This window comes from Xyrauchen texanus, chromosome 24 (genome assembly GCF_025860055.1).
Source record: "Xyrauchen texanus isolate HMW12.3.18 chromosome 24, RBS_HiC_50CHRs, whole genome shotgun sequence".
Classification (NCBI taxonomy): Eukaryota; Metazoa; Chordata; class Actinopteri; order Cypriniformes; family Catostomidae; genus Xyrauchen; species Xyrauchen texanus.
The window spans coordinates 7,444,006-7,704,117 of NC_068299.1; the positions used below are offsets into that span (position 1 = coordinate 7,444,006).

Below are 260,112 nucleotides of genomic sequence, written 5' to 3' on the forward strand. Positions count from 1 at the left end.
CAAAGATTTTTAGAAGAAAATCTCAGCTCTGTGATTGATCACTTCAGAAGACATTGATTAAACCACTGGAGTCATATGGATTGCTTTTATACTGCCTTTATATGATATTTGGACCATCAGATTTCTGGCCACCATTCACTTGCGTTGTATGTACCTACAAAGCTGAAATATTCTTCAAAAATCTTCATTTGTGTTCTACAAAAGAAAAAAGTCATACACATCTGGGATGGCATGAGAGTGAGTAAATGATAAGAGAATTTAAATTTTTCGATGAACTATCCCTTTAAGAAAAATTTGCTTAAAGGGGTAAAGACATGAGGAATATTTTTTCCTTTATTTTAGCATATAATATAAGAGGTCATTATACCATAAAAACATACTGTATGTTTCAGAACTCAGAGCATCCTCCTCACTGCAAAAAGAGCATTTATTAAAACCAATCTGCCAAATTGACTTGTCACACTGTGGTAGATATTTTCATCTGATCGCCACCACAACAACGCATCGAAGCCTATTTTACCTTATCACTTCTGTAGCCCCGCCCAGTAGTGGTGAGCAGTGAGATGGCAAGGAGAGAGCTAGTCAGTAAAGAGCAGAAAGCTAATCATAATAGTGGTTGCTGTCATAACAAATTACTGTCAAATCTTAAAGGAGAACAGCACTGAAACCGAGCGTTTCTGAAAGAGGGTCAGAATGAGGGTGGAAAAAGATCAAGTTTTCAAATATATTACTTTACTAATATTATAAGTGAACTTCAAGGAACATATTAAATTAATAATAAAAAAAAAAACAGGCATAGCATGACCGCTTTAATAAAACAGCGTTTAATGAAAATGTGTGTCCGTAATAGGCGTTTATTTTTTGTGAATATTGTCACAATTAAATGGTATGTAGTTTGCTGCATGTTTTGTATAGCAACACTCTTCTGTCATGATTATATTCAAAATGCAGCACCTCATTGCATTAATTGCAAAATTGGGATCAAAACTGATTTTATTGTTGTGACTTAAATGACACTGCAATGAGACTTTACCAATGAAACTCACTCTATTACTTGAGTTATATCTGCAATGATGATTCATTTTTGTTTGTTTTATGTTAGTTTACAATGTGTCTGTTAGTGTGCAGTGTGCCTTTTATTTTATTTCAAAGGTTAGCCTATTTCTAAATAAGTTATTTGACTTTAGTGTGATTACAGAGATGTGATATGATCTCATTCTCTCGCTCTCCAGCAGTGTGAATGATGACACAGTGATTAGCACAGAACTGCTGTGCACCTGAGGGACCGATTGGATTACTGGCTTAGGTGGGGTAGGGGCTGGTGGGAAGTGCTGAGGGTACGAACAGTGGCAGACATTACTCACCCCTTTCCTGTTACAGTCTCCCTCTCCCCCTCTATCTCACTGAAACTCAATAGGATGGCTCTGAGCTTTAGGACCAGAAGACATTTTGTCAGTCATTGATCAGTTCTGTCTCTGAGCTCTAAAATCAGTGATACAGGAAGTCAGTAAGTAGATATGGCCAATATGGCAGACCTGGTCAAACTAAAGTAAAAATGAAGGAGGCCACCCAGCCTTATGGACTAGAATATCATATAGAAACCAGAACATCATAGCAACCCCTTAAACCATACAGAACACCTTGGTAATGGTTTATCAAATAATGTGTAGTTGTAGTCAGGACAATTCCGAAAGCAAGTTTTGCACAGGCAAGCACCACTCACATTTCTTTTTTTTTTTTTTTTCAGAAAATTTAAGAATCTAGTCTCGTTATATTGTTGTATAATAGGTTTATCCCTGTGCCTATTAATATATATATATATATATATATATATATATATATATATATATATATATAAACATACTTGTTTCTCAAGTGAAGAGTCAGTCTGATGTTAGAGGTGGGGATGCCATCCTCAGCATCTTCCATATGTGTCATTACAAAACAAGAGCTGAGAAATGTGAAGAATTAGCAGTCGCTATGCTCTCTTCAAGATAGAGTAGAGCTCAGCCTAATTACTGTCTCTCTGTCTGCTTATATTTTATCAACTGTCAGTTCACACAGCCTGAGCCCACATTCTGCAAATAAGGAGATTCAGGTTGATATAAACTGAACTGACTCCTGCTTCCATCTCTCTCAATCTCTCTCCCCTTCTCTTTCTCTCTCTCCCCCCTCTTTCTCTCTCTCCCCTTCTCTCTCTCTCTCTCTCTCTCTCTCTCTCTCTCTCGGCTTCTCACTTATTCTGTATTTCTCACGCTGTTGACTCCCTTCAGGTTACACATGCTATATTTTTAGAGGAGCGTTTTTACAAACAGTTCTCAAAGGGTGATTATTTTCACTTACTCGTGTGACTTGTATAGGCATCTTTTAAGACTTCACTCTTCTAAGGAAAATACTTGGTGATCGGACATGATTCATTAAACCAATGGAATATTCAAAGTGGATTTTCCCTATCTGAGTACATTGTAATGTTCTTCAGGGTTATCTTGATTTAATGGGCTTCCATTTAAAGTAACAGGCTGCTAAGTTAGTTTTAGAAAGAAACTATTCATCTGGTTTTTCTTTTCATTTCTTAACTTTTTTCTTTTTTGGCCTTTACATTTTGAACCCAGTATTTACAGTGAATAACCACATTTTTTACTCATTTACTCTCTATCTGATTCATTCATTCACACTCAGTACTATTGTGGCCATCAGCATGCAGGGGCATGGCCAAAAAAAATATTTAATGGTAGATCCTCAGCTTTCCTCTCCCAGTCTGTCCACATCTGGTGGAATTTATGGGTCTTAGCTTTGGAGTGTTTTCCCCATGTCCAATATGGCCTTTTATTCTTGCCCTGTCTCTCAAGAGTCCTACAAATACCTGCCTACACTGGTGTTCCTTCCTTATCGCAGGTCAGGTCAAAATTCTTGTCATTCAGGGATGGGGTAAGTGGCTCAATAAACGAATGCACAATCACATATGTGTGTGTGTGTGTGTGTGTGTGTTTACGAGGACATTTTTTTGTATAGCTACAAACTAGTAATTACAAGGGCATTATGCTATAAATGTGGTTTATGAGGACATTTATAGTGTCCCCATAATTCAAATTGCATTTTTTTGCTGTAAAAATGCAGAATGTTTTTTGTGAGGGTTAGGTTTAGGGGTAGGGTAAAGGGTTTGAATATAGTATATACTGTATATAGTTCATACAGTTTAAAAATCATAATGTCTGTGGAGTCTCCTCATACGGATAGCTGCACCGGAGGGACCCTCTTCCTACCACGGGTCTAAAGACAGCAAACATATCTCACTACCTCAGTGACAGAGCGGCACATCAAGTCCACAGTCAGTCACAACCCTTCCTCAGATAACCTGATCTAATTGTAGCTGCTGTGGAAAAACAGCAATATTTGTCTTAATCGCTGCCCCTTCCTGTGTGTGGTTGCTCCAGTGTTTAGTGTGAATGTTGTTGAATGTTGTGTGCGTGTATCAATCAACTGGGAAAGGAATCATTGAAGGAAGGTCAACAGGCATATGTCTCAGCTGGCAGACAGAAGCCGAGAAGCTGTCAGAGAGCATAAGTTGCTGTATTTTTTTAGGGATGGAAAAACTTGGAAGTTAATTAGGGCACAGTCCTTTCTGAAGACATACTGAACAGGAACTGGAATGGATAAGGCCTTTTTTTGTCACAAACAGGCAAACCCTTAACACAAAAGGAAGCACTCTCAGGATAATACATAATGTTACTGTACCCATGCATGGGCCTCAGTTCTTAGTTTTTCAGAACATTTGCTTGCTTGAACTAAAATATTTGTGATTATTATGCTAATGGTCTAGAAAACAGGCGTATACTGTTTGAATGTTTCTTTTGTATTTTTCATGAAGCATAACTCATTCAACATCCAATAAGTTGTACAAGTTGCAGGTATCAGCTGTAAAAATTGCTCAGATTAATATGATGTGACACATTTTCAGATTCTAGGTATGGTCCAGGTTCAATACAAGTTAATCTTAGCATCTGTGACATGTTGTGTAAAAAAAGTAATTTTGACAACACCCTCAGTTTGTGAAAAAGAAAACAATTACATTACATTAATGCACCTACAATGGATGTCTATAAGATAGCAGATGTTTTGAAAGCAGTATTGTGCTGCTCATACTGTGTTAAAGCACTAAATCTCTATATATTTTCACAAAGTGACTTATATGTGAAAAGGTTATCCATTTAACTGTTCTGGGCAGATAAAGTTATGGTTATGCATTCGATAGCAGTTTTAACCACCACGCAAACCACACAATCGTGTGGGGCCCCAGACGTTGGGGGGCCTCCTCCCCGGTTTGAAAGTGGTTCACGTTAGAAGCCGCTGGGGTCGGGACAGCTGAGTTTTTTTAAGTAAACTCAGCATGTATTTTTAAAACCTGGCCAGTAATTTAGATTTTTGGCTGGCACCGGCTGCATTTAGTCATCATCACACAGTGACATGTAGCAGTGGAGTCCAACACGAAGCAGGAATGGAGTTGGATCCAGCCGGTTCTGGTGACCTCAGGATAGGAGTCTCGAGGTTGAGACAGGGAAACAAATACAATAATATTAGCATAGATGCCATTAAATTTATTGCAGAGTTATAGATCATAATCAACCAGAAACATTGATCATGCTGTTGCTCAAGTGGTAGAGCGGTTCGGCTGCTAATCGCAGGCGTTGGCGGTTCGATTCCCTGCCCACAGGACTCCACATGCCGAAGTGTCCTTGGGCAAAACACTGAAACCCCAAGTTGCTCCCAATGGCAGTATGAGTGTGTGTGTGTGAATGGGTGATTGGGACACAGTGTAAAGTGCTTGTAAATTAACGCTGGAAATATAGTTTTAGGATTTTGTGTGTTAGATAGTTGATTGGCTTGCACGAGCAGCACGAGTCCCGTCACACATATAGCTGATGAAAACACACTGCGTGATCATGAGGAAAGATTACATCAAGATGTAGATTGGAATGCAGGTCAGGTGACAAAAATTCATATAAATAAAATAGCCTGCCCCTCTCTCGCTGTTGCTTGCGTGGTAGTGATTACCACTCTGTGTGAAAAATGTATGACATAAAATAAGAAATATTTAAGATTCCACACAATTTCATGAACAGCAATCACATAAGTAAATTTGTGACATTAACTGTGTTAACTCATTTTGTGCAAAAGGAAAGGTTTTCTTTCATTAATGCACTTTAATAAGATGCTCTGTGAAAATTGAAAAGGTTTTTCACAGGCGGTTTTTGCACAAATGTTTCACTCTTATTCTGTTATTCTGATAAAATCATTTATAATGAAAAATTGTCATCGGCACAGCCATTGACCTGAAAAATTAAAAATGGCACTCCATGTCAAAAAGGTTACCATCACCTTCTGTAGATAGACCTTAACTCTTACTGAACCTGGAACATTAATCTTACATATAAACATATGCAACAGTTTCCTCTGGAATTATCCAGAAGTGAAGATCATTTTTAAAGCAACTGAACTTTGCGCATGTTAATTAGTCCCTAAACAAAAAAGGATTTAAAATTAGTTAAGTCTGTCCGCTACTACAAAGATGCTATACTGTTTACAAGTTTTACTTTTGAACTTGTTATTGAAAAAAGAATGAAAGAAAGGAACAAAGACTAATGTAAGCTCTTTCAAAAGTTCTGTTTAAAAATAAACACAAACTGGTCCAAATTGTATATTCCTAGAGGAGGCAAGTTCAAGTTTGGGAATCAGATGTTGTTTTCTTAACCATATATGTGCCCCTCCACAGTGTGAGTCCTTAGTCTGATTGGGCTCTTGGGTGCATTTCAGCTGGACTCAACCTGTACCAGCATGTGTGTTTATGTGGAGATGCTTGCGTTAGTTAGCTAAATGTGACAAACCTCCCTTTGGCATGCCTGTGGATGCCCTCAAATGGAATGAATAAATAAATAAATAAAATTTATAATAAATGTTTCCTTTAGGGGTAGGGTTAGCCTATAATAAATATAATTAGCTTCCTTTAAATCAATTGAAGTCTACGGTATATCACTTTTGGGAAATCCATGTATGTCCTCAATTGGAAAAATGTATTTATAATTTAAGCAAATACATGTTTTATTTCAAAAAATCCCAAAGGTTTTCTTATAGGGGTAGGATTATGATTTGGGTTAGAGTTAGACTGTAGTAATTATAGTTCGCTTTCTATAAACAAGTCTATGGAATGTCCTAATTTAGATAAGCGCTTGTGTGCCTCAGGCAGGTATGATTCTGTGGTGTTTTGGAGAATCAGTATGTAAGCAGCAGGTCAGCTATGGTCAAATGTCCAAACAAAATAAAGTTTCCCTCAAACATCCTCATAAAAGTCAGGCTTGATAAACATGTAGATTCTTACAGGGGCTTTCATAAATCATTGCATGAAGAGCGCTGTTAAAACAAGAGTCCCAAACAACATCACCTCTGCAACCCAAGACCATATGGTCTAGACTATCTTCTTGTTTAACATAATCACAACAAAACTGTCCTATTTCCAACAGGTTAGGGATTAGTTAACCCAACATATACATACGTACAATAGCTTTGAGCGAGGAACCAAAGTCATTATTCACTGATGCAATTGCACTGGCATTGCACAAATTACATTGGTTCTCACATGCGTAGTAAATGAATAGCCTTATCATGCTGTTCATTTGTTTTACTTGCTATAGTTTACTTCCACGTTGTTTCAGTGTTGTTTCAAATAGCAATGTCAAATGTAAATCAAGCCAATCACTGAAAAAATAGTGCCACCTTGAGTAATGACTAGCATGTATAATGTGTATGTGTTCACTCATATCGGACACTGTTCCCATATGGATAATATTCACCACTGTTGCACAAAAAAATCGACATGATATAGAAATCTATTTCTTGTGATAGCAAGCTTATTTGTTTGCGTTACACTATTTATAAGATAAAGGTTGAAGACTACTAAAGAGATGTGGGCACAACTCCAAAAAGTTGACGAGGTGCAGAGGTTGGAATGAGGTACCAGGTCACTAAAGATCAGAGGTATGCGTTTAAGGGTTAAACATAGACCAGATGCAAACTTTGGAGAAGGGCAAGATTATCAGTGATTAATGACTACAATTCGTATAAAATTTATGAACTTACTGAATCATATGGAATACTTTCATGATGCTTTTATGGCACATTTTTGTCCTTTTTGGAGTTTGACAGCCACTGGTTTTGCAGCTGAATTGAGTAAACATGCTCTGTTCCATGTCTGTGACAGAAGAGCTGTGCCTCAGGTGTTTTAATGCTCACAAGGGCCCTCTGACCTCTGACTTTTGTTGAACCTGGTCAGTTGGTTGATCTGTACAGTAATTGAGCTAATCCAGATAGTCTCAGGATTGTGTTTACTAACAAATCTGTTAAGCAATGAATAGAAGTAAAAGATTAGAAATGACTAAATGATTAAAAAAGATATCTAGAAAAACTGTACATACAGATGTTAAAACTCTATGCTGTATGCTGGTGAAGACTTCTGATGTTCTCTAAGATTTTAATAATGTATTATACTAAATATATACTCCAATCAGAGTCATCCACCCAAGCTCAAATAATGCACACACTTTGAGAACAGAGCTCTGTAATCCCTTAACAAAACTGTGCTATATATTGGTGCAATAAAGTTAAATACTATTATAGATTCTAATGCAAAACAAAGTTTTCCCCTTTGTTCCCTTAAAATGTTATAATAAAACCAAATTAGGTTTCATCCCAAATTTAGACTGAAAGCCATCTTGCTAAAGTACAAGAACAATTTCCCATGGTGAATCTCATGAAAACATGTCCAGGTCCCATTTCACCGAAAATCAAAAGAATGAAATTGTCCTAAAAAACCCATGCGACAAGTTTTAAACTACTTTTTTTACTACTAATTTGTTTTATCTTCTGCGGCAGCTACTGCGAGACGCACACAGACACATCAGGGATTTAGGTACACGAGCAGCATGCAAAACTGCACTTCCAAATGGAAGTGGTAGTCCAAGTCTCATGAACTTAACCCAACCAAAGTTTAACCCCTTACTTAGACCTAACCATAGGAAAGTCAATTTTGTGTGCCTCGCAAGCCGCTGGGTAATTTGGGCCAGCCCGTTGCAAGGCAAGTACCTCCTGATCTACAGGCGAAATAGACAGCAGCCCTGGGCTCCAACATGCCCACATGGACCTCATTACAGAATGAATATTCTATGAACTTTGTGAGATAAATCCCATCGAATTGCTTTTACTTTGAAAATTAAATGACTTTTATTTTGAATCTACTTTCAAATTGTAACAAATTTCTGTTATGCAAATTATCTCAGTACCTCCCATGGACCTTATTTTTTTTACATACAAATCACAATAAAGGTGACAACAAAAGACAACATGTTAAGTATATGATGAACTCTGAATAATCACAAAATGACAAATAACAATAATGACAAACTCTCATAGAGTGAAATTAGGCAAAATAATCAGCAAAATATCTGCGAAGATCTGCACTTTAAGAGGTATGTTTATTTTGTTTTACATATATTTATATTAGTTTATGTTTATATGTATATATGTTCATATGGCTAACTTTTTTTCATAATTGACTTTAGTGACCTGCTGTGTGACACTTTCTTCGTTTAACTATTTTAAACATAATTTCATGATCTTTTATAACTATATATACATAAATAATATGGTATTATTATACTTATTGCTTCCACAATCTCACATTAAGACAATTGTTTATTTGCACTTCTAGAAAAATTTGCAAGGTGATTAAGATCTTTAAAAACACACACATATAATACACATTCCCATGAAATTTTATGTACATTTTAACCTAAAATCTGTATGTAGGGAAAACATTTTTGGACATGTTATTTGTCTGAGCTATAAAGTAATAGTTTTTTGTGCTTTTACAGTGGTGGACAAAATATATTGGCACTTGGTAAATATGTGTGGAGTGGTGTAGTGGCTAAAGCACAGGGCTGTTAATCAGAAGGTTGTTGGTTTGAACCCCATGGCCACCACCATTGTGCCTGTGAGCAAGGCACTTAACTCCAGGTTGTTCTGGGGGGATTGTCCTTGTAATAATTGCACTGTAAGTCGCTTTGGATAAAAGTGTCTGCCAAATGCATAAATGTTAATGTGTAAAGAAGACTATGAAAAAAATCTACATTGTCCATCCATTTGATCTTTTGTTCAAAAATTCACACAAATCTAACAATTCATCTTTAAAACAATTGAAAGAGGGGAAATATCTAATTATTAAATAAATATTTTTCTCCAAAACACTTATGGAAATTCTTATGAGTAAAATATATCTGAAGTATATTCCCATTAATATTTAAAAGAAATGTTATTGCACCTGGGTGACTAAGTACATGAAATTGTTCAGCCATGACTTACTGTTTCACAGGGGTATAAATATGAGGTAACACACAGACCAAATTTCCTTAATCATCAATCACAGTGGGTCAGACTAAAGGATATAGTTCTGACGTGTGGCAAAGCGTTGTTGAGCTTCACAAAATGGAAAGTGTCTTTCTCATTTTTAATAATGAGATTTTTCCCCTGTTTCATTTGTTTGACAATTAGTAAGGCTTAATAAAGATGCTCCACCAAGACTGCCCTGCTGTCTGTCACTGAGTCGCTGAGACAGGCGAAAGCTGAATCCAGATCATCCATCCTGATTCTGCTGGACCTTTCTTAGCCTTTGACACAGTCAACGATCAGATATCCTCTACTCTCTCCTCGCTGGGTATTACAGGAACTGTGCTTGATTGGTTTAATTCCTACCTCTCAGGTAGGTCCTTCAAGGTAGCCTGGAGAGGTGAGGTGTCCAAGCCACATCATCTACTTACTTGGGTACCTCAGGGATCAGTGCTTGGGCCACTTCTCTTCTCTATATACACAACATCACTGGGACATCATCCAGTCACATGATTTCTCTTACCACTGCTACGCTGATGACATGCAACTCTACTTGTCTTTTCAGCCCAACAACACCACAGTGACTGCTCGAATCTCTGCCTGTTTGGCAGACATTTTGGCCTGAATGAAGGAACACCACCTGCAACTCAACCCAGCCAAGACTGAACTCCTTGTTTTTCCAGCCAACCCTGCTGTTGAACACTACATCACCATGCAGCTGGTTTCAACTACAGTATCGCCTTCCAAAACGGAAATCTAGGGGTAACCATCGATAACAATCTAAATTTTGCAGACCACTTCTCAAAGGCCTCAAGATCATGTAGATTTACCCTCTACAATATCAGGAAGATAAGAACCTTCCTCTCTGAACATGCCACACAACTGCTTGTTCAGTCACTTGTCATAACTAGCCTGGACTACTGTATCACTCTCATTGCAGGCCTTCCTGCATGTGCAATTAGATCCCTGCAAATGATCCAGGAAGCAGCAGCACTTCTGGTCTTTAATTAACCAAAGAGAGTGCATGTTACACCACTCCTTGTCACTCTCCACTGGCTACCGGTTGATGCACGTATCAAATTCAAGGCTCTGATGCTGGTATACAGAACAGTCACTGGGTCTGCTCCAGCATACCTAAAATAATTTCTGCAGAGCTACACACCCACTAGAAGCCTGCGGTCGGCTAAGGAACGTTGTCTTGTTGTACCAACACAAAGAGGTACCAAAACACTTTCCCAGACTTTCAGCTTCATCATACCAAGTTGGTGAAATGACCTTCCCAACTCCATTTGTGAAACTGACTCGCACTCTGTCTTCAAAAAATTACTTAAAACACATCTTTTCCATGAGAACCAGTCACTAAAAAAATAAAAATAAAATTGCACTTTAATCTGTTTTGAATATTATTCTGATGCTAGTGAAACTTTGTAATGTGGCAATTTCTAACCACTGTCTCCTTAAGATGATTCACTTATGTTTTCCTCTTTTGTAAGTTTCTTTGGATGAAAGCGTCTTCCAAATGAATAAATGTAAATGTAATCAAGTGGTCTGATTCACGATTTTCAATCAGGGTACATTTAGAGGAGAACCAGCACACAACAGCGAGATCAGCATCAATCAGAACACAAGAGCATGGTGAAGCATAATTTATGACAAAGATATCTAATGCACGATCAGATAATCTCAAACAAAGTTAATTAACGGAAGACATTTTCTCAGATACAAAGACAAGAGGCCTCATCAATTGCTACGTTTATATGTACACAAATACTCTGATTATTGCAATAATCAGAGGATAATGAATAATTAAGTGAAGGACCAAAGAGAAAGACTGAAGAGTTAACAGATAATCATAAAGTTAGTTTGTTAGAGAGGAGCAAAACATAGAAAAGGAAGACAGAAGGTTAAACAGAGAAAGAACAGAAGTACAGCATGACAGAGAGAGAGACTTTAATATTTTGTGTTTAATGGCCCTGTTACTGCTCCCCATTAAGGCACACTTCACTAGCATAATCTCCTACAATGAGAGCTCACACAAACAGGAACACAAGATGTGAAATTCAGACATGAGAGTAAACATTGCCCTGGGACAGAAGACCATATATAAAAGCAAGATTTTATGTATCACAATCTCTTCAGACAAAACAAAAAAAGAGCTGATCTCCTAGGGTCTCGCACATCTCTGCCTGCAAACGTTTCTGTAGAACCTCTATTTAGAGTCACCCTCTCTTAAAGCCGTACAGGGGAGTGTTTAAAGATTGCCACAAATGGAATGTACTACATGCACATTTTAGTAGAAATAGCTATTTGAGGGCTTTGCTTCAGATTTTTGTGCGTGGCTGCACTGCACTGGCCCACATTAGACCACACGTATCCCAGCATTCCATGAAAATATGGCAGTGGAACAGTGTGACAGGAGAGGCCCTTGGCATGCACAGCTTATGAGCTATTCCTTGACCGAAAGACATCATTTTTTCCAATTAGTCCCAAATTAGAGCAGATAATTAGAGCAGAAAATGAGTTAATTTTACAATCCTTGTTGAGAACTATTGGTTCAGTAGGCAAAAGCTGACGCATACACGTACACACACCCCTGCTTAAGTATTTACTATTCACGCAGAAGTTAATGTTTATCATGAAGTGAATGGATAATTCAACCTCTACAACAATGACTGTAACTCCTGTTTAACTGTGGCTTTGCATAAAGGGATTAGTTCAATATTTCACCTCTCGTATTCTTTTATGAAAACTTTAAGAACTCAATGAAATAATGCCACTTAATTCATCTTAAAAACCCATGTACTTATAAAGATGTGATTTTAGTCCATGTCTGTTGGTTTTAAAGCCACATATATGCTAGTGTACTCCTAAGAATTACCATTACATGCATTTAAAATGTCTCTTTCTGAAAAACAGACCAAAAATATGTATGACTCTAATAACTTACAATTGGATAAGAGAATGTCTGCTCAAACTCTCAGCTCAGCACAGAAAACACTTTTTTTCCATAATGAAATATTCAAAGACTGTGTCAGGTACAGACTACATTAAAAGTATATGTATGTATCCTGATATAAACACACTTCTTGAATGTATGTTTAATTTGAGTGTATCTGAGACCATAATTCCATTATGTATCAGTCTATTTCTGCAAGCACAAATTATCTGCTGAATTTCCCCTCTGGGGTCAATAACTAAACAATACATTTATCTTTTTCTCAATCAACACATCAATTATTGGTTTCATTTCATGATAAATTTGTATCTTTTTTATTATTGTCAGATCTTCTATTATCTAAAACAGTATAGAAAATGTAATTTAAATTCTGTGACCAAACAAATAAATTTAATTCAGCACTTCAGTAATAAAAAAGGTCCATTACATTCCAAGTCAGTCTGATGACAGATGAGCAAATACTGCCCTTTAGTGGGAACATTGTGTTATAGCTCTGTTTCTGTAAATTACTACAGTTGCCTGCCTTGCCACTAAGATCAATATTCCCAGGCCCTCTTGATCTCAGACACATTAAAACAATTCTTCATGCTGCTCCATTGATCTTGTCAGCCCGTCTTACAATAGGCAGTTCCCAAAAGCTAAAAGTGTTTAAATATACCCCAAAAAACTAGACTGTCTGTGGTGTTAGTCTAAAAACAGAATGGAATACAAGCATAGACCTACTGCGTCGGTAGACCTAATTTGTAGTGTAGAAACATCGTGAGTCTCTTCGAGTAAGGATAAACGCATACATTATTTTAATCATAAATCAAAGGCTGCTATTCAAAAAGCACAGAAGATTTTGGGGAGGAAACCCATTGTTTGAAAATGCTAATTCTCATTTAGGAGAAGCATACAACCAGAAAAGCTACATTATTACTGATGCAACAACATGTACTTTGCCTGGCCTGTTTTAAACATTTGTAATGTTTAATGTTGTTGGTGGTATAATGGTTGCTATTGCTATTCCAATTTGATATGTTTTTCAGTTCCAACACAGAGTGAATGGCCCACAAATTCTGCCCAGGGTTGTGTCTCAAATGGTTGGTATCATATACTTGCTGCACATTGTACCTGCATGGTGGGACTGGAGGAACTTATAAGCTGTTAACTAACTAATGAGAGACTGACTAGTGAGGTAAAGCACATAGATTTTCAGTCCAGCACAACTACACCAATCAGCCACAACATTAAAACCACCTGCCTAATATTGTGCAGGTCCCCCTCGTGCCGCCAAAACAAACCAACCCGCATCTCAGAATAGATGTTCTTCTCACCTCAATTGTACAGAGTGGTCATCTGAACAACCCTAGACTTTGTCAGTTTAAAACAGTCTGGCCAATCTCTGTTGACCTCTCTCGTCAACAAGGCATTTCTATCCACAAAACTGCCACTCACTATATATATATATATATATATATATATATATATATATATACACAGTGCATCCAGAAAGTATTCACAGCGCTTCACGTTTTCCACATTTTGTAATGTTACAGCCTTATTCCAAAATGGATTAAATCCATTATTTTCCTCAAATCTACAAACAATACCTCATAGTGACAATGTGAAAGAAGTTTGTTTGAAATATTTGCTAATTTATAATAAAAAAAATAAAAAAACATGTACATAAGTATTCACAGTCTTTGCCATGACACTCAAAATTGAGCATAGGTGGATCCTGTTTCCATTGATCATCCTTGAGATGTTTCTACAACTTATTTGGAGTCCACCTGTGGTAAATTCAGTTGATTGGACATGATTTGGGAAGGCACACACCTGTCTAATATATATATATATATATATATATATATATATATATATATATATATATAGTGAATGGTGCCAAAAACAAAACAATATATATGTATTGTTTTGTTTTTGGCACCATTCTAAGTAAATTCTAGAGACTGTTGTGTGTGAAAATCCCAGCAGATCAGCAGTTACAGAAATACTCAAACCAGACCATCTGGCACCAACAACCAAGCCATGCTCCAAATCACTGAGATCAAATTTTTCCCCCATTCTGTCGGTTGATGTGAACATTAACTGAAGCTCCTGACCCATATATGATTTATTTTCTTCACTGCAATGCTGGCACACGATTGGCTGATTAGATAATCGCATGGATGATTGTTGGTGACAGATGGGTTGGTTTGAGTGATTCTGTAACTGCTGATCTCCTGGGATTTTCACGCACAACAGTCTCTAGAATTTACTCAGAATGGTGCCAAAAACCAAAATCATCCAACTTAAGTTTTCATAAATTTCAGGATTCAAAAAGTACTTTTGATAAATAAGTCTGCCCATCTCCTCCTCCCCGTCCTCATCTATTCCTTTTGAAATGACGCCATCTAGTGTTTATGATTAGAATATGTGATAAGACAATAAAAGCTCAATTTGATCAACATCACACAACTCTGCTTTGTCTAAAACTTTATGATTTCAGTAGGAGGGAACTTTTGTCACACCTTGAGAACACATCGTGATCATCTAAGCAGTGGCGGAACATTCAAAATCATCTCGTCAGCCTCTCTTCCCAATTTGACATTTTTAAAGATTTTTTTGAGAATAAGTGATAAGATTTTTTTTTTTTTTTTTTTATATATGTGATATCATTTGAAAGAAAGCATATAAACTAGATTTATTTTATTTTATTGTTGGTGATATGCCTGCATACTCCATTTGAAACGAAAGCACTATAACTTCAAACATTGCTAAGGAACATCAACATTTTTCTAGGACCAGACACTTTAATAATTATAACTAAAATGCAGCGAATGAAAATGTTTATATTAAACAAAAGAATGGTCATATAATTTAATTAATGCTGTAAAACATTTCAAACATTGGACCAGTCAGCCAGAACCAAAAATCTAAGCATTAAAACACATTCCTTAATGTCAGTGTTAAATATGATATTACTTGAACAATTTCAAAAGCTTGTGTCATCTAAGAGTCTACACTATTGTCTTAAATTCAATATAATGGCCAAACAAAAAACATGGAAAATCAAATAACAATTTTATTGTTTAGATGTATACTATGATATAAGATTATTGTTGTCACACACACACAGGGGCGGGTCTACGTGGTGGCCAGGGGGGGCACCGGCCCCCCCTGAAATTCGATTGGCCACCCCAGGTGCCCCCCCATAAGATGTCTTGTGATTGGTTCATTTTACGGCCAATCAGTTTATAGACTCTACTGAAGTTCGTGATTCAAAGAATTATTTTATTTATTATTCTTTTTTTTTTTAAAGCTTAATAAAGTCATCTTTATTGCCAAAAAAAGAATACAAATCACAAGCGACTTATCAAAATATACATAAAAATTTACTGTCTACAATTGCCGTAAATTGTTTCGACATACTTTTTTTTAATTTTTATTATCCTTCAACAACACAAACAAACAAGGTACATCAACAAATCTCTGAATATAACCTCAATTGTTCAGCCATAGGTTGAGCATAGCTAGTACAAAGAACAGAAAACACTATGAACAAACCAATAATTAAATAGAAAAAAACCAAAAATAAATAAAAAGGGACTTTTTTAATTAATTTAAACGTATCCAAAAGAGAAATCAGTTTAAGGGCTTTCTGATATTTTACAAATTTTAAAGATTTGCACAAGAGTTTAACCTCATTCATCCAGTGATTAAAGTTGGGTTTAGATTTAAACCATCTGCATTTATGAATGAAAAACGTTCCAAAACATAACAAGAAATTAATACTATTAATTTTTAGACCTTAACCAATTCTGCACCTCACTCCAAAAGGGTTGCACCAGATCACAATCAAAGAAGACATGCTCTAGATTTTCAATATTTGTTTCACAAAAAACACAATTATTCACATCAAAATAAAATTTCAATCTTAAAAATTCTTTAGTAGGATAAATCTCATTTCAAATTTTGAAGTTCACCTCCTTAGCTTTAGGAGGGAGAGGAAAAGACAAATAATTTTTCCTAATTTTTTTTATTTCAACCGTATCAAAATCTTTAAGCACGTATTCCCGTCTAATTGGGTTTGGGTAATAAGCCTGTAAAAAAAAAATTCTAATGACTCTATTTGTACATTTTTTATCACAAAAATCCTAACCTTCTAAGGAGAGCGGTCTCAGTACTGGGGAGATTTTGGAGTACAACATGTCTTCTTTAACCATTAATCTTAACGCAATTGGTATAGCTCTAATCATTCTATTACAAATATTAACGGTACTCTGTACTTGGAATATCTCACAAAACTCTCTATACAGTAACAAATTTCCATTATCATCCAAGAAATGGGCAATAGCCCAAATCCCTTTAGATATCCATTCTTCAAGATATACAGATTTTCTGCCAAATTTTATATATCTACTATTCCAAACTGGAGTGTTGTGAGGAGTGAAGTTATGTTTGAACAATAGTTTCCAATAGAGCAGCACTTGCTGATGGAAGGCTGAAAGTTTAACTGGTAACGAGGTGCTCTCAAAGTCACAACATAACAGAAAGTGTATTCCCCCCAGTTTGTTAAAGATAGCATTGGGGACATTAAACCAAAAGGAGTGGCTATTTTGAATGAAGGATTTTAACCATTTCAATTTCAAAACACCATTCATAATGTCAAAATCGATAGCATTCACCCCACCGTCTTCATTTAATCATGTCCTCCTTTTTAATGTACTGACACTTATTTCTCCAAATAAATTTAAAATTCACCTTAGTTATTAATTGAATCATTTGTGTCGATATGGGCAAGGAGAAGGCTGGATAGATGAGTCTGGACAAACTATCCATTTTAGATAAAAGAACCCTTCCAAATATTGTAAGATCCCTCTGCAGCCATCTATTCAATATGAACTTACATTTATCTATGTTATTCAACACATTTTTATTCTCCATAACATCTTTATCTTTAGAAATAATAATCCCCAAATATTTAACTTCCCTTTTAATTTGTATATTAGATAATGACTGCAAAGGAAACTCATGCAGTGTTAACATTACACATTTGTTTAGGTTTAAATGTAGCCCCGAAGCTTTAGAAAACTGGTTAATCGAATGTAAAGCTCATGGAATATGATATTCATTCTTTAGAAACAATGTTGTATCGTCAGCAAACTGACTTATAAGTACATGTCTATCCAACACTGAAATACCTTCAATACCATTATTTTTAATCAATATAGATAATAACTCTGCAACCATTATAAATAATAATGGTGAACTTGCCAGTCACCACCGAAACAGAAGAATCCAGCTGTTTTAGTTGAGGTCTGCCTTCTTTCTTTTTCGACTGTTTTCCTCTCTTTCTGCTACTGTTTTTATTGTTTCTAAACTAAAGACTGTTCTTTAATATATTAGCAGAGCACAATGTAATGGTTCCATATTTTATTTTTAAACTGTGGTGTTTTCATTTGAACTGTTACAGTGCTAAAACTTTAACTCTGTGCAGCTTTTTTGTAAATGAATCTGAAAGAAATGTTGAATGAAACACTATGATGTTTTGGCCAAACCATTTGAATTATTACAGTGGGGGGAATTTTTATTTTTAAATATTATTATTTGAAAGAGATTGTGAATAAAACTACTGTATATTGTAATGGCCAAACTAATTAAAAGAAAATAGTTGACATCGTTTCTGCTTCTGGGTTTTTAAAATTGCTCATTATTGAAATTGCTTTTATTTTATAAACTTGTTAGTTTTATGAAAACACTAAAAATAATAAACACTGGCTCTTAAATTTAACTTAATGGATATATACAGGGATGACAAAAAACTAAATTAATCAAAAATGTGCTTTATTACTACATTTGTTTACAAGTAACTTCATTCAAGTTAAAAAAAATAATAAAATCAATAGGATTTACGTAATATACTGTAGAATTTCGCTTTTTTTTTTGGTCACTGGCGGCCACCCCGTTTGGAGGCAGTGCCCCAGCATGGCCCCCCCACTGAAAATGCTCTAGACACTCCCCTGCACACACATAACCCTGTGAAAGTAATCCTGAATGTCTGTCCCCTTCCATTTTTGGCTGGTGGTTCTACATGAGACAATCTTAGTCATTCTGTGTTTCAAAGAAATATGAGTGCAAAATTAAAGGAATAGTTCACCCAAAAATCAAAATTCTCTCTTAATTTACTCATACTCATGCCATTCCAGATGTGAATAACTTTCTTTCTTCAGCAGAACACAAATGAAGGTTTTTAGAGGAATTTCTTAGCTCTTTTGGTCCATACAATGCAAGTGAATGGGTGCCAACATTTTGGAGCTCCAAAAATCATATAAATCAGCATAAACGTAATCCATAAGACTCCAGTGGTAAAATCAATGTCTTCAGAAGTGATATGATAGATGTGGGTGAGAAACAGGTCACTTTCACATTCTTCCTTTTGGTGATTCACATTCTTCGTGCTCTATTGGGCAGGGAGAAGAATTTCAAGCACTTAAATATTGATCTGTTTCACACCTATCATATCACTTTTGAAAATATGGATAAAAAAAATTCATATGGATTACTTTTATGATGCCTATGATGTGCTTTTTGGAGCTTCAGAATTTTGGCACCTATTCACTTCCATTGTATGGTTCTAAAAATCATCATTTGTATTCAGCTGCACAAAGAATTCATACACATCTGGTATGCATGAGGGTGAGTAAATTATGAGAGAATTTTCATGTTTGGGTGAACTGTCCCTTTAATCAAGTTGACTGCTTTCACCCAAACTGATTTACTGAATCAAAACTATGTATTAGGCAAATGGCAGAATTTAGAAATTTCTAAAATTGCTATGCCCATGCATCTAAGAATGAAGAGTAAAGCATGCATAAACTTACTTATTTTATTTAAGTATCAGCCTTTGTCAAGGGTGTTGGCACATATTTCTTTTGTGATGGATTTTAGGTTTAGGCGGGAATGGTGGGAAGCACAAGCACAATTTAGACAAAAAGATGAGGGTGCATGTTAAAGGTTTAACTTTTTTGATGTCAAAAAAGTTTAAACTATCCCAGTTTATTGTTCATTAACAACTATAAGGATGGCATTCATGGGTTTGCCGCCAACTAGAAATGTGTATACACTGAGCCTCCCAGGCACTATTAAAACATTGGTGTTTATATTTTGAGCGGCCTGCTCAGCTCCACCCATCCCTTTCTATCTAAACCTGTTTCATGAGTTTGGGGCATGGTTGGTTTTAGGGAACTGTTCAGCCGGAAGAATATGAACATCCACGGCACACATGTTACAGAGGAAACTAATCTTAGCTTTGCCAAAATTCGAAGACTTGCTAAAACACAAAGAGAAAGGGAATGGAGTAAATTTTGGGGTTCTATACTTGCTGTGTTGCTTTTCGACAGCCAGGTAAGCTACACTCTGGTATTGCCACACAAGTTAGCTCATTACTGTCAAGCTTCAGATAAAATCGTAAGATACTCTGAATATATATCGTTATGCTTAATAGCTTCCAAAAACTATCATACATCTTGTGCTAGATCACCTGGCCACACACCAGCTGCCATTCAATCCGGAGATGTTATCAGACGAGCCAATTCCTTGGCAGCTTATGGCCTGTTTGTTCATGGGGAATCTGAGAGTGCAAAAGGGCTTGATGAGTCTGAAGGGTGTTGACAAATGCTGTTTGAAAACATACTTTATTTTTTTATTTCCGTTTGGTGCCACTATTAATGCAGAAAATACACTCTTCAGTTTTAAGTAGGTTTGAACTCACATGATACATAAATTATATAGACCTCAAACTGTATTCAGTATGCTGGTTGAGCCTGTTTTTGAGAGCACATGCCAATCCGTGGTTCAAAACCCAACACTGTTAGTCATAAATTTTGCATTTTTTTATGCAAATATGGAATGTAGCCTCATATTGTGGTTTCTATGGTCACTGTTAAATTTTGGTTTGTCAGCCCTTACTTTTTACAGTGGTAAAAGTCAACTGGCTTATCTTTAAACGTCAGATGTTTGGTTTGTTAATGGTGCTCTCAGTTATTTTTGGATTTTGTCCCCTTGGACAAATAGGGGCATGGATGCAGCATCATTCAAACACAACTGTTTTCAGTTGCCAGTGCCACTGTAGACATTTAATCTTCACAGTCAGCCTTAATAAATTGAATCAATCTGAATGTGTTTTCAATTAATTCCTATTAAGCTCTATTAAAACGCTAACAGTGAAAGTCGCCACCCACTGGTGGAAAGGTGTATGGTACAACCACTCCTTTGATTATATTTCTCCCAAAACACTAAATAGAATCAAAATCTACCACAGCACTTTCCTAAACACATGTTTGACACTATGAACTAGAAAATTGTCATGTTCCATGATAACTTTGCATGTAATGTCTAATGGATGATTTTGAGGCAGTTTAATGAAAATAAAAATATTTTTTAAATGTTGCAAATTTATGTAGATAATGAAAATCCCTGAAATTAACACATTTCTTTTGAGACAAAATACTAATTTGTCATTTTCATTTTTTCATATTTTTCAATAATTGTCAAATTTTTTTAAAGGATAGCATGTGTTATGATAATGTTGTATAATTTCGGTTGAGCTAAAATAAATACTAATGGAGATTCAAACTGATAAATCCCTTTGAATGAAATACAATCAAGAAATGGCCTTCAGTCTGTTTTTATTGTTATGATGACATCAAAATGCTTTACACACTGTAATAAACATCAATGACTTTATTTTAAAGTTCAGTCTGAATTTGATGTCATTCATCCACAGTAGTGAATGTATAAAATTGCTGACATTTAACTTAATTTATGTTAAAAAGGAGCCAGATGCTTGTACACCCAAAAGAGCTGTATCCAGTCCATGTATGCTCATGCGAGCAGATCATTCAGATATATCATTCATTTGGTTGAAATGTATCTTTGCTCAGTTCACTTGACCATAGAGTCTCTGAAAATAAATTAATAGAAAAAAAAACTGCAATCTTAAAATGTACACACAGTGACGGAGTGGCTGAATCTTCAAATTGATCAGATCTGATCCAGACAAATCTGGTCCTGAGGATCATAAACACTTACAGTATAGTTCAATGTGTATAAATTCACATTTACAGGTCGTTTATGATCATTACTCCTTCAAGACTTCATAAATGTGGAGTGAAGAATGCTGGCTGCAGAAAGCCATCAGTCAAAAATGGATGCAAGAGTCCACCGGAGGATGCCAGGTGCACCGGGCCAGCAGAATGAAAGATCACGTTCCCGGTGCTGAACGGATGGTGGAAGGCAGGTGTGGATCCACAAGTCGGGCTTGTGCTGGGCAGAGCGTTCGTGCTGGGTTGCAGGGAACTGTCAGCCCCAGGATTCTGCTTTTTCCACTTGGTTCTTCGGTTTTGGAACCAAATCTTGACTTGGGTTTCGGTCAGGCTCAGGGACAACGCGAGATTTAGTCGCTCGCACACGGATAAATAACGGGTTGCGTGGAACTTGTTCTCCAAAGCCAACAGCTGTTCGTACGTAAACGCGGTTCTGGCACGGCGCGGCTTCGGGCAGCAGTGATCGGACCGACGCCGCCGCTGGCGAGACAAATCCTCCGCTGCTGGTCCGGTTACTGAGTCCGAGTCAACATCTGGATCAGGCGGATGCAGCCTAACACAACTTTGATGTTCTTCAGCTGAACCTGTCAAAATAAATAAATAAATAGGCTACAATGTTACTTTCAGTCTTATATCAGTGTATTGTATTTATGGCCAATAGGGGCCTAATTGATGAAATAACCTACAAACTGGTCATTACAAGGGTATTATGCTATAAATGTGGTTTATGGGGACATTTAGTGTCCCCTTAATTCCAATCGCTTAAAAAATATATATGTTTTATTGAAAATGTAAAAATGCAGAAAGTTTTTTGTGAGGGTTAACTTTGGGGTAGGGTTAGGGTTGGGGGATAGAATATATAGTTTGTACAGTATACAAATCATAATGGTGTGTGTGTGTGTGTGTGTGTGTGTGTGTGTGTGTGAGAGAGAGAGAGAGAGAGAGAGAGAGAGAGAGAGAGAGAGAGAGAGAGAGAGAGAGAGAGAGAGAGAGGGAGGTGGAATTGGTCATAATCCCTAAACAATTTCTAAATCACAAATCGCCTCAAATGTCATGTTGCGGAAAGACACCAGTTAAATCCAGCTCTGCCAATCAGCCATGACGCGCTAATGGAGTTTCATATTTGTCGGCAAATCGATAAATGTCATCTATTTAAACGGAAGTTTTAATCGAACGAAATTTGGGATCAGACATGGCAGGGGTTTGAAGTTTGAGGCGCAAGCTGCTGGAGGGAGATATGCAGCATCCAGTAATGGGATATCGATCAAACTGAGCGCAGGCATCCTCAATGGGACGATTTAAACAATTATCTGCCCTGACTGTCCCAATGGCAATCACTTACTCAGCTGTGGCTGCTTATAGAAAACGACGCCTTGGAAATGAGGGGAAGGTCAAATTCTATCATAATGACACAATATGACTCAAAAGATCTGTTTGGAAGATAACTTTCTCTTTGCATTTCCACCAGAATTAGCTGTAGTGGGAAAGTACTATTTAATACACAACTACAAACATAAAATTAAAAACATAAATACTCAAAATAAGAACAATATATGGGTGTCTGATTATTGTTGAGTGTATTTCCTTACTGGTATTTTTGCAGAGACGCGATTCCCCATGCCCAGGACTTTCCTTGCTGGTGCGCTGTTCCTCTAAACTTCCAAAGTCTGTGTTTTCTAAAGGTGGTGTCCATTTTTTCTCCGATGTTACGTCTGTCTTTTTACTTGTGAACTTTTTGGGATCCAAAATATCAAGGATTGAAAAGGAAATCCGATGACCTGGTGTCGTTTTCACTCCTGACTCATGATATTCAAGCATTTTCCAAGATGTCCCAATTCCAGGAGTAGCCTATTTATGAAATGGTATCTTAATTGTGTATTCTCGTATCAAGCAGACACATGAAGTGCAAGCAGCTTCTCGGTCAGATGTCAGTGGATGAAGGTGTGCTTGTGCTCTTTAACAGGTCCATTAGAGGAGACGCGCGAACACGGGTGTTTAACGGGATCCCTTTCGATTGGCTGAGAGCATTCGGTACTAAAACCTGAGCTCATTTCAATCGATACATTCTGGACGAGTTTCCTGGCTGACAAGTGGCATAAGATAACTGTTGCATCTAATCCTTTGCCTACATGTTTAAAAATAAACGTTCTTCAAATGATCTTTGCAGCACCTTGGGTTCACCAAAGCACTACAAGTAATTCTTGAGTTTATTATAGCTCTTTGGAGATTAAAATTCCCCTTTCCCTATTTCTGACCACATATTTAACACTTTTTGATATAAAAGGCAATTTTTTTATTTTATTCAAATGTTTAATACACAAACAATGTTTAAATGTTTATTTTATTCATATATGTATTACTCAATAGCTTGTCTTCACATAATGTTGCGTCAATTGGACAAAGCTTGATATGGATCAACAAACGTGTGTCAAGCACTGATACATGAGGAAGACCCCTTTGGAAGCTACATTAACTACCAATTTAGTGCTGTTTGTTTGTTCCCCATATATAGCAATACATAGAGAAAAAAATTGAAGAATAACTCCAATAATTATCTAAATATTATGTAACTCACTTAAAGCTCTTTGATTGAGTCCACATAAAATGACAAGTCTGTGTTTTACCATTGACTGTAATTGTTCTATCACAACCATGGCTCATCAGCATAAACATGATCTAGTTTATCAGAGAGAGCCAAAGCTATTGACTCCTATGCCAAGAGATATTTCAAGTGGCCCCGGGAAAGTAATTGGACCCTTAAGCCACACATAAATGTTAAAACAATAGATATGTTTTTCAAAATTAAGGAAAAATGAATTTGGACACCTCTGGCTGTCAAACTTAGTGAAACATGTTAATGTGTTAATGTGATGAACTACATCTGTTATTCTGCTAGAATAGCAGTGTGAACTTGAGAGGAACTGACTATATCCATACACACACAAACATAAATAAAAATCAATTTGAGACCAGCAAGTTAAAAATAACTTAGTAAAGTTAGTTCTGAGAAAAAAACAATTTCTCTGCAGATGTCACTTGGTGTGAAATTGAAACTTTTTAAAGTATGGCTTAAGAGCTCAAACAATTTCTAGGGCCACAGTAGATCAAAAAGATAAGTGCATTGTCAGAGCACCACACAGATGCACAAACACTGCCAAACCACTCCTCAGATCATAGATGTTATTTGCTCTCCTCTCTTTTGTGGAAAAGGGCGACATAACCTCCCCTGCTTTGCGATTCAATTGCATTTGCAGGGTATATTTTGTGGATGTAACATGGTCAAACTTCAGACAGTTACAGTCCGAACAGGAGCTGTTTGCTTGCATTAGCATGTGTAAGCCCGGTGGCTTGCACCGAGTGTGCTCCATAAGAATGGGTACTGAATCCTTTCCTGAAAGTTTACAACTTCCTCTCTGCAGGCCGGACAGTATGCACATCTGTTTACACAGGACTAGAGCACAAAAGTGTGGCCCAGGGGGCAAAACACAAGTTCAGGTACTGGAGATAAAGAACCCACAAAAGGTACGGTGGAGAATCTGAGGACAGCAGCTGCTGGGGGCAAAAGCATGACTTAAGCTCAGAGGTACACAGCCTGGGGAGGAAACACACTTATGAACAAACCTCCCCACTGTTCCAGCATCCCCACCTCCTGACCCATAAAGTCATCAGAGCACCAGGGAGGCCAGTTGGGTGTGCTAAATGTTGGATCATTCATATAATCCCATCTTAAAGTGAAGCTCTGTTTACGGATGGGCGTATACTCTTTGTTTGGATTTGTCTCTTTATTCCTGTTCAGATTGCAGATGGACAATGGAATGGGAAACAGCTAAAATGTCACTCTTTTGAAGATTACAGCTTCAGAGCACTAAACATCTTGTGGATTCTCCTATTTAAATGGAGAAAAAGAAAAGTAAAAAATCTTATGAGGGGTGTAAAAAGTTCACACGTATGTAATACATTGATTAAAAGGAGTTTGATTATCTGTCTAAAAAACAAAAAAGAAAAACAATGTGTGTCAAGTAATTTCTCAACATACTTTAATCTGCATTACAGGCAATTCAGAGAGAACAATGCATACAAATCAGTGCATACAAATTGCAGCATGTCTGTCTGTCTGTCTGTCTGTCTGTCTATCTATTATTCTTTTTCTAATATATTCTGTGTTTCTAGATGTTTATAATTTGTTCTGTTGCTTTAAAGAAAATTTGGTTGAACGAAAGAAACTTTTAGACAATCTTTGAATTATATGGTTACTTCTAGAGCATAAAACCATCATACAATGGATGTAAATTTGTGTATAGGTCAATACGATGGGATGATGACATGGCAAAGAAAACATGTATAATGTTCTAAAATTGTTTTTTATAGTTTTACAATGTTACCAAGGCAATCTAGCATGTTTTTATTAGGAGCTCCCTAGATTGTCTGAGACCGTGTCCATACTAATACATTTTTGCAAGAAAACACAGATTTTGCTACATTTGCACCTCTCATTCATACTTCAATGATATTTTGGAGACTTTCAAAACTGTTCTCCAAAACGGCAAATTTTGGAACTGAAAACAGTTTTCAAACTTAAATGGATTAGTGTGAATATGGCTTGAGAGTCTGAAAAGGGGGTCCTTGGGTAAAAGGCTGATAACCCCTGGTTTAGATGCATCTGAAAATAATTTGTACAATACAGGTCAGATGGGTCACAACCACCTTTAAAAAAAGCCTTGAACAGCATGAATAAAAAAGCATGAACAAATAGGAGCCACAAACAGTTTACTCAGTAAGCACATTCATAAAAAACTTCAGATGTAAGGCATTACCAAAACTTTTGGCCATAATATGTCAGTGATGTGTTAGAATGTCCAGGCGGGCACAAGGTCAACAACATTGTTTGGTAATTGCCAAACAGTTCTACCTGTTCAGCAGCAGGCGTAATGAAGGCTCTCTGGCAGCGTCCCGGATGGGTGAGTGCGTCTGGCAGATGCTGACATGCAGCAGATGTGGAAAGTGGCTTGGTGATTTGTTAAGGGGCTGGATCATAGCAAAAGAGGGCAATTACACCAGGGGACACTGCCACACAGTCATGGACATCAGGCTCTTTGTACAAACACACACACTTTCACTGAGGTAAAGGTCAGTTCACTCTACGGATTTTCTACATGCTTACATTACAGGTACCACACAGTCAAAACATGTAGTAATGACTGGGAAAGTGAAACAACTTAAGAGAATACTGGCATTGCCAACCCGGTCTTACGACAATATGAAATAATACTATAAGCCAAGTGTCAAAATAGTAAGAAATTATAAAAAATTATACAAGTTGGCTCGTACAAAAATGTACTAATTTTACTCCCATGAAGAAAAATAAATGAACCAACAAACAATATTATGAAGATTTCTTCCTATAGGTTAACTTCTAACTCAAACCCTAAATCTAAGCATAAAGTCTTACCCAAACCCTAAACCACATTATTATCATATGAGAATAACCAGGGAAAATGAGAACTAGTGTACCAGGGAAGAGGAAAATATTGGGGTTTGGAATAAGATGAGGGAAGTGTATTACAGGTTATTGACAGTCATTTGTATTGCATTACTAAATATGGAACGAGCAACCAAATATGTTCACAGACGATTTGAAATTCTGTTTGGTGACTGTCTGGTCTTAATAGGAATAAAAGTTGCACCTTTTCATACAAGCCAAGTTGTAAGATATCTTACAATTTCACCATCTTTTTTATGAAACTATGTTGCCATTGCAGTCCAGCCACAATCTACTCACTGCAACAAAGCTGGATGTTGGACCTCAGTAGAATAGAATAGAAGGGCTATTGAAAAATGACACAATGACATGATGTTTGAAAAAAAAAAAATGGCCATACCAAATAAAATGATCTTTCAGATAAACTTCAAGGAGGCAGAACTGAATCCAGTTGTTTTTGTGGAAGAGAAAGATTGTTTTGTCCCTTCAACACACAAAAAACATCCATTGGTTTCCACTCCCTGAGTTGTTTACAAAAGGTAGCATAAAATGAGTCTTTTGTTGGCAATGCTTCTTTTGCTCACACTGTAGATGGTTTCAGAAAAATGAAAAAGGTTGACATTGGTCCAGAATAGAATAAAATAGATGTCACACAACTGTGGCTTAAAGAAAATAACATAAAATGACATGCTGTATCAAATAAAATAAGTTTCCTTAAAATGTAATGTCATGGCAATTGGAGGGAAATCTTATCAGAAGACAAGGGTTTACCTCTCCCTTTCACCATATCTACTGTGGTCTTACGATGTCAGTAGAAATGACAAGGCTCTGTAAGCAGTATAAAAAACTACTTGCAACTGTCACATGGTAAATGCACATGTCTGTGTGTTGTGTCAAGAGTTTAGAGATCCACACAGTCTTCTAAATGTATGTGTAGGGCCAGATATCATTGGCTGAGATCAAGTAGAACGACAAAGGTTATATAGAGAGAAAGGATACATATAGGACTGCAGGGTGCAGCATAATCACAAAATCTCCTGTGAATGGACACTCGAGTTAGTGCACTGCTAATGTACAGTGGAAAAGAAAGAATTACACACAGTCTGAGGTTATAGGCTGCAGTCGATGTGATGTTCTGTCACTCAGCACTTGCATTGATTGCTCATTGTTCGCAGAAGGTCGCATCATAATTCATTAAATCTTAACGAGTCCCCCTGGAACCACCTGCACGCCTTTCCTTGATTGCCCCCTTCAATTATGAGCAACTCTCATGCTCACCGCACTAAAAAATGAAGATATATTGTCCATGTAAAGAAGAGAGCTATTAGTTACATTATTTACTGTAAACAGCCCTCTTTAAAGCCAGGTGGAAACTGACTTTATGAAGGGCAATTAGGTACTCACTATAATTGATAATTTATACTCATCACAATTAGGCAGTATAAATAGCATGCCTGGGATTAATGGTTATAACTGTTTGGTGAGAGAGGCACTGGGCAGAACTAGCCAGGCATGCTGATGGAGTGGAAGAAGGCAGAATAGAACAGATTGTGTTTGTCCCTTCAACACACACCCAAATAATACTACAGTTCCCTCACCTTGAGCTGTTTAGGTAGCAATAATCTTTTTGTAGCTGAAGCTTTGAAAAAGCTAATGTGTGTATCTTAAAGCAAATTGAATTGTTCCGTTGTTCAATTCAAGTTGAGCTCAATCGACAGCATTTGTGGCATAGGTTGATTACCACAAAACACATATTCAGCTTGTGCCTCTCTGTGTGCTGTATGCACTTTATGACCATTGCATAGACCTTTAGCTAAAGTCTTCTGTTGATTTTCTATATTAATCTTATGTTTATGGAAGCCGGGAGGTGTGTGCCATTTCTTTTTGTCCTCTCCTGTTTCTGCCTAACAGTAGGGTAGCCAAGGGTGGGTCGGTGTGGGACTGGGCCCACTCAAATTAGACACAGGCCCACCTAGAATATTAGAGATAATTGTTTTTTGACATCAAAAATATTTTTATAAAATTATTTTATTTATAAAAATTGCATATATTCACATTTCTGTAAGTGAAAAAGAACTGTTTGAATGTGGTACCTTCCTATTGTTAAGGAAATTTTGGTTTAAAAAAAAACATTTGGGCAAAAATGTTGCCCATCCATTTTTATTGAGGCCCACCCAAAAGGAATTTCCTGGCTACGCATTTGTTTTCTAAGAATGGAGACAGGGTGGATATTTGTTGTTTATTTGTACTTTTAATTCATTAGGTAATTTAGTTTGAACCCTACTTATTTAGATGGTATTTTTGTATTTTCCCCCTCCTGAAGCCTGGTGATACTTCCTTATTGTCATTTAAATAAAAGTAATTTTGTTACCTTTGAAAAGCGGTGGTTGTGTTCATTTCTGGAACAGGAGAACTCTCCACCCGGAACTCTCCAACCCTAGACTGGGAGGTCGTAACAATAGCCACAAGACGTAAATACAGTATAAAATCACTTACTAACCTTATGAGAGTAAAGTTATATACAATATAACAAATTCATTGACGTGATGACGCAACGCTGATAACGCTTTATCCTGTAGGCATTTTTATCATTTAGATCAGAGATTTGATTCCATTAAAATCATGGTAACACAAATAATGTTTACATTTTGTGGTTATACTTTAGAAAGACTGTGTATTTTAATGTCTTTATACTGACTTCATTTACTACGCCTTCCTGTAATGAAGATTTTGTTTGAATTTGCCCCCAAGGGGCATTTAAATGATGCCAGGGGGCACTGAGAGCAATTAGGAGAGACTGGGTGTTAGGTGACAAATGGGCAGGGTTGGGAGGGTTACTTTTGAACTGTATTCCACAACAGATAACAGAACACATGCTGTAAAATGTAATTTGTAATGTATTCCGTTAGATTACTCAAGGTCAGTAACATATTCTAAATTCTTTGGATTACTTCTTCAGCACTGGTAGATTTTTCACTTGTTTTGACTATAAAATCTCTGCCAGTACAGTAAGACAAAATACACATGTTAAAAATACATTATCTGAAAAACCTAAATATCTTATAAAGTGTTGTTTCTATAAAAAGATAAATCAAATTGAACTTTAATGATTTTTAGATATTTTTACAGAAAAACAATACAAAAATGATTATCAAGAATATGATTTTTGCCCTAATATCAAAGGTAAAATCTAGAAACTAGTTTAGAAAAGTGAAAAGTCAAACTAGAATAAAGAAATAAAATTTATAATAAAATAGGATCATGATGCGATCATGAATGAAACTGTATTCTAATTACCAATTATTTAAATTGTAACTGTAGTGGAATACAGTTACTTGTATTTTAAATAAGTAATCCCGTTACATGTATTCCGTTACTCCCCAACCCTGCAAATGGGGGGTGTTCATCAGTCTTATTAATCAAATCGATCGTCAAGTTTCTGTTTGCATTAAAATGTTTATCTAGACTCCATTATACCAGTTGGTTTGCAATTGCGACATGGTTCACCTGATTCTGAAGTCTACTTGTACACCAGACACATCAAACCACACAGCCTCAAACTCTTAAATGGGCACTCTTTACGATTACAGCACTGAAAGAACCAGTGATAACCCCAGCTCGAGATTTTGAAACCTTTTGAATTCGGCACAGAATTCCACATCACCACCCTTGAATTTACTATAGTAACACTAACTGTACTTTATGCAGAAATAGCTTCATAATAGCCTAAATATTATCACTGCTCCAGCTCCATTAAATTTATAATAGCTTTCATTAGGGGAGTGACAGAATATAAATAATTATATAATAAAATTTTGTTACAACATATAAATGTTTATATTTTGTATTTATTGTTTTTAAATATACTTTTTGTTTTAGATGGAATGGAAATGCATAATTCCTAAATGTGTCAATCCTTTAGTTTAAAATAACAGGCTCAAATATATATTTTTGAGTGTACGCAAATATAACTGCGCACACTGAGACTCGAGTCCCCGCGACTTGATCAACACAACAATTTTTATTATCCGATATAACTCTTAATGTTTCAATATATTTCGACCTAATCAGCCTTAAATAACTGTAGTGTAAAACACCAAGCTACCTCCGCCCACACACACACCCACACAAACACACTCGTGAGAGAAAAACAGAGTTGTCATGTCAGCGCACTCCGGCATCTCAGTGAGGATGAAAAAAAAATGGTTACATTTTATAAAGGGAATATGGTGGCACGCATCTTGGCAATTTTGAAACTTCTGACCAGAGCTGCAACAAAAAAGGTAATCCCAGAAGCGATCTCTCTCATTTTCTGAGTTTTATCTCTTCGATCCCTCAAATACGAACTGTCACACACATGCACAAACGCACTAACTTGTTACTCCAGTAAATCATCGAGAGCGCAAGCGTCCGTTGCTAGTTCTAACGTGACGTTTTTGAATTGGCAACGAAAGCTCTTACTGTATTAAAACAAGACTCTGAATATGTGGGGGAAGAACTCACAAGAGCGTTTTAGGTATTAAAATCTGAAAATGTCTTCAGATAAAACCTTGAACGATGTCTTAAGTTGTGGTAACCTTAAGTATAAGAGGAATAATTAATTGAAGAATTCCTTATCTATAGAAATGCTTATAACAACAAGGTAGGGATTAATTTACTATTTGAATCTCCTAGCATGCCAATGGTCACTGACACAATTGCTGACTGTTTTGTCAAACTTCCGGTGATTTTTACAACCAGTGGCTTCCTATAAAACACAACGTCTAGTGCATTTCTAGATGCCACATTATTGAGCCCTCTACATTTGCTTGCTGAAAGTGTAAAACTGGCAAATGTAGTGGTGGTGGCGTAGTGGGCTAAAGCACATATCTGGTAAGCAGAAGGGTGCTGTTTCGATCCTCACAGCCACCACCATTGTGTCCTTGAGCAAGGCACTTAACTCCAGGTTACTCTGGGGGGATTGTCCCTGTAATAAGGGCTCTGTAAGTTGCTTTGGATAAAAGCGTCTGCCAAATGCATAAATATAAAAATGTAAATGACTAATTTTTTAATCGGTTTGAATCAATGACTCTCTCATAAATACCTAGCTGGTTTTGTTACTGGATAAATCAGTGTTTTTGAACAAATCCCTTGAATTAATAATTCAATGACAAATACATTTTTTAAAAGTCACTTGTTTAACAGTTACTGATGTAAAAATGTAATTGATACAATTGTTATTTGAATCATCAAGTCACTTCCAAAAGGAAATTTACTCTATTTTGATCACTATTGTAGACATCAGTGTTTATATCCGAACTATAAACTTTTATTCCTGTACTTCTGTGATAATTTGAATTATTGTAACACAGAAATAATGATACCGTGTGCTTGAAAAGACTATTTGTGACACTGTTTCACATGACAACTGCTCTCTCTGGATCAGCGGCAGCAAATGCAAATTTGAATGTTGATCATACTTATAGATGGATGGATGGATAGATAAATAGTTGTTTTTTTTTTTGGTAAGATTTGATTTATTTATTTATTGGTGCTACATTGGTTGCTATTTCATGGAAAATACAAAATGCAGTGACAAACAATAAACTACCAACTATTACTACAACTAACTTCTAAGTGTTTTTTTTTTTGGAAAATTGTTTCGTAAGCATAGGTTTGGTAACAATAATTTCATTTGCCAGTTTTACACTATCTGCAGTGCCAGCAAGCAAATGTAGAAGGCTCAATAATGTGGCATCTAGAAATGCACTAGATGTTGGCACAAGGCAAGATACGGCTTTAATCAAGTCAACAACATTTGTGGAAAATCTATTTTCCATTTCAACAATGGCCCTGTGGAGAACTGAAGGCAAGGATCTCTGCAGAGACTGACTGGGGAGTATTTTAGAACCCATCTCTGTGAATGCCTTTAGGGACTCCAAAGATGCACTGACAACCTCACCAGCTTTACACATTTCCACTGTCGGAGACTGGAGAATAGCATTAGCTGGTTTCAGGACACCAAGTACCCAGACTAGAAATGTCCCTGTTTCAAAAAATGTTTTGCCTTTTTGATTTGGATTAAAAGGCCTGCTGCCTCGGTGCTCAGATCATTGGTGGCCAAATCATCCTCTGCAATGTTTGAGAGGCTGCTGAGAAGAATGTCTTCATTCTCAATAATGCACCTTGTCACATCATAATGGCTTGTTCATCAAATTTCCAATAATCTTTTAAGACAAGGGCCACCATACTTCTCAGCCACATAGTGGTGATGGAAAAAGTTGTATAGGGAACTGGCAAAGTCAAAAAACTTTTTCAGCAGGGCTTGTACAATGCCTCATACCCCACTCATCACTGAGGCACCATCATAGCACTGACTAACTATTTTGTCAGCACAGTAGCCAGCAGCTGAGAGGTGGCTCAATATTTGAGTAGAAATGTATTCAGCGTCTAGTTGATGCAAGTCAAGCAACCCAATCAAATGCTCCTCTGGCAAGGAATTGCACACAAACCTAATCATTACAGACAAGTTTTCCACATCTTGTCTCATGTCCCATCACTTTTAAGGCAAAACCCTGCTGAGTCAGCATCTGTGTATCTGCACTTAATCTCAGAAAGCACCATATCAGCCAGTGTTTCAATTATATCATTCTGATTGTTTTGGTATGCCTTTTACTATATCGGCCAAAAATGGATCCTTTTCTAAGGTGTATTCAAACAAGTTAAGGAAGAGGCCTTCATATGTATCATTGTTTGATGTTTTTATGGTTCCACACGGTCCTTGCTCGTTTACACATAGAAATGTAACCACACCTCCAATGCTTTTCACACAATAGCTGTTTTTTCCAACTGCGTTTTACCCACTAGCATGCAGTCTATAGTTTCGCCAGACGCCTCCCCGCCATTTTAATTTGGACCAGGATGCCATAGACTGTACGTGACAGTGGCTGGATGCATGTTTCTGCATACCCGTCACATTCCAGTGCTGCTTTCCAATTGGTATATCCACGCAAGATCTCTCTCGTTAGCGACACCGAACCACTAATAGACTTCCTTAAAGGCACCAAAAATCTACGGTATGCACTGTATGCAAATACTTCTGCTTGTTAATGTTATCGCTCATGTCGTGTCTGTCAGAATCTGCTTCTCCGCTACTGAAGGCCATTCGTGAGTGTGGAGTGCAGATGCTTTCAGCCAATAAAAACATTTTTATTTTTGATTGGTTGGGGCAGTCTACAGCCCTCCCTCAAACTTCTCATCACACAACCCACCTCAGATTGCTTATAACCAATGCACAAATCATAAAAAATAAAAGATTAATGCATTCTTTGCCTAAATTCTGATTGGGTGGGCAAGACAAACGTTTGGGTGGGCTCCGCCCACCCCTGCCCATGCCTAGCTCCGGCCCTGCTTTCATGGGGAAATAAGTACAGTATCTTAGGGTTAAAATGGTCATTTCAATTATCATCATTAAATGCTCATAGATGGTTTAAGAGAGGCTGGATGTTCTCTACATGTGTGATCATATGCTGTGTTTAGGTATCAGTTGGCTGAGGTGAAGGTCTTTTTTTGCTTTGCTTTCTGTTGACACCAACATAATTGCTATACTGCGTGCTGGATCAGGCAGTCCTCACTAATCAATAAAGTCTTCACCAGCCATTTCCCCCAGTGATTCTGCCCTCATTTCTCCTCTAATAGTTCTTTTCCAGGTAGGAAGGTCTTTGCCATGAGCAAGAGGTGTGTGTACGTGTGCATACTGGAATCCGCAATCTTAAAGCAACACTCTGCAGAAGGGAACTAAATATCACTTTCCATTCATCTTTATCTTGTGCTATCTTGCATATGCTGTATAATTAAAAAATGTTTGTTACATTTTACTTATTTTTTTTACCAAGTGTCTTTACAAAGCAGAACCAAAATAAAACTAATCCCTTTTCTATAATAAATGTATTGTGCTAAATGTAAATTTGACAAAAATATTTCTTGCAGAAACATTATTGAAAAGGAATCTCAAATAAAGACACACCGCTCGGATACAAAACAGAGTAATTAGTGTGCAATTACACTAATATATTAATCTTATAAATCTAAAATATAATATAATTAATAAATAAGACGTCCAATATAATAAAATGTCTAATTTATCCTTTAGACCATCTAAATTTGTATCCACTCTTATGTGTTTGAAGCTTCTATTAACTACTAGAGTAGGAACATCCATTGAAGTGAAATATTACCAAAACAAATTTATAAAGTCAGAATAAAGATATATTAATACATTTTGAGAAATAAGGCTATAAATAATGTAGGAAATCTACTCATTTAAGTATTATGTGTTTTGGCACTGACAGATGAAAGTAAATTTTGATTTGCAGCGAATACGACGTCCTTTAACAATCCTATATCTTTTTAATCACAAAAAGGGACATATGCATGGACAACAATATAGATTATGAAATTAAAAAAAACTTTTCCACTCAAGGACAGGAGATTTAAAATCAGAGTGTGACAGCATGACTTCTTTAACCTTGACGTTGGATGCTCTGATCACGTTCAACCAACTTTTCTCATACATTATGGCTTGGAGAGAATTATAGGTCAATTTAGGCTTGGCAACGAGACGACCCATGTCAACAACCTCTGTTCCGCCATCCTACCCATTTTAGAAGTTGACCTTTGTGATTGTTCTTGCAAGGAGAGCAGACTCTCTATTGCAGCGATACGTGTGTGTGTTGGTAGTGGTAAAGCGTGGTCAGTCCTCATGAGCAGTCATGTGTAGTGATGCTTGCAGGGCCCATCCGGACTCTGGGGCATATGGACTCTACTGCCCATTTCTCTGGGGCATTATTGCAATGCTGATTTACTACCAGTGAAGGACAATCATCAGGGACCAAATTATACCCCAATCACACTGAGTGAGTGTTTGTTCATGGTTTTAGGTTAAAGCAACGAAGGGTGAAAACTACTATAGACAATCAATTATCTCACAATTAGTAAGGTATTAGCTTCTGTTCCATATTTAAGTAGTTATAAGAACATCTTGCTTAAAAAAATCTATAGGTAAACACAAAAGATTAATAATTTGGAATAATGAAAAAAGTTGAGTGAGTCTAATGGTCATATTATTTACCCATATTGCACTGACAGTGTTTGACATACTGCACCATATTTAGAAAATGAGTTTCTCATTGTTTGGAAGTGAGAAGCACTCATCTTTATTATTAAAGGCCATAGATCTCTAGGGTGAATTTTTATCGACATTTTCCATTACCAACCAATTGGTGTTTATAGCGATGACTATAAATGGCCCTCCCTGTGGTGCTGTGTTTTATGAAGAGATCAGCTGTCAAGGGATATGTGTTTGAACTTCTGCTGGATGCACTGTGACATCACAATATATCACAATTTATCACAATAAAACCAGACTGGCATATATTCAGCAATATTATAAACGCATATTTTAACAGACAGACTGGGTTTCTCTGGAAAAAATTCAGGTTGGAGCAATGTTATGTATTTTAATTTTATACAATTTATATATACAAATTTTAAATACAGATACTGTATATGGTAGAATACTTTTATTTAGATATTAGTGTTTCATATTTTATAAATGTATTCCTATCAAATCAGTGTAAATAAACAGCAAGTCCCACTGTGAAAACACATACAGTGTGACAACATGCCCCACTATAGGGTACAGTGCTATACTAAATTAAATTATATATATATATATTTTTTTCTATGCCAAAAAGTAAATAAAGAAATAAAACTAAAATAAATAAATAAATAAAAAATCTCTTCAAGGTATGAATATTGACAAAATCTGACTTTCAAAACTAACCACCCTGAGAAATTATCACTGGTGTCAATAGTGTGACAATTAGCCTTTTTATGTCTAATTTTGAGAGCTGAATTTCTATAAATAAATCAATAAATAGAGTCCTCGGAAATATAGTAAAACATATAAAAAAAACAAACAAAAAACGACAACTTGTGAAGCACTCCTCACTTGTAAACAAAGTGTATAGGGTTAGGCTGCTGTTGTTGTAATTAATTTAAAAACAACAGAAATCAGTTGAAGATCCACATACAGTAAAGTGCTGTATATCTGTTTCCCTGTGTTAGAAGTGTCTCTTGTTAATAAATGAGGCTTTTGAGACCATTTCTCATTCAAATGACTCTGTAGTCTAATAATTTAATGCAGAGGCGGTACTAGGGAGGGGATAGCATGTGCTTCAGCCGAAAGTCCACAGAAACGTCTCGGTTACCTACGTAACCTCGGTTCTCTCTAGATGAGGGAACGAGTATTGCGTAAGCTAGCTTACGCTACGGGAAAGATTCATCTTTTCTGAGATATTGAAGCCAAAAAATTATCCTTAATTTTGTATCATTTGTCAACGCAGTGCAGCAACTGCAGACCTTGAGCGGGCTAGCTAGCGAGCTCATTGGTTGCTCTGCGGCAACTGCTGCAGCCTATAGACGAACTTGCTTGAACTCGCTCCAATGAGAGCGCCAGCGCTCACTGTCCCAAAGCCCGCCAGAATGGCCGTGGCTAGGGTGCATATAAGCGCAGTTCGTAGGCTGGAACCCTGGTTTTCATTGAATGAAGCGAAAATCGCTCGTGGCACGAGCACGGCCAGCTACGCAATACTCGTTCACTCATCTAAAGAGAACCGAGGTTACGTAGGTAACCGAGACGTTCTCTTACGAGAGGTTCTGTCGTATTGTGTAAGCTATTTTACGCTACGGGAACCCATTGTCAACGCCGTGCGCGCCAAGCATCCACTGCATGAGCCCCAGGGGGGTGGGGGGACCCGGGGGAGCCCTTGTGAGTGGGGAAATAATATTTGGCCGGCAAGAGTGCGGGTCAGTGTGTGTGTGATACATAAGCACATAGTGGGAAGGGAAAAACAGAGCGGCGGTGCCGGTCTGTGTGAAATGTGTCCCATTAGTGCAGCTCACCAAGGGAGCTGTAGCGTATTAAACCGCTAGTAGTTTTGCCTGCAGAGCGGGCACTTCCAGATTGTAAAATCTGACAAAGGTGGAGGGGGAAGCCCAGCCCGCTGCCACACATATGTCCTGAATGGAAATCCCGCTGGACCATGCCCACGAGGAGGCCATGCCTCTGGTGGAGTGAGCCCTAATGCCTAACGGCATGGCAGGTCTTTCGACGCATACGCGGCAGCAATAGCGTCCACTAACCATCTAGACAGTGTCTGTTTCGAGGTGGCGAGACCCTTGGTGCGCCCTCCGAACGAAACGAAAAGCTGCTCAGCGCGTCTGAAAGAGGCGGAGCGCGCAGTATACAATCTCAGTGCTCTGACTGGGCAAAGGAGATTTGTGTCGCGTTCGCTATCGGATGCTGGCAGAGCCGATAGGGAAATAATCTGTGCTCTGAAAGGAGTACCGATCACCTTGGGGACATAGCCGTGTCTAGGCTTTAAAATGACCTTGGAGTCACTTGGTCCAAACTCCATACACGCAGCGCTGACAGACAGCGCGTGAAGGTCTTCCACACGTTTAACTGATGACAGGGCAGTCAGAAAAACGGTTTTGAGTGAAAGGTATTTCAAATCCACGGATTCAAGCGGTTCGAAAGGGGGGGCTTTCATAGCTTCGAGAACTACAGAAAGATCCCAGATAGGAACCGATGGGGGGCGCGGGGGGTTCATCCTTCTAGCTCCCGTGAGGAAGTGGATGACCAGCTCATTTTTTACCCGTGACTGGCCGTGCAGGGGTTCGGCGAACGCCGCGACGGCCGCCACGTACACTTTGAGCGTGGATGGGGATCTGCCCTTATCCAACAGCTCTTGTAAAAACACGAGCAGTGACGACACCCCACATGTCCGTGGGTCCAGGTCTCTGTCGGTGCACCATTTTGAAAACACCGACCATTTGGACGCATAGAGTCTTCTCGTGGAAGGGGCTCTAGCATGTATGATAGTGTTCATTACTCCTTCTGGCAAAGCGACGGGTAGTCGTTGATCACCCACGCGTGCAGTGCCCAGCGCTCTGTGTGGGGATGCCAGATCGTGCCGCGAGCTTGAGAGAGGAGATCTGCTCTCACTGGGATGGGCCACGGGGCTGTCAGTGACAGCTGCGTAAGCTCCGGGAACCATGTCTGATTCTCCCAGCGCGGGGCTATGAGGAGCACCGAGTGACACGTTTCCCTGATCCTCTGCATTACCTGTGGCAATAGCGAGACGGGAGGGAAGGCGTAAAGCGGGCGGTTGGGCCAGTCCTGGGCCAGCGCGTCCTCGCTCGAGAAAAATACTGGGCAGTGAGAGTTCTCTTCTGACGCGAAGAGGTCTATCTCTGCTCTGCCGAATATTTGCCATAATTTCTGGACTGTTTGAGCGTGCAGGGACCATTCCCCTGGGGGAACATTGTCTCTGGACAGTCTGTCTGGGCCGTCGTTCAGGTGGCCTGGAGCACGTGCGTCGCCCTCAGCGAGCGCAGGTGGCCCTGGGACCAACTTAGTATGCGTTTTGTCAGATGGAAGAGGTTCCTGGATCTGACACCGCCCTGACGGTTTAGATAGGATACCACAGATCTGTTGTCCGAACGGACCAGGACGTGGTGACCCTGAATGACCGGGAGGAAGCGCACGAGCGCGTACTCGACCGCTATCATTTCCAGACAATTTATGTGAAGGAGCTTTTCCTGAACTGACCATAGGCCGAAAACAGGCAAGCCCTCGCAGACCGCGCCACAATAAATCCAAAATAAATGTTGGATGCGTCTGTCGAGATGACTTTTCGGCGAGATACAGCTCCCATCGTCACTCCCCGCTGATACCATTCGGCCACCGTCCAAGGCTGCAGAGCTGATATACAGGCCTGAGTCACTCTGATCGGCTGGCGGCCTGTGGCCCACGCCCGGCGAGACGCGCGGGTGTTTAGCCAATGCTGAAGCGGGCGCATGCACAGTAAACCCAGCTGAAGTACTGCTGCGGCTGAGGCCATGTAACCTAACACTCTCTGAAATTTTTTCAGAGGCGTGAGGCTGTTCATCTGAAAAGACGCGGCTAGTCTTTTCACGGCGTGCGCTGTGTAGATAAGCGAGCCATCATTGCCACAGAGTCTAGTTCTATTCCAAGGAAGGAAATTGCCTGACTGGGCTGTAGTGAGCTCTTGGTCCAATTGACTGCAAGACCCAGACTGTTCAGATGACTGAGGAGAACTGTCCTGTGAGACAGAAGCTCCGTATGTGACTGTGCCAAAATCAGCCAATCGTCCAAATAGTTCAGAATTCGCAAGCCCTGACTCTGCAGGGGTGCGAGCGCCGCATCCATGCACTTCGTGAAAGTACGGGGTGCTAAGGACAGGCCGAACGGAAGGACGGTGTGTTGATAAACCTGACCGTCGAAAGCAAATCTCAAGAATGGCCTGTGACGGGGATTTATCTGAATCTGAAAATAGGCATCTTTCAGATCGAGAGATATAAACCAGTCCCCCTGGCGCACATGCGCGAGGAGTTTGCTGATTGTAAGCATTTTGAACGGTCTTTTTGCAAGCACCTTGTTCAAAACCCTGAGATCTAATATTGGTCTGAGGCCGCCGTCTTTCTTGGGGACAAGAAAATAACGGCTGTAAAACCCTGACTCGCTCAGTGAAGGCGGCACTCTCTCTATGGCCCTTTTGCACAGAAGGTTTGCTATTTCTGAACGAAGCATGCAGGCTGCTTCCGTGTTCACAGTAGTTTCGAGCCGCGCCCTGAAGCGGGGAGGGCGGCGATCGAACTGTAGCAAATAGCCCTGTTTTATTGTGCTTAACACCCATTTGCATATCCCTGGGATTGCTTCCCACACTTTTAAGCGTAACGCTAGAGGGTGAATGGCCGAGTCGCCCTGATTGCCGTGCACAGCGGGCTGAACAGAATGTGTGAGCGCGCTTATTGTGCTTATGCATGACTGCTCGCAGACAGCATGGACATGCTGTTCTGCGAGTGACTTCCCGATTGAGATGAATGGGGAAAGAGTCACATCTGTTAAGTGATGCGCGAGCATAGTCACGGGCACGGGACTTACACATAGAGAGGTGTTTGCTGGCCGTGTGACAGAGCGGGCAGAGAGGGGACGCGCGCACGGGCTCGTTTGCTCTCTGATAGGGACACGGGAAGTGTAATGCTTGTGTGTAGGGGTGAACACTGGATTGTGGGCACATTTTCTACACATAAGACATGTTTGCTCTTTACAAGATCTTTTTGTGTCGCCGTGAAAACAGCGTTTGAGTGCAGGCAAGCGGGTAGTAACACCGGCTTGTTGGCTGCTGAATTCACCACTGTAGTAGCCTGAGAGAAGGGGACTGACAGGGGGCGAAGCTTTGACGGTGGTCCGGCCGCGGCGGGACTGAGCCGTCGTTCTTTCAACAAAGCTAGGAGGACTTCGGTTGCTCAGGTTCCCCTTCGACTCCGGCGAGGGTCCTGCTGGATTCCTGGGCTGATGAGGAGGCTTGTGACCACTCCTCGCTGTCCGAAGCCATGATGGAACAGCAGCCCTTGTCCTCCGCCTCGCTCTCCGAGGTGGCAGCAGTGCGGCCGCTCGGCGGCAACTGCGGCGTCCCGGGGCGGGGAGGGTGAACGCGATGCTCGAGGGAGAGGCTCCGGCGAGACAGTCGCTTCTAAACCCGGTTCCGGCAGCCTTTGGGAGCGGCGCTTCTTCGGCGCTGGCGAAACAGAAGGCGGCGCGGCGGCTTGGTCCTGAGCGCTCGAGTCGAGCCCGCAGGGTCGACATCGAAGCTCCTCGCAGAGGTCGCATCCGCCGTCAGCGGGCGAGCTCTGCATGCCCCAGTCCCAGGCAGAGAGCGCAGATGATGTGGCGGTCTCCGGCGCTGAGAGGGGTGCGGCATGAACCGCAGGTGCGAGGCATCTTTAAAAAGACGCTCGTGCTCTTTTCTGAAGTTCACTGAGGAACTAGTTTGCTTTAAAAGGGATACGTCGCCGGATGGCGTAGCTCGCAGTATGGCTGAAGGTGGCGGCGGCCGGCTTCTTCGAGCGCTGTCCAAGCTTGCTTGATGCCCCTCGAACGGCGACGCGGCTTCTTGCAGTTTCAGAGATGCGAAGAGCTTCGCTGAAGAGATGAAAATCAGGGTTCCAGCCTACGAACTTACGCTTATATGCACCTAGCCACGCCCATTCTGGCGGGCTTTGGGACAGTGAGCGCGCGGGCGCCTCTCATTGGGTGCGAGTTCACGCAAGTTCGTCTATAGGCTGCAGCAGTTGCCGGAGAGCAACCAATGAGCTCGCTAGCTAGCCCGCTCAAGGTCTGCAGTTGCTGCACTGCGTTGACAAATGATACAAAATTAAGGATAATTTTTTGGCTTCAATATCTCAGAAAAGATGAATCTTTCCCATAGCGTAAGCTAGCTTACGCAATACGAGAGAACCTCTCGTAAGAGAACCCGTAGCACCCTCAGCAAATGTTTGTAACAGGCAACAGATTGCCACGTATGGATTTTTTTCTTGGTGATGGAAGCTTCCAGCGCACAAACAATACAACAAGACCGACATAGTAAAAATCAAAATCAAAATCAAAAGTGAATACAAATATAAGTATATATAGAAATACACAACAAGACAAAAATGTACAGTATATGTACAAATACAAACCAGTTCAAGGGAATTTAATGAATATGAAGTAGGATATGTTAAATAATATAACTGACTATGCATGTAATTATAGTATAGTTTTAACTGTTCATGAGATGGATAGCCTGCAGGAAAAAAAAACTGTTCCTGTGCCTGATGGTTCTTGTGCTCTGTGCTCTGTAACGTCGGCCAGAATGCAGCAGTGCAAAAGGTAATGGGCTGGGTGAATGGGGTTGAGAGCGATTTTACAAGCTCTTTTCCAAGTTGTTATGATTGCACCAGTGAGCCAGCCATTCAACCTCCCTTCTGTGTGCAGACTCATCATCATCTTGGGTGAGTCGGATGACAGTAGTGTTGTCTGCAAACTTAAGGAGCTTGACAGAGGGTTATTTGGCAGTGCAGTCATTGGTATATAGAGAGAAGAGAAATGGGGAGAGCACACATCCCTGGGGAGCACCAATGCTGATCAAACATGTACTGGAAATTAATTTCCCCAGTCTCACTAGCTGCTGCCTGTCTGTCAGAAAGCTGGTGATCCACTGACAGATAGACGTGGAAACAGAGGGCTGGGTTAATTTATTCCATAGGAGAGCTGGGATGATGGTGTTGAAAGCCACAAAAAGGATCCTTGCATATGTCCCTGGTCTGTCCAGATGTTGCAGAATTTGATGCAATCCCATGTTGACGGCATCATCTACAGACCTGTTTTCTCTATAAGCAAATTGAAGGGGATCTAGACGGGTCCAGAGACATCTTTCATGTAGGCCAACCCAAGTCTCTCAAATGACTTCATGAACACAGATGTCAGAGTGACGGATCTGTAGTCATTAAGTCCTTTGATCTAGGGTTTCTTTGGGATAGGGATGATAGTGGAGCATTTGAAGCAGCAGGGAACTTCACACTGCTCCAATGTTCTGTTGAAGATCTGTATGAAAATGGGAGCCAGCTGATCAGCACAGGATTTTAGAAAAGTGGGTGAAACACCCTCTGGGCCCTGTGCTTTCCATGTATTTTGTTTCCGGAAGATCTGGAACACCTCTTCTTTACAGATCTTAAGTGCAGGTTGAGTAGCAGGCATGGGGGAGGAGGGTGGTTGCAGGAGGTGTTGGTGTTTGTTTGAATTGAAGGACAGGGCAGGTGTGGGGTTTGAGAATGGACTTTTAAAATCTACAATAAACACATTCAAGTCGTCAGCCAGTTGTTGGTACCCTACAGTGTTGACGGATGGTATCTTGAATTAAGTCATGTCTTTCAGGCCTCTCCACACTGATGCAGGGTCATTAGCTAAAATTGTTTTTCAGCTTCTCAGAGTAGCTTCGTTTATCTTTCTAAAAGATTGTATGAAGAAACATTTTCCCTGACAATATTTTAGCAATCATGTTGTGTGTCCTGTATTTCTGTCGCCTGTTTAGAATCAAAACTAGTTATGAACGATTTACGAATTAATTGGTCAATTGAGTCGATTCCTTGAAAGAATAAGTCAAATGGTTTATCAAAATGGTCAGAATCGTTTAGACAGCTCATGCACTGTATCGTTTGGGCATTTCTCACTCTGTAAAAACAGATATAAAATATATAGAACAGAAAACATTCCAGTGGATTATTTACTTTCATGATACACAGAGCAGACGAGGAGGTAAACTTAACTGTTGAAACTTTATTAAGAGCAGTCACTCCAACTGTGTATGTCTCACAACTCTCTCTCAGTTATGTTGGAGCAGCCCCCGTAACCAAGCAGCCCCGAACCATGCTTTGTAACAACCATAACCCTTCTACCAAGGTGAGCCTTGAAGATTAAGTTCAACACCTGCATATGCAGCTTTTGAACAACTCAAGGTAAAGCCATTTTTCTAACCAAACTGGTATTGAAATGTATAATTGCATGTTTTTTACATGTACATTGGAATACTATGTAAATACCAATGTGTACATCAATGCACTGCAGTATTACCACCTGATACCATCACAACACCATGGTTCTACCATAGAAGCACAGTTACAATAATTGTAACACAAAACATAAACTTCTGAAAAACAAAAAATGCTGCTCCTAAAGTCACCAGAATTAAATGCTTTAGTGCTGCTTTTGCAAAAAGTTTCTCTTGGGGGAGCATGTCCCCAGACCCCCAATAAGGTTTCATTATTTTTTCTGTACCTGTGCTTCAGACAGTATTGTAAAAAGCTGAAAACACCCCTGAAATTTTGTTGGCTGTTTTATTGAGTGTGCAGCATAGAGATTTCATTTCTTTTGTCACCACGTGCAAAATTATATTAATAAAATTGCTTGGCCATAAAATTGTTTTCCACATATTTAGTGACCAAAGCTCAGCTCCTCCTGTAAATGATTTAGCACCTCTTCTGCACCAGCAATCAAAATTCACTGGCGCCACCCCTGAATTAATGTCTTGACAAGGCATTCATTTAGACAGTTCATGGAATGCTAAACAAACTGAGTTTGTGCATAACTCTTTATTTGGATCTAAATTACTTTTAACTGTTACTATATCAATATAGAATGGTATTTACACTATATTTATAGAATTGTATTTGTCATTACTGTTCTCAAAATTCTTTGTTCAGGCAAAGAACACACACACACACACACACACACACACACACACACACACACACACACACACACACACACACACACACACACACACACACACACAAACGGATCTAGGCAACTGCACTCGCCGATTAGCCAATCAGCGCTCAGTATGATTCCAGCCAGTGAAACAACGCGAGATCATCAAGAGAAGAGAGATTCAGCGAGAAGAACCGAGACCTGGCGAGTGAGAGACCGATTCTGCCTGCGGATCCGTTAAGGACAAAGCGAAAGGTTTTCATGATATTGAAGCTCCATTCAGACATCTCAGGTAACGACTTCTTCCTCTACTGTTGCGTAAATAGCGTTTAAACGGTCTGCGAATTCGAGGTGGAATGACGTCACCGCTGCCGCCGTTCTTTTTTCAGTCCGTAAATGTATGAGTGCATTCAGTGTAAAAGACCCGTTACTCTGACTATAGGCCTATGCGCTTTACTCTTTATAGGCTTTTTCAATTTGTGTCGGTTATGACATAATTGGTTTGGTCTCTCTCTCTCTCTGTATAATCATTGGATTTCATGATGTTAATGTTACCTTCTTAATAATCATTTGTATTGTGTGCAGCTTGGTGGAGGTATGACATTAACCAGGGGCTCCTTCACTTATTCCAGTGGAGAAGAATACACAGGAGAATGGAAGGAAGGCAAGATATTTCTGCGTGGATTGCATGCATAATTGCTGTTTTATTATGTCCTTTATCTTCTGATTAACACATTTATATTATATATTAATATTTCAGATGTATGTAGTTGTTATACAAATATCTGTTATGCAATTTAACTTTGATAATCATAATAGAAGCAAATTGGAGACAAAACAAGTCCCATTTAAAAGCACTAAATTGGGTTGGTTACGTACTTGGATCCGTAAGGCTCCTCTATTTGTGATTAATATGGGAATTGCAGGCTGAATGGATTGAGGTGGTTGTAGTTAATTGCTTAATTATCCAAAAAGCAAATTCAATACATGCTGTTAACACATAGAGAGATGTCCATGTGATTAGTGTATTGGTGAAAATGTGTGAGCTAAATGTTAAATTGTGTTTGCTGTGCAGGTCGGAGGCACGGTAAAGGAGAGCTGAAGTTTGCTGATGGCACCTGTTATAAAGGTCACTTCGAGAATGGCCTGTTCCACGGATCAGGGGTGCTAGTATTTCCTGATGGATCCAGGTGAGTGAAGTTGTGATCAAATTCATGGCTTATAGATTTTTTTATTATTATTATTTCCCTTAAGTGAGGCGAATATTTTAGAAGGGATTTTGTGAATGTAGTGACAGAACTGGGTTGTTCATTGGACGATACAGATAACTAGAGAGTAATATAATGGCACTATGTGATATAGGCTAATACAGTTTAATTAAGGCAATTGAGATGTACACCCGTATGTTGAAATTGAAGTGTTTTTATTTTCTTACATTAGATTTACTCAATTCACTAAAATAGATGAAGACAAATATTGTGCATTATTCATTGACAAGGCTGTAGGTAAATTTGAAATAGACATTAATAAATGTAATTGATTTCCCAAAAATGAAAGTTCAAACATTATTTACTCACTCTCATGTTGTTCCAAACCTGGATGACTCTATCTCTTCCATGGAACACAAAAGCAGATGTGAGGTAGAATGACACTCTCAGTCACCATTCACTTTCATTGTATGGGAAAAAAATGTAATGAATGTGAGTGGTGACTAAGGCTGACAGTGTTATCGGTAGGGGTGTAAATCACCGGTTTCATTACGATATGATCTTGTATTGATTGTCTTAGCCAGTGATCCGATGTTAGCCAGTGATCCTATGTTTGCCGATTCCTCAAAGTCTGCCACAATACGATTTCGATTAGATTCAGGGGCCTGTGATCAGTGCATGTCAGAACACAAACCAAGCCATGAAGTCCAAGGAATTGTATTGAGGCACAGATCTGGAGAAGGGTACAGAAAAATGTGTGCAGCATTGAAGGTCCCAATGAGCACAGTGGCCTCCATCATCTGTAAATGGAAGAAGTTTGGAACCACCAGGACTTTTCCTAGAGCTGGCTGCCCAGCCAAACTGAGAGATTGGAGGAGAAGGGCCTTAGTCAGGGAGGTGACCAAGAACACTATGGTCACTCTGACAGAGCTCCAGCTTTTCTCTGTGGAGAGAGGAGAACCTTCCAGAAGAACAACCATCTCTGCAGCACTCCACCAATCAGGCCTGTATGGTAGAGTGGCCAGACGGAAGCCACTCCTCAGTAAAAGGCACATGACAGCCCGCATGGAGTTTGCCAAAAGGCACCCAAAAATAGGTGTGCCAAGCTTGTAGCATCATACACAAAAAAACTTGAGGCTGTAATTGGTGCCAAAGGTGCTTCAACAAAGTATTGAGCAAAGGCTGTGAATACTTATGTACATGCGTTTTCTTTTTAATTAAATTTGCAAAGATTTCAAACAAACTTCTTTAACGTTGTCATTATGGGGTATTGTTTGTATAATTTTGAGGAAAATAATACATTTGATCAGTTTTGGAATAAGGCTGTAACATAACAAAATGTGGAAAAAGTTAAGCGCTGTGAATACTTTCCGTGATGCACTGTATGTATGTATGTGTATATATATACATATATATATATATATATATACAAATTGCCGATATCCAAGCAGGATGGCCAAAAGGCAGATATAATGCTGATATATCACACAATTTGATATTATCTTAAAAAACATGCATGAATTGGCTAAAAAATGACACTTATTTATCATTATATTTACTTAAAATTTCACACAAAACTTTAACTTTTGTAAAAAAATAAATAAATAGTGTGTTTTTGCTTTACATTTTCGTAATTGTTTCCACAAATTGTAATACATTAGGAAGAAGGAAATAAGAACCATGGACAGTATGGACGCACGCATAAGCAGTCGCATTTTCTCACAAAATGTCTGAGTCAAACTAATTGTACATACAGAGCACAGTGAATATGGCATTTACTTATGTGAAGCACATTTACTTTGAAGTTTAAATGACACTGTGTTGCACACCGGTATTATTGTGATAACACAATGGCACATTATAACAAAACAAACAAATTGCTCATTTACTTGTCTCAAACAGCTTCTTCGTGCACAAGCAGGTGATTCTCGGCACCGTCACGGCTTAAGAAACTAATCGGCCAAAAGTTTTGCATTTTAAAATACCAAATATCGGCAATATATTGGTTGACCACTAGTGAAACTGTAAAAGCAATAATGTGGATAAAATGTCTGTTCATTGTGGACCCCATGTCTGTTCAACAGGTATGAGGGTGAATTTGCCCAAGGAAAATTCCAAGGGGTTGGAATCTTCAGCAGATTTGACGGGATGAAGTTTGAAGGGGAATTCAAAAGTGGCCGTGTTGAAGGATTTGGTAAATATTCACCCTGAATTTGACACTCACCATTTCATAGAACCAACTGAATGATCAAATTTGTTCATATATATATTTATTTATTTTTTTTAATTGATGTTATTCTTTGTGGCATTTGCTGAAGGGTTCACCATGATATAATCTAAATTTAGGATGATTGAAGATTGATAGCATGAATAAATGAAAACCTGGAAAAATCTGTGAATTTTATAAAGGTAATTTCCAGGCCTGGAAAAGTAATGCAAATTATTGAAAAAAAAATTAAAGACATGGAAAATCCTTATTCACTAATCATTAACGACTGCAAAATTCATGAAAAATTTATGAAAATAGTCATGGAAATCCATTGGTTAAAAGGTGTGTGAACCCTAAAATATGGTCTTTCTTGCCCTTCTAGGGCTGCTGACATTTCCAGATGGTTCCCATGGTGTTCCACGGAATGAGGGAGTTTTTGAGAATAACAAGCTTCTGAAACGTGAAAAGTGTCAGGCTGTGGTGCAGAGAGCCAAGAACTCTGCATCCACTGCCCGTGGCCACTCTGTATGAAAAAAACTGACCTCAGTGAGAACACCCCCAACTGCGGCTTCCAGATCAGGCCCCCAAATACAATACGAATTGCACAGGCACAAGTGAAAAGAGCAACATGGATCAGTGTTCAGAGGTGATCACTGCCTTCAAAAAACGGAGCTTGAAAATACGTGAGAACCATCATACCCTCAGGGATGGATGAAAGATTTACCATTCGACATGTCTCTATCTCTCTCACATTGTTGCTCTGCCTTGGTTTCCTCTGTGGCTTAAGAACATCACAAAATTATTTAAGCTTGAGATGGGGGCATGGAGAAACATAGGCTGGTATAAGGATGGTCAGAATGTGGGCAGATTGTTTTTCTTTCCAAAAAAGAACTGAATTTGCCTTTGTGAGCCTGTGATTGTATAACTTATGTTTGACTATATCGGTTTTGTCGTTACTGTACAGGGATCCCACGGTCAAGGACAACCTGGAAATATCAGGGAATTTAAAAACTGGCATTTCTAATGCTGGGAAAGGTATGGAAATAAGAAAAAATATAAAAAGTTGTGGTCATTTCTATAATGAAATACTGGAACTTAGCATAAGTAATCATCTGCAATCTCTATGAAGTGAATAAAAAAATTGAAAATATCCAGTAATCCAGTAATGAATGATGAGAGGAAATGAGAAATTAATTGGAGAAAAAGTGTGGGAAACCTATTGTTTTTACTTATTTGCATAAAAAATGTACTTTCTTTTTTGCACATTTGCCTTAGTTCTTGCATAAAAAGTCACGTTACTTTTCATCAAATTGTCTTAATGATTTATTTATTTTTTAATTTAAAGAGCTCTTAATGAGTACATATTATTTACTAAAAGATTATAGGCTATTGTTAAATAATGTTTTTAATGATATTTTTCCTATATAATGCAGGGAACTAAAATTGTTTCAAATGTATTAGGTGATTTGCAGATATACAGTACATCAACTGCAACTGTACTTTTATTATTATTTTCTGAATTGAATGCTTATAGCTCACTCTTCCCATCATGCGCAGTGTCAGAGCGAAGCCTTAGTCACTATTATCAGAAATATACAGGCACCAAATATAATTTTTCACTGTTATTTAAATGAGCATAGAATCAAAACACTGACATGGAACATAAAATAAAAGTCAGAAAACACTTATCTTGTTAAATTTATTTTTCTCATGTTCATTCTATCATGCATAATTTTCGCTGTGTTATTTTGCTATTTAATGCAATGACATTTAAAATGACAATGGCGGCTGTGGTGGTAGAGTGGGTTGGCTGCCAATCGCAGAGTTGGCGGTTCGATTCCTGGCCCACACGATTCCACATGCCGAAGTGTATTTGGGCAAAACACTGGTTAGGGTTAGGGCTAAGTTGCTCCCAATGGCAGGCTAGTGCCTTGCATGGCAGCTCTGCCACCATTGGTGTGTGAGTGTGAATGTGTGTGTTAATGGGTGATTGGGACACTGTGTAAAGCTATTTGGTAACCTCTTAAGGTTAAAAAAAAGCACTATATAAGTAAAGACCATTTACCATTTATACATTTTTAAGTGTGGCTTAAGTGTTCAAACCTTTGGTGCCACTGAGTCGTTCAGAGATATTTTTTGTTTTGTTTATTATTGTTACTCCAGCAAACAAATACATTTTCAGGTATAAAAGGGCTCAGAATGGTAAAATGTTCTTAATTCCAACCATTAATTGTAACCACTGCATTCATCGAAAGGTTTGTAATTGCAGAGCAACTGAGCACTTAAAAAAGACGATTAACAGACACTATGTGATGTTTATATCAGCTGCCAGCAGCACAAAGGGAAACCCTTCATGATACCAGGCCAAGAGATTGGTTTTTAAACAGGATGATCTCAAATACAGCAGCACAATACATAGTGCATGAGTGATAAAAAAAGAAGAAACTTGCTTGCTTGTTGATTTTTGAAGAATGTCTGCTTTTAGAATTGGGTTCTGTCTGTGGGATTGTCATCACATTATAAGCACAAGATGATGGATATGACACATAAGCATATCAGTTTCTCCCATGCTAGCATTATGTAGACATTAAACTTGAGGAAATTATTAGATATTCCTTCAGGAAATACCAGTGTTTGCAAGGAAGCAAAATAATAGTGTATAAGCTTATGTTTTAGACTTGGTTCTGCATAAATGAAGTGCTGCATCAGAGCCACTTTGTTGTTATGACTACATGTAAGAGAATACTATGCACTACAATATGCAAATATATTTAGGAACAAATTATGATCCATCTTAAATTCCTTAAAAAGTAAAGTTTACAAAAAACTAAATTACTTCGCACACTAAGGCATTAGTTAAGGCATAAGGCGCTTAGACACTTAACCTGCATTTTAATATTTGAATGTTCCATCTTAGGCTAGCTATCTGAAATGATATGTTCCCCTGAGCAGTGCATACATATAAACAGCAAGCAATATAATGTCTGATTATGCAATAGGAAAATTATCCTCTGTTCATCTCACACACAGATGAACAGAGGATAGATAGGTACATTTCCTGAAGAAAATGTGAGTGGTGCTTGCCGTGGCAAAACTCGTCAAATAGCATTTTATAACTTGCTGCCAAGCACTAAAAATGTCTCACTCTGCCCTTTAAGAAAACAATTCAAACATTTCTCCACTGATTAAAGGCATAGTTCACCCAAATATTTTTATTCCCTCATGATATACTTACCCTCCTGTCATCCCAGATGTGTATGACTTTCTTTCTCCTGCAGAACACAAAGATTTTTAGAAGAATATTTCAGCTTTTATGTCCTCATAATGCAAGTGAATGTGTGCCACATTTTTGAAGCTCTAAAATCCACATAAAGGGAGCATAAAAGTAATGCATATGACTCCAGTGGTTAAATCCATGTATGATAGGTATGGGTGAGAAATAGATCAATATTTTAAGTCATTTTCTATCATAAATTTTCCTCCCTGCCCAGTAGGGGACGATATGCATGAAGAATGGGAATTATCCTCGAAAAAACAGTTGCCTCTCAACTCCATTTTCATCTATCCCACAATAACCTGTATGAACAGTTCCAGTCTGGTTTCCGTCCACTTCATAGCACTGAAACAGCACTTATCAAAATCACCAATGACCTTCTCATGGCAGCTGATTCTGGACTTCTTACCATCCTCATCCTCCTCGACTTAAGTGCAGCCTTTGATACCATCTCGCACACCGTCCTTCTCAACAGATTATCTTCCATTGGCATCACCCACACTCCATTAGAGTGGTTCACATCTTATCTCTCTGGCCGCACTCAGTTTGATCAACTTAAGTCTTTCAAATCCAGTCCCTCTACTGTCACGTTTCATCATTTATCTCCTTCCCCTGGGCAATATATTCCGCAAATTTAACATTCAATTCCACTGTTATGCTGATGACACCCAGCTCTACCTCTCGATCAAACCTTCGTTCACTTCCCCGCCCACCTCCCTCACTGACTGTATTACAGAAATAAAAACCTGGTTTTCCCAAAATTTTCTCAAATTAAACAGTGATAAAACTGAGGTTCTCCTCATTGGCACTAAATTTAATTTATCCATAACCGACAGTTTTTCACTCACTATTGATAACTCCTCCGTTTCACCCTCCCCCCAGGTTAGGAGTTTGGGTGTCATCCTTGACACCACATTATCTTTTCAGTCCCACATCAATAACATTACCCGGTCTGCCTACTTCCATCTACGAAACATTAATCGCCTCCGCCCCCTCCCTTACACCACACACTGCCGCCGTTCTTGTCCATAGTCTTGTCACTTCCCGTTTGGACTACTGCAACTCTCTCCTTTTCTGCCTCCCTCACAAATTCCTTCATAAGCTTCAACTGGTCCAGAATTCAGCTGCCCGCATCATAACTTCGAACCCCTCTATTCACCACATCACTCCTGTTCTTCAACAGCTTCACTGGCTCCCGGTCCAGTTCCGTATTCAATTCAAAATCCTTCTGTTAACATTCAAGGCCATCCACAAACTTGCCCCCCCATATCTGTCTGATCTTCTCCATGGTCCAACATCCATCCGCTCCCTTAGATCCTCTTCCTTCATACACCTGTCTGTCCCCCCCCCCCCCCCCACCCCCACCCGCCCGTCTCACCACTATGGGGAGCAGAGCATTTAGCCACTCTGCTCCCCGTCTCTGGAACTAATTACCACCCGAACTTAGAAACATTGATTCATTTTTCCACTTCAAATCGCAACTCAAAACACATCTGTTCAAATCATCTCACATGATATCAATTGCTCTAACTCTTTTTTTTTTTTATGTTGTTGTTTATTTAATTTTGGCGCTTTTAAATGTCTTATGTATCCCTGTACGGTGTCCTTGAGTGCCGAGAAAGGCGCCTTTTAAATAAAATGTAGTATTATTATTATTATTATTATTACCAAAAACAGAGAGAGAAGGAGAATGTGAAACTATAGAGATTGACTGAGCAGGGAGGAGATTTATAGTTAAAAAGGACTTAAAGTGGCCCGGTAGCTCCGCGAGTATTGATGCTGACTACCACCCCTGGAGTTGCGAGTTTGAATCCAGGGTGTGCTGAGTGAATCCAACCTAAGAAACCAAATTGGCCCGGTTGGGTAACCTCCTTGTGGTCACGATTAGTGGTTCTTGCTCTCGATGGTGCACGTGGATCACTGAGAGTTGCATGAGCCTCCACATGCTGGATGTCTCTGTGGTGTCATGCACGGCAAGCCACGAGATAAGATGGATTGACTGTCTCAGAAGCGGGAATAACTGGGCCATCACGAGGACCTACTAAGTAGTGGGAATTGGGCATTCCAAGTTGGGGAGAAAAGGGGATTAAATGTTTTTTAAATAAAGACATAAATATTGATTTGTTTCTCACCCACACCTATCATATCGCTTCAGAAGACATGGATTTAACAACCAGAGTCATCTGGAGTACTTTTATGTTGCCCTTTTGTGGATTTTGGAGCTTCAACATTTGGCACCAATTCACTTGCACTGTATGGACCTTCTGAGAGCTGAGATATTCTTCTAAAAAACTTCGTTTGTGTTCAGCAGATGATAGAAACTCATACATATCTTGGATGTCACGAGGATGAGTAAATGATAGAATTTTATTTTTTTGGGTGAACTAACACAGAAAGGGAATTGTTAGCACCTGTTTACAGGTGCTCTAATGAATCCAGTGCATCTCCATGCATCTGTCAGACTAGACAGACATCCCTTATCTGTTCTAGCTTCTCCAATGTCTCTTTTGTGTCAAACTGCCATTGCTTCACCTGTTCAGTGGCTGTAATGCCCTCCTGAAACACATGAGAAATGGGGGTGTTTAGGCTACAACCAGCTCTTGGACTGAATTGGAAAACTGTAAGTAGCATAAAAAGTTGCTTTTTTTATTCATTTTCATGAAGCATGATGTAGTGTACCATTTAAAATAATTTGAATGTGCAGTACTTACAGCATTCTTGATCTGCATATCCGCTCCTGCTAGTATGAGGAGTTTAACAATTTTATGTCGATTTAATCTGACAGCATCATGTAGAGCTGTGTCCCCCTCCTTTAAAACAGAAAAGAAAGGTTAAATTAAAAAATTGTAGGTAGTGTTATTTCTGTGCAGATAGAAGCACCAGACAAGTTTCAAACATTCCCAAACAATGGGACAACAAGAAGCCTCGCCCCAAACTCATGCAACTGAATGAATCTATGTTGTTATGTCATATGTTGTTATTAGTCAGGCCTCTTGAACAAACAGTTTGCAATTTAATTCGGTGTATTGGTGCAGAAATGACACATTTAGTCACATTTTCTTTATTATTTGTTTTATGAATTATTAATCTGTTACCCAGTCTTTGGCATTAATGTTGATTCCGCTGACTTAAAGGTGTTGAACAATGTCGCTGTGACCTGTCCGTGTGGCCACTTGTAAAGGTGAGCTTCGAAGCTGTAGGACGGTACAAAAAAATTATTACTTTTTTTCATGCCAAGCACAATTTTGGAAAGCTTGTTTTTACACACAGTATTAACTGTATATATGTGTACATGCATTATATAGTTAAATAAAAGTATTGTCACTAGTGGTGTCAGACCACTATTGGAACCCACTATACATATGTTTTTCATGATATCAGACAAAAGCTATCACTTTGTCTTTGACGTTGATGTCAGCTCCCCTATCCTGAAGAACTTTCAGTGCTGCAAGACTTCCACCTCTGCAAGCCCAGTGTACAGCCCTGCAGTCCAGCTGAACCAACAATACAAAAAATAATGTTTATGTTGAACTAATTATAACAATGAATCTATCTTTGATTACATTAGAACAATTTCAAAGTTCTCACCATGTCTTTAAAGTTGATATCAGCTCCTTTCTTCAGTAATGTTTTGACAATTTCAGCATGATTTTCCAGAGCTGCTCTTTGCAGAGCAGTTTTCCTGAACTAAGTCAACAGTTATGTCAGCAACTGCAAAGAGAAACATCATAAAGCAAGAGAATGTGTCATTTTTGACATACTACACCTCATCACAAGTGTTTGGATCTCCTCCGTCTTCCAGAAACTTCTCAATTACTTCCAGCTTTCCCTGAGCTGCTGCTTTCAAAAACTCCTCAGGTTCTACTGGTCCCTGACAACATCAGATACACAAAGCAACACGACTACTTGAAAATGTTTACAGTAACATTTAGCTTGTTAACAAGCCTGGCGGGTACATCAGCACACCAGCATCCAAACACAACGTAAGTTGGTCTTTTCAGCAAGGTGATGAAGCATTGCTAGAATTAAAAAATTTTGTTGAATGGAAAATATATTATTAGTTTTGACAGATGATAGCTTTTAACCACATTAATAAAATTACTTTTGATGATAACGTTCAAAATCATATAGCAATTGTAAAGGCCAAAAAAGACAGACAGACAGATGGGTTTCTCTCACCACAAAATCATCAATTATGTCTTTACAAGCTGCTATCTTGTTCTTGATTTTCTTCTTTGTATTCAGCTCCATAATGTTCTCAGCACCTCCCAGATCAACAATCTCAAGTCTTAGATTTTCCTCTCCCGTTCTTGAGCCTGCATGAAAAAATGTATTCTGGAGTACAACAGTACAGTTCAGTTCCATGGGGACTGAAATATGTGTGTGTTCATGTCTAACTTTAGGTTAAACATTTAAGAGGAAAATTGTATTGCTCAGATGTTGCAGCTCAGGAGACTTAAATTCTTTTTTTAGGCTATAGGAGCCTGTACGCTATCTATCAGTGGTTATGTGTTAGGATAATTGTTGGCATACAGTTAGAATTTACAAGATAAATAATGTATGTATATTTGGTTTTGTTAGTATTTGATGAAAAATATTTGCACTTAATGAAATCTCTGACTTTGAATGGCAGTCTTTGGTATCTTGGCAAATCTGAGAACAATATGATTTTTGAGATCTCTTCTGAGACTCCAGAGAGAGAGAGAGACATCTGAAATTACTGAGGATTTTTTCTGAGGTGTCCACATTTGCTCTTTATTTAATCCCATTGCTGTTGAGAAACCATTTTCTTAAACAGAAGACATATAATTGACAAAAATATCAGTTATCTTAAACGTAAAAATAATCATCAAAATATAATTAAAAGCAATATCCATCTGTCTCTATGGTGACCATTCTAAAATCGAATGTAGAACTCTTTCAAATAGACAATGTGTAATGGGTGCCAGCTGGAACCTGATAGCTGTGCAGTATGTGTAAACCTCACTCCCCTGGCCTCAAGAGGCACACTAGCGACTGACGCTAGGGGCTGTAGCCTTTAGCCTCCTTGTAGTGCGCCTGCCTCCCATGCCAGCTGACACCGGTTCGAATCCCGCTCGGAGCTGCTCGAGTAGGACCGGTTACAGTGGTGCCGTGACCCAGATGAGAGTGAGGTTTAGGGAGGTGAGTGTAACGGGAGCCAGCTGGTACGTGATATCTGTGCGGTATGTGTAGAGCTCACTCTCCTGCCCTCAAGAGGTGCATTAGTGACTGACTCTAGGGGCTGTAGCCTTTAGCCTCATCGTTGGCGTGCCAGCCTCCCATGCTGGCAGATGCGGTTCCCGCTCAGAGCGAGTCGAGCAGGACCGTTACAAATGCACACATAATACATAGATATTTAAAAGAAATCAAGAGACTAAATGTATTATATGAAAATTGTACCTTCTCCCGTTTATCAAGCTCTGCTCTTCTGTCAACCACAGCTGTTGCCCACAGGATGTCCTCATCCATTATGAGAAAAAGTAAAAGCTTATTCTTTACAAACCAGGCAGCTAAAACAGATTATTGTCAAACTGTCCTTCTCTTTCAAGGAACAGTTTTCTTTTACAAGCAGCAACTGATGGCAGACCAGCCTTCACAAATAATAACGTGACTCATAAGCTGTGTGGATCCTGCCGTTAATACCAGACCTGCAGGACTGAGATTTGATGGTCTTATAGCTCACAGCAGGAATGTAAAGCCACGTCAGGCCCTGTGTGACAGCTGTTGACAGAAACTGGACCGCACACAAGCACACGAGCCTCACTGTTCAGGCCAGTAGCCTTCTGACCACCTCTGTTAGGCACTGGAAGTCCACTTTTACAAGAACCACAACTCAATAAACAGTCTTTTTGGAGATTAGTGTTTCATTAGTGTCAAGAGATACCTCATAAATGCCTTCGAGTCTCTAAGAGGGCTTGTTACAACACAAAGTCCAATCACAGAACAGCATTCGGGAACATTCATTGGGCAAGAATGTACACTAAGGTGAACGTCTGATTTGTTACGATGCATGTTTACCATATGTAGCATTCTCCAGTAGCATCTTTGATATAAGAACAGAGACAGATGGTAGCATTGAGTAACATTCTAATTAATGAAATGAAATGTGCAATAGTCATTTGAATGCAAAAGGAAATGAATACTCCCAATGCTTTCATAACAATGCATGGATATTGTGTATAAAAGTGCACTCAGTAACTTTTTGCTTTTGTCATCTTGGACTTACAATTACACCTAGTGGTGTGGATGCAGCATTATTCAAAATGAACAGTTTTCCATTATGCCATTGTAGAAATGCACTATTCACACAAGTCAGCCATGATTAATCAGGATCCCTGAGGATACACTCTGTCACTCGCCCTCTCTGTCTCTCTAAAACCTGTCTATTACTAGAAATTCAAGTATTTTTCTAGTATCTAGCATGAGCCTCCACATGCGCTAGGTCTTCAAGATAACATGCTCATCAAGCCATGTGAAAAGCTGTGCGGATTGACTGTCTCAGACGCGGAGGCAACTAGATCAACTAGAGTCACCCAGATTGAGTCACTACGTGTGCCTAGAAGACATAGAGCGCATTGGGAATTGGACATGCCAAATTGGGGAGAAAATTATATTTTAGAAATATGTGCAACCCAAGTAATGTACTTAAAATTAAGTACCTAAACTGAAAGTAACTGTAATCAGATTACAGAATTTAAAATGTAATGTGTAACACACTACTTTTGACAAAATAACTTGATTACAATAACTAAATCTTTTTCAATCAGATTACCAAACACTGCTGATAAATACCTTAAATAAAGGCAGATAGACTTAGAATGTTAGAATAAAATAAACATCTAGTTCACAAGAAATTAAAGGAAAATTGGCATGTTCATGCTATTAATTTGCAAATGTTGTCTTACAGGACCATTTCAAAGTAACTGTGAAAAAGCAAAAACTTGGTGAACAGTAACAAGACCCAAGATTTACACTTATATATTCATACGATTTGTAACATAAAATCTTGCTGTTTTTTATTAAGTCCATGCATATTGTGTCTTTTACTCTAAAAACATTTATTTGAATAGCATGAAAATACAATTTATTAAGTTAACTATTGTTTCTTCTTTGAGCAATAGTTCTACCTAGAACTTTAACATGCTGTTTACAGGAACTTTGAAACCCCTTGACTGATATAAAGTATGATATCAAGAATTTAAATGAATAAAACTGCAGGGTAACGTGAGGTTGTTTAAACAGTCGCTTAGATAAAGGACTGTGGAATACAACGTGAAGCCTTTGAGGCAGGCAAATTCTTAACTGTGAGGAGGAGGTCAGAATGACTGTACACTGTCACAACAGAGCAGCGGAAGGCCAGGACAAAACCACAGCTCATTTTTAATACAACACAAACATGTTTCTATCTTTTCACCTAGGAATAGAAGATACGCACCTGAAATAAGAGGTAAGCAACAAATATACTGTAAAGTAGATGAAGCATAAAAATGAATGTGAAATGTTTGTGGAGGTCCAGACATTGACTAAAAGAACAAACAAGCCCTGTAAAAAAGCAATAATGTTATCTATCTTATAGGGAATGTGAATTTCTTTGAATCTACATAAAACATGTTAGACCAACAATATTGCTGAACTAAAAGTTGCCTGAACAAACATTTTCATTATTCCGATCGCATCGCAGCACAGAGACAGCGCTCATAAAGATAATAAATGATATTCGCTTAAATACTGATACAGGCAAATTATCAGTACTGGTACTACTCGACCTCAGTGCTGCATTTGACACTGTTGATCACAACATACTTCTTGACAGGCTGGAAAACTGGGTGGGGCTTTCTGGGATGGTCCTAAAATGGTTCAGGTCATACTTAGAAGAGAGAGGTTATTATGTGAGTATAGGAGACCATAAGTCTGAGTGGACGTCCATGGCATGCGGAGTCCCTCAAGGCTCAATTCTTGCGCCACTCCTGTTCAACCTGTATATGCTCCCAATGAGCCAAATAATGAGAGAGAACCAAATTGCTTACCACAGCTATGCAGACGACACACAGATCTACTTAGCCCTATCACCTAACTATTACAGCCCCATTGACTCCCTGTGCCAATGCATTGATGAAGTTAACAGTTGGATGTGCCAAAACTTTCTTCAGTTAAACAAAGACAAAACTGAATTCATTGTCTTTGGAAACAAAGATGACGTTCTCAAGGTGAATGCATACCTTGACGCTAGGGGTCAAACAACAAAAAATCAAGTCAGGAATCGTGGTGTGTCTCTAGAGTCAGACCTTAGTTTCAGTAGTCATGTCAAAGCAATAACTCAATCAGCATATTATCATCTGAAAAATATTGCAAGAATTAGATGCTTTGTTTCCAGTCAAGACCTAGAGAAACTTGTGCATGCTTTCATCACCAGCAGGGTGGATTATTGTAATGGACTCCTCACTGGCCTTCCCAAAAAGACCATAAGACAGTTGCAGCTCATACAGAACGCTGCTGCCAGGATTCTGAGCAGAACCAGAAAATATGAACATATCACACCAGTCCTCAGGTCTTTACACTGGCTCCCAGTTACATTTAGGATTGATTTTAAAGTATTATTACTGGTATATAAATCACTCAATGGGCTAGGACCTCAATATATTGCAGATATGCTCACTGAATATAAACCCAACAGATCACTCAGATCATTAGGATCACATCAGCTAGAAATACCAAGGGTTCACTCTAAGCAAGGAGAGTCTGCTTTTAGCTATTATACCAGCCGCAGCTGGAACCAGCTTCCAGAAGAGATCAGATGTGCTCCTACAGTAGTCACATTCAAATCCAGACTCAAAACACATCTGTTTAGCTGTGCATTTACTGAATGAGCACTGTGCCACTGTGTGTCCAACTGTTTGTACTGTATTTTATTGTATTTTATTCTAAACTGTTTCAATTATTTTTATTTTTTTATTCTTATTTTAATCTCTTCTATGTAAAGCACTTTGAATTACCATTGTGTATGAAATGTGCTATATAAATAAACTTGCCTTGCCTTGCCTTATTGTACATTATGGGATGTATGATCGTTATAGGATTATTGTTTTGCTGTTTGCTGACTTTGATCATTATATTGCTGTTGTTTTTGTAATTACTGATTATTGGTTGTGTTATGTCAAAAGCTCAGTTTGTTGATTGTCACTGATATTTGTTTGAGTTTTTTGTGTTAAGTGTTGAGACCTAAACTATTACATGTAGTCCTCTTTTGTTCACTTCAAATTAAGTCATATAAAATCTTAGTAAGTATGAAATAACAAAAATGTACACTTTACAATAAGGTTATATACTGTACGTTATATGGGATACTGTATGCAGAATTGCTTAATGTATTAGGTATTATGCATTAACAATTACAAAATATTTAACTTTTAATGATAGTTCATAATAACTTATAAAACTTTAAATGATAAATATGCATACGTAGAAAGTAACATTAACAACAATTTAAAATGTGCTGTAAAATTGTTTATTGTTTGTTCATTTTAACTATTGTTTTAACTAATGTTGTGTTAACGTATACAAACTTGTAAAGTGCTACAGTAAAGTTATTGAGGACTTCAAGACAGTTCCAGCATTCCCTCAGTGTTGAAAATTCTATGTTTTTCTTTTTTGTTTGTTTCTTTTGTTTTACAGTGAGCAAATATGTCTCCTGGTTTAATGAATGCCTCATAACTGACACATTAGTTTGGTACTGGGTAGAATAATGGTGACTCTGAAACACTTGAGTGTTAAGGATAATGAGGAAGACAGCTCCTCTGTTTTCCGGAGGCCAACAATTCAGAGAACATAACCAACCAACACTCAAGGGCAGAGTCCAGGGAATTCTTCCTCAGCCGGTGAGTTTGCCCAAGCTAAGCACTGTGACGAATGGAAAAATGCATACTGGAGATATCACAACCTGTTTACAAATTCCATTAAAACCAATGAAGTACACTTAATATGGTCTTTTAAACACCACACGACTGCAAGCTTTATGAGACTGGTGTTTTATGATTTCAGGAGGAAGAATCCAATTTTAAGTGTATTTCTGTTGTTGAGCGGTTACTCTGCACTTCTGGTTCCTGCATATCTGCCAACCTCAGGGCTTACCTGGACTAATGAGAGTTCTAATGAAACACTGGTACTGTAATTCACTTCTTTACCACATAAATGTAAAGACTTGCGAGTCACAATCTGGAGGATTTTTGGCATGACTTGTTGTGTTATTATTTAAAATACTTGACATGATAATTTGACTTTATATCTGACTTGATAATGACTAGATGAAACCCTTCATAACCAGAAACAAGAAAACTTGTTTAAATTTTCAGCATAATTGTCAGCTAACTTGTCAGCACTTGTAGCATAATGATGATTTTCACAATAAAATAATTTCGACTTATCCCTTCTTTATGTATATATCTATATAGGGACTTACTGTACCATGGAAGTGAATAGGCCAATCCATAAAAGTGTCATTTGAAAAGTATCACCACAATTTGAGTAAAGTTATACCTAATATTTCAACATCATTGTCATGACAGCAAAACTCTGCATTCCCATCCTTATTGGATATAACCTAACACAGATTAGGTTAGCAAGCTATTTTATCCCACAAAAATCATGCTAACATGTATAATGTTTATGTTTTGTGGCATTACATTTTGGCTTCACTTTAGGCAATGCTTAATTAGTATAATTTTTTTAAACCAACAGTTCAGGAGACTTTAGGCTCTCATTAAAGGGTAAACTTTCAGCACACCGAATCATGTGACAAAACAACATGGCGCCAATCTCAGTCGAGTTTGTTTTTTGGAGAAACTGCAATTAAACTACATCAGGTAAGAAACAAGTTCAAGTTTTCACATTAAAACCTGGTTGAGTCAAAAGAGTAGAGTCTCTAGTTTCATCCAATATGCCATTTTAATAATTGCATTCATTTATCGTGAAACGGCATGCTGTTAAACACAAACACATGACTAACTTTCCATAATAATCCTACATTCACTGTGCATTTTCACATTGAGAATCAATGGACGTATCTAAAAACAGGAAAATGTTGCTTTCAGAGGCTGTATATGGAGTTAGGTTGAAAATGAGATGCATTTCAAACTGTTCTGAGACCAGTGAAGTCAGACAGCACACTGGAGGTTGAGCCATTCACTAATTAGAGAGCAAGGATGCAATGAAGCATAGCTTTCTTATACAGCCAAGCACATTCACTTCTATCTAGTCAAAAGTTCAGTTTCATGCTGCAGATGATATTTGAACCACTTAACATCTTTGGCAGACATGGAACAATGATAATAAGTACATATATTCAAAATTTGTATTTTAACATGGTTGGCAGTGATTTGATGACATTGTTCTTTAGATTAACTTTTTCTTTCTATAGCTTGAAATTACTTGCAATTTCACAACATATGTGGACATCAATTTTTAGGAAAATTATTTGCTCTAAATTATTTTTTTAACAAGTCAAAAAGGGAAATAGAAAGTGCACACAGCAGTCACGCGGGGGTCTCAGGCAGTTATACCACAAATGCATTTGTTTGAGGTTATACAACTTATATTGAACCCGGAAAATTCCTTTAAACTAGACACGAAAAAACTGACTGACTCTTTTCACAGGAAGAATTACCATTAGTCCGTCAGCTATTAGTACAAGTCCTTCAGAGCCAACTAAATAACATATGAGGCAGCACAATAGTCATTATTAGAGAGTTAACTCTGTTGTTTGTATTGACCGTCAACCCTGTTACATACCAAATCTTTCCAGGTTGCATGTTATGGTGTTGAAGGTCAGTGCAAAAAAAGTATTTTTTTGAATCGTTCCGTCACAAAACAAAACAAATAAATATTTCGAAACTTTAAATACATAAAAACATTTAAAACATATATATTATTGTCAGATGTCTAAGCTTTCATTTGCACACACCACAGGCTCTTCTGAATCACTCTGCGGCACTGCTGTCTCAGTCATGTCGCAGTGGATGGAATGTGGAGAGGTTGAAGACACTGTCAACACCTGCCGGGCTCTTATAGATTCCTGTGTTCCTAGAGAATGGCACGGGCGACTGGGCACTTCCTCCTCCTCTGGGTATGCAGGGCACTGAGGATGTGGTGGCTCAGGCCCTGAGAGCTTTACCTCATACTGGTTTCCTCTCTGGCAACAGAACATTTGGTGTGTTTACCTCATAGCTGGGACATTCTTGAGTTAGCACAAGTGGCTCTAGTGAGGAGATAATTATGGCAGACTGTGCGCTGCTCACTCAGGTTTTAATGAGGGCGGATCTAAGCTACTCGGGAAGATCTCTTTGCCAGCTGTGGGCCTAAACTTTCCCCTTTTGATGTCATAAGGGGCTGTAACCCATAACGGATTGTTGGGAGACACTGTATTTTTATTGCTGGAGAAAGGAAAGAAACGATGGGATGGTCTTTTACCATATTTTGTGGTTGTCTACACACATGGGAACACATAATTATGTTAAAAAACAAAATGTAATAAGTGGATTTTGCATAATATGCCAACATTTTAAGCTGACAGATGTGGACTAAAAAGCAAAAAACTTTTCATGGGGTCTTTAAATTATTCACAAAACACAGTGCAGAACAAAAACCCTTAAGTTAGGGGGAAAATACAGGCCACTCAAAATTGTTTTCTGTCACTATATCTGTAGAGTTGTTGGTCTAAATTGTGGTTTTGGAGGGATGTGATAGACTTTATTCCTCATCAACCAGAAAACTTTCACATACTGAACCCTTAAATCATGTAGAGGACTGGATAGATGCTGTAGAAGTCTCAGGGCAAAAGAAAGGTCTGTCCTGCAATTACATGCAAAGCTCTCAATATATATATATATATTTAATTATTAGTGGTTCTTGCTTTTGGCATGTAACTCATCATACACTGTTTGTGGAACTGATATCTCAAATCATATGACTTGTGGACAAAACAACTATTACTTTTCCTATTGATCAGATTAACAATTTACTACATGTAGTAGACAACGTCGACAGCAAAAATTATTATTTCTTTCAGAAAGTCTATGCATTCCAAAAGTAGGCCTCAGTCTTATGTCCTTAACAACGTGTTGTTTTTGTTTGATGGTGCCAACCCTGGGCATAAGGGCGGTAGTTCTGGCCCTGCAGGTGTGTGATGAGGTGAGTCTGGCTGGATTTGGATATGACCTGCAGCACCCTGGAGCCCTGCTGCAATACTACGAGTCTCTCCGCATGGACGCTATGATGACACAGGTTGTCCATGATGTCAGTGCTGAGACAGTCTTACTGAGGGAACTGGTTAAAGCCGGAGCAGTGCAAGACATCACAGATGCATTATGATGTGGTCAGAGACACTAATACATTTGGGAGGAGTTATCTTCTATTACAAGTGGAAATTAGATGACAGTCAATGAAAATGAAGATTATTTTTAGAACCATCAATATTGTCAATTTCATTTTGGGGTGAAATATGACCAGGGCATTCCTTTGTGAGACTCACCCAAAAAATTGATATACAGAAAGTTGCAGTTAAAAAATTTAATTAGCTTTCAAAAAAGTAATTTAATTAAATTGAAAACCAAAAGTGACTATAATCCACATAAATTATATATATATCATTTTTTTATGAAAGATGACAAAATATTCCATTGTATTTTATTTAGCTCGGAAAATGATAATATTGTATGTTACATAAAATGTTTTTTTTTTTTTTTTTACAAAACACTATATATCTCAGCAATATTATGTCAATTATTCTGCACTGTTCTCAATAAATATGTCCTGTGAAATCTCACATGATCTGTTTAGAGACATTAAAATAAGCCGCGAAGGGTCAAAAACGGACACTTTCTGTCTTCATTATCAATTTGCTATCATTACATTTTTTATTACTTAATTTTTAACTTAATGCAGTGGAAAAAATATTGGGAATGTTTTGTAGCTTTAAAAAACTATGGATGTATTTCTGTTAAATACACAACATCTGCTGTACCTCCAAAACATTGAGGATAACAATATATTTTCTGCACAGTTACAAAAACTGTCCCAATAAAACTGTTGTAAAAACAGAGAGATTAATAATGATAAAAGAATGCGTTTTCATCAACTGTCTTTTACATAATTTTATGAAATAAAGTATACTAAATTCTGTTTCTTTCCAGATATGGCAGTCAATATACAGGAGCTCTAAATGCATCGAACATACTCATTTTCATTGAGCCAGAAATCTGATGAAATCTAAATAATAAAAAACAATAAAATTACAATAATTGGTCCGGATTTTTTAATTGGTCCGACGAGCACCATAACATTTAAATAATAAGAATCGTAATTTCTCAACAATATTGACTCTATTCACTTGCATATCACACTCAGTTCACTGTAAGCAAAAGAAACACAATGTTTGGTTTCTTAGCACAATGTTATTTTTTTACAAATAACTTAAATGAGAAGTGCTAAAAGTGCAGGAAACTCTTTCTCTAGATAACAGATCACCTATTGAATAAGTGAACATGGCAGAAATCCTCTGAGGACCCCTGAGTGTGGTTCACAGGAGGGGAATACGGGAGGGCTCCCAGAGCTTGCGGGCCAGCTGACTGCAATGCTGAAGGATGTATTCATTGGGGATCACACCTAGATGCAGAGTCAGCAGTTCATAACACTTCACCACCTCATTCTGATGACTTTTGCTGTAATATCGCAGAAGTTTCCTATGACACCATCAGACACAACAGACAGAGAGACATGAAAGCAAACAAAATTTAGCCGGCTTCCAGAGTTATACTCAGGGGTTATATTGTGATTTTTGTGGACCAGGTTGTGACAAAACTAGACAGAAGCATTACGCATATGTGATAAACTTTATCTTTAAATGTGTTTTCGAGCAAGTACACTTGTGAAATGGAGACAGAATGCATTACTTGCAATACAGGTGAAACTCGAAAAATTAGAATATCGTGCAAAAGTTCATTAATTTCAGTAATTCAACTTAAAAGGTGAAACTAATATATTATATAGACTCATTACAAGCAAAGTAAGATATTTCAAGCCTTTATTTGACATCATTTTGATGATTATGGCTTACAGCTTATGAAAACCCCAAATTCAGAATCTCAGAAAATTAGAATATTACATGAAATCAATAAAAAAAGGATTTTAAATACAGAAATGTCGGCCCTCTGAAAAGTATAATCATGCATATGTACTCAGTACTTGGTTTGGGACCCTTTTGCATTAATTACTGCCTCAATGCGGCGTGGCATGGATGCTATCAGCCTGTGGCACTGCTGAGGTGTTATGGAAGACCAAGATGCTTCAATAGCGGCCTTCAGCTCTTCTGCATTGTTTGGTCTCATGTCTCTCATCTTTCTCTTGCCAATGCCCCATAGATTCTCTATGGGGTTCAGGTCAGGCGAGTTTGCTGGCCAATCAAGCACAGTAATACCATGGTCATTGAACCAGGTTTTGGTACTTTTGGCAGTGTGGGCAGGTGCCAAGTCCTGCTGGAAAATGAAGTCAGCATCTCCATAAAGCTTGTCTGCTGAAGGAAGCATGAAGTGCTCTAAAATGTCCCGGTAGACGGCTGCGTTGACTCTGGACTTAATAAAGCACAGTGGACCAACACCAGCCGATGACATGGCTCCCCAAACCAACACAGACTGTGGAAACTTCACACTGGACTTCAAGCATCTTGGATTGTGTGCCTCTCCATTCTTCCTCCAGACTCTGGGAACTTGGTTTCCAAATGAGATGTAAAATTTGCTCTCATCAGAAAAGAGGACTTTGGACCACTGAGCAACAGACCAGTTCTTTTTTCTTTAGCCCAGGTAAGACGTTTGACATTTGAAGCCCATGTCCAGGACCCGTCTGTGTGTGGTGGCTCTTGATGCAGTAACTCCAGCCTCAGTCCACTCCTTGTGAAGCTCCCCACACATTTGAATGGCCTTTTCCTGACAATCCTCTCCAGGCTACGGTCATCCCTGCTGCTTGTGCACCTTTTTCTTCCACACTTTTCCCTTCCACTTAACTTTCTATTAATGTGCTTTGATACAGCACTTTGAGAACATCCAACTTCTTTTGCAATTACCTTTTGAGGCTTTCCCTCCTTGTGGAGGGTGTCAATGATGGTTTTCTGCACAACTGTCAGGTCAGCAGTCTTCCCCATGATTGTGAATTCAACTGAACCAGACTGAGAGACCATTTAAAGGCTCAGGAACCCTTTGCAGGTGTTTAGCTGATTAGAGTGTGACACTTTGAGCCTACAATACTGAACCTTTTCACAATATTCTAATTTTCTGAGATTCTGAATTTGGGGTTTTCATAAGCTGTAAGCCATAATCATCAAAATTATATCAAATAAAGGCTTGAAATATCTTACTTTGCTTATAATGAGTCTATATAATATATTAGTTTCACCTTTTAAGTTGAATTACTGAAATTAATGAACTTTTGCACGATATTCAAATTTTTCGAGTTTCACCTGTATATTGTTTTTCTTTTTGAATATGTTCTTTTTTTGCCCCAATTTAACACCTGGCAATGCTTAAAATAAGTTTATATTACGATTTAATAAGGCCCTAAATACAATTGGCACTAGACAATCAGTCTAATGCTGTATTTTAATTGTATTGGCATGTACATGCAATTTTGATAATTAAAACAGAATTCATAATTAATGTCATACTTATAATAATCCAAGGCGAGCATTCCTATTGGAGCATAGTCCTCTGGGAGGCTGGGTATGTCTATCACTTCCAGTTTGTAACCCTGTCAAAAAGAAATCACACCGGATTGTTTCTAAACAAGTAGTTTTGTCCTCAACATCAACAATGTAATTGGTAAAACAAAGAAAAACACATGCGGCACTTACCGTTTCATTCTCAAACCACAGGAAGTAACAGTAGAAATAATCTCCATCTCTGTGAGTGACAGTGGTGTAACCCTTTTGCAGGTATCGCCGGGCTGTTGCCACAAGGCCCCATATCTGTTAAGAGATACAGTACATGATGAGACTCGTATAACGGTAATATCAGTAATTTATCACAAAAATAATTTAAGAGATTACATTTCAATTCAAAGTGCAAGTAACCAGTTTTTTGAAGATGCTTACATTTGAAGGTAGAATATTAAAGAAAATATATTATTGTATAGGGCTTTCAATCAAACTTTTAAAATATCACTCACTATGAAAATATCGCTCTCAATGGCCATATCTAATTTTATTCTCCATTAAAATCATCATGCATACAATAAACTGTAACATCAACATTTGCTACATTAACTAGTCCTAATTCTGTATGTTGTCTATTGCCGCCAAATAATACAGAAACTCAAGCTCAAGTACAACTATATGTGTGTCCAAAAGAAAAATATTGACTTCCTTTTTTAGCAAAGAACATATAGCACCTTGTTCTTTATGAAGCGTGCTAGAGGCCCCTTTCCGAGCTCGGAGACGGTGCGATCAGTCACATTTAGAGAGGGTGCGATCATATGTCCAGATGAACGATCCACATAAATAAAGTGGATGAGACCAGGAAACTCCTCCAGGTATGTGAGAACATAGTTAAAGTGAATGATGCATCAATTTATAATAAACATCTTCTTCTACTTTCAGCTGCTCCCATTATGGGTCGCCATAGCATACCATCCGTGATCCGCATATTTGATTTGGCGCAGGTTTTATGCCAGATCATCATTCTATAATAATGTCACCAGTTTAATAAAATATAAATGAGGATTAAAGAGCATCAATGGAACATATCTAATCAAAAATCATATTTAAGAACATTTAGGTTTTATTGTTTTTTGTTAATGTCTGTTAGCTTGGAGCATACTCCTAAAAGCTGACAAATGTAACTTTTTCAGTTAATTAATTACATTTTTGGCATTTAAAATACACTCTTTTGTCTTCTGGGAAAGCTGACCAAAATATGAATGACTCATTTGCAAAAGTGTTTGAATATGTCCCATCCCAACTTCCCTTTGACATTAGGAAATACTAGAGTATACTCTATATCAATGAAGGATATGACACCATTGTGATGTTTCTTTTGCTTTTCACCAGCAGAAAATCCTTCCAGTCCAACAACTTCTCTCTGAAATAAATGTGAGAAGAGGATAAAAGTTATTCCAATGCTTACACAGCCAGTGAATAATATATCCATCCGTATAGAAGAGGTAATCAGTTTTAATGATAAATCGGTGCCGATAGTTGCTTTTTGGAACACTCGTTATAGGCATTTCAAAATTAGAGTTCCTGGTGTGTTTTGGGCTTGTTCATACTTAAAAGTCCAAATCAGGATTTTTTTCTGGTTATTTTGGGGGTTTTGGTTGAACAATACACTGCATCTGGGATTTTATTCATTTAGGACTCTTTGTTTGTGACCGTCTTTGTAAGGAAAGAACAAGACATTCTATAAATCAATTTTAATGAACTTAATCGGATATCAGCCTTTCCCACAACCTTAGATATCATATTGGTAAAATCCACTATCGGTGGACCTCTAGAAGAGGTGTCCATTCATACATACTGGACCATGTGTAGAGCTCGTTCTTGAAGATGAGGAGACAATCGCTGACTGCTGCTCATGCATTTAGCAGCAAAACACTGTCTGTACACCCCACACAACTGAGTCTTCATGTTACGACAGGAGGGCAGCAACCTACACCACAAGATGTAACGTGTGAGTTCAGACCAAGGTTGGCCTTGAGCACAGATGAATCAGAAGCCAAGTTCAAATCCTGATTTATGGGGAGTGAAGGGTCAGAAACCCCCACAGTTCATTAACAGCAACGATAGTTTGGTATAAAATAAAAAGCACTCACTCTCTTGTGACTCCAGATGCAGATCTGGTGAAGACTTTGTTCTTAAAGTCTGTCCACACATTTTGAAGTTGGGAGGTCTGAACACAAACAAATTATTAATACTTTCAAAATGTGATGTTATAACAGCTAGGTAAGGCAATCAAGAATAATGAACTGCTTCTTTTCCAGAACTGGTTCCATTTCATTAAATAAAATATTACCAGCTAAACCAAATTATTTGCATGATGTTTAGCTCTGTTAAAGACCCAAAGGTTAATGCATACAATCTTCAGCCAATGTGGCTGGGACACCATTTTAAAATACTAAACAACTGAATTTAAGTAGATTGTACAATGAAGAATGAGTAGGTGTGTGTGTGTCTGTGTGCAGTGATAAGGTTTACTTGGTGCCCACACACCTGAATGTCCATGCTGACCAAGTTTTTGATGAACTTGTCCAGTTTGACCCGGATGTCCTGGACAGAAGGCTGACCCCGCATGGCTGCGGCTCCCTCCTGCCCCTCACATAACCTCTTCTCCAGATTCACAAATGTATCCAGATAGTAGTAAACAGACATTGCCACCTGACTGTTGGGGATCTGTTGAAACACATGTAAAAATACAGTGGAAAAAAGGTTGAATGCTATTTTTGCTAAATGAATAATAAAGGAATTTATTAAGAAATAAATTAATACATTGTTACATTAGACCCTTGCTCTTTTAAATGTAAACTTTTACATAAATTTAAAAATTTGTCATATTTTTTTTAATTCCCTTTTCTCCCCAATTTTGAATGACCGATTCCCACTACTTAGCAGGTTCTCGTGGTGGCACGGTTACTCACCTCAATCCGGGTGGCAGATGACAAGTATCAGTTTCCTCCGCTCCTGAGACAGTCAATCCGTGCATCTTATCACGTGGCTTGGTGTGCATGACACCGTGGAGACTCCGCATGTGGAGGCTCATGCTAGTCTCCGCGATCCACGCACAACTTACGCGCCCCATTGAGAGTGAGAACCACTAATCGCCACCACAAGGAGATTACCCCATGTGACTCTACCTTCCCTAGCAACCGAGCCAATTTGTTTGCTTAGGAGACCTGGCTGGATTCAGTCAGCACATGCTGGATTCAAACTCGTGACTCCAGGGGTGGTAGTCAGCGTCAATACTCGATGAGCTAACCAAGCCCCTCAATTTCAGAATTTCTTAGCTTTTGCTACATCACCCTTTTGTTCTAATGAATGTACACACTTGAGCTGGCATGGCCTCCACAAGTTTTTGTGCAAAGCCCGAGATACATGTTATTCAGCATGATTTGAGAATGTTCCAAAGAGCATCTTAAGTGCTTCCATGGAAGCAAGGAAATCTGACCTTGTGTACCTTGAGTTAACATGGTCAATGTGCTTCCATTTGATTGATGACCTAGAAATAATGCAGAAACTTACATATTCCTTGTTTATTTTGTCATAACTTTTCTTTGTTTTAAAACTCTCAAAATCATATAACACAGAACTAAAAACAAGTACAACGGGTTTTCAGACTTTTGAGCCCAACCGAATAAACAAGATGGACACAATCTAATTGTAATTATTTTATTCCAAGTAATTACCTTTGATAATGTTTCAGGGTATTTTCCCCAATGATATCCATGTTCAATGAGTCAGAATCAACAACAAAGTGTCAAGTATTTAGTATCCAAAAATGTACAAAGACTGTCACCTTGGTGAGTAGCACTAGTGTGATTCCAGGCCAGAGAGGCAAGCAGTACATGGAGTGAGGCATCATTGGAAAGAGGCCCTCTTTCAGTGTGGCTTCCAGGAATACTCTTGACGGGGCCAAAGTGTCAGGGGTTGGAACTTCAAGAGTTTGCAGACTGTCCTCCGCCATCTAAAATGATAATGTTAATTATCATAATCTAAAAATGTTACTTTCAGGGCAACAGGATTGCTTTGACATGCTTAGGTGACTCACCTGAATATCAGGATCAACAAACTGGAAGACAGGAGGGCTGTCACCTCTTGTTTGGACTATGCATAAATGCACAAGAGGTTATTTAGAAAAATTCTTCCTTATTGAACCACTTTCAAGGGGTAGTTCTCACAATTTAGTTATGTTGCACATTAGTCAATAAAGTCCTGCATGTATTCAAAGATATGTTGATTATGGTGTATGATTTTAACCATTGGTCACTTAAAATCTGTCGATCCTTACAGTAAGTTACTTGGCTCATACACAGCTTTTTGACAATTTTGTAGGTATATATTGTCTTTTGGACAAGAAAAGTAATATTCTATGATATGTTCACATCAACTCATTGCTTGCCGAATAGTTTGATCAGGTGTTAATGGTAATTCTTTCAATATTCCCTTACATCATTTACTCAACCTAACGTTGTTCCTAAACCATATGCCTTTCTTTCTTCTGTGAAACAAAAAAGATGTAAGGATGAATCTTAGTGACTAACAACCTCAGTCACCATTCACTTTCACTGCATCTTTTTCCATACAATGACAGTGAATTGTGACTGAAGCTGTCAGTCTCTAACATACTTTACAACATCTACTTTTGTGTTCCACAGAAGACAGAAAATCATGCGGTTTTGGAACAATAGGAGTAAATGTATACCTTTTCAAAGCACCACTACTAAAAACACATTACTCACTAGTCGACCTCACAAATTGACAAGTAAATTATCCTTGCACATCCCTAGTATAGATCATGATTAGCATTATTGTGTATAATTGGCAGCGGATTCACCTGATTCCTGGTCAGGAGGAGAGGGCTCTGGCGTGTAGTATACATCAGGAACTGAAATCCTCTCAAACTCCTAAACACAATAAAAATACACAAACAGAATATTGTCAGAGTACAATAACAAATCAAAAAGGAATTGTGACGGCAAACTGTGATTCAGTGATATCAAACCTCAGAAGTTGTGTCATCCAGGTCGATTTTGCTGGGATAGAGATCCTGCACCAGGATGATCAGAGCCAGAAGATCAGAGATGGTTAGACTGCTTGCATTACGACTGCAAAAAAAGTATGAATGCTAAAATTATGTAAAGGTCCTCTGTAGCAGCTACATCATAATTCCTCATGTACAGACAAAGCTTGTGCACAAGCAGTGATGTCATTCATAAAAGTTTATAGTAGGGGAATCTATCCTTCCTCTAGATTTCCAACAAAAGTCTCATGACAACTTGTCATAATTTGTATGAGATATGGCAAATTGTAAGACACTGTACAACTTGGCCAGAATGAAAAGGCAGTTCAGACTTTTAGTCCCAGACCAGCCGACCAAAAAACACAATTTCACATTAGCCCCATTCACACATGCAACCAGGTAAATTGCAGGAAGACCATTAGGATGCATTTACTGGTAAATGTACCACATGTGCGGTTCACACATACCATGAATATGGAACATTATGGTAATAATACAGCTTCTCACTAAGGGAAATTTCCAGAGCAAATTTGACCAGTATTTTCAAAAAGGTTGTATTCACACATGACCTCTAACCTGAAATTTGAAGGTAATTTTCTGGAAAATGCTGTATGTATGAAAGGAGGTTTTGATACAATACAGGCATCACATTTTAGCTAGCCTTCAGTCCAACACCTTATTTTAAGGACATGTCTGTGAACAAATTTGTTCTTATTCCATATTTATTTATGCAATACAAATGACCGATTGACTGAATGTCAATACACTTTAAGATGCTTCCCTTGTCTCGTTCCAAACCTGGATGTTTTCGTTTTTCTGTGGTACACCAAAGTTATTCTCATATTAAATCATGGTTAGGTTTAGGGTTTAGGTAAAGGGGCTAGACCTCATGGTTAGAGGTTAAACTTCTTTAAAAAAAAAGAACAATCACAAAAACATAATTCATTAACTCATTTATTTTTCTCTATGGGAGCTCAAGTTTCGCCATCTCGTACTATTATTACGACTTGTCATGAGACCATGTTGGGATTTCTGCTGTTTAAAAAGTTTAAATATGGTGGTGTACCAACTGTTCCATTTCACATTTAGTGCTTGTTTTATTCTTTGCTATGCATGAGAAACAATATTCAACTTTTGAGCCTGTGATATATTGTATCCAGTGTGAATACTGTACATTTATGCCTCTTTACAAAAACGCTACTTTTTGTGGTATATATGCTGTTTCAGGTTAGGCAAATCCAAAAAGAATTGGCTCAAAATCCCAAATGAGGGCCCCTAAAAACCACAGGAGCTTCAGATGTGTTCCATACACCAGTGTGTTTCTAATACCTGGAGTAGAAGGCGAGTAGTTTGGTGTGCACCAGTATGAAAGCATGCAGCACTTCCTCTCCTGCTCTCTCCACACTGCTGTTAATCTGCTGCACCAGTCGACGCTCCAGAAACTCAATACACTGCTCACACAGGGTGGGGTGGATCAACCTCTCCACCGCCTGGACAGAAGACAATTCTCTTAGTGATAACAAAAACTGAATCTAGTGTAAAGTTACTCCTCCAAGTCAAAAACATGTACTTACCTCAACTAAAAAGCTCTGGTCCTGCTCTCGTAGGTGGCTGTATGTTTCCAGGAGGCTGCGCAGTTTCTTCCACAACTGGTTCCTTTGCTCTGTGTTTTGAGGGCGCAATCTGCCAAACGAATAAATGTAAGATGTATGAAGTAAAAATACCATGATTGAATGGTTTTGTTTGCTAAGGGAAAAATTCAAAGGCATGGGCAGATTTACCAGTTCACTGTGATCACAGGAGTAAAATTATCCTTGTTATAGGTTATATAAATTTAAATTTAATGTTACTAAGTGGTTACACTTCTGTACAACAGGGTATAAAGAACTAAAGTGCACTTCTCACTCTTTCCTCAAGAGAGCACTGCTGAGCGTCACCATCCCAAACATAATACTTATGAGTTTCTTCATCACATGGATCTTTCTCTTTAAGTCCTCTTCTGACTCATCTCCATCTCCATTCACAGCAATGTACAAACACTCCTCAAACTGCATAACAGATAGCAACAGCGTTTGGTTTGCAGGGATATAGGAATGATTTGAACAATTTGAGTGGCAGATTATACACAAGCATGTGTTTGTGAAATGTACTGACAATCTATTCTATAATGGTAAAATGTATAATGTATAATATTTTTATTAAAAAAGAAATTTCCTAAAAACGTTTAGACATTTTTAAAACTATCTTATATTTTAGTTTCTTTAGCTTTCTATCTATCTAACACACATATATACAGTATATATATACTGTATATACTGTATACATATACATACATATACATACATATATATATATATATATATATATATATATATATATATATATATATATATATATATATATATATATATACATATTAGGGCTGTCGATTTAACGTGTTAATTCAGTGCGATTAATTTTATAAAAAATAACATGTTAAAAAAATGTACGCAATTAATCGAAATGCCCACGGACCATAATAAGGAAGATTCCTAAGAATTGCAAGTTTGTAGTACCACCGGTTTACTCCAGAGGGCAGTAAGTTAAATTTCATCTGTATGTGCAACGTGCAGTTTATACAGTGAAGAAAACACTTCAGTAGACAGAACAACACAAACATGCGTTATGTTCTTGCATTCAAAACACTTGATGGAGCGCAAATCCGAACTAAGGGATCTCAAGATGTGTTTAAAGATTGAGTATTAAACTATATTTATCTTGACACTGTGACCTACAGTGACCTACAGTGACGCTACACAAGCATGTCTGATGCAGGTGTAAATTGGCGGGTCCTTAAACAAGCCCTTATAATAAATCTCGAACTGATTGACAAATTCACTTGTGAAATGGATTGCTGTGAACTGTATGCCAATGATTGGATTATGATCAATAATATGGTAATAAACAATACATTGTATTCTAAAGCCGCTTTTTGTATTGTCTTATCAATGATTAACTCTTCTGCTACAGGAATGTAATGCATTTTAATTATCTGAATATTTTTCAATTTATATATATATATATATATATATATATATATATATATATATATATATATATATATAATTTTTAAATATTTAAAGATAACTGTGTATAATTATATATTGATATGAATATGTATAAACATTATATATTGAATTATTGTTATATGATGGGCTTTCTCAGCAAATATTTGTATATGTGATTAATCACGATTAATTAATCAGGACACCATGTAATTAATTTGATTAAAAATTTTAATCATTTGACAGCCCTAATACATATACATATATATATATATATATATATATATATATATATATATATATATATATATATAGTGTTTTTGTAAAGAGTAGTCTAAATAAATTATAATTATAAAACATATGAAAACTTAAATATTTCATAGGCATACAAAAAAAAACATGTTTCTGAAAAAAAACACCTATTCTGAATATTTCATATCTAATCTATAAAGAAAAAAATACATCTCTTTAATGAGACTGACTAGGTAATTCGTTCATAAAAAGAGTTAACACACTTTAACAGATGCTATTGTAGTGTTTGTTCAAAGGTTCTCCGGCGTATTACAGGTTTATTACAAACTACCCTGTTCTGAGGGAATAGTAAATACTGAGAGTAGGAGTATTTGTGTGTGTGTTATTAGTATTTGATCAGATGACTATTTCATTCTGCAATGGACTACCTGATGCAAAACATAGACTTGATTGTCTTCTGTGCAGAAAGACGTGTAATTGTCCCCAAGTCTGTCCACCATAGTGCTGCAGGAGATGATGATGGGCGCAAAGAGAGTGTTGATGCTATCTTCAAATGCAGGCGGCTGACAACAATACCATCACATGTTACTGAGACTATACATGCAACATATATAATAAAAATTATGATAATTCCACAATAATGAACAAAACATATTTATGACTCATTCATGCACTTTAACATTTCATTAATTAAATATGTATATAAATCGCTTTTATGCTTCTTTTTTTAAGCCAAAGAGAATTAAATAGAGCATCTTTCTCACACTTTGTCCTTCCTCTTGGGAAACTCCATACTGCTCTTGAATGCGCTGCTCGAACTCTGCATCAGTCCAGTAGAACAGCACCTCTGCACTCTCGTTGGCCACCAAGAGACACTTCATTTCATCTGAACACAAATTCAGTTTATATTCACAGAATATCTTAACTGTTTGAATAAATACCTTTACCCGGGATTTGTGTTTAATCTCTTATTAACCTTTAAAAGCCCAAGTCCAAATAAATAAATAATAAAGGATTCATATTGTAATTTCTGTCATCATTTAGGAACCTGTCCTAAAGTATCCAAATGGGAATTTTCTTAAAGGATTCCAACATAAATAATAATAAAAAATAATAAAAAGAAAAGAAAAAAAAAACAAGTTCCCAAAAGGACTATTCTGATTCCTAATAGAATAGGTTAAATACTTCTACAGGACATCGGTAGCAAGACAAAATTTCAGTACAAACAAACAAAAAACAACAACAACTGCAGAATATTAAGTATGACTCTAGATTCAAATAAAAAAAATCCTTGTTTATCCAATAGGTTAAACGACTAGATTCTTAAAGGATTCTTATAATATTTATTATTTGTTCCCATTATAATGCTTTAGGATTGTTAAATTAGATTAGAAATTCCAACAGCAGCCCTGTACGTAACCTATTCATTATAGATTTTTGGTATAAAAGATAAAAAGTGCAGACATGGATCTTTGCAAGCAGCTCCACGTAAAGTGAGACTTTCATTCTGTCATGAGTAAATATACACAGACAGACAGAACGATCTTCGAGTGCAAAGGCTAATAATCACAGTCTGCTTGCATCTATCTACACTAGCTTACACACTGTAGCAGAAGCCAAAACCTCTCGGTTCCTCCAGGATTAAACTAAAGCTTTAAATAACATTTAATGACACAGCACGAGGAAGACCTATAAAGTTAAAGTGGAAAACGTGTCAAATTATGCACGAAGCCTACTGACCTACTAACCTGTTATAACAAATGAAACTTATTTTAGCTGTTCGCTTCTAGAACAGAAATGTATCATTGTGTCCGAATCTTTCAACAACAATCAGTTTGTCATCAGCTGGAAACTGTAACGGCGCGCTTCCGTGTGCTACACTGTATCACTGAGGGTGTCACGTGACCCGATGATCACCAGCAAAACGCGCGTCACGTCTGGAATTCAGATCATGTGAAGAGGATCAGCAGCGCATGACACCATTTACTGCTCATTCATATAATAAACTCTATTACAACATGAGGTGAACAGGGGGTCAGTTATTAAGAATTAATTTCTTTCTTTCTTTCTTTCTTAATTATTACATTTTATAATTATTTACAGTAATTATTATTATAATTATGGTATAATAAATGCATGATATCTTCATTTGAAACATAATTCAAGTTTTTGTTTATTGGTGTACTTAACAGTTTTGTTTATTAATTCATACATTGTGGCATTGACGCTGTTAAACAAAATCTTTCTTTCTTTCTTTCTTTCTTTCTTTCTTTCTTTCTTTCTTTCTTTCTTTCTTTCTTTCTTTCTTTCTTTCTTTAATTTTCTCCTCAATTTGGAATGCCCAATTCCCAATACTCTCTAAGTCCTTGTGCCGGTGTAGTGACTCGCCTCAATCCGGGTGGCAGAGGACGAATCTCAGTTGCCTCTGCATCTGAGACCGTCAATCCGTGCATCTTATCACGTGGCTTGCTGAGCGCGTTACCCCGGAGACCTAGCGCGTGTGGAGGCTTCTCACTATTCTTTGCGGCATCCACGCATAACTCACCACACACCCCACAGAGAGAGAGAGAACCACGTTATGGTGACCATAAGGAGGTTAACCTAAGGTGACTCTACCCACCCTAGCAACTGAGCCAGTTGCAGGCCATGGTTTTGAAATTGTGACTCCAGATGTGGTAGTCAGTGTCTTTACTTGTTGAGCTACCCAGGCCCCTTCCTTTTTTCTTTCTTTCTTTCTTTCTTTCTTTCTTTCTTTCTTTCTTTCTTTCTTTCTTTCTTTCTTATTTATATACAGTAATTATTATGATAAGTTTGGTACAATGAATGCATGGTATCTTCAGTTGAAACATAATTCATGTTTTTGTTTATTGATATACTTTACTGTTTTGTTTATTAATATGTATACATTGTGGCATTGACAATGTTAAACAAAATCTTTCTTTATTTTTTTTTTGCATAAAATTCTATTTCATGACTTTTCTTTGTCCATTGTATGACATATGCCTTCAAGAATTTAACATTGCTAATACTTTAAGCCTCTATATAATTGGCTTATACATTGTATAAACATCATGAAATCCACCATCTTGGCTTAGGGGGATGGGTTTTGCATACTCCAAATTGGGTCAAAAGTGTAAACATTTTCACTCTGGGTTTGGCTACAGTATGCACGGCAAAGCCGGGAAGTCACGCAATAGTTTGACTCTTCACAGAACTCCTAAGCTTGTACATATTCAACAGAGAAAGACACATCAAACTTTATTATGTCTGTGTACAAATCCATTCTGTTGATTTTAAGCTTTCAAATGACAAAGACCTACGCGATTGTTCCACAGGGTCATAAATATTCATAATCTTGCAGATTAAACCAAGGTTGCAATTCAGTCTGGTCATTTTGCATTAGCAAACAGCTTTTTATCACAATTCCAGTCATTATTAAGTAAGTAATTCTGAATCTATTTGTTTTCTTTAAATCATAAATTTGGACAGTATGTATAAGATACTTACAGTGGGGTTCCAAAGTCTGACATCACATGGAACATCTGGGATTAAAAGTTTTAAGATTTATTTTTACAACAAAGAAACTTTAGGAATAAGGAATACTTTGATTCTGCACTGTTTCTACAGCAAGTCACTAACCAAACACACACATTTGTGCCAATGATCATTTTAACTTGTACAAAAGGACAGATTTTCTTGCTTATATTAAAGCACACAAGATGCTCTTTGGCACATTCTGAAATTATACTGGTATAGCATGGATCATCAGGTATCCACAAACTTGTGGAGTCCATACTAGCTCAAGTGCATGTGTTGTCATTAACCATTAGAGAAAAAATAAAGGAAACTCAAACCCAAAATGAACAAACAAACTAACAAAAAAGTAAAACTTTAAATGAAACTCTTTACTCAAAATGTTATGCTGATACATAATATGATTTCTGATGAAAAACAACAATAATAAAAAGTACTATATAAAAAAATAATACAAAAAAACATGAAATATTTTAGACCCCACTGTATTTTGTTGAAATGTTTACAGTGGATCTGTTTTAATGCATTCATTGTCTACTTGTATCTCTTTTTCATGGTCCACATTAACCCTTCTCCCAGAACTCTGAAAAAAATGCTAATCCTCCATATAGGACATAGCAAACTAAACCGAGGTTTTCATGTTTTCTACTAAAGTCAGTATTTGTTCAATTTTGTCCAGTTCTATAAATAGAATGATAAAGTGGACCCACAAAGGCCTGCTGGGATATGTCATGTTTTTTTTGTTTCTTGATCAAGCGAACTCATATGTGAATGAGTCTGGATTGTGTTCATGAATGGACCATGTTGGCTATTTTAAGATGAACCACATGTGAACCGAAGACATGCTGCCCAAAGCCCTTTTTATAACATACAAATTTTAATACACACTAGTTAAATGCAGTTAAAAGATAGTATTTATCTTAGTTGAATGAGAGCATCTGGTCATTGCCAATATACAGTTATACAGTTTTATGTTTTGACATAAAATGTATATGATTACGAATAGAAAAAAAAAACACAACAAAATAATTTATGCATTACATTTTAGTAAATCATTATAATTTATTCTTTAGAATTACATTTAAAAACCTAGCCTATTCTTTACTGTCACCATTTTGTGTGTGTTTGCTCCAAATCATAATACAGCTACATGGCTATATAATATAACAGCCAAAGAGGGAAACAACATTAAACCAGCTTTTTCATAAAAAACAGATCAGTCTCCTGTATATTTTCTACCTTGATTTTACTGTTGTCCACAGTCTCATTCAGGTGCAAATGGTTCCAATCACTTGGTTGTACACAGGATTGCTCTGACACCAGTTCTCTCCCATTCCTCAACAAAGTCTGCTCCCAGCTGCTTGGAAGGGAAACATCTGCTCATGTGTTCTGCAACCTCTGGCTGACCAAATTGGCTCCTTCCCTTTGCAAACCCTCAAGCAGTGGGCTGAAGACCCTGCCGGGCCTTTGAAGACTAGTCAGTTCATCACCTCATGGGACACAAAGCTCTAGCTCTTGGGTTACCAGTTGCATTGTACTGTCACAATTTATTTCTGCTGTTCTTTGTGTTTGGGCCTGTGTATAAATCACTGAGCTCTTAGCCTGCTTTTATCCTCATATCTCGCACTAGCTAACATGTGCTTGAATACCACTACAATTCAGCCTGTATATGTCATCGGACAGACTCTTAAAAGGTCAGATAATGTTCATACCAGGACAGCTTTCCTTTCACATTCAAAATAACTTTTTTATTTTTAATGGGAATTGGGTTGGTCTATTGGGCAATTTATATCATCCTTTTGTAAAAATGAATCAGTCGGAAAGAGGAAGCCAGTATTTATTCTATAATCTAGCAGTTCACTCCTACCAATTGTCTATTTGTTATATGATATTTTTCTACAATGTGATTTGGGTCACATTAACCCTAAACAGGTGCAATGTACCCAACTATATTGAGTAGGACTAACATTTCTGAAAATAAAATGTATTTAATAATTTAACGGAGGTTTACAGTAAATCGTCCAAAATAGCTGCAAAATGGGCTTTGGTTAATTCTAAAGAAATTAAAATATGTTTCTAACATGATGACAGAATTGTAATTATGGGGTAAACCATTACTTTAAAAGGGAACATAATAGGCTATAAATTACAAAAAAAAAAATATAAATATATATATATATATATATATATTTATTTTTCAACTCTGAAACCCCAAACCTAAAGTCAGTCAATCTCATAAGGGATATCAAATATGTAATATCTAAAGTGACAGTGAAAATGCAAGAACTTTAATAAACATATTCATTTATTTTTATATTTGGACCAAAAAAAAAAACAAATAAATTCAGACATTTCCATAATAAAATAATCCTCTTTAACAGAAAAATATTAACAACTCCAAATATGCAATAAACACATTCAAAGAAGAACATTTCACAAAATGAAGGACCTAACAAATCTCTAGTGTAAAAGAATCTCCCAAACCTAAGAAAATGCACTGATGAATAACTGACCCTGTCATTAACAACCATAAAAAGAGGACTACAAAAGTGGAATGTCATGGTAAGTTCTAACTATGTTCCCAACTTAACTTTGATTTCCCCTCTTGATGTGTTTGGGAGCTAAACCACCATGAATAAGTGTCCAAATGACATACAATGTACAACCCAAGTGCACATATGAGCAACTCATTACATTTGAAATAAAACAGGATTTTCATTGCTAAACATGAACATGAGCCTGTCCTTTATCTTGACTAAATATCTGTTGTATGTTTTACACAAAGCACAAGAATTATCTGCAAATGTGGACTGACTTAAATAAAAGATTGTTTTCTCAACACTATATGCTTGTATATATACTGTACACTCATAACCACACATATACAGTTATATAAATAATATTTATAGAGTAAGGAATCACACAACTTAAATCAAATATAAAAAATTGGTGTATGTACATTTATAAAACAAAACAAAATGGTTTGTATCTGTACAAAATAATTTGTCACTTATCATGCTTATTAGCAATTGATCAGCTAGCAGCACAAAGGAATCGCCGTACACAGGATTTACAGCGGTCCCGAAAGTATTGAGACACTTATAAATGCAGATTTCATTGCATTAAATAACAACATATCAAACCAAGTAGCATCCGATGCAAAAAGATTTCCTAAGAATAAAACTACTTTTCTAAGCCATTTTTTTGCAATCATATTTAGCAATTAACTAATTTTTAGTAGTTGACAATAAGTTCCACTTAGAGTCCAAATATATAATATAACAGTATATCTATCGTTTTATGTTTAAAATTGAACAAAATTTCTTTTGTGAAATGTTTTGCTTGAAAACTGTACTTATGCTATTATTCTTTACAATAAACACTTGATTTGATATTTTGTTATCTAATGCAACGACATTGATATATTTTAAGGGTGGTTTAAGTTTTCAAATATTTTTAGGGCCACCGTAGTTTTGAATATAGCAATGGAAGACATCTGGTTTAGAGATGTGAGCTCAGGAGTGGTGTACATGTGTGGTATGATGATGAAGTGGAGAACAGATATTATGGACATGAAGGAACACACCAATGGACAGCAATAGAAAATTTCCTGAGCTCCTCCACAAACTCCATATAATCCACAATTCTTCATAAACTGAAAATTGTACCTTCAGAAACTCATTGATCTTTCCTTTCAGCCTTCAATATCATCCAAGCTAAAATGGGAAGTCAAACATGTAAACACGATAAACTAGAGCAGTACTTCTATGCGCACCAATGAGTATATTGTATGTTTCCTTTCAAATTAAGCAATGACATATCAGGACGTTTTATTAAATAGTTGTGCCTTCCCGTAGTCTCTTCATTATCGTACAGTTACATTTTATCAAGCAGCAACTGTAAAAAAGACACACACACACACACACACACACACACACACACACACACACACACACACACACACACACACACACACACACACACACACACAGCATAGAGAACCAAAGATTATTCCACTGAAAGCTTCTTCCAGGGATTATTTTCAGTTTATAAAAAGTATGCAAGTTAGATGATACAGACTTTGGATCTTGAATACAGGATCTTAAGATTTATTGTGCTGTGATGAAGGATAGAGATAAGGGATCTAGATTTGACCCTGTAGCCTGTGAGTGGCTTTAGCCCTCAGTATCTTCCTGTGTGAAGAAAAGTGCACTGCAATTTGTGAAAGATCGGCACAATGCCATTCAGCTGAATGCCATCCTTCAACTCCAACCCTAACTGTTACCTAACTACAAATCCAAGGGAAATGATACTACACTCAGCCCAGTGTTAAAATGTGATTGGTTGATAGGAATGTTACTTTAGGGCCAACATGGATCTTGATCCAGGAACATTGGCACTAGGTTTGTAGCTTACAATGACAAAACTAAATCAAAAGCAAAAAAAAAAAAAACCCTGCAAATGAACACAGCGGCAATAAAAACACAAACAACTGACAGAAAATACATTCACTTTCCACAAGTCAAGCTTTGCTTGCAGAAAATAACAAATAAAATAGGAGAAATGTTGTTGAAAGGCGTTCAGTGCAACCCTTGCTTGAAAGAAGGGTGGGTCTTTTCCACATTTCCTTGGAATAATAAACAGAGAAGAATGCCACAAGGGGCTGATGCATTGAACAGAAGATCATCTGAGGTCGGTTAGTGTGTGTTATCTGCGGCAGGCGTAAGCATTAATGTTCTTGATGACATAGAACCCAATTGACATGGGTGGCATAGCTATTGTTTGTCCTGCCCTGAGTGTCCGTGGTTTGAGCTCGGGGAACGTCTCATTGTCCACCATAAGCAAAGGTTCGCCATTCAGCTGCACAGACCTGCAGAGCAAAGGTATATGTGTTATAATCCTGCAGCAGAAGGGATGGACATCATAACAACATACTCTACCATCTGTCACACTGTCCACTTCGAAACGCAATTCTCTATTCCTCTATAAGTATTTGTATTATTATTATTATTATTATTATTATTATTATTATTAGTAGTAGTAGTAGTAGTAGTAGTAGTAGTAGTAGTAGTAGTAGTAGTAGTAGTAGTATTTTTAACAATGTCCACACCAAAAAAAGGACATTTGTTGCATTGCTTACAGACCATGAAAGAAAACCACACAAAACAACAACAACAAAAAACAATGTTTCAAGTATGCATGAAATTATTATTATTATTATTATTTTAGGCTTGTAGCTAAAAAAACACTAAAGTTTAATTCAAATATCAGTCCAAGTCACATTCGGGGCAGACACTGGTTTCAGGGCCCAGTTACATAAAGCACAATCTGGGGTGCTGTCATGTGTTTGCAGACAGGATAACTCCCTGATCATGCACTAGATGGCGCTACTGCAGAGATACCAAAGACTCATGGATTGAGACGGGGGCTATTATTTGTCAGGATTGAATATTAGCATACTAAGCAGTATACACTGTATGCTGTTTATGCAAAAATGTCAAGAAGTAGTATGCTACATCGTTGTCACATAATAGTCACCTTTACTGTCGCATGACTTATTATTTTGGATACAATAATCTTGGATATAATGAGTTATTTTGCATGTTGTATTAAAATCTTGTCTTAACTATTAAGTCCACAAATAATGAGAAAATAAAAATCTATTTTAAAAACATTAGCCTACTTCACTCTGAAAATGGAAGGTCAGGCAAATGGCAATACACATTTTGACAAAGGTAGGTCATCTGGGTATTCTATGCACACAGAAAACGTGCATAGGCCTACTATGGACAATATACTGTATATTATATAGCTACTGCAGAAATAGTAAGCGAAACATATACTGTATACAGCCATTGATTTTAATCATCATCATCTTCCTCACCATCACTCTAAACACCAAAGAATAAACAACATTCCAATGCCACTGGTGCCAATCAATGGCTCACAGAAATAAACATATCTCACATGAAAGAAGTGCAAATAAACTACATGATTATCAATACAGTAAACATGAACCTAAGCAAATGTTTAATATGCATATTGTTGTAACATATGAAGCCCTGTTTGACACTGATTGTAGAATCAAATTAGTTTAGTCAAGCATTACTTTAGTGGATTGATACGCTGAGCTAATGGCATAAACTATACGTAGGGGGTTAATACTTTGTTGAATATAGCCTCAGTAGCGGTTTTAACCTCCACGTAAACCACGCAACTGCGTGATGCCATGGACGTCGGGACTCTGCAAAACATGTTTGAGGGGTGACATGTTCTGGGTACACGCGCGTATATGCTGTTGTCAGCCAGCAGTTCACGTTAGAAGCCGCTGGGGTCGGGACAGAGAAGTTTTTTTTAAGTAGGGTTCGGGTTTGTAATTTCTGAAAAAGTATATAGGTCGTCCGAAATTGTTTCGCGCACGCGCACTCACTCACTCACAGATCCGCGAGAACAGATGAGTTAGGGGCTGTTCACACCGAAGGTTTTTTTTTGTTTTGCTTGCTTCTGCTCTGTTTTGCCATTGTTTTCCTGTGTAAACACGCGCTGGACGAACGTCCGTACATGCTGCACCACGTCTCGCTGTTCTTCAGTGTCTCACAGAGGACTGGCACATGTTTAGACTCTGTGTCACGTTAATAAGAGCTTCAGGTTTCAAAAATGCATGCAGAGACACCTGCGTTCAGTATCAGTCGTTGAACTGCGTCTAGAGTTTTCTTTCGTTTGTTTGTTTGTTTTAGCACAGGTGTCACAAAGATTCTGAACAAGTTCAGGTTGCAAGGAGGGGACTGTTACAGTTATTACAGATTGTTCTGCAACAAGCAAATTTCAGCGTTTGATAAACGGCAATGTTTTTTTTTTTTCCTGAGGGGCCGCCTTGCTTTGTATGTTTATTGTTAGTTATGAATGTTGCATACTATGCTTACTTAAAATACAGCCTCAGCGTCAGAATATGAACTCCAGGTGAAAGTAGATTAAATAAAACAGGAATAAGCTATATTACTATTGTCGCCTATACAGCAAATCCTCAAAGTAATTTAATACTGTAGCCTATCATATCATAATGGCAAACTGGACAACAATAAATAATTGTTGGGTTATAAAATTAATAAATAACAACTGAATTCCAAAATGTTACTGGGTGAAGTAGTAGGTTTTGCACACCCTATTAAAACATGTTTGTTTGTTTTTTATATAAATGTATGGGTAAATATAGCTTTTTTTTATTACTGTATTGTGGAAAACATGCATTAATTATATTTAACTACGTTTTTATTTCATTAAACATTTTGAATGTACTTGGCTACAATGGTTGATAGGATGAATTTAAAATTATGATTTAAAATAAATGTTGTAATTTTTAAGCCAAAATTCTCAAAATGGGGCCCCAGCTTGGTCGATTGCTTGGGGCCTCAGAAATCGTAAACCCGCCCCTGCCTATAACTATCCAAGTATAATCTAATCAGTGTTGTGTTTATCTGGCACAAAAACAAAGGGTTTTTGAATGAATGAACACTCTTAATTAGGGTGAGACTAAACTTGAACAGATACATTTTAAATAGACTTTATAAAACTGATGTTAATTTAAATATAAAAAACACAGTGATGAACAACAGAATTTGGCTATTAAAATAATATCTATAATGCTGTGAAGAGTCAAATCGATGAACAATGTTTTAATCGGTTCCTTTACATGAACTGTCCAAACGAACGGATTCACCAATAATCAGGCTTTCCATTGCCACACATGAGAGAGGGTGCTTTAGGAGAGCGCTTTTGACATTATTGTTTCTGCTCGCTCGACAGAAAAACACAGTTGAACTATACTGTCACGTTCCTGCAAAATGTATTTAAGTTGGTTGCATCGTATTACTCCCCAACATTGGATGAAACAGATTGAACTGATCAGGAAGCTGAGTTTGCTCTGGGGCTGAAAGCCTTCTGAACTACAGAGTGACAGCAAGCAATATACGCAACAGTGTTGATCCTCACATCTCTTCCCCAAGGGAGGATATATGCTCAGGAGTTTAAAGAGAGAGGTATGTAACAACACAGTCAGTGGTGTTTTGCTCTGGGTCTATGCAGATAAAGATCTGTATGTCCTTTAGATATCATGTAAATTGAATTAAAGTGTTCTGATAGTTCCATATGCTGCAGCTCCTGGTGTGTTAGAGATATGATGACCTGAATAGGCAAAACTTCCAAGGTACTTCGAGATAACCGAACATCAGTGATGATCAAACAGTAGTTCTGGGTTTAAAGGGTTTTCAGCCTTAGGTTCGAAACTCAATTTCTTCTCAGACTCAAATACTACATTGAGATCAACTTTAACACTAAACAAATTGGCAAGTGAATAGGCAAATAAATTGTGCCTATGCATAATTATTATTATTTTTTTTACAATATAGTAATAGTAATGATAAACAATGAGTAGAAGTGTCCAACCTTTGACTGGTAGTGTATGTCCCTTTACTCTGAGCACACTTTCACTGAGCACATCTAAAATACACTGACCTTTGAGAAGACTTTGTGTAGAGGATTCTGTTGCTGGGGTTTCTCAAGGGTTTAAAGGTGCTGTAAGCAATTTTAGCGTTCTGAAGCTTTTACGTGACTGAGCCGTTAAATTAGCCACGGCCCCCTTGTTCCAAAACTCCCCCTCCAAAGATACATTTGAGACCAAAACCGAGAAAAAGAGCAGTATTGTTTGTTCCTGTGGATGTCAAATTCAACAGTGGCACAATAGCGCTATCAACTAAAAAACATTGTGAATCATAACTTCAATAATCTGCTTCAAATACAACACTTTGAGAATTAGCAAAATGATTGACAGGTGAAAAGTGTCAATGTCCACGGGCACATTTTTGTATGATGTTTACAAAGTCTATGTCACAGAGACCGGTGAGATATCTCATGACACTTGTTTCATTAATATCTTATAGGGAGTAAGACTTTTCCATGAAAAAAAAATCACTTACAGCACCTTTAAGTCAGTTTGCTATACTGTATGTTTTGTTGCACAAAAATGGGTTTAAAGATAACGTAAAAGAAGCCTATGACATTACCTCAGACATCAACAACATAGATTCAAATAGCAATATTCACACGATCTGACTGATCTGAATGTCTGTGGAGGCTGGTGGATCTTGTTGGGTCAGAAGTATAACAAATAAGAATTTTTCCTAGAACTATATACAATATTTTAATGACTTCTAAGATAATGCAAATGTTATTTCTCTCATACAGCAAGAGTGTTAGAATTCAATGTATCTCATGCACAACCCTCTTTTTTGCATTTCTCTTTATACAAAACACCTTGAGATGCTACCTTTAAAGGAACTATATAAATCAATATAACTAAAATATAATGAGATCCTTGCACACCATCTGGAAAGTCACGTCAAAATTGATATTCTACTGTTCTGTTAAAACATCTGCTGGAACTTTTATTGCAGCACTTTTAATGTTACCATCTCCTTAGTAGCATTCCTCATTTAGATGAAAGCGCCTGTTAAATTAATAATGTCAGGTACGTGTATTCTACCTAACCTTCTGAATACATATAGCTCTCTCTCTGTCTCTCTTTTTTAAATTATAGAATTGTGATGCAAAACTGAGACTAGGAGACAGATTTGCTAAAAATGGTGGGGAATATTATAACCTTGAAAACAGCAATTCTGTACAGTGTTTGAGTGTTTAAGTGTGACCCCACAAAATGAGCATTTAATTTCCCGGCATATGTGTAACAGAGGATTTAAGCAATTAGAATGTGTCATGAGTAACTTTATAGTCTGCCTGTATATGTTACTTACTGAATTTGGTCTGGAACACACTGATTCGGCCCATATGGATCTTTGGGCATTTCTAAAGAGAAAAATACTCTGCATTTTTCACCATTTTGGACTGCTGAGAAAAAAATATATAGTGGTATTCACTTGACTAATTAACCTAATGACTGAAGGGACCATCTTGCTGAAATGAGAGCAAAGTAGTTGTCAGAGTTTACGGAAAAATTACCAATGAGAAATGTGTGTATTCAGTGGGTTTTATGAGCGCTTTTCTTTCAAACATTTCTTTGTAGTCAGAAAAAGATGGAAGCGCCAAACACTTTTCAAAAATTTGTTTTCATAAATCTCAAGCATGGCAAGTGGATGGTTTAAGATTATTAACCATGGGAATGGGTCTGTCAAAACATGCATGATTATGGGTTTGATTTACATTTACATTTACATTTATGCATTTGGCAGAGGCTTTTATCCAAAGCGACTTGCAGTGAACTTATTACAGGAAAAATCCCCCCTGAGCAATCTGGAGTTAAGTGTCTTGCTCAAGGACACCATGGTGGTGGCTGTGGGGATTGAACCAGTTTTCATACTGGCCTATGATAGATTTCTCTCTGTGATATAACTCTCTGCTTCTTCAGAATATTCCTTTCTATGTTTTTCTCTCTTTCGAAAAACAGAGACTTTTCAATGTCAAATCATCAATCTGATGACCATATCTACCATAACAACCATATCTATTTTGATTTATCAGCAATTGCTTTAGCAGAATCCTTCATCAATTTTCCTCCTGTTGTGGAACGGAAGGATTTTAGTGCAGACTTTTTCAAAGAGTTTCTATTTCACTGATCAACACCATGATCACAGTGTTTCCAAAGTGTTATGCTTAAATCCCAATAATTGACTTAAGCTCATATAGAAGTGGCCCTCTGGATCCCAGAATTTCTCAAAAGAAAACCAAGAGGAGAGAAAAAGTGGTTGAAATTCAAGCTGAAAGCTGCTGACAAAACTCTTGCCAACATCTGCCTCGAAGGAAGTTGCATTTCACTGTACGCTCCGTTCAAATTGGGTTTCAATAAACCAAGACAGAGTTATTACGCTAATTCAATTGGATTGTCCATATTTAATGGACGTTTTGATGTTTTCCTCTTGGCGTACAATTATCTCGAGTGGAAAACTCAAAACAGAACACTCGCCGGGTGTTTTTTGTCTGCTGCTATTGAAAAAGATGTGTTTCTTAACAGCCGAAACAGTAAAAATACAATCTGTGAAACATATAACAGTGAAATAGTGTACTTCTGACCAGCAATCAATGTTTAAAACTGGAGTCACACGTACTGAACAAGGAAACAACACATTTTATACATTATTCAATATGCAACCTGTAGTTTATATATATATATATATATATATATATATATATATATATATAAAACACTATAATCAAATTTGGACTTTGACTTAACTTGGCCACTGTGTCAAAGATTTGTGAACATTGTCATGTTATTAAGGAAATTATTATAATTGTGTTGAAGTTGTTTTTTATTATTATTTATTTATTAATATTTATTTATTTCACGTCTTGTGGTTTGAAGTTGTTTCACATGACAGCATGAAACATTACGAAATATTATGAAATATTATGTTAACCTGTCAAGAGCTATAAAATTTCGGATTTCTGTGATAAAGAGCTCCGCAAATGGATACATCTGCTGTGCTAATCTGATTTAGACTGTGTCAAAAGCGCTTTTGTGATAGAAGACATTAAACAGGAACACATTAACAGCTGAAAACCTGGTTTATTTGACCAAAGGTGTAATGATAGGTTCTCAGGATGTGGACATTTTTGTTTCAGCTGTACTTAGGCTTTTTCGGGCAAGCAAATGCCAATTAGATCTCCTTACAATGGTGAGAGAAAATCCTCATAGCCCATTTCAAAGTTTGAGGGGATAAACGGACAATGTGCTGTGTTTTTATGACCCAGGTCTCTCTTTTGCCACTTTCCACGGCCATTAGTTGGTTAGGCTAGTGCCAGTGAAATGGGATCCTCCATTGGTGAAAGAGTTAAATATTTTGTTAGAAAAGAGTTAGCTAAGCTCCTTGTGTAGACAGTCAAAGAGCAGCAGAATTATTATGTTTAGTAAAGTAACAACATTCCCGTGTTTATTATTACAGTAAACCTAGAACAGAAGCATCAACTGTATACTTAGCAAAGGTCAGAGACCTGTAATTAAGCTAGTATTAGGTTTATAAAATATCTATCTATCTATCTATCTATCTATCTATCTATCTATCTATCTATCTATCTATCTATCTATCTATCTATCTATCTATCTATCTATCTATCTATCTATAATAATAATAATACAGCATAAGTATAATATTGAATTAGTTGTCTTAATAATAGTAGAAGTAGTGGAGGTGGTAGGAGTATTTCTGCAATATAACCATTATCATAATAATGTTATATAAAATATACAAATAATATAAATCAGTGTATCTTGATTTTAATAAATTTTCTTTTACTTTTGTAAACAATTTTGTTCCGTATTGTGTTGCCACGTGATGTCCAATGTAAAATCTGGGTCCTGAACCCAACTCTATTGAAATAACATAATAATATATTATATCTAATATTACTATTAATGAATTACTAAAATTTGTTTTAATTAGTTATAAAAATATTTTACTATTTAAATAAATGATTATATATTTAATTATATTATAAAACAATAAAAGTACAATTTTGTAAATGCATGAGCAACAACAGATCTGTGGTTTACAAGACTATACTTGCATTGATATTGCATTAGTATAAGCCATAAAATGAAGGGACAGATTAATTTAAGCTAAAATACTTTAGAGTTTAATTGGATGATCAGCCTTTGATGTAAAAAAAAAACAAAACAAAAAATTGATATTCCTATTTATTTTAATAACCTAACTACGAACAATTATATGTTTAGTTGCATTTTATTGTTTACATTTAGCAGTGTTTTTGCCCTGCTGTCAATAACCCTATCAAAACATACAATGACCCATTTTTGGGTCGCAAACCAATAATGCAACATGGAAACTTTCAGAAGAAGAGGTTGCATCCAAAATAACTGAACTAATATAATAAGCTCTAATTCATCAGTTTCCCTTAAAAAAGGTATTTGGATTAGATTGGAAATAGATTGTTTACTGTTGTATTATAGTGTATTACAAATTTTTTGTTCTCTCTGTTTTTGAATGTTTGTCAAATATAATTATGAACTTACATGGAGTGAAGTCCATCTGTGCCGAAGGGCTGTAACAGGTACTGGTGAACGGTTTTATTTCGTAATGTACCGGCCAGCTTGATTTTCTTTCTTGAACGATGCAGGTTGATGATGTAAATTGTTACGGATCCTCTGATATATTTGTGACTGCAAAGAAAAGTGAAAAATTGAATAGAATAATCCATTAAAAATGTCCAACTCTCCAAATTACTTAACTTGAAGTACTCATATTATTTCAAATATTTTCTTTAAAAAAAATTCAAAAATCATAGAATAAACAATGTGTGCTATGCTTACATTTGTAAAAGGATTTAAAAACTTTATATGCTCCTGTAGCTCATCTGGTGAAGCTGGGCACAAGCAATGCCAATGCCTGGGGTTCGATTCCCAGGTAATCTACATGCTGATAAAAGTATAGCCTGAATGTACAATAAGTCGCTTTTGGTAAAAGAAACTGCCAAATAAATAACTGTCAAATGATTATATGCTTTTGCATTAATACTGTTGTGTAAATCTCAAGAGTTTTAACTACATGCTGCTGATGCAATAGACTAAAATTACATTAGATCACAATCAAGACATTTGAAAGACATACTGGCACACAGTGAAGCTGAAACTTGTCTAAATTTAACAATTAACAATCTGAAATTCGATATCTTTCTGTTTTCAAACAGAATCTGGATGATGTTGACAGAAACATCAAGTCTGTTCCAAGAATACCATTTAAAAGAAACAGTGCGTTATGTTTTTTTGAGTCCAAAACCTCAGGTGATTTAATTTCAGTATACAACCTAATTATGAAGTATATATACTGGCGACAAAAAGTTTCACTGTTTCAGAAGGAAACTGGTACTGTAATTCAACTGATCACAAAGTATAGTCAGGACATAACTAATGTAAAAAAAAAAGTCATTTTTGATCAATTCTAGACAGGCCCAGTTTCAACCGCCATCTCTCCAACACCTTATCCTTGAATAATCATGCTATATTGCTAATTTGGTACTAGAAAATCACTTGCCATTATATCAAACACAGTTGAAAGCAATTTGGTTCGTTAAATGAAGCTTAACATGGTCTTTGTGTTTGTTTTTGAGTTGCTACAGTATGCAATAGACTGGCATGTCTTAAGGTAAATATTAGGTCAAAATGGGAAAAAAGAAACAGCTTTCTCTAGAAATGCATCAGTCAAGGAATGAAGGCTTTTCAATGCTTAAAATTGCAAAAAAAAGAAAAAAGATTTCAAACAAAGGTGTACACTACAGTCTTCTAAGACAAAGAACAACAGGCTCTAACTAGGACAGAAAGAGATGTGGAAGGCCAGATGAACAACTAAACAAGAGGATATGTTCTCTAGTTTGAGAAAAAGACACATCACATGTCCTCAGCTGACAGCTTCATTGAATTCTACCCGCTCAACAGCAGCAAATGTACTACAGTAAAGAGAAGGCTCAGGGGTGCAGGTCTTATGGGAAGAATTGCAAAGAAAAAGGCACTTTTGAAATTAAAAAATGAAAGGTTACAGTGGGCAAAGAAACAGACATTCAGCAACAGATAATTGGAAAAGAGTGTTATGGATCTTAACCTCATTAAAAATGTGTGGGATCAGTAAGGTGCATGAAAATTGCCCAACAAGACAGCCACATCTATGACAAGTGCTACAGGAAGTGTGGGGTGAAATGTCACCTGAGTACCTGAACAAACAGATGGCTAGAATGCCAAGGACCTGCAAAGCTGTCATTGCTGGACATGGACAATCTGAACATTTCTTTCAAATTGTAATATTAATTTTTCACATTATAAATGTCCTGACTATAAACTGTGATCAGTTGAATGCCACTGCGGTGAATAAAAGTACCAATTACTTTCCATAAGAGCAAATCTGTCCATTATTCCAAACTTTTGTCTGACAGTGTAAGCAAGGGAGGCCACAGGACTATGTCATTTAAAAGAGATGAGTGTAACTGTAAAATAATTACCTGTCACCCAAATTCACAAGGGTAACAAAACTTTATACATGTTTGATGATTGTGCTTATGTTAAAGTGACTCCAACATACTGGTCCTTCTTTTCATGGTAAAGCTGCTGAAGAGCTTTAGAGAATATTAACTGAAGATAAGTGTCTGGCAACATGATTAGGCAAACATGATAACGCAATGATCTAACTCAAAGGCAAGGAAAACACAGCTGTAGTGAATACCACATGTTGTAAAGGGGCAACTGGGCAGGTCAGAGCTTGGCTTTTGTCAGAAAGGCCTGTTAGTAATCTCACCAATCACAAGCAACCCAGGCCATATGCATCTTTACACCTTGTAATGCGGTGAATAGAGTTCAAGGAACTGTAACAATCGTACAAACGGCAAAAACATGGGGTACAACTCGGGAAAAGACAAGCCGGGTCTCTATAATGAAAACATCTCTCATGTCATGTGATACATATGTGGCGTCTCAGTTTTAATGGACTTTGGTAACTTGGGGAGATATTTTCCAGAAGGGCGCATTAGATCAGACGAAAAGATCGAAAAACGATAAACAATTTCCAAGGCTTTGAAACAATGCCTCTCCAGCATTCGCAAGGGGAACGTAAACATGTAATCCTTTGTTTGATGTCAACGAATGGTCCTGGGGTAATGTGGAATGATGAAACCAATCAAAGCACCAAAAAAGGAGGCCTGTTTTGTATAAGGGTGTTTTGATGGATTAGCAAAGATACAGAGAGCATGTTCATGACTTGCTTGACCAACCATCACTAATAGAGCAAGAAACTTGTAAGAATCTGGAAGGATGAGACCGGGATATTTGCACACTTTTGCAAAAATTAAGACTTGGGAACTTAATTTCCTTTCTACACAGAACAAGTTTGGGGAATCAAGTTAAATGATTGTTGACATTACATTACAAGAGTGTAATGTTAATAAAAAAGGATCCTATTTAATGAAATCGCCTGTATATCAATAATGAAAATGTCAAAGCATGTTACCTTGCAACTAGACAGGCAAAGAAAATCCAATGAACTGAAGTAAATAGGTTTTAGTTGCAGACCAGCTGTTTTGGGTTTCATGCCATTTACAGAGTTTACTTGTTCGGTTTGTGGTGCTTTCAGTTGGATAAATAAGATGCAATGTGATGAGTTTTTGAATGAGTTTGATGAGTTCTAATCATGCAATAACACATTTTTAGTGGCGTTTTAAGAACAGTGAGTTATAGGACTACCTTTTCCATGTAAAATTTTTCCCCCCATTTAAATAGCAGTGTAGCGCGACAAAACACAACATTGCTGTCTTTTATGTTGCGTTTTTTTGCATGCAGCTTGATATCTTAAAGAACTGAGAAAATGAACAGACACTCTCTACTAGCGCTGAGAAGTCTGGTTAATTTTTTGTAATTTATTGATTTTATTTAGTGGTTTTAGTGTTTCTCTGAACAGATGTCTTTATGCAGTATTTTTATGCTATCTTTTGCTAAATAAATAATTAAATGTTGCTGATCGTCACTATGGTTTTTACTCAGATATATAAAGAATCAAAAGGAGATCCCACACACTGCTCTAGCATGCAAAGAATACTTAATATGTAATAACGTTTCAATCTTACAACTTTTATTAGGCATTTATGACCATGTTTTACAGCAGCGGTGTGCAGGACTTCTTGGTTATGCGTTTAAAAAGATATTGCCCTTTTAAATTGATTTCAATATAAATAGCTCGCCCTTTTTTAAAAGCTACTTTTTCCAACTTTTTAATAGGGTATCTTGACTGTAGTTTAGTAGCTTAGTATATAAGCTACTTAGCTTGTGGTTTGGGCAGTTACAGGACCAAAGTAGTTATTTTAATTTCTGTTGTTGTTGCTGGAAAATGTCTATCCTAATGGAGGAATCCTGAAACCAGGCCTGTAGCACTGACACAGACCTGTAACTGAGCTGGGAGACATGACGATCTGTGGACCGTAAACCTACACTGCTGGTGAAAAGCTGGCAGGTCTTGCTCACATCATTCTGGGGTAATAGATAATCATCAAAGAGAATGATGGCACTTTTTATCTGGCCTGGGTACAGACCTTTCTATTGTCCCTTAGTTCTCCTCCCCCTGCCTAAAACAGCCTTCTCACCTGCAGGAGCCTCTGGTGCCTTTCAACGCCTCTCGCACTGTAGAAAGAGACTCTGCACACTTGACAATTGATACTTGTTAAATTTTATGGGCTCTCACTCTGAAAGAGTGGCTGTCTGGACTCTATAATTTATGTTTTTGAGAATGAGGAGGTATGCCTAAAATCCTCCACTACTGGTGTGTTCTCAGATGACAAGGGTCTATGTGAAGATAATGCTCCAGTTCATTGTGTCATACAGTATAAGACACAATTTACATACATTTGAACCTGTTATGGCATGGCACACATAAATAAATTCAACATTTGCTCTGTCCTTGTGTGCATTATAGCTCTGTTCCAAAACCAAGTAAGCTTCATAGGTGCACTCCTAACACAAACGCTGCCCTCGAAAACAGTTTTGTTGTTATTTTTTACTATGGGGCCACAAGGTGGTTCTAGGGGATCCGCAGAGAATTTCAGATATGAAAACTTTATTAAATGTAAAAAAATTTAATAATAATATAAAAATAATTAGATTTTCTATTTTGTAAAGGCTGCACATTAATATCAATTGAATTTGAAAATCATTTTATGTTTATATGTAAAATTATTCTAATTGTGGCAAGAAAAAGTTCCACTATCAGCTTAATGTAAAGTAAATATTTTCCGATAATATTGTCATTATTAATAATATATAATAAATATAAAATATATATTTATAAATATAAATATAGAAGTCATTATTCAAATTTGTAACCAACCTGTTTTCTTTAAAATATCATGCTTACTGTTTTTCTTACACAGTATAAATTAATTATACATTAAATATGTATATTATCATGGGCCTTTATGCATTTAAAGGGATGTTCCGGGTTTAATACAAGTTAAGCTCAATCGACAGCATATGTTGATAACCACAAATAATAATTTCGACTCATCCCTCCTATTCTTTTCTAAAAAAGCTAAAATGTATGTTACAGTGAGGTACTTACAATGGAAGTGAATGGGGCCAATTTGTGGTGGGTTTAAAGGAAGAAATGTGAAGCTTATAATTTTGTAAAAGCTCTTTCTGCTAAATTATGTATTATTTGAGCTGTGAAGTAGTTTTTCAAAATTTCCAACAGCCCAGCTTTTCTAAAAGTTGTGGTCATAAATACAATTAGTATTTACTTATTTATTTTTATACACAATTTTCACTCATATTTTAATCAAAATACACAATGATGACTATAAGCGTTTATAGGTATTACAGTTTAATTTTCTGTTAAAGCATGATTTTCTATAAAGCTGCTTTGAAACGATGTGTGTTGTGAAAAGTGATAAAATGAAATGGCTTGACTTGTTTAAATTCTCATTTTTACAGTCGTTTCAGGGTTTAGGGTTTGTTGACATTACATCGTCATGGCAATGAAGTTGGTAAATTGGCTGTAAATTTACAAAGAAAAAGTTAGCAAGTGATATTATCACAATACAATCATGCTTACGTGCATATTGTTTATGTGTTGTGCCTATCTTTTGAAAAAGTGAGTATTTTTACGTACAAAAATTGGAATTGAAAGTGCCTCACTGTAATGTAGATTATTGATTTTTTTTTTAAGAAAAGGAGAGGCAAGTCAAAATAAATTTTTGTGGTAACCAATATTATGCCACAAATGCTGTAGTAATTAAGCATAACTTGTATTGAACCCAGAACATTCCTTTAAATAATGTATATAGCTTCTTTTATATATTAGGAAGGGGGTCCCTCACAAGAGGACCATCATATTTGGGGATCCCTGGCATAAAAAGTTTGACAACCATAGTTCTGGAGATACCTTCTTTTGGCTGAATTCTAAGTCAGCATTACATGCATCCTTAACAAATACAGTAATCACAAATTGCATTGCAACAAGCTCCTTAAAATAATGATCCAAGATGATTCGACTGAAAATATATTTTATTCAGTACTAAAAAGTAGTGATTAAACATGCTTGATCTAAAGAACAATGCACTATTTTACCCAATATTTTTTTAATGTTTTTTTTATTATTTTGTGTGTGTGTTTGTATCTTGTAGTTAACTGAGCAACACACTAATGTCAAACTCTATTGGAATAATGTATGAGTCAAGTTTGCCAATGGATGGATGGATGGAAGGGAGCATGAATGGATGGATGAAAGGAATGAAGCATAAATAGATGGATGGATGGATGGATGGATGGATGGATGGAACCTACTTGTGAAAGCTGGTGCAGTGTGCATAGATGCGGAGTTTGTCTCGGATCACTCGTCCAGGTTGTGGTTTTCTCTGTAGGCCTGCAACATGCACTGCAAGCACCCGGGGGCCCACCAGACGTTTAAAGAGCAGAGATAACCAGTAATCCTACAATACCAACACACAGAACATTACAAAATGTAACAAGATGTTACTAAAGTAAAGGAATTACACAGCCATGTTTACTGGAACTGGGCTATGTCAACACGCATGCTATTCTGCCATGGAGTCCTGTTAGTGTAATGCACCTTTGCACAAGAAACATGATTCAAGCAAGATGGTTCTGTTTACATAAACAGGGCAGATGTGTCATTTCTTTGCCAGCAGAAATCAAATTGATTCCAGCATCCCTCATCTTTCAAAGGAGTTTTAATTTTAGACTTGTTCAATTCTGCTTTGAAATTGAAGTTGGAAGTGTAAAAACAAATACGGGTTTGTAGACATTACGTGCGTTTCTTGTACCTGCCTTCACTTATGTAAGGACGACTATTTTTTTTTTCTTCAGAGGTAGAAACAATCCACATGGGCCTCTGTCTTTTATTGGGAGAGACATTTTCTTGGATGCTGGAATGGAGAAATATTAGCATAGTCTTTCTTTGAAAGCCTTTCCTGTTAAAACTGAAAAACAAAAAAGCAAACACTCTTTCTCCTCTTGACCAAGAAAAAAAGAAGAAACTAAATGGCTCATACAGTAGATTTGGGAGAAATACAATATCGTTTTCGCTATTCTCTACACTGGGGAACACAGTGGATTTTCAGCCATTCTTCAATGTACATTTACAAAACAACAACAACAACAACAAAAATCGATGCTTTGCTACATGCAATTAAGAGACTGCTTAAATATGAGAAAACTTAAAAAATGTCAAAATAATATTATAATTAAAGCTTCCTTTCAAATATTCTCAGAGCACTCCAATATTCCAGGATCAATATAAGTTAAGCTCAGTCGACAGCATTTGTGGCATAATATTGATTACAACAAAAAATTATTTTGACTCGTCTCTCCTTTTGTTTAAAAAAAGCAAAAATGGAGGTAAGAGTGAGGCACTCACAATGGAAGTGAATTTGGCCAATTTTTGGAGGTTTAAAGGCAGAAATTTGAAGCTTATAATTTGATAAAAAGCACTTATATGAAATCTTCTGTTAAAACTCATGTATTATTTGAGCAGTGAAGTTGTTTAAATCATAATTTATACAGTCATTAGGGTTTTAGGGACTATTGACATTACATATTAAGGCAACAAAGTTGTAAAATTGACTATAACTTTACACAGAAAAGGTTAATAGTGTTTTTATCGCACTGATGTTTACATGCATATTGTTTATGTCTTGTGGCTATACTTTTGAAACAGTGAGTATTTTAACATTCAAAAATTGGCCCCCATTCACTTCCGTTGTCAGTGCCTCTCTTTAACACAGATGTTTGCTTTTTTTTTTTTTTAAGACAAGGGCAAGTCGAAATACATGTTTGTGGTAATCAATATTATGCCACAAATGCTTTTGATTGAGCTTAACTTGTATTGAACCTGAACTATTCCTTTACATCTTTTTGCTTTCAAATCAGTTTTGTACTCTTTGTAATCCAACATAATCTTAAAAGGGAAAGAATACCCAAAAATGAAAACTCTGTCATCATTTCCTTATCCTAATGTTGTTTCAACCCATAAGCCTTGCATTCTTCCTTGGAACACATTAGGAGATGTTAGACAAAGTGCCAGTGCCATTCACCATTGACTTTCATTGTATGGTAAAACAATAAAAATGCCATAAAAGCAAATGGAGACAGAAACTAACATACTGTAATACAGGTTTGGAACAACATGAGGGAGACTAAATGATAACAGAATCTTTGAACTAACCCTTTAAATCACTAAATATGTTACTGACAATAAATGTTATCATGTGTAGCGTTGTGTAATCTGCATTGTGTTGAAATAACATTCTGAATATTCTTGCCAGCAAGTCCCCATTTATTGAATCTGGTCAACAAAGAAACATGACTCTTGCATCATATGCACAGCCATTGAAGCAATGCACAACACGCTGAGAAAACTCAGGCTTACTGGGAAGAAGCGCATACCCCCCAAATCCGGACAAATATGGTCATGGCAAGTGGAACCACAAAAGATTCATATAAATGTACACCTGCTACATATGCAACATCTTCTGGTCCAAAAGTATTAACATATCAAATCTATTATGATCCAGCAAAACCATAATCACTGCACAAAGGAATGTGTAAACTACAATGAAAAAAGTATGTACAGTACAATATGCACAATGAAACCACCAAACTGTTGCTTGTGTGATTACTGGTACAGTAAGATTTTTTTTTTGGGTGCAGAATAACGTACAATGACGCTACCAGAATATCGCTAGAAGGACTACTATAGATCACACCTAATACATTTCTAAAGTTAAATAATCCCTAAGTTCCTAAATTCAACACCTAATTGAACTGGTTCAAAACAGCATGTGTGCATCAGGAAGTTCCCATGCAATCCTGCATATGGCAGCATTTAAAGGCTTCTTTGCCAGGGAAACTTTAACTTAATTTGCTCCGGCAGTGTAAATTGCGCAGCATCTGCTATAGGCAGTGGGAAAAAGAGACTCTGTGATGGGCGGGTTTCTTTAAAGACCGCAATTTTACAAAAACAAAACAAAAAAACAAAAAACTTTAAAACATACATCTGAAGCATTGTTAAAGTGAATGTGAAACCCCATTCGCAAACCACTTGAAACAGGACACTGAATAAGATAAAAATGTAGTTCAGGGCATGATTTTATTTATCACGAATTGATTGGATTACAAAAAGTGGATGAGAATGGAGACAAACCTAATGAGAGTTTGCTAAAGTGATGCCTAAATCACTTTTTGGCTATTGATTAAACATTATCCACTAGCCTGTGTGGCCTTGGTAATATTAGCTGAAAAGTCATTTTACATGCAAATGAATAGTTGCATATTTTATTAACTCTACCACCTAACCCAAACCCCAACCCTAAATCAGTGGAGCAAAAAAATTATAATTCTGTCGATTTCACATGATTTCTTGTGCAATTATGTAGACTGGGAGCGTACAGTCAGCGTGGTGATAAACCTCAAGAGTGCATCGCCAAGCTTCAGGCTACTTCCTTTCTCACAGAAAAGCCCACACCAGATACCAGTAGAAAGTGTTTCACGGCCTGCCCAGTCAAATTGAAATCTGCAGTGACTGCAATGACTGAATACCTAAGAAACCACTTAATAATGAATAAACTGAATAAGTCAAACCACTAAAGACTTGAGTAATCAAAGGATATGAGCAATAACTGGTCTGTAATACCAACAGGATATAAGCAAACTCAACCTCCCTGTAATGCCATACAGACACAGACATTAAGGTAATATGTGAGTATGCTATTAAACCACATAATATACTGGGAGCAATGAGAAGCCACCAATTCCAATAACGTTTAAAGGTGAAGTGTGCAATTTCTGCACCACTTACCATAATTAAAAACAAAACAATAAAATATAATTTTTCTAAACAGATTTTCCAAACACTCCAATCACTAGAGTTGGGGTATTCGAGTTCAGACTTGGACTCGAGTCCAAGTCACAAGTCCAATTTTAATGGACTTAGCCTTGTCACAGACTCGGATGCATTTTTACTCTTACTTGACTCGGACTCGAGCCTTTAGTCCAGCCGAGTCCATGGCATTTGTGTTGCAATGACAAACAAATAACGTAACATAGGGTGACCATACATCCACTTTTTCCCAAACATGTCCTCTTTTTCAGACCTGAAAAAATACTGGATTTGGCTTTGTCTTCATAATGATGTGCTCTCTACAGTTAATACTATCATTCATTCTGTGTATTTGATACTGCACATCAGTTTTCATGCATTTATGTCCTTAAGTGTGATTATTCTGGCTGAGATTGGCAGCAAACACGCTTTCAAAGTAGTTTCTCTCTCTCACCTAAAATATGGCAAAAAAGTCAGAAAATACATTGAAGAACACAAATGAGGGCAGAAGTCTCTATTAACCAATTATCCATACTAAAAATAATGTGAAAAGAACAACACGTTAGCTCAAGGAGAGTTTGTCATAAAATGTTTTATCTTAACACCTGGACACAGCTCAAGGAGAGTTTGTCAAAAATGTTTTATCTTAACACCTGGACACAGCAGGAGGACTGAAGAGTAGTAGAATAAAAATACATTTCTAATGGTATCTGACCTTTTCTGCTTTTATTTTCTGTTTAACTTTATGGGCATTATTAAATGTATTAAACACAAAGGTGCAATATGTTGTATTGTTTTTGCCAATGTGTGAACGGCGTGTAACGCAGCTTAAAAAAACGAGCCCTTCCCAGACATCCTAGTTTGCCTATTAAAGCCTGTAGACTGATTTTCATGGAGGGAGCGGGTCGCTTTAGCCTGGAAAAACCAAAGGATGTGACGTTTATTTGCGCTCCTGAGAGCCTTGCCTCAGACAGAAGATTCTCTTCCGCTATCCAACAGCGACAACAAACTGCACCACTATGTATCCTAGAGATGGAATAAAGCAAACAGCCGGCTCCCAGCTCAACACCGACTCCTACACAATCTCAAAGTAAGCCAAAAAAAATGTATCCTGTCTGGCTAAGTGGGAACGTGATCATGGTTGAGCGAAAACTAGAGTGAACATCAGCAGGACATTTGATTCCTGGAGGGACCTTCTTCTGTTTTGGGGATCAAAACTGACCCTGAATTGGCATTCTTCTTATTGGATAGGTAAGCTTACATAACTGCAAAGCATGTGAAATATAGTGCCATAACGATTGATCTGTGTAACTTTTGCTAACTTGATCTTGCCTGCCATCGCTGACGAATTGCAAGCTACCTTGCTTCATATCTTTCAAATAATTTAAACAATCTTCTCTTTATTCTAAAAGTCAGGTTAATTTCAATAATCTGTAATTATTCAGCAAGGTAAACTAGAATAACACATGAAATGAATGCTGGACAATGTTCAAGATGATGCAAAAAGACCCATTCATTAGTGTAATGTAACTTGGTTATACAGAAAATATATACATTCTATTACTATAAAACAATAAGAGCATCGATATATCAAAATGACATTTGTGATAGATTCACATAAATACTGAACTGTGTCAACATATTTATAATGTACAGTCTATTTTATAAACAGCTATTGTCATCATCCACTAATTTATCACTAACAGCTATTGATAAAGCTGGCCAGCTAGCTAACACCGACATAGGCTATCGTATAAAAACAGTCTCGCATAGTCAGACCTACAGTATATCCACACTTTGTTTTAGCCCTGTTCCAGGACAAGAGAGTCAAATATAATATGCAGACTCAAAGTTTGTAGTAAAAAATCATAACTGTGTAAATTTAATTATGCTACATCATCTGTCAGCATGATGTCGGTAAATCACATTCAGCCTCTTTGTATGTGACATCAATATTTTGGTCGATGCTCGCTCGCATCCCTATGGAGTGTGTGTGCGAGCACAAGCAACAGGTAGCTGGCTGCAGGGCACTTAACGGCCACAAGTGTTATTAATAACAAAGGTTTCTGAATAAATAATTAGAGAATTTTCATTTTTGGATGATCTATCCATTTAACTGGAGCATGCAGACCTGAAAGTATGCGCCCTGGATCCTGCCATTATTGCATCATTGATCTTTTTTTCTTTAGCCAATCCCTGTAAAGTCATAAACGCCATGTCAAGTAACTAATGTTAAGAGCCTTCCAAATAAATATGTGAGACATCTACTATAATATAATATAAAATCATATTATATAATATAATATATGTTTTGCAATGTTTACGTTGATAAAAACTATTATTTTAAATTATTCCTTATATTAATATTATTCTTATTATTTGAATATATGGATCCATTTGAATGGTGTCAATGAAGAAACACGCTTTTCACAAAACAAAAATAAAAATACAAAAATAACTACAGACTTCACAGAGTTCCGAAAGGAGAACATTTTTCAACAGATCGAATTATTATTTGCTAAAAAACACAGACAACAATAAAAACAAAGAGACAGAAGGAAAGATGAAATGAGAAAAAAAAGAAGAGATTTTGTGCTGAGGTGTCAAGGGATAGAAACTGGGATATGATTCAGTAAGGGATTAAAGAGAAAAGGTTGGACCATAAATTTGCCTCGCAGGCTGACAGGTTGCGGCTGTTGCGAATTCTCACAGTGGGATGTCTGGCAGTTCCCACAGACATCCAGCTATGTTTAAAGCATTGTGATCTCAGCAGGAGGCAATTGGTCCTTGGAATAACGAGAGATATTGAACGAAAAGTAGGGAAAAAAAGATGACCATTTCAAAATTTGTGAGGAGCTTTTGACGAAACTGTAGCCCAAAGTGCATTTTATGGAAAGAAGGTCATTCTGGCTTTTGCTGGTAAGACTTCCTGGTGAGATTTTGGCAGTGTTTTATAATCATTATATCTTTCTTCTTTTTAATGTTTTTGCATTGCATTCCCATTGCAACAGGCCTGTTTAATAGCTTTACACAAAATAAGATGTTCTCACATCTCTTAGCCTTCAATAAAACGTTTTTATATCTTGGCTGATGTCTTCTACTGACCATACGATATCTACAGAGATATTGAACATTCTGTGCTGTGCATATGTTATTATAGGCAGGTCAGTCTGGCTCTCCACTGCTAGTGGGCTGTAAAGGAAATGAGGGCCAGGAACATATAATGTATCCATCAGCATCTAGAGTAAGGTTTGCATGCATGGATCTGAAGGTAAGGCTGTATGCTAATAAACCCAAATGAATGGGACTGGCTTTCTGTCAAGGTTGAAAGTAGATTGAAGCTACTCAGAATTTGTGGAGTAAAACATTATTTTTATCGACATAAAAACATAAAGGAACTATCCTGGTAAAAATGAATCTGTTAACAGTGTGGTTCAAAAGTCCCCATAGAAAATCTGCAAATCAAAGTTATTTTTTTACTTTTAATAAAAAGGACATTCAAATATTTATATAATGATTTAAAATAAAGTAGAAATACATACAATTCTGTACTATTTCTAGGTTACTAATCAAATAATAAAATGTTCTACATTATACATGTTAACCCCTTGGTACGAAACTAGAAGCATTTTTTTTTTCTAGTGATCTCAGACTTTTGGACAACATTAGATTTGTTAGATTGTCAAGCTCTCAATTTGTTGTCACAGAGGTGAAATACCTTGAGTGTTTCAAAGTCATAATCGTGGCCTTGTCTGCGGGTTCTCAAATAAAATTTTACTGAAGTCTTCTGTCTGTCATGTCTCCAGGTGTCTGACCTGTGGACACTGTGAAAGGTCTCTACTGAGGTCTACATAATTCAGGATAAAGTTGTCAGCGGTCGAGAGGGTGTGGCTACCTGTGGAGTGCCCTTGTCTCAGGTAAGAGTGATGTCAGCATCTGGCTGTTCCACACAGTGGGGCACACATGCAGAGGGGGTGGAAGACAGGTGACACTGTCCCGGGCTAGAATTTCAGTGCAGTTCGCCTCAAATGCCCATTATTCAACACCACAAAACACCTTTCATCTTTGCTAATAGGTCCCACGGGAAAAGCTGTAAGGTGCATGGACTGCTTGCTAAAGAGATTTACTCATTACTTTGCTTCCTTATGATATGATCCTTTTAATGATCATTTGCATTAATTTAATGATAAATTATGTTGTGCGTAACTAACCCCAGGTTTCTCAAGGTGAACTATCAATGTCAGTAATATACTGTAAATTGCTTTAGATAAAAGCCTCGGCAAAATATACATATTGCTATTTACCGCAGGACCGAGCGACAGACGGATAGAAAGATATAGATGAATGGACAGATAGACTAATGGAATAGATAGACGGATGGACAGACAGAAAGGCAGACAGACAGACAGACAGACAGACAGATGGACAGACAGACAGACAGATATAATATAATATATAAGAAATGTAGAGTTTTATTACAAATTATTCAACTAAAAAAACTAAATCAAAGCATGTTCAAAAACAAGTTCAGGAATTCCTAGAATATCAGATTAAAGGCCACTTCACATGAAAAATAAAGTAAAATAAATTGAACCGCAAATATTTTTTTACTGAGGCATTTCCTGGGTTGGGAGGGTTACTTTTGAACTGTATTCCACTACTGATTACAGAATACATGCTGTAAAATGTAATTTGTATCGAATTCCGTTAGATTACTCAATGTCAGTAACATATTCTAAATACTTTGGATTACTTCTTCAGCACTGGTAGATTTTTTTTCATTCTGCCAGTACAGTCAAACTACATGTGTATTCTACACATGTTAAAAAAATATGATTGTACCTGGTAACATGTGCATGTAAAATGACTAGAAATAATATTTTAGCTTAGCATAAACCTGACAAATTACACAAGGTTTATTTCTATTTCTTCTGCTCCAAACTTACTTCTCTGTTTGCTCGTATGAATGTAACACTTCATATGAAAGTGTTTCACCGCTGTTCAAATACACTTTGGATCGCATCATTTACATGTATAAATGTTTTCCAAATGAATGGACTAAATAATAAATAAAACAAATGAAAATAAAATGCAAAGTAATCTATTCAGTAATCAAAATAATTATTGAATGTAACTATATTCTACTTACCAATTATTTAAATTGTAACTATAGTGGAATACAGCTACTTATATTTTGTATTTTAAATACGTATTCGTGTTATATGTATTCTATTACTCCCCAAACCTGGGCATTTCAGGGTTAAGAACTAGGTGGTTTTCACAACAAGGTAACAAGCGAATGGTGTTATTTTGCATAACCATTAGTGCATGTATAATGCATTGTATAATTTTAATCCGTCTCCTAGTTATGTCTGACTGTGAAATAGCTTTGACTGGTTTTGATTTAGTGACTGCTTGCATGTTTACATGTTTAAACTTACAGGTAAAGGATTGAAATGCTGGTCGACAAGGTGACTGTATCCATAATCAAAAAAAGAATGTCGGAGTACAACATCAATCCCCTGAGCTGCAGCAATACCAAGAGTGTTGAGCCACCTAAAGCAAATCCAGAGATCAATTACTATTGAACATTACCACAATGGCACTGTTGTTGACCAGATTAAGATGCTCTACTTACAGAAAACCAGCAGCAAATGTGTCTGACAAATTATTGGTGCCCCCTGCCCAAGAAGGACCAACTCCACCTAGCCACACACGCTTCTCAGGAGTGTGAGTTTGAACAATCTGAGAATGAAGAAAGACAATGATTTAAAAACATCAGTAATTTAATGATGGACAGTTGTTCAGTTATTAGTCTCATGTAATCAGACGTTTGACTATTGGCATAAAGTCTGGGGCTAGATTCACAAAAACATTCTGAAAGGGATAGTTCAACCAAAAATGAAAATGCTCTCATCATTTACTCACCCTCATGACATCCCAGATGTGCTTGACTTTCTTCTACAGAACAAAAATTATGATTTGTAGAAGAATAATTCAGCTCTGTAGGTCCATACAATGCAAGTGAATAGATGCCATAATGTTGACACTCCAAAAAGCACTTCCAGTGGTTTAATCCATATTTTCAGAAGTGATATTATAGGTGTTGTTGAGAAACAGATAAATATTTAAGTCATTTTTTTGCTAGAAATTCTTCTCCCTACACAGTAGGGGGCAATATGCATGAAGAATATTAATCACCAAAAACACAAGAAGAAGAATGTGAAAGTGAAAGTTGAAGTGAAGATTAACAAAGCAGGGAGGAAAATTTATAGAAAAAAAGGACTTAAATATTCATCTGTTTCTCAACCACACCTATCATATTGCTTCTGAAGACATTGATTTAACCACTGGACTCTTGTGGATTACTTTTATGCTGACTTATGGGAGTTTTGGAGCTTCAAACTTTTGGCACCCATTCACTTTCATTGTATGGACCAAAAGAGCTGAGAAATCCTTCTAAAAACCTTCATTTGATTTCAACAGATGATATAAAGTCATACACATCTGGGATGCATAAGGGTGAGTAAAATCATTTTTGGGTGAACTATCCCTTTAAGAAACAAATAAGAAAGTTCTTAGGATAAATTATAAAAAGTAAATCTGCAATCAGTTATAATTTTGAGGACAAAGTGAAATGTGTAGTTGAAAATATACATTGTTTACCTACAAATGTCTCAAATCAAATTTTGGTTATCTTTTAAAAATTAAATGCCATGTTCATCGTAGCAGTCAGGAACCTTATAAACATGACTTTGTTTAACCAGAATAAACATAAAATACGCTAAAACTCCTAACTCATACAAGTTGACTAAATCAGCCATTTTTTGTGCAATATGCATCAGACTGAAGAAGATTTTGTAGGTATGGACTGTATTGGACACTAGTCAAGATTCAAATTTAGCAGCACAATACACATGTGATTCATGACCAGCTGCAGGGTCAGAGCCTGGTTGTAATAGAATATGTGTTGAGTATATTAGGCGTATTTCATTATAAGCCAGAAAAGAGCTCTCCTCTCACATGTTGACGCTGGTTCTGATTCTGACACATTCTGAACCTCAGGACCTGATTTTTGCAAATGACTGCCAGAGAAACCAATGCTGACTCATGAATCAGCTTTCAGAATACATTTGTAAACTGTCACAACCAGTGGGAGTGTATGTAAAGTATGCCGCCAAACCAACTGCAGACACTTGCATGTCCAAACAAGAAAAGAGAAAGATGTTCATTTGATCCCATCACACTACTTGCCAAAGAATGGTGTGAATCCCATCTTTTACTGCTTATTTTTTTTATTGTAGCCAGTGGGTTGTGAAGAAACAACACAGGATACAAAATACTTTTTGGGGTTTTATTCTGACGCTTTTGATGGGGCCGAATAATAAAAAATACAAAAATACAAAAAATGAAATAGAGTAATGAAATATGGCAGAGAATAAAATCCAAATGAAAATATAAACAGGACATTTGCCTACCCATGTGCTTCAGCATACATCACCTTAATACATTGTAGAGTGAAGGAGGGCGGGGCTGGGCTGGATCAACGCAATCAGCCTGATGGGGGCATGCGAGGGATAGAGGAAGCAGGGATGACGATTCAAGAGAGAATTACTGGCAGCTGCTCTGTTTGTCTTGTTAGTGTTTTTTATTCAGTTTTATTAAAACTATTATTTATATTGTCAAGCCGGTTCTTGCCTCCTCCTTTCCCTTAACCCACCTTACATTGGTGCCGAAACCCAGGAAGGAGGAGGGATGCCCATCGCGGGGTCCTCAACACTGCCGTCCACCCAGAGGAGTGCCGCTGCCATCCGCCGGGGGACGGAGTAGCCCGACCGCGGGGAACGGCCGCCGTCTGAGGGAGGGGCATTCTGTCCACCGGGGGTCGTAGGTCTGACTCCGGACCGCCCGGTGAGGAGCGGCTGCCATCCCCCTGAGAGGGTGGAGGAGTGATCGAGGACCACGCGACGGTGCATCAGAGAACCGGTGAATGAGGTACTTTTTCTCTCTCTCCCTCTCGCTGTCCCTCTGTGTTGGCCTTTCCCTCGCCCATTTTTTTTTTATGTTGTTTTTGCCCTCCTGTCTCCTCCCAAGTCGAGCAAGGCGGGAATGACCCCCGGCAGACGGGGCACAAGGCAGGCCCTCCCCCCAGAGATGCAATGCCGGGAGGAGTGTAGAGGGTGGGGCCGTGTTAGAACAATGCACTCCCGGTCCCCAATCAGCCTGATGGACAGCACAAGGGATAAAGGGAGCCGGTACGGTGGTTCGAGAAACAGAGAATTACAGGCAGCTGCTCTGTGTGTTTATTTTTGCTTTTTCGTTCAGTTTATTATTAAAACTGTTATTTATATTGTCAAGCCGGTTCTCGCCTCCTCCTTTCCCTTAACCCCCCTTACATACATGCTTATATCATTCACAGCATTTTACGCATTTAACACATGCTTAAATCACTCAAGGGATGTTATGCATTTTTAACGAGGCTTTAAGGACATGTATAACAGCTTAAAACAATAGAATTCACACAACACATGTTTTTACATATAACAACTATTAGACTTTTTCATTAAACCAGAAATCACTGCACTATAAATCAGTAAATAATAAATCAGTAATTCTAAATTAATTCCTTGCATATGCACCAAAATGTGGTCAAACTCCACACATGCTATCCATATTTAGCCTTCAAAAATGATCATAACAAACACTCAATTTTAACACATGATTCTTCTGAACACATATTTAATGGAATTTATAAGATCAATAATTAAGTAATTTTTTTGCTTGAAATTCTTCTCCCTGCCAGGTAGGGGGCAATATGCATGAAGAATGTGAATCACCAAAAACACAAGAAGAAGAATGTAAAAGTGATCTGTTTCTCACCCACACCTATCATATTGCTTCTGAAGACATGGACTAATCTACTGGAGTCTTATGGATTATTTTTATGCTGATTTATGCGATTTTTGGAGCTTCAAAATTTTGGCACCCATTCACTTGCATTGTATGGCACAAAACTGCTTAGAAATTCTTCTAAAAATCTTAATTTGAGTTCATTGAGCAGATGAAAGAAACTCATACACATCTGGGATGGCAAAAGGGTGAGTAAATCATGAGAGAATTTACATTTTTTGGGTGAACTATTCCTTTAAGTGATAACCCTGCCTCGTTTCACTAGTTACACCTGCCATACTTACACCTGTATATCATGATTAAAATATGATTACTGTAGTAAAACCATAGTACATTTTGTGGTTATGATTTTACAACAAATACCGTAGTTGATCTATATGTAGTAAAACTATTGCAAATGTTATTTCACTATACATACCATAGTACAACTATGGTTACTGTAGTAAAATCATGATAAATTTGTGTAAGGGATGGATAGAGCTACTGTGAAGGAACTAAAAAAAAATTGTGAGGCAACGAAAAACTACTTATAAATTAAGTTGTCATATACAGTAAGTAGAAAATAAAAGTAGATAAGTAGAGAATAAATTCACTCTCTGTCCTCTAAGGGGCGCTTATTTTCCCATTGCGAGAGCAGAATAAAAAGAAAAAGCCATGAACCTGCAACACAGCGCTTGGTAAGATTAAAAGAGCTCTTGGTTCAGAAGTTCTTGTGATATCAATGTCAATATCGATATAAATGTCAATATTGAAAATACCTAGCATTACAATATTGTTCTGAATAATTTTTAATTGCAATGATTTAAACTTTTAACATTTTAAAAATCAATAGTTTTTTGTTTACCAAATTAATAAATAAAATCAGGTTGCCTTAACTAAAACAAATTCAGTCGCCCCTGATTTATTTCTTTAAATCACGATGGAAACTTTTTAACCCAGTCTGTTAAAATGATGAATAAAGATCGATTTCCCAACCTCTGCTTTAACTTTATCAAACAGGAATGCTGAAATGTCTCTTCCCGATTATATCTATTTTAACCAAAAAATCTTACCTTTAACACCTTGGTAATCTGCTCAGACAGGGTGTCCAGAAGTCTTGTCTTCATAAAGTCTTCCACTTTTGTTACACGCCTGTCAATGTAGTAACTACACAGATAAGAGAACAGCTTTGTAAGTGTTTCATTTAGCTTCAGGAACAAAAATAAATAAAACATTGGCGGTATCGCAGCATCAGGACCCACGCCAGCCGACTGCATGACAGCTTCTTCCCCCAAGCAATCAGACTTTTGAACACTTGATCTCTCACGATCAATATACATCAGCACTGCACTTTATTAATCTTACACTGGACAATACAACCTACTGTATATTGTTTTATACACTTTATATATACTTTTTTTTTAATTGTATGTGTATTCTATATGATGTATATTCTATATTGTGTGTATTGTTGACTGTACATTGTATATTATTACTGTGTTGTGTAAATATGTGTACATTTGATATGTAAATTGTGTTGTGTAAATATGTTGTTTATTGTAATTGGTATATGTCTCGTCACTGTCATGACTGCTATGTTGCTCGGAACCGCACACAAGACTTTCACCCACTGCTGCACAAGTGCATATGGTCGTGTGACAATAAAGTGCTTTGATTTGACATTGCTGTCCACACACTGAATTGGTATACTCAAATTTAGCGGTGCGCTGAAAGGTCTACTCCTGTTGGTCTGGTTTTTAATTCACTTGCACTCTGCACTTTTTCACCATGCAATTAAAAAAATTAGAAATACTGTATTTTTGCTGGACTTTTTGTAGACTGTTTTACTGTACTGTAATAACATTACAACATTATATATTTATAGTTTAGTAAACAAATGAACAACAGCTGAAGTGTGACTAACCAATCTAAAGCTTCAAACAAAAACTGAGTCAAATATTGTATTTGGATTGGCTATATAGTGAATTTGTGCAACAACAAAAAAAGGAGTTTGATAAGATGACAGACTTTGATGTCAAGAACAAAGTTTTGAGAAGAACATATTCTCCTCTCTGTTAAAAGTTGATAAATCCATTTATTTTGCTATGCTGACTATGCAGGATTAAGTGGTTAGTGGTTACACGATTAAGGTTCACGTGTCGATACACGTGCTATGCTGAACTCTTACCCCAGTCTTCCGCGTTCAGATTCCAACACTTTAGTTGATCTACCGCGCAAGTTAGTGATGTTGGAATAAGCCTGTAAATGTATGATACATTAGCTGTAAATTATAGTTCACTAAGAAATGATCAATGATGCAATAATGGCAGGATCCAGGGTGCATACTTTCGGGTCTGCATGTGCCAGTTAATGGGAAAGTTCACCCAAAAATGAAAATTCTATCATCAATAACTCGCTTTCATGACATCCCAGATGTGTATGACTTTCTTTCTTCTGCATAACACAAACAAAGATTTTTAGAGGAATTTCTCAGCTCTGTAGGTCCATACAATGCAAGTGAATGGTGGCCAGAAAATCACATATTCAGCATAAAACTAATCCATAACACTACAGTAGTTAAATATGTATATTCTGAAGCGATATGGTAGGTGTGAGTGAGAAACTGATCAATATTAAAGTCCTATTTTACTACAAATTACCACTTTCAATTTCACTTCAAAATTCTTCTTTTGTTTTTTGGTATTTCACACTCTTTATGCATATCACCCCCTATTGGTCGGGGCTGGTCAAAGGTGGAGATTTTGTAGTAAAAATAGACATCAATATTGATCTTTTTGTCACCCACACCTATCATATCGCTTAAGACGACATGGATTTAACCACTAACCACTTGTATGGATTATTTTATGCTGACTTTTGTGTGATTTTTGGAGATTCGAAATTCTGGCCACCATTTACTGGCATTGTATGGACACACAGAGCCGAGATATTCCTCTAAAAATATTAATTTGAGTTCTGCAGAAGAAAGAATGTCAAGAAAAATAAGAATGAAAAATAACTGTTTATGAACTGTTAATCTGCCATTTTTACTTGTGATTTGTGTGAAAGTGAAAAGTCATGTTGTTTCACTTCTAGCGTTTATTTCACCAGAAAACTGCTGTGATATGTAGAACAAGGCACATACAACAGATTTTGCAAAAATGTTTCATAATTTTTTGGGACCAGGCTGACCCTAACAGAACAGACTAGGGACCCATTGGGTAACAACCCATCAGTTGTTGTGAGGCCAGCAACGCTACGGTCTTTTTGATTCCCAGGAAATGCAAGTGTTGTTTAAATGTACACATTAAAAGCACTTTATGTTGTTTTGGATTAAAACATCTACCAAATCAATTGTTGTAAATGTATTGAGAAGTTGAGACTTCGTATTTGAGCTATACTGATTCAATACTGCAATTCAACAACTGATTCTTAAAATTCCATACCAAAATAATTTCAGTGTCAGTGACAAAATAGTTTCCCTTGAAACAAGGCCTGAGACTACAAAAACATCAAACAAAAGCAAACACCAAATAGCCAAAATCCATCAATCTTGACGTTACCAGTACAATATGAAATAACAATATCCATATTTTCACTACCCACTACAGTGAACAAAATTCAAAAATATAAATTAAATGTATAAAAGGTCAGACTTTAGGTTTACACACAAAATAACTACCAGATTTAGTCTGTGAAATATATTGAGATGTCAAAGAAGACAGCGTTGACAAGATGCAGAGCTCTTTTCAGCCAAAGAGTCGGCACAGTGAGTGAGAAAGAGAGGAGCTAGAGATGAAGTAGCTGAGGGCCGGCCATCTGGAGGAGGGCCGGCCATCTGGAGGAGGGTGTGGGAAGAGGGAAGTGGAGGGCCCCAGTGAACTGCAGCTATTTCATGCAATACGTCTGCAGATCTTGACATATCTGAAGAAATGGTGGTTCTCTGTGGACACTGACCCTCAAAATTTATAGTCTCTCAGGGATTAAAGCTGCTCAACTGTGGAGGCAACAAATCTTCATTATCCTTGGATCTTGATCAGCAGTCAACAACTCTCAAACTCCCTACCATTATATTGAGCTAATGTGTCTCCATTTGTAGTGTTTTAGCATCAATTTGTGAGCGACATTAGCAGTCTCAACGACTTCTGAATTTAGCATTCCATAAACAAAGGATATGTTTGGAGAACAGGAGAAGAGGGAGAAAGAGGAAAAGAGGGAAAGAAAAATAGATGTTCAGCATGCAGCTGTATAAAGGTTTCCTGCAGAATTGAGAAGACAGAGCCTTCTAATATCAGAGATGAAGAATCAATCAGAGAAAAAAATATATTGTTCAGAGGTTGCTCATACAGTATATAGCTTAAGAGACTCAATAGAATTCTCTGTGGTGTTTCATTTCAATAGTAATTTTGTTTTTTCTAAAAGTCCTTAAATAAAAATAGAAGCAAAAGAGCTAAATTCTTGACATACAAGATTTGGGAGCACATTTTAAAATTAAAGTGGATAGCATATAGCTTAGGTAATTTATGTTTATATTGATGTTTATATCTGGGCACATGGGGGCAGTGGTGGCTCAGTGGTTGAGGCTCAGGGTTACTGACCAGAAGGTTGGGGGTTCAAGCCCCAGCTTGAACCCCCAGCATCACCAAGATTCCACTGTTGGGCAACCTGGAGTTAAGGCACTCCAGTTGTTAAGGCACTTAACTCCAGGTTGCTCCAGGGGGATTGTCCCTGTAATAAGTACACTGTAAGTCGCTTTGGATAAAAGCGTCTGCCAAATGCATAAATGTAAATGTAAATAAATGTACATAGTATAGGGGAATCTCCTCAACCACCACCAGTGTACAGCATCCACCCGAATGATGCAACGACAGCCAGAGTGCGCCAGTACACTCACCACACACCAGCTATTGGTGGAGAGGAGAGAGTAGAGTTTTAGAGCCAATTAATGGATGGAGATTATTAGGAGGCCATGTTTGAGAAGGGCCAAAAGGGGGAATTTGGCCAGGACACCAAGGTTACATCCCTACACTTTACGAAAAGTGCCCTGGGATTTTTAATGACCACAGAGAGTCAGGACCTCGGGTTAACATCGCATCTGAAAAATTGTGCCTTTTTACAGTATAGTGTCCCCATCCTTATACTGGGCCATTAGGACCCACACAGACCACAGAGTGAGCACCCCCTGCTGGCCTCCCTAAAACCTCTTCCAGCAGCAACCTTAGTTTTCCACGCAGGTACTGGCCAGGATCAACCCTGCTTAGCTGTAGTAGGCAACCAGGCAAGAGCTGCAGTGTGATATGGCTGCTGGCCATAAAGAGGTTATAGGAGGTTACTAGCATCTCACACCAAAGCGAGGACTATGTTCTCCCTTTTGAGTGACAACACGTGATGACGTCATTGGAAATGAGCAGTTTGTGTGCGGATTCAACCGCATTGTTAAACATGTCCGTTGGTGCTTCTTCAAGGCTTTGTCAAACCATGCAGTCTCTGAAAGGAGCCATATGAGCCTTAAGGCTCTGGCTCTTGTCATAAGAAGAAGGATTAAGGACGGGCACCAGACCTTTCCTTGTGTTTCTCTCTCCCTCTGGATGGATGCACTGAGTTGCCTAATCACTGAGTTGCCTAATCAGCAAGAGGGAGATAACGGAAGTGCCGGGGATGCCAGAGAGAGAGAGAGACACATGCAGCCGCTCTGTGTGTGTGTTTATGTTGCTGTGTTTTCAGTTTGATGTTCTGTTTGATTAAAGTTTTTTGGTTGTTTCTCCGCTTCCCACATCCGTCCGGCAGGAAACGGAGGAGCCGCTGCGTCTGCCAGGAGAAGGAGGAGCCGTTGCCATCCACCAGGGGACAGAGGAGTCACTGCAATCCGCCAGGAGCCAGAGGAACCGCTGCCTTCTGACAGGAAGTGGAGAAGTCGTTGCCATCCGCCAGGGGACAGAGGACTCACTGCAATCCCCCGAGAGGTGGAGGAACTGCAGCTGTCCACCATGGGATGGAGGAGCGGCTGTCGTCCGCCAGGGGGCGGAAGAATGGCTGAGAACAGGGAGGGAGGTGTGCCCACAGGAGTCGAAGAAGAGCATTTATTTTCTCTCCCTCCTCTCACTTGATCTTTATCTTTCCCCCTCCCTCCCCTCATCTCTCTCAGATTCTCAGGAGGTGGGGAAGACCATCGGGTGGCAGAACAGCCAGAAGGGCAGTGTCTCCCCTCCAGAGTTTGGACCGGTAGAGGAGTGTGACGAGGAGAAAGGCGTGGCCGGGCCGAAAGGATACATGCCCGGTGCTGAGTTGCCTAATCAGCAGGAGGGAGATAAGGGAAGAGCCAGGGATGCCAGAGAGAGAGAGAGAGAAACATGGCCTGGAGAAAAAAAAGGCAATTTCTCTCCATTACAATATTTTGAACCAATGCATGGGGTCCTTCGTCAGTGTCACATCAGGAGATGGTGAGTGTGTGCCAAAATGATTGCTTGGCCATCTTTTCTTTGATGGGTGAAAAGATGCAAATGCTGTCCATCTTCAATGGCAGCACAATTAGATGTGTTAGATTAGTTCAGTACTAATTGATTTTGCAGTCTTTCTGTTGTAAAGGAGTTGTGTTTTGAGTTCTGCACCGGTCACGCTCTTGCTTCTCCTCGTGCTTGTCTGCCATTTGATACGCATTGGACACTTGAGATTTAGCATGTATGAATGATCAAGTAGGTCATGATTTGTGTATGGAGGACCAAACATATCATAATTTATGTATGGATTATAGTTTCTGCTTAGAATCCAATGTGTCATACTTTTATATGGAGACAAATTACTAAAAAAATTCTATGGAGGACAATTGGTATCAAAATTTGCCTATTAAAATGTAGGTTAAGGCTCAGTTTTCCCCCAACACTTTCGCTGGGGAGCGAGGTTAAAAAAAAATGTGTTCATTTCTTTCATATGTTCACACATTCTTAATTTTTCTAATGAATGGGAAGATGGGCTTTCTTGCATTCTCTGGTGTAAATACATTCCGATTCACCCATTTTTTATATTTGCCTGATTGAATTTGGCCTCTGTCCCCATTCCAAGGGTTTTGGGACAGGCATAATGAAATTCAATGTATAATAACACAAGTATTCATGAATCACATGCTGTTTCCCCCATAAAAAATGCTGGGGCCGTTGTGTCAAACCTGCTTGCTCTCAATTCCTCCCATGTTTGCACATTCTTCCTCATTCTAATACGAGGGAATATGGTTTATCTGGCATCCTCTGCAATAAATTCATAGTGACCCCTCAGTTTCCTCCGACCCACCATACTTTCAGCCCTTGGTCAGATCTGGCATTTCTACGGGCAGGGGTTCCCTTAGAGCAGGTCTCGAGGCGTTTCGTGGTCCCGACAGATGCAGTATCCTCCCTGATACCTCCCTGCACTGGCGCATTAACAGCCGAGAGATGCTGGTAGTATCGCTGACCATGCGGAGGCTTTGGCCATTGATTTAGGGCAAGCAAATGTTGGTCCAGATGGACAACAATGTGACCATGGTGTACATAAACAACCAGGGTGGCGTACGCTCAAGTCGCATGTCGCAACTCGCCCACCATCTCCTCCTTTGGAGTCAGCAGACGTTGAAGTCTCTGCGAGACACTCACCTCCCGGGCGTCCTCAATCATGCAGCGGATGCACTCTCACGACATGTAACACTCCGTGGAGAGTGGAGACTCCACCTCCGCGCAGTTCAGCTGATTTGGAGGAGATTCTAGGAGGTGCAGGTGGACCTGTTTGCCTCGCGAGAGTCCTCTCATTGCCCCCTTTTGTTACATATGTCCAAGGCTTCCCTCGGCAAGGATACCTTGGTACAGAGCTGGCCTCGGGGGCTGCGAATGTACACGTTTCCCTAGTGAGCCTCATTGCACAGATATGCTTGGTCGGGTCTGTGTTGTCTTTCCTACAGGAGGGACTAGAGAGACGAGAGGAAGGTGTACGTGGCTGCATGACCTGATCATCAGGTTCCTCAAGGGCACCAGGAGGTTGACTCCTCCTAGACCATGCCTAATTCCCTCTTGGGATCTCCCTGTTGTCTTATTGGCCTTACGGAGATCCCTATTTGAGCCCCTGGAGCAGGCCGAGCTAAGCACTGTGTCACTGAAGATGGCCCTCCTCGTAGTGCTCACCTCTATCAAGAGGGATGGGGACCTGCAGGATCTCTCTGTCACCAGTGAATGCCTGGAGTTAGGGCCGGGTCACTTTCACATGGTCATGAGACCCTGTCCCGTTTACGTGTCCAAAGTTCTCGATTTCTTTAGCACTGTCTGGTGACAAACTCGGCAGAGGAGTAATGCCTACATGCCCGGTACTCGTGGTATGCCCCTTTTCAGGTGAGTCAGTGTACTTGGGCTCAGTGCTCCATACGTGGCGATTCCCCCCTCTGTAATCCCATATGATGTATTGACACTGTTTGGGTTTCCCCCTCGGTGAACCCTGTGTCTTCCCCTCGGCGAGCTCCGTTCTGCCTTAGCCACTGTGGCTCCTGGTGGGGGAACAGCACTTTCCCAGCGCTATTCTATCAGGTGCTTGGTGAGAAATGTATTAATACAAAATCAGGAAAGGCCATCGCCTGTAGCCTCCTTGGGTAAGTGCCTCCTCCCACCCTAAACGGAACCAGGAAGACACCTTACCTAACTTGCTGGAAGATCATAACGTGGTCAAGCACTTGCTGCAAGGCATACAGCAGCTTTCCCGTGTCTGCTCCTCCGTACCTCTTGACACAGTTCAGCACCAGCAGCATTTCGTATAGGAATCCCTAGTGTCACTACATCGACACAAGATAGTGTGTGAGACAGACAGAGAGCGTCTTGGTTACTGGTGTAACCTCTGTTCCCTGATGGAGGGAACGAGACATTGTGTCCCTCCTGCCGTGCCGCTGAACCGACTGCTGACATGGCAGGGACTCTCTCTTGGCTCCTCAGCACAAATCTGAATGAGTGTTGCACACCATCTCCTTTTATACCTGTATGTCTGGGGTGGAGAGCGGCATGCAAATTACACATTTCTGAATAAAGCAAAGGTGATTAGGACTCTCAAGAGTGAACCCCTAATGTCACTACATCAACACAATGTCTCGTTCCCTCCATCAGGGAACAGAGGTTACACCAGTAACCAAAACTTTATTGTATCACACGTTTCACATGTGATTCTCATTATGTATTTATTTATAGCCTAAACCTTAGCGTAATGTTAAATTCTTGACCTGAAGTGATTTATATGCACATCAACGATTAAGGTAATTAACTGGGTAAGACTTTATTAAAAAAAAAAGGTTTAAATGATCCATAAAGGTTTAAATGCTCCATAGAATATTCATATATTAGGAACATTCCTCCTTATGTAAAATGAAGAAACTGAAACATGCTCAATCTTTTCTTCTTCTTCTTCTTCTTCTTCTTCTTTAAACTGTTAAATTTTAAAATATAAAGTGTTCTTGAACTCCAGTGAGGTGCTTTAAATAATGGTGTCCTATCATTTCACCTCTTTGTAGGCAATATTGATTTTATTTAAAATTATTTTAATGATTGAATTTGTATTTATTATTCAATGCAAAAATGTGTGCTTGACATATAAAATTTTGCTTGACACCTCTTGCCTCCAGAATAATGTTGTTATACATGCAGAGACAAATGAAAATTCTGTTTCATTAACATATTAATATCTGAAATACCAGGAGAAAACATATTCCACAGTTAATGTAGCCTACAAATTCAGCTTCATCTGGTAAGAAAAAAAAAGAATAAAATAATATATTTTTTAATAATAATTGTATAATAATAAAACTAATAATAATAATATGTGTTCTTTTTTTTTCTTTCTTACATCTTGCTTGTTCAGCTGAGGAGAAAGAGAAACATCTGGGTTTTGAATGAGTTTTCCTAAGTTTAACCCCTAAAAACCTAAACCTAACAATAACGTGTAAACCCTTTCCAAAAGCCGAAACTAGATGATGGAAGCATAAAGGTTATTAGCATACTGTACATCAGTTATTTGTGTTGCATTAATAAATATGTAATTTGTTCACAAATTACATATTTTCCTTTCTTTAAATAAAGTGTTAGATTGGAGGCTAGCTAAAATCTGATGCCTGTATTTGACATTCTGTTTGTTGATTTATTGGTCAAAAAGTCATACCTTTTCGTACGAGCCAAGTTGTGTGATATATTACGATTTTGTCATATTGTACACATATGACATAACTTGCAATTTAATGTAATAATTCACTTGTTTTAACTGCTAAACAATGTGTAAACATAAGCTATTTTACATAATGTAAAACAGAAATTTAAAAGGCATAATTCTACCATCTAACTTCTAAATGCCACATGAGCTTTTCACAGAGGTTGTGAGGGATTTTATTCCTAGATTCCTCCTTTGTAAAATGATAATTATGCGTCAGAGCGTGTGAGAACATATGGCTTGAATTTGACTGAGTGGGTGGTGTTTTTGTTTAAATTCTCCTCTCTGACACGCTTTCTTACTTCCGTTTCCTTTAATTAGGGTTGACCTCTGGATTAATGAGTCTGCTCAGCCCACCCTCTCTCTGTAGATGCAGGGGGGCTGCCTAATTGAGGGGGAAATACAAACTTGTTTATGCCCTTATAACTTTTAATGACCGCAACTATTGCATGCACTTGATAAAACACTTTGAGTTGCTCATTACTGAAATAATACAAAGCCGCTCAGCATGAAACTAATTGAAGTCATTGAAATCACATCCAGCCGTCATTGGGCTTGAAGATAAAAGAAAGGCTATTCGTTAATGAGGTTGTTTTTGATTGTTAAATATTAATTCCTGCAAGGTTTGCCACGTTGCACAATGCAGTGTTGAGCACGACAAGCTCTAAAATAAAACAAGTCAGCTGATGAAAGACTCAACAAAAAAAAAGAGATTCTGAAAAACTGACGTGAAGCTGATTGTGGAGCGGAGGGGGGGGGGGGCTGGGTCGGAATATCGCGCGCCCGGTCCCAAATCGGCCTGATGAGGTGCGCGAGGGATAAAGGCGGCCGGTGAAGACGGTTCGAGAGAGAGAGAGAAAATTACGGGCATGTCCGTCATGTGTGTATTTATGTTCGTGTGTTTTGAGTTTAATTAAATTATCATTTATATTGACAAGCCGGTTCTCGCCTCCTCCTTGCCCATCCTTAACAGAGTTACACTGATCTAAACATTTTTATCACAAACGCTGATTGTAATCCATAGTGATTCTGTCACCAAGCGTTTTTCCTGCCTTTTTTTCTTAGACTTAATTGACATCAGATAGGAGAGCCACAACAGGCTGTTTTAATTGAACGTAATTTCTTTACTCACTGAAAGCTGCATATGGACATACATGTTCAATGGCAAGCCTCAATGGGTTTCTTCGTAAGGTAAAGTTACACCATGAATCACATCCTAGGGGCATTTTCACACCTGGCTCATTTGAAGCATTTGTTTCAGAACCTCGTGCCTTTTCTCCCTTGGTTTGATTCATAAAGGCATATATGAACAGGACAATTGCACTGGGATCTGCACCAAAACAATCGATCTGAGACCACCTGGACAGAGAACAAATTTGTAGGTCAGCTCGTCACTGTACTTCATCATCAACATGTGGACATATAGGTAGATCTTCACAATCGCTTCTTTCTTTTAGATAGCGGCAGAACAGACACAGGTAGGATGGCGTCAGCAACCTTTTAACAGATAAAAAGGTGGTTTCACTCAATCTGTGTATGTGTGTGTGCAAGTGTGTGTGTGATCGTGTGTATACGTGAGAGGGAGAGAGAGCTCCATGATGTGAGAACTGGCACTTTTCAATACAGAAATACTGCAAAAGCAACTAATGACTGATAAAAATAACCACAAAGGCAATTTTAAAGGTTTGGTCTGTTGGAAATATAACCTGGTGAAAGCCAACAGGACCATGAAGAAAATCCAACATTGTAGCAATTTTAGCACCTGTTTTGGAAACAATCAAGCAAGTTACAAGCTTGAAAACGCTCTAAATCAATCTGTTGCAATTGTTTATGCTCAAGTGATACACCTATTTTTATTTAGGCGGGTTACACATGACAGGGACTCAGAGAAAGAGAGTTGCGGTGGGATGGTATGTTTGTCACCCCTCCACCATTTTGTATCGTCAGGGTCGTCATACCTCCGACTGAAGAAAGCGCGATCTCAGCAAAATAGACCACATATGTGACACCCTCTGCCAAAATCGTAATTGTTTGGAGTATGGTAGTGTGGCAACAGCTTTAGCTGGTTAAAGCTGGCCTTGGCTGGTCTCCCCATTCCCAAAAACCATCTAAACAAAGCCAGCCAACTGACCAGTCTTGGAGACCTTCTATATCTCTCTCCTTTTTTACAGCAGGGTAATATTACATTACATAAAAGTATACATTTGACAAAAAAATAAATGACAGTATTAAGACTGAAATTATCTACAAAACAAAAGTTTGAATGAGTATGCATGTTAAGTAGTTTGGGCTGAATTAATTGAAGACGTTTAATGTTTACGGTTTTAAAAAAAAATAAAAAATATCCGTAATTAGAATGTTTGAGGAATATCAACATAGTTCTGCCTTGCAAGCACTGTATAAAAACCACCATACATATATTGCTGAAGCTCTCTGAACTGCAGCATCTGTGATTTCTCATGATAGCACACAGGAAAACCTCTTGCTGACCTGCAAGTCTCTGGATTGTTTGTCTCCAGCAGTCGGCAGTGATTGCTCGGGTTGGGCTCGAGCTTGGCGCTGTGGTCACAGAGTGCACAGCAGAATCTTGTCTCCAGACAAGCTTGGAGCTTCACCTCCAGCTGACACCTGAAGAGTCAAGCATCAGACATAGATACAGCCAGCTGTCCATGCTTCCAGCCAAATTCCATCTAAAAGACTGCATTCCATGCAATGCACAGTCAAGAGTCACCACTAGGGAGAGTGTCAGATTGATCAGCAAAAATAAACTGGAGGAAGCTCCTCCGTTAACCTTGATAACAACTATCTTTATCAAACAAATGACCTGGCATTACACCATTTCCTCGTCTAATGCGTTAAAATGGGAAGTTGAGGCTCCTTAGAAGTGTAATTCTACTGAACTGTTTTTATTGAACGTAATTTCTTTACTCACTGAAAGCTGCATATGGACATACACACTCTATGGCAAGCCTCGATGGGGATAAATACCCTATCAAACTCTTCGCAAGGGAAAGTTACACCATTAATCACATCCTAGGGGCGTTTTCACACCTGGCTCATTTGAAGCATTTGTTTCAGAACCTCGTGCCTTTTCTCCCTTGGTTTGATTCATAAAGGCATATACGAACAGGACAATTGCACTGGGATCTGCACCAAAACAATCGGTCTGAGACCACCTGGACAGAGAACAAATCTGTAGGTCAGCTCGTCACTGTACTTCATCATCAAAATGTGGACATATAGGTAGATCTTCATGATCGCTTCTTTCTTTTAGATAGTGGCAGAACAGACACAGGTAGGATGGTGTCAGCAACCTTTTAACAGATAAAAAGGAGTTTTCACTCATTCTGTTTATGTGTGTGTGCAAGTGTGTGTGTGTGTGTGTGTGTTTGTGTGTATGCATGAGGGGGAGAGAGAGAGAACTCCGTGACGTGAGAACAGGCACTTTTCAATGCAGAAATACTGCAAAAGCAACTAATGACTGATAAAAATAACCACAAAGGCAATTTTACAGGTTTGGTCCATTTGACAATATAATATTGTGAAAGCCAACAGGATCATGAAGAAAATGCAACATTGTAACAATTTTAGCCAAACCCACTATAAACATCTATGTAAGGGTTTAGGGGATCTTTTGGAGTGGTCTTTTAGTTTGTTCTTGTTTCATGTTCATGTCATTTCTTTGTTCCTTAGCCCCTCACTGATAGTTCAGCATGGCATATTACCATCCAACTTCTCTCACTATTGTTGTTGCACATATATGGCAATAGCAAAAATGCTAAGCGTAGTAAGGTAGTGTGCCATTCAGAACACAGACTAAGATCAGTCTTGTTATTTCTGACGTATAGATCTAGCAGAAATAAAAAGCGTAGTGTGGTAGTATGCCATTTGGACTGCAGCCATTGTCTATGCCCAAAATCAAAGGCAGCTGTCTTGCTGCCCAGTCAGTCAATGACTTAGACAGCATTTTTTGTCATGTTTACCAATCGGGAACAAATTCCAGTGAGCTTAAAGGAATGTTCCGGGTTCAATACAAGTTAAGGTGTTGACAGCATTTGTGGCATAATGTTGATTACCACAAAAATAAAAATCGAGGTTACAGTGAGGCACTTTCTATGGAAGTGAATGGGGGCCACTTTTGGACATTAGAATAATATATGCTGGAAATATATAATTTTGATGGATTAAAAAGTTATTAACACTTTTCATAAATTAATGGAGACTGACAAGATTTATAACACAAACACTTTATTTACAGATTAAAAGAGATACAGTAATTAACATGAATAAGTTCAAACAGTTTTCTTTGGTAGTTCACATTATAAACAGTAAAGGTTAAGAGTTATTATATTCATTATCCAGAGGGTTATGTGTTTTTTGTAAGTGTGTGCGTAATTAGTTGTGTCTTAAAGCATGATTTGAGAGATCTCTCGCGATGCGCTTCAAGTTAAAGAACCATTGATGAAGCACTGCATCCATGTGTTCCTTCTCTCATTATTCTCCTTTTTTAGGTATTAATAACAAAACACACATCAGACACACATTTCCCTAATGTGTATTGAGATGATTTCACATAATATTGATGGGTTATGAGTGTTTTAATGTTGGTTAATGAGTTATTAAGAGAGTTTTATGAGTTCAGTGTATTCAGTGGCCACGATTAGCACACCATGCCGCAATATGCAATAGGTGGTGAAGGTAAATATGTAATTTTAATAAAAGAGGATTTCATATGTCTTCTGAGTGTAGTATGTGAGCCTAAACTTAGACTACATATTCGGTGATATTAACCATTTTATGCATGTGAACTGCGAGTTAAATTTCATAGTGTTATATTGAATGCTGTATGTGCCTTTTATTGAACTTGAGTACTAAGAGCCCGTGGATTAAGAGTTTTCAAATGAATGTTTAACTGGTCAAAATTGATTTATTTAGCTAAAGAACATACTTTAAATGTAATTTCACTAGAGAGAAAATGTGTTAATTGCTTGTGTCTTTAAAGAGATATGCTTGAATTTCACATAAAATCAATGTTTAAACTTATGTAATATTTGCATTATGCATTTTCATCATGTTATTGCGACATAGGCTATTGTAAAATGTTTACATGTAATGTCAAAATTAATTCCAATGTAAAGCACCACTGATGAAGCACCACATCCATGTGTTCCTTCTCTTATTATTCTCCTTTTTCAGGAGTGCTAGATATAGGCACAAAACATAATGGATATTTGTGTTAACATGATTTTAGTATGATGAAATCATACTAACCTTTTCTGTGTAAAGTTATATCAAATTTACAACTTTGTTACCATGGCAATGTAATGTCAGCAAATCCTAAAACCAAAATAACTGTTATGCAAGTGCTTTTATAAAATGATAAGCTTCACATTTCTGTGTTTAAACCATCCAAAAAATTTGCCCCATTAGCCTCCATTGAAAGTGCCTCACTGGAACCCAGAATGTTTGCTTTTTTTTTAAAGAAAAGGAGGAACGTGTCAAATTTTATTTTTGTGGTAATCAACATTATACCACAAATGCTGTAGATTAAGATTATAGTATTGAAACCGGAACATTCCTTTAAAACAGTACATAACCAATGCCTAAAATGCTGAATTCTCTGTGGAAATGTAATAATAAATTGAACAGAAAATTGTTAATTCATTTAAATTTTTCAATCAAAATTCTTTTCACAAACTGTCAAATCGCACAAGATTGTAGGATATTTTAAGCAGTATTGTGGGATGTGTTAGCACTCAGATATACTAGAACTCCTTGGTTATTTGGTTCTTTAGATGAGATTCTGGTTTAATAGTGTCTTGAAACTTAGTTTAGCTGAGTGCATTTAAATACTTTATAACTAATGATAAAACAGAACACCCAACCTAGGACCTAAGAAAGACATGAGAAGAACATGAAACATGAACTTCAAAATAATACAAAACAGGACTATCCCACTAAAAGACAGACAAGAACTAAACCAGAGGTTCCACATCCCTTTTGCTTGAAACATACTTTACAAGCAACTCTTCAATACACTTCTAATCAAACCCATTTCACCCTCCAATGGACAAACACAACAGCGAAATATCCTCTCAAAGTCAGAAACGTATAGCCCTCACCTCGTAATAAATTAATAGGTTTTATTGTTTTCACAGAAGAGGCAGCTTAGAGATTATAACTATACTGCTCTAATCCCCTAAAAGAGTCTTTAATTCTGCATCAGGTAACTGGTAACTGATCTCACTTAATGAAACTCATTGCAGATGTTCAGAATAGCATACTACCATGCTAATTTTTCATTACGCTGTGTGTATATTCTGTACAATATGTGAATTTTCCAAAATATGCTGTAAACAACCGAGGCTATGTTTAAATAGCATCATAACACTATTCTTACTATACTTGAAGTATATAGTATTGACAGTTTGCAAATGTTACGCATTCCTATTATATTTGTTAAAATGTGCAGTGTTCAAAATCACACACTGCAATGCGTATGACTTGACCTTCTGTTTCCACTGTAAAGAATGATCTGGAGAAAATTACAGCCATGTTTTTAACATCTCTTTTTTGACCAATGAGATGGTCAAAAGTTTGCCTATTATATATATATATATATATATATATATATATATATATATATATATATATATATATATATACATATACATAAGTAATATCACACGAGCAAGAGTGCTATTTGGCCCTACATCAGCAGATTCGGCCACTAGCCGAGCGCTGTAGGTAATTACAGCAGTGCTGATGTAGGGCCATCTAGGAAAAACCGAGTGAGGTCATAAAAACGCATTTATGCATGGAACTACTTTATTACGCAACAGATAAAAATCTGCCATTGCTGGTTCAAAACAAATGATGCGTCCAAGCCTTCATTAGTAATTCAAAAAGTAGTACCTTAGTTTAGAATGGCACAAACACAAGTTATGCCACAGTTAGTTCCGGTCCTCGAATCTGATTGGACGAGAGACGTTCCATGCATCGCTGTGTGTGTATCACTCCGCTTGTGTTCGTGCAGTTCTAAACTAAGGTGTAAGAGCAGTGCATATCTGTTAGGAGTTACTTTCTTTATTTTTTAAATTACATATATTAGCCAGCAGGTGGTGGCAAAATATCGTTTTTGTGTGTAATATGAGCCAGTTCGTGATGTGAAGTGAATCCGTTAGTCATTGTTTACATAGAACAGTGCTCTGAGACACAACTGACTGATTTATTACAGAACTTAAGTGCTTACCTTTTATCGGAGTTTCCACATTGGATTCATACTGTTTAAAATGCCGGAGGACATCCCTGTTTCTATAGTGAATGACTCTCACACACCGGCTACCGCGAAATAGAGAGGAATACCCCTGCTTGGACGTCTATTTTCCACTGAGAAAGCTGACGGCATTTCTGAATGGGTGTAGCAACAGGTGATCGTACACGCTCCATCTCTCTCTCTCTCTCTCTCTCTCTCTCTCTCACACACGCACACACACACACACACACACACACACACACACACACACATACACACACGCATCCAGCCATCTATCCTTGTTTATCCAAGTTGTTAGAAACAGCACAAGCCGTGATACTATTTCTGAAGTGAACATTTTGAATTACTAACAGAGGCTTGGACGCATAATTTGTTTTAAAAGTAAGTTCCAAGCACAAATGCGTTTTTATGACCATACTCATCTTTTTCTAATTTTTTAAAATGTACTTGTTCATTAAAATGTTGTATATAAGCAATATCACACTCACAATCGTGCTATATGACCCTACATCAGCACTGCTGTAATTACCTGTGGCACTTGGGCTGCGGCTGAATCACAGCAGTGCTGATGTAGGGTCATATCGCAATCTTGCTCGTGTGATATTGCTTAAATCTATATATTTACAAAATTGAAACAAACTGTCATTTTATTTCCTAGAAATATTCATTGTTGGATAATGTACTTAAAAAAAAATAAATAAAAAAAATCAGTGTTTACTGCGCAGTATCCAGTGAGCGCGCTTGTATTTAATTTAAATGTAGCCATCAACTCTCTAGTAATTATGAAGCACTCTTACATTTCTGGCAGAAGTTCATTTAGCACTGTGCTAAAATGGGAAACAGAAACACAGGATGAATAGACGTAAAATACAAATGTTTTGGCTGATGTTGTGGAAAAATAAAAAAGTACTATAGAATTAAAGCAACTGTTGACATCTTTTACAATGCTTTTTAGTAACAGTGCTTAACTAGATTAGGGGGAAAGGCTCAAATTAGAGGTCTGCATGTGTTTGCTGGGAGTGTAAATTTACCTTCTAGCACATTATACAGGTGTTAGAAATTAAGGCAAACATGGGGGAAAGCAGACATTAAGTTTGATAAACAACAGAACAGATAGGCAGACAAGAGGTCTGATTTCCAATGGTTCTTGGATTATGTTTAAGGGTTGGATGACTTTGTGATGTAAAAATTAATCATATCGGTGGTTGACCAACATGATTTTCAATGGCCCATGATGATATCTAGAGAGCAAGGTTGCTGATGGCCAATATAAAGCAAATACTGTGTATGATATAGAATACCAATTATTATAGCAAATGAGATACACACAAAATAGTTGAATGGTTAAAAACTTATAAACAATGTACGAATGTAATAATTTACACAATAAATACTCTAAATTCCCTCAAATGTTTTGGGAACATTTACTAAAAATATCTGAAAGAAATATATATATATATATATATAAACAGAAAATGTGTATAATCCATTGACAAGGCTGTTGATTTTGGAAATGACACAAGGACTAACATGAACTAACAATGAACAATTTGATTTGTATTAACTAACATTAACATAGATTAAAAAAATGCTGTTGAAATGTATTGTTCATTGTTAAAGATATCTAATAACTAATGTTAATGAATGAAACCGAAGCGTAACCCAGATTATAGAAGTAAAATGGATTTCGAATGCTATCTCAAGTTGACTTTTAACACTCTGTTTTGAAATAGTTACCACACTAATATTTACTTGATTCCCCATTGTTTATGGAAACTTCGACATCATCTCTCTGAAGAATTATGAAAGGTTATAATGTAAAAAGGTAAAATACCTACTGTTGCCACGTTACTGCATCAACCACAGAACCACCATTTTTTATGAACCTGTGAAGAAAAGAAAAATGCACTGTTGTTAAGTTGTTGGGGAGGACATTGCTTTGCAAAAAAATATATATTTATTGCAGCTATTTCAGACAGCTCCATCATCGTAAACAACTCTCAGCTAGCAGTGCAGCCAACAACACGACCACAGTGTTAACAAAAGGTGTCCCGGTTTATTTCACAAGTGACACTGAACTATCAGACTGTGCGTAAATTGGCACAGAGAGGACAGTTTAACTAGGGACCTGTGTAATCACAATCAGATAGGGAACAGCACTACTTTTAAGGAGTGAAATTTTGTCAAAAGAGAGCTTATAGTCTAAACGCTTACTCCGAAAAAGGCAAAGAAAGTTCATCATAGAAAAATGCAACCACCCATTTTTTTCTCCAAAACTCTCCCAATTCCCCTTTCCCCTGTCTCTCTCTGTCCGCTGAGCTAAAACTGCATTTATCATTTCCATCTGAACTGAGACTGGTTAGCAGCAAGGGGTGGCGTCACTTTCTGAAGAAGACCTTCGACAGAGCAATTGTGGTTGTAATACCAAGTTTCATTTTAGCCTGCCAAAGTTATTACTACTCAAAACCCTGCAGGAAAACACATGAAAGTCTTTAGTGGAAAGTGGAGTGGCACACCAAAAATACACACTGCAAATCATACAGAGCAGAGAACCTAATGCCAAAAAAATGGTAGATATTGTATGAAATTGTAAGTCTCCTTTTGCCCGGGTTTTCCACCTTAAAATATAGTTCGGGGACATTTTGTGACATCCTTGAGTACATTTGGAAAATCAATTCATAATAAGTAATGCGAACACTGCTTTTTAAAAACGTAACAAAAAAGCTAAATGTTTTCTATCAGGGTTAGTGTAGTTATTTATTTATTTTTTAATAATAGAAGTCTATGTTACTTATTTACGTACATAGCAAAGTAAAGGGTGGGACTTCTGTAAGCTGCTGTTTGCCAGAATGGTCACAGATGTATGTCTGGCTCTGTCACGCTGGAACTACAACCAATAAGTAACTGCTTACAAAACCCATTATTCTATAAAATAAGGCTTTTGGTGAACTCCACAAAAGCACAAAGAATGTTAAATGAATATTCACAAATAAAATCCAGAGGTAGCCTGTTTTTGTCAGATAATGTTTTGCATGCTTTTCAAAAACAGAATTTGGCAAGTTAAAATAAATACAACTCACAACGTTACAACAAAGTCAAAATTTGAAAAACGTGGCCTTCATACTAAGCTCACAAATGCTGGCACAGTTAAAAGCACTTTAATGAGCACCTGTCATAAATATATACATGTTTACATGCATAAGTTTGATTTAATCAATCATTTTTAGCCACTAATTAGACACTTTTATCATTTTAAATGAAAGTTTTGCCATACATTCAGTCATAGGATTTACTTGTGAGTTAAGAGTCAAGAACTGGTTCTTAATCAGAACCAGGGACTGGTTGATTTTTATTACATTCAGTTCTATTTTAGATCTTTCTCACAAGTACTATTCGAATTGTTAATATAGAAATACTTCAGAAATGTTCTGGGTTCAATATAAATTAAGATGAATAAACAGCATTTGTGGCACTATGTTAAATATTACAAAAATTATATTTAATTAGTAATAAAATGAATAATAAACAATTCCAACCTTTTTATATTAAATAAATTGTGCTTATAGTAAGGTCCTAACACAATAAAAGTGGGGCCATTAACATTAATTCACACTGTTTCAAAGTGTAGCCATAAGACTTAAATATTTTATGGGTTAACAAAATAATGTTGATAATGATAATCATAATGATGATCAATGTGATAAATTTGCTTGCTAAACTTATCTGTGTAAAATTATATTCAATATTACAACTAACGCCTGAAAACTCTGTAATCTGGTAAATGGTGTAACACAGGTTAATCCCTGATTTTATCACTCTAAAATCATGTTAACATGTAGAAATTTTAAAGTCTTCCTTTCTCCATGAAGGTAATATTTACTTGATAAATGACACATATAGGAATGTCTAAAAAAAATTCAAAAGCATATATTTCTAAATGTGGTTATTTGTTCTATAGACCATTCCAAGGACTATTCGTCAGTTTAAGGAAATTACACCTTTTTAACATTTCCTGCTAGTTGTTGAACTCATTTAAAACAACAGTGGGAGACGCTTCATTCATAGTGACTTTAACATGATTAACATAACTAGTGGTCAACCGATATATAGGCGAGGCTAATAAACCGGTCAATAGTCCGAATTTTTTAATTATCGACATCAGCTGATAAATTCCATTTGTGGATGCACACACCACCTCTAGTAAGTGACCAAAATGTCTGCCAACTAATTGTAAGTTTGAAAGATAAACTGAATATAGATTGTTCCCATTACAAAGAATGAAGCTCTCTGCTGAGGCAATAATTGCGAGCATCTAAATTATGATGCAATGTCATCGCCTCTCTCATGTAGACACTCAGTATCAATTCAGGTAAACGTTTGTTCTTTGAGAGTATATATTAATTCAGAGCCTTATATAAAGGATCCTGTAATGATACTGGAAGTGTTCCCAGGCCAGTAATGTTCTAATTCCTTTGTTTACATCCTATAAATGTTCTATATCATTATTTAAAACGTACGTTTGAAAGAAACCTCTCAAATCATCTTATGTTGATTTGGTAACTTCCAGGGCTGGACTGGTAATCTGGCATACCGGGCATTTTCCGGGTGTGCCGACACACTTTTGGGCTGATCAGGGGCGGAATGTCCATCGGGAGAACCGAGCGAGCCGGTGGTTGGGCCGCGAAACGTGACGAATGGGCCGTGATAAGCAACCATGAGCCGCCGCGTTATGCAGAATGGACAACAAAACAGTGCCACAATATGCAGAAAAGGACAGCGAACCACTCAACAGTTGGGCCCGTAGCCATGTAAAATCCCTGGCCGATTTCTCTTCCCAGTCCAGCCCTGGTTACTTCTATAGATTGTAAAACCATTATTAATAGGGTTCAATGGTGCTAATAGAACCCTTTAAGGAAACCGTCTGGATGCCTCTGTCAGACAATAAATCCAGGACATATCAAAAGAAGTAAGGTAATAAACAGAGAAACTATGGCAATTCTAGCATTATGTAATAATGTTTGATAATGTTACTACAGAAGATATACAGTATTACTAAGAAAATTGCATTTTTATATTAGGGGTCCCTGGGTCTGAGAGTCTGGGTCAGAAATAGTTGACAACCGGAATCAAAATCAAAACTGTTCAATTCCTAAAGATTCCCACACCTAATGTGAATCATTCTGAAAGCTGAATCCCTCTTATGTTTTTCTAGTAGGGTTGCATATTTTTAGTAACTTCAACGACAAATTTAGAGCCACTGTATTGAAGCCTCTGCTCTATCTGTGCTCTTCCAGGAAAGAGAGAGGAACAGGCAGTATTGCAGGTGGAACATTGCTCTGTCACGCCATTAATAGAGTGACACTTTATTTATCTGACAGTGCATTTCAATGGTGCTACAGGCCCCTGGACTAACAGCCCACATGGAGCAACATAAACACGCCACATGTACTCCTCTAGGCAGACAGACATCAGTACCATGCTTTCTTAAACAGTGCATGAAGGAGATCTCTCCCAGCAAAGAGCCAGGAAAATGTAACACAAATCAGAAAACACTCTTTTAACACTGTTTTCTACTCAGATGCTAAGCGACAAGTTCCCAGAGACAACAAATTTTTATGTCCACACTAATGGTGAAAATGCTACACATTGCAACAAAATCTCAGATCTAATCAGAAAATATTTGATGTTCCAAGTTCATTACAAGTTAAGCTCAATCGATAGAATCCATAAAAAAAGTCCATAAACATTCAAATACAAATTGTTTAAAAATTTCTGCCACAAAGTGTAAATATTATAGACACGTTAACAAGATTTTAGTGTGATAAATTCACTTTATAACCTTATCAGGGTATGTTATATCCAATATTGTAACTTCATTGCCCTGACGACAACATCAGTAAACCCGGTGAGCGATTTTATCACACTAAAGCATGTTAACATGTATAATGGTTACAATTTGTGCCTATACTCTTAAACCAGTGTGTATTTTAGTAAATCTGAAGATATTTTATATATTAAATATACAGTTATGTAGAGAAGGATTTCGGTAAAACGAGTTTTCATAGTGAAACGGGGCTACCCTCTACACAAATAGAAACCAAGCGATTGACATGTCCTGGCACAATGCGGCTTCCAACAACAATATTTTAAAGGAGTAGTTCACCCAAAAATTTTTAATTCTCCCATCATTTACTCACCCTCATGCCATCCCAGATGTGTGTGACTTCCTTTCTTCTGCAGAATACAAATGTACATTTTTGGAAGAATATTTCAGCTCTGTAGGTCCATACAATGTAAGTAAATGGGTACCAACATTTTGAAGGTACACAAAGCACATATAGCCATCATAAAAATAGACTCCAGTGGATTAATTAATGTGCTCTGAAGTGAAAAACTAGGTGCGTGTAAGAAAAATTTAAATATTTAAAACTTTTTAACTATAAATCTTCGCTTCCGGCAATATAGTATACACGTTCACTAGGTTTGAGGTTACGATGACTCTCGTGTGATGTAAGCGCATTAATAAATTCAGGTGAGAATTGACACTTAAAATACAAAAATTAAGGAAGTGCAGTGTTCTTTACAACAGATGAGGAGGAATGTTATACAGAAGCTGAATTGGTTTTGCTGTAGATTTGTATTTGTTTTTGTTTCTTTTTCAAAATGTTGCTTGTGTGTGCTTATCCTGGATGCCTCAACCTACTGAATATTTTTTGGATTATTTCCACTGGTATCATCGCAAGGGGAAAGACTAACTTTTCACAGATTTCCTATCAATGATCCTGAGTGACTGAAGCTATGGCTGCTCGCTATTCACTGGGATATTAAAACACTCATTGAGTCACTCAAAATATTGAGCTTTAAATATTGAATTTTAAGGTGAACTAATCCTTTAAATTGCACTTTATGTCAAAGAGGTTGCCAACCCTTGCTCTAATATATTTAAACTTGCACCATACAACAGAGTTACTCACCCGTCTAGTAACAGGACTGCATTTTTACGAGGACAGCCGACATTGGGTCCGTAGAGGTTAGCTCGGCTGTAGAAACGCACCGACTGCAGTAACGTCCTCAAAAGAGTGTAATCCTGAGCCAGTCGAGAGCTGTTGACTGATCCAGAAGCTATTGTGTGGTAACTGTTTGGCTCTGTGAAAGAATTAAGAAATGAGTGATGAGACTTGGGTTTTTAATTAAGAATGAGAGATTTGTTCGTTTTAGTTCTTGTAAAGTGATCTAGCATCAAATGACAAATGAATAAGAAAACTTTCCTTGAATTTGGGGGGGGGGGTTGTGTATATGGCCAAAAGATCTCAACATCTTTTGGCCATGAACACAAAAACACAAGGGGGGTGGGATGTTGTGTTTCTGTTTTCATTGCCAATGGGGGGTGTTTTCGTTTTCATTGTTGATGGGTTTTCGAGTGGGGGATTGCCAAACTGGATCGCGCACTCTTAAAGCCCCTGGGCACTGGCCCCATTGGCCCAGTCGGTAATCTATTCCTGGTCATAAGTAGTGAAAACTTTGAAAAACCCATCTCAAGTTTCCTGAATTTTGTTGTGCTTTGTCCACAAATTGTGCTTCCTCCAAAGTGAGCAGTTCTTATTCTGTGGCTGCGCTGATTGTGCTTGTTGAGGCATGCTGCCATCTTCACGTGTTTCGGACAAATAGATGTACTTCAAGCTTCAATTGCTCGTATGGTAGGAAAATATGTACTTTTATTGGAGAATATGTGCTAGGGGGAAAGGAGTCAGTTGAGGTGGTTTGGGCATCTGGTAAGGATGCCCCCTGGCCTCCTCCCTAGGGAGGTGTTTCAGGCACGTCCAGCTGGGAGGAGGCCTCGGGGAAGACCCAGGACTAGGTGGAGAGATAACATCTCCACACTGGCCTGGGAACGCCTCGGGGTCCCCCAGTCAGAGTTGGTTAATGTGGCTCGGGATAGGGAAGTTTGGGGCCCCCTGCTGGAGCAGCTGCCCCCGCGACCCGACTTCGGATAAGCGGTTGAAGATGGATGGATGGGATGGATGTGCTAGGGGGCATGATTCATTGAATTTAATTTTTCTCTAAACGTTATAAGCTTTTTTTATACAATAAATCTCACTAAATTAACACATTAAATCGACAGCCCAGCTCACTGCTGCTATACTTTTTGTGTATAGTTGAAGTCAGAAGTATACATACACCATAGCCAAATACACTTAAACTCAGTTTTTCACAATTCCTGACATTTAATCCTAGAAAACATTCCCTGTCTTAGGTCAGTTAGGATCAGTACTTTATTTTAAGAATGTGATATGTCAGAATAATAGTAGAGATAATGATTTCTTTCAGCTTTTATTTCTTTCATCACATTTCCAGTGGGTCAGAAGTTTACATACACTTTGTTCTTATTTGGTAGCATTGCCTTTACATATTTAACTTGGATCAAATATTTTTGGGTAGCCTTCCACAAGCTTCTCACAAAACGTTTTGAGGTTCATTTGGAAGGCCCATTTGCGACCGAGCTTTAACTTCCTGACTGATGTATTGAGATGTTGCTTCAATATATACACATAATTTTCCTTAGTCATGATGTCATCTATTTTGTGAAGTGCACCTGTCCCTCCTGCAGCAAAGCACCCCCACAACATGATGCTGCCACCCCCGTGCTTCACGGTTTGGATGGTGTTCTTAGGCTTGCAAGCCTCACCCTTTTTCCTCCAAACATAATGATGGTCATTATGGCCAAACATTTACATTTTTGTTTCATTAGACCAGGGTACATTTCCGCAAAATGTAAGATCTTTGTCCCCATGTGCACTTGCAAACTGTAGACTGGCTTTTTTATTTTGGTTTTGGAGTAGTTACTTGCTGAGCAGCCTTTCAGGTTATGTCGATATAGGACTTATTTTACTGTGGATATACAGTAGATGCTTGTCTACCTGTTTCCTCCACCATCTTCACAAGTTAATTTGCTCTTCTGGGATTGATTTGCACTTTTCGCATTAAATTATGTCCATCTCTATGAGACAGAATGCGTCTCCTTCCTGAGTGGTATGATGGCTGTGAGGTCCCATGCTGTTTATAATTGCATACTATTGTTTGTAAAAATGAATGTGGTACCTTTAGCCATTTGCAAATTGCTACCAAGGATGAACCAGACTTGTGGAGATCCACACATTTTTGTTGTTTTTTGTTTTTTTAGGTCATGGCTGATTTCTTTTGATTTTCCCATGATGTCAAGCAAAGTGACACTGAGTTTGAAGGTAGGCCTTAAAATACATCCACAGGTACACCTCCAATTCAGTACACCTCCTATCAGAAGCTAATTGGCTATTTGTCTAAAAGCTTCACATAATTTTCTGGAATTTTCCAAGCTGTATATAAACTTCTGACTCACTGGAATTGTGATATAGTCAATTAAAAGTGAAAATTTTTGGAACAATTACTTGTGTCATGCACAAAGTAGATGTCCTAAATGACTTGCCAAAACTATAGTTTGCTCATAAGAAATCTGTGGAGTGGTTAAAAAAATGTTTTTTAATGACTTCAAACCAAGTGTATGTAAACTTCTGACATCAACAAGCCTACCGTATATAGTATCATGCCACTACTGCTAACTTTTCATAGATTGTCCTATTTATTATTTGTTTACACCCTGCTAATGTTGTTATATGTCTGCACTGTGTTTTCCTGAAGGAACTATATTTCTGTCTTAACCATTTTTCTGTAGTGCATTAAAAAAGCCAATTATCCTGACTTTGACTAATGGGTTAAAGGCACCACTTAAGGAAATTTAGCTTTTTTCTGGTCACAAAATGTTTCAAGGTAAAAAAAAAAAAATTATTGATGGAGCAACATAATTAATGTTAAATTTGTTTTCGCTCTCCTTTTCTGCATATCGTGGCGCCTGTTTGTGGTCTGTTCTGCACCGTCCCGGTATGCCGGATTACCAGTCCAGCCCTGCACATAACACATTTGAATAGCAGCTGCAGATTTGGCGGCATCTGTAATGGATGTGGACTGCCTCAAACAGAGTTCAACACCTGAACATCATGGCCGCACCTAAAAGGGGTTTTCGCAGTGAAAAAGGCCAATTGCTTGACTGTGTCATGGGAGTTTATTTGAAGAAACACATTGAGGTAAATTTCATATATCTGTTTACTAAATTATGTGTCTATAACGTAGCCTGTAAATTAACTATCTCAGATTATTGGGCTGCTGTGAGAGATTAAAATGATCTAGATGTTTATCGGAAAAAGAAAAGTCCTTGATCAAACTTTTGAGTAGTGTTCTATATTTAGATATGAAATATAAAATATTGACAATATTTTATTGAGGCAGGACTTTGATATTTCCTGACGTCTACTGCACTGTTTGATTGACAGGCGGTTAATGTTTGTACGCTTTACATGCACGTGTGCTCCAAGAGCGCTAATGCGGTTACTCGCCTAAATGATCAAATACACTTTATATTTACGCCAATGCCCGTCTTGTTGAGGCATTAATGTAAGCGCAGTCGTTTATGTCTAAAATAAACTTTAAACAATGGAACAAAAAGCGTATATCAAAATGTCAGACTTGAAGTGTACATGTACGTGAAGAGAGCACTGTCTAGAAGGCTATGTCATATATTAATCAAACAACAATAATAAGGAAACGAGAAAAGCACTCACTACTTTTGGCTGAATAACTTGAGGAGCTTTAAAGGGATTAATGTAATAGAATTAGGCTAAACATTGGTATTTCTTAATAATAATATTTTTTTAAATATTGTTTGTTTTTAATAATACAGACCCGAGATGTAGAGAGTGTTAATTGGTATAATAAATTACCAGTAAAGTAGAGATAATTTATACATTTGAAAATAATTTATAATTATGCTTAGCCTTTATAAAGATCAATGTTTGTACAGCAATACTTCAGGCAGATCATTCCACCTGTCACAAACTTCAGAACATTGTGCATCATGCATTATAATGAGAACACAACTATTTCTGGGCTTAAAAGATACAAGAACTAAATCAATGTGGAACATTGGATAATGTGGCCCCCATGTGCTACTTAAAGTTAAATTAAAATTCTCTCATCATTTACTCACTCTCATGCCATCCTAGATTTGTATGACTTTCTTTCTGCAGAGCACAAATTAAGATTTTTAGAAGACATTTTCAGCTCTGTAATGCAAGTGAATGGTGACCATAACTTTGAAGCTCCAAAAAAGCACATAAAAGCAGCATAAAAGTAATACATACAACTCCAGTGGTTTAATCCTTGACTGCAGAATTGGTATGACAGGTGTGGGTGAGAAACAGATCTATATTTAAGTAATTTTTTGCTAGAAATTCTTCTCTCTGCCCAGTAGGTTGTGATATGCATGAAGCAATTGAATCACCAAAAACACAAGAAGAACAATGTGAAATTTAAAGTGGAGATTCACTGAGCAGGGAGGAGAATTAATATAAAGAAGAATTACATATTGATCTGTTTCTCACCACATCTATCATATCGCTTCTGAAGACATGGATTAAACCACTGGTGGCACATGGATAAGACTATTTATGCTGATTTATGTGATTTTATGAGCTTCAATATTTTAGCACTGATTCACTTTCATTGTATGGACCAAAAGATCTGAAATATTCTTCTAAAAATCTTAATTTGTGTTCTCTAGAAGAAAGAAAGTCACACACATCCAGGATGGCTTGAGGGTGAGCAAATGATGAGAGAATTTTCATTTTTGGGTGAATTATTCCTTTATGAGCATGATGTAGTCCCTGTACCACACATCTTTTCCCATGCCTGCTCTACCTCCCCTATTATGCAGGACATGATGTGCCAAGTGTTCCTGCTTATTTTTTTGCATTCCTTGCATTGTTTGAACATGTTTTACGCACAACAATAACTCTCTTTCGGCATTAAGGGAAATTTAGACCCTACACATAAACTGATTTTAATGTAATTGTTTCATACATTATGATTTAAAATGGTGATCATTGTATTGAAAATAACTTTTTAAAATTTTAATTTCTTTTATCGTGTCTCCCTAATATTTTTTGGAATAAGATTCATGTAATGTTTATTAGGGATGGGCATTCATCAATAATTTGGTATTAGAATATTTAAGCTCATAAAAAATTAAGCTCATTAAATGTATTATTTAAATGAAGGTAATTCTTGAGAAAGAGACGTTGTAAAATAATTTTTTTAGTCATGAAGTTTGCGTCACCATTAAAAAAACAAGCTTCAAATTATATTTAAAGCAAGCTACAGTATATCATGTCTTGTGTTTTTAAAAATATTTAAACAAGCGATGCATGAAAACAAAAAAGAATAAAATGAAAGCATTTAGGCTCACGCAAAGCGATCGAAGAAAAAGAAACCGCTAATGAAGTAGACTGATGCAGTAAACATACAGGATTCAAATAACTATGATATTATCATAAAATGAACACAAAACATAACATACCTCGCTCCGCTTTCCAAAGGGTTACTAAAACAAAATATATATATTTTTTAATGATATTTAAAGCTGATTTGTTTGAGCTTGTTTAGCACACATGAACTCTCTTCTGTGTTTAAAAAAAATCCCCTTGCGTACCTTACGCCCTCTAGTGGAGACGTAAAGCAAAACAAATTAAAGGGGGGGCGGTCATTACACTTACTTCAGCTAGCAAAGTCTTTCTCAGATGCCATGTTTGTTGTTTACAGAAGTGTCGTGGGATTATATTGCTACCTGGCTTTCTGACAAGCTGCACATATACAAGAGTAAAGTGTACACCGCTTATCCAGTACATTTAATCATGAACCCAGCTTTCTCACAGTAAGCCACATTCTCACAATAACCCCCTTTTTTGGTGTCCATCTGAACGTACTGACAGAACTGTTTGCTCAACAAATGTGATCAACTTGTGTCCACACTCAACAGCGCCACCCAGTGCATTACGTTATAACTGCCAGTTTTAGTTTGTGTGTTCAGGATTTAACATGCATCTCACTGAATATGAGGCCAGCAAAGCACAACTTTGCAAAATTCGAATAGTATTTTTACTATTCTAATAATTATTGCATAACGAATATTCGAATATTCGACTACTGAATCTGGCAGGTTGCAATGTAACTGGCTGTTGCAGAAACACATATGTGTGATTTCTTGATGATTAAGTACATTTTCCTTAACAGCTTTATTCGGTCATTCAGAAAGACAAACATACAAATGGCTGTTCAAGTAAAAAAAAAAAATCATCAATTAGATTCACTTAATAGAAGATTTTGCAGAAACTACTGGGATTTCTATGCATTGGAGACTTGTTTATTTACATTTGTCTAAATTTTAGTCTCACTAAGATTCAGTATTGTTGCAGCAACAGCCTGACTATATTCATCAATAACATAATCAATCATGTATTTTCTGTTTCATTTAATGAAGTGAATCCACATTAAGATCGCAGTTTGTGCTGTTTTGATGTTCATAGAGAGAAATTTGATACAAAACAAAATCAATGGGACAGCTTTCAGCATGTCTGGTAAAGGACAATAGATGAATGAGAGTTTAGAGTAGATTACCAGGCTACCAGGTGTCCTTTTGGATACTGCTTTGATAAAATTTCTCCTGACATAAGCCCTATTGGGACAGGATTAGTTTTAATGGGCAGGTGGAGTAATGCAAAAATGACCAGAACTTTTAATCCAATTTAAAAATGTAAAACTCAGTAACTCAAATGATGATTTTTATAATCTGCAGCAGGTAGGTCTCACCATTGCCGAGCTCCCAGGAGATGTTGTATTTTTTGCTGGCACTGTATTTGAGTAGACTCAGGGCACTGGATGAGTTCCATGAGTTGTCTGGATTTCTGTGTAAAGCGTTCAGACCAAAGATCAGGTGCAGCCCCGCGCAGTCTGCAAAGTTGTACAGTTTGTCTAAAGACCTGGCTGGGAAAAAGCCAAACACAGCTGTAACTTAGATACTTTCACTTTCAATCATGTTTACCATTTTAAAATGTCACTTTTTAATACCTTTAAACTGTTTGAAGACATCTGAACTTTTGTATATTTTATTTAAATGTACATTTCAATTCCGCTCAAGTTTAGTGTAGTCTAGTGCGGAGTAGTATTTTTCAAGTGTCTACAAAAACAAACATTAATCTGTCTGTACAACAGCAAAAATCCTTCAAAAAGGGTTCCCAAAGATTTTGACCAATGAATTTCAATAACTCTTTCAGTAGTACATGATTACTGGTTAAAGGAATAGTTCACCAAAAAATTACAATTATCTAATGATTTACTCACCCACCTGGCATCCCAGATGTGTATGCCTTTTTTCTTCTGCAGAACACATTTTTCTGGAAGAATATCTCAGCTCTGAAGGTCCATACAATGCAAGTGAATGGGTGCCAACCTTTTTAAGATCCATAATCCACATAAAGGGAGCATAAAAGTAATCCCTATGACTCCAGTGGTTCAATCCATGTGTTCAGACACAATATGATAGGTGTGTGTGAGAAATAGATCAATATTTAAGTCATTTTTATCATAAATTCTCCTCCCTGCCCAGTAGGGGGCAATATGCACGAAGAAGGAGAATCACCAAAAACAGAAGGAGAAAGTGAAGGAAAAATGATTTAAATATTGTTCTGTTTCTCACCTTCACCCATCATACCACAGATATGGATTTAACCACCAGAGTCATCTAGAGTAATTTTATATTGCCCTTATGTGGATTTTGGAGCTTCAAATTAATGACACACAATCACTTGCATTGTATGGACCTACAGAGCTGAGATATTCTTTTAAAAATTCATTTGAGTTCAGCAGATGTCATACACATCTGGGATGGCAAGAGGGTGAGTAAATGACGAGATCATTTTCATTTTTGGGTGAACTAGCCCTTTAAGGATTTTTCAAAATAATTTATGATTGTACCCACAAAGAGCAATTTCTATCCAATTAAAGATTTTAGAGCTGATTATAAGTACCTGTAGATTTTTATTTATTTATTTACTTTTCCATGCAAGGAAATTACAATTCTAAAAATCCCTGATATTTATGATTCCCTGATACCATAACAGTGGAACCCTGTTCAAAGGTATTATGCATTATGTACTGCAGATACAATTGACCTGTATTTAGATATGAATTAAGCAATTGGACACATTTTTACTAGGAAGAACCACTTGATTTTATATAATTTATCAAAAATCATGCATATAAAAACAAACAAGTCTCAAACAATAAAATTAATAAAATTGTATTGACTAGCACCTCAGCAGTGCAGTACCTCAATCATAAATAAATATAACATGGATGAATACTTTAGAATATGGAAACTCATGACTGAATACATTTGGGAAGTGTTTTACACTTTTCCTGCAGGACTACAGTAACTCAATCTCGACAGGAAGTACAAACAGTGCAGCTTAAGGAATGAAAAACAGAAATGTCTAGAAAAGTTTTTTAAACTTCAAATCTGCCTGACAGTCATGATAAATCTGATTTTGCTCAATAGACAGCCATTGGCTCGTGTTTGGAAATTTTGTCTGTAAAGAGCGGCAACAATAAACACAAATATTTCACTACCCTTTGACTTCATTTCCTGTGTTTAAAAGGAAGCAGATGAAACCAAGAGAGACACAGGGGAGCCCCATCTTGACAGTGATGATACATTCTGTGCTCCGGGTCATTCATATGAAGTGGGTACTGGGCAATTCACAGTAATTTCTGTCTAAAGTCAATGTCAAGTCAAATGTCATATTTATGAGTCATATTTGTATAGATACATTTTATTGAGCTTTAGATACAATAGTTAAAAATGCATTTTAGAGAAAAAATAAATAAATGATACGAAGCCTTTAAAAAAGCCAACCTGAACATAGTGGTATATGCAGCAAAAATTGCAGTACCAAGATTTGATATTCAATCAGTTCAAAAATCACATGCACTCTGTAAGTATTTATGTGACATTTTATGTTCAATGAACAGAACTTCTGTTTCTCTAATGACCATTTTACGGATGGATAAATCCTCAAGTGAAAAGCGGATCAAAATTGCTAATTTAACTCAACAAACAGAAAAGGCAGATAACCAGTCAACATAACAATTCAAATAAAGACAGATGTGCACCTTGCTAAATTTCATTTTTCATTACGTAGGAATCTTTATAGCTTTCATCGTAATTTAAAACATCAACAACTTGATTATATAGCCTACGAAAATATTTCAATCATATGGGGGGACGTACGTTGAACAAAGTCTCGTAAAAAGATCCAAAGCACAACTTACCTGGGTACCAAACTATAAAAGCTGGTCTCTTAAATCAGCACTTTAAAAGAGCAGGGAAATATTCCAATTACAGACTTGTTAAAATATTACCATAATGAGGTCAAGACTACGTTTACTTCAAACAAGCAGTGAACACACCAATGACAGACCTTTCATCACTCTTACATTTAGACATCAAACAAACGCCGTTAGACGGACTTGTTTACTACACTTGGAAGGATTTAAGCACTTCATATTTTTATAACGCCGACTTAAGTTTTATTTTTTGGCACCATGGTTGGACCACCGTGTCATGCCAGCGGAGTATTGTGGGAGTTTTGTCTGTTGTGCAGCCTTTAGCACTGAGGGGTGATTAAAACAATGCAGTATATCAAAGACAGGTGGATGGAAAGCAGGACTGTGCCATCAGGGAAGAGGGGGAAACACATCCAGATGTCTAAGGTAACCCACAACCTCCATAATCAGACTCTGGACCAGGCAAAGCACTGCAAAGCAACCATGCTGAATGCGCCAAACATTTCAAGGAACAGGCCTCAAAAATGGAAATTCTGTCAACATCCTCATGTCTTTCTAAACCCATATGACTTATTTTTCTTCTGTGAAGATATTTGTGAAGAATGTCCAAAATGTAATAAAAGTGAATGCTGATCACAGCAGTCAAGCAAGAATAACGACTTAAATTTCAGTCCGTTCCTCAAATAAAGCAATTGTATGGCTTCATAAGACATTAAATATTGTGGACATTCTGCTAAACTTCTCCTTTGGTGTTCCATGGAAGAAAGTTTTGAAATAACAGAGGTGGATAAATAGAGAATTGTATTTTTTGCTATCTATATCTATCTGTCTGTCTGTCCATCCGTAACTAAAGGGGAACGGTGTGTGTGTGTGTGTGTGTGTGTGTGTGTGTGTGTGTGTGTGTGTACTATTTTCATTTTGGGGATGAATTATTAGGGTTTGTGAGTAAATGTCTAGTAATTGAATACTCAATTTAGAAAAAATGTATTGTACTATATATATATATATAATATATATAATTTATGAATATATCTAAATTTAAACAGTGATTAGACAAGAGATATCTGCAACATTATTATGCTATAGTTTTTGTCCTACAGTTTTCGCATGCAGTTGGAACTGGGCAAAAGTACTTTGTATTTTTCTCCGATGAGTAATCTCATGGATAGAACAGCTAGTTTTTCTAAAAGGAGCAAGTTTGATCAGTTCCATGTTGCAGAGGTACAGTAATAAGGTCATTAGTGTGTGAGCAGCATCCTGAGCCAAATGCTCCCTAGAGCTCTGGACAGACAAAGAACAACAGGGAACTCTCTCTCTCTCTCTCTCTCTCTCTCTCTCACGTAGTACCTCAATTTACTATATTTCTTGTAAGACTCGTGAAGACAATTGGCAATACGCAGATTTGTTCACTCACAAAAAAACAAACTCTCTCGTATTAATAGAGGTGAGAGAGGAAGTCTTCACCCCATTATACACTGCAACAAAATACGTTTATGATTTGTTTTGGCATGTTTTCAATTAAAATATCTAAAACTCATTTAAAACAATGTACATTTACTTCTAGGAACTATACTATAGAATAAATAATTGTTATCCGAGAATGTTGAATATAAAATATTCAAAAAAATATATATTTTGATTTGCTTTTAGAGAATAGATCTTGAATATAAGTATATTTTGTCTTTACCGCACTCACAGAATTATATATATATATATATATATATATATATATATATATATATATATATATATATATATATATATATAAAAATACACTTATATACAAAATACACTTATATTTAAGATACATTCTCTTAAAGCAAGTCTAAATATCTTATATGTTGCTTCTTAAGTAAATTGATCTTAAGGATTTTTAGACAATTTTAAATGGAAAAACAAAACAAAAACACTTGATAACAATGTTTTTTACAGTGAATTTCTTTACTGAATTAAACATAATAAAAAGTATTTTCCCCCTTTATTTCAGTGACTGTCATTTAGAGGTATTTTTAAAAGATGATTTTGTCCTCTTTATTGTTAGTAAGCACGTTTAATACAACCTTTTTAGTCGGGGCACAAGCTGAATAATCGGTTAAGAGCTAACGATTAATCGTTGCAATAATTGCAGAATTGTCGAATGAACGTTAATAAAACGTTAATAATCGTTAGATTAATCGATTTTCAAAATAATCATTAGTTGCAGCTCTAGACGTGCTGTATGTTTGTCTGACCAATTGAAGATCGGAGGAGAGTTTGAGAAACCTGTTTGAAAACAATGTTTATTTTTGCAATTCTGTTTGTTGTCAATAAAGCTGCAGAAATAACACACTTCACCTTTAATTTTTGACTTGATTTGCCCAATGAGGAACTTGCGTTAGTCCCAAAACAAAAAAAACTAAAAAAACTTCTCAATGCACAAATAACTTTAAACTTTGAAACAAGAAAAGCATACTTGAGAAGAAGAATGACATATTAAGTCTTGTTTTATAGAAACAAAATGTATCAAACTAAATTTAGAGGGGTTTATGGTTACTACAAAGAAAAAATCTACTTGATTTACATACAAATGACATCACTTCAAGACTTTTTACTGATGGGAGTGCTATGAATAGCTTTGGATGTAAAAAACTGAAACATTAACTACTATGTGAGGCCGAAAGAATGTTTGAAAGAAACTCTCAACTCTAATAACTAAGATGCTCTTCAGTAAGGTTGGCTAGTGTAAAACAAGGACTATAAATGTATGATGTATTAGCAAAAGCAGTGCCTTTGAACTCTATCGGAGACGACTGTGTGAACTTTTGTTGCAGGTTCAGCAGATGCAGAACCCAATTGGGTAGAGCTAAAATACTGCATGCCCCCCCCCCCCTTCCCGGTGTAATGGAAACACAAGGGGTCTGGATATTGTCAGGGTAGCTATCTGATCACAGACATATATTCCCATAACAAGCTGGACTGCACCAGAGCGCTACGGCTCATTTCTGAGCCAGCATATTTCCATTTATGACACGTGATTACCAACAGCAACTATCAAGACATGTACACCCAAATTCTTCAAAAAGACTTCAAAGCACCTCCATTCCAGGAAAACATCTCGAAATCCACTTCCATGGCTCTTTCCATGGACATTGTTTTCAAGAAGAGGGAGCATAGTGCAGGTTAAGCGAGCGTGCTACAGCACAATCCCCCTCTGACAGCCCCCCTAACACCCCCAAAACAACTTCTGGGTCGGTTTCTAATTCAAACCCCGGACCTTCTTCCCACTCTCTTCATTTCCTTCAGCGCCTGTTCCTGCTAAGATATGTGCACATCACTGATATGACCCAAATTATTTCTTTCTTCTGTGGAACACAAAAGTAAATGTTAGGCAGAATGTTAAGGACATGTTCGCTATTCACTTTTATCTCATGGAAAAAAGAACAACATTAATTTATCAAAACTTCTCTTGTGATCCACAGAAGAAAGAAAGTCATACATGTTTGAAACTATCCCTTTAAAGGCACCACCACTTAAATCTCTGTTTGACCAAAAGGGCACCTTTAGATTTGGGAAAGAAAGGGGCCCCCGTTCTGTGCACGTCAGTGCTTTAAATGCTACAAAGTGTGTTTGAAGACAAACTCCATGCAGCCCAAATCTAAAGTAAGAGCAGATTTATTTGCTTCTTATTCACTCTCATAATCATATGCCACATGTACATGCTGTTCACATTCCTCATCATGTAATCAATTCTAATTGCACGCAAGCCCCTCTCTAAGAATCCCATTACATAGGATGCAATTATATTCATTACATGGGATGCAATCTTCATCGTTCATATCAAAAGGACAGTGGAGAAGTCCTTGTGCTTCATGTGTTACACCTAAACAAAGGATATGCTTAATCTACTCTATACTTCAGAGCAAGAGCAAATGATGAATCTGGTTTTAAAGTGAGAGGCGCCAAAAGACTGATGAAAGCAATGCTGCAAAATTCATTTGTTCACCACCAGTTTTACAATCGCCAAACTACTGTTCTGGCTACAGTGTACATTTACAAATGTAGATTGTGATTGTACAGTAGCCAAAGAAAACCAGACAAACCACAGTGCTACTTAAAATGTGTGTGCTTTAAAAACCAAAAATGACCAATCTGTTCAAATTAAAGCTTCTATGACATGACTGCATTTAGATCTAATCTACCTAAAGCAAGTGACAAGTTTATGAATTTAGGTACATGAATTTACACCACATATTTTTTAATGTGTGCCATAGACAGAAAATACACAGTCTTACAACCAGGAATACAGCAAGTAGCCTATACATCACTATACGAGTGGCACTAAAAGAGAGTTTTCCAAAATGATGTTTTAAATCAACAAAATTGGCCTTCCTACCCTAAACCTTAAATCTAAATCTATCTGATAGGCAGTGACATAAAAAGCAAATGAGAGATGAAAAGCACAATTGCTGAAGCAACCACGTCATTTTTGTGGTGCTTCTGTGACTCCCTTGTCTTGTGTCGACTTGCATGACCTTCAGGACTCGTACCCAGTCCTGAAGGTCTACAAGTGCAACGCTTTAGCAGTTGATCTGCTACACAATTTAATCACACTTGAAAAGCTTGTAAATGTAGTTGATTATAATGCAAACTTTAAAATGTATCACCTTAGAAGAGATGCATTATAGTAAACATATTTTGATGTTATAAGATAGTACTGTGTGAGGAACAAAGTAAACGTATTTCGATGTCATAAGATAATGCTATCTTTGTGAGGAACAGAGCTAAAATTAAGTGTTTTATGAACTAAGCACAAATCAACCTGCCCGTTGATTTGTGATTTAAGTTAAAGAGAATAGAAGTCATTGTTGCAGCACCTCTAGTGTTCATTTCATGTGCACCAGGAAAGTGCATTCCCACATAAAAAGCATTGTACAAAAATGTAGGTGGTTCTATACACTGTACGCTGACTGTGAGAGCTTTCTAGTCAGCGAAAGGTAATGCTATGATTTAGCCTATTTTAATTCCCAGCTCTCTTTAAAGCAATTTCAAGTAAAGTATTTGTTCAATTGCAGTGGAATAATAACCAAGGCTAATTATGACTAATGACTACAGATGCCGGAGAAATCCTCTGTTTCTGAAGCGGACGAATAGGATCCTGACCTTCCATCAACGCTCATTTCTTGCAAGAGAAAACAAAACGTCCCAATGTGCATTAGTTCAAGCTCATTTTTTGCAGGAGTACACTTTAAAACCATTACAACGGAGGCCTCTGTAACCTTTCGTTCAGATCATTGTTGGACTAAATAACTAAAACATTAAACAACATGTAATCTCATGTAATGAATGGCTTCTAAACTCACTTTCATATTCAATTTTTCAACACAATATAAGGGTTTGCTCTTATTCCATCACTTAGGAGCAAGACTCAAACACGCAACACATCAGTTTAGAAGGAATCGGTCTCAGGGTACTTTCATACTACAGCTTTTGACAGCTAGTTTGCTAGGGCAGGTTGACTTCAGAGTTCAGTTTGTATGGTTGGTGTGAAAGTAGTTTTCCCAATTCAGGTGCACACCAATGAGTCCTCTTGAAAAGCAGGTCTGGGGTATGGTTAATGTCAACATCGGTACAGATCTCAGTTGGCATAAACCAGAGTCAAAATCTCCTTTTCAAGTTCAAGGTTGTTGTTGTACAGACAGTAGTAACTACACACAACCATCAGAAGAACAGTAATAAATAGACCAAAAATACAACAATAATAACAATAATACAAGACCAATAAACATTAATTAAAACTTAATAATCAAGTTTAATTATTTAAGAAACCAATGGCAGCTGGAACAAAAGCGTTTTTTAGTCTATTTGTCCTACATGTTGGCAGATTATATCTGTGGCCAGACGGAAGCAATTTAAAGTCCTTAAACATGGTAGCCAGAACTGACTGGACCATCTTTACTGACCTGACCTTGTACAAATAAGTTAAATCATGCAAGATCATGCCTTCAATTTTGCTGCACACGTTAATGATGAACTTCAATCTATTTTTATTTTTGAGATTGAGTGACCTGTACCAGCTGATAAAATAAAACGTAAGAACAGATTCAATAAAACAAGAATAAAACATTTTCATGAATGTCTTGTCAACATTAAAACTTCAAAGCTTGCGATAAAAGTACATGAGCTCATGGGCTTTTCTGCACACAGCATCGACATGACACTCAAATGTCAGCTTGTCATCAATTTCAATGCCAAGATATTTATACTGTCGCACAACCTCAACAGCCAGATCATTAATCACTATGGAGGAGATGGCCGTAGGATTCTTCCTAAAATATATTGACATGCTTTAGTTTTAGACACATTAATGTCCAAAAAGGATGACTTATGCCAGTCAGTGAATTCTGACATTAAAAGACCATTATCAGGATCATCACTGCTGAGGAGAGACCCGATCATCGAATCGTTGGCAAACTTAATAATGTGATGCCTCTCATATTGGCTCTGGCACTATGCAGCACAAATAAAATAGGTGAAAGGACACACCCCTGGGGCGATCCGGTGGAGCAACCTTCCAGTTAAGAAATCCACCAGCCAGCATATCAGGCCAGGATCAACATTGTGCATTAAGTCTTTCTGCTAAAATGTGAGGCAGGATACAATTAAAAGCTGTGGAAAAAATCAATAAAAACTAATTGTACAAAGGTCTTTGCACCCTCAAGGTGCATCAAAATCATGTTTAATAGGGTGCCAGTTGCATCATCCACACCCCTGTCTGAACTGTAGGCAAATTGGAACGTGTCCAAATTCATAACCAGAGAGGTAAGCGCTAGCAGCATGTAATCATTTAGTGACTTAGAAACATTATTTTTTGGCACAGGTAAAATTATGGAATCACTCCAAAAACAATGAACCCTAATGGAGGTGGAGTGATAATTCAAAGATAAAACAGAATATATCTGTTAACTGTTCGGCACAGATTTTAAGAATGCGACCTCCAATGCCATCGGGACCAGGACTTTTCCTTTCCTTTACATCCGGAAAATTTAGAAACGTTTCAAGACCTTGCCTTTATCAACATGTACACCGTTGTGTCCAGTAACAGCATTTTTGAAGACAGACAGTTCCTCACTAAAATATAAACATTAAAAAGCTTGTAAAAAGTGTTAAGTTCATTAGAAAGATAAAGATCCCACTTGCCATCAAGGCAAATTTGACATTTCTTAGACTGCATTCCCATCATTGTCTTCACCCCCTCCCATCTGGGCTTCAATTACCAGTTCTGAGCATGTACTCAGCTTTATCCTTGTAGTTATGCTTAGCACTCGAGTTCTTTTTTAACTTGTTTCTGTAATTCCCTGAACTGCGATACAACCCCTTGAATAAAACTAATAGTTCTCTGGATGATTGTGTTTTTGACAGATATGGAAACCTATGTATTATTATTTGGATAAATAGAAATTGAATTGATTGAAAACCAAATCTTCTCAAATGGTGATGCATGCTGACACAGTCTCTGTAAGTTCACCCAGATCGTCACAGGCATTTTTAAACACGTCCCAGTCTGTGCAACCATAATAGTCCTGGAGACATTTTATAGACTCCTCTCACCACACCGGAACTAATCGTCGTTCCGGCTTGTTTCTCTTCAGGACCGATTTATAGGACGGAACCAAATACACAACGTTGTGGTCAGACATGCCAAGTGGAGCTCTACTCAGGGATTTATTTGCACCTTTGAAAGGACCATAACAAAGGTTCAGGCATTTTGTGAGTCGTGTGGGACAAGTAACATACTGGTAAAAATTACACAAGGATTTTCCCAACTTACAGTGTTTAAAATCACCCATAATAAAGTTTGGCACACTGTTTTTACAATAGCCCGAGTTGCCATGTCAACATAGGCATTTGGGTAAATATACACAAGTGTTACAAATAACTGTGCAAAATCCCTTGGTAAATAAAATGGTCGTAGAGATATAGAAAAGAGTTCAATGTTAGGTTTACATCATGTCTCCCAAACAACCACCATGTTACACCAGTTTTTTTGACAAAGAGACACGGTCCTCCACCAAGTGATCTAACGGTCACTGTAGAGTCTCTGTCCAGGCGAAAGGGTATCCTGAAGCCATCAATTTCCAGATTGGATTGAGAGTCTTGTTCTTTGAGCTATGTTTCCTTTAGTGCAAGAAGACAATGTTGTACTCTGTCCAGAACTTAACATTTGCCCAAAGCTCATCAACTTAGTTACGGAGTGATTGAACATTAGCCAGGAAATCTATGGGAAGGAGGATCCGATGGTGGCCTTGTCTCTTGAGCATCTGGCGGACACCGCCACATCTCCCCCTTTTCATCATACCGATCGGCTTGGATGCCCCGCTCTGATTCCCCTCTGAAGGATCCGCGATCTCCACGGGGAGAGCTGCCAAGGTTCTAATAAATACTTTAATAAAGCTAGAAAATTCCCATGAATATCAATTTCAGGGAGCATGGATAGCCCCTTAAAAATAAATCCTGAAACTGGAATGAATGCAATCAAATCTCAAAGTGAACTACTATTGATGATGGATAATTTGCATCATTAGATGCCCCTGGTCACACTTATTAAAAAAAGTAATAACAATATAATAGTGCATTTCTAATAGCTGCTTGTTTCAAAATAAATTCCCTTTAAAGAGCAGCTTATATTATTCACATTTCTTGCAGCAGCCAGAAGGGATAAAAGCATGAACGAAACACTGATGCTGGCATCTTCTCTGCCATTACTCGGTATGATGCGAAACTTGGGTTCAGACCAAGCAATTGACCCAAGTGTGAAAGCAGCCTCAGAGACCCCTGCCTCAAATTTTCCCTGTGATATGCTTCATAAGGGTGTCCTGTTCAAAATAAATGCCAGGAAAGTGTAAAAGTATGGTTTCAATACTTTCTTTATGACTGTGGTAGTCTGCAGTACACAGTGCATGTCACACAAACCCAAGTGCACTTGTGTTTATAAATACAGAATTACACCAGGGCCCTGGTTTGATAGGGCTAAAAACACTACAAACGACACAGGTCAAATCACTTTTGTGTTCGGCAAGAATGCAAACTATGAAGACACCTGTTTTTAATTCGGTATGGCCAGCTTTGAATCGGTATGTCTGTTATGCTTTATGTCTGTATTTTTGGCCATTTCATTTCTTTTTTTATTATTATTTTTTGTTTAAAGCAAGTGTGTAAATAAGTGTGCACTGATGCAGCATGCATGCAGAAGTCCAGGAAAACATAATTTAGAGTCTGTTTGCGAGCCTAAGCATATGTGTACATATATGCATGCATGCTTGTGTGTGTATGTGTACATGTGTCTGGCCATGTGGTTGGCAGTGAAGGAGAGCAAGAGCTGACTGATATGTTAACATCTCAGAACACACTCTGGTGTATAAACATCCACACATTTGTGTACACTAATTAATCTTCCCCTATGAGGCTGCCTTATTCACAAGCACATGGCTCAGCCAGCGCAGGACTGCCGAGCTGGACTTTGATTTTCTGCTAGTGTCAACAGTCCTGGGTGCAGGATTGATTGGAGCTGCATTTGATGAAGTCAAAGACGTGCGTGTGTGCCAGATTACATCAACCGCTTTAAAATGTCTTATATAAGATCCAAATTCAAACCAAAACCACTTGTGAGGGCAAAGTTGACCACAAGGCTGTACAAGTTTCTAAATATGTCCTTCAAGTATTGCTGTTGAAAAGCAAAATTGTGACATGAAATCAGACTTGAGATAAGAATCATGAGCTGAAACCCCTAAAATGTATTGTCTTCCAATTTAAATCTTTCATAATTAGAGAATTTTTGAATGTGAAATTTCCTGTGCTGCCTTCAAGCCCTCCTGGGAAGTTTGGAAGTCGTAATTACAATGCAATGTGCTTTAAAGTGTAAAAAATTTATGTATATGGGCAATTTTATTTCTCTCTCTCTCTTTCGCTAAGTTACAAATACAGGAAGCATTTTAGCATTTATTCCTCAAAATGAAGAACAAAGGATGCACACTAGGTGTGAAATTGATGCTTTATCTGTATACTGCAGCAACAGTAATTTGATTAAAAAAAAACAATAATGATCAATTATTTTTAATTTGTATTTTTTAATACAAAATTTTCTTAATCTGAGCAAACTGAGCTTAATCAAGGCTCTATAAGACCAGAATCGATGAGTCTTGGTGGTTTTATCAAACAGTCACCTGTTCTTACAGTTTAGGTAAAATTTGACACCATAGGAAATGAATAGGTGTAACTATAAATCAGAGCCATTTTTTTTATTTGTCAAATACAAATCAATAAATCAGACACAATGCAGAACAAACACACACACACACACACACATTGACTGCAATGATACATTGACTGAATTTATACGATAGCCTATGTCGGCTTTAGCTAGCTAGACAGCTTTATCAATAGCTGTTAGATAAATTATGTGGATGATGACAATAGCTGTTTATAAAATAGACTGTACATTATAAATATGTTGACACAGTTCAGTATTTATGTGAATCCATCACAACTGTCATTTTGATATATCAATGCACTATTGTTTTATGGTAATAGAATGTATATATTTTCTGTATAACCAAGTTACATTACACTAATGAATGGGTCTTTTAGCATCATCTTGAACATTGTCCAGCATTCATTTCATGTGTTATTGTAGTTTAGCTAAAATGACACCTTATTGGCACTATATTTCACATGCTTTGCAGTTATGTAAGCTTACCTGTCCATTAAGAAGAATGCAAATTCAGGGTCAGTTTTGATCCCCAAAACCAAACTAAGGTCCCTCCAGGAATTAAATGCCATGCCGATGTTCACTCTAGTTTTCGCTCAACCATGATCGTGTTCCCGCTTAGCCAGATGGGATTAAGTAGATAAAAGTTTTTTGTTTTTTTTTGGTTTACTTTGAGTTTGTGAGTCGGTGTTGAGGTGGGAGCCGGCTGTTTGCTTGATTCCATCTCTAAGATAACTTTCCGTAGTGTTGCATCAATGCTGTTGAATAGCAGAAGAGAAGCTACTGTCTGAGACAAGGCCCTCAGGAGCACGTCCTTTCGATTTTTCCGGCGAAAGAGACCCGCTACCTTTGCATGAAAACCAGTCTACAGGCTTTAATAGGCAACCGAGGAAGTCCGGGAAGGGCTCATTTATTAAGTTGCGTTACAAGCCGTTCACACATTGGCAAATAACATTTGCATTTACATTTATTGTTCACCCAAAAATTATAATTCTCACAATAATTTACACACCTCTATGACTTCTCAAACTCAAATTACGTTCTTTTTTCCACAAAACACAAGCAAAGATATTTTGATGGAGATACGATGCTTAGCATGACAGGAAGTGTAATTGAACTTGAAATCATGATCGCCAAGGAGACTTCTGATGTTAAGTTTTTGTCACTGTGAGGAAAGAAAAGACCCAAAAGCAGAGGTGAAACAGTTCAAAAGGATTTATCAACAGAAACAGATCTTGTTCAAACACAAAGTCACGCCCAGCAACGATCTCCCCCGAACGCAGTTGGAGACAAGGAATCCTCCTCCATGGGAATAATGGGCACCGAGCTGATGAGGGCTGTGGCCAATGAGCACAGAAGGTACTCCACTTCTTAAACTAACCACAGCCAGCTCCAACTGCACAAAGAGCACAGTTAATCATAACAGTAACAGTTGCAAACACCACAGGAACAGTTACACACACAACCTTCATGGTAACAATGATGCCACAGTCCCCCATAGGCGAACACACAACCTGGCAAGGTGCCATGACTGTGACATCACGGAGGGTGCAAGGCAGCAAATCGCACACAGCGATAACCCACCACCAGACCCGTGCAACCACAGAAAACACGAACACAAAACACAAGACAGACGGGCAATGATGCCACGGTCCTCCAAAGGAGAACACACAACCTGGCCTGATGCTATGACCATGACATCACCAGAGAGCGCACAGCGGTAATACGCACATGGTGGTCTCAAACAACCGGAGCCGTGCACTCGCACAAAGGGAGAACACAAAGGCCGATACTGCCACTGTTGCGTAAGGTAGACCCACAATCTGACAAGGTGACTGGACCATGAAAGACTTATAGTGAAAAAGGAGGTACATTTGGTCTGTTCTCACCCAAAACTGACTGGATCACTTCAGAAGACATGGATTAAACTACTTGAGTCATATGGATTACCTTTATGCTGCTCTTCATGTACTTTTTGGAGCTTGGAATTTTGTACCCCATTGACTTGCATTGTATAGATACAGTATATTCACATCAAAATATCTTCATTTATTCTCCACGCAAGAAGTCATTTAAAACATGGGTAGCACAAGTCAGGAGGTATGGGAGAACCTGTCAGTATTTACTACAACAGCATGAAAAGTGTTAAAAACCTAGGTAACACATCTTGTTAGGCAGATAATACCTATCAGAATGTGCTACCAGCATAACTATCATGTAGTGTGATATGGTGTGAGGCTATACTAAGCCCTAACCTTAAACCCAACCCTAAAACTATGCGTATTTAGAATGGGTAGCACATCCTTATAGGTAGCATATATTTTCAGGACACCGGCATGTTTGAGTGTCATCACGCAACTGCATCTTGGTAAAATCAGAGTTGAAAATTTCCACACGAGTTTACCAATTCGAATCAGTTGGAAAATCTGACTTTCTGAGTTGAATGGAAAGCAGCATTAGAAGCGTCCTTCAGCCCGGCTCACAACGGGAGTGGGTTGGAGAGAGGAGAGGTGCAACTTAATGAGATTTTATTTTTAACCAAAGCGTTACATTTCAGTGACTTTGAGATGAGCATTTATTTATTTTCTCTAGAATGAGTTGCATTCATGTAACTATTGGCTAAAGCATTTCTTCTAGTTACCATTCAGATAGATGCACCACAACGAATAGAGCAGAACGCAGGTGACTCGAGACACGTTTTTATCAGTTGAAGAAGTTATTTTTAACTTGACACAGCATCTAAAAATGTAGTGCTCCCATGAACGATGCTAAAAACACAGTGAAACGTGAAGCATTTGTCCAAAGACATCCATCTAGTGAATGTGGAAAACGATTGAAAACAGCGTGAGCGGACGCAAAAGCACATTCAGTTTGAACAGCTCCTTGTTCACATGACTCAACACTACTTTTGTTTCAGTTGACTGTTGGTAAATTTACACTGTATCCAGCACTGTATTTGTAAATATCCCGTTAGTGTGATAAACCGCTCCAAATGATTCAGTGATAAGAGCGTGAGAGAACGAATTGTACTGAATCTCGAATTGATTCTGACCGCTTTGCAAGCCCGTTTGTCCAATTCACTGAAAAAAAACAACTCAAAATAATTATTAATTCGCTAATTGGCATTGCTAGTTTTTTCAACAGCCATCAGAAATACGAGACACATTTCATGATTGGTGCAATATTCTAAGAGTAAATGTATCTCAGGTCAGTTGGAGCACTCATGGTATGCACAGCGCGTACGGCCATACAGCTGCAGGCACCACTGTCCTTAAAGGTCATCTTCTGAGCATCTGGCTATGGAATGCGTTTATGGTCGGAGATAGGAGATATCAAGTAGGAAAATCCAACATCCGACTTGAATGGAATGCAGCATAAGAGCTGGGGCGACGATGACAAGGAGGGGTGGGTCGTTCCGCCCAGAGTATGTGAGTGGAGTGGAGCGGCAACAATTTCCTCCACGTTCAAAGCATTCTTTAATCACTCCACTCCAGCTCCACTCTGGGTTGTCCATTACCCGCTCCTCACTCATGCTCCTGGATTAGAGACACCAGAACGAAAACACTTCATTTAATTAACCTTGCCCTATAATTCTGTGAACGAATAAATGACATTCTCAAAATGTAACATTCTTTTTTAATCAAAAATAGATAAGACTATCAAAACTACTGTATATGACTAATGCGGAGTTCACTTTTAGAAATACTAACTTCTGATTTTCTCTCTGTTCATGTTTCCTGAGCTTATTCATCAGCAAATGTATAATGCATAAATTAGCCTAGGGCACTAAAATAAATTAAGATGGCAATTGATCAAAGTCAAACAATGCAATATTAACATGTTGATTAGATCAGTTGGTGTTTTAGGTCATTAAAAGTTTAAATCTATTTAATGCGGGACATAATAGCCTACAGTTAAGATTGTGATGCATTCAATTAGAATGATTATATGGTTATTCAAAATATTTAATAGGGGAGAGAGAGATAGGCCTATATTTGTGTCACTGACCTTTAGATATTCTCTCCACATGTGAACAGATTATTATTGTGTTTTCTGGACACGTCTTTCAGGATTTCACAACAAATCTTTGATCGTAGCAATAACCTCCCCACTCGTGTTCTCCTTCGCCGTCCCACCATTCATTTTTAATATACGCCAGCTGATGCAGGAATAAAAAGATGCCAACCCAATGTTGGCTATTTCCTATGATATGGTACCGTGTTGTTCGCATAAACTCGTACCAGTTCATCACGTGAAAATTCCCGGATGTCAAATGCGGTAGTAAGTGCGAGATCCACACGAGGCTTTAAGGACATACTTATTAATATTACGCCCTCACCCAAACCCCTTATCTAACCTTAACCAATCAGTAGAGTGTGTAAACATGATAGGAAGCTGTTGTGTGTGATAGCAAGTAATTGTTGCGCATTAGATGGAAACGATGTCCAGCGACATCTATGGCGTAATTTTTTTATCACCAGAACTTTAATTTGAAAAAGCCTCCGAATTCATGATATTGAAAAAAGACTGGGTGCAATTTGATGTTATTGAAATTTTTTGCTGTTAATATTAATTAATATTAAATATTAATAAAAATTCAGGTTGTGAAATTCAAGTTTTAATTATTCAAGTGGTGGATTTCAGGTTGGGAAATTCAGGTCTCAATATTCAGATTGTTGAATACAGGTTGAAAAATTCGGGAGGCAAAATTTGAGAATGACAACTGGGAATGCAAGGAAGAGCAAACGAGTGTCGATTCAATCCATCTCTCTATTGGACAATCGCAAAGCGATGGAAACATCTCAAAACTCATTTTAAACAACTGCAACAACAACATTGTGAAAAAAACTAAAAGATATACTTTAGGGATACTTATAATGTTTCATTAACGTGTTTTGAAGAAAAGATCAACTTAATCGTTAAATTGAATCCTTCATCAAGAACCTAATTTCTTAATCATATGGGCAAAGGACATTTACCAGTGGAAAAGAATAATTAAACTACGGTACCTCATTTTAACAGCAAGTCTGAAAAAATTACAAATAAATTGTAGTCGAGAAGTATTAAATAATAAATCTAAAAAGAAAAAGATATATATATGTATATATATATTCTCTCTGCCTTCATATAACAACAGAATGTGTTTAATCATTAGCATACATCCAAGGTAATATGAAACGGGTAGATATCTATCACTTAAATTCTGGATAGTCTAACCATCATGATAATACAATCTGGGCTCCATCTATTTAGTTCTGTAATGTGTGCATTTGCATTGAACCCCTTACTAAAACTAGCAGTATTCCATTATAGTTTCTTTTGTTTTGCATGCATGAAAGATCAAAAGTGATCATTACAAAAGTAATTTAACCTAAAATGTCAGTATTTTTCTTCCTCACATTTTTCACACATGCACACACACACACACACACACACACACACACACACACACACACACACACACACACACACACACAAAATAATATTAATAATAATACAGAGTCCTATAAAGTATTCATTGTCCGTTCCTGTAGCTATTATTAATCAGGTATTATTATATTAATTTCCTATACACTAAATTTGTGCATATACCAAAAATAAAAAAATTATTAATGGTAATGTATGAGCATATTGACCTGTAACATGTGACATCACTGTATGATCACGCTGCCTTTGTGAACAAAATTTCATTTTCTTTCAGTGTGCTGCGTGGGATGCGACAAAAAGCCAGCAAATGTTTTGTTTCTATTTATATATTTTAAAAAACGTATACTGCTGTTTACTTACAAGAGCCAACATTTTATTTTTCTTTCATTAAAGTTTTATCTTTCAGGTGACATCACTTCATTTCTCCCAAATCAAGCACCGATGAAGGGGGAGAAAAGAGATATATCATATACATATATACAGTATGTTTCTTCTTTATTTAGACATTTCAGTTATCTTTGTATCAAATACAGTATATGTTGCATACAAGTTCATAACACCCAGACTATAGTGTCATGATTGTAACATATTATTATTATTATTATTACAATAGTAATAATAAAAGCACTATAATGTCAATTTACAGTATATTTTTATGTGAATATACTAATGTTGGTCAATAAACAACACAGAAGATTATGAAGCACAGACTTTATTCACACCGCCAGACTACAATGTAAACATTAGTCATAAACACTGCCTCAGTTGCTTTTGCTTTTTGTGTGTTTTTCATGAGTTAAACGCAGCTATTACATTCATTCAGATCTGATCATCACATATGTTTTGTAATTAACCAGACCACAAAACAACACAAAAACATTTGAAACTTTAGAATGAGAGATGTTTATGGTGATGTTTTGCCTTTTCAGCAGATTTGTTTCATGTGAATTGCCAAGGAGCATAGAAAAGATGTTTTGCACATTAATAAAAAAATTGGCTATATATATTTACTGCTATATATGTATAATACACTGTGTTCATTCATTCATTTAAAATTACTTTTTTGAGATGTTTCCATCGCTTAGCGATTGTCCAAGAGAGAGATGGATTGCATCGATATTCGTTTGCATCGATATTCGTTTGCTCTTCCTTGCATTCCCGGATGTCATCCTCAAATTTTGCCACCTGAATTTTTCAACCTGTATTCAAAAACCTGAATATTAAGACCTGAATTTCACAACCTGAATTTTATTTTTAGGTGAATTCACACAAAATATTTTCAAATATTTAAAATGAACAGCAAAAATTTTGATGACATCAAATTACACCCTGTCTTTTTTCAAGACGTCATTGACGATTTCGCCATGAGTGTGTTTGACGAGACACGAGCATGTAGATAACTCAAGCTTTACTGTAAGCTTACTTCAATATTAGGGAGCGTGAACAGAATACAGAGAGTGAAAGTAACCTTCGCACTGGAGGTCGGATATTACCAAGTGCCGCTAGATTTAAAAAAAATATATTTTATTTAATTCTTTATGGTTATATCAGAAATTCCATATTTCCTTCATGCCAATAGTGTTTAACACTGCTTAACATGTGGTGAATTATTGCATTAAGGGACGTTAACAGGTGATGTGCTTGTGATGGAGCATTAGTGGAGTGCTCTTGGAGCCAGAGAAAATAATGACACTATGATTGTTTAAAACCCACTCCTCGCTCCAGGCAATATCACTCTGCTTTGCTCACATACTTTGGTTCCACCACACCATGCATAAGAGGCTTGCGATCAGAACTATCCATTTTATTAAAGTAATTTTAACAGTAGCAATTTTAATCTCACACAAATAGAAATAATATCAAAAGAAAAAGTGGCCATGTCAATTTGTTCACATATACAGGTCAAAGGAGGCAGTCGATTGTGGTAAAAAGTCTTTCGTTGGCCATTCTCTTCTCATTACAGTGGATTGAACAGCTCATTCACATACCTGCAGGAATTATCCACCCAAATCTTGATTTCCTGCTAATAGCGTAATTACACCATGGTCAATTTTTAAAGAGTGAATCCAAATAAGAAGGGTGAGGCTACACTGAAAAGCCCTTGAGCTGTTTTACAGCACCTCTTCAAAGGATTTCCTGCTTCAGACAACAGAATCAGTGCAGCCCATCCTTCACAGATAACACAATGCACACCAGCATCGGCATTCACTGCGGCTTTATCTGTGTTTTAGTGAATGGTTTCATTTACACGTGAGCCACTCACACTCGTTTGTTTTTCTGCTAAGAGTGTCAGGCTGTTTCATGAATCGTATCTTGGCAGCAAATCATGTCGTCTGGGAACATAAGTGCTTGCAATGATGTAAAGAATATGGATTTGAGGAAAAAAGAAATAAACATCTGTCCAACTGAGATTATATCAGCCATTCAACGCTCTCATGTTTGCATTGGCCATTGAAAAACCCATATCTGTTGCCCAATAAATAAATAGTGCACCCAAAAATTAAGATTCTGTCATAATTTACTCACCCTCATGCAGTTCCCATTTGACTACCTGTCTTATGAGAAACATAAACGTAGATTATTTTATGAATATCACAGATGCTTCTGAATATAAATGGCACTGGAACTTTAAATCTTAAAAAAGGAGCCAAAACTATTATAAAATTAGTCCACGTGCCGGCGCCGGCTGTATTTTTTCATCATTACAGCGGAAACAACATAAAATTCTCCGTCATTTTTGGGCATACAGATAAGTGTAAGACATCATTAGAGACTATAAAAGGGTCTACTTTTATTTGTGTACACTCACAATAACAACAAAACCTTGTGCTTTTGTAAAATAAAGAAAATAAAAAGGGTGAGCTTTCAGCAGTCTCTGGGTTTGCGAGCATATTTCAGAAACACGTCAAAAAAATGAACTGAAACTCCGCGAATACTTATCACACAAACATGAAACATTTGTCTAAAGAACGCTTAAAATGTCTACTTTTAAATACAACAATTCAAATTTAAAACAAATATTTTCCTGCAATGCAATCTGTATGAAACAAAGCGATGTTCATTGTTTACTGGCTCAGCTCATTATAGGTAATGTGATCACACCCACCAGCAGAGCACGCCATTCATACGCTAATGTGCTGAAGCGATCAATGCAAATGGTAAACGCCCCCGACTGTGCCTTAAAAACAACAGGTTTGTTCATTTTTCTGCACGTTTGAAAGACAGCACGATACACAAGTGAGAAATAATGACAAAGAGTTAAAATTTTCCTCAGAAGAAGAGCGGGACTCCGATGAACGTTTTTATTTTGAAGAGAGACTTGATCCAGCCGAGGATACAATGAACTAAAGTCATTTAGTTTTCATTAGTTGACATGCTATTTTATATAAACATGTACATTTTTTACTAGTGGGACTATATCCAGGCTTGCCAGCCAGGATTCAGGGTATTGACATTTGAAATATATTCTAATATGCAAGTTTTAGTTACATTTAAATGTTGTTTCGGCTAAAGCAGGTATTTAAATTGTATGCTGTATGATATAAATATGATATGTAATATGATATAAAATTATATGAATGTTTAGAATATATTTTATCTAGTGTTTATGCTGCCTCATTATCATCAATGCTTGTGCTTGTAAATATCTGTTCAGGTGTAAATGAGTAAAATGCACTTTAAATATGCCCATATTAGAAAATCATCATATTATAATGATTTCTGAAGGATCATGTGACACTGAAGACTGCAGTAATGATGCTGAAAATTCAGTTTTGATCACAAATTCCATATTACAATATATTCAAATAGAAAACTGTTCTTTTAAATTGTAAAAAGAGTTCACACAATGTTTTACTGTATTTTGGATCAAATAAATGCAGTCTTGGTGTGCAGAAGAGACTTCTTTTAAACTGTAGTGTAGGTCTAAAATTAAGTCTTTATGTAAAGAAAATGTATAGTCAGATTACTTCTTTTAACTTAAAACTTGATTTTGATCATAAAGTCTCCTCACAGTCATTCTCTTTCTGTCACATTCCTCATTGATAGGCCCAGGGGATGGGGTCTTTTGTCTCCTCAGGTGTGTATTACCTAAATATTCATGATAGTTCATGCCTCTTCGCAAATGACTTTTCTAACACTAAAATTGTCTTACTAAAGTTAAATGACTATATTGTTTTGTATGAATGAGTGATCAGGATGTTTTGACATCATTTTGTAGCAAACACTCTAGGCTACAAGATCCAGTTCTCAAAAGTCTTGTGGACAAATATTTAGTATGCATAAACATTATTTTCTTAAAAATACAAACCTGTACAAACATGTTGCTCACATATTATTGTAGCTCAGTTTTTGTAGAATACAGTGTTATCAGACTTTAGCCATTAATATGTTTTTAAGCAACTGAAAAAAGCACAAATGTCAAGGCATGTCAAAACTTCTCCAGGGCCCAAAACACCCTCAGACCCCAGAGGGTTAAAATTGCGAGTCAAAACAATGATTAATTTCATTGTGATGGCATGAGATGAAGTCAGCTCATACCATCAGTGTCACAGTTCTGCCATTGGCTGAGACTCTGTCAGAGCAGCATGATAACGCGGTAGTTCAGCATTTTGTTTCCAACAGTTCCGGTACACTATGATTGGCCACCCTATGGCAACTCACTGACAAGCGCCACCTCCTATCAGACATTTTTGCATCGGCTCTGCCTGGTTTTCTTCATTTGTAGAGTGACCAGAAGTGTTTTGTGTCAGCAGCGGAGTTCAGATCTAGCGTTGAAACCAGGAAGCAATCACGTTGCCATAATCAGTGAGAAGTGTGATTCAACCATTGCATTTTTACTTCTTACATTACAGGTTCCCTACAATGATTGATAGGTTTAGGTTTGGGTGGGGGGTACTGTTTATAAAATATGCTTTACTCTCACTGTATTGCAGTCTGTACAGATGAAAAAAAAGCTTTCACTATTCACTTTTGGTGCACCTCCATGGACATGTGACTGGGAAAATGGTGCTTAAACTTATCCCTAAACACATCAAAAGTTACCACTTTGGCCACTGGGGGCCGTATTTCTCATTTCGCTAGGCACAGACTGATTTCAGCTAAAGAAAAGTCAACTTACTGTTTCTGATTTCACTGAGATCAGTCTGGTCAGAGGTACAGATGTACAGAGCACTTAGGTGTGTGTAGTAACAGTATCTGACAGAGCTGGAATAGACTTCAGTGCTGTGTCACATGTTTCGACCAGATGCTCTCTAAAAAGCACTGAGCATTTTTCCAAACATTAACCTCAGTAAATACCTTCCAAAGATACAAACCATCAAAACATTAGTCTTGGGTTCCCATTGTAAGCCAGGGCTTTGACTGTAAATTTTCAAGGTGACAGGTCACCCTTAGCCGAGTCAAACATCTTGTACGAATTATTACAAGTGAGGCTACTGTATGTTAGATTAATTTCACAAAGAGTAATTTCTAGCTTGTGAAAGATTTTAGAATGGAGCATAAATAGAAGATATTGTATTCACTATAATTTATTACAGATGACTCTTTAAGTTGTTATTAATTGTATATAAAAATTAGGCCTGAAAATATCAATTTTAAAATTCACTGGTATTTCCAGGTTTTCCATTACCGTGGACCCTGTATATTTTTTTAGGATGCTATTTACATTATTTTCTAAACATTATTATGATGTGATCTTATTTGTATTCATTGTTTTCATCTTTAAAGTGTCCAGCTAAATTTATGTATGTTTTGATAGACACTGAAATGCACCATATTCATGTTTTGAGAGCAATGAAAGCAGGCATGGACTAGCTATTGGGAAGTTCGAGAATTTTCCCGGTGGACCGGCTGCAAAACGGGGCCGAATGGGCAGCGATAAGCTAAAATGGGCCACCACGTTATGACAGCGACATCCCCCATCCCCCGCTCAACAACTTTTGGGCTATGTAAAATCCCGGACCGATTTCTCTTCCAGTCCGGCCCTAAATGAAAGTGTAAACCCTTTACGTAATCTTGAAAAACTCACAAATCTGTATGAATCTTCTGATCGGAACTGGATTTGACAGAACTATCATAAAGGTACTGTGGCAAGTGACCGAGCTCAATACTCAAAAACGTTGAGCTATGCTCTATAATGTGATAAATGTCATGACGTTAAACATATTTAATAAATCTGATCCATTATAAATTCCATTAACCTTCAAATATTCATAAACATTTGTATGTCTCTAAAGTTGCACTTATGTAAAAGGGATTACATTGTAGAAACTACCATATGTTGGTATTTTATGTATCAGTGTAAATCCGAACATTAAAAACGTTTTGCTAGAACCACCCTTTATGTACCAATACTTATAAATACTAATGATATCATACTGATGATGTGCAGTAATAATTATTCAAATGTTTAGCACTGCTAAATGTGCTAATAGCGTTTAGGCTTGTGGGGCATCAGACATCAGAGGTGCTCCATTGGCCTAATGCTGTGCCCAGTCAACAACCCTCACCATCTGTCTTTGCTTAGAGCCGTTAGGTCCTGTCACTCAAGTTTAAAGTGAAAAATTAAAGCACAGGGCATTTTGTGAGCCCCTCCTGTGTAGAGGCTGTTTAAAAGCACTCCCGTCTCCACTTGAATGGAGTTTGGAACTCTGTAACATTCCATAGAATATTCAATTTTATTTTTCCTTCCCATGTTCCCCAGACCAGAGCAAATTTTATTACATTTTTATGGACTCTTAAAATTCCTTGCAGAATATAGCTTTTTTCACACGCAGTGTCATAAATGTACAGCATCTGGGAAGGACAGAAGTCTTAGCACTGCTGCAGCACTTCTTAAATGCATCCACAGATTTTTTTTTCATTGAATTTAAAGCCTGAGAGATTTCACCAACATTTTAATGATCTTTGTTGAAAGGAAGCATAGCCAACCAACCAACCATCACACCCCTGCAAATGTGTTTAGATTTATGGGCCGGTCAAATAAAGATTCTAGTTTCAGTCTACAAATGCGGTTGTTTCATGAGTCACCATTCAGTCCCCATTCAGATTGTTCCTGAGTTTACTGAATGGAGTTTATAAAATGTACAGTGTATGGCGAAATAACCACTTACAATTTTTCCTGCACTATTCTAGTCCTCTTTTAAAATGTACTATGGTAGTATTATTGTGTACTAAGGTGTACTGTTTTCTCCCTGGGATTAAACACTTCTGCTTATTTAATTCTCATTTGCTTGGGATAAAGGTGAAATATTAATTTAAAACATTTAATAAAGAAAATAGTACATTAACCTGTTATAATGTATGCCATGTGACATGATTTGATTAAACCTGGTGGCAACAGAACGGGGAATCTAATGATTGAAGTTAATCGTTTTAATTTAATGAATTTATTCATTCAGTTACCAGGAATAATATACTAAAATAATTGGTAAAACTCTAATAAGTCCAGGTTCTAGGGTTTAAATCAATATTTAACATTTTGCTTTATATGAATGTATAAAATGTTATTGCCTTAAAATATCTTGGGGATAAGTAAATTTTTCTGACATCACATAAAAAGATTTGTATAAATCCATTTCCTTGCCATAACAACTTGACTTAAATGCACTGAACCACACGAAATAAAACAGGTTTTGTGCAATAACTTATTTACTCATTAGTCATAATGTGACAGTAAATACTCTTGAGAAACAGCTTTTATTGTAGATCTTTTGAACTTTTGGGAACACACACACACACGCACGCATGCACCCGAACAAAACAATTATGTTTGTATAGTTACAGTCTGAGCAGCAATAGTTCTGCATTCCACATGTCAATAGTCAGACTTGTGGCAAACGCTCAGGATTTACAAATAAACAAATAGCCGGGCAAGAATGAGAGAAATTGGACACTGGGAATTAATTGTATTTCTTGTACTTTATCTTTTAGCTAAGAATCAACTTCTAATTTCTAACAATGCATGCAACAATGTATACAGTATTATTTGCCATCCACCATACTGTGCACACACCAAGATTCCAAAATGTTCATGAAACAAACAAACAAACAAAAAACCCTTTTGGCTCTTTTGCACTCAAGGTCCAAGATTTCCAAACATAAGTTTTGTATTTCACTCTCTAAGAAACTATAAGCCGTGTCAAAGTGGAAAACTTTGGAAACTTTTATGGAAGGACATCTTGCTGTTATCCTTAACAATGATGATACTGAGGAATTGTCAATGACCTCATATGGTCTTGGCCCACTACTGTCAGGCTGTTAAGCATTGTCTCAGACTCAGACACCCACAGTCTATTTAACATGCTGACTGTGACTGTGCTATTAATGGACTTTCTGATGAATACTGCACACAAAAATGGCAATGGACAGTAGAAAATCGGTGCTTCCAATCTGATTGGCTGGCTTAACGTCTGGGATTTGGGACGCCTGGAAACAAAGCCGTGTTTGCAAGGTATCGCTTTTAAGCAACAACTAATCACTGTGTTTGCCTAATCTTATAACGATGCACATTGTTTTGTTTGAAGCAATTAGTAGAACATAAACTAGATAGTGTGTGTTCCAAATATGTACTTACAGTATTACTTTTAGCTGGACAGAGATCTTGATTAGAAAGTCTACAAACATTTCCAGCCATGTCTTCTGTAGCAGACGTTGCTGTGCAATATTTTGAACAAGTTTTTCCTCGCCGGTTTATTACTGTGTTATCAACTATTTCAGCTAAATACACACCTAAACGGCATGTAAAAACAAAATAAATTGTGGTTGATTACTTGTCATGTCAGTGAGGCAGATCCTTGGTTAGAGTAAGCTGCAAAACCAACTGGACTTTATACCAAGAGTCAAAAGTCTGGGTTATGAGCGACTAGGTTAAGGATTGTCAGACTTATTTCATATAAGGGTGACAAACAGATTCTGACCTGGACAATGCAACCTTTTAGCTAGGAACCTAAAAAGGAAGGTAAATATATGTCCAGTATACAGTATATGCCTTCTTTCATTTACATATATTGATCCAAATGCTACAAAATACACTCTTGTCTCCAAGCTAACTGTTTTGATCACTATGGTGAACGGTGTTAGTTTTCGGCTAATTACTCAAGCTAGCTGTTTTTCCATATATTTCACTTGTGGAATCTCAAAGTAAGAAAGGCTGCCCAGTTCACTTTGTAGAAAAGTGATTTTATAAACAAGCATTTTGATATGTTTTGGTCTTGTGTCCAATTTGATTGTGATTTTTGTTTTGCATTTTTTCTTGTGGTTGAGCAGCTGAGTCATAATCATGGTTTGGACCTCAGTATTGATCTTGGGAATAATTGAGAATTCCAGTAAAAAATGAAAGCAATCGAACAATTAATAAGTTCTGACAAGTCTTACAGGAGCAGAGTAACTACTGACAGAAAATAAAAATGTATTATACCCTCTTTATAGATGTAATGTCCAAATCCTGCCAGCACCTTGCATAATTCAGATATCTTTGGGCAGTTTTAATAGATTTCCACAGCCAATCCACTGTGCTTACTATCTCTGTACAGTCTGTACAGGACAGGGAGGAGTTCAGCAGCTGTGAGATTCAAAAATACTCCAAAAGAAAAGAGTAACCCTATACACTTGAGTAAGAATGCTGAGCAGATGAGACTTTCATGAGCCACAAATCTCCCCTGTATTTTAAAACAAATCACAGAACCAGAGAGTGCTAGAAGCATGTGATAAGCCAAATTATGAACATGCGTAACTCAACCGACCGACAGAGCGGTAGGTATGTAGGAGGAAGGTAGGTTCCTGGATGGATGGATGGATGGATGGTAGGGCTGTAAAAATATAGTTATACATTGTATAGTACAATTTGATGCTCACTACAATACCATTTGTATCATACTATAAAGCTACATTGAATCTGTGTATTGTGAAAGTATACAAATATTACAGACAAAGTACAGACAAACTTATTTTCTCAAGAAAAACATGCAAATTGTGAGTTTATTTAAGTTTTTCTCAACAATCAAACAAAGTAATCAAGTTAATTTGAGATCTGTTTTTTGTTGCCAATGTCAGACACTGTTGTGGCATTTATGATTTTAAAGACATTTATGTATGTCGAATCCTTGATTAAGTTTGAGCGAAACATTTGTGGGTGCGTGTATCATATTGTGAGGCTATGCATTGTATTGTATCATGAAATTTGTGTATCGTTACATGCCTGATGGATGGATGGATGTATGGATGGAAGAGGTGCACTATTAATCGTAAAAGATCGCGATTTTGATTCAGACACCCATGCGATCACATTTCTAAATGACAACGATTCTGCAATGTATATTAACGTTGCAGTGGCATGCATTTTAAATGTTGATAAACTTTATATATACATACATATATATATATATATATATTCGCTGAATAAACTAAAACGCATCGGCCAAAGACGTTCCACAGTGCTTTACAAACTGCAGGGTGCAGCCACAATTAGCTAGGAGTGTGAAACAGTCTCTGTTCAGTTCAATAATTTAATAGCCACCGATGCTACAAAAATACCGGCTTTATCAAGATCTGACTAATTTGCTACTCGTGAGATGTTTGATTGCAGCTGGTGTCCTGAAAATATACAGTATGCTACATATAAGGATGTGCTACCAATTCTATATTTGCATAGCTTTAAGGCTGGGGTTAGGGTTAGGGTTATGGCTTGTTTTAATTTTACATATCACTGTTTTTAATGCTGGTAGCACATCCTGAACAGGTAGCACAGATTGTCACAACACCAGCTGCTTCCAAATGCTCACATGCCTGTGCACTTGTGTCTTGTAATGAATGGAGCACTCCTGCGTGAGACTGTGCGCTTTTTCTAATCAAAATACCCTTCTTTAGGTGTTATTAATGTAAACACAGCTGTTAATGAATTACCAGTGTAAACAAATGGGATTAGATCTGTGCTGTCTTGACGAGATATTAAAGCAAACACAACCATTAATATAAGCAAAGGGGACAAATTCTTCAAATTTTTTGATTTGGCCAATGTCTAAATGTCTATAAGCTACATATTTGCTAACAAATGCAATACAGTTTGAAACGATACAGTATTATGTTTCAGGAAGATGTTTAGCAACAGACAACCAATCATATAAAGCCTAAGTAGACTACTTCCCTCATTAAAAATTCATGCACTTTGTACCATCGCTGAAACTTTCAAGCGCTGTTTATGTTCTCCGTCTGAGGGAAACTGGTAAAGTGTCGGATAGTGGTGGCAAACGTGCTAACTGATATGATGAAGAGACAGTATTCCATGTTTCGTGGCATATTTCTGAAAACGTAAAACAAACAGAGCTGATTCGCTTGCCAGAATTTCCACAGAAGAGCAGCTCCTTTGACAGGTTGCGTGTCCGTCACGATCTGTATTCGTCCAATCATTGTTATCGAGATCGCAAATAAGAACGTTGACCCGGGGTTTACGAATGTACAGTGTGAAACATGGGAACATGAATGCCCAGGATTAATAATTAATCCAGGGTAAAGTATGAACAGTGTGAAACATGAAACAGGATAACCCAGGATTCCATTTACACAGGGTTTAGAATGACCTGGGGTTAATGTTTTCAAGTGTGAAATGCCCTGAAGTGAAGAACTTCGCTGTGAGTATACTGGGGCATTTAAAGAGTCCATATTTTGCTAATTTACAGGATCATGATTTTATTTTAGGTTGTCTACTAGAATAGGTTTACATGCTTTAATGTTCAAAAATACATAATTTTTTTCATACTGTACATTTCTGCTAAAAGTATTTTCAACGCGGTCCTGTGTCTTTAAAGACCCCTTTCCGAAAAGCTCAGTCTACTCTGTTTGGTCAGCTGGCCTAGTCTATTGTGATTGGTCAACCGCATAGAGAAAATGTAATACCCCTTACCATAACTGAGTTTCAGGCTTCCATAACAACTGTAAACACTATTGTAACCAAGGTAACAATGGCGTCGGTTTTTACCGTACAAGTTTGAGTCTGATAATAAAAGTTTGGAAGAACAACCTTCGATCCGAACTACCTTCGCAAGCACGACGTTTCACACTGGTAAGTTTTACTTTTGTAGCTTTCTTACAATTACACTGTTTATTACTGGGAACCTAACAAAGCTTCAAGTAAAAGAAATGTAGTGCATCAAAGTTAGTCATCTTTTGCTGGAATGGGTGTAGCCAAACATTTTAATCCGAGCTATGAACGGAGAACAGAGGCTTAAGGTGCGTACACACTGCCAGCGACTTTGTCGCTGCAGGTCGCTAGTGGCTGGTGGTGAAGTCGCTAGTGGGTGTTCCCACTACTGGTTGCCTAGTAACGTTTATAAATGACATTCACGGATGTCATTCCATTGCTGTTGACAGCGAATCGCTTTTCTTGCCACTAAAAACAAACATTTTGGAGTCAAATGGAATCAGTACATAAAATGCTTTATAACTAAGATGAATGAGAAACAAGGCGTGCTGTTTGCCATAGCGGCTGTTTATCTGCGGTGAAAATGCAAATGCCGGTCTGTCTGGGTCCATAAAATCCCTGCGATCTCAGATACACCTTTCCACGCAGTATTTTTCTTAAAAATGTCCTTGTACGTGGGAAGAGACATATCATAGAGCACTGGAAAATTTCTAACAGCAAGAATTAGCCTTTCATCCATCTTTCAGTTACTGCAGGAGCTGAGAGAGAGAGAAGGATCACGTGAGCTCTCCCGTCGTCTCTCTTATTGGCTGTCGCTTCCGTTAGTCGCTCCAAAGTTGAACTTTTCTCAACTGTTTTATGTCGCTGGACATGCCCACATCTAGCGCCAACGGTCGCGACAGCTCTTGTCGCCGGAAGTCACTGTGCTCGCATTGAAAATGAATGGTATTGAGTCGCTGTCGCGCGTGATGTCGCTGGCAGTGTGTACGCACCTTTACTCCAGGTTGGACATTACCGGTGGTATTAGAGAGTTCATGAGCAAGTTAGCCGTGGACTACCTTGGATAGCGGCCATAACATTACAGCTTGTAATTATATAATTATATAAGATTCTTGAGATCGACCATTTTGTTACACAGTTTTAGGTAAAAGCCAGCCCACTACTGAATAGTAAACCCTTACCAAAACAAAAACATTAAATAGCAAGTTAGCCAAGCACTACCGTGAATTGCAGACATAAAATTACCATTTGTAAAAATAAATCCATCTCCACACTTGATCGTTATTCATGATAATAAAACAAACAATCTGCATAATTCTACACAATTATAGGTACAATTGGGCCCGCAGCTGATTAGCAAAACTATTTCAACACAATAACATTAGCTAGCAGGTTAACAGAGACCTACATCTTTGCGCTGGGTGTACACTGTAGCTAAAACTCTGCATTTGAACTCTCGGTAGCAGATTAATCCACAAATGATCAAGCAAGTTCATACTTACAAGTTGTGATTCTGAAGTGCCAGATTGTCCCAACAAACTGGTAACTGCACCATCTTTCAGGAGTAAAAGTCTTGAAAATCTGGCATTGGGTTGTATTGCTAAATATTTAAAATAAATTTTAACCACTGATTCTTCAATTTGTCTACCTTTGGAAGTCCAAACAAAGAGGTTTTTCCTTTCGCAGTGAAGAAAATATTATCCTCTGACATGGCGAAAACATTAACCAAGCTCATCCTGGCCTCTGCTATAACTATGTTTGTTTGAGGTTGGGCCAAAGTAGCCCTTAGTTGGGCATTATGCAGATGTGCTTTGTAACTTTGCAGACCTTTTACATGCACAAATAGCTATATTACATACTAAAGGAAAGGTAAAATCCCAAAAAGCATAATAGGGCCTCTTTAAAGGCATTATCACTTCAATTCTGAATGCCGCACAACCCTAACTTCAATGTGCATTTAATTCTTCCAGAGAAAGTTCAACACAAAGGGCAAATTTGTGGTCGAGCCAGATGGTCCTTGGAACATTAAAACTAGTTAAAACAATGTCCAAACAGGCTGGGGGCACTGAAGCTGCCAGGTGAAATCACCCCTGCAATCTATAATAAGACCCAGCCATGGACAGTGCATTTTAAATCTAGGTCTTCAGTGCAATTCTTGCCATTAAGAAAACATAGTTTCACAATGAATAAGACAGTGTATCATACATTACGTGGCAGTCAACTAATAATATCAATTGACATTTTAAAAACACGTCCACGCACGAAAGCCAGAACCAAGGCTAATATGAATAAAAAGCTCTCTAATAATATTTGCGATTTAAATGTTGCTTGCAATAAATTTTGTTTTGTATGGGTACACATTTACTTTTCAAAACTTCAACCGATACTGAATGCTCAAGCAGACTAATTTACACTTAGAAAACTCCTGATGTTGTTATAACACTGCAAAAAAGCACTTACCAATTTACTTAAAGTGAAAATCAGCCCTCATTAATCAATTGTATGATCATGCAGAACATTTCAGGTTTTTTAAATCCATAAGGATCTCTTTCTCAACGGCAATAACAGCAGTGATGACAACCGAGTCGTCAGCAAGATCTCACACTCTTCTCTTTCAAATTACACACATCACTTAAAACTTGATTGCATCACTCAAGGCAAGCTAGAGACCTGAACTGGGACATATCCTAAAGACCACACCCACAAGAACAGATAAATCAATCTGATTGGCTGATATATCTGATAATCTGACTTTAGATTCCTATTCACTGCAGTGTTGAGGGATTCTGCAGAAATTCTGAAGGACTGATGGTTTCAGGCATGTGATTTGTGAAACAGTTGTCACACTTTGCTTGTAAGCATCAAGGAATACATTCTGATTGGATAAACTTTTTGTTTTTTGCTATTCGTTTGTAGATTAATTAGGAGTGGAAAGCGATTGAAAATACATAGGCAAAAAGGTCAATGAGAATGGAAGGATGAAAAAAGATAATTTAATTGTGCTCCAAGGTAAACTTGTGAATAGTTACTGACAGCTTAAGAGTCAAATTAGGGAAATGCTACATGCCTTCAAGTAATGAAGGACGCATGTTTTGACCGAGGAACTGAAGACTCAATTTTAGCAAGTGTAAGTCTGGTTTTTCAATGCAACAATAACAACTATAGCAATAAATGTTAGATTTATTGTAACTTCACATTGTAAGAACAAAGGAAGTGAGATTCTGTGATTGTTCCAGTGCTTTCATCTAAACAGATTGCCAGCATTGCTTTCTTTATTGATTTTTAATACAGGTTTTAGTTGTGTCAGCACTTGATACACATGTGGTTAGATGTCTTTCTGAATTGAAGCTATTCATTATTTGTTTATACAGTGGTGTTTAAACGACCTACAGCTGCTGCAGTGCACTTATCATTCACAACGAGTGCTATTCTGAGGACTTCTATAAAGACCACTATCAAATGAATATCGAATAAAAAGGAAATTTTACTGACAAAAACTTAGACATGGATAATAGCAATCACACCAAAATTAACTCTTTAGTTGGGATGATCTTGGCTAATTATTTGGTATTTAGTGTTGCATAGTAAAGTCTGACAACTAACTCCAATGTGTGTGACATGGTAAAACTACTAAAGAGATGTGGATTGATGTATATTGTTATATACATTTTTATAAATGTTGATGCTAAAAGGAACTGCTGGAGGGGAAAGTGTAAAACTTGCCCTGTCAAACTCTGATAACTTTCCTAGATCAGAATTTGGCTACAAGTGACATACCGTAAAATCTCCAAAACAAAACTGACACATAATCTCTCGGCCCCCCTCATTCTTCAAAAAAAAGGCATTGAATCAAATTAAATTTGCCATCCATAATCAGGTCATAGGGACGTGAATAGAAAAGACTATACTATGTCACAATGTCATCTTATGTAATGTGAGTGAATTTATGCATTCAAATGCAACATGGCATCTGCAAAATTTGGTAAATGTGCATTACTTGATGTTTGGTAAAATAAAATATGTTTTTTATCAGTTATGGCTCAGCAATTAATCATCACAATATTAAGTTCTTACAAGATCAACTGAATAAAAAGGAGATTTAGGCAATTTGCAAAAAACAAAAAGAAAAGAAAGGAAAAAAAGAAAAGAAAATATATATTTTTTTTATTTATTTTACCTGTAATAAAATCTACAAAGTGGGTGCAGGCCATCTTATAAGTTTTGTCAGAGGGAAGGCCCGTTGTTAATATGTGATGTGGTTAATATTCTAGGCATTTAAGATCTAATACTCCAGTTTCAACACATCAGGCAATTGTCACGCTAATATCAATATTGGATGGAGTTTGTGTACCCAGTTGGGAATTTTAGCTCCTTCCAAGCATTGCAAAAATCTTTGTTCTTTCAACATTTAGTCGTAGTTTATTTTCATTATTTTGAAAATTGTAAATATGCTCCTATTTTCTATCTGTTTCTACTTGCAAATTCATTTGAAGGATAGTTTATCACTTAATTTGGCAAATTGAACCCAAATATATAGCAAAGATTGAGTCATGCAGTCTGACAGTTTCTCGTTACATTTACGAGATGTTTAGGGCCCACTCGGTCTTCATAACCTTCTGTTGTGGCACATTTTATTTTTCCAGTGCAGTTGTGGGTTTTTTGGTCATTTAAATGAGCAAGACCGACAATGATGGAAACAAGCTAAGGAGTCTGTTATACGCATTAGTGTCCCATTTATTTACAGTTTTGTTAACTCAGGCCTAACTCTGATCTGAGATTATAAATGTTCATGTCACATTTGCCAGCATTTCTGCCTTCAACCCTCTTAGAACAACACAAAATAATAATAAGTGATGAGTGATAATAAAGTAATGAATAAAACTGAACACATAATGAGGAGAAAAGGGTTGGTTATTGGAGGTTGTAAGCCATGTTGGGATGATTTCTTAGATTTATTTGTCAAATATTGGGATATCGGTTTCATTTTGCTAATAGCCTACTTTGAACATTCAGCCTGGAAATGAAACACCGGCTTAATTTGTTTTGTAGTCCCAACCGTTTTATCTTGTGGTCACGGTGGGCGGCTGGCACGGCATGCTGTATTTTATTGCTTGATATAACTGTGCATTACATTGTGACTTGTGTTTTGATTTGGTTAAGTCTAATCGGGGGAGGGGGGCACAATGAGATGTGCACATTTAATGTATTACTCTCTGTTCCATAGATAGTGATTTGTTTTTAAAATGTGTTTACATGATTCAAGCTAGCTAATATTAATTTAAAAAAAATCATTTTCAATAACAAGCACTTCTAAAGTTATACAACTGTCAAACAGCTTGAAGAATAAAGACAAACCATATATTCTCAAAACTGTCTATTTATTGTCAACACGTTTCAACTGTCAAATCCTTCCTTTTTTCTTCACCATTTATAAACCAAAATTATAGAATATGAATCAATAAATTTGCAACTTCTATAGTTTAAATTTAGCCTATAGTAAACACCACAAAAACCTATAAATACAATAAAAGTTCAATTTTGCTTGGTCATCATTCAGTGGACTGAATTAACTCCAGATTATGTTTCTCTGTCATTAACGTGTGACTCAAGCCTTTTGAATTCACCAAAAAGATAAATTGGAGCCCCCTAACTATGATTTATCTACATCCATGAGTCTAATTAAGTTGATAAGATTCCTTTGGATTTTAAGGATTATGATTATGCTGCCTTCAAAGAAACATTTAACTGCGACAAGCCAAGTGATTTTTTTTTATTTTTTTTTTATCAAAGATGGCAGACAAAATGACAATTCAGTGTAATGACTATATTACACTGTTATTTTAAAGAACACTTACTATTTTATACAATATTGTGAGCATTATGTATTATTTAGCTATTTCGTGTATTGTGTTGTTAGCATAGCAACATGCTAGCAGCAAACTCTTCGAAACTATAGTAAAGTCTCTGTGAGCTTTGTGTGAGGAGAGACTTTGAAATGCACATTGTTGTTTATGTAGAGAATAACAAATCGGCCACTTATGAGGTTCTATTTCAGAGTAGTCAATAAGGCAGCTCACAAGGTTTTGGAACAGAGCCACTGCATTGTTTGCAATGATTGAACAACAGAGGCTGGTAATTTTGACATCAGATTCTCAGATCTTGCTTCTGGAGAATATTGTGCATGTGTTAATGTGTATTTTGTGGACCAAAGGCATGAAGAAGTAGACGCATTTGTGTGTGTTTGTGTGTGCCACATTACACAGTGATCTGGAGCATTTCTGACCTGTTCAATGTCTCATATATATATATATATATATATATATATATAAAATCATGTTTCTCTTTCACAGTCAAAAACATCTGTCAGAGCCTCAGATCTATCATTAGCACACTATTCTATGTGCACACTGTGTTTGTGTTGAGTGCACACATGTGTGTTTTCTCTGCGGCTGGGGGGCGGATACTCCAAACTCTTTGCGTCAATTTAAGCAAGAGACTGACAGGAAGAGAGAAGAGGGTAGGAAGACCATTTGACGACTGGCAAATTAAATTCTGCCATGAGGTATTCATCAAAATTCTCCAGCAATCGTTTCAATGAAATAACCGCCCGATGCTAGAGCAAAGAATTTCAGCAGGACAAACATTTGGAGCCAGGAGCCAAAAAAATTTAAATAAAAAATACATTCTGAACAGCATCAACATAACATGGGAAGTGAGCATGAGACCTACACTTATAACGTACAAAAATAAGACAGAGAGGCCTATAGTGTTGTGAAACAGCAAATTATCACTCCAGCTAGCATCTGGTCATGAGCCGTTTAATTTACACAGGAAGTTTACAGGAGGTTTTCCCACCTCTGGATAAACAGAGCAGGTTTTTGGCACAGCATTGTCCAACCCACTCACAAAAGAAAAAATTTAATTTAAAGCTGAAGAGTGTAATTTTTTTTTTCAAAGTTATCCCGACTTTACATACAGAAACATTTATAAGTAAGCAATTTGTAGGTTGATTATCCCCCCCAAAAAGTGTTTACACTTTGACTCTGTTTGGTTTAGTACCCTGACAAGCCTGACACAGTGGCTCAGTGGCTTTGGTTTGGGGTGGAATTATCTGTTTCCATCTGATCGACCAATTTCCCACAGAACGAGTGTTCTGTAAACCAGTTTTGATAATGAAAACAATCATTATTTCTGCAAATCAATCTTTGGTGATGCTAGTGGCACAGAAATTACACACTTGAGCTTTAAGGACCTTTTAATGAACATTTGGAGGACAAACATGCAGAATATACTGTCAACGAAAATGAGAGGCTAAAGGCTATCTGCTAGCTAATACCCCATCTGCCCTTACTGAACAACTTCCTGTCATTTGTCTTAGCGTAATAAGGCAAAAAGGCAGGAAATAGCATTGACTATGGCAAACATTGCAGCATACAATGCTGCATTTGATTGCATTTTAACACTAATACATCCTAACATGGCACAGAATGATTTCTGCCTCATCTCTTGAAGTGGAAGTGGGTAGTTGATGCATCAAATATCTATAAAATATATGGTAATATATCAAATCAAATCTATATTTAAAGGGATAGTTCACTCAAAAATGAAAATTCTCTCATCATTTACTCACACTTATGCCATCCCAGATGTGTTTGACTTTCTTTCTTCAGCAGAACACAAATTAGGATTTTTAGAAGAATTTCTCAGCTCTTTTGTACCATACAATGCAAGTGAAGGGGTGCCAAAATGTTGAAGCACCAAAAGTCAGCATAAAAGTAATCCATATGACTCCAGTGGTTAAATCAATGTCTCCAGAAGCGATTTGATAGGTGTGGGTGAGAAACAGATCAATATTTAAGTCCAATATAAATTCTCCTCCCTGCTTAGTCAGGCTGGGTCCGAAACCAGGAAAGGCTGCTTCCGGAGGCTGTATAAGGAGGTAGGAAGGGACCAAGGGACCAATCCAATGACTGAGTCACATCCTGACTACTGACCTTCATCTGATCGATTTTTGAAGGCAGCATAGATGTATGGCTGGCTGGCTATGAAATCCCACAATGCTTTGCGTGCGAGAATTCTTTCCATTTTTTCCATATTTTAATTCCATTTCTAGGGAAAAATTAGTATTGTAATTATGAAATATACACTTGGTTTTGGCCAAAACTCTCTTGATTTTGGTTTAGATTATTAGACCATTGTGGTTCGGTTGGATGAATGAAGTAGACGCATTACCTTTAGTCGACACCAGATGGAGATAATCAGTTGCTGGCATCCTAGAAACTATGTGATGTTATTCTGCCTCAGTAGCCTGTTCGAAACCAGTTTCTGGAGGTACCTTCGTACACTAACTGTCTGTTCAGTCACTGGATGACAAGGCAGCAAGATGAGGCAACAAGAGAGCTACCTTTGGTTTCAGACACAACCAAACTTTTACTTTCACATTCTTCTTCTTGTGTTTTTGGTGATTTACATTGTTCATGAATATGCCCCCTACTGCGCAGGAAGAACAAGCAAAAATTGACTTTAATTCATATCACCTCAGAAGATATGGATTTAACCACTGGAGTAATATGGATTATCTTTATGCTGCCTTTATGTGATTTTTGGAGTGTCCAAACTTTGGCACCCATTCACATTCTATGGACCTACAGAGCTGAGATATTCATCTAAAAATCTTAAGAAAGTCATACACATCTAGGAAGGCATGGGTGTGAGTAAATTATGAAAGAATTTTCAGTTTTGGATTCACAATTATTTTAAGTGCTGTCCCTGCTCACCATTTTAATATTTTTTTTCCATTCAGTTCAGTTTACATGGTCTTGCAGGGTGACAAATTAATGTTTAAAAGTATGAATATTTCACATGGTCATTACAACTGCATGCACAATACTTTAATTACAAAATAATTAGCTAAATGCTTTTTAAAATAGTTTTAGGTATGAAACCGCAGGACATGTCAACTTGCTAAAACTATCTCAATCCCAACTAACCATGAATCTATTGCCAGAACCATTGTGAGCAGAGGGAGAAAACATGAAGAAAATGCAATCCCAATATTCATGTGAGTGAAAGGGACAGCAGATATGATGAATGCTGCACTCTTGAGAATCTGGAAAACCAGTTCCAGGACTTCAAACTGATCCAAGATGTCCACTGTGACCATAAGACATGCCGAGAATCAAACGATGACAACTATAAAGCCCTTTAAATCAGATCTTTGATCGCATGATGGAATTTACCTTCACCGCGTTCGGCCACATATCAGTTGACACTTGAAGATGCATGGATGTGGCAGAGAGACATTTCCAGGAACAAGTTACGAACAAAGTGTGCATAAGTCATTTTGCGATGTGTGCAGTGAATGTTTATCATACTAAATATGTCAGCTTTTACTGTATGATATATGTATCAGTAGTGGTTATGACTGCAATGATATCCACATCAGCTGGAAACTAACTATACTAACTAACACACTTCTGAAATACATGGTTACAATGTCCAAAAAAAGCAATGCATTAACGTTTATCAACCAGTGGCTTTTTACTGGTTGGTCACAATAATCACAAGTATGCAAGTACAGTATGTTCTGGAAAAACAATACTAGATGCAATAATATATCACTACTAGCCATTCTGTACAATCGTGCATAGTTAGGATAGCAAAATGAATACGTTCATGCTTTTAAAAGAGAGAGGAAAATGCTTGTTGTTGATGTCAAAGACTGTGCATCCGTGCAACTGGATGACTGGGATTTTTGAAGTCATCTGTCACCTTTACTCAGACATTGATGACATATTTCCACTTTAATTTAGCAACGTAAATCCAGCAAACTTTAATATAGTTTCAACTGGTTAATTATTTAATGAACATATATGACTTTATAATGCTTTGTGTTATATTACTCTGGCATGTATTTATTTTTTTAAATGCGATGGGGTTTCAAATACAGCTGCTGATGGAGTGACTGTAAATTTGGCACCTTTCTACTTTCTGACTGCCGTAATCAATCTCTCTATATTTATTTCCTCTTTTGGAATGTGGTGGAAAAGTAAATGTAGATTATTTCCTTCGCTGTTTGAGTGAATGGGAACACATACTTCCACACTCCAAACATGGAAATGTGACCGTTTTAGCTTAGTGTATGTTGCATATTATATCACACTTCTTCTGTTTATACATTTCCAATAATGTATATTTTTCAATTTGGCCTAGGTCATGTTAATAATTTAGTATGTTGTAGGGCCCATGTATGGTAATATTAAAGGGATAGTTCACCCAAAAATTTTAATTCTCATCATTTTCTACCCCACATGCCCACCCAGATATGTATTAATTTTTTTCTTCAGCAGAATACAAACAATTAATTTTTGAAAAATATCTCAGCTCTGTAGGTCCATACAACACAAGTGAATGATGATCATATCTTTGTAGCTCCAAAAATCACATAAAGGAAGTGTTTAAGTCCATATCTTCAGAAGCGATATAATAGATGTGGGAGAGGAACAGATAAAAATGTAAGTACTTTTGTTACTCTAAATCTCCACATTCTCTTTTACATCTGAATATCACGTGTGGTGCCTGTTTAGTTTCACTTTCACGTCTGAAAAAATACCCACACCTGTTATATTGCTTCTGGAGATATGGATATAAACACTGGAGTCATACGGTTTACTTTTATGTTTCTTTTATGTTATTTTTGAAAATGACGAAGGTCTGATCACCATTCACTTACATTGTATGGACTTACAGAGCTGCAATATTTTCAAAAAATCTTAATTTGTGTTCTGCTGAGGGTGAGAAGATTCTAAGATATTTTTTATTATTTGGTGAACTATCCCTTTAATACATTTCATTTTAAATTTTAAAGACACTTTTGTTACCTTTAATCCGTTTTGGTTGTCCAATATAAAGCCTGGGTCTTGAAACAAAACCTTTGTTTCAAGACAACCATTAAGCAACCATTTATATATAATGCAACATTGACAGGGCGGAGGGCGGGGCAGAGCCGGGCCGTGATTCTACACACCCGGTCCCTTATCAAGCTAATTAAGCCTCCGAGAGGGATACAGGCCGATTGCGGACGGTGGTGCGACGAGAGAGAGATCGTTTACGGACATGTCAATTTAATCATTCAAATATTGTTTATATCGCCAGGCCGGTTCTCGCCTCCTCCTTTCCATTGAACTGCTTTACAGCAACATTAAACTGTAACAAAGTAACAATAATTTAATTCAGACAATGCACTGAAAGAGGAGCTCAAACAAGAGGCAGCACTGCAGAACATAAAAATAGAATGGAACTGAAGCAATTTTGAGAGCACCCCCATCCTCGACTTGTCTCAGAAGGTTTGCTTTATTTAAGCAGGACTAAACTGTATTGAGTGCAGAGGTGCAAGCTAGCATGACCTTGGGGTTATCTCACCATGGTTTGTTCTAACTGGCTGGGGGGGTTTTCACACCTATTACAGATAGCTCTAATGAAAAAGGGTCAGAAAAGCTGACCTGTGAGGAGTGGAAATAGATGGGGCAATGCTCTCTTAACTGCAATTCCCTTGCCACCAGCCAGTTACTGAGCAGTGGGCGTCCTGATTGCTAACAGACCTGTCTGCCCCTCTGCACCCAGGTGTCTTAATTCTCACCAATCAGTCATGCACATGACAGGCTTTTTGCTGCAGAACACATGCTGAGATCCAGAGGGAGAGATTCCTTTCCAAAGCCATGTTTCACCTCCTATGTGTTTAGTCCTAATGTCTGTTACAGCCGCCCTGTCAAACGCAGATGTGTCTAAAAACAGAGTGTGTTTGAAAAACATGGGCAAAAGTTAAAAGAGTGCTCTGTGCTGAATTTGGCAAGAATTAGATAACAATTTTGATATGAATTTGATGCCAACAGCCATTCTGACATTCTTATCTGATACTCAGAGAGTTTCTATATCAAAAATAAAGAGAAAATGTGCTGCCTGACCTGCGTTAGAACTCACACAGTGTCTGACATCAAATTTAGTACAATCTTTCCGCAGTAAATCTGCTTTAAACAAATAAACGCCCTTCGGCTGGCTGTACCTGATGGTCTGCTTTCAGTTTACATTGAGATTACCACATCGATTGTAATAATAAAACAATGGCGTTTACACAAAAACAGCAGACCTGTCAAGGAAAACCCCAAATTGTCTCTTAATTCCCCTCACGGTTTTCAGCAGAGTGTTGGATTTAAGCTGCTTCAAGGGGCGCACAGGGAGAATTAAATTAACAACAACTGTGTCTCGGCAACTGAAATCACAACAAAATCCAAACGGGACCCATCAGCCAATGATCCAAACAAAATAGCACACCTGATCCAAACAAAACCTACACATTCTCACGGCGAAATTGTATGGATTCAGATTACTTTTCAAAATGTGCCTAATTCGTATGAATTCATACGACTTTCACTGCAGCCAATGATGTCGCTGGACATCGTTTCCATCTAATATGGAACAATTACTTGCTTCTGTCACACAAAAGCTTCCTATCATGTTTAACACTCTACTGGATAGGTTTAGATAAGGTGTTTGGGTAAGGGCATAATATTAGACATTAGACATCCGTGCATTTGCACGTGATGTAATCGTACAAATTTATTTGAACAAAATCATCCGAAATAGCCAACTCATAAAATATGGAAGAATTTTTATGAGACTGAGTTGAACAAAACTGTTATTCAATATGCATTTAGTAATTTACCCTTATACTTATGCACACAGAATACACTACTGGGCTGATTCCATGTATCGCACACTGCTAAAAAAAAGTGCCCTGCTGTTTAAAGAACTGTAACAAGTGCTGTTACAAAGTGTCATTTTCTAAATCACTGTCAGCTGTTTTCTCAAATGGCCCTTTTTTGTTCATGTCACCATTTAGCTTGATCTGACACTTTTGGTACTACAAAGACAAACCCTCAGAGACTTCTGTCTTTCAAACAATTATTCCCCCTAAAGTGATCTGAACGTTTGGGACAGTATATGTGTGTGGAACTCTGAAATCTGAAATTGGACACTGGATTTACAAACAGGCAAAGCACAGCTGTTGAAAATGATCAATAAAACCAGATGCTTGGCTGATTGAGCACTGGACCGTCCTGTCTCATGATTTCAAACCTATTCCTTTTTGGAAAGAGCAACTAAAAATTACATCACTGCATCTGTTGGGATACATGTGGCAACAAAATGGCAACAGAAACATAACTGAAGTGATGGTAACTGATCAGTTCATATTGTTATGCCAGCTTGGTCCAGGACAGCGAGACAAAACAAGTCATCATAGTTCATAAAACCTCAAACAACATCATACTGAACCCTAAACACTGAAGACATCCAAGAAAACAGAATGCCAGTGCCTGCGCTCCACGTGATGAAATATCATATCACTACAGAATCTGAAAATTACTCTGTTTACAGTACTGCAGATATTCCCACTGGACTATAATAATCTTATTTTATGATAATTTTTCAAAATCTACAGCTTTTCTCCATCAGCATTATCACTGAGAATCAGCATCATTCAACACGTGTTGTTTGTGTTTAACATCAGAATCAGAATGAGCTTTATTGCCAAGTGTTCTCATGTACACATGGATTATTTTTTTTTGTGATAGGAGAAACAAATGCACACAGAACATTACAGTGAGACACAGAATATAAAACACGGTATGAGTATAATAGACATACAAATAATAGGACATACAATGTAGTGTGTGCAAGGTAGGGGTATGTACAGTTGTTAAATTAAATATGTGCATATGTACATGAGATGTGTATTTACGTTATTGCACTATGGGGTAGTCCTGGTGCAGTTTCATTGTTCATGAGGAGAATGGCCTAAGGGTAAAAACTGTTCTAGTGCCTGGATATCCTGGCGCTCAGTGCTCTGTAGCATTGGCCAGAGGGCAACAGTTCAAAGAGTGAGTGGGCAGGGTGTGTGGGGTCTAGAGTGATTCTACCTTCACATTTCCTCACTCTGGAGACGTACAGGTCTTGGAGGGTGGGCAATGGTGGCACCAATAATCCTCTCAGAAGTCTGACTGTCAGACTGTCCGTTTTAGTTTTTCTACTGTCGGATTAGTTGGCTGAACCAAACCAGATTGTTATAGATGTACACAGGACAGACTCAATGATGCCCGAGAACAACTGTGTCAGCAGCTCCTTCTTCAGCTGGTGAAGGAAGTACAAACTCTGCTGAGCCTTCTTCACAATGGAGTCTATGTGGGTCTCCCACTTCAGTTTCAGATGGTAGAGCCCATAAACCTGAAAGAATCCACTGCTGCCGGTGTTGTTCAGTATGGTGGTGGTGGTGGTGGTGGTTTGAGCATGTTCAGCTTGTTGTGACCGCACCAAACAGCCAGCTGATCAACCTCCCATCTGTTTGCAGACTTGTCACATCATGAATGAGGCCAATAACCATGGTGTCGTTTGCAAACTTCAAGAGCTTGACAGTGGGGTCTTTTGCAATGCAGTCATTTGTGTACAGGGAGAAGAGCAGTGGAGAGAGAATGCATCCCTGAGGAGCACTAGTGCTAATAGTGAGGGTCCGGGATGTGAGTTTCTCCAGTCTCACTAGCTGCTGCCTATCAGTCAGAAAGCTGGTGATCTGTCGACAGATTGGGGTGGGAATGGAAAGCTGGGCCAGATTGATTGAGAGAAGATCAGGCATGATGGTACTGAAGGCTGAACTGAAGTCCTCAAATAGGATGCTTGCATAAGTCCCTGGTCTGTTGAAGTGTTACAGGTTATAAAGCAGTCCCATATTGACAGCATCATCCACAGAACTGTTTGCTCGGTAAGCAATCTGAAGGGGGTCCAGCAGGGGTCCCGTGATATCCTTCAGGTGGGCCAAAACCAGTCTCCCAAATGGCTTCATGACCACAGACGTGAGAGCGACAGGTCTGTAGTCATTAAGTCCTGTGATTTTGTTTTTTTTGGTGACCTTAATGATGGTGGAGCATTTAAAGCAGCAGGGAACTTCACAATGCTCCAATGATCTATTGAAGATCTGTGTGAAGATGGGGGCCAGTTGGTTAGCGCAGACATTCAGACAGGCTGGTGAAACACCGTCTGAACCTGAAGCTTTCCTAGTCTTTTGTTTCTGAAAGACCCGACACACATCCTCCTCACAGAACATAAGCATAAACTGAGAAACAGGAGGGGGGTTCCAGGAGGTGTTGGTGTGTGTGAAGTGAAGATCGGAGCAGGGGAGGGGTGTGAGACTGGGCTTTTCACAACTAATACGCATTCAATTCATCAGCCATGAGTTAACTCTCAACAAAGCGAGGGCGAGGTGTCTTGTACTTGGTGATGCTTTTTAGGCCTTTCCACACAGATGCAGGATTGTTGGCTGAAAACAGTTTTTTTGCTTCCCTTGTGTGCATCATTTGGATTGCATGTGTAGCACCACTGTGCCTCCAAATAAGATGTCTAATAAAACGTAAGAATAATCAAACACTGGCAAAAAATTATCAGGTATGCTGTGCCGAAAAATTCAGCAGTACATCCCTGGTGAAACTAATTGGGGAAAAGTGACAAACAACATGACAATCAAACAAAAGTAACAAAAATGCTAGAGAGCTCCACACCAGCCATCTGCAGCGCCATTTTTCTCACTAACATGCACAAACCAAAAACCTGTTTGTATGTTAATCAGCTATGTACCGTTATATTTTATGAAGTTGGATTCCAAGGTGGAAAACACATTGTTTAACCACTATATACATGGTTCTTACGCTTCACAGAATTAGCTAAGCATCTGCATGTTGTTGTAATCTCCTACCTGTTATTGTAACATCGCTGTAGATGTTGGAGAGCTGTTCTTTCAACAAAACCTGCTGCATCTGAGCTGCTTTCTCTCGCTGCAGTTCCAGCATCATGTCTGGGTGGCTGGCCAGCTTGCAGCCCTTCTGCTTGTCCAGGGCGAAGTCACTGCGCACTATGTCTGCGTGCAAACCACAGGAATTCAAATTTAAATTCAAATTCAAAAAAACTTTATTGTCTATCCCATTGGGATAGAACATTTTCTTTGACGAAAAGGCTCAGTTAAACAATAAATACATTAGACCATACATACATTCCATACATTACAACAAATAAATTATATACATACATTAAAAATACCAAAGGCCACGGTACAATATAAATAATAAAGAATGAGTATAAAAGCACTGAGGCTTAAAAATCTCATCTTGGCTGCTTATTTAAAATACTAATAGCAGTTGGGATAAAAGTCTACCTGTACAAGTTCTTTTTCACCATAGGTACCATGTACCATCTCCCAGATGGGAGCAGTTGAAATGAGTCATGGAGGGGGTGTGAAAGATCCGTTGCAGTAATGGAAGATTTCCTTTTGGCTCAAGCAAGTTATTGTCACGTATTAGATGAAAGTGATGTTCAGCAACGTCCTTGGTTGTAGTGAAAGTCCTAGGTATTCAAACTCACCCGCAGTGGTGGATTTAGGTGTGTCTGGCATGGGCAGACACTCAGGGCAGCATCTTGTGTGTGTGTGTGGGGGAATCACGAGGCAGTGGCAATGGTTGATTTGTAAACAGTTGTTAAAATGTCCTTGCAGATATTAAAACTCTGCAGCTTTCGAAGAAGGCTTAGGCATTGTTGAGCCTTCTTAAAAACATTGTCTGCATGCATGGCAAAGGTGAGATGGTGATCAATCTCTGTACCAAGTTACGGACTACTACATAATGGAATGGAAAATTTTGTCTAAAATGTTTTAAACATGTATGCATGCATATTTTTGTCCACATAGAAGGTGGTTAATTATTATGAGTCTGAACATTTAGCTTTCCTTTATAAAGTTTCTTAACACAACTCATGATCTACAAAACTATTTGTTGCCACCTGAATCAACAACATTTGGAAAATACCTGTCTAATTAAAAATGACAAAAAAAATAAAATAAAAAACTCACCATCTTCATAGTTTTTGAGGTAATAGTCTGGTCCAGGTCCTCTAAACTTTGCGAGATTCTTCAGGTTATGAAACTGCAGGAAGTCTGTCCGTTTGCCTCCAAATCTCAAATAAGCTGGAGAAAGTCCCCGGGCCAGAGTGACTAACCTCTTGGAGCTGTGGATTCAGACAGATGTAGATCACTGGTGTGCATACTGTCAGAGAAACAGCTGAGCTACCAAAAAAACACTACTGAACTGTCAAAGGGAAAATATTCAGTTTAGGAGGTAATTCTACCAGATCTGACCCTAAGAAATTATTTTCATTGGTGCAACCTAATGTAGTCCTCTTGATTCAGTCATATTTAATAATGTTTAGCCTATAAATTAATTAAGTTACCTGATTTTTTTACAGTGCATAAAAATGACATTTCTTTGTGACTTTACACCTCTGGACAGTAAATTGAACAATTTATGCTTTTTTATGCTTCTTTACCTTCCCAGTTTTTGAAAACCATAAAAAAAAAATTCTGAATCATTTCAAATAGACACATAGCATTTTGTTAACACTAAAATAAATCAAACAAAAAAAAATAAAATGTTAACCTAAAAATGTGCATCATGTGGTAATATTTTAAATAACGGCTTTTATTCAAGACAAAAAAAATATTATTTAATGTCACATAATTAACCTGATTACATTAGGTTACAAAGCTTTACAGTGTAAAACCATGGGAATGATTCTATAATAATCCCTGTATTTTAAAGGAAACACACACACATTAGTATATTTTAGCATAGTAGCTAATAATGTCACTTTTTTAACGTATTGGTGTTAGGAGGCTGTATATGTCTTGATTCATTTTACGATTTGATCATTGAAATGACACACTGATGCGCTGTTTGTTTGTGGCTCAGAGGTGATCATTTGTGAACAGTACGAAGTTATTAAATCTCAAGATTAAATCTGTTTGCACAACTTGATTTTATTTGTTTTATTGCACTTTAATAATAATTTTTAATTGAGTTATACCTCAGTCATTTTCTATTTGTTTTCCGTTACGTGTGCGTCTAGAAGCCATTAGATGCGCTTTAACAATTTTTTTTTTTTTTTTTTTTTTGCAAACTCACAGCAGGATTAAAGTTAATGAGATTCAGTCTAATATGATTCTGTTTTAGGCCGCAGAGTTTTCTCAGCTTTTCACACACTAACTGAAATCAACACCAGTTTATGTCAAACTGAGCAGCAGTCTTTTATTTTTTCTTATCGTGTTTTCCTAAATAGACTAATAAGCGATATGGTACCAGCAATAAAAAGGGAAACTATAAAACGCACATATTTAAGGACTACATTGGGCACATATTCTGAATGTCTGAGATAGTAATAAAAATCATAAAATAAGGCACGAGATATTTTGAATAGCTTAATGGGATCTTTGTAAATTATCGGTGAAGCCCGTGTTGTGCTTGCAGCAAGGCCGAAACACATTTTTAGAAAATAAATGTAGGTGAAAGACAAAAAATCGAAGCAAATAGCGGCATATTTTGCATGTCGCTAATTAAGTGTAGCCTATAGCCTAATGCACACGTAGAATGTGAAATGTATTATTTAAAGAGACTAAGCATTAAGTATAAAGGTATGTAACATTACGTAATTTTATTTTAGGAAAGAGTGAAATGATAAGTCATAAAATGACAACAATGATAGATCATGTAGACAATACCACAAAAGAATGAATATATATATATATATATATATATATATATATATATATATATATATATATATATATTATGTTATTCTGCTGCAAGTTGCCCTAATAGCCTAATATATATATATATATATATATATATATATATATATATATATATATATATATATATATAATAGCGATATTAATTACATAAATAGCAATGATTGCAGCATTATCATTATTACTGGCGTAATTATTATTGGGATCAGAGTATAAGCATTATACCCCTGCAGAAATTTGATATAGCAATACATGTAAAACACATTTAATTTGTATACTTTTAAATAAGAATATTAGAAAAAAATGGCAGGTTTCCAATATGGAACATATGATCTCAAAATAATAGTTATATAAGATCATGTTATTTTATACTCAAATATAAAAAGTATATCTTAAATTATTATGATGATTATATGTATCATGATATTTATGTATGGGTGGAACTGAAGTCTGCGATCATCATTAGCTAAACATTGCAAACATCAGTCTAAGGGCCTACTTTCCAAAAAACAAACAAACGGTGGAACAATACCAGAAACTGTCCTGTTGTTGGTAGGCGTATTTCTTGTAGCAAAAGTAGGCTATGTCTAATATTCTGCATTTATTCCGTGTTGTTCCCAATCCATCTATAGTACAACGAAGAGATGATGGGGAAATGAAAAACACGCAAACACATAGCCTATTTCTTTTACAACACAACATACACTGTGCACCACAGAAAACTAACAAATACAGTCTAAATGACGGGACAGTAGGTTTGGGGTTCAAACTGAGGTGAGTTTGTCACTCACTGCGAGTATAAAAATACATATTCGAAGTACCGAAACATACTGAAACCTGTGCGAGGCATACGAGACATTTCCAATATATGTCGGTTCTCTCCGTGTGGTTTTGTGTATTTTCTTCTCTGGGGGCTGGAACAATCCAATTCACTTCCAGGTCAAGCCCTGGTGTGCCATTTACCTCAGCCATTCAAATCTGTGCGTCGGGGTTCATGCTCGAACACGGTAGCCTACACAATATTTGTGAAGTCCAAGTTCGCATGCCGAGTACTCTAGATATAGATCCTCAAACATATACAACCCAGTTTACTCTGCGATAACACATACGTCATTCACAATGCAACTCAACACAACAGAACACACATGTTGTGCAGTTGTGAGCATTTCGCGTCACCAAGCTGAACTAACGCCACTTTGAACTTTACGCGTAAAATAAAATCCAAAACCCAAAGTGTGAGAATAAATAGTTGTTTAATATTTATTTCATTGAATATGTTACACATGAAACAAATCTGTGCAAAAAGGCCATCTTATATCTGATACACACAAAAATGATTTCAGGTCTCCAAAAGTGTGCAGTCAAATACAGCGCGTATGAAACGCGTTTGTGAAAATATAAGATTAAAATCCCATTAGAGCAAAATAGCTCAGTGGTACATTAGAAAAATATGAGATCATATATTTAAGAGTGAAGTATCAGGTGCTGTGTATCGATTTTGGCTAATCCCATCTAATAAAACACAAATGCATCAGCATCACCAAACGCGTCTTCACTAGAAGTTAAAACTGTAATAGCCTACCTTAAAAAGTCCAGCCAGCCATCCTTTATAATCGATGGATCCAACTGCAACGAGAGGAAGTTGTCATTCAAAACCTTCACCGGACTTCGAGTATTCACGTCTAGTAAAATCAAGGTTCTCTCTAGAAAGCTCTGTCTCTTCCCTCCGGACACAGGTCTCTTGTAGGTAGCGGCAGAGGAGATGAGAGACTGGATTATCAGTGCCAACCACAGAGACGAGACGAACACTGGGCAGAGGAACTGCCTGGGCATCTTCTGTCCTCAAGCACCGGGCGGAGCGCAGTGAGGGAGATCCAGCAGAGATCTCTTTAGAAAAACCGATTCAAGGGCACCTGAAGTGTGTTTATGCCCCTCCTTGAGCGAGGATTATCGTGTCTATGGTTCTGATCGCTGGTGTCCCTTTCAGCCCCCCTTTCCTGATCTGTTTTGGAGTTAGTTAGGGTAAACTCACGCCCCAGGGCCAGCCTCCATCACACCGCTGCCACTGCACCGCCCTCTGCAATAACGCAACAGCTCTTAAAGGAAAGATTACTTTTTAACTGAAGGGTCTTCTCGTGAGAGGGTGTCTGAGGGGGTGTTCACACATTCTGGGAGGAAAACTATATTCGATTTTGGGAAACAAGCTGCAGCTTCCTTGCCAAGTTTACAATAAGCTAGTTTTGTGCGGTGCACTTCTGTAATTTCTTTATTTCTAAAAGACCTTTGTACATCAAGACTGCTTTGCTAAATAGTAGGCCTACATTTTTCGTTTAAGTGTTTATAAAGACAAATGAAAGGACGGTCCATATGATCATAAGCTATTGTATTAACCTTATTTCAAATTTTTGTGATGTGTTGCTGTTATTGTTATTATTGAGTAATTCTGTTTTTGCGCGCAAATGGTAAAATGCGCTGCAAATAATGCGCTTTTGATTTTTGTCTCCTCTTTAACTTTTACACCGTTATTAGATATATTTTTTGTATACTTGTGAGAAGAGAATTAATAATTGATCGTATCCGTTGATTTTCAGGTGTCTTTAAACTATAACCTCTACAATTATTAGGGAAAAACTTGTTGGAGATGAACATCCTGCAGACTTCAAATTGAAATGAGAAACTGTTTTATGTTATTTCGTCTCCACTGACTATGAATAGATAATTATAACATTTACAAGTTCAGAGTTATTTTAAGTATTAGTCTGAAGTTTTCTTCTGAAAATAAATAAGCACGGGATAGGCTTTTTATTTGTTTTCACATTATGCGTGGTTGAGACGATATACACAGATAAAAGTTCAATAATGGGCTTTCAAATAAAAATCAAACAAAGCTGAATAAAGGTTCAAATATATTTTAGGTAACATAGACTATTATAATTTTTCATTTTGAATCTTAGGAGAATACATATTTTTTCATGAGTAAATAAAGTCAAGAGGAACCCCAACGGATAAAATGTTGGTCTTTATACATTCATTTTTAATTTGAAAGTTTTTCAGAGTTGGGTCTCATGGGAAGCAAACAGTCGATCATTTATCATAAAATAAAATACTCAAATAAATAAATAAATAAATTAATTAATTCATAACAAATGTATTCGTTTGCAAAGTTCAACAGTATCAACAAAAAATAAATCCCACATTTTAATAAGATCAAAAACATATTAGATCAAGTAACAGCAGATACAGTAAACTATTGACAGATATTTGTTTTATTATTAATTTTGAAAGTAATGTTAAAATTCCAGATGTTCAGAGAAACACAATGCCGACGCTGTTCTTTATTCTCTCGTCTTCGTGTAATGCATTGAATCGCTTTGAAATGTATGGTTTAGGATTTATTTGTTCAGTTTTGGGTTAGCCTAGGGTTCATCTTGACACACCAGACGAAGCTTTGAAACTTTGTAGGATCATCTTAAAGGGTGATTGACGTATGACATGCGCTGGACAAGCCTGACTTCATCTTTGTTCAAGTGTTGGATAATAATTGAATGCTGTCACCTGACCTGACAGTGTTGTCTAATAACAGGAACTTAATAGGATTAAACGATTTTCCCCTTCTCTCAGGCCTAACATTCCGGGATTGCTGCGATATTGAATCCCCTTCTTGCAGAGAAAGAAAATAAAATCTAAAGCAGTAACAGAACAAGACGCTTTTCTGTTTTTACAATATATTTCCGACAGTGAACCAGACAGGGCGCCTCTCTTTAACCTCCGTTTTATGAATAGATTTATCACGCTTTATATGAGGACTTTTTCGTCATGTTTTTTTTTTAGCTTTCCAAAAGCGGCTCATCGTTTCCGAGAATACTAGAAATAATTCAAATCAGGAGAATAAACCTCTCATGAAGTTAATGATGTGAAATAAAACAGCATAGCTGCCCAGACTGTCAACTGTTGCTATTCTCATCTTGTTGAGAAAAAGACACACAGGCTAAAACATTCAAATCACCAAGCTAATTTAACCCTCCTTTTATTTAGTAAAGACAAAAGTAAAAATACATTTGTATATGGGTCACATTATTTGTCCTCTTGAGTAGGCCTTGATACGGAATATAAATCTTTGAGTTCTTCATAAAATTATCTTTAAATATTTTTAGAAAGAAATGTTCGTTTATATATTAATAAACTCATTGTATTAACTGTACTGCAACCCACTTTAATAGTTTTTTTTTTAATCAAAGGAATCTTATCTTTACACATTAATAATTATTAAATAAAATTGTGTTGATATTCGAAACTACATTAAAGTAAATGACATAACGTCATGCGCGCTATTAGTTAACCTATCAATAGAGTTCTGTTTTTTATTGACTTATTTTTATTTACTTCACTTGTCAAAGGTCACATTTGTAACAATCACGAAAACAATAGTATAGGTCCACTTTGTCGAATAATAAAAGTCCACTAATCTGTTTCAAGGGTAGCCCAAAGTGTAAATTACATTTAATAAACACCTAAATTAACACCCGTTTTCATCATTATAAGTACGATCATGTTATTTATTTATTTTATTTTATTTATTTTTTTGTAGTTGAATTTGTACAAGACGTCTGAGTTATGGAAACGTTTAATCGAATTTTCCTAAAATTAATCCAAAATGTTATTGGGTTTAGCAACTATTTTCAGCGACTATTTACTATTTTGTTCTCGTTAATTGCAATGCATTTCCCCTTTCGTTCTGACACATCAACGGAAAATAGATATTCTGCATGGAGTGAGTGAAACCATCCGAGCACGGGACTCCCACTGTCTCCAACTGTTTCCTAACGGGCCCACGGACGTGCAACATTTCAACTAAATGGACCATCAATAACTTATTAGTTAAAAGTTTCCAGGGTCTGCAATGTAACCCCACTGTGTGTAGACCCCCGACAAGGTCATGGCTTTACACATACATGCTGTCTCCGAATATTGATGAGCCGTGGGCAATGCGAGAAAGAATAAAGACTCCATATCTGTCTCTGATTTATGAGGTGGCAACGAGTGATGCAGAGCAGACGAAAGTGTTAAGCACACAAACATCTCCAAATGTTTCTTCTTCTTTAGTTTTATCTTGGTGTTTCTTTGCCATCTGGGGCACTGGCTGTCTGGTTTAGGACTGGCTCCAGACACTCAGTGAGACCACAACTTATTTTGACATTTCGAAATGATTTAACAAAACAGTCCACAGAACGAATTTCTTGCTATTTTGGAGTGACAAATTGCTAGGAATAAAGTTTTGTGGCGCACAGTTTAATAATATGTGATTTCTATCTTAGATGTAACATTTCTAAACATTTATAATAACACAATGAGTTCTTCCTACACGTGTGCTTGTTTATGCGCATATGCGGCCTTTAGCTATTTGGAGCAACAGAAGCAACAGTAACTTTACAGAAGAAGTTTCTATATTTCATTGTTCTAATGCTGCTAATGAGGATGTTAATGTTTTTCTGAAACTGTTGTACCTTTTCCAAATACTAATAAAAATAGAGCAATTTCTCATGTCCAGAAGTTTCCGTCATTCAGTGACATTCAATTGTGGACGTCAAGACAAATTGTGATCAAGAGTGCCATCTTGTGGTGAAGACTCGTTATGTTCAAAATGTTCGATTGAACCATTTGTCACATTATATCACTATAACTATATATATATATATATATATATATATATATATATATATATATATATATATATATATATATATATATATATATATACCGTGTTGGGGAGTAACGGAATACATAAATGGGATTACTTTTTTAAAATAAAAATTTAAGTAACTGTATTCCACTATAGTTACAATTTAAATAATTGGTAATTAGAATACAGTTACATTCAAACAAGTATTTTGATTACTGAATAGATTACTTTGCATTTTATTGTCATTTGTTTCATTTAATATTTAGTCCTTTCAGATGGAAAACATTTATACATAAAAATGATGCGATCCAAAGTGCATTTGAACAGCGGTGAAACACTTTCTTATAATGTGTTACATTCATACGAGCAGACAGAGAAGTAAGTTTTGAAGTAAGTTTGGAACAGAAGAAATATAAATAAATTTTCAACTGTACACTAAGATAAAATGCTTTTTCTAGTCATTTTACATGCCAGACACAATCATATTTTTTCAGGGTTGGGAGGGTTACTTCTGTAGTTGTGTGTGTATGTGTATATATATATATATATATATATATATATATATATATATATATATATATATATATATATATATACACACACATTTAATCAAAACAACTTTCCATTATTCATAATTTTTACACAAATTAATAAGTTGCTTCATCAATATGCAATCAAATTATAATTTCCTCACCCTCATGCCATCCCAGATGTGTATGACTTTCATTCTTCTGCAGAACACAAACATTTTTAGTCATATTCACTATAAATGTGAATTTTCAAAAGCAAAAGAAGAATGTGAAAGTGTAGATTTATGGTAAAAAAGGACTTAAATATTGATTTGTTTCTCACCCACACCTATCATATCGCTTCTGACAACATGTATTTAACCACTGGAGTCGTATGGATCACTTTTATGTAAATGGTAAATGTACCATTGTACTGTACATGCACTAAAAAAGGGTGTATGAGAGTCAAACGTTGGGGCCAGTTGGACAAATCTATTTGCAAAAAGTAGTAAGAAATTTTAGTTTTGAGAAAGTACAACGAATAGGCATATTTGCTTGCAGATGCCACTTGGTTTGTGTTTTGTTATGTAATGCATTGAATTTAATTAACAGAAAAAGCAACTTAAACAAATTAAGATAAAACTTATAGCAGATTATGTAAATTTGATTTAGAAAGCCTTGTTTTAGAATGGTATAATGAAATCTAAGTACTTTTTTTCTGGCTGTGGATTTCGGTCAGTACTGTGCAGCTGCTTACGGTATTACAGCTTCATCATTTCCTTCTGCAAAGCGTCATGACGTCATTGCAGTGTCACATTTATTTACACAAGACTCCAGCTGTTACATTGAGTCGTCAAACAGAGTGAAGTGTGTGTCCGTGTGGGTGTGTATGCGTGTGTAATCGCCACGTGATCCAGCTCGCCAATGTCCTTCTACAACCCACTCAGCATCATGGCTGCGGATGCTGCGGATGCTGTCCTCCCGCACCGCATCCCTGGGCCATGCATTCTGCCGCTAGTTCTCCTGATCCTCTCCACTTTGCTCACACCGACCCACGGACTGCTAGGCTTCCGACCGGAGGACACGAGTGGAGATCTGTCCGTACAGGACGGGCTGTTGAAAGCGACCGAGGGGACGCGGTTCATGTTGCGGGTGTACTATGCAGCAACCCCGCAGAGGCTTAACCGAACTGTCAGTAGCGCCACAGCCGCACCGTGGATCGCGTTCATAGAGGAACCGGAGTCGGGCAGAGAGGGACAGGTGCATCCCAAAGGGAACTTGTGCGTGGAAGAGAGCGCCAGGAGTTCGGATATAGAACTGCTCGGGTCTTTCAAGTCCGCCTCCAGCCAAAACTCCATCCTGGTGGAGCTGCTCGCCAAAGACCTCCGCAGAGGAGAGAAAATCAAATATTATTCCATGTGCGCCTTTGATGGGGTCAAGTGGGAGCAATATAGAACGCGAGACTTCTTGCTGGCGGTGGTGGAGCGGCGGCCGCATACGGACGGATGGTTGCAGGCGGGTCTGTCGGTGCTGCTGCTCGCGTTGTCCGCGCTCTTCAGCGGGCTGGTGATCAGCATGCTCGCGCTGGACCCGGTGGAACTCAAAGTGCTGCAGAACAGCGGCACCGAGAAAGAGCAAAAGTATGCTCACAAGATCGAGTCCGTGCGCAAGCATGGAAACTATGTCCTGTGCACCTTAGTTCTTTGCAACGTGCTCACCAACACTTTCCTTGTTGTGTGGATGTGCCAAATCCTCGGGCTGACGCCTGTCGCAACTGCGGCGTGCACTTTTCTCATCTTCTTCATCGGAGAGATCCTCCCACATTCCGTTGCATCCAGACATGGGCTTGCTATTGCATCCAAGACTGTATGGCTGACCAAGATTTTGATGCTGATCACTTTCCCCATTACATATCCCATTAGTAAATTACTAGACAATATGCTGCACCAGGAAATCAGTAACTTCTACACCCGTGAGAAGTTACTTGCCATGCTGCGAGTTACTGACCCATATCATGACCTGGTTAAAGAAGAACTGAACATCATACAGGGAGCTCTGGAACTCAGGACCAAAACAGTGGAAGATGTTCTGACCCCTTTAAACGACTGCTTCATGCTGGCCTCGGATGCCATACTAGACTTCAACACAATGTCAGATGTGATGCAGAGTGGATACACACGCATACCTGTGTTTGAGAATGAAAGGTCCAATATTGTCGATATTCTGTTTGTCAAAGATCTGGCCTTCGTTGATCCGGATGACTGCACCCCATTAAAAACCATCACTCAGTTCTACAAGCACCCCCTGCACTGTGTCTTTAATGACACCAAGCTGGATGCAATGCTGGAGCAGTTCAAAAAAGGTAGGCTGCTTGAAATGCATTTGAATCACAAAGGTATTGGGAGAATATAGTTTGTGGCATTATGATTTAAATCTCAGCAGTTCCAGCATAATGGTGATTATTATGCATTAATATCTGGCTTAGCCCTGTACACAGGGATGTAGCTAGTGGGGTAAAAGGAGGTAGCGTTTCTAGGGGCCCAAAGGTCCAGTGGGGCCTACAACATATTCGTAACATTTTAACAGGTAAGGGGCCCAGAGCAATATACTGTATATTCAGGAGCCCAGAATCCCTGGTGCCCTGCCTGTACAGTACATACATCTTATTTTTGGGGTCTGAGAGACCTCAAGGAACTTTTAAAGGAATAGTTCGGGTTCAATACAAGTTAAGCATAATCAAAAGCATTTGTGGCATAATGTTGATTACCACAAAAAAATAATAAAAAAATAGCTTCGATTCCTCCCTGCTTTTCTTTAAACAAAAATAAAATAAAAAAGAAGCAAAAATCAAGGCTACATTGAGGCATTTACAATGGATGTGAATGGGGCCAGTTCATTCTTCTGTTAAAACTTGTGTATTATTTGAGTGACAAAGTTGAGTAAATACCTGTTCTATCAGGAAGACTCGCAGACTTGAGTGAAATTGAAGATGACATTTATTTGATGAATATAAAACAGAAAAGTAACGTCTCTCTTTGGCGTAGTTGTATTACTCGGAACTGTCATATCCTGCCGGAGATAGGAGGCAGGGGTGAGGAGCCTACCCCCCTGCAGGACGGGACTCAACTGGTGGTGGTGTGGTGGTGGAGGTTGCCGCGTTAGCACACTGAAACAGCAATGTGATAGATTGTGAGTAGACTTATAAAGCAATGGCTTATATGTGATTGGCTGGGAATTACCCAGCTAATGGTGCGATGATGTACAGCTGCTAGTCTTCCCGCTAGAACTATGCTGCGCTTACATTTTTAGCTGTCATGTTATGTTGTCGTGGCAACAAAGTTGTAAGGATGGATTTAACTTTTCTCTGAAAAGGTTAGTAAGCAATATTATTGCTCTAAAATCATGTAAACACACTTATTGTTTATATTTTGTGGCTATACTTTTAAAACAATTGGCCCCATTCAATTCCATTGTAAGTGCCTCATAGGAGCCCAGATTTATTTATTTATTTTAATTTTTTTAAATAAAAGGAGGGACAAGTTGAAATAAAAGTTTTGTGGTAATCAACATTATGCACAAATTAAGTAGATTGAGCTTAACTTGTATTGAACCCGGAATATTCTTTTCATAGCTGAAAAATCATACAGAAGATTGATACTTAATGCCTTTTCCTAATCATATGGGAACTGATTCTAAACAAAACATTACAGGAATTTTCAGAGTTCAATACAATTTAAGCCTAATCGACAGCATTTGTGGCATAATGTTAATTACCATAAACATTATGGTATTATGACTCATCTGTCCTTTTCTTTAAAAAAAGCTAAAATCTAGGTTACAGTTAGACACTTACAATGGAAGTGAATTGGGGCATTTTTTGAACATTAAAATACTTATTGTTTCAAAAGTATAGCCACAAGACATAAACAATATGTGTTAACATGATTTTAATGTGATAAAATTGCTTACTTTTCTGTGTAAAGTTATAGCCAATTTTACAACTTCGTTGCCTTGACGATGTAATGTCAACAAACCCTAAACCCAAAAATAACAGTAAAAATGACAATTTAAACAACTTTACAGCTCAAATAATACTTGAGTTTTAACAGAAACATTTGATTAAAAAAAATTAAATGCAAGTGCTTTTATACAATTATAAGCTTCACATTTCTGCCTTTAAACCCACCAGTGATTGGCCCATTCACTACCATTGTAAGTGCCTCACTGTAACCTTGATTTTTGCTTTTTTGAAATAAAACGAGGGACAAGTCGAAATAATTTTTTTGTGGTAATCAACATTGTCACAAATGCTGGTGGGCTTAACTTGTATTTAACCCGGTATATTCCTTTAACTTAATAACATATGCAAACGTCCTTCATGTAAAATTTGACATCACTTCTGTTTGGGGTCTCAGAGATCCCTAATGTAAAACATGAATACATTTTATACAAAGTGTTTTTGCTAATATCAAATTGACCCCAAACAGAAACAATGTTACTATAATGGATAACGGCCACATTTCTGAATAGTGCATCTCCACTTTGTGATATAACAGAGGTTTAAATCTTTAATAATTAATGTCTGTTGGCTTTTGATTCAGTCAGATGAATACATTAAAATAATTTTGGGAAAAAAATAAATGGTACATTTTTATATTTTACTGTTATAATTCATTCATGTACATCACTGGTGCCTGTGGGATAACAAACATTAAGACAGCAAAGTCTATCTCAACAGATCATGAGGTTTATGTGCAACTAAAATACTTTGGAAGGATTAGTGCATCATAACTTTCCTTCTAAGCACTGACTGGGATGTATTCAAAAATATAACTCTTTTGAGTCTTATTTGACGTCATACCAGCCTTTTACATTTGAGATTTAGTGTAAGCTTCACCTTTACAACTGCAGCTGACATCTGCATAGGGGCTGGAGGCTGGACTGAAATAATCAGAATTTGTTCCCATGACAACAGCATTTATTCTGTCATCGTTACTTATTATTCACCACGAGAGCAGGTATTAGTCACTGTTTGCTTGAAGAAAAACATACTGCATTTTGACACACCTTCTCCAGAGAATCCATAAATGACTTATGTCATGCACTGATATGTGTGGAACACAGGGGATAATGGCTATAGTAGATGTTGCTCCTAGACACTGATCTGATGTGTTCTGACTCCTGGCACGAAATCATACCATGGCTTTTATGGCTGCATCACAGTAGCAATTATGTAATCATTTTGTATTGAGATTTATGGCATTTTCTAAGGCACAGATTTAAAGATGAGAGCAGCAGCAGGGTGCAGAGCACCATAATTTAGCCTTGTGAAAGAGCCACAATACAGTAACCTGTCAGATTTACCACTCTTGCAGGGCACACGATTTGCCAGATTTACCATCCCAACAGGGTCCAAATGCTTATGAATGAATGATACATTTATATTGCGCTTTTCTGACACTACACTCAAAGTGCTTTATACAGTGAACAGGGGACTCTCCTCAACCACCACTTGTGCAGCATCCACCTGGATGACGTGACGGCAGCCATAGTACACCAGTACACGCACCACACACCAGCTATCAGTTATGGTAAAAGGGATAATCGAATCAGTGCTGGAATCCTGGTCACAGTTTAAGCAAAGCCCCATACCACATTAGGATTTTGAGCTAAGAAACATAATTTATCTTGAATTTTAACCCAGGACTGTGCTCAATCTATGTGTAGACACTCAATTTATTTTCTAAAGCAGAACTGTGCTATGCAGAACTGTGCTAGCGACTAAGGTCAAAGTTCACATACAGTAGTTAATAGCACTCAGAGTCCAGAAATCACACCATTATAAACTACATTCCTAAAAATATCATCAATGTCAATTTTAAGCCTTAAATTGCTGTCCATCCCTGCTGCACTCTTTCAGAACAAGCAGACTTGCTAACTTTTGTAAATGTTTTTGGGTCATTCTTGGGATTTGGTAATATTTCAGCTTGGAATTTTCTATCAGTTCCACCCACCCACCCACCCATCCATCCATCCATCCATCCATCCATCCATCCATCCATCCATCCATCCATCCATCCTATCCATCCATCTAAACTACATTTGATTAATTGTCTGAATAATCCATAATACTAGGGACATACATATTTTCACATATTTTCCCTACACAGACATCAAAGCTCTTTTATAATTTTCTTTATAAAATTTGTTCTCAACCCTGTTACGTACATGATGGAAGTAGTTTGAAAATGATTCTACACATACTGGTTATAAAATAAACATCTACCTACTACTGTTCACGTGTTCCTGATACCAATTTAAGACTACAAAATGTTTTTGTGATTAAGCTATAAAACTGTGTGCCTGTGGAATTTAGATTCAGATTTTCAACTAAAACCTCAACTTATTAATGGTAGCCCTCAACATTCCAGGCTGAGCTCAGCAAACAATCCATTTATGTTTAATTGTGGTCCCATTTTAACTATCTAATATTGTCACACTCGTCTCAACCCCCTCACAACTCTCCCATCACTTGGCTACTTGCACCCACATATTTTTAGCACACTTTTATTCAAGTTAATATAGAGAATTTGTCATGTATAATATATGCACTATTCCATATTTTGCTCATAAATATAGTGAATAACCCATCACAGATCGACAGTGAAGAAATGTGACAGTGTTGTGTGTGGCAGAGTTGTTTTTTGCTCAAAAAGGCCACTGTTCCTCATGTAATGTAGGACATAAGGCCACAAAGCATACATTAAATTAATACATTATATTTATAAATATATTTATGGAATAAATATCATTTAAAAAAGTATTGAGTTAATATTTTAATTTTATGTGACAGGGTTGAGTTGTTGAGCTTGACAATACCCATCTGAATATATCACACAATAATACAAATTATTATATTTCTTATCAATTTCTGCACCACGCTGTTGAAGAAAGATTATGATGTCACTTCTGGTTAGTAATGTCACATATTGGTGGGACCAAACATTTTTATGGGCTGAAAATGTTTGGTGTGACATGATTGAGTTCAGACCAAGAGACAAATCTTTAAAGCCTGTTTTTAATCTGTGACGTGCACAGAACGGGGGCAGCAGGGCCACAAGATCCTTTCGTTCACAAATCTAAAGGTGTCCTTTTGGTCATCCAGAAAAAGGGAGAACGTTTTAATAATTAAATTAAAACAGTTAAATAAAACAAAATTAAAATCTCGTAATAATCTCACAATAACATTAATATGTGTTATAATGAGCTTTGTTTGTAAATCGTGGGCGTTAATGAAAATTAAACGGAGGTGCCTGAAAGAGCGCACACTACAGCAGATCGGGGGAGTCTTACATTTACATTTATGCATTTGGCAGACACTTTTATCCAAAGCGACTTTCAGTGCTCTTATTACTGGGACAATCCCCCCAGAGCAACCTGGAGTTAAGTGCCTTGCTCAAGGACACAATGGTGGTGGTTGTGGGGATCGAACCAGCAACCTTCTGATTAACAGTTATATGCTTTAGCCCACTATGCCACCACCACTCCTTATCACAAGTGTCACAAGTCTCCTTATCACAAGTCTTCCAATCACAAGTGATCCTCCCTAAACTCGCTGTGAAGTGCAGAGCCCTTGAAGTGGGTACTCTGATGGCAACATGGCATTCCAGTTTGTTTACCCTTTGCAAACAGTCTTGTGGAAGGGCCCTTCGAGAAAAGATGCATTTTCTCACTTTCGTTTTGAACAAGCTTTTAAGTAGCGTCCCCTCCCACAGCCCTTCAAGGGAGTAAAAATACAGTTTGGAGTTCGGTCTGGAACATCCAAGTGCTGTACACCCCAGATGAGTACCAGGTCAGAGAAAAAGTCCACTCCACCTGATGTAAGTTCATCAAAAGAATAATACTTGATTGCTACCACATTTCCGACAAGCAGTGTAGACAGATGTATTAATTATAGTGGGAGCGGTCACGTCATTTTCAGTGATAGAAATTAAATTAGTGTTTTATAGAATATTGCCATTAACTGAAGGAGCTGTGTGGTTCAGCCAAAGCCAGTTTTGTTTTTGTTGAAACTAATGAACCATTAGACTAATCACTTTCAGAAAAAAGTATATTACTATTTTTTGGACATGCAGTCTACCATGATAACCATTCAAAACCATGGTACCATCTATTGTACCATGGTTCTGCCATATTATTGCTGTAAGGTCCTATATATTGTATTTATAAATATAAATGACAGAATACAGTAAAATAACATTATATGAATATTAAAAGTAATTAAGAGAACGTAATATAAGAAGTGTCAATTATATAAAGTGAGGGAGCAGAGATGTGAGAGAAATTGAAAAGAGTGATGAGACAAGAAAAACATTACAGCCCTATAAAAAAAGACACTGTGCCGTTACCAGGGTATTACCACTGAATGATGATGATTATATTCATTAATGAGACCTTCATGGAACTCCAAGGTACTTTAAAAAAATCCATGGTTTTACAATGACACATAATATGATCATAAACATCTGGTTATCACAGACCATGTTTGAAAATAAATAAATAAGTGTAGTACAGTACTATGGTGCTTTATGTGAGAAATATAACAGAATAGGCTATGTGATGAAGGAAAAACAAAACTAGTTACAGTATATAATACAATAAAAATGCTCAAAAAGAAAATAAATTAGTTGAGTATATATAATTACTACTATTAAAAACTAAATAAAAAAATCTGTGCCCTTTTTCATCCTTCTGCCCATGTTCCTGCTAAGGTCTGTTCACATCACTGTGTTTTTTTTTAATATTTATTTATTCTTTTATAAACAATCATGCAATTTTGTTTTGTTGGTAAAACTTCTTCACAAAGGAACACAAATAAATGTAATGTTTAGATGTGATTTTGTTCATGTCTTGATTCCATGTCTTTTATTTTGAAAAGTTTAGTTACTGTTCATGTCATGTGATGTCCTGTTTTTCATGTGTCTTGTTTTCATTGCTTTATTGTTTGATTATCTTGTTTAGAGTTTTGTTTTATCATTGGTTTATGTTTCCCCATGTCATGTATTTAATCCCTCATGTCTGCCATTGTCCCTTGTCAAGTATTGTTAATGTAACTGTGTTGTTTTGTACCAAGCCAAGTCTAGTTTCCGTTAAGTCAGGTTTGTGTCAAGTGTATAGTCAAGTCTTGTCAACTTCAAGTTTTTGTTAGTTCACTGCTATAGTTAGAGTTTTTGCATAATCATGTTTTGTAAATAAACTGCACTTGGGTTTCTACATCGTCTTCATCGCCAGCATTGTTACAGACAAACATTATAGACAGTCTGCACATTTTATTCATTATTTACTATGTATGAATTCAGTGAAGTTCCTCAGGGACATGACAAAATGCTTAGTATAAGATAGAAAGAAAATATTTTATGATAAAGGTTATTTTAATGCAATAATTATTTTCTTTCATTATAACATACATTTCAATATCTTGTTAAAAAACTTTAAACGTTTAATTTGAGTAAACCATCACTTTAAAAACTTTACAGAATCCCAAGAACAACTCTTTTACAAAAATCAACTGCACAATCACATTTAGTGATGCATAAATTAAGACAACAAGGCCTTGAAGGAATAGTTTGCTAAGAGGTTCGTAGTGACTGGTTGTCAAAAAAAAAAAACAGTATAAAAGTACTATAGAAGTAGTGACCCACTATAGTTCATATCTATATTTCATATCTCCTGAAGCTATACAATAGCTTTGTGTGAGGAACAGAATGAAATGTAACTGTAACGAATGTAGGCGTGAAGGCAGACGAGGAGGTGCGGATCCAAAAGCAGGTTCTTTATTATAAATCAAAGTGAGGACAAACAAACAGGAACAAAGAAATATCCACGAGGGAAAACAACATGAACATGAAAAACATCCACAGGCAGGAGAAACAACCATAACATTCACGTACAACATTCAACGACCAACAAGGGAATGAAGGAACAAACAGGGTTTAAATACACAAGGACAAGGGTAACAAGGCCAATCAACAAACAGAACTCTGAAACAGGATAACAAGATAATTAACTAAAACCAATGACAAACAAGAACTGAATCAAGGTAATCAATGAACCAATAAAACCCAGATACAAAACATGGAGGGAAAACAGGATGTGACAAAACTAGGAACTGAACAGGAATTTTCAAAATAAAAGTACACAAAAGAACAAAGGACAATGAACATGACAGAATCCCCCCTCAAAAGGATCGGATTCCAGACGATCCTGAAACAAAAAACAACATAAGGGCATCAGGGGCAAACAGACAGTCCAAGTGGGCACATGGGCAGACAGACAGACCAGGGGGGCACAGAGGGCAGGCATGAAGTCCAAGGGGGAAATGAGACAGTCCACGGGGGCACAAATGGAGATGAGAGTCCACGGGGCCCATTAGGCAGCCCCGGGGGGGCACAAAGGGACAGGGTTAGGGGGCCAGGGAGGTATCGACCGGGCAAGGATAGGTCTGGGGGACCGGGGAGGAGGCCACTGGACAGGAATAGGGTCAGGGGGCCTGGGAGGCGGCCACAGGATGGGAACAGGTTTAGATGGCCCGGGGGCTGGCCATAAGGCAAGGGCCGGCTCAGGGGGCCTAGGAGGCCACAGGATAGAGGCCGATCTAGGTGGCCTAGGAGATGGCCATGGGGCAAGGACCGGTTCAGGAGGTCTGGGAGCTGGCCTCAGAGCAAGGACGGGCTCAGGGGGCCTGGGAGCGGGCCACAGGGCAAGGATAGGTTCAGGAGGCCTGGGGGTTGACCATGGGATGTGGGTAGGTTTGGGGGACCTGGGTGGTGGCCGCCAGATAGGGACCGGTGGAGCCGCGTGAGGCGGAGCCAAGGAGGACTTGGGTGGCTGCGTCGAAGGAGGCGTAGGCAGGACCGTGGGGGGCTTAGGAGGCGGAGCCGAGGGAGGTGGCGCCATAGGAGGTTCTTCAGGCGGTGAGCTGGAAGGCTTCGGAGGTGGAGCCGAGGAAGGTGGAGCCGTGGAGGCGGAGCCGTGGAAAGCTCTGGAAAGCTCGGAGGCGGGGCTCTGGAAAGCTCGGAAGGCGGGGCTCTGGAAAGCTCGGAAGGCGGGGCTCTGGAAAGCTCGGAAGGCGGGGCTCTGGAAAGCTCGGGAGGAGGAGCCCTAGAAGACTCGAGGGAGGGAGCCCTGGGAGGCTCGAGTGGCAGAGCCCTGGAAGACTCGAGACTTGGGAGGCGGAGCCCTGGAAGGCTCGGGAGGAGGAGTCCCGGAAGACTCGAGACTTGGGAGGAGCAGCCCTGGAAGGCTCGGGAGGCGCTGGCTCTGGGACGGTCGAGGCTACAGGCGCTGGGCTCTGGGACGGTCGAGGCTACAGGCGCTGGGCTCTGGGACGGTCGAGGCTACAGGCGCTGGCTCACTGACTTCTGAGGCGACAGGTACTGGCTGGGTGACCGAGGCATGCGTTGGCTTGGGTTCGCTGACCGTGGCTGACGAGGACTCAGGATCGCTCACCGTGACATGCGGGGGCTCTGGCTCGCTCACCGTGACATGCGGGGGCTCTGGCTCGCTCACCGTGACATCGCGGGGCTCTGGCTCGCCATGGACCGGGGCAGGCGCCGAACCGGGAGGCAGAAGCCAGTCTTCTCACCCTCCTCCGGGCAGACGAAGTGGACCGTGCAGGCTCGATGACGGCAACAGGCGTGGGGGTTTGCACACTGACCGTAGGGGCTGGCGTGACAGGGAGAGCTAGGGACGACTGGAGAGTCACCGCCGTGGGAGGGGAGGCAGGATCCTCATCCACAACATCCACAGTAAGTGGCGATCCGCATACCAGCAGCGTCTCCGCCACAAAATCAGAGAGCATCCAGCCGCGTGTCGCCGGTGGCAACCGCTCCTTCAGTGAGGGGTTCAGGTTACCCCAGAAGAAAACCACCAAGGCCGAGTCCGGGAAGTCGGAGATGTTTGCCAGCTCAAGGAAGTCACGGATGTGGTCCTCCATCGGTCGGTCCTCTTGCTTTAGGCAAAGCAGCTGGTAGTTCGCTTGCTGGACCGCTGGATCCATAGTGTGGTCGTCGTTCTGTAACGAATGTAGGAGTGAAGGCAGACGAGGAGGTGCGGATCCAAAAGCAGGTTCTTTATTATAAAATCAAAGTGAGGGCAAACAAACAGGAACAAAGAAATATCCACGAGGGGAAACAACATCAACATCAACATCAACATCAACGACCGACAAGGGAATGAAGGAACAAACAGGGTTTAAATACACAAGGACAAGGGTAACAAGGCCAATCAACAAACAGAACTCTGAAACAGGATAACAAGATAATTAACTAAAACCAATGACATACAAGAACTGAATCAAGGTAATCAAACAATGAACCAATAAAACCCAGATACAAAACATGGAGGGAAAACAGGATGTGACAAAACTAGGACCTGAACAGGAATTTTCAAAATAAAAGTACACAAAAGAACAAAGGACAACAATGAACATGACAGTAACTTTTTATGCACAGATAATATTTTCATGAGCCAAAACTTTAAAATCGTATTTGTGATTGTTCAAATTCAAACAAATGGTCACATATCAAATGGTCAGTTTGATGTCACTAATGCCAAAATGGAATTGTTCGCGTTTTTCGTGTTAGCAAGTGCAACACACCAGGTCGAATATGGAGGTTGGAGAGTAAAGTTTGTATGTCTGGGAAATAATAACCTACATTTTAGTCTGTTCCTCGCACGATGCTATCGAATGGCATCAGAAGACTCTGAATTTAGTGTGTGTGTGTGTGTGTGTCATGTGAACTACTTGTGTGTTTTTGGAAGCTTAACAGCTGTGGTCCCTATGAACTGTTGTTATATGGAAAAGAGCTGTGTGAATATTCTTAAAAATTTTAGAAATCTCATTTTGGGCTAATGTATTCCTTTAAAACGAAATTCCTCTCAGTGCTTGTCTGTACAGAAACATCAGGGCAGATTAGCTGCAGTAGTGACCTTTTGGTCCAATCAGCATCTCAGCTTGGGACCATATGGACAAAAAGAGCAGAGAGAAAGAGAGGAGGATCTGTTTCCTCACACTGTGAGCACCCGACCTGCCACTCTTTGAAGCCTCTACCTCCATTGAACATATTACAGCTGAGATAATAAAATATGTAGACTCAACCTTCCAGTCATTGCTGAACAGCATGCAAGTAAAGGTGAAGCTGAAGATAATGACCTTTTTTGAGGATTACGTCTTTCCAAGTATTAAAGATGTCAGCATGTGTCAGTTCTTTTAAAAAATACTAAAGCCATAATAAAATGTTACATTTTACTCTGTGGTTATTTGCAATATGAGATTTAAAAGGACACCCACTTGATTCTTAGCACATCAAAACTGTTCAAACGTAGGCTCAGTCTAAGCTCTGTGATTTGATTAGAAACAAGAACCAAGTTGATTGATCATGGGCTGGCTGCTGACTGCTTTCATCTGTCTCCAAGTGATTTTCTGTATAGTGTCTGTATCAAGGTTGCCCAGGAAGAAGTTTTCAACAGTAACAAAGGCCTAAACAATAACATGTCTAAGGTTGAGTTGGTTTGTTTGGGTTTTAGAAAAAGTAGTTTAAAGGCTATGAGTAGATAGTACCATCATCTAGTAATCAGCATCATAATGTTCACAAATACCTTCTCCCCAATTTGGAATGCCCAATTCCCAATGCGATCTAAGTCCTCGTGGTGGCATAGAAACTTGCCTCAATTCGGGTAGCGGAGGACGAATCTCAGTTGCCTCCGTGCCTGAGACCGTCAATCCACACATCTTATCACGTGGCTTGTTTAGGGCGTTACCGCGGAGACCTAGCACGTGTGGAGGCTCAGGCTAATCTGCGACATCAATGCACAACTCACCACATGCCCCAATGAGAGCGAGAACCACATTATAGCAACCATGAAGAGGTAAACCCAACGTGACTCTACCCACCCTACCAACTGGGCCAATTGGTTACTTAGGAAGCCTGATTTAAGTCACTCAGCACACCCTGGATTCGAACTTGCGACTCCAGGTGATGATACAAATATCTTTTTTTAATTTAACACCAAATTGATGTGGTATTTTTAGGGCATTGTGAGATTTGTGTCAAAATGCAAAAATGCAAGATATGTCCTCACTTTCTGTTTGTTGTCTTCGCCAATTATTTTCTTTGGATAAATCTGCATGACATCAAAAATCCAATTGCTCTAGCTTGTGAGGCTTTGAATAAAAATGATATGAGCCAATTTTGGTGAATATTGGACAAACTGTGTAAAAAGACACATTGGTTCTCAACCATTTTGACTCCAAGGCCCCCATTATTGGAGAAAATATTCGAAGGCCACCCATGTAGGCTATTAGATATTTATATTATGAGATATATTTATTATAAGATATTACCTTAATGAGAATATCTACCATAACAGTCATATTTTTCTGTATTGCAATATAAAAAGTTGCTGTTGTACAAGGATTTTCTTAATTAAAATCAGCAAAAATTAAAATCAATGCCAAGAGAGAATTACTATGATTTAAAATACTTTACAATTTAAATATAACTTTTTCATGTTGCAGTAAAAGAATATCATAATTACCTTTTTTTCGCATTGCAGAAATTAGCATATGGGGGCTAAAATGTGTGTAACTGTTGTGAAATAATGTCTCAATTTAAAAAAAAAAAAAAATATATATATATATATATATATATATATATATATATATATATATATATATATATATATATATATATATATATATAAAACATTTCTATAGGCAAAATATAATTTCTTAATTGTTTGAATCACCCTTAAAATGATTTGTCTATTTTACGACGTTTTGATCTGTTGCTAGAAACTGTATGTTTATATGGACGGAAATTTGAACCATTTTGTTTCTGTTTGTTATTAGCTAAAATGTACATGGAATATTTAACTGTAAGTGGTGCTAGAAGTCTTGAATGACTTTCCCCCAAATCTTATCAAATAAGCAGATGGATAGATGTATTTTATATGTTTCTATGTGTATTCTCTATGAATAAATATGTATAACCAATATCTGCAAACTTACCAGAAAGCTCAGCCTAAGGCCAAATGAATCCTTCACCACTAATAATCCTAAAACCATTATTTTCATATTGAAAAGCAATAAAAAAAGAAAGGAATGCATTTACTTATGCATTACATCCTAAAATGCCTTTAGATCAGACTGTGGTATGTTGGATTCTTTATTTAAAATGGTCAGGGATTTAAATTAAACTCCTTCCACAGTGTCTGTTTTTAGTAGTGTGCTGTGTTTCATTTAGCATTTTCACTGCTCTGTTCTACCATGCATCACGAGTCGAGTAGTGCTAGCTTTAATGAGTTCATTTGCTGGCACTGCAGAAGAAGAGGGAATCACAGGGACATCCGTGTGGGCTCAGACCCCCTGGCTGTGTGCGTGTGTCTGTGTGTTATATAATAATGATGTAATGCAGTTCCCTGAACATCAGTTCTGAGGTGTTTCGTGCTGCATTGCCCTTGTTCTCAACCTGACTCCTGCAGAATTCTACACTGTTTCTCAGAGTGTACCACTACCATGGAGACCAGAGAGAGAGAGAGAGAGAGAGAGAGAGAGAGAGAGAGAGAGAGAGAGAGAGAGAGAGAGAGAGAGAGAGAGAGAGAGGGGAGGGAAGAAAGGATTCTCGTTTGGTTCTCTATCCATCCAAAGGTTGAGGGGGAAGGATTATATCAGTTAATCCACTCTGGATGAAGTGATATTGCAAATCTGATGATTTGATGGCATCTGATGATTAACAGATACATTGGCTATATGGTGTGTTTATCTCATTGGACTGAGTGTCAGTCTGGATATTCAAAAAACAATACAGTATATAAGCAATACTGATCATGGCTTTGGATTATGAGATCTAAAGAACAACCTTTAAAGGAATCTATTTTCTATTTTTTTTATTATTATTATTATTTTCATTTTATGTCCATTTTCCACCCTCCCTCTGACCCCTATTATTAAATGGGCAATTGTTTTGTAATGATCTATCAAGTAATTTTTTGCTGCTGTGTCTTTAAGACTTCATCGTAAACATCCTGTTCACATGTGACATGAGATACAACACTTTGCTGTTCTTACAGTATGAGCTGCAGGTTTGCTGTCAGTTCAATATAGATTTGAATTGATTCATCTTTCTGGTGTGGGTAATAGCCTAATCTGTGGTGTCAAAGAATCACCTTACTATACCTACATTTTTTAAGATGATTTTTAAGTGGCTCATTGTACATGGCAGTTTGCTTGTGACTCTGAACACTGTAGGTGCTAAAACAACATCCATCCATCCATCCATCTTCAACCGGTTATCTGAAGTCAGGTCGCGGGGGCAGCTGCTCCAGCAGGGGGCCCCAAACTTCCCTATCCCGAGCCACATTAACCAGCTCTGACTGGGGGACCCCGAGGCGTTCCCAGGCCAGTGTGGAGATGTAATCTCTCCACCTAATCCTGGGTCTTCCCCGAGGCCTCCTGCCAGCTGGACGTGCCTGAAACACCTCCCTAGGGAGGTGGCCAGGGGGCATCCTTACCAGATGCCCAAACCACCTCAACTGACTCCTTTCGACGCAAAGGAGCAGCGGCTCTACTCCGAGCTCCTCACGGATGACTGAGCTCCTCACCCTATCTCTAAGGGAGAAGCCCGCCACCCTTCTGAGGAAGCCCATTTCGGCCGCTTGTACTCGTGACCTAGTTCTTTCGGTCATGACCCAGCCTTCATGACCATAGGTGAGGGTAGGAACAAAAATTGACCGGTAGATCGAGAGCTTTACCTTTCGGCTCAGCGCTCTTTTCGTGACAACGGTGCGATAGAGCGAGTGCAATACCGCCCCCGCTGCCCCCGGGCAATACCTCCTTCCCTACCTGGTGTACGCACTCCATCGGTTTCCTGCTGAACAACAATCACATTTATTTCCTTTCACACAAATCATGAGGAAAAGACATATTATCAGTTAGTATAAACTTTTTGTCCTGTTCCTCACACAGTGCTATCTAAGACATTAAAACACTTTTACTAGCACATGATTTGTACAGTGATACATTTTAACATTTGTTTTGCATAACCAACTACATTTATGAGTTTGTTCAAATCCAATTAAATTGTGCTGTAGCTCAACTAATAGTATGTTACAGTTGCAATACAAAAGATTGTGGTACGAGTCCTGAAGACCACCCAAGTCGATGCACTATTCAAAAGTGTCATAGAAGTAAATTTAAATGGCTTGGCAGCTCCAGCAATTATGTTTTTCATCTCACAGCTTTTTATGACACTATCATTTGGGTTTAGTTTTAAGGTTTAGGGTAGGGAGGTAGGTTTTGTTTATTTAAAACTAGATTGAGTATTAAGAACTGCCACAATGCATGCGTGCAACATAGTCTCATATAATGAATGTTACTTAAACTAAAATACATTTATGCAAACTGAGTTTTACGTGCCGCGCTCTATGTTTCACCATTGTTTCCTATAGTTACACACATATTCCTAGCTTGTGCACTAGCTCATCTGATTTTGAAGACAGAGGAAACAAAAGTGTCATAGAAACTACACAAAATTATGTGGAAAAATCTGCTTTTCATGTCGCATTTGCTTTTGAGACACTATCAGTTAGGTTTAGGTATTGGTTTAGGGTAAAGATGTCTGTTTTATTCACCTCTCATTTGCTTTAAGGACACTATTGGTTAGGTTTTGGCTAAAGTTTTAGGTTAGAAAGGTACATTTTATTCATTGAAACCTAACATTCACCTTAAAATCCTCGTCTGATTATGAAATTTCACTTGCTTTTGGCGCCCATCGCTGGACATTTCACTGGGAAACTGCAGCAATGTGTAAGCATGTAATTTAGTTTTGCAAAAATGTTGCCCTGGTCACATAATGTTCATGAGATCTACTAACAGTATCTACTCCTCATTACATTACAGAACTGGATGGATCAAAAATCTGAATAGCAAACAGGTGTGTAAGTTAAAGTTCAGAATGAGCCAATTTTGCACTTCAGTATCAATAAATGGAAATTTTTTCATTTCCTGAAAGAGTTCTGAAAGTAACAATATTTTGTCATGTTTCAAAGAACTAACAACTAAACTACAATTTGGTGACTTATTTTGTGAAAGAGTGGCAACATGACATCAGAAAAGTCATTAATGTCTGAGCAGCTTGTTTCTAGAGACTCAAAAACAGCAGATTCCAGGTTTTTGGCAAAGTCAGCTTTATCTGTAGAGCTGCAGGCCTTCTGAAACCCCATTGCGTAATCCCTTAGCACAGTTTACATAAGGCCAGGTCTGAATCTCCAGAGTTGTCCTAGTTAATTTTCTCATGAGCTTTCATTTGAAACCTTTTTTCATCGCAAGTGACAGTCATGCAAGCAACGATACAGAAGACTCTCTCTGCACACACAAGCATCCAAAGGGTAAAATAAATTGACAGGACTTCCAACATGATCTTATGACAAGTCGTACATAATGTACAAGGTTGTTATTTCGTGTGATGTCGCATAATTTTGTTTGCATAAACGCGTACGATTTCATCATGTGCAAATGCCCTGATGTCTAATGAGGAAGTAAGCGTGAGTTTCACACACAAGGCTTTCATTCAGTACAAAAGCACTCTTGCTTGTCATATATTGCTTAATTTTTTTATTTTATTTTAATTGTTCATTAATCATAAATTTGTATTATTATTATATCTACAGTGAGGATTACATCTTACTATACAGATATAATATATTTCTGTTGTAATTTTTTACATTTCAGGCATTAAGCTTTTATTATGAATCTCGCTATTATTTTGACGTGTATTTTTGACGGAAATATAACTTCTTCTAGTCTGTGGAGTTTCCAGTGTATGAGCGGCATTGTTGCCAACTTAGCAACTTTGTCACTATTTTTAGCGACTTTTCAGACCCCTTTAGCGACATTTTTTCAAAAAAGCGGCTAGCGACAAATCTAGCGACTTTTTGGACAAACCTTAGCAACTTTCCAAATTCCAAATATCGTCAGTACTGCAAGCGTGAGGTCTTACTTCCCCGCGGCGTCTGCTCTGTTCAGTGAGCGGATGAGAGGAGCAGCACATTCCGTTGACTGCACGCCAGCGGACATAGACATGAATGAGCTGCGCATGTGCACGCTGTGTTAGCAGGAACCAATCAGTGATCACATAGCAGCTGCCTTCTCCTTTGTTTTAATTCAAAACATTTAATTTCACAGTTTTTTCTTGGCATGCGCTTATATTCACTACTAATCAGAGTTTTAATTCATTCCGGTTCGGTTTCTGAACTCTCCAACTTCAGATCGTATATTTACAGACTCTATACATTTTACTTATCCAAACACAACAATAAACCTTCTTCAAACTCATAAACATGTAACGTTAGCTAAGTTCCGTTCCGTTGTCTAACAGAAAATATGTAATTGAGAACCGTTTTACTGGACATTCGGCTATATACTTATATAAAAACAGTATGAGCACGGTTTAGGGGAGATAACCGTTATTATAAACTGAAGTAGGCTACAGTACCGACAAATTAGGCAGAATGCAAATACGACGCGATGACGTCATTAATATGCTAATGACGCATGACGTCATCTGGCGACATTTAGCTACTTTTCGAGCAGGTTTTAGCTACTTTCCATTGAAAATAGTTGGCAACACTGAGCGGTCTGGTTCACACATTCAATTAAAGCTCATGCAGCTCATACAGACTGCAGAATTTCACGGTTTAATAATCTCACTAGGACATAACACGGTTTTAGTTTGATTAGTTGTGCATTTCAGTGTAAAAGGAGTAACAGAGCACATGCTCAAATAAGCGTGTGAGCATTTGAAAGCAGTTGTGTGGCAAACTGTGCGCAGGTACCCAATGAAGTGGAGGATTGTCATTGCAGACTATAGCGTGATGACGTAGTGGATTTTGGTGACATAGTGTAACGTATAAAAACCAAAACATCCACTGAGTACATTATTACTTAGTATTAAAGTATTACACTGAGACGTTTGTTTAATGTAGCATAGCTTTTAAAAATGGTCATAACCAGGGCTGGTAATCTGGCATACCGGGCATGTACTTTGGGACCGATCAGGGGCAGACTGGCCATCGGGTGAACCGAGTGGGCCGCGATAAGTTAAAATGAGTCACCGCATTATGCAAAATGGACCACAAAACGGCACCGCGTTATGCAGAAAAGGACAGCGAACACCTCAACTTTCTGGCCAGTTGCTATGTAAAATCCCAGGCTGATTTCTCTTCCCAGTCCAGCCCTGGTCATAACCATGGATTTCGGAAATTACTTTTCCATGTTTTTCCTCTTCACCCACAGAAAACAAATATATAATTTAATCAATATACTCACTAATAATGTGCTCCTCATTTTAACATCTCCTCTGCTGTACATAAATGCCATTGGTGAATTATTTGTATTTTAGCAGTTTAGGGTCACATACTCATTCTTTATTATTATTATTTTTCACATTTAAGGATCAGGATATAGTATCAAAAGGTTTTTAAGATCATGAGAAACATTTCAGTCAAGTGACCCCAAACTTTTGAACGGCAGTGTATATTAACATGTAGTGGTCAAACATACTTGAAAGTATGTAAAAGGTAAATTAAAGTGAATCTGGAGCACTTTAAAAAATTATGTGCTCAGCACACGAACCGAATGGAGCAAATTTGTTACTCTGAGCACGAGATGGAGTTGTGGAGCACAGAAAGGGAGGAATAAAGCAAACAAATATTGTGAAATATGAGATGTAATAGCATTTAAAACAGCAATTTTTTTTTAAGTATAGTAACACTGTCCAACAGTTACACCAGTAGATAAAGTTTCAGAAGGGGGCAGTGTCTCCTTTGCCTCACTTGGGCTCATTGCATTGAGGTCATTGAGGTTCTTAAGCGTGGTGTAAATGTGAAGGGGTAAAACTATTTTTTAGTTAGACTAAACACCAATTGGCTGATTGTGTCAATACGATAATGTCTGCCCATTTTAGTAACTGGTCTGCATATCAGCATTAATGGGTCAAACAGGTGGAAATAGTTGGAATAATATAGAGTACATACAACTCACCCATTCACCAAATCAACACTTTTGGTACCGTCCAAATGGATATGAACTTGAAATGACACAAAATGATTTGCCTTCTCATTTCAGAAGTTCATTGTCACCACTAGTCCACTACTGGAAGTCCAGGATGAAGATTATCTTTGAGTTATCTTTTTAACCTGATACATTAAACTTTATGACAAGAGCTACAGTTTCCCATAAATGGAAGCTTCTTTTATCAAGCAGCATTAAAACAACAGCCGATATCTTATTCTGTCATGGTCCTTGTTTTGTCTCATGTTCATGTGTTCATTTTATTTTCCTGGCACTGTAAAGGGAAATCCCATTTGGCCATCGTACAAAGGGTGAATAATGAGGGAGAAGGAGATCCTTTCTATGAGGTCATGGGCATTGTCACGCTGGAGGACGTCATTGAGGAGATCATCAAGTCTGAGATTGTGGATGAAACTGACCTTTACAGTAAGTGTCTACTATATCTGTGCTTTGAATCTTCACTCTAATTTTTAGCTCCAATTGCTTTTCCATATTTCGGTCAACGTAAACTGTTAGCTGAACATTTGAACACCTAACAGTAACAATGTAAATGCTCTTTTAATCGCTTCTTCTGTAGTTTAACACTTCTAAAGTCTTGGCATAGCTGACTCGGCACACTTAGAGTGTTGGACTGAGTCAAAAACTGCCCTGTTCCCTGCTGCTTCTACATGCATAGTCAATTGAGAGATAATTCATGGAACCGAAGTCTAAATGGTTTATCACAGTACATTTTCAGAATCACACCACTTCCTGTTGCCAAATGGCTTCTCTCATTTCAGTTGAACATGATAAGCATGCGATTTTATTCTGAAGGAATCTGCTGTATCACACATTTATTTGCCTTAATGCACGTTGTGGATGAAACCTTCTGTGACAGGCTGAAGGCCTTTCAAATGACTATATACTATATAATTGCTACGTATACATGCACGGCTAATCCAAAGTCTTTCGAAAAAGTCAGTCCACTGGTGGCCATCTTTGGAACGCTCCCAGGAGGCTAGTTCCAGTCATGACAGTGCAGCTCCTATCTACTGAATGGGGGAACACTGAAATCTCAAACACTGCTTGCCAAGCTTACGTTTAAACAACATATTTCAAATCAGCAGTAAAATCTGGCAACACCAGTATCATAAATTGTGCTTCTTTACCTCATATTACGCTCATTTTTCCAGCTTGCATAGCTAATGCACATGCGCATTCTCAAGATGATTGACAGGCGATGTCTGTATCTAAAAGGCGATTGGCTCTTTTACCTGTAAGGTGGGACTTCCTTTCTATATCCGTTGACCGTTGGGCACTCCAAGTTATCCCAATCATTTTAATAGAAGAGGCCCGTCTCTGCCGTACAGCGTCTAACACCACTGTCACATCGGTACTTAAAGTAATGGAAGAAGAGCAATGCTAATGCTAGCTAGAGAACTACTGAAATAGTAGTACCCTTTAAAATAAAATTATTCTGGCTGTATATGACGTTTCGTCCAATCACACCCAAGTAGTGTGTGAATGTATGCAGGAGAGAGAGATTATGGCTATTAATTGATTGTAGATGGCCAAATGTATTTCTGAAATATTTTTCATATTGTTGGGGATAAATTTAATGTTAAGAATATATTTACTGAAAATATGTTATTTTATATAGGCTACTGTATGCTGAGCTTACTATGGTTTCTGTGCTGATAATTCCCCCATATTGGATTTTTTTTTTTACATTAAGTTCCAAATGTAAATTCGGGAGGCGCTTGGAAAAGAATTGTAAAAAAATTAGATCTCATTGATTTAGACTGTGGCATGATTGTTGGTGCCAGACGGGCTGGTTTGAGTATTTCTGTAACTGCTGATCTCCTGGGATTTTCACGAACAGCAGTCTTTAGAATTTACTCTGAATGGTGCTGAAAAACAATGACACATCCAGTGAGGCAGGTGGTTTTAATGTTGTGGCTGATCAGTGAAAATGGCATTAGCAATACAACGCAGAATGTCATGGAATATGACATATTTGGACGAAAATTAATGTTTGAATGTACAATTAATCAAATTTAAAAAGATTCTTCCAGCATCCCTCCACCTCCCCATCTCCACCTATATATTTAATAATGCCTATACCAATTATTGCAGTTATCTTTCCATTTCTCAATTTAGTTCTATAGTCCAGGGGGGGAATCTCAGAGCTCAAGCCCAGTCCCGCACTGGAGCCCCTCCGCTTTGAACAGTAGCCAATACATCTGAATGGACTGAAGGACTACATGTACCTGTAAACTCCAGAATTGCTTATTTTCACTTATTTTGGTTAAGGAAAGTCCCTTATTTTGAGCTTGTTTTTCCTGACCAGGTGCCTTTTTAATCCTTGAGAGATCTGGCAACACTGCAACTGGTATATCACCCACCCTTAGCACTGAGTACTGTCATTTTAAAAGTAACATTATTAATCACTCTAATTTAGTTCTCAAACTGGTTACTAATTGGAAAAGAGGAAGTGGAATGCCAGAACCGGAACGAAAAAATACAGTTTCTGCTCCGAACGAACCAAAAAAAACCCATAGTTTTAAGTCCCTGCTAAAAGTAGAGCGCTAAATTGAATGACTATAAACCCAATGATATGTAAAGAATGGTTTCATACATGCAAGAGTAGGTTTGATTATCCTATATATTTAGTGAAATGTGGTGTACTGCTTAGAGATCAGTATAACAGTTCACTGCATTCTCTTTGAATCCTTTATTAACTATAATTTACATTATACTCTTTATGCTCTCAGTCATATAGCTTATTGGTTTAAGCCTGTGGTAGTCAAAGAATGGAAAAACCCATATAATGCATCTGCAGTCATGGGTCTACAGTGTTCTCTCATTATATTGTGTGTTGTGGCAGCTGATAACCGTACGAAGAGGAGAGTGTCTCACCATGAGAGGAAGCAGCAAGATTTCTCCATATTTAAACTATCCGAGAGTGAAATGAAGGTCAAAGTTTCACCTCAGCTCCTGCTCGCAACACATCGATTTTTGGCCACAGGTACTCTCAATTCACAGTTGTATTATGGGAGAGAGTAATGTTATGTAATCTGTAATTTATTACCAATCTGTTACCACTTTTTTGTTTCCAATTTTCCAAGGATCAATTGAGACTAGAATTTTAAAGACCCCATGAACATCCAAATTGGAGTTTTGTGGCATTCAGCTTGGAGGCCATCTACACTCACCTAAAGGATTATTAGGAACACCTGTTCAATTTCTCATTAATGCAATTATCTAATCAACCAATCACATGGCAGTTGCTTCAATGCATTTAGGGGTGTGGTCCTGGTCAAGACAATCTCCTGAACTCCAAACTGAATGTCAGAATGGGAAAGAAAGGTGATTTAAGCAATTTTGAGCGTGGCATGGTTGTTGGTGCCAGACGGGCCGGTCTGAGTATTACACAGTCTGCTCAGTTACTGGGATTTTCACGCACAACCATTTCTAGGGTTTACAAAGAATTGTGTGAAAAGGAAAAACATCCAGTATGCGGCAGTCCTGTGGGCTGAAAATGCCTTGTTGATGCTAGAGGTCAGAGGAGAATGGGCCGACTGATTCAAGCTGATAGAAGAGCAACTTTGCCTGAAATAACCACTCGTTACAACCGAGGTATGCAGCAAAGCATTTGTGAAGCCACAACACGCACAACCTTGAGGCGGATGGGCTACAACAGCAGAAGACCCCACCGGGTACCACTCATCTCCACTACAAATAGGAAAAAGAGGCTACAATTTGCAAGAGCTCACCAAAATTGGACAGTTGAAGACTGGAAAAATGTTGCCTGGTCTGATGAGTCTCGATTTCTGTTGAGACATTCAGATGGTAGAGTCAGAATTTGGCATAAACAGAATGAGAACATGGATCCATCATGCCTTGTTACCACTGTGCAGGCTGGTGGTGGTGGTGTAATGGTGTGGGGATGTTTTCTTGGCACACTTTAGGCCCCTTAGTGCCAATTGGGCATCGTTTAAATGCCACGGCCTACCTGAGCATTGTTTCTTGACCATGTCCATCCCTTTATGGCCACCATGTACCCATCCTCTGATGGCTACTTCCAGCAGGATAATGCACCATGTCACAAAGCTTGAATCATTTCAAATTGGTTTCTTGAACATGACAATGAGTTCACTGTACTAAAATGGCCCCCACAGTCACCAGATCTCAACCCAATAGAGCATCTTTGGGATGTGGTGGAACGGGAGCTTCGTGCCCTGGATGTGCATCCCACAAATCTCCATCAACTGCAAGATGCTATCCTATCAATATGGGCCAACCTTTCTAAAGAATGCTTTCAGCACCTTGTTGAATCAATGCCACGTAGAATTAAGGCAGTTCTGAAGGCGAAAGGGGGTCAAACACAGTATTAGTATGGTGTTCCTAATAATCCTTTAGGTGAGTGTATATGCTTGTGTACTTTTTACACTATATTCGATAGGGGCAACCAATTCAATAACCAATTAATCAGCTGTTAGTTATTTTAATTGATTTGTAGAATGTTAAAAACAGGGCTGTCCTTAGGACAGTGCAACCGGTGTGGTCGGTTCTACTGCCCCCACACCCGGGGCAACCGGTGAAGTCCCCCTGAGATCGCTACCAATGGGGAGATCACTATTGCGGGGGGCCCCGGCCCACGATCACAAACGACAGGAACGCTCTCCACTAACGCACCCCATTCATATTCTTATTTTAAAATGATGGAGACTTGGCTCCGTTACAATGCTCTGTATTTAAGTGTTAACATAATTAAGCTTTTTATAGCCTATATATTCACCCAATGAAGGGTTTTGTTTATATATCCCCAGATGAGGTTTAATTATGAAAATGGTTTATTATTATTCACAAGATATAAAGTTGAAGACACAATGTATGTGCAGACAGAGACATTTCCATATAGTCGCATTTTTCTTTGCATGCCCTCGGTTCAATTAAAATACACTTAATGGTGGTGGTGTAGTGGGGTAAAGCACATACTGTAACTGGTAATCAGAAGTTTGCTGGTTTAATCCCCACAGCCACCATCATTGTGTCCTTGAGCAAGGCACTTAACTCCAGGTTGCTCCAGGAGGATTGTCCCTGTAATAAGTGCACTGTAAGTCACGTTTGATAAAAGCATCTGCCAAATGCATAAATATAAATTATCTAATCAAAATAACAAAACATGCATTGAAGTAAGAATACAAATTTGGATGAATACTTTAAATGATGAAAGATTTAGTCCCCATGTTTTTATTTCACCTCTAGAGGCCACTGTTATACTGTAAAACAAATCCATTTTAATGGGAGAATCCTCCTATATGAAACTATTGCCATAGATTTAGCTTACAACCGATGGTTTCAAAAAGCAGCTATCGGCACGTTTACTCAGTAAAACCGATAAATCTTAGAGATGCCCCCAAAACTTCACTTGTCAAGCCATTTCATGGGGTTTTTAAGCTTCAGAAAATGGAAAGTAGATTTTGTATTTTCGTTCCCGTCTGCTTTTGCATCCAGGGGCGAAAATTTCATAAAAATGTTGGGGGGGACAATAAACATAACAATTCTCAAGAGCAATTTTTGAAGGGGACACCAAGGGGTTTTTTGTTGGTGCCCCGTTTGCATTTGTATTATTTTATTTCTTAAACAATTATTTTAAGACTATATCATTATATTATTTACAAGACACATATTTTAATGATATTTTAGGGGGGGGTCCATAGGGCGATTTCCACCTATTTTTGCATCAATGATGAATGACTAATTATTTAATTCTCAGTACTATTACTGTCTTATTTTGTCTCAATTCTCTTTTTTCTGGTAGAAGTAGAGCCTTTTAAATCAACGCATCTCTCAGAGAAGATCCTATTGCGATTAATCAAGCACCCGAGTGTGGTGCAGGAACTGAAGTTTGATAAGAAAAACAAACGTTCACTAAAGCACTACCTCTTCCAGCGCAACAAGCCGGTGGATTATTTCATCCTCATATTGCAGGAAAGTGCATTTCTACAAACTTTAACATAGAAAAATGTATGGATTTAAATGGAAGTAAAGATAAGTATGATGAGTATGATGAGATCACATAGAATATCTGGGATTTATTTTTTGTATTAAATTAAAAACATAAATATTTAAGATTCTGCAATATTTCTAGGTCACAAATCATATGTAAGCAAATATATGCCATTGACCATGCTAACATGCTTTTGAAATCTATATCTCTTTCTGTCTGCAGGGTCGAGTGGAGGTAGAAATTGGCAAAGAGGGGTTAAAGTTTGAAAATGGGCCCTTTACATACTATGGCTTACCTGCTATCATGACCACCCTACCCACAGGTCTGTGCTTGAATTAATATTCTCTTAAATTCACACTGTGGTTAAACATTCATTGTCTTAAAAAAAAATAAACCTGATTTTCCATGTTATTCCTGCAGTAAAATATAATGAGCAATTAAAAACTGTGAGAGGCGTTGAGTGCAAAGTCCATAAGTGACCTTTTGCTCTCCAGAGATAATGAAGATAGAAAATCTAACTAGAGCAGCTATGTAAACCTTAGAAGAGTAGAGTCGGGTAATTACAGCGAGGAGACGAACTCTCTTCTGCTCACTGCCCACGTGGCACGCTATTATATAAGGATTAAAATCTCATAAGCTTAGAATCATGAAAATGCAAAACTAACTTCAAGGATGGAGCCCTTGTTGAAGAGATTAATTCAGAACGAGTGTGTGTTAAATCTAAGCAATGGTTCTGGTGAGGTTGTTCTCTCAAGTGCTGTAGACTGACTCGCGCAGTAGACACACCGAGCCAAGCCACACACTGCAGATACAAACACACATACCAACACACACTGTCCAAGATTTGGCATTTACATGGGCATGTAAATTAAAGACGCAAAAAGATCCCGTGTAGCGCAGAACGACTTTTCTGCTCTCACAATAACATTGTTAGTATTAAGCAGACACTGAAGGGCTACTTTTATAATTTAGTAAATCTTATCAAGATATCAATTTTGCTAGATCTTTGAATATACAAGAGGTGTATTTCTCTAAATTAACAATAAATGGATAAAGGTTCCTGTTGCTCAACTCAAAGTCTAATGACACCAAGGTCATGGGTTCAATTCCCAGGGAACACTAGCGTGAATGCACTGCATGTTGTTTTTCATACATGAAATGCAGTTCAGCATAGACTATCAGAAATGTTGAGGCTAGTTTATAGTGGTTAGTCCTGGTGCGCCATTGATCTAGATAATGCATGACCATGTTGTTCACCAGCAAAACTTGGTTTAGCTGAGAAAGTTGGTCAACCAGTTGACTATTTAGTGAAGTCTGGTGGCCAGTATCCAATACAAAATTTGCTTTTGACCAGGCCGATATTCTGGTCATTTCAGCTGCGATTAATTACAGCAATTATAGCTAAATCACATTTATTTTTTGATGAAGTCCACAGATCACCATCTAGGAGCAGTGGTTTGAATCATTCGGACACAACGATCCATGGCGGCAGCCTGGGTCAACTGAGTATTAGCGGAGGACCATATTTACCAGACTATTCAGTCCGTCAGTTGACTGATCTACAGATCACTAAGGTAAATTTGGACTAAGCTGAGAGAAATTTTAAATTTCACTGACTGTTGGATAATATGTCGATTTGAACGAAAGTTTTTACTTTCATTTTTGAAGTACTTAATCATATACACTGATCAGCCACAACATTAAAACCACCTGCCTAATATTGTGTAGGTCCCCATCGTGCCACCAAAACAGCGCCATCTCGCATCTCAGAATTGCATTCTGACATGCTATTCTTCTCACCACAATTGTACAGAGCGGTTATATGAGTAACTGTAGATGTTGTCAACCAGTCTGGCAATTCTCTGTTAACCTCTCTCATCAACAAGGCATTTCCGTCCACAGAACTGCTGCTTGCTTGATGTATTTTGTTTTTGGCACCATTCGGAGTACATTATAGAGGCTGTTGTGTGTGAAAATCCCAGGAGATCAGCAGTTACAGAAATACTCAAACCAACCCATCTGGCCCCATACACTCCTGGTGCAAAAATTCAAGCAGCTCAGCTTTGTTTGATGGCTTGTGACATCCATCTTCCTCTTGATCACATTCCAGAGGTTTTCAATGGGGTTCAGGTCTGGCGATTGGGTTGGCCATGACAGGGTCTTGATCCAGTGGTCATCCTTCCACAGCTTGATTGACCTGTCTGTGTGGCATGGAGCATTGTCCTGCTGGAAAAAAAACAATCCTCAGAGTTGGGGAACATTGTCAGAACTGAAGGAAGCAAGTTTTCTTCCAGGATAACCTTGTATGTTGCTTGAGTCATGCGTCCTCTAAAAAGACAAATCTGCCCAATACCAGCCTTAAAAATTAGTTGTCTTGCAAATCATTATTACTGTTTAAAATAACTGTTTTATATTTGTATTTATTTTTAAATTGTATTTGACCTGTGATGGGTAAAACTCAACATTACTCGTGTCTACTAAGGAAATAACATGTCACGAAATTCTTAATCTAATTAAGAAATTTAAACTAAAGAAATTAATCTAATGTGCTAACACGGGACTCAATATTCAGTATATACGTATATATGTAAGTATGTATGTATTCATGAATTATGTTTATATTTATTAATTTATTTTTTAAATGTTGAAAATGCTTGTGCTACTTAATGAGGTACAGACATTGCAATCTTTTTTTTCAGTTGCTGAAATACTCAGTACAATTGCATTTCTTGCATATGACCATACCCAGTTACAAGTAGAATTTTGGTTTTAAAAATGGCCAAAAAAGAAAATTGTCTAGAAACACATCAGTCTGTTATTCTTTTGAGAGATGAAGGCTATTCCATGCACTACTGTCCTGAAAGAAGATATCAAACTGGATCTAACGAGGATAGAGATGGAAGTAGATACATAAATGCACAAGAAGAAAAATACATCAGATTCTCTAGTTTGAGAAACAGGCCTCTCACTGGTCCTAAACTGGCAGCTTCAATGAACAGAGCACCAGTTTTATCTGCAACAGTGAAATGAAGACTCGGATGTTGGCATTTTAGGCAGACCATGTAACCCTGATATAAAACTATTCTCATACCATGACAAAATGTTACTCATTCTTTTACTTTCCAGATAACTCGTAACCATTATCAGAACGCTCTGACAGCGACACGCATGGACAGCTCTCCTCAAACGCCCGACGCAGACACTCATGTGCCCGGGGAGAGAATGACCATCCCAGAGACACGTTCCAACAGCATCGCCCTTCCCCTGACAGAACCGCGGCCCTATCTGACCCGTTTCCAAAAGCACAGCCACCACTACAGACAGCCAGACAGCACCACAACACTTAACGAGAGAAACCGCATCGTTCGTGAGTTCATTTGTTATCCATTTATAGAGTCTCGCACGGCTCTTGACTTTCTTAAGTTGAGTCAGTCATTTACCTTGCAGCAAATATATATTTTTTTTAAAGCACTGTAGGAAATGTAATCTTTAGCTTGCTGACAGTCAGAGAAGCCTTTCAGATGATTAATAAAACAGATTATTTGAGCTCATCTCCAAAGACACTGATCTTTTCTGAAAGTTTTTGATAGCAGCAATTGCATTGCATAATGATGGTCTGAAGCAAGTGTTTGAAGAACAGTGAATGTTTAAGCGTTGTTTTATGCAGATTAGATATATCCAGATATTTCTGAAACATGGCAATGGCAGACGTTCTAATCTTGAAAACTGACATTGCAGATAATGCATGTAGATGATACATGACTCCAGAGATGGAACTAAGAAGTTGTTGTTTTCAAGTGCAAGACAAAACAGATGGCCAAACACTATTCCTCCTTCCAGAAAAACTAATCAGATTTTGTGTGAAATGTCTCATTTTTATTGACTTCTGATATCAAAACACAATCACAACAAAGTTCAGATTTCTCAATTAAATCAGACTGACCCAATGATACAATGAATCAAATGGTTAATTAAATTACACTGCTAAATGAACACAACATTTGTATTTATATACATAAGGTTTTATTCTTAAAGGATAGTTCACCCAAAAATGAAAATTCTCTCATCATCTCTTTTATACAAAGCGACTTACAGTGCACTTATTACAGGGACAATCCCCCCAGAGCAACCTGGAGTTAAGTGCCTTAATCAAGGACACAATGGTGGTGGCTGTGGGGATTGAACCAGCGACCTTCTGATTAACAGTTATGCGCTTTAGCCCACTACGCCAACACCATCTCCTCCTCCTCCAAATACGCCATTTACGCACCCTGATGCCATCCTAGATGTTTATGACTTTCTTTATTCTGCAGAACACAAACAAAGATTTTTAGAAGAATATCTCATCTATAAAGGTTCATATAATGCAAGTGAATGGTGAGCAAAACTTTGAAGCACCAAAAAGCATATAAAGGCAGCATGAAAACCCCCATTTACACCTGGTATTAAAATGTGTTTCAGGTAATCCAATCACATGTGGTCAGCAATAAATACAGATCAAAACATTTGTATAATCATATCACAAAAGCCATATTTGAAGATAGTCAAAAATGTATGTGACCACATCACATGAGGTATAAATGCTAATGCTCCACCCCTCACCTGTCAATCAACCAATGCACTAAAACTAGAGTTTAAACTTTAAACTTATGAGCGGCTTTAAAAGGGGAAAAACGTCAGATCAGAGCATTTGAAAAAGCGGATACATATACGTACAAGCACGAGAACTTCACAGATCTTTTTCAGCGTGTCTGATATCAACATACAGGGACAATATGACAAGCACACACATCTGAAGCTCCTTTAATACTGGTAATACACTAAAATTATAGAGAATTCTGCTGAAAATGTTGCATTTGTGCTTAAAGTTCAGATGCCTCAGGGAAAAACAGTGTGCCGTTTGTTAAAGTTTTCTTTCTCTTTTCTCACTTTTTTGCAGTTTATTATCATGCACCAACACACTGACATAGTGACTGATGTCTGATGTCATGAAATCAAAGACCCTCCCCTTCAAATCCAAACATAAGTTGTCATAGGAGACACATTTGATACAACCTGGCGATCGGATCACCAAAGACGCATCTTAATATCAGGTGCAAGCAGGGTTAAAGTAATCCATTCAACTCCAGTGGCTTAATCCATGTCTTCTGAAGGGATCCAATTGGTTTTGGGTGAGAATAGACCAAAATATAACTCCTTTTTAACTATTAATTTTGACATCAGTGGTCTCTTTGGCGATCATTCTTTCAAGCTCGATTACACTTCCTAGCACCATCTAGCACTCTGCGTGGCGTCAAACTCTTTGTTTGTGTTCTGCAGAAATAAGAAAATCATACACATCAGGGATGGCGTGAGGGTGAGTAAATGATGAGAGAAATAAACATTTTGGGTGAACTATTGCTTTAAAGCTGAACTGTGTAATTTATGCACAGCTAGCATAAAAAAACAGTCCTGGTTTTCAAAAAGATTCCAGAAAACTCCCCCCATTATCCATTGGTTGTACACACCTGATAGCCTCACCCCGAACCGACATCATTATTTGAGCAAATGTTGGTGTGGAGCTAGAGGGAAAGCGCAAACAAACAGAGGAATGTTTTGATAGTGACACATTATTACACTTTTAGGTGAAATCAACCCACAAATGGCTTACATAATGCTCTCTGCATTATGGATTGGATACATGTTTTTTTTTTTTTTTTTTTACATTAAATTACACACATCAGTTTTAAATGCACCCTGCCACAGATATAATGCTACAATAGTTAAAGTGGACCATAGCAAAAAGATCAATTGTAACAGCTTATCATTCAGATACATTATCTTTTCTTGGCTTACAAAACAATCTTAATCACCCACTGATTTCGGCAGGTCTATGGGTGTAGCTGTAGATTGAGGCAAAACAATCCTTTACAGAAGTTTGCAGTGTCTTCATTGCTTTTGTCCATGGCACAAGCTGTGAAATGTTATTTTGCTAGCTATATTTGTTTATAGGACAAGCAATTAGACTTCCTCTCCTTCCTGTTTCAAAAGCTGACACATAAACACAGCAAAGGAAACTGTTTGTCAAACTAGTTCATGGAGTTTTTAATGCCAGAGTCAAAAGACTTGGGCCCAGTTCCTATAATAAACTTCAAAATATAAAATTTATTTGATTACTTGTGGTTTGTTAAGCAAACAATCCTATGGAACAATGCTACAAAACTCATTCAGTGTGTGACCACCTGACTGTTACTCTCTGGCTCCCTCTGTAGGAAGTAAGTCAGATGGACAGAAAAGCCCCAGTGACTCTGTGTTTCTGCGGATGGATGACATCCCATACATAAAAGAATCTCATCTGGAGAGAAAAAAAGGAACTGGTGGGTGAATTGAAGGATAAACTCAGATTTAAACAAATTTACTCAGATTTGACACATGTTCAAACACAACTGTTGTTGTATGGTAAAGATTTGTGAAAAATTCTATATTCACTTTTTGTGTTCAACTGGGGGCAAAACAAGGATTTGGAACATTTTGTGGGTGAATGAATGATGCCAACATTTTTATTTTGGTGTAACCTACCCCTGTAAGAATGGTGGTTGGGTAAATCCAACGCTCTGCTATGTGAGTAAATGCACCTAAACTTTCAAACACTGGAGTGTCTGTTTGACAGTGAGAGACATTTGACACACTGCAGGGAGAGGAAATGCATAAGCTGTAGTCTCTGTTTATATGACCTATAGAGGAATGTTGACACCAGGCTAGACCTGTCCATTTCAGCTCAGCTTGTTATGACTGGAGGTTAACAGGAATTACTAAATCAAGAGTCAAACCAGGGAAAAGAAGAGAAGAGAAGAGAAGAGAAGAGAAGAGAAGAGAAGAGAAGAGAAGAGAAGAGATGAGGACAAAAGAGTAGAGAAGAGATGAGGAGAAGAAAAGAGAAGATAAAATAACAGAACAAAAGATAAGAAGAGGAAAGGAGAGAAAAGGCAATAACCAGTCACTTTCCAGCTAAGTTTGTCATCTTATCATGGCCCATTGTCATACTGTGTCCAATCTATTTCAGATACGATGGCCATGCCCATGAAGACAGATATGTCTACATCGCAACTCATCAGCTCTCACTCTCTGGCCGGCTCAGATGAGAATCTGGGGAAAAAACTGCTGCGGAAACTGAGTGTGTATAACTCTTAGAACAATATGACACACCACTAATAGTACCTATCAAATATCACTCACAGTCTCACGCAAATGCGGTAGAAAGGGAAAGTCTTCACTGGGTGATTATTTGATATGATACTGTTGGAGTCTGATTGAAAAAATTTTTTTTTGTAATTTACATAATAGATTTCCGGAGTGGTGGTGGTGTTCCGGAGTGGTGGTGGTGTAGTGGTCTAAGCACATAACGGGTAATCTGGTAATCAGAAGGATGCTGGTTCGAGCCCCACAGCCACCACCATTGTGTCCTTGAGCAAGACACTTAACTCCAGGTTGCTCCAGGGGGATTGTCCCTGTAATAAGTGCTCTGTAAGTCGCTTTGGATAAAAGCGTCTGCCAAATGCATAAATGTAAATGTAAATTTCCCAAAATGTTTGTATTTTTATTCATTTTTAATATGATAATTATTTTATTTTCTTTATTTTTTTCTGGATTATGTTGAATAGTTTAAAATAAATAGTATTTTAATAAATAATTATAATCATTTTCATAAAGAGCCAAAAGTGTGATTACTAGCCTAGTGTTGCCTGAATTTCTTCTGAAAAAAAATGGGCTTGTTTTCATAGCCCAAGCTGATTGTTTCTCTTGAAAAATCTGGCAACACTGGTCTACCTCAAAAGGGCGCTTACCGCCTGTAAAAGCAGAATCTTCTACTGGGATACAAAACTCCAGATGTTTTTTGACTAAGTCTTAGATAGGAATCATTTGTACACAAAAAGTTTGCTTGTTTACAGGTGCACTCAGTATTTTCCCCGTTTAAAAAGTTTTACTCCTAAAGAAATTGATAGTAATTTTGAAACATATGTAAAAAATCATGAGCACTCACTTGAGATGAGGACTCTAGGCATATCAGTTACCTTATAAAAGCTGTTTTATTCTACATGGAGAGGGTCCGCACATGGGGGCTGCCATTTTAAAATCACATGACCAGCTGAATACTACTCGCTTAATCTCAGTAACCATCTTGTTATTGGACACTTTCACTCTTGGATTAATTAATCATGGCTGACTGTGAATCGTGAATTTCTACAATGGCATCTGTAACTGAGAACAACTGATTTCGAATGATGCTGCATCCAAACCACTAGGTGTCACTGAAAGTCCAAGATTACATGAGTCCAAAAGTAACTGAGTGCACCTTTAAATCTATTAGTTTAAAGGATTGGATATAAAATACAAATAGAAATCTGAACGTGTAATCTTTAGAGAATTATTAAAAAAGCTCTTGTATCACAAATGTCTGTGATTGGTGCATCCTGAACAGAGCCGAGAAAAGTATCGCGCGTGACAACACATATTATGCGCTGCTTCAGAAAACATTGGACAATAGTTTACACATATATAATGATACTGAGAATTTTTCATAGTCATTAAAATGAAAATCAAAACATATTATAAAGTATTTTCTAAGTGGTAAAATTGACCAAATGTTGGTCAATTTTCCTATCATCCCTACCTAAATCTACTCGTATGGCAGTAAGACAAAAAATAAATAAAAAATCCTTTGTCAATGTTCTACATCAAAAGCCCTCTTTAAACCCTCCCCAACACTCACATTTAAACTTTGGCCAGTTTTTACTCTGCATTTTCAGACTCAAACTGTTTGTTCGCAACCAGCCATGCAAGCTGCAGCCCACTCATTTGTTTAATATAAAAACAAATCACTCACTCACTCAGAATGACATGATTTACCCCAGTAGAAGATATTCCTGTCAACATCATTTGTCCTGGAACAACATTCCTCTCAAGCAATCATGGCCATAACCCAAACCATAGCCCTAAACCAAAAAGTCAAAGAATGATTGGTTGAATAGAATGTAATTTAAACCTCATCCCTAAGTGTAACCCTAAGGCCATGTCCACATTTAATACATTTTTGGCTGAAAACTCCTGACTTCATCGTTTTCCAAAGTATGTGGTACTAGAGAGCATTTTTTAAAGTCTCCAGTGTGGATGAGAATCATAAACGTATGTGCTTTCAATCCAAAAATGTATGAAGTGTGAACGTGGCCTAAAGCAAACCCTAAAATCTGAATGTTTGACAGTTACTCGACATCATTGTTAGTCATGGAACTACAGTCCTATTAAGCAAACAGATTTTAGGGTTAGGTTTAGGACTGGGCTTAGTCAATCATTTCACTATCGTTTCAGTGGTAGGTTAAGGTTAGGGTAATGTTTGTTTGGCAGCAATATTGGCCCAGTGACAACAAAATATGTTGATCTAGGAACGTATCAACCTGGTTGTTGAGTTGTTTTTACGTCATTTATCCAAGTAGAAAATTCCCTATACTTGTGGTTCCTGGAACAACAATTCAGTTTTAGGGATGATTTATTTGTTTAGGGTTTAGGGTTAGTCTTATGGCTGACCAGCACCAGACCAGCATAAACCAGCTAAGACCAGCCCTGGAACTCAATGAATTGGGAATGTTTGGCAGAACTTTTGTTCCACGACAAAAGGATGTTGATACAGAAATACTTTCTTTGTAAAACCATGGTCATCCATTGTTAGTCATACATGAAAAAGATGTTTTTGAGAGCTTTTTATCTAAGGATTTGGCACAGACGTTGGGATCAAATCAAAACATCACTTTACATGTCAATCTTTTTCTAATCTCCAGGCAACAAAACAAGAAAGAAGTCTCGTGACGGAGACAGACCTCTGGAAGACAATCCTGAACATTCACAGGTGAAGACTTAGCATTTAGAGTGGGTTTGCTTCTCTCTCACTCTCTCCTGCTTCTCCCACAAATGTGAAATGTTCTCCAGCCCTCCTCTGGATCATGTTTGAGAGAAAGCACAACCCAATCAACACAATCCAACACATGTAGCATTATGAAACCTTGCCTTCAACATTGCAGTGTGCTCCCACACCAGGAAGACACTTGCTACCGGAAGAAAATTCTGTTACAACAAGCCTGAGATTTCCACCATCAGGCCTCAAACATGCAGCAAGATAAATTAATTTTTTTTAATTGACGAGATGCTACGCAACCATTGGCCTACTACAGTTTTGATGGCGGTTTTATGATGATGTCATCTACAGTCACTGTGGTAATGACACACTGACCTCTGAACCAGGCAAAGCCAGCAAACACTAGCCTGGAGACCCGAAGCCAACCATATGACCAATAAGAGGACAAAGAGTCCAGTACATCACATGACATGTTCGTCTTTTAGAAGTATCTGCATATTCATTGACAGTGTAAATTGTTTAGTTTTATATCATTAGATGAGAGATATATTTCAGGCTGTGCCTGAAAACCAATCAAGAGAATTTATTGATATTAAAGCACTTTGAGAAAGAGCAGACCCTTTTATTTGATATTCTGTTGAATAGTTTTTAGCTTTTGAGGTATAGACAGATAAACAAAATGCCTATATTAGGCAAGTGCTGTCAGAATTCTTTTTCTATTTTCTTTTTTAAAAGGATTCATATTTTATGTTGATTTTGCTTTAAAGTATGACCTTGTTTTTATTATTATGATTTTTTTCAGTTCTGTTCTTCTGAGAACACAGGGTACAAACTGTTTAGCTATTTTAGTCCGGATTTGAAAACTAAATGAAAACTGTTGGTTGTGATGCCAGTGCTAAAACTCCCACATCTCTTTGACAATAGATTTGTCTAAAATCAAAGACATTTATTACATTGGCATGCTTTTCTCAAAGAACACTATTATTATTAGAGCAGCATTGCGTTTAATGTATTAAGTTTATATAGATAGGACATGCGCAAGCCATAATTTAAAAATACTTGAAAGCGTTGATGGTAAATGTCACCTCAGACATCAAAAAATCATTAGCAATATCCAAGTCATGCTAGAAGACTAGTATTTGAGACTAGTATTGAGACCTTTTCTTCAGATATGAAAACATATTAAGTTACATCTTAGTAACTTGAGGATGTGCACGGTACAATTAAGAAATTAGTCATTTGCCCCCTTCAGCAACACTGAAAATCTCACCCACTTTTCCATGGGCATGTTTTTATGAGAGTTTCATCTTTAGATCCAAGTAAGAGTGGCATTTATACATACAATGACATCCGCAGATTATCTGAATTTCCATTACTGGTTCACTGCCATCACATTTCCCAGCATGCGGTGATCATGATAAAAATAACCAATCAGCTCATCCCTGCCAACAAGTCACATGATTAAATGTTTTCAGGCACAGGGATTATAAATAGGGGCTTGGATGTGTTTTGCATGAAAATCTTTTATATTGAGGATGTCAAGTCAATTAAAAATAATCTCTTGCATGCATGCAGCAGATACTAATGATATACATTATATCTATATACATTTATAGATGATTGGTCTTTGAATTTCAAACTTCAACAAGGGAGATTGGCTATATTCTGAATAGCATATTACCCTACTATACCTGCTTGTTCTATTTTTTCTTATGAATAGCTGTAGTATCCCCTTTTATCTAAAAAAAATTGTATTTAAAAAAATGCTTCAAAATGGTTAATAACTGCTTATGTGCATAAGGAGTTAATGTGACAACAATGTCGCACTGCAAAAACAATCATTTTTAAAAAAAAAAATGTTTCTTTTTTGTAAATAATTCATTAACAAATGCATTACAAATCACTGATATGTAGTTATAACAACATGCATAAAAAGACTGAATTTATGCAATACCAAATAGTGAGCCATTTAGCCTTACATTATAAATGTTTAATTACATGTAGTAACTTTAGTTAACAGTAGTAACCTTTGAATATGTACCTTATTCCAAAGCTGACACCTGTTAAGCATTTATTAAGGAGTTGCCAACTTTAGAAACCTGTTTATAAACGTTTGCTATAGTTTAATAGTCTTTAGGCTTTATAATGTGATACTTTATGTAGGCTACTGTGAATGAGCAGGAAGACATGAAAAGTGTGCTTGTAGAGGACTTTAGGTCTAGGTCTAGGACTACGTAAAAGCCACTCTTTTGAAAAGGAAAGTAAAATACAAGTGTCAAGACATTACAGTAAATAAAAGCTTATAAACAAAGCGAACTGTAGTTATAAACCCAACCTAACCCTAACTGTAGTTGTAATAGTCACTATTATAGTATAATTTTGCTACATTTCTGTGACATACATCATGAATTAGGGCATTTTATGTATGTAGAATATGTGTGTGTGTGTGTGTGTGTGTGTGTGTGTGTGTGTGTGTGTGTGTGTGTGTGTGTGTGTGTGTGTGTACAGTATTTGTATATAAGAGTATTTATAACATAAGTTATGTCAGTTGAGATTGTAGTTAACATGCTCACTATTTGGCAAGTATAGTGTTACGTTCCCTCTCCAGTCTAGGGTATTTTAAAGAGGGAGTAACAAATAATAATAATAATAATAATAATAATAAAAAGATATAACCAAAAAGAATTGACTCGATAAATGTGAGAAGTCTCCTCTTCCTCTATCCCAGCTCTATTTGTCCTTCACATTTATGTACAAAAGATTTACAAAGCACCCTTTGATTTACACCTGGTCATAAAAGGAAACTGAAAGAGTATACTTAATTGTTTTCTTTTTATTAAAGGCTTAATCAATAAATGTATAAAAACAAACAAAGATCAGTAAACAGGTAAACAAATTAAATTAATAACCAGATCGTCAGGAGAGGGCCAGGCCAAAATAACAAACAAAACAGGGGCTTCCTAAAGTTTAAACCCAGTTAAATTCCCTAACAAAAAGAAATCAAAATTAAAGACAGTTATCTTACCTCTCTCCCTGACTAACGAAAAATAAACAGGAGAAAAGTTTAGGAGTGGATAATCCAAACAAATTGGCGCCCGTCTCCCTACACGGTTTTACTCTTCAAACTCACACAGTCTAAAGAGTCACTATACTCAAGACAACAGATTTCAAAACTGCAGAAAACACCAATGTGTCTGTGATAGCTGAAGAGGGATTTCTCTCTGAATCCAGTTTCTTTGCTGCTTTATACACGCTCCTACTAATTAGCATCAGCTGCGGATGGTTTGGAGTGCTGCATGGCAGAGAGAGAGAGAGAGAGAGAGAGAGAGAGAGAGAGAGAGAAACAGAAGGAGGGGGAAAAAAAAAAGAAAAAACATCACCAGCACCACATACACACTAAATATTACGTCATGGGACGTAACACCCCCACCGATAAGATTATAAATAACACAAGTTATTTATAATAAGCAGTCACCAATTCACTTTCACTGTTAAAAATAAATACAAATAAAGAGCATTCACATGTTATTGTAATCATAAATTTGTAAACATTTATGACCTAGACAATGCATCCGCAACAACATTTTCTGAGCCCTTTTTGTAACGGATGTTAAGATTAAACTCTTGAACGGCGAGAGACCATCGCATAAGCCGCTGACTCGCATTAGACATGCGCTCAAGAAAAATTAACGGATTATGATCGGTGTACACTACTATGGGAGCAACACTACCACCTAAATACACTTCAAAGTGCTGTAGTGCCATCAACATTGCCAATGCTTCCTTCTCAATAACACTATAGTTCTGCTGGCACCTTGAGAACTTTTTGGAGAAGAATGAAACCGGATGCTCTACACAATTGTCCTCCTGCAGCAGGACCGCACCAGCTCCTGTAGCTGAGGCATCAACCTCCAATTTAAATGGGGCATCAAATTGAGGGGCCTTGAGTATTGGGGCGCTACAGAGCAAGTCTTTCGCGGCGTTAAAAGCATCCTCACAACTGGGTGTCCAGATAAACCTCTTTGTAGTGCTTAGCAGATCAGTTAGTGGCAAGACAACTGAAGAAAAGTTTGGGCAGAAAGCACGGTAGTATCCACACATTCCAAGGAACCTGCGCAGCTCACGTTTGTTAGATGGAATAATGTATTCAAGAATAGCTGCAATTTTGGCTTCGACAGGCTTCACCATTCCTTGGCCCACTTGTTTACCCAAATAGCAGATCATTCCCTTTGCGAACTCACACTTGGCAAGGTTCACGGTCAACGAGGCATCAGCAAAGCGCTGAAAAACATTCTCAAGGGTGGATAGATGTTCTGTCCAGGTAGATGAATGGATAACCACGTCATCCAAGTACATGTCACAGTTTTCCACACCTGCCAACACATTATACATCAAACGTTGGAATGTGGCGGGAGCATTTCGCATCCCAAAAGCTAAGACAGAATACTGCAGAAAATTGTCTGGGGTGACAAAAGCTGAGATTTCTGATACACGCAGAGTCAGAGGCACCTGCCAGTATCCTTTCAGTAGGTCTAGCTTTGTTACAAACTTAGCGTTACCCACCCTGTCCACACAATCTTCCATTCTAGGAAGTGGGAAGGAATCTGCTTTAGTGATGTTGTTGACTTTGCGAAAGTCAGTGCAGAAGCGATAGGTGGAGTCAGGCTTTGGTACCAATAAGCAGGGCGAACTCCAGGGACTCTGACTCGGCACAGCAAATCCATTCTGCAGCATATACTCCACTTCCGCCTTCATTATGTTACGCTTTTGGGGGTTGACTCGATAAGGATGCTGTTTGATGGGGGATGCATTTCCAACATCAATGTCATGGGAACACAAGGTAGTTTTTCCAGGCACATCTGAGAACAGACTAGGGACCTTTTGCAGCAAATCAGCCAGTTCTTTAGTTTGACTTTCACCGAGATGAGCAAGGTAACTCTTCGTTCGTTCGTTTAGAATGGCAGAGTTCTGTAATCGTGTGGAGGAAACTTGAACTTCTCTGTTACACAATCCGTCTTCTTCCATGGTATAGTTGGTAACCATAGTAACAGTGGAGGTTGGCACACTTGCCATCTCACACTTCCCTTCATCTGTGGGTTTGTCACACTTTGTTTCACTTTTACATTGTGAGGTCACATACCTTTTCAGCATGTTGATGTGGCACAAACGGCTTTTACGTCTGCGGTCAGGTGTATCAGTAACGTAATTTGTGTCACTCACTTTCTTCTTGACAACGTAGGGACATTAAACTTCGCCTGGAACACAGAACCAGGAGTGGGTAGCAAAGCTAGAATGAAATCGCCAGGCTGGAAAGATCTGCTAACAGACTTCTGGTCAAAGCGTGCTTTCATCTTGCCTTGTGCTGTTTCAAGATGTTTTGCTGCTACTTCACGAGCTCCATGAAGTCTCTGACGGATAGACTGGACATAGTCAGGGATAGCCACCGGTGTTGGATGTTCAGCCAACAGCTGTTCGCTCAACAACTTTAACGGTCCTCGCACCACATGACCGAAGACCAGTTCTGCTGGACTATAGCCTAGAGATTCTTGCACTGTCTCTCTCACAGCGAACAGAAGAAAGGGGAGACCCTCGTCCCAATCTTTCCCCGTCTCAACACAATAGCTGCGCAGCATCGTTTTAAGAGTTTGATGAAACCTCTCAATCGCACCTTGTGACTCTGGATGGTAAGCACTGGATAACTGATGATTTATGTCAAGCTCCTTCAGAATCTGTTCAAACATTCTTGACGTAAAATTCATGCCACGGTCCGTCTGGATTACTTTTGGCAGGCCGAAAGTGGAACAGAACTTGACCAGCTCCTTCACAACTGCTTTGGATTTCAGGTTGCGTAACGGAACTGCTTCGGGAAAGCGTGTTGCAGCACACATGATAGTTAACATATATTGATGTCCTGCCTTGGACTTAGGCAATGGGCCCACGCAATCGATGATCAGTCGTTCAAAGGGCTCACACATCACAGGGATTGGCATAAGAGGAGCAACAGGAACTCTTTGGTTCGGTTTTCCTGTGAATTGGCAATTTTTGCAAGCTTCGCAAAAGGCAGACACAGCAGACTTTATACCAGGCCAGTAGAAGTATCTGGAAACTCGATAGTAGGTCTTCGTCACTCCTAGATGACCGGACATTACGTGTTCATGAGCCAGCTTCAACACATGCAGGCGATAGCCAGAAGGCAACACAATTTGCTGGACCACCTGACAGTTCTCATCATCTTCGTCTGGTTTCCATCTATGCATCAGTAGTCCATGATCCCAGAAATACATAACCCCAGAATTAGGCACTTGCCCAAGATCTGCAGCTTTAATACACTTAACTAGCATTGGGTCCTCTCTCTGAGCAGTTATCAAATGTTCTCGACCCATTTTTAAGGGGGTTTTTGACTCTAAACTGGGATCAGGCGAAAGCTCAGGCTCTCGGATGAGCGAATACTCACATGGGGTAGTGTCAGGGACTAGAAAGGAATCAGCGAGATCCACCACTTCCTTGAATTTTTGTGCCTGTGCACGGGTCACTGCGCATGCAGGGAATGCTGAAGGATACAAGGTAGATAGATTAGACTGCTCCTTTACACTTGGGGTATATGTCACAATTGGAGAAGGAAAAACTTCGCCACCTGCTAAATCATTCCCTATGATTAAGTCTATACCTTCTACAGGTAACTGCCTGCGGACACCCAGCTTAACAGTTCCACTTACAAGACCTGACTTTAAGTGAACCGTATGCAAAGGTAAATTAGTACAGCGCATCTCAATACCACGGACCAACACATCATATCCTGTGTACGTCTCAGCAGAAAATTCTAGGCTACTCTCAAGAATGAAGGACTGCGCAGCTCCAGTGTCCCTAAGCATGACTACTGGCTTAAACTCAGCATCAGGGAATATAGAAACCATACCCTCTAGAAGAAATGGCTGGTAACTTTCATCAGCTGGGCTTAACTTGGGTAAGGACTGAGCAAGTGCTACATTCTTCGTTTTCGAACCCTTCTGCTTCCACTGGTGACAGTCCGCAATCAAGTGTTCAGGGCTTAGACAGTAAAAACATTCCCGTCTCTCATTATTTGCAGGTTTAAATTTGCGAGCATTCTTTGGGAAATGTTCTGCTCTAGCAGGGCGCACTACATAAGGCATCACATTCGACGAATCGACTGAATACGGTGTGGCAAATTTTGGCTGCCGTGCTGTAGCAAAAACGGTGCGATGTGTTAATACAAACTCATCAGCCAAAACAGAAGCGTTAGACAAGCAAACGACTTTTTGTTCGTTCAAATGAACTACCACATTCTCTGGCACACAATTCTTAAAGTCTTCTAGCATGATTAACTCCTGCAATTGTTCCAGAGTAGTTATCTTGCTAGAGAGACACCATTTATCAAAGAGGATTTTTTTCTCCCTTGCAAACTCTACGTAAGACTGTCTGGCTGTTTTCACGTGGCGCCGGAATTTTTGCCGGTAAGCTTCAGGGACAAGCTCATACGCGCGTAAAACCGCTGCCTTATTTATGTCATAGACAAGAGAAGATTCGATTGGTAGAGCAGAACATACCTCCTGCGCTTTTCCAGTGAGACTACACTGTAACAATAGAGCCCACATCTCCTTTGGCCATCCTAACTTTCCTGCAACTCGCTCGAACATCACAAAGTAGGAATCTACTTCCGCCTCTCTGAACGGCAGCTCTAGTTTAATATATCTACTGGGGTCAAAAGGAACGGCAGTAGATACATGGCTATGCCCTTCAGACAAAGGACTAGTTGCCGTCAATGTAGGAGAGGAAATCGAAGAGGTTTTGGTACGTGGAAAAGGGACTGGTTGTACAGCAGCACGCTGGGCTTCTAAAGCCAACTTTCGCAACTTAATATCCCTATCAGCCTCCGCTTCAACGGTTCTCAAATTAATCATCTGAGCTTCACACTCCTGCTTCTTAATTTCCAGCTCTAACTCCTTTAACCTCACTGCCAACCGAGGGTCTTGAAAAGCTAAAGTGTCAGTGTCAGGTGGACCTACACTATTCATCTCTTTACCTGCTGCAGCTTTGAGTTGCTCTACCTCCTCACCATCGTCGCTTTGCCTTGGCAAAATTCCATCGCTTACCAATTTGTCATGCAACTCTTTTTTAATTACCTGTTTGGTAGCTTCTTTGAAAATGACGATGTTAAAAAACTCTGCTATCTGAATAAGATCTTTCTTTCTACAGCGATTAAAGACTTCAATAGTCGGTGCAAGAGTAAACGAGAGCAGATCAAATTCCATCTCTTAATCCCCTACTACACACTAGGCCTACACTCTCCTCTTTTACCCAAAGAAGAAAACAGCCAGCAATCAAGAAAATAAGTAGTACTCACCAAAGTAGAGTCGCTTGCAAACAAGTAACAAATCCTTCAATTAGCAACGACGAGCTTATTGTCACAGGGCAAAATTTTTTATTGCTAAAATGGGATCCACAATATTACATAGAAGAACGCAACGGATGAGCCCCCAAGTGTTACGTTCCCTCTCCAGTCTAGGGTATTTTAAAGAGGGAGTAACAAATAATAATAATAATTAAAAAAAAAAGATATAACCAAAAAGAATTGACTCAATAAATGTGAGAAGTCTCCTCTTCCTCTATCCCAGCTCTATTTGTCCTTCACATTTATGTACAAAAGATTTACAAAGCACCCTTTGATTTACACCTGGTCATAAAAGGAAACTGAAAGAGTATACTTAATTGTTTTCTTTTTATTAAAGGCTTAATGAATAAATGTATAAAAACAAACAAAGATCAGTAAACAGGTAAACAAATTAAATTAATAACAGATTGTCAGGAGAGGGCAAGACCAAAATAACAAACAAAACAGGGGCTTCCTAAAGTTTAAACCCAGTTAAATTCCCTAACAAAAAGAAATCAAAATTAAAGACAGTTATCTTACCTCTCTCCCTGACTAACGAAAAATAAACAGGAGAAAAGTTTAGGAGTGGATAATCCAAACAAATTGGCGCCAGTCTCCCTACACGGTTTTACTCTTCAAACTCACACAGTCTAAAGAGTCACTATACTCAAGACAACAGATTTCACAACTGCAGAAAACACCAATGTGTCTGTGATAGCTGAAGAGGGATTTCTCTCTGAACCCAGTTTCTTTGCTGCTTTATACACGCTCCTACTAATTAGCATCAGCTGCGGATGGTTTGGAGTGCTGCATGGCAGAGAGAGAGAGAGAGAGAGAGAGAGAGAGAGAGAGAGAGAGAGAGAGAGAGAAACAGAAGGAGGGGGAAAAAAAAAAAGAAAAAACATCACCAGCACAACATACACACTAAATATTACGTCATGGGACGTAACAATAGGATTAAAGTTGCCTTTTCACATGTTGTTATAACTGCATATAAATGATTTATAATGCATTTGTAAATGACTTATTAGTCATTAATTAACCCCTTTACAAACCCTTAACAAATGTAACATTAATGTAGTGTTTTTTGCAGTGTGTTTGAAACATTAATCTTAAAAATAATGCATACTGTCTACAATTTAAACAATAATATAGTTTGTGCAGTATTAAGGAAATAGTAAGCTAATATTCCATTCCGAACATAGCCTCTCTTTCCCTCTGAGCTGTTAGAATCAGGTAATAGTGACCTATGATACCAATGTGGACACCAACATGGAGTCTACCACAAAAAGCACAAAGTCTCAGGCTTGAAACCACTGGATGTCTGTTTTTCCTCCAATATTTATTACTAGTACTATTTAATAGCAATAACCAAGCTACAAATTATTACTCCCTTTTATAAAAGCTGCTTCGCATCTTGACTATCTGAAGTGAATTGAATGAGCCTGCGTGCTTTCAGGCCACATGGACACTTTGTTTTGTGTAATACTGTGAGCTGAACCCACTGTATGGAGAGCACATGCTGAGAGAGAGAGAGAGGGGGCACTTTGACATCACAGTACTGCATTGCAGAAGGGGAGGAACGAGTGATGCATCCTGACATCTGGATCAGTCCCCTAAACAAACACATCCAAACAGACTGCTCTGTATCAGACTGACTCAGCTGATGTAGACAAGACATGCACAAAATCCACTCAAACCTTCATCACGCACACACATTCTTGTATGAGGTGTATATTTAAGCCTTAATCTGTAGGTATTTGTAACAGGGAGATAATCCTCTCCAGCACGCTCTGTATGGTGGGTAAGCAGAGGGAAAGTAATACTATATGTTTCTACAGAGTTTACAAAGACTTCTATTTAAAATCTAATGAATTGTGTATAACTAATTTACAAAAATTATGCTCTGATGATATAAGAACAAAAATGTTATAAGGATATCAAAGACTGATTATATTATATCTTGGTGTGGTATTTTAGAATAAAGCCCTCTCAATAAAGTGAGCTTTGATGACCCTGACTTATCCTTGACCATCTTTTAAAACAGGCCTTTAAAGTTCAATCTTTGTTCATATATAACAAACACAGTTAATTGTGATTACACAAAAGAGCTTTTATGGTGCACCTTCAAAAATATTTATACACAGAAAATCTATACGGTGGGTACTAATTTCTTGCTTTAGATGAAAATTGGCAAATTAATACGTTGCGAGTCATAATTATGTTTCAGTTCCACAAGTGATAAAGTTCATTGAGGTTTTACAACTGCTTGGCTATTTTAGGATGATAACCTTTGCTGGTTGCTATTTTGAGGCAGAACACATTCCTTGAATATGCTCATCGTGGAGTGTGTTCACATAGGGCTTCTCAAATGCAGTTGGCTCTGAGTGATTAAGTCTAATTGTATGCAAACAATATCATTTGTGCATTAATTGTGAATTTAATGTTTACTGATAAAGACAGTAAGATAATCTTAACAGGGTTGAAACAGAGGGACAAAGAAAAATGTTATATTTTTGAACTAACAACATTGACAAGAGAATTCATTATATCACCTAGAACTTTATTAGGAACACCTGTACACCTACATATTCATTAGATTATCTAATCAGCCAATCATGTGGCAGCAATGCACTGCATAAAATCATGCAAATATGGGTCAGGAGCTTCAGTTAATGTTCACGTCAACCATCACAATAGGGAAAATTGGTGGCATGATTGTTGGTGCCAGACATGCTGGTTTGATTGGTATAACTGCTGATCTCCTTGGATCTTCATGCACAACAGACACTGTCTCTAGAGTTTACTCAGAATGGTGCCAAAAACAAAAAACATACAGTCAGCGGCAGTTCTGTGGACAGAAACACATTGTTGATGAAAAAGGTCAATGGAGAATGGCCAGACAGGTTTGAGCTGACAGAAAGGCTGCAGTAACTCAGATAACCACTCTGTACATTTGTAGTGTGCAGAATAGCATCTAAGAATGCAAACACATCGAACCTTGAGGCGAATGGGCTACGACAGCAGAAGACCATATTGGGAACTATTTTTATGTTATGTATGGTGATGGCAGCATCATGCTGTGGGGATGCTTCTCATCAGCAGGGACTGGGCATCTTGTTAGAATTGAAGGAAGAATGAATGGAGCAAACTACAATATATAGGAAAATACTGCAAGAGAACCTGCTTCAGTCCACTAAAAAACTGATGCTTGGGAGGAAATTCACCTTTCAGCATGACAATGATCCACAGCAAAAGGCCAAAAGTAACTTTGGAGTGGCTCAAGTAAAGATAAATGTCCTACAGTGGCCCAGTCAACGTCCTGATCTCAATCCTATTGAGAATCTGTGGCACTATTTGAAAATTGCAGTCCACAAGCATCACCCAACCAACCTGAACAACCTGGAGCAAATCTGCCGAGAAGAATGGGCCAAAATCACTTCGTCACTGTGTGCAAAGCTGGTTCATATGTACCTCAAAAGACTTAAAAGCAGTTATCGCAGCAAAAGGTGGCTCATCCAAATATTAATGTGTGGGGCTTGAATACTTATGCAAGCAAGATATTTCAGTTTCTTATGTTTCAGAAAACTATTTCCCAACAAAAAACAATCAGAATGAAATGTCAGTGTACCATTTGCAATTCTGTAATACGAGAGAATTGGTCAGGGGTCTGAATACTTTTGCAAGGCACTGTGTGTGTGTGTGTGTGTGTGTATATATATATAAATAATTATTTTATTTGAAAAAAATCCCTTGTTTTAAGCACTAAATATTATTTATATAATAACATATTTTCTGGTAATTATTTCAGTAGCAAGTCATGGGGACAGAAAAAGCACTATTAAATATATAAATTGTGATAAAACATTACAGTCAACATGTTCATGCTTTTGTTTTATTCCAATGCATTTTGATTTGTGTACACAGAAATTCGTGATCATATAGGATTGATCTTATGAGACTCTTTTGAGGCTGTGGCAGAGTGAACTGTATTTGGGTCTAATGGCTGAACTTTCAATAAACAGCACGGCAATGCAGAAATGAGCTTGAGCATATGAATCCAGAAGTGAAAGTGCTGGACCAGAATCAGCAGATTAAAAAGCCAGATTTGAAAGTAGACACAAACATAAAGTGCAAACAATGCCTAGGGTCTTCATAAACCAGAGTTTCCAGCACAAACGTCATAAAAGATAAAAAGACTGAAGGAATATTTTAACCCCAAAAGCACTTAATTGACCAAATCAGCTTCCAAAGATGAAATGGCTTTTCAAACACTGCTTGAATATTCTCTTTCTCTCATTTTTATGCAATCAACTTAATGAGACAACTGTCTTTGAACACTTTGTTGATGTCCTGGAGCAATATTAAGTAGCATGATATATAATGAGAAAATGTGTGACAGTGACTCTAAAGGAAAAATATGATTTCAGGGTAAAATGTTACTTCAAAGCATTTAATTTGAGGTATGAGCATCAGATGACAAGTACATCACACTGGAATTATCAGTGAAACACAGTCTAATGCCCCTGGACATTCAAGTTCTATTTAAGTCATCTTTGTAAGCATGTTATTCAGTTTAAACAGTGCATATGGAAACATTCACCACAAAACACACACCTCATCCTTCAGTGATGCACTCAATACAATTCAATCTTTGGAGACATGACAATAAATATGATGAGTTAAGACAGGGCTAAGGGTTGTCCATATAACTAATTCAGTTATACAAACCTACCTGAAATTAATTTAAGGTATAACGGATGATCTTAAAACCAGTTACAATGGACCTTTAGGTTACAGAAATCCAAAGAAAGTCATTCAACTGACTGGAAATTCCCTAAATACCACAATACCACCACAAAGTGCTTATTTATACAAACAAGATTGAAATGAACACTTACGAGAATATTTAAATGTACTCCCTTTTAAACACAGGAACAAGGCGAAGGGAAAATGACAAGACTGTATATACTGTATATTTACCGTTTCATTGCTTTTTGATTAAAGGGGTTGAAACAATGTACAACTTCTACTCATTAAATTAGACCAGCAAAAGCTGGTGAGTGAAGGTGTGTATTAGGCGATGTGTGTGTGTGTGTGTGTGTTGGTTGTGCGACTATGTTCCTGCGGAAACACACACACAGGAAGTGTGAAACAGGTGCTTATTGGACTTTAGTGACAGCCTCATGAATGGACTCAGCCACATAGTCGATGTTCTTGGATGTAAGGCCGCACATGTTGATACGACCGCTCGCCATTAGATAAACGTGCTTTTCCTTGACCATATACTCCACCTGCTTAGCTGTAAAACAGGACACAAAAATAGAATCTATGTTATAGTTCTACGTCATCTTAAAAAACATAAAAGTCATACTAAAAAATATCAATGCCACTGCAAAGAAATATCAAACCAAGAGGCATCTGCAAACAAAGGGTAGACATTTTCTCACAACTAACTTGATCTTGCTATTACTTTGAATCAAGTTCATTTATCAAGTGGTGTCAAGTTCATGTATCTTGACTTATGAAGTCAGATACCCTTCAAAGGTCACACTTCACACAGCTGAAGATCGTTACAGTAACTATGGACATGTTCCACTAGCCTAAAATACCATCCATGATTTGTTTTTCTTTTAAAACGTAACAAACATCTTTCTGAAATGGAAAGGTGTGGTTTGGCTAGTTTATTTTTTATTCTTTTAAATAAATGTCACTTGGTTTGACTTTTTGTTTTCTAAGGCAATGATATTCATACACTGTCAATGTGACTTAACTTTCCAAATACGTTTGGCGCCACTCTACATAAACTAATTGACATCAACATAATGTTTACACTAAGGCAACTAATGAACTGCATTATACAAATTCACAATCTTCCGTATATATTCTCTCCAAGCTCTTTAAATCACACTACACACGAAATCATGCGAGATGATTGTAATGTCTGAATGATCAGTGTCTACTCTGTTAAACAGATGTTTCTAGCAGTGGAATTGATGAATACACTAAGAGGGGAAGAGTTATAGATGCTAACGGTTGAGTCCTGTGAAGCTGAACATGCCGATCTGTTCAGTGATGTGCTCCCAGGTTCCTGGAGTTCCCAGGGCTTTTAGTTTTTCCTTCAGCTGAGCACGCATCAACAGGACCCTCTCTGCCATGGTCTTTACGTTGTCCTTCCTGAGGCAAGATGAAAAATTCCAAACTATAAATCACCCCTAACCAAAACATTAAGAATAGTTACATGTGCATGGGTGAACATCTTCTTAACTGATTACATGATGTGTCAATATTGACTAAGAAAGATAAGAAATGGTAATTTAAAATATAATAATTAATAGAACTAATTATAAATATTATATACTGTATATACATGTATAATAAAGAAAATTCTATATAATAAATAAATAAAGAGAGAGAGAGAATGTGTTTTGTAATATGTAACTTGGACAGAAATTAAAACCTACAACATTGTAAAATATTTTTTGTTAAATTAGAAATTACATTTAAATTCCCAAAGCATTTGTTAAATAAATGAATACATTTGAAGTTAGAGTAATTTGAATTTTCTTTTACAGTTTACCATTCAGCAAAGAGCTCAGGGCTGTTGAGTGTGATGGCAACCAGGCGTGCACCCTGGGACGGAGGATTGGACCATGTGATTCGAACGATCTTCTCCATTTGAGACAGGACACGGTTTACATTCTCTTGGTCTCTGCCTACAACAGTCAGGTTCCCAACTCTCTCATCTGTGGATTCAGGTTAAAAGAATCAAAACCTTTTCCACACAGATACACCAAAACACATCCAATTTCACCCTCATGTTTCTGTCAGAACCACTTACTGTACAGGCCAAAGTTCTTGGAGAAGGACTGAGCACAGAACAATTCGAAACCCTGGGACACAAAGTAGCGAACAGACCAAGCATCCTTATCTAAATTTCCTGAGGCAAAACCCTGATAGGCTGAATCAAAGAAGGCAAACAGATTCTTCCGCTAAAGAGACGGGAAATTAAAGAAAAGAAAAGAAAAATGAGCAAACAACATTTCTACCATACAAAATGCTGACAATGTAGAAGGCAAAGATGTTTTTAGGGATGTGTTTTAGGGAATTACAGCTCCACTGGTGAACTATTCAGGGACTTTCAGGGTCCTGCAAAGCTCAACCACAATTATGATAAATAAATAAAAAATGTGGCTTTTGGTAATTAAGCAATCATTTTCTCAGTATTTATAAAGCGGTCAAAGGTTCATATTTGGACAACAGTAGGCTGTAATTGCACCTAAATCTTAAATTCTTATTACTGGTAGATTATGTGCAATTAAGATAAATTTTTGTACCATCTGATACAATATTTATAAAAGGCCTGCTGTTTTTGTGGTCACACTTTCACAGTCAAGTGATGTTGGGTTGTTCGGAGTGTCTCACCTTCATGATCTCAGCGATCTGCTTCCATTGGTCCTGGGTGGGGTCTGTACCGGTGGGGTTGTGAGCACAAGCATGCAACACAAAGATGGAGTGATCAGGTGCACTCTGACAGGGATTAAACAGGAAATACACAGTTGCAATCAGATGGTATAATAAAATGATAATCTTCAAACTTATTCTTGCGTTACGCCATGATCTAACCTAAGTTTCAGGTGAAAAGTAATTTGCTGTCTACACTGAAAGCAAAAACGCTGCATGACAGAACACAATCACAGCCAACTAGAAGATATATTGATGTTTAATATACTTTATAGTTATGTATAGCAGGAATTTAGACATTTGGATTTCACTGTGGGCAGAGCTTCAAAGCATTATGCCACATAAACAGAACCTAAGAGACAGACTAAATGTTCTATTGCATGTCACTTTTCATGGCTGGTTAGAACGTAAACTCAGATTTACATGGAAGTGATTTTCAATTTTTAATCGATTGTTTGCATTGCACTTGATAAGCACAGTGTTCTGTGACACAGACCCATTTTTGCAATACAATAATGCTAGAAGCCAACCAAAGCCATTTTTACATCTTAACAATGCTAACGGATTTCATGCACTTCTTTCTGCACATATTCAATGGATTTTATTTAACTTGTTGTATCAATAGCTGATAAATACACCAGAGAAGAGCCTGTTTTGTTTAAGACAATAGAATGTCAAAATCACTGCTAACCTCCATGTCACCCAGAAAACCTGCCAGATCGAGTCCACGCTTCTCTGCGTCCCAATATTTGTATGGCCGGATATCCTCAAATCCAGCGTTAGAAAAAACAGCATTGTGGTTCTCTAGAATAAAAGACAACATAATTTAATGTCAATCGTATGGGTGCTGATTTAGCAACAGAGATGTCATTTTTTTTTTTTAATCTGAATTTAAAAAAATCTTTATAAATTAACATTAGCCCAGATTAATAAATGCTGTAAAAATATATTGTTTAGTTCATGATACATAATATATTTACTTATGTTAACAAGTACAACATTATTGCAAAGTGTTACCAGTTATAAATATATATATATATACACACATATATACACACACACACAGATATATATACAAAAATCAAATATTTTTTTTAATTAACAGAACCTCATATTTTGAGGCTAAAATTGTAGCCAATAACATTTAAATAAATATTATTTCCAAATAAAATGTTGACAATATAGTATTTCAAATATAGCACATAGTGTAATTAGGTCCAGTCCTCACCCCATGTTGGTGCAGACACATAAACTGGAGTTTTTGTGTTGTCGGTTCCATTATACCACCGACGAAGAAACTCTGCTCCAATCTTAAGAGCGCCAGTACCACCTAAACACTGTACAGCTCCAACCTGTGATAAAAACATCAGACACTTTGACATCAGAAAGATCATGGCTGAAACAAGGAAACATATGCTAACAAGGTCCAAAATTAAAATGTTTAAATTCCAATCAATGGCGGATGACAAATCTTTCTTACAATATCATGTCTTAAAATGGAGTTTCTAATAAAGTTACTAGCCATCTCATTGAAGTCAATGTTGACTACCATTTGGCACTTAGAGTGTGTTAATTTTAGACCCTTGCTGAATGTAACATACAGTATGTTACGAATCTAAACTTTATCTTGAGCCAACAATATGCATGTTATTAATACAGATCAAATAAAATCATTTCAGACCCGGTTCTCCTTGATAGCAGGACTGTCATCACCCAGAGCAATCTTAGATGCACTGGAACGAAACTCTGGCAGGCCCAGGATGGGTAGGTATTCATGGTTCAAACTTTGATCCTCAGCGATCATCTTCTCCACTTTTCTCACCACAGGCAGAACCCATGGCTGACATTCATCTGTCCTGTATGCTAAAGAGAGAATAAAGGGTAGAGGGTGAGAATAAAAAAAATAAAAAAAGACAGGAAGGCAAAGTTCTGGTTGGCATGTTATTAGCATGGTAATCAATAATTATCCCTACTTAATTGCTCCTTTATATCAATGTCATCTCAGATCAGGTCTTTGATCTATCTGAACTTTTACCTAAGGGCAACAGCTAACGTAACTCAGCATACTAAACACAAACGTGTGTTGCTCATGACCTAATGCAAAGGTAGCAGGAAAACCTCATACAAATCCTGAGAAAGTTCTATATAAATCTAGTCCTATATAATTTTTTTGGACTGTGGTTGTATCAAAAAAAGTTGTTCAAATATATATATATATATATATATATATTAGTTAATTCATATATATATATATAAAAAAAGTTTGATGAATATACAGACACTACAGTAAGACAAACAGCCAGCTAGCTAGACAGTCAGATAAACCATCATATAGATAGATAGATAGATAGATAGATAGATAGATAGATAGATAGATAGATAGATAGATAGATAGATAGATAGATAAAGCAATTTAATTCAGAATAAAGGCTTTATGTGGATTTGTTTTTACATTAAAATGTTTCACAATTGGTGTTAAAATTAACGAGCATTCCATTGCCCAGTGTGAACATTCTGTCAATGCAAGTCTATGGGATTTTTCACCATTTTTGATTGTCCACTGTGTTTAAATGAGAAGTCTGATCAGTTAGAGAAAAAGCACACTATTCCAGAACTCTCTAAAGGTTTGTACCAAATTTGGTTGATGTACTGTTGCTTGAAATATGAGTCAGTGTTAGAAATGTTTATCTCTGTTTAGGGATTTTGAAAAAACCTAAACAAAGTTTGTAGAATAACAGTAACGTGTAAAGCCAACATAATAATTGTAATGTTCTCAGCTAAATTTATTTTATTTTTCACCCAATTTGGAATGCCCAATTCCCAATACACAGTTGCGTAGGAACTCGCCTCAATCCGGATGGCGGAGGATGAATCCCAGCTGCCTCCCTGTCTGAGACCATCAACCCGCGCATTTTATCACGTGGCTTGTTGAGCGCGTTGCGAGGAGGTTACCTCTTGTGACTCTGCATTCCCTAGCAACCGGGTTTCTTAGGACACCTGGCTGGCTGGAGTCACGAAGCACACCCTGGGATTTGTACTAGCGAACTCCAAGGGTGATAGCCAGCGTCTTAACCACTGAGCTACCCAGGCCCCACGAAATGTATTGTAAAGTGTTGCACAGAAACTCTTATGTAAAAATATGTGAACTACAGTTTTTTTCTCATATCAGTATATTGCAATACTCAGCCAAACAACAAGAAAATACAGTTCTTCTGCAGATTTATGACCCAATTTCTACAAAACTGAAGCGATTTAGTTGCACACTGTAAAAGGCTTTTGAAAGCACACAAAATCAGAGTTCTCTGGGTTGATCAGGAGGGATTATCATTTCAGCAATGACGCTGAGAATGGACCACATTCCAGGGGGAGGTGTTTAAAAACAAGTCGACAAAATGATGACTCAGGGATTTTTACAAAGATGTGACTCTTCATCCATGCCTTTACCGTGGCTCAAAACCGCAGCAGTCGTGGTGTCTGAAGGGTGTCAAGAAATGCAAAAGATAATCCTTGCAGAATCCTCAGAGGTCAAGCTCTCCTAACATGGATCAGGAATGTCTACACAGCAGATGACAACTGCCCTACCACAAAAATACTGACATAACACAATCTATTTATCTCCAGTTAACAGCATTTCATAATCCCTGATATAGTTATAAAACCTTCGAATGAGCAGATAGTGGAGAGAATTTTCAACAGATACATTTTAAACAATCTATGGCTGTGTTTTACCAAGCCAAGAACACGATCAAGACTTTATGTTATTGATGCTGTTCCATCTGTGATCATGTGCGTGTGGCCATCATCATTATCATTACAATACAATAAATATTGTTATCGTATAAATACAATATAATTCGCCTTACTTCATCCCATAATGCAAAAGACTGGATTCAAATGCAATTGACAGATGGCATCAAGTCTCATGTTTGATCAATGATCATTCTTGACATTGAAAGAGGATTAACGTAATGTGCATGGGTTTAAAAACATGCGACCGCGTATGTTTTTATAGAGAGTTGTCTCATAAATGTGTGCGTCTATACAGTTTGACTCTGATATACGTGTGTGTTTGTATAGGTATAAAAGGCGTCTCACCTCCGACTCCTAGATTCACCTTGTTTGGATTTTGATCTTCACGGAAATCTGCTGTCAGCTTAAATACTGCGACAGGGGCAGCCTCCGGGACTTCAGCAAATATCGACATAGTACTATGTTTATCTCTGTGTAAATTAAAAGAAAGACAATAGACTGATACGCTAGCAACAGTAGCTTGTTTAGCGTTATGATGGGCACAGACTGCCTTTAACCTTCAAATACGGGATTTTGACAATGGAGGACGGGCGTGCCGAAACTAACCAATAGAAATTAAGACGTCATGTTTGACTCCAGAATCAACTAATCATCTTCTAGTACAGGAAGGTCACGCCTCTACGTCATCGAAGAACGCGCTCGATAAAGCCAATAGGACCAATCAAAACTCCCAAAGCTGTAAGTGACTTGAGTTCAGACCAATGGTAGAGCAGAGAGGGTGGAATTCATTCGCTGCAATGGGCATCCTTGTTTCCGTTCACACCCACCGCAATCTGTGGACCATGTGCATTTTATTTGAAAATGTGCAATTCAAGACTGTTGTCTGTTCTTCAAGTAAGGTTTCATAATATCCTGTTTACTTGAATGTTATGATAGTAGTAATCTAATTCAGCCTTTGTAAATTATTTTATTGCTTCTAGAATATGTCTGTCTAAATGTGTGTGTGTGTGTCTGTTTGTTTTTATAACATAATCTGGAGGTGCTATAATAATTTACAATGGCTGGGTCAGACTACTACAATAATAACATTGAACTAAACAGGGTTTTATAATATATATATATATATATATATATATATATATATATATATATATATATATATATATATATATATATTAAATAAATTATTATAAAATTATATATATAATGTATAATTATATAATGTGTGTATAATATATATATATATATATATATATATATATATATATATATATATATATATATATATATATATATTTATAATTATATAATGTGTGTGTGTGTGTATATATATATATATACACACACACACACACAAGCGCACACATTATATAATTATAAATCTGGTTTTACATTTGAAATACAAAACATGCCCCGTGCAATGTCCTAGCAAGACCACAAGGTGGAGGTCTAAGCTTTGCTTCTGTTCACAGTTGTTCCAAAACATGTTCCTGGAGGCCCTCCGATCTCCCTTATCTGACACCCCCTTTCGGGTCTTGGAGTATTAGCAAGCTGAAGAGTTGAATCAGGTGTGTTTGGTTAGGGAGATATCCAAAATAGTGTTGGGGGGCCTCCAGGAACAGGGTTGGGAACCACTGCAAGAAACCCTAAAAACGATCTGTTTTGAAGTCGCTAATGGAAACATAATTCAAGTCCCAGGAGGGAAGAGTGAAACATGAGCTGCTCTTGTAGCAGTATTTATATCATGAAGGACTCTAAACCCGTATGCCCGGGCATCCTATTATGTTTTTTCCCTTGCTGCTTTTTACATTTGCGTCATGAATTTGTCAATAACTTGGCTAATTAATCTTTTCAATTACCTGTAAAACCTGATCATAAAATATTTCAAATTACAGAATAAAGAGGTTTGCTTGTTTATATTTGTGATTATGTGCTTTTGGGGTTTTATGAATTGTCAATTTAGGTAGGCGTATTGTTGGACAGCCACACCTAGCTATCTTGAGTGCATCCTTAAAAGGGAAATGTCTCTTCAGCTTAAGAGATCATATTTACTTTTACTTTACCTGACCTGCTATTAGTGTAAGATATGAACCTGAAAAAGATATGAAAGTACCATATTTTAGAGACACAGTGACAGCACCAGCAGATAATTTATCATCCTCAAATCACTTAGGCCTACACACAAGCCAGACCTGTATTTCAAGTATCGTGATTGTTTGGGAGAAAGCTGTGAGCAAATTATTATGTGTGTAATGAAAAGTTAGCAAATTCTTGAGATTAGCCTAAAGCTCATGGCAGATATTAGATAAAACGATTCAAATTATTTAACTAACACACAATACCTTTAAGGATATTATAATAGCCCCATCTCTCTGTTCATGGACACCCCCAGGAGAAGTAGAGGGGCAACCACAACCTCCATCTCCCTCGTCGCTTAGCTGCATGGAGTAGATGTTTGCATTCTTTGCCAGTCAGTAGGAGTAGCTTACCTGTGTGTTAACTGTCAGCTTTGTAATTATGGGATTTGAAGGTTTGTTGGCCTTGTATGACACATTGCCTCCTGGGGAATCATTAGCTGCTTCAGTAAAAAAAAAAAGAAGTCTGCTAATACCATATCAAAGAGGCATGACCAAACAAATATAGGCTAATAACATTTTTACATTTTGCAATAATATATATATATATATATATATATATATATACATATAAAGAGAGGGAGGGAGAGAGAGAGCGAGAGAGAGAGAGAGAGAGAGAGAGAGAGAGAGAGAGAGAGAGAGAGAGAGAGAGAGAAAAGAACTATAAAACTAAAAGCCAAAGTCGATCTGAATGTTATCTGGCCCTAAACAGAGAGTATGAGTTGGCAAAATATCTCTTTACTGTCAGAGATAGAAAACAGAGACAGACCCTAACCAAGTACAGGCTCAGTGACCACACATTGGCAATTGAAACAGAAAGACACAAAAAATCATGGCAACCAAAAGAAAACAGAATATGTGATCACTGTTGAACAGGTGAGGTCGAGACAGAAATTCACTTCCTCCTAAAATGTGAAACATTCAGAGAAATGTTTACTTAAACAAGTTTAACTCTGAAACTTCAAGACCTAAATGACCTCTCAAAATTACAAATACTCCTAGGAGAAGGAGACAGGGCACATCTTGCTGCCCAATATGTATCAGCATGCCACAACCTGAGGGACAGTGAAAGATCTAGACAAACACACACACACACACACAATGTGATGTTATTTATATATTACTAATAATTATATTATATACTGTCCAAGTTATTGGACAAAATGTATTTTGCTTTTATTCTATTTTATTTATTCTATATGTTGCTTTGGCAACACTGTTTTTGAAACTTTCATGCCAATAAAGCCCATTTGAATTGAATTGAATTGAGAAAGATTTACACATAGCCTATATTCACTGCATTTGAAGATCAGCCATGTTCATAGCCGCGAGAAGTAGTGCTGGGGGTTGCAGCACACACTGTTAAGTGCGGTCAAAAAATACTGAATTAAATAATTAATGACTATTAATACTATTTGAAAACCGTCCTATTCTGTGTTAATATCGTTAACGAAAGAGATGAGAAAAATGTTAAAAGGTATTTTTATTTCATCAACAATAACGAGGATGACCAGAAAAAGAAGATTTTTGGTAATTAAATTAAAACTTAGATTAAAAAGTAAGAATAATCTAATTAAATAATCTAGGCATAGTGTTGGGGATTTCCAACACACTCTCACTTGTATAGGCTCTGAGAGATCAATCAGCTATATCCACAACTAAAACGTAATATTTCAACTTACATCTGCACATGCAATGAAGCAAACAGTCAGGTGAACTTGAAGAAGTTCTGTACCAGTCACAATGCGTTGTGAAACTGATGTTGTAAATACGTGCTGCTTTGCAACTTTTCAGTTACAGATCCTTAACACCATCCTAAGTTCTAAAAAGATAATACTCATGCTAGCTAATACTTTAATATAAATAATCCTGATGTGCTATGATTTCAGGAGCTAAGGTTTTCACAAGGAGAGTTTTCAAATAGCCAACTACATATTTTATGATCAGAACTCTAAATCTGATTTTCATAGAAATGTTTCAATAAATGTTATACATTTTTCAAAATATGTGAATAACTGGAGTGTGTATATTTGACTGGCACATTTTTGTCAAATTTATACACATGTTTTAAATTACTAATCCCCCACCACCCCCTTCTTCTAGACAGACAGACAGACAGATAGAAGACAGACAGACAGACAGACAGACAGACAGACAGACAGACAGACAGACAGATAGATAGATAGATAGATAGATAGATAGATAGATAGATAGATAGATAGATAGATAGATAGATAGATAGATAGATAGATAGATAGATAGATAGATAGATGACAGACAGACAGACAGACAGACAGACAGATAGATAGATAGATAGACTCAGACAGACAGAGATAGATAGACAGACAGACAGACAGACAGACAGACAGACAGACAGACAGACAGACAGACAGACAGACAGATAGATAGATAGATAGATAGATAGATAGATAGATAGATAGATAGATAGATAGATAGATAGATAGATAGATAGATAGATAGATAGATAGATAGATAGATAGATAGATAGATGACAGACAGACAGACAGACAGACAGACAGATAAGGTTATTAAGCGATTAAATCACACTAAAACAGTGTATTTTTACATTTGTGGACTGACCCCTTTGACTTCCATTGTAAGTGACTTAATGTAACTGTGCCTTTGGCTGTTTTAAAGTTTAAGAGGGTCTATGACTATTTTTTTCTCAAATTTTTTTTTCTGGTCATCAAGATTATGCCACAGATGCTGTCAATGATCTGGGCCCAGAACATCCCAACAGGTATGCCCTGCTATATTTAACAAAACCAAAGATCAGCTCCATTTCTGATGAACTCTAATAAAACAACATATGTGTTCATTTAATTATTGTTCTATAAAAATGGTGTGTCAGCTCTGTTGCTCTGATTCGGATCTCTAAAAAAATAAATACAAAATAACACGATAGTGTCCAAAAGGTAGAATTTGAGAAGTCTTCTTGACTTCCAAAACAA

The 260,112-nt window shown here is 37.6% G+C and overlaps 7 protein-coding genes across 9 annotated transcripts; 2 read left to right on the forward strand and 5 right to left on the reverse strand.

Moving 5' to 3' along the window:
- Positions 1–21,525: 21,525 nt before the first annotated feature.
- Positions 21,526–23,292, reverse strand: LOC127617489 (NK1 transcription factor-related protein 2-like). Its single transcript, XM_052089465.1, has 2 exons — positions 23,064–23,292; positions 21,526–22,058 (listed from the first exon to the last, which is right to left on the reverse strand). The coding sequence occupies exons 1-2, from the start codon at positions 23,290–23,292 to the stop codon at positions 21,526–21,528; spliced, it is 762 nt and encodes a 253-aa protein (XP_051945425.1).
- A 21,996-nt stretch (positions 23,293–45,288) lies between these two features.
- Positions 45,289–50,204, forward strand: LOC127618080 (MORN repeat-containing protein 4-like). Its single transcript, XM_052090320.1, has 5 exons — positions 45,289–45,402; positions 45,696–45,774; positions 46,186–46,300; positions 48,403–48,512; positions 48,910–50,204. The coding sequence occupies exons 2-5, from the start codon at positions 45,708–45,710 to the stop codon at positions 49,056–49,058; spliced, it is 441 nt and encodes a 146-aa protein (XP_051946280.1). The 5' UTR covers positions 45,289–45,402; positions 45,696–45,707; the 3' UTR covers positions 49,059–50,204.
- A 4,054-nt stretch (positions 50,205–54,258) lies between these two features.
- Positions 54,259–57,291, reverse strand: ankrd2 (ankyrin repeat domain 2 (stretch responsive muscle)). Its single transcript, XM_052089466.1, is given in 7 exon segments — positions 54,259–54,357; positions 54,513–54,611; positions 54,897–54,995; positions 55,197–55,295; positions 55,390–55,488; positions 55,568–55,672; positions 57,223–57,291. Coding segments are annotated over 7 exon segments (669 nt in total).
- Positions 57,292–64,901: 7,610 nt separating this feature from the next.
- Positions 64,902–78,768, reverse strand: LOC127617889 (BLOC-3 complex member HPS1-like). Of its 3 annotated transcripts, none has more exons than XM_052090026.1 (18): positions 78,634–78,768; positions 77,650–77,771; positions 77,314–77,448; positions 75,495–75,637; positions 75,164–75,272; positions 74,919–75,079; positions 73,572–73,674; positions 73,404–73,473; positions 72,618–72,673; positions 72,366–72,533; positions 71,066–71,245; positions 70,669–70,745; positions 70,374–70,505; positions 69,870–69,938; positions 69,250–69,391; positions 68,714–68,827; positions 68,528–68,610; positions 64,902–66,554 (listed from the first exon to the last, which is right to left on the reverse strand). In XM_052090026.1, the coding sequence occupies exons 2-18, from the start codon at positions 77,764–77,766 to the stop codon at positions 66,392–66,394; spliced, it is 2,022 nt and encodes a 673-aa protein (XP_051945986.1). In that variant the 5' UTR covers positions 77,767–77,771; positions 78,634–78,768; the 3' UTR covers positions 64,902–66,391. The 3 variants fall into 3 exon arrangements, with proteins under 3 accessions (XP_051945986.1, XP_051945987.1, XP_051945989.1); XM_052090027.1 differs by having other exon boundaries at positions 78,626–78,756; XM_052090029.1 differs by lacking the exon at positions 78,634–78,768 and having other exon boundaries at positions 77,314–77,389; positions 77,650–77,732.
- A 3,975-nt stretch (positions 78,769–82,743) lies between these two features.
- On the reverse strand, positions 82,744–194,142 carry LOC127618252 (inactive heparanase-2-like). The gene is made up of 12 exons (XM_052090611.1): positions 193,785–194,142; positions 190,472–190,626; positions 189,326–189,487; positions 143,405–143,578; positions 136,645–136,816; positions 131,509–131,556; positions 113,271–113,364; positions 108,947–109,053; positions 108,750–108,864; positions 99,756–99,901; positions 93,459–93,605; positions 82,744–85,289 (listed from the first exon to the last, which is right to left on the reverse strand). Exons 1-12 carry the CDS (start codon positions 194,033–194,035, stop codon positions 85,127–85,129), a joined length of 1,734 nt encoding a protein of 577 aa, XP_051946571.1. The 5' UTR covers positions 194,036–194,142; the 3' UTR covers positions 82,744–85,126.
- A 5,157-nt stretch (positions 194,143–199,299) lies between these two features.
- LOC127618251 (metal transporter CNNM1-like) lies at positions 199,300–235,408 on the forward strand. The gene is made up of 10 exons (XM_052090610.1): positions 199,300–200,753; positions 219,804–219,947; positions 222,388–222,528; positions 225,328–225,503; positions 225,739–225,838; positions 226,945–227,090; positions 228,643–228,883; positions 231,768–231,872; positions 232,559–232,669; positions 235,329–235,408. The coding sequence occupies exons 1-10, from the start codon at positions 199,316–199,318 to the stop codon at positions 235,406–235,408; spliced, it is 2,682 nt and encodes an 893-aa protein (XP_051946570.1). The 5' UTR covers positions 199,300–199,315.
- A 12,270-nt stretch (positions 235,409–247,678) lies between these two features.
- On the reverse strand, positions 247,679–255,575 carry got1 (glutamic-oxaloacetic transaminase 1, soluble). The gene is made up of 9 exons (XM_052089887.1): positions 255,351–255,575; positions 252,937–253,118; positions 252,484–252,607; positions 251,947–252,059; positions 251,217–251,321; positions 250,633–250,783; positions 250,372–250,537; positions 249,826–249,968; positions 247,679–249,093 (listed from the first exon to the last, which is right to left on the reverse strand). The coding sequence occupies exons 1-9, from the start codon at positions 255,457–255,459 to the stop codon at positions 248,954–248,956; spliced, it is 1,233 nt and encodes a 410-aa protein (XP_051945847.1). The 5' UTR covers positions 255,460–255,575; the 3' UTR covers positions 247,679–248,953.
- Positions 255,576–260,112: the final 4,537 nt, after the last annotated feature.

What these genes read in the sequence shown, in the direction of transcription:
- LOC127617489 (XM_052089465.1), bottom strand. Translation starts at nt 23,292, where the DNA reads ATGCTTGAATATCATGAGTCAGGAGTGAAAACGACACCAGGTCATCGG. An exon ending in GCGTCTCTGCAAAAATACCA is followed by an intron (nt 22,059 to 23,063) that starts GTAAGGAAATAC and finishes TTATTTTGACAG; the next exon opens with GTTCAGCTGAAGAACATCAA.
- LOC127618080 (XM_052090320.1), top strand. Translation starts at nt 45,708, where the DNA reads ATGACATTAACCAGGGGCTCCTTCACTTATTCCAGTGGAGAAGAATAC. An exon ending in CACAGGAGAATGGAAGGAAG is followed by an intron (nt 45,775 to 46,185) that starts GCAAGATATTTC and finishes TTTGCTGTGCAG; the next exon opens with GTCGGAGGCACGGTAAAGGA. An exon ending in GTATTTCCTGATGGATCCAG is followed by an intron (nt 46,301 to 48,402) that starts GTGAGTGAAGTT and finishes TCTGTTCAACAG; the next exon opens with GTATGAGGGTGAATTTGCCC.
- LOC127617889 (XM_052090026.1), bottom strand. Translation starts at nt 77,766, where the DNA reads ATGAAGTGTCTCTTGGTGGCCAACGAGAGTGCAGAGGTGCTGTTCTAC. An exon ending in AGTGCTCTCTTGAGGAAAGA is followed by an intron (nt 75,273 to 75,494) that starts GTGAGAAGTGCA and finishes TTCGTTTGGCAG; the next exon opens with ATTGCGCCCTCAAAACACAG. An exon ending in CTCGCCTTGGATTATTATAA is followed by an intron (nt 66,555 to 68,527) that starts GTATGACATTAA and finishes ATGGTGTCATAG; the next exon opens with GAAACTTCTGCGATATTACA.
- LOC127618252 (XM_052090611.1), bottom strand. Translation starts at nt 194,035, where the DNA reads ATGCCCAGGCAGTTCCTCTGCCCAGTGTTCGTCTCGTCTCTGTGGTTG. An exon ending in CAGCGATGTTACAATAACAG is followed by an intron (nt 143,579 to 189,325) that starts GTAGGAGATTAC and finishes GCTTTTTCCCAG; the next exon opens with CCAGGTCTTTAGACAAACTG. An exon ending in GATGCAGTAACGTGGCAACA is followed by an intron (nt 113,365 to 131,508) that starts GTAGGTATTTTA and finishes TTATCTGTGTAG; the next exon opens with TTACTACATTGACAGGCGTG.
- LOC127618251 (XM_052090610.1), top strand. Translation starts at nt 199,316, where the DNA reads ATGTCCTTCTACAACCCACTCAGCATCATGGCTGCGGATGCTGCGGAT. An exon ending in CATGACCACCCTACCCACAG is followed by an intron (nt 225,839 to 226,944) that starts GTCTGTGCTTGA and finishes TTTTTGATGAAG; the next exon opens with TCCACAGATCACCATCTAGG. An exon ending in CTGATCTACAGATCACTAAG is followed by an intron (nt 227,091 to 228,642) that starts GTAAATTTGGAC and finishes TTTACTTTCCAG; the next exon opens with ATAACTCGTAACCATTATCA.
- got1 (XM_052089887.1), bottom strand. Translation starts at nt 255,459, where the DNA reads ATGTCGATATTTGCTGAAGTCCCGGAGGCTGCCCCTGTCGCAGTATTT. An exon ending in GTTTTCTGGGTGACATGGAG is followed by an intron (nt 251,322 to 251,946) that starts GTTAGCAGTGAT and finishes AATCCCTGTCAG; the next exon opens with AGTGCACCTGATCACTCCAT. An exon ending in CAGCTTCACAGGACTCAACC is followed by an intron (nt 249,094 to 249,825) that starts GTTAGCATCTAT and finishes CCTGTTTTACAG; the next exon opens with CTAAGCAGGTGGAGTATATG.